The following is a 288,358-nucleotide window of genomic DNA, read 5'->3' on the forward strand; positions in this document are numbered from 1 at the left end:
CTGCCTTAGAGCAGAACTCCCACACGTTTTGGTTTATTACCAGAGCTCATATTTTATAGGCAATTCCTAATCTTAATGTTATTTTGTTACTCAGACAAATTTATCTAAATCTAAATTTTTTGCAAATACAGACTGTGCTGTCTGAGGATGAAGGCATCTGGGACTAGCTGAATAACACAACAGAAACAGCACGGTTTTTCTTTGCTTAGAAGTTTTAAGCCAGAAAATTCCTCAGCCTGCTTGAAAACTCAGAGACAGAAGTGAGCAAAACTGGATTTACAACCTCACCTCAACAGTCCCAATGCTTACGATAGAAAGTGCTGTAAATTATGAAAAAGAATAAAAAAAGAGACGACTCCTCATCTTTCTTTCTGACTGTCACATTTTATTCCTGCAGAGAAAACCTGCCAATTCTTTGTGATTTCAATATTTCTGAAAATGATTGTATCAACAGTATGCACCTTTATCCTACACGTTCAGCTTCTAAAATGTGACATGAGAGCATATGACTTAATTCTACCTTTGGCACGAGTGTTGGCTTCTGATCGTTTTTTCAGTTCACCTCCACTGATGATCCTTCCAAATGAGTGTCAGAGCTCTTTCTCCACCAGTAATGCATAATTTAAATGTGTCATTCTTTTGTCCCTTAAAAAAGAATAAAAAATCCCATTCTAAATTGATTCACAAGGATGGAGCAAAAGGGGTTTTAAGAACAGATTTGAGTTGTTAGCATGCACTGTAAAACTATCAACAGCTGCCTTGGGGTCTAACAGGAATGCTGAAAACTATGTCAAAGCTTATACAAATATTTAAGTGGAAGGCTTTCCAATACAAATCTCAATAAAATGAAATCAAATGTGATGCAGAAAAAGAGAAGTAGATGACTGTTTCACATCTTCTTTCTATTTGTCTTTTTGTAAAATGTTCTCCAATGGATGCACAGACCTGTTTATGGCAAACTGAAGCAGAGCAACATTAGGCTTAATGCTTTCAAAGTGCCTTGCATGACGTTCTACCAAGCCTTTGGGACCTATGGATCATTAGGTAGGAGCAATTGAACTAGATTCCTAAATATTCCCCCATGTTACCCACAGTTACATCTATCAGTTCCCCACACACCCCACTACAACATAATTGGCCCTGCAGTATCCCATTGCATGTCACGATTCAGTAGGGTGGAGAAGAGAGCGATTGGTAGGACAGCTCAGGGCATCAGGCACTTGCACTGCAGTGAGCATTGCAAAGCACCCCGCTTCCTATCCTAAGCCTGAAGTTCACCTCACCAAGGTAAACCTGAAGTTAATGGGCTTGCAACTGCATGGCTGAGAGCTGGATATAATGCTCGGTCTGTAATTTAGAGGGGATCACCCTGGCACCTTGCTATTTTCCACATTTGAGGTTGCTCTAAAGTGTGTTCTGAATCTTTAATGTACATCGCTGATTTATGGAAAAGGTACCGTCATTAAGGTAATTTTCTCCAGACAGTTCTGTTCACCTGAAAGTTTTCATAACCATAGAAAGAATAGAAAGGAGAGGAAAAGGAAAAGGGTGGAGTTTCCAGAAAAATGGGGACTTAACTTTACCCATCTCCTAATTGTGGTATTGAACTAAACTGTCAGCTTTTTCTTTTAGTCTTGTTCACTGAGGTTACCAAACAGTGGTAGGTAGCAGTTGTGGAGAGACTTTTATGTAGAAGATATGTAATGTCTTATAAAAATGCTAAAAATTTCTAAGACATATTTGTGTATGAACTGCTAAAAAGTGCCTATGGGATTATCAACACAAAGAAAATAACAGTGCTTTGGGCTTTCAAACGTTCTGAGAACTACTGGTTAGTTTATATGAAAGTAAGTGTCCTCTTAATTTGCTTTCAGCTTCAGCTTTTGGTTTTCCATTCTTAAGTCTCTGTGCATTATCTGTGCTTTGACATTTTCTCTCTCACTTTCCCTGATGGGAATGTTGATGTGTAACGAGAGATTCTTTCTCATTTTCAAACTTTGGATTAACCAAATAAGAAAGGTACACAATGAAAAAGCTGTGAGAGGAGAAATATGTGCATCTGGTGATGCATGAGTCTTCCCACTGAAAACTCTTTTATAGACATGAGGCCAGAATAAAAATAACATGTAATAGAGAGTCTTGACTTTTAATGGAAGGAGAGGAGGAAGACCATATGAGTATTCTGCACTTCTAGGGCTTAGGTTGGTGTGTGATAATTTAGTAATGCTCAATTTAACCAATTTTATTTGATCTAAAGTAGAGAGAGTGCTCTCCCTCCTCCTTTCAAGCTCCACTTGTTGCTGGTGCATCTGCTTTGCTGGTGTGATTGGAGATGCGTCTTAGTCATACAATCCAGTCCCAAGTAGTTGCCATCCATGAAAGCAGTCAGGAAGGGCAGCTTCTTTCTCATGTGGACTCAACCATTTTGTATGGATTCAAGTAATTTGTAAACCCTAAAAAAGGAGCTCTTACAATGAAACATGGGCTGAAACGATGAGGATTAAGCTCTGAATTCTGTTACGTTCTTCCTTTTTGTGAGCAGGAAACTTTTCAAATGTGTGATGCTATGGGATTCAAACTCTGTAGCCACAAGAAAGTGTATGATGTCATTGTCCTTGGGGTTCATCAGGAACACAAGTAAGCCAGCAATAAGACACATACATGAAGTGTCTATGGAAATGCAGCTGGTATTTGTGTGCCCTGCAGAACTTAAGGTCAGACCTTAAAGCAGAATTTAATAAAGCCATCTTTGCTCAGCCCAGTTTCTCCTCCTTCAGAAAGCCACCTGAGCTTATTTTAATGCTTGATATGTTTTTCAGTTCAGGTGTTTTTGCTCATGTCTTCTTCCTTCACTCATATTGATGAAAATTTGGTAAGAAACCAAGGTAAGTTCAAGAAAAGAGAGTGTCTATTGCTCTCAGTGCTGGAGAACCATGGCTTCTTCAGAACTGCTAGCAACACTGGCCCCAGAAGCCAGAGAAAGGGCAATAATTTTAGAATTTCTAAGCACCTCTGGCAATCCTTGGCAGTCAGCATTGCTCTCTGTCAACTAAGGATAGAAAATAGGTGGCAGCTCTCAAGATGGTAACGGCCTGCAAATAAAGGACATAATATATCAAGTGCTACAAGCAAGCAGAGAAGAGCTTTTTAAAATTGCGGACGTAATCACTGTGAGTTCCAAATGAGAAAGAAAAGGGAACAAACTAACTGTACCAAAATTTCCCCAGTAATTCCAAACAATGCAATATTAAGTTTCAAGTGGAGTAACTCCAAAACCATTAAAAAAAAAAAAAAAAAAGTGAAAATTAAATCCTCAAAACACATTGTTATTCAGTGTTTAAACTGAGATCTACCTGGGAAAACTAATTTCATAGGTCCTAGAATTACAGATCTCAGCAATGGAAATGAGCTCAATGTCCCTGCGTTGCTCAGGCTCATGTGCTCTTGTACCTGTCTTAATGGTTAGTTTTGCCTTCTTTGAGCAAAATGAATTTCCACATTAAGTTCATTTCTGTGCACCTCTGAAACAAAACAATCCATATTTAGAGGCGTGTTGCAATGGCAGTAAGCAATAAAGAAATGGGTAGGTTTAATACAAAATGTCTCTGGAGTCTAGAATATTTAAGAAAAATGGCTACGTTAGGGACGTGAGGAAGGTGGTGCTTTTCTGTGCTCCACTGTTGTAATGGAAAGAACATTTTAAGGCAGAAAAGAGGAGCGAGGAATTTTAAAAAGGCACAGAGAGAAATAAAAAGCCAAGTAGTCATCAAGAAAATCTATAACTGAGCTGGCAAAGCGACATGCCAAGTTTCAGCTAAGGATTTTGAATTTCAGCTGACAGATTCATCTAATTTACTGCTTTGTTTTGGACATCAGGTTAAAACGCTTTAAAGAAAAGCTGGACCAATGCAGCTATGTCCTGAGCTTCCAAGCATGATGAGCTCAGCTTGGAGAAGGAACCGAGCACTTGACATTACTGTGCAAAACCTGGGCCCTTGGTTTTCCTTTTTTCTTATTATTTTTCTAAAAGGGTTATTAAATCACGTATGCTATCAAAAGGCAAGGATTTAAAAGCTTAAGATATGCTTTGGACAACAGTGAAATAAGGACTTGCAGCTAAGCTTGAAATTCAGACTGCTTACTCAGGTGGCAGTAAGTCCTGTCTTGGAATTTGGATTGCTCATGCTATAGGTGCACCCAACCCCAAAAGAACCTACCCACCACCTCCACCTCTGACTGCTGGAATGTTGAAGCCAATCTTTCTGCAGAGCTGAATGAGGGAAGGCTTTGTGAAAGTGAGTTTGCGACACAAGGTCAGATGCTAGCATCTGCTTAAAACTGACCTCCAAGTTAAAGACCCCATTACGTGATGAGCAGCAGTCATTATGAAAGTTCAGCTTGAACATTTAGCTCCTGATTGCCAGTATCAGTATCAGAGTTGTTTCCAGACCCCAAGAATAGGAGAAACACTTCACATATGGACAACAATTTCCTGCTCTGCTCTGCAGTAAATTGTGTGGCATGTCTCAAGTGAAAATTAATATCCCGGGTTGCTACCTGCTCATTCTCTTGCAGTAGTCAATGTTTTCAGCTTCAAATGTCATGCTGGCACTATCGTGAGCTGCAGAACTATGCAGCTCCCAGTGACCACTGCAGTTGGTCCAACTTCAGGAGCAGACTGCACAGACGAGTATAAATGGTCATCTATTCACATCTCCATGAACGCATTTTCTTGGTTTTATTAAATGACAAAAGCAAAACCAACTGAAATGTTTTGGGATCCTCTGGCATGACTGACGTGCTCAACCCCAAGAACGTTAAGTAACGACCCAGCAAGTGATGCTGCAGCTGACGGCTCAGATGAGCTGGCAGAACAGCCTCAGGTCTGTATGCTGTGTTGCCCAGCCACAATTGTTAGATCGTTCTAATTCCCAACATAGTCCAGAAAATCTGCTCTATCTTTCACCTTCCCAACATAAATACAAGTCATGAATGTGTTGGCTGGATTCAGCTTGTGTATCTTTGCTTTCTGCACATTCTTTCTGCTTTGAGATGGAGAAGTGCAGTCCTCTTATGCACAGAACAGGCCTGGTCCTGGCAGCAGATAATAAATATTAACCACACCTGTAGATGAAAAGTGCTGTGTGAAAATGGCTGTTACTGTCTCTTCAGCACACTGCTTCAAATGAAATTTGGAAGGACATACAGGCACTTCTGCTCTTCTCTTTTCTCAGTATTTTAACCTTCCACAAAGTCAGCCTAAATGTGTAAGCTATAATGGTGTTTTCTTAGAGGGTGGCCATGTGACTACTGAGAATAGACCAAGGCCACTAATCTTGATCTTAACTAGGCATAAGGTAAGCAGCTCTTCCTTGTTTCCTACTTGGAAGTCTTCAGCCAACAAAGGTTCTGGTTTCTCAGCTGAATGAGCATATTTTTGTAACCCACCTGAAAATGCAATCTATATAAATGAAACCTGCAATGTGCTATGAGTGCTTCAGTTCTCATCAGCATCACCTGATCTGCAAGAAATCATGTCTTTACAGTTCATGCCTATAGGTATGTGTCTGCTACATGCTCTCCTGCAAACTTAGCTTGTGGTCTGTCTCAGAATTTTAATGAACGTTATGGTGAGGTAAGGGCTAAGGATCTGCAAATGTGATGGTTTAATCAACTTCAGAACCACATGCCCATATATATGTATATATATTCCTACAGTTTCAAGGTAATTCTTACACAGTCGGATGATTCATTTTGTTTCTTGGTCTGATGCATAATTTTAGCAGTGTTACTTATTAAGGAAAAAAAAAAAGAGAGAAGGTTAAGCTTTAGATAGAAGCCATACGCAGTTTTGAGGCACTCACCGATGTCAGAGGAAGCAATGTCAAAAGAGACAGGGAAGCGAAAATCATTTTTGGATTCCGAGGTTGTGGCAGTGTTTTTTAACTATTTACGTTGTGCAAGGTCTCAGAAGCAGCAGCATTCTTCTTGCACATTCTTTTTAAAAGCAAACATGAAAACCCAACAGTCAAGTTGCTTACAGTTTCTCAGTTAGGCTTGGGTGAAAATTTTCCATCGCATTCAGATGACTTTGCCGCTGTTACTGCTGCCACCTTGGCACTGTGTGGTCTTGTTCCACAGACACCTGGAAGCAAAGATCATAGAATGGAATCATAGAATCACAGAATGGCCTGGATTGAAAAGGACAACAATGATCGAGTTTCAAACCCTCTGCTATGTGCAGGATCACCAACCACCAGACCAGGCTGCCCAGAGCCACAGCCAGCCTGGCCTTGAAAAAGATCAGAGTGTGCTGCTCTGACTTGAGGTGTGGGAAGATTTTAACTTTTTTCCAAAGGCTTAAGTCATTCTATCACTGGTCTAGTTTCCAAAGGGCTGCAAGGCTAGAAAATTGCACACAGAATGAAAAGACTTTGGGCATGATGATGAAAATACTCACAGACATCTGCGTTACACCACTGTGGGGTCAAGGTAACCCCATGAGAAGTCAGTGCTGCTGCAAAGTTAATTTTAATGGCATACAAATACAAGCTGTACAGTTAATTTTAATGGAATACAAATATAAAGAGAGTTTTTAATGTGTTAACAGCCACAGATCTAAAGTCGAGCATGTCATGATTTCCACACTTGACCTGATGTGTCACGGGCTCAAGGTTAAAGCTCCCTTCTGAGAGCTCTATTCCCATGACAGCGATGTCAACACGCACAAAAGCTCCCGCTGTCGTCTTCACAGCTTCAGCAGGTTCAGGTGTGACACCAGAGCTCTCAGGAGAGCTGGGATGGTGATTCCAGCAGTCCGTGGCAGTTTGGAGCTTGCTGGAAGTTGTTTCATTACTGTCACTCCTCATTAATCTGAGCCCTCCAAGGATCCCCCATCAACTCCTGCGCTACGGATATGAAAAGCTGCAGCCATATCCATTCTGGAGAATGTGGGCAGTGCAGTGTTTAGGCAGATTTAAGCAAATCACTGGTAATAAATCCTCCAGTATTTCTTTTGTATACAATTTGGTGTCTCTGTTTCCCATTTTTAGTGATACATTCTCTTCTGATTTATGTCTCGTACAGAAACAAAGCCTCTTAAACATAGGAGGAAACCCAACATTTCGTAGCTGGTGCAGTTAAATTAAATACATTAAATATTGTTCTGCCCTTGGAAAAAAGAGATGAGTGATCTTTGTTGCCATTGCTTATAGATAGCAGCAGAAAAGCAGCCTGCTGTTCAGAAATTGAGCAGCTGTCCTTCAAAAACTTGATCCATTTAAGTGATTGTTAAGTTGGGTGTCCTCAGACTGAGGTAACATTTAAAGCACCTACAATATTCTGAACAGACACTCTCCTGATGACTTGGGGATGCTGGAGTGCTCTGGGTCTTGCAAAGATGAAAGCCTTTAATGATAGACTCATGCCACGTTGCCAGATTCCTGCCTGGTAGATAATTCAATTCTCAACTCAGTGCTGTTTAAGATGCTTGATATTGTATTGTATCTACTGAAGGATGTGCTCTGTGGAAGTGCGTACAGATTCCAAAACTAAAGGAAAGCAAAGATTCCAAGGGCTTAAAGATGAGAGCCCCTCAGATTTAGGATGACAGCACTTTGTGGTGGACAATATCTTGCTTGCAGGATGGAGAATGCGTACTACTGACTTGGCAGGCACAAGAAATCTGACAATAGATGTTAACCACCTGGCCATACCATCGAAAGGATCTGTTTTAAGGCGTTGTGTAAATAAACTTTGATAGCTTGCATAATAGCATGCTCTTATCAGCTCTGAGGCTGCTGAGTTCAAACAGCAGGACCCTGGGATCAGCATCATGAGCCTTTCTTTGGACAGAAATTCTAATTCATCTGTGTTTTGATCTGACTGCTGCATTTTTTTGCCACCATGAGAAACTTCCATAGATTTGCTTTTTGTATTTTGTGTGTTTGTTTTGTATGACATAAGGTATAACTATACAGGCTTAGCTCAGGGCTTTTTACTCCTTTTTTCATACTGCAGAAAGTTTTCATTAAGAACACAGAAAATGCAATGCGTGCATTCAAATGTTGCACAAACAGCAAGGTAGGAAAAGCCTTTTATGACAGGGCTTTTTAAATGCAATCAAGTATCTGTCATCACACAGGCCTGCTTGTGACACTGTCAGTTCTCTTGCAGAAGAAGCACTTTGCAGTCAATGTTCCTGAACAAGTGCGAGTGTAGGATATTTTAAAAAGCCATAAAAGTATCTAAGAAACAAGTTACAATTTTCATCCTTTATTTCTATTGAAGCAGCACACGGCAGTCCCAAGTCTGGGCTGGAGCCTCACTGTGCTCAGCACACAAAAAGCTGTGTGCGTGCTGATGCAGCTGCGTGCTTATGAACAGTCCTTTACTGCAGTGAATGAGCTCTCTGCTGACAGCAGCAGTGCTCCTGGGCAATGAAGCACGCATGCAGACTTGGGAGTAGACCCTAAAAGGATCACAGTCTTCCAAAATAGGCATCCCAGTGTAGGTGCAGCCATAGTGACACGGGGAATGAGTTCAAATACAGCGTCTGCCTATGGTTGGGGACAGAGATGGGTGGCAGAGGATGGCAGAAAAGATTGCCAAAAACATACTAAGTCAGTACCAATGAGAAAGGTGCTTAGTTATGGTTTAGGGAATTAGGAAGCTGATAAGTAATCAGAGAGAAGCAAGCGCATCCAACTCCCTGTGCCAGAATGGACAAGCCCCACTTGTGCTCTGTTTTTTTATGGCAACTTTGGCTGTTCATCCTCACATTAGTGACTAAAATATTAGTTGCATTGAATGTAGAGTTTCTAAATCTTAAAAGATGCGTCCGTGTGGCCCTCTTGGGGCTGTAAAATAAAGAAACCAAAGTTAGAGAATTTTGGGGAAAAAATTCCTAAAGTAGTATCTTAAAAATTTTACTGAATTTGTGGTCTGAGATGCTTTATTTCCCAGTGCTCACATCATGTGGTAGGTGCTTTGCTTCAAGGTCATTTACAGATAAGAAACATATTTTTCCTTTCAATATTTTCCTCAGACACTGCATCATCTTAAAAGAAGAATTGCTGAGGAGAAGGTCTGAAAGAGTTAAAAGGCAGCTCTTGGTGGAAAGCTGAGCTCAGGACCCACGCGCGCCGGAACGAGGCTTTGTAAGTTGGTTTTAATAAAACATGAGAAAGCAAGGTTAGAACATCAGACAGGAATTCTTCAGGATTAAAGGTAAAAATAAACCAGGCCATGCTAGCAGACATGCAGGACTGCAGAAGCTCCCCCAATAAAAGGCTTGCTGCCTATCTGGGTACTTACATTGCACCTGGAGCCCTCCTGGGTTCCTCACTGACACTGAGCCACACGCAGCACCATCTCAGGGCAGTGCCTTCTTCCTTATGCAGTTGACTTGGAGATTTCTGTCCTGGCAGGCTGCTGGCGTGTTATACATATCTTACATTGCCTGGACTGTAGCCATGCAAGGCAGAACATGAATCATAGAAACATTAAGGTTGGAAAAGACAACCAAGAGCGCCAAGTCCAGCCCTAACCCACAACCACCATGCCCACTGACCCTGGTGCCATATCTGCACACTTCTAGAATTCCTCTGGGGACGGAGACTCCATCACCTCCCTGGGCAGCCTGTGCCACTGCATCACCAAGTAAGCAGAAGTGAGAAGTGTAGAGACAGCAGGCTATGCAGAAAACTTGTGACTGAGGAAATAAATCTCTCTAATCAAAATATCAAGTAAAATCCATGAAAATAATCATACTCTTCTATGCCAAACATACAAAAGTCAGCTGCTGAAAAAGAACAGTGATCAGGCCCTCAGATTTCCATTGTAAGGGTAACAACCTGTTCAGGAGACTTCTCTGCGGCTTGTTCAAAACCAAAGAGTAAACTTCTAGACAAACTAAGTATCACCAAGTATGTGACCTCCTACAGACAACCCAAACTCATCCTTGGCAGTCCAGTTCTTCCCGAGAAGCGAGAAAGATGGAAACACAGATGATGATTCCCACTTGTTAATTAACACTCAAATAAGAATGCTCATTATCATAAAGAAGCCAGGAAAGTATCCTTTCAGAGCACTGCACTAATTACACCTAAACTAGTCTGTAATTGTCAGCTCACAGCCTCAGCTCCAGTTTGGAGATGTCAGCTCTAACTTGTGTCGCACAACACAGTTTGTGGATGCACTTCTACGGTGGCATTCTTCTAATCCTAAGTAAGTAAGTACAGGGAGGCCCAAGAGGTATTTTGATTGCAATGGCTGGCCAGTACTTCTGTAGCAGCCATGTCTCAGACTGTGTTTACTACTGCATTCATCTGCCAGACCTCAACGTGCAGCTGCTGCTTGGTGTGACAAGGCTGCTCCTTGTTGAGAAGACTGCACTAAGATCTAGTGGACAGTGGTAAGAATTGAGCAGCTTTGCAATGGCCTACGATGGAAAGGGCCAGCCCATCACTCACACAGGTAGGATCAGTTGTATTTTGGTGAAAGACAGATATATCACAGTATCATATCAAACCCCATCTTCAACATCTTTTGCTTTTCATCTGTTCAATCAATCATCTCTCTAGCAAACAAACAAAAAGAGCTAATAAATATGTGAAGACTTGCATCTCTGGCCAATTTCAACATTTTTTCAGCATGTGATCAAACATCCATATAAAAAACTCGATAAAAATCTTTGGACCCTTTAGGGCTTGAACCTGGAGAGATGTCTAGTTTGGCTGAACTCCATATGCCCTTCCAGAATTCCTGTGCTAATGACTTAATCCCTCTGGTTCAGGAAAGTTTCTGAGTGTATTTGCTTACACATTTCTGAAGCTTCAGGAGGAAAAGCAGTGAGAGATTTGTACATAAACAAACAAGCAAGAACAAGTCTCTGGTATGATGGAAGAATAATTACAAATTTCGTAGAAGTCACTTATTATTCCGGTTTTTGAATCTATTTTTAGAGCTGTTTTTCTAAGACTAGACACTACTGGGGAAATAAACCTGTCATATCAGCTGTTAGTATCATTTATATTGCAGTAGCATCTAGGAGTCCTTCTCAGGAAAGAAATCCATTGCATTAGGAGCTACATACATAAACGCCTAGGAAGAATAAAGGGGAATTCCCATAGGAAACTGAAGGTTGGGAAGACGAGGACTGTTCAGCCAAGGGCACGATGAAGGAGCAGCTTCCAAAGTAGGCAGAGAGCCAGGATCAAGTGTTGAACAGATGCAAACAGAAACAAAGATGTTAGAAATAAAAGATAGGTTTATATGTTGAAAGTAACTAGTGGGTCAAGAAGCCTGAAGAGATCTGGCTAACAAAAGGTTATTAGAAACCTTGCTGAGAGCAATTTTGGTGGTCAGCATGGAGACAGCTAAATTAGTGGGAACGGAACACAGACTCGAAATAGAGGAAGTTGGAGCTCTTGTTAATGGAATATTTCACAAGCGCAAAAAGAAAATGGAAGGGGTGTGCAGGTTAGGAATATTCTTTCCAGTATGAGAGGAGCTAAATTACTTTTCTTTTTTTAGTGAAAAGAGCTACAAATGGATAGTCAATGGGCTGTGAGTTTTGGGAGAACTAATTAGAGCAGTGATGGTGGAGCGAAAAGGATCAAGATAGTCGTTAAAAAGAGATTCAGCAGAGATTAAAGAGGTGATTGAAGCAAAGCAGTGGCAAATGCATCTATTTGCTGCCTGGGATAGATGTATGGATGCTACTGCTCAGATTGAAGCAGGACAACCTCTGCATACAGAGCCACGTGAAACACTCGGCCTCATCAGCTGGACATCTGAAAGAAAGACACAGGCTGACAACAGATGTGAGTGGAGAGAAAGGTTTAGCCAAGAGGTGAGAGGCACTGGCGTGGTGCACATCCATGAGGACCTCGAGCACCTTCCTGTGTGCTGTGAGGCAACGGCAGCTGCAGTCCTCCTGCCCCTTACTGCTGGGTTACACCAGGGCTGCAGTGACCCTTCTCAGTGAAGGAGTGAATGTGCTCAGGAGCAACCACGGTGTGACGAATTATTGCTAAAGAGAATGACTGATTAATTCCTCCAGAGGATTCAGCCTTTACATTTTATATCTCTGAGTTAAACTTATTACTGAATCTGAACCTCATCCTACTCAGAGATTTCAGTAGGCTTTAATGCTGAGAGGTACTGCTACATAACCCTCGTGGATTTTCCTCACTAATTTCTTTGGCTAACAACAACAACGATGAAAGGATCACAGATATCATGGCTTAGGATAGTTCCCAAAGTGTATTGTTCTCCTGACAGGTCAGCATTGCCTCAGAATACCTTAGTTCCATTTTCTGAAAATTTCTGTAGCAAATTAGCACTACTGGACTGCTTTATTCCTAAGTATCCATTCCCTTCAGCGTTGTGTGAAGCTTCAACACTAAAAGGATCCTGATCTCTTTTCGCTTGTTGCTGTAAAATTATACTCCACACTTCTACATAGTAGGAGAAGTTGGAAAGCAATTACCGTCGCAGGTTCATCAGAGCTAGAATGCTTTCTGCAAACAAACAGGTGCCTGATGTCAGGTGCCTATAGTGAGACAGTCTTTCCTACTGCCAAGACCAAAGCTGTGATGTGCACAGTCCTAGCCATCAGAATATGAAAGGTATACGAGAGGAGGAGACGATGCACTGAGTGTCTGTGAAAACTAGCTATCCTTGTGGAAGGGTGTATGCTTACGTAAACCCAAACTAGGTCACAAAGTCGCTGAGATTCCATCCACTAACATTTCAGAATCTTTATTTTTAGAATCAACAAGTTCTTTGTGTCTTAGAACAAGGTTCTTATGCAACTCTATAAAAATAGCATTCATTCTACTTCATGTCTTCGCTTGGTAAAGCTATTTCTCCTGTATTTTATACGTGTAATTTAAGCCTACTATAAAGAGAATTGCTCTTCAGCAGCCTTAAGCAAATAAAAAATGTTAGCCTCCTGCTAAGCTTCATTTCCTAACTACGTCGTTGTGAGTCAGTCGGTGTTTCAGTTTACAGTTCCAAGAGGCAAGTTTTGTCACTCTTTGCTAGGGACCCCATCTCAGAGCATCCCAGCATATCCTCTGCACTTTCTGCACAGTCTGACGAGTTCCGCCACAGAGGCCTCCTTTGACTCAAGCCTATGACAACTTTACAGCACTTCCACTGCTAAACGAGCAGCAGAAATCCTAATTAAACTCTTCTCCTTCACTCAACTGCATAAAGGAGAGAAAAACGTACATGTTTCTCACCAGCCCCCGGCAAATTTCCCTTGGATTTAACTGCCATTCCGACACCGACGCTCCTACGCACTGTTTGGCACATTTGATTTCATTCTCTCCTTTGTGATTCCGTTGGCTCAATACGTTAAAGATGCTGAAAGACAGCTCCATCTCTCATTCTTAATGATCTCCGTACAACTTCAGTCAAGCCACCGGTGTGTCAGCATGTATGGAGAGAGAGGGGAAATGCTGAGCCTGTGATTGAGCCGCTGCTCACGCCTGCTGCTGACAGAGTGCTGACTGCTCCTTGCTTTGCTTAAGGCACCTCACACTGATGTGCTGTTGCCTCAGACCTTTGCTGGGGAAGCGATGTGCTTTCCCAAACCTGCTGTAGAAATAGGATGTTTCGACTGATGTACTGCCTTCTCGTTAGTATATAGAGATGATGTTAGAACATATCCAGTTCTCATTGACAAGAATTGCAGCTTTAGCATCAGAGATCAAAAATAACACTGCAGATCAACATTATGAACTTACAAGCAAAAATAAAGCACAGAGGTAATTTTGGCTATTTGGTTTTACTCGGTCTCTTCATTAATATCTGAACTACCACTCTTTACATTGCAGCTTTGTTCAGCTTTTGGAAAACATATGTATTATTTACAGCCTGCTGATAGGATCTCTGAGCACTGATAAGCCCACATACTCTGCTTAAGGCACTGCCTGAGAAAGGAACAATACAGAGATTTAACCAAGGGTTGCAAAGTTGTCGTGCTTTTCCAGAAAAGAAGGAAATAATACCTATTGCTGTAGCAGTACTTTAGAAAGCTACTTTCAGAGCTGAAGGCTGACATCTCCCACTCTGGTTTCACTTCTGTACGTAAAGAAGAAGGCAAGGAGAACAAACCAGCCTTAGAAAACCTCAGTAAAGTGAGGGTAGAATTTTGCTTCACACAGCAGAGTATAAAAATAGCCATCAGACACTGTTTTCAATTTCTGCTGGGACTGCGCACAAAATACCAGGCTGACAGGAAGAAAAGATAAAACTTGTATGAGACAGCGGGACCATGACTTTGAACACCCACAGGAAAGTGTACTGCAGATCGGAAGGACGGGGCAGGGAGAGGCCTTCCAAAGCCACCATCTACCTCCCCTCCGGATAGGGTCTTGCCAGCAGATTGCAGAATCCCTGCAACAGAAAGAAAATATCTTCATCCATGGAGAGTGGTGAGGTGCTGGAACAGCTGCCCAGAGAGGTTGTGGATGCCCCGTCCCTGGAAGTGTTCAAGGCCAGGTTGGATGGGGCCCTGGGCAGCCTGGTCCTGTATTAGATATGGAGGTTGGTGGCCCTGCATGCGGCAGCGGGGTTGGAGGTTGGCGATCTTTGAGATCCCTTCCAACCCAACCATTCTATGATTGCATCGTTCTGTGATTCTTAGAGCAGTCACTTTGAGACCACAGAAAGGAGTGGTGCCTTCCTTGGCTCTGGCGAAATGCACCCAGCTCAGTCACGGAGATGTCATTATACCTAATGGTGCCATCCATAGGTTTGTACGTACAGTAATACATTACGTATTAATGCTTTAAATATTTCAACTGGTAAGAGCAGTGATATTTATCAAGGAAAAAAAATCAACATAGCTGCCCTACTCTCATTAGCACTCACCTATAGTAAACAAACCAGATTTTTTGGCGTGCAATGCCTTCATGAGCAATTAATCATTGTACCAGTAAGATCACGAGGGGAAGCGTAAGTAACAGATTATATTTGTAGGTATGTTGGTAGTGCTCCTCACTTGAATGACTGCGCACCAAGCCTGTACAAGTACTCTGGCTCCATATGTTCTTAGTCAAAGCTGTAAAATTGTTATCTAAATGAAGTGGCTGTAACAAAACAATTCTAATTGGTAGAAGCTGCTGTTAAAGCCTGGCTCAGCCACAGTGAAACATTTTTACTATGGTAGTTATTGTCAATAGAACAAAACGTTCACCTCCCAACATGAACAACAAATGGGGGAGGGTGTGTTCTCTCATTCCTTACATTAAGGTCTGGGTGAAGTCAAACCAAGCATTTGCCTACAGAATCTTTCCAGGGGCCATGCAGTGTGGAGAACAGCTGTGTCTGCGGGCGCACACACAAACCATGCCACCATCTACACACACTAAGATGGCTAACAGGGCTCCAAAGCAGAATCTGCAGCAAGACCCGCTGCAGCAGCTAAGCTAACCTCTGGGATCTCTGCAGCAAACTGAGTGTGCAACAGTCTATGACTCATGCAGCACAACACGTCTCATCTGTCTTATGTGCAGAAATGGAATGAAACCACATCTCGTCTTCCAGGTTGCTGAATCAATCTGAAGCTGGAGAGTCTTTGCAACTCCATAGTTTTAGCCCAGGCCCACAAATGGCCAGCTGACACTTGTGGCTGCACTGCCCTGCAGGAAAGGGAGTGGGAAATGAATGGTGCTTGTTGGCTAACAGATTTTAACTCGGTTGTAATGCCTTATGGCACATACATTTCACTGCTTCCACATCTCTGTTGATGTAAAAACTGACAAACAAATCAGATCATGAAAGATAAAATTTTTAATGTTTATTTTTCAGTGAAAAATACTTTACAAAGAGAAAGAGGTTTCAAAGGAGAAAGAATACATTCTTCAGTAGCTGTTTATCTTCTAATTGAAATCTGAGGCTGGCATTTCCTCTATGGTGTATTTATTTGTTCTCCCAATATTACAGGACCTTTACCTTTTGCTTAAAAAGGATCATCATCCATGAATATTGTTAAGAACTCAATCAGGTAATGCTGTAATGTGAAGAATCTCCACAATCTACATAAGCTGTATATGAAGTGCCTTCAGATTTAATTCTTCCTATACTTTGCAGTAACAAATACAAAACATATCTTTTAAATGTCCGAACATTTGAAAGGCTTTGCAACACACACAATGCAAAAACAGAAGTTTAGTATCCCAAAGAGCAGACAAAAATACTCCCACATCCTCAAAGCAACACTGAAGTTCTCAAGGAAGATAATACAACCCCCATCTTTCCCCTAAAGAACACAGAGACATTTATTAAGGTGTTCAGTGCTCGACTGTGACTTTCTCTGCTACTGTTCTACCACTGGAATGTGAAGATACCCCAACATCAGAGTCTAAATGAAGTAATACGGTTTCACAGTGAGAGTACCTGACCCTTCATAGCTGCCTCTACACACAGACCTCTGCCATTTAACTTATCTTTGCTGACCTGTAATTTAACTGATCTTTGCTGTAAGGGGGTGGGAGAACAGCAAAAGACCAAAACCCTGCCCCTAAAATATCAAGAAATATCATCCTTGCCCACTTAAAGTTTTGCCCTCCATCCCACTTGCAATTTCTGCAAGATGTTTGAAATCACCCTGCCAAGTTTACTCCTATCTCTCATGTACACTTAAAAACAGTTTCAGAAGTACGTTCACAAGATTGAGGAAAAGACTTGAGAGTGAAGTACTTCATAAGAGTAGCATGAACAAAAAGCACCTTCACTGCAGCTCAATTCAAAGCGGAGGAAAACTAACCCTAACAGTTTCAGAATTGGCAGACTTCAAAAACAAACCAACAAAAAACAAAACCCAAACTCACAAATCGGGAAGGTCAAATAAATACCTTATTTCATTCAGTACTCCAGCATTTCTACGGAGACACACTTTCAAGCATTTTCATTCAAGGCACTGATTTTTTCCTTCAGTCGTCCTGATGCAATGAAAGCCCAGCATTTCTGTCACACTGGGCTGACCTACTGTCCCAGGAGATACTTGCTGCTATCCCTGGGGAGCCTGAATTTCACCCTGCTGCAGTTTTCCAACTACCTCATCATATATAGAAGAGAAAGATTTAAAAGCACTTATTCTCCTCTAAAAGTGAGACTGGATACATGTGAAGTTAAATACTCAAAATGTAAAAATATTCAGCAATTCTGTTACAGAATCACAGAATATCCCAAGTTGGAAGTGACCCCCTAGGATCATCCTGGCTCCATGCAGGACCACCCAAAATCCAAACTCAAGTCTGAGAGCACAGTCCAAACGCTCCTTGAGTTCTGGCAGCTCAGGGTTGTGCCCACTGCCCTGGGGAGTCCCTTCCAAGCCTGACCACCCTCTGCTGAAGAACCTTTTCCTAACAACCAACCTGACCCTCAGGACACATTCCTCGAATTGATGGTTTTAGAACATGGATTTCAGTTTCATCAAAAAGCTTAAAAAAGATTTTGTTCTTCAAAACTTAAAACTCAATTAGGAATACTTATATTCCATATTACTGTTTGACTATAGGTTGACCAACAGGTTGACCAGTGAGGCTGTGGATGCCGCCTCCCTGGAAGCACTCAAGGCCAGGCTGGATGGGGCAGTGAGCAGCCTGGTCTAGGGGGAGGGGTCCCTGCCTACAGCAGGGGAGTGGAGCTGCATGATCTTAAAGGTCCCTTCCAACCCAAACCATTCTGTGATTCTATGAGATGGGCTGAGTTTCTAAATATTTAGTCAAAAGGAGAAATACACACTGTGGAACATTGCTCTCCTGAGGCACGTTGAGTACATCGCACTGAGCAAAGGTAGATTATGAACACATTTCGACAAGCATCATTTCTTCAGCTCCAAATTGTCAATGTTTCAGATGAACGAGGCAAGACTTGAAAAATTCTTCAAGTTCTTTTGCTTCACCCTAAGTACTGCAGCTGGACAATACGTTCTCTGGTGTGCCTGAAAGCAATGGACCAACAAAGCAGTTCGCTGAACGAGCAGGGGAGGGGCAAGGGGTTGGGAAAGGGAATTATCTATCTTGGATCCCTCTATGGAAACAAAATACTGGCAGTGTTTCATTCTTGGGGAAACTACTGGAGGAAAAGACAGACACAAAAAACCATAATGAATACCTCCCATAATACTGTGACAAAAGAAAGTAAAATAAGCCAGAAACTCAAGTCATGCCTAGGTGTACCGAATACTCAGTAAGAATGAATCTTAATCCTTAAGAAGAGCAAATGATTTTATGCAACAACATCTGCAGCATATAGGAACAGCTGGTTCTGATGGATGGGAGTAGTCAAACTTTGTTATATGAGCAAAATGGAATGTAAAATATTAGAAATATAATTTCTAAATTCATGATACAATGCAAAGACAAATTTGGCAGCCCACTTAAAAAAAAAATAGGGCTCACTTTTGCAATGATTGTGTATATTACCACTGTGACACCTTCCCAGCTAGGGACACAGAACCTCATTAAATCTCTGATAAACGTTTTCCAATTTAAATCATCATTAATTCTGACTACTAGATTTCTGCTAACATAAATCAGTGATCTGAACAGATTCAGTAACTGATGCAGTAGATTTCAGTGCACCATCAAGAAGGGTGGGTGATAAGCTGCTACGCGTGGTACATTTTTCTCAGTCAGAACAATTGCAGCCTGGAAGACACATCATAAACACACACACGACCAGCTACAGCATCTCCCATGAATTATACAAAGAAGAAAACTTTGGACTTGCAACACACAATTTATAAACACCCTTCTGTGTAAGTGGAGCTGCAAGGAGGCACTGAGGTAAAGAGCAACAGTAATTCTCAGAAATTGTAGACCAAACGAATGCATATAAATCTCTGCTGTTTTCTGCTGAAGTGTAAGCCATTTAAAACTAGTTATATGATTAATTACTCTGCAAAGTCAAACATTTAAGCTTTCACGTATGTAGGAAACCTTGTTAGGATCGAAAATTCAAGACAATCTGAAACTGTGGCCAAGAGTACAACACTCTTTACTAAATTAATAGGCAATAATTGAAGGAGCAGAAAGGCATGCCCCTGTCACTTCATTCTGATCATCTCCCTCCTGGAAGCAAGAGATTAGGAACAAGTTATTTCTTGATGCTCTCACAAAACGTAGTTTTTCCATAGTTTGAATGACAAGATTTGTTCACTGGAATAAAACAAGTGGATTAAGAATACATAAACATGCACCTTTTCTCAGCTGAGCAGATCAGGCATTCACATGACACTGCAAACTACTCTCTGATGTATTACTCAGCTGGTCTGGATTTGCTTTGTATCACATTACCACAGCATTACATGAGCACAATGCCCTGCAAGTGGAAGACATGAGGGAGGCAAAATGTGAACTATGAAGAGGTGCACCAATAGAAAAACCCAAAAAGGCATAAGAGAATCTAATATAAAAAAGAATGAACATAAAATGCATGTCCATCAATGCCAGGCTTAGGCAGTCAGCATTCCTCCCCTTCTTTCAATGGAGGGGAACAAACTACAGAGAGATGTTACTGAATTCAAACAATGTGAAAAGCTACGAGAAGACATTACTCTCCTTCTTTGAAATGACATTCTCTTTCTCCTAGTGAAATTAAAAATGTAATTAAATTCAAACATCTCCTGGAACTTTTAACATATTCATCCACAAACAAAAGCTGTTCTAGGAAAGCAAACCCTAGAACTAAAAACTGCAAAAGCCTCAGAACTTGCTTCTATTGTAGAATGCAAGCATGACCAATATTCTTTAGAGATTTGCTACAGTAATTTACAAATTTATTAAGGTCTGATGCAAAACCTATTAAAGTCAGTGAGAAAACACAACGTGAAGAGGCTCTGAATTACATACTGTCACTTGAAGTTCAAAATCTGGGAGTGCTGAGCCATACCAAACTACTGGTAATTTACAGTTTTTACATCAGGAAATACTACAAGCTAAATTGCCATACAAAGAGATAGCAGCCATCTGATTTTTCAGTATTTAGAGACAGAAATCAAATATCCTATTTTTTAGAATAATATTTTAAGGATGCTTTCTGGTAACTGAACTGAAATTTCTGCTGCTTGTACAAGCTACTGTTTCCCTGTCTGGTAACATCCATAGCACTTGTTGCTTTAGTGTAACAGCACCCTGTATCCTGGAGAAAGCAATGGAAACAGCATCCCTTTTGCAGGATAAAAGTAAACAACATAAGCTCTTAAAAAGCGTGTTATGCTAATTATAGAGTGTTCAAATGTCTGTTCAGCTGATGCTGTGAGTGAAACATAAGTAGGGACTCGGTGAGTTTGTATGCTATTTCCTGGACAAACAAAACAGTGTCAGGCTTAATGCAATAGATGCCAGTCATAGTGAACACGCAGAGTGAGGAGGATCAGAACAACCCCAGTAACTTCATCAGGGAGAGCTGGAGCATGCTGATAATCAGCTGCTCCTAAGACAACAAAGGAGAATTATTATAGCAGTGTCCCTGTGTGATAGCCATGAAGGCATCAGGGTAAGAAGGTCTCCCTTTTATTCTGAAGGGGGCTAGGACTTACATGACACAGGTGGGGAAAGCGTTTTGTGACATCCACCTTTTCTTTAAATAACAAGATGTATTTTTGAGATGGTCTCACACACCTTCTGCCTCTTTTAGCACAGCCATTACACTGCAGTAACAGGGAATGTACTAACAATGGCAGGAATTTGGTATGTCCCCAGTTTGTGTTGGATACACTCCTTGTTTACATAGGATCCACTCAACTGCTGCAAGACATCGACTTAAAAGAGCAATAAAATAATCAATCACATATTCCTACTGTTTTCCTTGAAATACAATTACTTCAAATTGGGCTATGACTAAATATTTAAAGGTCCTTTGAACTCTGAGCCTGGATGTTAGCTGGATCCTATGCAACAGCTTTCCCAGTATCTACTACCACTCACTTCCATTAAGTTTACAGTGGTTCTGAATGTGCCCACTACGTACAGTAACTACAAGGGGAATCCCAAAAACAAAAAACATAAGACCCTTATGCACAACTTGATAGATACATGTTTGAATAGAAAACATATCTGCAATACTGTATTTCAACATTACACACTGAACCTAAATAGAGTTAAGAATACATGGCCTTTCCCTATAGTAATATTTTAATTAAAAAAAATGTGATTTAGATTGCATTTGTGCAGCTTTTTTTCCTGAGTTTGAGAATAGAAGGCAGAATTTTATGATCCTTTTCAACTGAAAGACATTCTTTTTCTCTGATTTCCAATTAAAATTATTTTATATTGGTCTATCTGCTGAGTTACATTCTCAAGGTAACTTTAAGAGTTTGATCTGTTATTCTGAACTTCTGAAACTAACACTTGGGCTTTTTTAGTAAGCAGCAGAAAAGCTGTGATGTCGCTGGAAGCTGAGCTAAGGTTTCCTGGTTACCATCCAAAGTTAGATAAACACCAAAAGAAATCTGAAGGGGTTGCAATAAAATGTAAGAAATGTTAAATGCACCAAGCAATTTCTTTAGCTTCATCTTTCCAAGGCATTTGCAACCTCTGAACAGCGTAGCAAAGCTCTATCCTTCTTCAGCATGGCATATGAGACTGTGAGGCTTACCCAAAGGGACTGAAAGACTGAATTATAGAAAACGTGGCTTTAAAAAAGCAAGCAAACAAAAGAAACACAAGAGAAGTAACAGTTCAGTCCTTGCCCTGCTGACAGGTGGTGAGATAATCACCATTTCTGCTACTACACAGAACTCAGAGAGGCTGGCACTTCAACAGAAGGAAAAAGCTTACCAACCCATATGGTCCCCCTGAACAAAAGTCCCTCGAGTTCATGACCAAGATGTCAGTCAGCTTTTAAGAAACATCAACAACAAATCACACTGGGGAATTACTGACAGGAGTCAGGAACCATGATGTCTGCTTTAGAAAATACCACATAAAAATTGTTCCACGACCACACTTCATTCTATGTGCAAAAATAACTACCTTCCAACTTACCAACAAATTCATCTCAGAACTGATCCTCATAATCAAAGCACTGACCCCAGCCCAGCTGCCACTTAGGCACTGTGGAAACCCTTCCAATTTGGGTCAGACACTCACACATCCTCCTGTATTCTTGGTACTCGCTATGGCAAATTGATCAAATTTTTTCTGCAGAACTTTTAAGCACCAAAGGCAGAGTTCTGGAGCACAGCTTCAAAGCATTTTGCTCGAAGATGAAATCACCAGCTCTCTAGCAAAATGTCAGAACCTCTAGACGTGGTATTATCACATGCATAGCTCTGATTCAGAGGCCACCGTAACAAATGAGTGTGTGGACAAACAGTGACTTCAAAAAACTCTGAACTGGGCTTCAAGAAGGAAGTATTACTCTAAGTATTTTAAGTTTGCAAGAAAGAAGTCTTCAGTCAATGTTTTACATTGAAATTTTAAAAGTGAGAAAGTGATTCACTTGCTTGAAATGGTTGACATTTAATTTTTGCAGTTTAGATAATCAAACGTTTTTTATCACTTACCATAAAATGTAAGTCAGTACATATTAGAAAGACTCCAGCATGGTTTTATGATTTTTTTTACAAATATACATATACATCAGAGAGGCACATTCTTTGTTAGAAATGAGTGTGATTTTTTTTTGGAGGAACTTAAACGCTTCCTGTCACAGGAATTTTTCCATGAAGCTGCGCTCTTCATATAAGGCAGTCAGACAGAGCTAAGAAAAACAATCAGCTTAAATAATACTAGAGCTACACTTAATTTAAGATCTATGTTCAAAACACACGTGCCATAGATGCTGTTCAGAAAAACAAGCAAGATGCTTCTTTTGCAGCCTTAAGAAAGAAACCTCGAGTTTTGACATTCTTTTACAATTTAAGGGCACAAAAGGAATCAGTAACTGTTAGTCTGAAGTAATCCAATGTCCAGCACAAAGAACTTCTTACAGTAACATCACAAAGCAGTCTTAACTCTTTCAAAAGGACCTGTTGCTCATTCCTTAGAACGGCACACATCCCATATATTCACAATTGGCAACAGAGTCTAGAGCATTACACCATCATTGCTGCTACTGTAATGAAAGGAAATGAGGTTCTGATCACGAATTTTCCCATTAAACTAAGAAACTCTACTTCATTTTACCAAGCACTAGTTAGTTATAAACGAATGTGTTAGTTCAACTTGAGTCACACCGCCTTGGTTTGTACTTCCTATCTGTAAAGGCTGATTGAATGAGATTCCTTTCATCATGCAGGCACTGCTACCTTTACTGCAATAGTAGAGGCACGCTTTGATAGCCAGCACAGCTTCGGCTGATAGACAGACTCTTGGTAGCTGAAAGGGAATGACAGTTTGACAGGAAACATCCTTAATGTCTCCAGACAGATACTGTCCTTGAAGCAGCCATGTATTATTACCTGCAAAAGAAGAACAACTTTTATCGTTAGGATATTTAACACCATATCTGAAAGCAATAGAGAACGCTAGTTTTACCTGCATGACAACATGGCCTTTCTTTACAATTTTTTAAGGATGGAAAGATCCAGAGCTTTGCTTCACAGCTATGGGAACTCTTCCTATTGTGGTACATGTACAGTACACCTTTGTTAAACACAGTGATCTGCAGTTTGTCCTATAGACTCTTCAGAGGATATTAAGATATACATTTTTTCTGAGATACATAAGCAAAACTCCTTAAATTAGTGGGCTGTTACACGATTTCATCAGAGGTCTAATTCTGCAGGTAAGATAACCACCATGAACGCACAGAACTGCAGGTACTTTATGACATTTCCACACAGAAACGCTGGCTTTACGAGCGGCATGCTGAAATTTACCAATGTTCAGGCAGTTACAACACGACTGGAGTTTCACATTGATTTAAATATTGAAAAGTGTGTGAACTACTCTACATCCAGCTCTACAATCAGCAGTCACTGCATTGTTCTCTGTGTTTCAGACTGCAGTGGGACGCATGAAGTGCTTCTGGCATTTTTCAGAGAACACATCAAAGCTGCTCTGGAAGTTACGAGCTTGCAATGACTTCTCATTGAGGTGAAGTCACTCAACTTCCTCCAGTTTCACAGATCCTCCATCACTAATCTGACGTAGATCCCCACCTCGACAATATCTAGAAGTGCTGCAGGCCGAAAGGTTTGCTGACTGTCCTGGAAATATTCTATTTGTTCTCGAAAGGCACAAACTGTGGTGAGAAATTACCTGAATTCATGAGGTATATCCACAGATTGTGGTTGCTGTACTGTATTTGTTGAATGCTTCTACAAACAATGAATTTAATTAAGCTATCACATGGACAGTCTGACACTTTGAAAGCTGGCCAAAAAACCATGAGTCACAAAATGAGATGTTTAGTTTCAGATCACTTTAATTGCATCTACAAGCTGTAATGACTATTAATATGTATTCATCATTGTAAAAGCCAACAAGGCACATAAATTCAGGCTGAGAACAGTTGCTAAAACTCAGCAGAATTTCAGAAAAAAATGACTTTTCAATACAGTCAAATGGGCAAAAACAACTGAAATACAAATGTTCTGTTCATTGCTTCTAAAATTTGACAAGGAAGCTAAAAAAAAAGTTATTCTAGGTCTTTTTGTTCTTTTAAACTGTTTAGCAAGGTTTGTTCTGCTGTATAATGCCTTAGTGGATATTTTAATAACTTACTCCAAGAGGTAACAGCTCTCTGTACATCACTGACTTCTAGAGTGTAAAAACAAATGCGTTCATATCACATCATCTGAGCACTAAATGTCATCCCTTCAACTCCAAGAACACCAGCTCATGGTGGCAGCCTTACTTAAGCACACAACACCTACTATAGATACTGCTTAGAAACACAGGTATTTCAGAGAGATGAATAAGTTAAACACATCAGACTTAAAGCAAATGAGCCGTATCTGAATAAGTCAAGAGCCAGGCAAAATGGTGTTAACATATAAAGAATGTGAAAAACCACAGGTGATTTTGTTTCATATGGTTGCCTTTCAAACGGTACTTGGTTCTAATGGTACTTCATGGAAGTTTTTACTTTGGAATGGTGCTTCCAAGGGCACTGGCAGATATTCCCTTCCGAGTGCAGCTGGAACACTGGAAAACATTGTCTCCAAGCACTCACTAATGGTCACCCTTTGCGAGAAGGTTTTTCAGATAACCTTACTATTTTTGTACCAAAGGGAATTTCAGGGAACACGCTCACACAGTCTAGTTACCAGTCACGACTATGGACAAAGCAGAGTCCAGAGTAAGGATGGTAATGATGGGTACAATTAAAATATGAACGTGTTCCATGTGCTCCTTTAAATATTTATTGAGAGAGATTAATTTAGACTCAGCACTCCCATTTCACAGTAACCAAGATGTGAAGTTACACTGCATCCAAAGTCACACAGAAAGAACCTCCAATAAACGTCAGTAATTTCTGCTTCCTTGACATACCAAAATTCATTTCTGATATAAGGTGTGCCTTGTTATAGAAATACTCAGGCACAAATAAACAACCAGGAATTACAACAAAGTCAGTTCAAAACGGTTAGGTGCAAATGTTCCTCCATTTCTGGAAGAGATGAAAGGAAAAAGTGAAATTTTATTCTGGAATATGTTTCAGCTTCTCAAGAAGCTGACAGGCAGTGAGGCTGAGATGAGCCATTCACAGAGAGAGTAAAGAGGGCAAGCATGTGAGAAGGAAAAATCTCAATTGTTCTGGGAACAGCACCTCTGCATGCCCTCACTGGCTGTTTGTTTCAAGGAAGTTTTACAAGAATTACCGCAGCGTGCGTTAACTCAAGCAAAAACCTTCTGGGCTTCTGCTGTACCAAGTGCTTTATTTTTTTTGCTTAGTTGGTTTTTGTTTAATTCTTCCCACTTCGATTTTCAAATGTAGCAACTCTAAATGGCATTTAGCACATCCCGATGTAAGTAATACAGCAGACTGGGAGGGACGTTTCGGCTCATCAGCCTGAGATCCCACGTATTATATACATGCACATAAAGACAATATCTACTTCTCTTATCTACTCCCATTCAACCAATAAAGCAACGTAAGCACTTTACCTTCTGCTGTGATAAACCAGGCATTAGGTGCTTCTTCGTTCAATTCTGAATCTGGAGGGAGAGTCAACTTCAATAGAAACTGAATGGTCTGACCGGGAGCTGCGCTCAGCGAAGGAAGCTGAATGTTTGGAGCAGATTTAGGCAGTTTTGGAAGGTTTGCAGTTTGGTCCTTTTGTGCAGCCGGATGATCTGTAACATCGCAGGTTTCTGGATTCAGGATAGGCAACTACCAGCAGAAATCAAAATATTAATTTTCCTTCGAATTGGTACAGCAAGTAGGCTTTCAGAACACAGCCTCACCTTCACAGCTGACACGGACTAGGAAAATTAACACATGACAATACAGCTACTGCACTCTGAGAGTCTGATAGATGCAATAATACTGCAGTGACAGGTGGAGAAAAGGAAGGGCAAAATGACTTCTTAAATTAGAAGGATGAAACTGATTGATCCCTAGAAAAATGTCTGCTATTAAAATCACAAAATCCGTACCTGTTTTACCATACCCACTATTTAATTGAAATGTTTAGCATTTGCCTTCCATTGTTATTTTAAATAAAATCTGGAGATACTTTCTGCTGATTGGGTGCTAACTGCATCCTTTGGTAATAAAATCCAAGAATCTAACTCTGCAGATTATACAGCAAAGTAAACAGCAATTTCCAAGAAGATGAACCTAGATGTTACATGGCATGAAAATTTAAACATACATTAAGATTGCATACTGTGAAGTGCAAGAAACTTACAAGAAAACAGCAGGACAACTACATCATATATTTATGAGAACATTAAAACATGGTGCCATTATAAGATGGACAGCAGTGCAAATCTGTTTTGCTTTCATGCTTACAAGCACACGAGCACTGCTGGATTTGAAAGTGGATTTCATTTGGCAACTTGAAAGCCCCAAAAAAGGAAGACATGAAATTCTGCACAGCATACACTAAAACTTCATGCTTGAAGTAAGTTTGGACGTTCAGCACCATAGCAGTAATATTAAGACATCACAGAATGCATTTTTGTCAAACTTGGAAGAATTTGGATCTACAGACTTGTAGTTTTGGAAGTACAGAAGAGTGACAACAATAATCTTGCTCTCCCCACAGCAGTTATGTTACAGAAATGTTTGTTGATTTTTCTCTCCAGATAGCTGCAGCAAGTTACTGTTTCTGTATTTTATTTTCTCAACACTGTGCAAATTTTGGGGTATATTTATATATCAGAAACACAGATGCAGAAGTAGAGACAACAGTGTTAACAAAGTAGGATCTGTTACAAACACTGTGGTAAGTAAGAAAAGTAAGCTATAAAGTAAGCTATAGCACAGTAAGCTACACAGAAATACACAAAGCACACAGGGTGAGATTTGCTCTGCTGTACAACAGTTTATGCAGTAGAAAATGTAGAATAGCTGAAATTTGGCAAAAATGCCACCTCAGATTGCCATCTTATCTTTGGGACAGACTATGTACTGCACCTCAAGTCAATGGTCTCCACAAACCACACCTTATGCCTTAATTAGAGGACCTGGTCATTGATTTTAATTCCACTCGTTATTAATGGAATTGCTGTTGCTTACAAAATTTTCATACTGAAAAACTGGGCTACACTATTTAATAGCTCGTATTTCAGCATTATTATTACTTAATAGAGGATAATCACTGTTTTCATGCAAAAGATGGCTTTCCAAGGACGAGGACTTTGAACAAAGATGCTAACAGGTGATGCTTGTTTGTCAGATCATCACAAAGCATTACGTGAATAAGTTACCAACAAGTTTATTAGCTAGACGTTTTTTATGCCATTTGCCAAAGCCTGGAATAGTAATTCACACCAAGAAACACCACTATCAGGCTGTTTAATAAATATTACTTGCCATGGACAGAATTTTTGTTTCCAAATCCAGCACTTTAATCTGGTGATTATTTGTGTCTGCAACATACATCAAACGGCCATTTTCTTCAACGCACAAACCTCCTGGTTCATTAAAAGTCGACTGTGTAAAGCTGGAGCCAACAACATTGCTTGCTTCTCCTGTGCCTGCCAGGGTAGCACAGTTCTTCATTTTGGGATCTACAACCTTAATCTAAGATTTAAAAAAAGATCAGGAAAAAAATTCCACTTTCTGAAAAAGAAACACGAGAATTCAGACGTTCTGCATTATATTATATCCCACATCTTCAGGAGACAGTGCTAAACTTGCTTCTCTTAGCTAACAAGCGTGTGTCCTAGAAGATAGGTCATCATACTTTACCAAAAGACATCTCCCTCCTTTCTTCCTGGACTTCATTCAGTTTTCTCCACTTAAGGCACCTATCCCTTTGGTATAAGCATACACTGAACAGCTTGTTTTTTTCTAGTATTTGTTGCCGTTGTGAAAACATTTGCAAAACAGTAAGACAACAAAACTAGGAGGCAGACTTTTAAATATGTTTTTCTAAAAATGGATGAGTTAGTTTTTTTTTTATTTCAAGTAATAGCAAAAAAGTTGATCATGTATAATGCTTTAAACAAAATCGCATCTGCACCTGAAATCTTAATGAGTGTCTACTGATACCTACCTTAGTCTTCAGGTAAAACAAATTACTTGCCTTTAATGCAATTAATCAACACACAGCTAGAAACTTTATGAAAACTTACAATGTCATGTGAAAGCAGTCATATAAAACAATGTCTCATCTCTGAATTCCAAGGGGTAATTCAAAACATGGGTGGCTTTTCTGAGGAAAGAGCCAGTCCTCTTGCTCTCCCAGTTTTATCAAACCTGCAGTATTCCTGAATAAACACTCCTAGCTGTTTTGCCATAGTTCACCATCTTTGGAAAGATATAAGGAATGAGTCTTTAGTTAGAACGGTAACTTGGCACAAAACTGACCTTCCTCAAGGCGCCACCATATCAACACAGCAGCGTATGGCAACAAAACAATGGGTAAAGAGGACTTATAAAGGAAGGAAGGAAGGGAAAAGAACCCACAAAAGAACTCTTATCGTTTGTTTCTTCAGCTCAACCAAGCACAATCTTCATACATTCTGAAAATAATCTCTTACAGTAGTAAAAATCGTGAAGAATTGTGAATTGTGTACCTGTCAAGCTACTACATGCTTACCTTATGATTATAGGAATCCGCCACATATAGCAGCTTTCTTTTCTTGTCCCATGTTATTCCTAGGGGATGCTGCAGCTTGGCATTTATGCCTGCTCCATCCACATCACCAAAGGCAAACAAATTCTGAAGATGTTATCAAATGAAATTATTTGATTATTCAATGCTGGTATTAATTTAAACTGTTGGAATTAAGTGGAAATTCACTGACAAAAAAAAATATCATGACAACTTCAAAAAAAGGATACTGAAAACGAGGAAGCAAGAATGCTAATGATGGAAATGGAAATTATCACATTTAAATTATCAGTATGAATCCAGCTGGCTTTAACGACCACGCAACGCAGTTTCTGTTCAACTATCTTACAAACAAGTCAAGTGATTTTGTATCTGAGGAGCAACAGTCTGCACTATAACCTGAGCACCACCACTGGCACACATTTGCATTCCAAGCAGTGAAGTTAAGAAACTGACGGCCACAGAAACTAATTTACCCTCTCACCCCAAAAGTGGTTCCTCCAGGTCAGGCTTGAGAAATATTAGTAGGGCAGTGTGGGGAAGTTTGAAGTGATTACCAATGGATCTCTCTCTCCTCCTACAAGGTGCTTCACAGCTCCATCTTTCAGAGAGATCATTCGCACAGTGCTGCTCTCACTATCTGCTACAAAAAGGCAGTTCCACGGCTCTTCGGAAGCCAGAGAGAGTCCAGAAGGCTGTGCAAAGCCGGCCTTATGAGGGTAGGCATTGTTTCTGTTCTCTTCATTTCCACTCCCAGCAAATCGAAGACAGACTCCTTTCTTTAAATCACTGAAGAAAAATAGCACTTATCTTCAGGAACAAGTCTGACATAGTTCAGACGTTATGCAGAAACACAAAATACAGGAAGAGCACTTGTAAGTTATAAAAACAGCTCCACTATGACGGCATAAGGAATTACTCAAAGGCTTTATGCTATCTTTTAATTCAACTTGGTTTATCACTCACCACTAGATAATTCAAATGGAACGAAAAGTAACATTACAATGTACAACTGTACCTTACTGTCATAGAGCTTTTTAGCACAGGTAGTGTATTTCATTTCCTCTAACAGATGTGGGTAAAAGCACACAGCCATTAAAGGACACAAGCCTTTTCACTTTGAACAGCAGTAGCAAGCTTTAAGCTAAGTTACAGGTTGAGCTAAATTACTTTAATTTAATCAATTTATCTGTCTCTTTGGGGTTTGAAGGCTAGTTATCCAGACAAACAGCAGTTTCACACGTCTCCTACTGCAACTGCTTACCTTCCCTTTGGAAGTTTTCCACCTTCCAACATCAGTGCCCATACCTGATGAATGCCTGCCATTGCTATCCATAAAACATCGTCCTCCTGGGTCCCTGAAACTTAAAAAAAAAAAAAGGATATATAAGAACAGATGAAAAAGAACCAAAAAACAAAAACCACCCTTTGTAAATGGATCATAAAACAAACAAGCCGACAAACCAATCCTGCCATCCCCACTGTTCCAGCTCACTGTTTGCCACAGGGAAAAACAAAAAACAAATAAACAAGCCACAGAGCAAGAGAGCAAGAGAATGTCTTTCATTTACCAAGAAATCTGTTCTTACATTCTCTTCCCAAGGATATAGAATTATGTTTTTAATATCTGTACCTGGTAAGGACAATACTTCAAATGGGATTTGCTCTTTGGAAGACTCTGCTATTGGGTCCATGTTTCACCTGTCATTTTGGGACTGCATGTTAACACATGTGTTTTTCCTGATCATGGATTTCAGGGTGGTGGTTTTTTTGTTTTGTTTTAAACTAAGCTAATGGCCAAATTAGACACAATCAAACGCTATTCATCACTGTTTACAAGCCTTGAGAGGAATAACAAGGAAAGCACCTTTCAGATCAAATGTTCATGTTAATTCCTGGTCATTTATCCTGAAAGTTCAGATATTCTCACTGTGTTACACTTAGCAGTCCCACTGAACCCAGTGAAGCACCAATGACAGTAAAGACAGGGTACACGATGTTTTTAACATAACACAAACTGACGCTGTCCAGTCTCCAAGTTGTTTTCCCTGTGCACACACACATTATTGCACATAAAAGATGCAGAGCTATGGAACAGTGATGTTCTGATCAAGCATATATCAAGCATCTAATTTTTTCCAACACTAATATTCACCAGTCCAAATCTATAAAATCAAACAAAGCTCTCCTAGATAATACATCACAAATAAAACAACAGAAATAGAAACAGAATATTCAAGTGCTCTCTAGCTCAAAATATATCACATTACGTAAGAAATAACATCAGGTTAAAAATTAAAATTAACTACTACCTTATCAACAGAAAAGCACTTCTAAAAGGCTCAAAGACAATTTTTAACACATATGAGCTTATAAAGCAACCTCCATCTTACAGCTATTCCTGCAAACAACCTCTTGGACCAGCCCAGGTTCCAAAACAAAGGCAATTATATGTGAAATGCTTGCCAACATCTTAGATCTGTGAAGTCAGTCCAAAGCAATCTTTTAAAACGAAATTGCCACGATTGCCCCAATTGATATTCTGCTGCTGTTCCTTCAATCCTAAATCTTTCTTTGCAATGCAGACTGCAAGCAGAAGAAAACAGCACCCCATCTTCAGCATCAATCTGCTCACTGTGAGCTCTCTTAGGATAGCATTGGTATGACTGCAATGCAGTTTTGGTTCAGCCTTTCCTATTGGATGAAGATACAAGTTTCCAAGACGGTGATCAAAGGAACTGTGCTGACCCTCTCCTGCACTTCCACATAGCTCCATGTTTTTTACTCAAAGCGAAGTTCCAAGAATAAAAGTCAGACTTCCAAAATACCTGAATGCTTTTCGATGAGACGGAATGTTTGCAAAATCAGTTGGAAATAAACATTTTGTCACTCATCAGAGACAAATGCTTTTTACCAAAGCACTGGCAATACAGTGCCCTGCCCCACACACCTAACAAAACTCCCCAAAACACAGAATCCCCTTTGGTTCCAGCATGTTTCTAAGAGATTGAATTGAGAAAATGACTTAGGAAACATTTTACTACTTCCTATAAAGTGCATGATCTACTTCCAGGATTTTGTGTCTACGCTGTACAGTTTGCACTTTTCAGGTGCTACAATTCTGAGGATCCCAGAGGGATGCTAAAATCACTGGTCAACTCCAGAAACAAGCTTTACATCTTGCTGTGCTGCACTTTGCATTCTGAGGGGTGTCGAGAACAGCTTTGTTCATTACTTCATATTCACTTCACCCAACAATTAAAGGAAGGAGGAAGACTAGAGCTGAGCATTTCAGAAAATTCCATTCTATAAAATCCAATTTCTGTAATTCCACCCACTGCTGCTCCCCTGTGACAGCTGTAAGGTTTAAACATAAAAAAAGTGCCTTACTCTAATTCTGCACATCAAAAGGCTCATCAAACATGAGACACAGGAAAAAAAGTATAAATATTAATTTCAAATTTTACAGAATATGCAAGATCAACAGAGATGGGATTCCTTCTTCATTTGGAGATCAAGAGAGGAAAAGTAAATAAGAACAACAAGAAGCAATCACTGTAACAAATATTTTCTTCTGGACAGTAGTTAAAACAAATGGAATGGATAAAGCACAGTGACAGCACAAACACACTGAGTTGTGGAAAATATGTCAGAGATTTAATAGAAAAAAAAATTACAGAAAACCAGAAAAGCAAAACCAATGCCAATGGCCACACAGAAAACATTTTTTTTTAAACAAGGTGGTCCTGACACTACAGAGTTTAATGTTATACGTTATGAAATGGAAGCAAACAACCAAAAAAACCTCAGACTCTTCTTTGAGGACTGAGCATTTTGGGGACACAGCACCACTGTCATCCTTGCACTGTTCCCACAAGAGGAGGGAACTGGGGAGAACTGCTTGCTGAAGTGATGATAATGCCAACATTGCCATAACTCCTTATCATCCTTGACTGGAAAGAATTTACTTTGAAAGAATTTATTATAAAACAACATAAAAGAACAAAGCAACTCTTTTACATTTATTCAATTAAGCACATTCCAAACTATCTCGAGCTGCTCTAAAAGTCCAGTGTAGTTTCTCCTTATTAGGGTATGTACTTTCTTATCTTTAGTGCTGCCTGTATCAAAGCAGAGTATGGCTTACTAAAGTGATATACTTACAGTATAAAGATTCACTCCTAATAAACTAGAGCTCTGAATGCATTTGTGTGATGTGGTATACGATATTTCAGTGCTTTTTAGTTCCTGAGTCTGCCTGTGCTACATATCTGTGTTTTAAGACCTCATAATCCTGTATGTACACACACTCAATTTTAAATAGTTTAGGAATACTGCTGACCTTTTAAAGACACCAATCTGAACACACCAAACGGACTATCTGTTGTAGCAGGCAACACCTACTTGAAGAGATTCCATTCCCAGGCCTGCCACACACTTCCAGTTGCCCCTGTGGGGACTTCTTGCTTCCTTTCAGTTTGGGAATTGAAAGTCTGGAAATCAAAGTCACATCTCACAGCTGGCACCACTGGTATTTTCTAAACAGATTGAAGTTTGAAAATATAATGTGCATCAACTAATGTTATCTTTTAAAAATGCAACAGTAACCAAGAAGATTGTTGGTGTGCTCACCTGGCGCAAAACCCCCGCAGGCAACAAGGGCTGATCAATGGCCCCCTCCTCTTACAGGCACACATGCTGCATTTGCATGCATATGGATATAAGCCTTGTCCTCATTGAAGCCAGTGGAAGTTTAGCACACTAAATCCCAATCTGACTAATACAATGGCTAGAGAATCACTGTTCTTTTTCCAGTGAGACAGAGACAGCAAGTCGCAGAAACAAATGCCTTAGCACTCTGAGTCTGGACACACACATCATCCCTTTTGGAGGAGGAAAAGTTTTCCTTTTTTCCATGCTTTTTTTCACATACTTCTGCATCACGCAAACAGCACGATCTTCCATGAAACAAAATGCATTTAGAATTTTCCTCCTCAGTAAACGACTCCTAACCTCTAATCAAGGGAAATCCACGCACATGAATAGCAAGTGGATGCTCAACTTTGAGAGATAAAAGAGAACTAAAAATAACAGCTATGATCTGACGGCATGTTTAACACCAACAAGCTAATTTAGCTTATCTACTGACGGATACAATACCATAACTACGAAAAAGCTAAGATTGGTTACATGTTTTATTCATTCTTGTCAGAGAACAACCACATACACTCAAGCTTAGGTCAGTACTGCACTCCCTCTCAATGAACTTCCCACATTGAAAAGTGCTTTCAGCATCAAAGCAGGCAAGCTCAGAAGCCACTCATCCTGACCTAACATGCTCATCAAAGCCTCTAAGATTTGTCAGGGATGTTTATTTTCAGCAGATCTTCATCTGGAACTTAACATCAGAATCAGTATCCAATGCCTGAAAGTGTTCAGGCATCTGACCAACAGTTCTAACATTTTTCTAATTCACAAATAAGATTTGCACACTGCGGAAGGAAGAAACCGTATAACCAACATTACAGCTACAAATATCATAATTTATAACCAACATTACAGGTACAAGTATAATAATATACAAATATACAGAGGGCACTGAAAAGTCATGGAACTGAAGATATTACTGAGCTGTCTGTTCAGATGGTATCTGCTAAACCAAATGTTTCTTTTGCTATTGAAAATCATCATTATCCATTTTGTCAAGATTTAGAAAAGTCTTAATAGAAAATAAGTCTGTCAAACTAAATTATATAGGATCACCGGTGGAAATCCAGTCACAATTCCCATGCAGATGTTATGTTCATCTCAAAGGCGTGTTATACTAATACCAGTATCTAATTTCTTGCCCTAAATCTACAGTGAAATGTAAAATACTATTAAAGTCTATTGGTGTTACTATTCAGCAATACCATGAACTCTTTAATCACTTAAGGACCATTCACAAAGAGATTTAGGATCTGGTTTGAGAAGACTGACAAAGCTGTCTCATGTCAGCAATGTTTCTAACGTGACTTTCTGTGCCGTTCATGACTAGAGGGGCAGCTGATGCCCAAAGCTGGCTATAGGTATCTCTGAGCTGGTACTTTGCACTGGAAACCTCTGAAGAGATGAGAAGGCCTTTTGTGTTTCAGCTAAGTCCTCACTGATACATCATGCAGTCATATCATATATGCAAGATACATTTAGAGCAATTCAAATTTGAGTCATCAAAAGAAATGATTCCTAATTAAAGCCTGATGATCTCATGAAGGAGCCCTTTAATTTCCATAGCCAAGGAAAATTCCTTCCACAAGTCAGTGGAGGCTAGAGCCTCGATGCCAGAATGAGACCAAACTAGAAGGGAAAAGAAAACTGACATGCAGAAAAGCATGCTTCCAAGACAGAGATAGTTCAGGCACACAATGTAATGTTAATTACTTATAGCTGAAGTGATTATTGCTTTTTTTGTTTGTAAAATTAGGGGAGAATTGCTAGGAATCATTCAGAAAAAAAAACCAGAGTATTTCCCTGGGAATACATTTATACTAAATAACTGTCTAGAGGAAACACCAGGAAAGAACTCTATATACTTTTGCCCTTTAAGGGCTTTAAAGATTGTATCAGTCTTACAAGGTATGGTACTTTCACTTAAATAATAGATATTATTTAAAATGTAAATACCACACTGACTTAAAAATTTCCAGTTAGTTTACTGAAAGCACAGCCAACACTGTGCTTGGGAGGATCTATAAATAGGATACAATCATGCAACTTAAGACTGGATTTTGGAATGTGAAACACACAGTTATGTCACCAAGCACAGGTCATTGTCCTTTACCTCCCAGCAAGAATGCAGCTATCAAGAACATTTCACACTCAGATCAACTGTGCATTTAAGCATCACTTGCTTTCAACACCCACTGAATAAAAATAGAAGAGGACAACAGAGAAAGCTAAAAAAGCACACAGTCATTTAATAAAGTATTTTTAAGCTGCTGGCCCTTCCCCTGTATTGTCTGCTTCCTGCATAATCTGAGTCGATTCAAATTCCAGAACCACTTTCAACAACAGAATTTAATCCATGGAGTTCATTCAAGACTTTCAAAAGGGGAGGGCAAAACTGAAGCTTACCCTCAATTAAAGATGGCAAGGAAGAATACTGTTTATCTGAATTCCAGCACAATGTTTGTCTTAACCCCCCTACCTTAGAAAGACATTTCTATCACCTTCCTATTAAGAGGTATTTCAGTCACTTAACCTCCTTGCCTCAAGTTTCAGCATCTGTATAAAACAGAAGCTTGTTATCTCATACAAGCACTGTCAGGATGGTTCAAAGTATAATAGTAGCATCTGCTCTGAAGATGAACTTATCTATGCCTTCATTAACTTTTCCTCTCAACATTTTTATCTTCAAAATATACAGAAAGCAAATTCTAATCACACAGAACTGTCTACCAGCAGGGATACATCTGGTTTTCATAAGGACGACATTACACCCTTTCAGGTCTTTGGTTTTGCTCATCTGATTAAATGAGAACTTTATCCTTATGAATACAGGTTTTCAAAAATGATCAGAAACCACAGAACTGAACTGCATATGGAATTAAGAAGTCTGACTCTTTAAGTATTCTCAGAAGCGAATTTACACAAAAAAATGTCATTCACTGAAACCGTTTCCTGTATCGCCACAACATATGTCAGCAACAGATTTGAGGACTTCAGTGGGCTTTGAATCAGGCTAAATGTCATCTGGGATCCATGAGACAACTGAAATGTTACAACTAAGCTTTGTATTTACTTCACACCTTTATGCCTACTGTCTCAAAGCGATAATGACTTTGAACACAGAGTTGGAGGATTAACTGAGGGCTTTTCTTAGTTCTGTGCACGGCACCTTTTATTTAGACCAGGATCTGAATTTAAGATCACAACAAACAATACATTAAAAACTTACGAAGCAAACAATGCAGTCTTTAAATTGATCAATACTTACTTTAAACTTTATGTAGGAGGATTAATCTTGGATGAGATCTGATTGATAGAGGCAAAAAATTAATCTCTCAAGACGTAACCTTTCCCTCTGACACTCTGAGAAAGGTCAGCAGAAGCTGTTTAATACCACTTTCATCTTTTCTTTTTTTAACTCCTCTCATGTTTTGATTAGCATGGCTCTGGGCCATCACTTGTTTAAAAGCTGTAATATCCATAAATCTACATTCTGAAAAAAAATGTTTCTTGTACAGTTTAAATTACATAGATCTATGGAAAACAGAGAGGCATGAATCTATTTCCCATATGCCATTCCAGTTCTGGCAAAAGTCAGAATTATAAATTATAAAATTTGGAATAATGAACCATAAGTATTTCATACACGCATAGACTCCCACAGCTTGCAGTTACATTACAGGAATGGGCACTACTCTCCAGATGCAAACAAAAGTCATTTGGGAAACTTTATTCATCCAAATGCATTAAGAGATACGGACAAAATAGTTTTGATAACTTGTAGACAGCACAGTGAGAGTCACCAACAGAAGTCTGGCTTTCTGCTCAGGGACAGTTCTCTATGTGGTAGAGGCTTCCAATAGAATTAGCTTCATATGGGTTTACCACATAACATATGCATTCTAATGGACCTTATGAGAATGTCCTACTAGGTTCCAGCGACTTACATTAAGACAAACCCTACCTAATGAGTTTTTTAGTGTTAACAAACCTAAGGAAAACAAAACAAAAGGAAAAAAAACTCACTACAGCTCATGACTGTATCCATGCCATAATGCATATGTGGTGCAAACTACAACACAGTCCTGGCTCCTTGCGCACAATCTGGTTGTTTTTGTGCTTCATCTTAAGACAGCACTACAGTGAGCATCACTCATTCACTTGTTCAAAACTCTGATTCTTCAAGTTTCCTTGAAAACGGTGACTTAATTCCAATTTTGGTCCCCTGAAAACATTCCAATTTCTATGGTGCTCCCAAAAATACTGCACACGCACCAAGAATAAGTAAGCACTTGTACCAACCACTCATCAGTGCTGTCTACATTTGATAGATTTCATTTTAGTCCAGTAAGCTAAGCCCCCTAGAAAGACCCCCTAAAATCTAAAACATAGAGACTGCTGCACAGAGTTCAACCCCAGCTACATGTTTTGAAGTTCTTTTAGCAAACCTAATGAAATGAACGTGACACCATGACATGAGGTATCAGAAACACCCTTCAAGAAAGCTGCATTGAAAAGACCAGCCTGAGGCTGCTGCTCTGACATGTAAGGCTGTTTTAGGAGACCTTCAGGAGCAGCAGGGGAAGGAACTGAGGCAACTATGTGCAGGACAGGCTCAGCCAAGGAATGCAGGAGGAAGCTGAAGTAGGTGAGCATGGCTGAAGTACTGCAGCCTGGGATGGTGAAAGGGAGTCTTCAGTTTTGTTTTACGCCATTTTCTGAGAGCTGTTATCATAAATGCCAACCACATACTCCAAGGAGAACAGAGAGCAAATCCTCCACACTGTAACACTGACTTAAAGAGGCTTCAGGAAGTGATCTAGTTCATTACCCTTCTTCAAGGAGATGCTATGTACCACCTCACATCTACAGCTCATGACCAACCATCAACCCATTTTCCAATACATCCAAAAAGACTCCGCAGTGTTGTTAGGTAGGAAGTTTTACCAACTTTACCAACCTTTCTATGCCAAATTTTGTCCTGCCCAGCGGAACATCTGGAAAACAAGATTGCTCTCACACTGTGGTCATCTGTAATTCAACTGTTCTCTTCATATGTACAATACGTGGCAGTATGTGGTACTGCCCCCTACTAAATATTAACAAAGCATTCCAAGCAGGTTTGCTGTATCAAAGTCATTTTCAAACTGTGCTTCCATCAATATACTGTCTGCCTTTTGTACTTTGATGACACTGGGCTATGGGACACATTGCTGTTAAAGCTACTCAGCATAACCTCATGTTTCCACAACTCCCTCTAGTTACAGTTTACTGAAGAGATTCACATAGATATTGCAATCATTTACATTTTCCCTACCTTGCCTTTCTCACACTAAACCATATCAAAACGCTTAAGAAATCCTAAAAGCAGCCCCCTCATTTTACCTATCTATCCTATTCTCTCAAAGAAGAGGAGATTAAATTGATTTAATCTCCTTTTAAATTCAAAGTTTTATAATATTTTTTAGAGATCTAAGCAGCCAACTGGTTGGTAGGATGTGACTGAATACGAAAAAATCCTACTCTGGTCTGAAAACAGTGCATTTAGAAAATCTGATTTTTATATAAACACTGATAAAAATTCAGCAATGTTAAACAGTGCAGATGACTAATTCTTTACAGGTGACTAATTCAGTGATTACTGTGTTCACGTTGATAACAATCATATCATTTAACATTTTACTTAACCATCAGAGCTCTCAAAAATAAAAGTATCAACAGATACTCAGCTACCGGTTGATGCAGGAAAAAAAGCACCATGAAAATGGCAAAGTATAATTAATGTATATTTTGAATAGTTCTGTTAAGAGGATTAAGTTTCTGATCCACTGGGGCAGTACTTTCTGAGTTGGAATTCTCCTCCATTAGTGATCTGTAAAATGGCTCTGCAACAACATCCCACGGCAACTGGGTTGCTGGTTCAGTGTGGTTCAATAAAATGAGAACTACAGCACTCAGACACAACAGTCTACTGGATCACAAGAGTGAAATCAGATTGGGAAAACATCATAAACAGCAATCCAAATCTGGTGAGATCCTCTTTCAGCTTTCCTTAAGTAAGACTCTGTAGGACTCTCAATCTGTAAGGGTCACTGACAGCATTAAACGTAACATTGATGCCTATGGCTTACTTTAGTAGTCAAGGCTGCTGGCAGTACACTGTATATAATAACAATGTATTTGTATCCTAAGACTACCATACAATCAGCATTCATGAACTAGCTACATGTTCTCTTAAACTAATTTTTTCTCCCTGATGCAAAGGGTTTTATGCCACAGACAATCATTTTTCTGTCATTAAGGAACTTGCATTTGCTAGCTCTAAATCATACTGAAATGGAAACGTAAGAAAAGAAGATACTAACTCCCAGTTAATAACATTTAAAATCATGGCAGTTATGTGATGTCAGGCTCAGGACTGTGTTAAGTTGATCAGGAAAGAAAACCACTTAAATCCTCAGGAGATGATTTTTTACATACTATCTTGTGAAGACTTCATTATGATCCCCTGAGGCTTGGAAGGTGTTTTCTGAGGTGTTCTTCTTCTATCTGTTTGAATCTACCATGATCTATTAGGCTAACAATTTCACGTCGTCTAAACAGGAATAAGCAGAAGTCATCAGATAAATTTATTTCCTAAACTCAAATATTTACAAATGGTGAGATGTCCATACAGCCAAGAAAAGGAACTTCAGACAATGTCTACTTCCTGTAAAATGCAGCTGCTTCTTCAGTCATCCTGGCAGAAAGCACTGGGCTAGCAAAGGCAATCACAATTTCCTTCTGTATTTGGACCAAGTAAATACATAACTTTCTACAGAGGAATTTTTCTTCAGGTTGGTTAACAGCTCACATTTTTTCAGGATTCACATCAGAAACACAGACTCAGCTAATAATAGTGGTACTTATACAGATGAAACCACCAGTTTTTAGACTCAATTGTAAAGTATGTCTTAATATTTCATGTTTTCGGTTATTACCAGAACAGCAAAACATTCAGCAAACACTCATGCATGTGAGATTTTGTTAAAAGCTCTACTGAAATTGCACCTGAATTTCCAAAGACCACATCCCACGGAGAGCTGATAGGCTGTTCTTCTCCTTTTGCTCCCCCTTCTTTATCAACACCTTGTATCCCAATGCCTGCTACAGTGGTCACAATCTCTAAATCCAGGTCAATCTGTAAGAAGCAAAATTATAAGCGTAGTTAATACAGAGGTAATACAGACAATCTGAGACAATCTATGTCATAAATGGTGTATCTTTGCAAGTAAAACTCAAATCCTAATAAATTTCAGGCATTTGCTTATGAAGGAAAATCATTAATTTTACCATAATGCTTTCTGCTGTTGGTAGGAGGGTAAGGCAGCAGGAAAAACAACTGAGTGCATTTCTCTTCCAGATGCACCAAAATTTAACACGGATTTGGTCAGCAATTTTAGAAGAAAGCATTAAAATTTTCTAGAGAAGTGTTTCAGATGGATGTGGTTACTTTAAACTTCTAAAGGAATATGCTATAAGAGCTCAGATACTGTAAATTATTTTTCATCATTACATAAAATAATATATACAAAGCAAATTATTTTTGCAGTTCATTTCATGCCTTAAAGCAAAAAATATTTTCTATTTCTGCAGCCCAAATCTACTTATCTTTTTTTTCCCCTATGTTTATATTCTAAGTGACTCCTGATATCTCTCTTTTAATAACAAGGTAACACAATATTGCTTCAGCAAACTTTTCATTATTCTAAGTTTGACCTCACTGGGCTTGAGATCCAATTCCAATTAAATATTAACAGCAATGTTTCTATGTGCTAAGAACTTGCACGTGTTAAACAGAAAAAAAACCCCACATGGATTAAAGCAGACTGTAGACCCAAACGTTTAGATATCCACCAATCCGTAAGAATACAATAACTTCTGATAAGAATCTGGAAGTGAAACAAAAACAACTTCTGCTTCCAGCACTAAGAATAGTTATTTCTTATAACAGGAAGGTAAGACTCACTAGAAGTAGTGCATAGCTTCATTTGCAAGGAAGTACAAAAGATAGATGCAGCCCTTTAAAAAACCACCATACAAAAGCATTTTTTAGGAAGCTGTTAGACCAAATTTCTTTCTCGATGTTGAGAGTATCTGCAGAATAAGTCACTTGATACACATTTTCAACTAAGTAGGGCAAGCCACAAGAGATTAAATTTTCTTATGGAAAAATTACCTTTCTAATTAGATGATTTTCTGTATCAGCTACGTAAATAACATTATTTTTTATAGCAACGCCTTGTGGTGAGTTGAAAGCTGCCTCTGAAAATCTTCCATCTTTTCTTCCACTATTTGGACCTATAAATGAACCAAAGCAAACTCAAGATTCATTTTAGAAAAAGAAACTCAAAAATAGCTGGTCTATTTAAACCTGTAAGATAATCACATATTCTAAAAGATGCTCCCATAGTGCCCTGCTGAGTTACATCACGTACATTCTGCGGAGCCTCATTTTAGTCACTGTGATGTGTAATTGCTGTAGCCCCACACTAAGTTTTGAACTCGTTCTCCATGAGTTCTCTGCATCTTTAAGATTATCTTTCACAGAAAAGTCTTAGGAGGGGTCTACGTTGCTCCAGTTCCATTTTGCTGAGAGGCAAGAGTAACTGCAGAAGACAGCAATCAGAAACTCTTTTTTAAAATGTATTCCTAATTACATCAGAGCAAGTCAGCAGCAAAGATTTTACATCCCAACCTCAATTCCATTTCAGTGGTTTCGATTTGACTGTAAATACAATGGGTTTGATTAGCAGCACTTTCTCATTACTAATAAAAACTTAGCAAAAAGATGACACGCAACAAATTACATGGGAGAACAGTGAGCATGATGGAGTGACAGCCTTCTGCATAGCACAGCGAAGAAACAGAGAGGAATGCGACCTTGATAAGCAGTATCAGTGTAAGCATGGTATTTCAGATGGAGTAACATTTAAAGTGCATCAGCACTGTGTGTCAGCAGAAGACATTTAAATTCATGAGTGCGTGCGCAACATGATTTATGATGCAAATACAATTTCAACCTCTGTGCATGCCCACATTTATTACTGGATTATCAACTCAATTACACTATTTTCTGCCCACAGAATCATTTAACTGAGTCACTAAAATACACAAACTTTTACAACTTACTGTCAGCATACAATTCAGACCTGAGCAGACATGAAATACTGAGGTACCAGTGTGTTGGGTTCCAGTCGTTCCTTTATGACTAGGACCAAAGGCACCAATTCAGAGATTAGGACACATCCCTCCAAGCTGCTCTTTACTGAACATCCCAGAACACTGATGAGTATTTTGTCAGCAGAGACTTCAGCTCACATACAAAACGGAAACCAAACTGTCTGATTCTTGTCATAATAAACCTTATTTGTGCTTCTTGTGGGAGAAGAGCGCTGAGACTGATGCTTTGAGCAAGGTTCACTTGGATAATGAGTCAGTGCACTGTCTGTGCCACTGGTATAGGGAGTTTGATGATCCTACTGAGAGGTGCTCTTCAGTCAAAAACAAACAAACAAAAAGCACCCCCGAAACACACACCACCACAATCCAAAGTTCTCTTTTTCCTCTTGGAAAGGGAAGCATTCATATCTTTTTTCCCTATCTTGCTGCTAGATGTGGATATACATCACTTAAATCTAAATGCATTTGAAGATCTTTCAGAAGAAAGAAAAACTGTACTTTTGTAATTCATACAGGCTGTCACTTAAAAATACAGAACTTAGTTAATGAAACAAGAAAAAAAAATAGAGGTAACTCAACCATTTGCATAAGAGCTTCTCATTGATAGTACTATGCTTTTTCCCTCCCATGTCCAGTAAAAGTGATTTTTGAGAAAGAACATTCTCCCAATGCTTCTGAATTACTAGCTCAAAGCAGCACCACAGAACACAGTCCCCCCTAAACGAAAAAGTCTGCAACAAAGTTTACAAAACCTTACCTCCAACAGTGTGTAGAATTTGCCCATTTTTCAGAGTGACCAAAATCCTGTGATGTCCAGTGTCTGCTATCACCAGCCTTTCTCCTGATTTATCTACTGTCACTTTGCCAGGAAACAGCAGGGGAGAGGGCGGGAGGGAGTCCTTGTATAGCTTTATTCCAATATTGTTATCTTTAATTTGTCCTCTCTCCTTGTAGAATTTCAGTGTTATTGAAGTAAATAAAAACAACTTCTCTTTGTGCCCTTCTCCAACAAGCGAAAACAGCATGTTTCCACGAGGCCCAAGAATGACCAGAGTTGGCCAGCAGGACACTTCTAGTTCATGCCACAGTGTTGCATCTGCATCGTTCACTACAGGGTGGACAATATTGTACCTCAAAACTGCACTCTTAATGCTATCCAGAACTTTTTCGTTTGGAAACTTCGCTGAATGAACGCCAATAATAACAAGACCATCTGAAAGGAAAAGTGAATTATTACATTTAGATATATTTGTATTTCAACGAAAAAAAGTAAAAATGAAGCAGTGCTCCAACGTAACTAAGTGCATTTCAGAATGAAGAGGGTTGAACAAGTAAAAAGCACAATATGTCATAAATAGCTCTTAACTTCTTAAACTCTGCAGAAAATGCTTTGAAAATAATCATGGGTAAACTGTAGCAGTTCAACTGATACAGTGTTTTCTCAAGTATTCACCACACCTCTTTGACTTCTGATTCCTTTACATAACTGTGGTGTTTACAGAAAATTAATACTTTTCTTCTGTAAACTAGGAATCATAAATATAGCATGGAACTTTAAAAAATAAAGGAATTTATTTTTTAAATAAGGCTCCTAAAATCAAAATTGTATCCTGTGTTTCACATAAAGCTGGCAGTGCCAGAAACCATGAAAAAAAGTGCCTATCACATACCAGGTCCCTACTCCTTGCTTTAAAAAAGAAATAAACAGTGGATTAAGTCAATTTAATCTTCAATTTTTACCCCTCTTACTGTTCATAACAAAAAAATCTATATTTGTTTAATAGAGATAATCAGTAGTATAGAGATACTGCACTTGAAATCCTAGCATGAAGGTTCTCTTCAATATTTTCATCACTGACATCGATGATGGGCTCAAGTGCACCTTCAGCAAGTTTGCTGATGATGCCAAGCTGAGCAGTGCAGTTGATACATTAGAAGGAAGTGATGCCATCCAGAGGGACCTCGACAAACTAATGAGGTTCAGCGTAGCAAAGTGCAAGGTTTTGCACTTGGGTCAGAGTAACCCCAGATAAGTATACAGACTGGGAAAAGTGCACCTTGAGTAGCCCTGTGGAAAAGGACCTGGGGGTCCTGGTGGATGAAAAACTGAACATGAGCCAGCAGTGTGCTCTTGCAGTTTGGAAGCAAACGTATCCTGGGCTCCATCAGAAGAGGGGTGGCCAGCAAGGACAGGGAGGTGATTGTTCCCTTCTACTCCACCCTTGCGAGGCCCCATCTGGAATACTGTGTTCAGATCTGGAGCCTCCAGTACAAGAAAGACAGGGAGCTGTTGGAGAGGGTCCAGAGGAGAGCCATGAAGATGATCAGGGGACTGGAGCACCTCCCCTAAGAAGACAGGCTCGTTCAGCCTGGAGAAAAGAAGGCTGCGGGGTGACCTCATTGCAGCCTTTCAGTACCTAAAGGGAGCCTATGAACCGGAGGGGAATCAACTCTTTGAAAGGATAGATAACTGCAGGACAAGGGGAAATGGTTTTAAGTTGAAGGAGGGAAGATTTAGGTTGGATGTTACGGAGAGCGGTGAGGTGCTGGAACAGCTGCCCAAGAGAGGCTGTGAATGCCCTGTCCCTGGAGGTGTTCAAGGCCAGGTTGGACCCGGGCAGCCTGGTCTAGCATTAGATTTGGAGGTTGCCCTGTCTGTGCCAGGGGTTTGGAACTTGATGATCCTTGGGTCCCTTCCAACCAGGGCCATTCTATGACTCTCTGATTCTATGAAGGTGCTGGATAAGCACAAAGTAATATAATTCAGCTTGTATATGTGGAATAGACAGCATCAGCCATAAATTGATCAAAAAGCACACAACTGAATTGCTTGTTTATTTTCTCACTTCAATGAAACTCAGTAGAAAATCTACAGTTCAGAACTCATCAGTTTTTCTCTGCATGGCAAAAAATAAATATACTTCCTCTCCACATAAGTAATTGCATCAGCAGTCCCAAATTTTACACCCCCCCACCTACTTAACAGAAAAAGAACGAAGAACCTTGCTTCAGTAAAGTCATTTTTCAGTACTTCCTAGGAGGAAAAATCCTCAAACAATCCAACAAACAACTCTGGATCCTTTTTCAGTGCTTTAAATAATGTTTTCTAGCATAATCTCTCGGAAATTAAATGAGCAACGTACATGACATCAACAACATATTTTGTTTCATTTTCTGCTTCAAGAATACTTAGCCATAAACGTCATGTTGTTACAGTCAAAGTAACTTGTCAAATCTGGGATGATTTGGGTTCTGGGTTATTTTTATTTTAAAATTCAGAGATGCAAGTAAAATAAATGATAGTATCTGAACCATGACATTTGATTAAATTTCAGAACATTCCATTTCTAGAATCTGCTGCTCACAGCCATCGTAAAAGAATGAGATACTGAAGATCTTTTGTTACTGAAGCCAGGAAGATAACAACAGTCACAACCATGCAGTTGTAGAAAACTGCAGTACAATAACTTTAAACTTTAATAACTTTAAACCCAAACTGCTGATCTAATTGAAATCTTTAGATGTTAACCCTATGTAGTGGAAATACTAAGTGATGGCTTGAACCAGTGATTGAGCACCTGGTAGGAAGGCAGAGCCAACCCAGGGGAGCTCAGGTGCACGCAATGCCCCTGAATGATTGGAAGGGGTGTAGCCAGGATCCACGGTGTCCTAGACCTCATTTAAAGGTTGGCCAGGGAAGCAATGTTATCTTGCTGCAGATTACTTTGCCCCTAAGGCTTTCTGAAGGTAAGCAGCTTCTTTCTTTTATTCCTGTGCCTACTGCTGTTCCGTTTGAGAGGATCCTGACTTGTTACAGCCTGGGATGTTGCTGCTCTGCTGTTACTACTGTACATACCACGTGTTGTACCCTACTATGCATTGAAAAATCACCTGTGTTTCTGGATGTTGCAAGCTTTTTATAATCACAGGTAACTGGAATTATTCTACTACTTTATCCAAGGAAAAAGTTATAATCTTTTATCTTATGTGTTAGGTTGAGTAGAGAGGCTAAATTAAATGGGGAAGGGGGAATATCCTTATGGTTGATACCCTTTTTGGTTAATTTTACTTAATTAAAAAATATTTTAACAGCAACAAATGCTTTCTCTTTTCCAGTCATATCAAAGCAAATATCTAGCATTTATAGATTCTTTCATTGCTTACATTCAAATATTTGTAGTGTTTCCTTCCTTTCCCCCAGCTACTGATATCTATAGTGAATTCCATATTTTTATCATCAATACAAGTAATGTCATAAAAGAGGAGAAGATGGGGAGACCCTGTGAGTGTCAGGGATGAAAAAGAAAAATTATCTAACCTAAACCCAGTTCTGTTGATGTTTAAACTTCAATATACAACTGTGCAGAGTCCTCAAGGGCTTAATGAGGTTCCTAAATTACATTTATCTTAAGTTCCATCTTGGACTAATGTGTGCTTCTTCAGATACTACAGTGAAAAATGGTGCGCTGTACTACTACAGGCAAAATAGGTTTGGTTGAACAGCTATTAAACTTATATAAGGAGGATATAATTTAGAGGTTAAAAGGATAAAAGCAGAGTGCAGTGCGAATTCCTAAGGAACTAAGTGCCTTTATTTGATGCTGACTTGAAAATGGTAAAGGTCACTAAACTGGGGAAGGCAAATCTCAAATGTTTTCTTAACAAATTTTCAGTGAGACTTCAGAGCATGATCTGTTCAGTGATTTGTAGTGGCAGATAATTAAAAGACTATTCTGCACTTATCTGAAAATAATCATTTGTTACAACAGAATGAAACTTTCATCAGTTCCCATAAATTTAATCTGAAAAAGATTGCGTGTTTGCAATCATGCTTCTGGCAGACTTATTACTCATTTTCTCACAGAGCTCTCCCACTGTATCTGCTGCTCTAAGTTCTGTCATCCTAATGACTTCTGATCAGACAGGCCATTGGATTCAAGCAAGTCAAATCACTCCCATTAAAGAATCAGTTCCACATCACAAGCACTGCTGAATTTAATTAATTTAGTCTAAATCTGCGAGTTATTCTTCTGAATGTTACAGTCCTTAACTTTGCTGGCACAAAGGAAGAATACTTTCTGTTACACAAACTTCTTTGAGTTAAGAAATTTTGGACTGCTTTCTTCCATGTATTTGCTATATTTTACTTTTTTTTTTTCCAAGAGGACTTCAAATCTTCAAGGCCTACAAGTTATCCACAATCCAGTTGGTTTGAATTCAGGATAGCAGCTGCTTCCTTTTAGGCTGCTCTTCCTTTTACCTACAAGCACACCTACAAATCTCCTCTTTCTGCATTTCTCAGTGGATACTCTTTTATTCAAATATACTTTTCACAAAGATGTCAAACCTTTTTCTCCTTATGCTCTTAAAGACCTCTACAAATCAACAGGTATTAAGCCATTACATTCCCCTAAAGCTTTGTAACATACTCCTATCTATGCCACAAACCAATGTTTTATTTCTAAACCTAACAATGTTTTCTTCCCAAAGAAAGCCTCCACAAATACCTGCTGTGGAATGTGTGTTTATCTTGCTCTATTCCACAATGCAGAAATCCAAATTCTACTTCAGGAAAGCATTCCTGACATAAAGAATTCTACCATACCTTGCTTCTAATGCCTGCATTACTGCTTGGTTTTGGTTGGTTGTTTGGGTGGGGTTTTCTGTGTTGTTTTTTCGAGGCTTTGAAGATTAAACCAATATAATAATGATTACTGAACGACTGTGTTACTGCAAATAATGCAGCAAAAATATTACAGTGTATAAAAGCCAGAGCATAAATAATCCCCTTCTACAAAAGGAGAATAAGCATCCTATTGTACATTATGGTTCCCTGACACCTGCTTCAGGAAAGAAACTTTCTGCAGCAATGCACACTGCATTGCTAGCACTTGATGAATGGTCTCTGAAAATGGAGGGCTGACAGCACTGTTATTGTTTTGGCAGTGCAACTCGTATTTAATTTTTATTTCAAGTAAATTATTTTGATGATTTTGTGTCAGAAATGTGAGAGGCTATTATTTCATGACTTAAGCAGTTGGTTTATTGAGCTCAGAGGAGGTTGTTGCGTTCAAAAAAAAAAAAAAAAAAAACCCCAACCAAAGAAACCAATTTAATCTTTGACTTGCTTTTTATTAGCTTACAAAGAAATTGAGACTTATTTTTCTATTTTGGCTTTTCTCCTCAGCTGTAAAACAGTATTAATAGGGAAGAACTACAACTAGAGGAGTAGCAACTCTTGTTTTCTAGAAGAAAACAAGGAAAGGTGAAGCTCTGCACAGGAGCTGCATAAAACAAGTTCAAGGATAGAGAATCAAGGAAACCAAAGAAATAGTATTGTTGCCAATCCATTAGGCATGGCATGTTGCAATGGGAGACAACTCGAATTCTAGTATCATAAAGTGATAAACTCTGAAGAGCAATTTGAACGTTTTCACTATAGTAAGATCAGTAGCAGTGCTTTATCCATCCATCAAAAATATCATTAAGGCTGGAAGGATAATAGACATTATAATACTCCCTCATGAAGCAAACTTCTGTGGAAACAGATGCTACACTGATACAGGAAAATGCACACCATTTAAAACGCTATTTGAAGGATTATAGCAGAGCATAACACTGGAGTTATGCCAAGCTATTTCTGAATATTAGAAAGTACTCCCTCTTATAGAAGTAATTTCTGGACTGCTGATAACATGAACTGGATATGCACTGGGGTTTAAAATAACTTTTTGAACGCCACTTGAAAAACAGAAATAGCTCCACTGAAGATAGCAACAAGAACAGATCAGATAAAGATGCTAGGTGACATTTAATCCTATGGAAAGCAGCCTTTACTTTGAGACAAATCTCAAATTCCAGACAATAGAACTGTGTGCATGTGTGCAAAGATACATTTAATGGCTTAGGATCATCCTGAAACTTCCAGATTCTTGTTTAGATGTCTTATGTGATGACTGCATTAGTGAAGTTTCTATATCCTTCCAGCAAGGCAGGGTTTAAACCATGTGGACAAAAATCAGAACATGAAAAGTTATGCACAAAAAGATGCTGCTGCAAATTATATCAACATTAAGGTTTGTTCTCAGTTATGCAGAAATATGGAGAAACACTCCTTTAGCTATTCTAACACCAGATTAAAGATCCAAATGCGCTGTGAAATAATCTGTGAGAGTAAAATATTTGTTTTTCCCTCTGAATAACACTGTCTGCTGGATCAGGACTCTTCTGCTAAATGTCAATGAAATGTGTGTGTAAATGCTGTAGGGTTTTGTAATTATGAGGTAAGAGATGGGGAAACCAACCCAAATGAAAGTGAATCTGTCCCCCAGATCATGAAGGGACAACAGACTTCCATTAGCTAAAGAAGGCAGCAGATTAAAATAGAATGAAACTCTGGCATCAGGATGAATGCTAAAAAAGTTCTTATCTTAGTAGTTCTAAAGTATTTTTGGTATGCCCATCATCCTTTCTACTTCAGTCTTATTCTTCCAGCCTTTACTTTTCTCAAGTGTCTCAAGCTGGCCTTTCCTCTCACCTTTTGCTGACTGGTAACTTTTATCTCCTATACACTTGCTGTCATTTCTTTCTACTTATTCTTTTTACTTCCATCCCAAGCATCTTTTTCCAAACTGCAGTTCCTGTATATCTCAAATCTAAAAAGCATTTGTTACCTATCAGCAAAGTACTTTGTACAAGGTTGTTAAAATAACTTTTTGTTCCCAACAGATTTAACAGCTTAGTTTATTTTTTAAATCAGGGATGGCTGCTGTATTTATATATATATATTTTATAATATATTTTAAATATATTAAAATATATTTTAAAATGTGTGTTGTTTAAGGATGTTATCAATTCAATGACAAATTCCATCTTCTGAAGCAGACCTTCTTTCCCAGCATGCCTGACATCCAGAACAATCCCTTCCTAACTTCTTCATTGCTTTCCACTAAAAACTGCCTCCTTCACAAAAAAAAACAGCTATGAAGATGTTATTTTAATGAAGCTCCTCATAGCTAAAATATTACACCAGTTCTCAAACTTCTCCAAAGCAAACAGTCAAATTTTTCTAAGCAGGTAAATTATTCTATGTCAATCTTTTGTAAAACACTACTTAAACCTACAATATATGTGAACTAACTTAATGAACTTCTAATTTCAATGATGCTGCCATCTGTTTTTCTAACAAAAACAGGAAGCACAAAAATAAATACTGACAGAATAACAATCAGATCAGGAATGTTACTGTAGAATCAAAAATGTAAACCTTAAAGTAATGTTTACTGTGTCAGTCCTTACAATATTTTACTGAATGAAAGTAACGCTGTTCATCTAATTAGTTAGTCTGCTAAAACACACAAGTTAATTTAGTTGCTGATATGTTTGTGTGTAAGAACACCTCTTCTCTCTGACAAGTCATCAGAATGACAAGAGACTAAATCTTAAATAGTAATTACCCTTAATTTTCATTTGGTCAGAGAGAGATGGGCTTTATTTCAGATGTGAACTTTAAATCTTTAAGAGCTTAATCCCCTCTCTCAGGGTAGATGGCTACTAACTGAAAATAAGATGATGAGGGGGAGAAAAGAAAACCTAAACCAAGTTTTTTTTATTTCCACTTGGAAAGGGAAAAAAAAAAATAAACTAAACCATGTCCTGCTCAGAGTTGATTTGTAAGGCACGTGTGCATACAGCAACTTTGTGCCTGTAACTTACATCCATGCGTTTTGCCAACAGTCCTATGAGGATATCAGATTCAGGCTTTAGACACACATTGTGTCTTTTGTGCCCATACAGTTAAAGAAACCCCATATTTAACCCCACCTAAAAATGTGATGAGAGCACAGCCAGTAACCTTTGTCAGGATACTTAAAAGATTAGGAGACATTTTTAGGCATCCCTGAAATGCTGCCAGCTGTTTAGTAACTGAAGTGACTCAGCTACTCCACCTGCAACACTGCCAGGAAATTCTATTCTGTGCAAGCCAAAGCTCTTTTACCTTTATCAGAGTACTGGTGCTCTAATTCATGGAGATCAGGCAGCAGGTGCAAGCAATTGATGCAGCAGTAAGTGAAGAAATCCAACACCACAACTTTTCCACGAAGGTCTTTGTGAAGAGAAATGGGACCTTCAGTGTTTAACCACTGTAGATCTGCACAGAGAACAGAGATAGCCACTTAGAGGAAGGGCAGGGAAAGGAAGACACTTGTACCTAACTGGTATGCTAACACAACATTTCTAGGGCATTTCACTTAAGGCAAGCAACCCCATCTCTTTCTACCAAGTAGAAAAGCAAAACAGCAGTCTTATGTTTATCAAACTCACCCTCATATTACACAAATATTCAAAATTACTAAATGAATTTTAATGTAACATTGAAAGTACAACTTATATAGTTAAAAGGTACCTTTTAATTGCCAGAAGATGCAAGCTGAAGAACAATTTCCATATATTTTAAAAGAACCTGTATTACTCAACACCTAACAACATCATAGGTGTTAATAACGACTTTAAAAACTCATAAATGCAAATGGAATAGAACTCAAACTCTTCATTTTACAACATTTTTGTAAATGACATTTTCAGAGATAACTTCAATATTTTTCCCTTTTTAGTTTTGGCCTTCATTTTAAACAACCTAAAATGATAGACATGAAATATTACTTCCCAGGTGACAGAACTATAACTCTTTCAGATGGAGGTGGAAGTATACTTGGACACTCATTACTTGATTTGAAACATGAAGGCAATGCTTTCTCACTGGTGACTGATATTACTCTGATCCTGGCATTGAGATCTGAATGTCCTAGATAACCGTTTGCCACTCAACAGTTTTGGGGGGAAAAAAAGGGGAAAAAACAGATGTGATACATTGTGAAGTCAAACAACTCTTAAAGGACTATTTTTTGGAGTGCAGAAATGTACTCAGAATAATCTGAACCTTCACCCCATCAGTTTCAGCAAGCTCAGTGCTCCAGAAGTTATTGCTACCTGAGTCAGCATATTTGTTTTCTGCTTTGCTATGAGGAAGTTTGGCCTCCCTCTATACACAAAGTACATATTGATGTATATTCATATATACAACATGAATGTATGCACATTCAGACTTGGAGACAATTAATTTCAGTTCATGTATTTCTGCAATACAAGAGTGAAGCTTTACATTTTGCTTCTTGAAAGAAGACCAGATTGCTTTAATGGCATCGCTCCACTTTTCACTAGAATTAAAATATCTTCCTTTAAAGCACACTGGAATTAAAAAGAGTTGGCTACTTATTTGATCTCATCTCCAGAAAAGAACAGAAGCTTTGACAAAATACAGAAAGCAAAACAATGGTAATGACAGTGAAGATTCAATTCAGGAGGCCAAATCCAAACACTGAAAGCATTCACAATGGTTAGAAGTCAGAATTCACTCCTATGTTATAATGTTAATCCTGTATTTTATCTGTTTGGGTCTCTGTCTTGCAATCCCTCATTTCTCACAGCCCCAGCAAGCATCTCTGAGCCACAAGCACCCACAAGAGCAAGAACTGCAGGATGAATGCTTTGCACAAAAGTTACAGGAATATGGGAAGTGGAAAAAGGAGCACCACTGAACCAGGACGGCATCTCCAGCACGAAACACTTTATCAGGAACATGAAAATCAGCAAGCATAAATTGATCATGGGGTGAGAGAGCTTAGAAAGGCCTGAAGTGGAAGGGCAAGAGCTGCAGCAAAACCAAAGGAACCAGAAGAAAGCTTCCTGCAAAAAACGAAAGCGCCTATTTGGAAAAAAAACAAAAACAAAAACAAAAAAAACCCACAAAGCATAGGAAGCTTAAGAACGAGGCTTTAAAGAAGGGGTTTTTACAAGGGGTAGCAAGAGGCACACTCGTAAAGAGGTTCTTTTCTCCTTCGCTCCCGTGCCTTCACGAGCCCGCTGCCCAGCCTTTTCCTACACCAGCCGACGGGGCGGTGGTTCCGCGGCGCAGCCGGGCCCCTCCACCCACCTCCGCCGAGCTCGGGCACTGTCAGGTCCCGCTCTCGGCTGTCCATCTTCTTCAGGTACTGGTAGACCAGGTTCTCCTTCTCCTGAGCGGTGTCGGCGTCGAGCAGCGCGTACTCCAGCTGCGTCTGTGCGGGCAGGAGCCCCGCCAGGCCCTCCGCCGCCATGGCGCCTCCAGGCCGAGCCCGCCGCTGTTTACTGGCCTGCCGCTTCGCCGCCGCACATTCGGCCTGGGATAGAAGAGCTATAATCAAACCAAAGCAAAACAAGCAATGAAAACGCTAAACGCAAACACACAGAGATTCGTCTTTCCTAAAGGGAGGAGCTTTTAAGTTCATTTCTCATTTTTAACCCTGCTTTTGCAATTCGCAGAAGCACATTCGTGAGGGAAACTGTGCGCTAAACCCCGAGCGGTGATTCCTATCCAGCAGATTCAGCACCACCGCCTTATTTTTTTTTCCCCGCTTATTACGCTTTTTTTTTTTTTTAATTATTCTTAAGCGTAAAATACGTCACAACTGGGATGTATCGGAACCAAAGATTGAGGTTTTGTTGTGTTTTGTTTTGTTTTTTAAATTTTCGGAGCGGAAGGAGATGTAATGACAGAGGAGGTGACGAAACTGCGGACGCCGACGGGGCTGTGAGGGCCGGCCGGCGGCGCGCGCTTGAAGCGAGGCGGCTGCTCGGCGGCTGCTCGGCGGCGGGAGCGGAGCGCTGGGCTCACCTCGATCTTCGCTGTGTGGCGGCTCGTGGCAGCGATCTCGGAGCTGAAGTCACTTTTTCTTTTAAATCCTTCTCGGGGGCGGTCAGGGGTGCGGGGAGAGCAGCACCGCAGGCCGGGCTGGGTGTCGGAGGGGAGGGCTGAAGGAAATGGCTCTGTCAGCCATTCCTTCTGTACCTGACAGATTCTGCTCTTGTTTAACAACTGTTGCAGATACTCAAAGAGACGCTTGTTAAATTATTTTCAGGATCGGATCCACCATGCTCCTGTCCCATCAGGGGCTGCCGTTTGGTTTGGGGCACAGTGATGCTTTTGTAGAATGGGGCTCAGTTGCTTTTCTTCCATCTCACGTTCACTGCTGGAAGACAAAACTTATCAATGGTAGGAAAGTTAGATTTGTGAACTGCTGCTTAAGTGCAAGGACAATATTTTGTATGTTGCCATGTCTGAAGATGCTTTATTGGAAGAGGACATTTGGGAATACAAATCAATTAGGAAGCGAAAGCCACAGAGTAACTCAAACAGTACCTCTGTGTCCATGCAGACAGTAACCAAAGGCAAATGCAGGCTGAAAAGAAAGGGAAATGGAAACAAAAAGAAATCTGTGGATAAAAGTAGTACTCCTCAGAAAAGCGGGCAGAGGTTGAGGCCGAGCGAGGACCTGGATCCGTCTAAAGATGACAACAGTGTGCACACTCAGGAAAGCCTGAGCAGCCTGACAGAACAGGGCTCACCAAGCACAAGGCTGGTTTGTGATGGATATTGCCCAAGCTGTCAGATGCCCTTCTCCTTGCTGCTGGTGCAGACACCTCGCTGGCATGTTGCTGAATGTTTGGATACTCCAGGATCTGTTGAAAAAGGTAGGAATAGGGTAAGAAAGAAGTCTTCAGCAAAATATGTTAAACAGATAACTGCTGTAAGCTCTGGTTTTCATATGTAGTTAAAATGTTCTCGTATCGAATTTTCAGTTCTTTGTGAAGAACATGGAAATCTGATATGAAAATCTCAAAAAATGTGGAGCATTAACAAAGATTCATGATTGTTTAACAAGTTCCACTTCCATTGTATTAAGGAAGAAATCGAGGGTACATATTTACCATTGTAAAATAATGGGAAATATCCTTCATTTAAGGATTTGCAGCTTTTGATTCAGAATTTCTTCATATCTGTTTTACTTTTGTTGAAGTTTCTTCTTCAGAACAATTAAAATTGAGCCTTTAATCCTGTTTTTGATGGTGGTATTACCTTAAGGCAGATGTTCTACACTTCATTTCCATCTCTTCTTCCTATAATTAATGGGGAAAAAAGTCCTAATTGATTTGCATCCGTCAAAATTCTCAAAAGTTAGGTTAGCAAACTGTCAACAAAAAGTGTTCAGGGAACAGCGACAGATCTTTTGTTGGCATCTGAACCCTGAGTCCTTTTTACAGTACTTACATAAGCAGATACCTGACTAGTTTTTAAAATGTCACCAAACAGACAATTTTAAATGGAATTTCAAGTAGATTCAGAACCTAGGTTTGGTTTGTTTTGAAACACGTTGTAGCCTTTTAAGGCACTTTTGATCTGAGCCTTGCTTGTACATGAGACAATTCTAAACTAGAAACCACGCAGCACATTAGTAAGTACGGTGCTGAAACAGGGTAACATATTCATCTTGCTAGAAAGGTGAACTAATGCAGGCTCAGAGCTGTGCTAATATCAGGGTGGAAAACCTAAAACCTTTCATTTTGCACCAGCTTGGGCCAGGAGATGTGGCTGCCTGACCATTACTTTGTACCTGTGCCTTCTGTCCTCCAATAACTACATTTATAAGAAAAGCTTTAAAATTGTATGCCATATGAGATTTTTATTTGATGTAATAATTATGCAAACTACATTTACAAAGATATTAATGTTACTTTTTGGTTGAACTGCTTTTCCATAGAGTGTCCTGATGGTTTACTGTGCACATCTACCATTCCATCCCACTACAAGCGCTATAGCCATTTTCTACTTGCAGCAAGCAGAGCAGGAGAATATCTTGTGAACTCTACAGCAAACACTTTGGAGAGGAAGATGACATGTTCTACTGCTGCAAAGTCCAGCTGTTTTCCAAGTCATGTAGAAGTCTCACAGACTGAGAAAACATCTAAGAACTTAAAAAATGTCCCAGATAATGAGTGTACATCAAAGATACAGGATTCGGCACAAAGGAAATCTCTAAATATAACCAGTGAAAGCACTTCCTCTTTTGCAGATGTTCAAAAGCCTCAACAAGTATTTCAGCCCACACAAACCACAGATAACAGCTGTAAGTTTGAATTTTATGACTTTACACCTTCACAAGAAAGTGTTCCAGGAGAAGACCTTTGTAGTCAAAAAGATACGAGTCAGCCAAGCCTACTACAGTCAAAAGCTGATTTCAGTGACTGGGAAATTTCATATTCTCCACTGAGTACTTGTGAGGAAAGTGAGGGTGAAGTCGAGGAAGAGACAGAAGTAAAAACATCACAGAATAAACTACTCAAAGTCCAGAATCTTGAAGGTGATGAATCTGATGCTGAAGTTCTTAAATTTGAAAAGCAACACTGTGAGGAAATAAATACATTGAGCTGTTTGTATCATAGTGGAAAAAGCGCTTCTCAGAGTTATGTAGACAGCAAATGCTGTAATTCACCATGTGTAGATAATCAACAAGTGATGCTATCAGCAGAATCCTCTTTTCCTCTTAATTGCAATGAGGAGTTTCAACAGCCAGGATTGATTTCCCCTGCAGTTAACACAGGTAATAAAGAGTCACAAGACCAGGGTGCTTGTGCTTTGGATTCTGGGTATTCAGGTCTTATTCATACACAACCAGAGCTACTTACAGAAGGTGCTGGATCTCCTTTGTCTCAAAAAAATAAGGTTTTGAGAGGCCCAAGTGTTGTTTTAACTAATACGGATAAAATGACTGCTGATGCCATTGAAAAAGGAGCTTGCCAAGAGAGTTTGCAGCCAGCGGTGAAGAAAGAAGAAAACCTCGATTCAACTGGTGTGTGCTTTCCCAGCCCCATCTCTAAAACGGTCTCATCTTGTTCCTTAGCAAGTATGAAGGCCAAATCCAGTCCTGCCAAAGGACTCAAACAAATGGACATTGGTGTTTTCTTTGGGTTAAAACCTAAAGTAAAAGAGGAAAGCAAAGGAGAGGCGTGTTTGAGTGAGGGAAAGCAGATACTCAGTTCAGTTGCTCCCAGTGGAAAGAAGCCCAGACAGCAAAAAAGAAAAGCTGAAGGATCTGTGGAGGATCTAGAAGCAGTTAAAGAAAGTTCAAATAAGGATGGAGGCTTTGCAGATGTAACTTCTGGTGGTCAAAGGAAGTGGAGAAAAAGATTTAGAGAATCATCTACTCCAGATGAAGGAGCAAGGAAAAAAAAGTGTCCTTTCTACAAGAAAATACCAGGTGAGAGATAAGTACTGCTTTGTGTAGTGGTTAACTAATTTGGGCTTGTGTACTGCATTTTTTCCTCTAACTTTAGGCTTTGTTATTCTTCACTCCCCATATTAATTTAAACTGTAATCTTTAATGGCTTCTTCCATCAGAGTCAATAAAAACATGTCTGGGTGCAGATCTTCAGAAGAATCTGACCATGGGACAACAGCCCACAGAGGCCTTCTCAATAAAGCACAGTGAAATGTTTGCCTCAGGAAAACAGTTGCTAGGAAGACTTCTGCTTATTTTTGACAGAATAAGAAACACGAGCTGATTTACTTTCTACAGTGTTTCTGAATATCTCCTTTGTTAATGTTCACTTTTAATTCCTCTATTTAATCTTTTACATTGTATCTTTTGCCCCTGAAAATAGGTTGGTCAATTACACTTATTTTATGCTAATTTTAAAAAAAAAAGAAAAATAATTTTGCATATGAAGTTCTCAAATGCTACAACTTTATAAGCAGAGATGTGAAAGTGAAGCAGAAGAATGTAGCTCAGGACACAGGAATTTCTCAGTCTTCTCAAGCAGTCATGCTAAATATGGGATGACACACCGGCAACTTTAAAAGCTTCATGATTCTGTTTACCACCAAAGGGTTTAATTATACATAAATATTTGAGGAAGCCAAATAGAAATACTTTGGTGACTATGAGAGCCAGACTGCTTCTTGAAGGTTGACCTATAAGTCTTCATGAGATTACACCACTATCATGGGTTCCATGAACTGAGAGCGTTTCCCATATATAATAAATTTGACTAGTAGAGTTCTGTGCCTGCAACAGAAATTCAAAGTTGTTTTGCTATAATCCGTAGTGTTTTTTGTTTTAATTACTTTACCTGAAGCGTGTTTTCTGTGCTGATAATGCTATGTGTGGATCCTCACTTGAGGAGTTTCTGTTTTATTTTGCTTTTTATTGGCAGACAACTGTTTGTTTTCTTTTAATGGAGTTACAAATTCTAGCTATTTCTAGCTATAGCAGAGCTATTTGTAGTTCTTCTGGAAGAGCTCAACAACATACAATGAAAAATATTTGATTGTCCCCAAACGAATTGGATCATGGGTGGTTTTCCAAAAGTATGACCCAATGTAAAAGGACCACTTGTCATTTTGTCTGCATTAAAACATTACATGTGCAGGGAGGAGGGCTGGCTTCCGTGCTGCTGTCTTTATGCAATAGCTCTGTACAAACAGCGCCTCACCAAACACGTGGAACAGCAAATCATTCACTTTTTATCTCAGCAGACATACCTGAGGATCCCAGATCGCTCACTCAGTAACAGTACAGTAGCATGCTTTGTGGAGAACGTTAAACAGACTAATTGAGGTTTTTGCAGGTTGATCACCAAATCAATTGTTAAGCTGTTGTTATCTGTTTTATTTTGTGCTAAGATTTTAAACACGAACTTTGAGAAATGCCAGTTAAATACAGAGTTGCTCAACCAGCTGCCATCTGTGTAGGATGGCAGCTGAGCGACCAATAGGTGGGAGACCTGTGAATGGATCTGCGTGTGGACGCATTGCTGAAACTCTGTTTTAATGTGAAAAAACCTTTTTATTATTATTTTTGTGTGTGTGACTGTTGACTCATTTGCAAACTGAGTCCATCATTAAGTGGTCCCTGACACTTTGTATGGTGGAACTGTATTCCATTTTTAATTTGGAAGAAAGAAATAAAAAAAAAATAAGAGTCTATGAGAAATCTCATTAGAAACTTGTTCTGGGCTATCTGTGATTACTGACTGGTTTGTCTTGCCTTTTTGCTTTAGGAACTGGCTTTACAGTTGATGCTTTCCAGTATGGAGAAATAGAAGGCTGCACAGCCTATTTCCTCACTCATTTTCACTCTGATCATTATTGTGGGTTGACAAAAAACTTTGTATTTCCACTGTACTGTAATAAGGTAAGGTTTTTCAAGGTAACTAGATATTATCAAATTCATATATCAAGTCCATACACAACTATAATCATGATGAAAATTAATACAGGACCAGAGATTCCATTACTGAGGCAATTCAGAACAGTGGATAATATGTATAGGGGAATCTGGGAAGAAATCTTATCTTAGTTTGTCTGTTAAAGAAGATTAATGAAACTTACTTGTTTTGTTACCAGGAATTAATTTAGGTTTAAGTGGATTTCTACAGATCATATAGCTCAATTTTCTGCTCAGTACAGGGCTAACTTCAAAGTTAGATCAGATCATTCAGAGCCTTTGCCTGCTCAAATTTTGACAATAGAAGAGGACAGGTTCTGCTGTGTCTCCATGCAACTTGTTGCAGTGCTTAAACCACTCTGGTTTCTTTCAATTGAAATGTCACATTTTACAACTCATTACTGCAGCTTCTTTTTTTCTTTGTATGTGTCATGAAGAATAATATGGGCTCCATTGTCTCCATTGACCTCATCAAGGGAGGGAAGTTTGAAATTAAGTTCCCTGTAAGCACCCTTTTCTCGAGGTTAAGTAAATGCAGTTGTTTTAGCCTGGTCCTGCATGTCCTGTGCTTCAGGTCTCCGAGTGGCCAAGACTGCCACTGGCTGTGTTATGTCCAACCAGGTCTTCTCTACTCTTAGCATGGTAGGGCACCTTCCCTAATAAACCCATCCAGAGTCTGCATCAAAAATTTCTCTATGAGGCTCTCTGGAAGTCCCCTGAAATGGATGCCTCCCATGTTGTCCTTCCAGCAGCTGCTGAGTTGACTACAGTACCCTACAATGAGACTCAGGGCCAGTGACCTGGAAACTTCTATAGTTATTTAAGCAAGCACTGACAACTTCTCTTCCTGATAGACAGTGACAAATACTCATCGTGTTGCTTCTTGTTGGTCTCTTCACGTTCTCACAGTTTCTCTCTAAGCCAGACAATTTGGCTTTGAGAGCCTTTGTTTCTAAGAAAAAATAAAGTCTTCTAAAAGATTTTGTTCATTTTCTTGTTACAGATAACTGGCAATCTGGTGAAGAGCAAACTTCGAGTCAAAGAGCAGTACATCAATGTGCTGCCAATGGACACAGAATGTATGGTGAATGGGATCAAAGTGTTGTTGCTGGATGCCAATCAGTACGTATCATTGCATTTGTTATGCAGTGTTTGTTTGTTTAGAATATTAAAGATAATTGGCTGAACAGACCCAGTGTTTTCATAATTTTTGGGTTTCCACAGATCTGAAAAAAGAAGGGAAGAAATTCTTCAGTACCCTGACTTGACTTGTTAACATAGATTTTCATTTCATTGGTGACTTCGGAGTGCAGAAGCCTAAGCTTATTGCTTATGTTAGCTTTTGGAATAGGGGAGCTATTTTTTAAAATGGATCTTAGGCTTTTTTGGTGATGTCACCTTAGTTTTATTTTGTTTGCTTGTAGTGAGCACTTCAGTGTTATCCACACATATCTCCTTAGTGTTTACACTTGAGAGTTTGGATGGTTTTCTAGGGTCTGGGTACTTCAGTTTTTTGTGCCTGGTTGGAAACATCCTAGAACTGATGATCAGATCTGTTAGGTTTTTGTAGCTACAACTCAAAATAGTGAAATCTTCAGCTGAAGAAAAACATGGTACTTTGGTTCCTGAGAGAGATGAAACACAACTGCTCAGAAACAAAACAAAAACCCACAAACATCACAACAGGTAACTTGTAGTGCATTCAGTGGTAAAAGGGTGAGATTCTTACCCAGTGTGATGCACTGCCAGTGTGTGGTTATGCTGGATTTTAGGTTCAGTAGCTCCTGACTTCCAGCCCCGTGCTCTTGCTGTTCTGTCTCTTGGTACCTTATTTGGCTATGTGCTTGAAGAAAAGTCCTTTCCCTAAAGTATATATTGAAATGCAGCACTGTCACAGCTGGTTTGAATGTTACTTATCTTAGGATTTGTTTATAGTTAGAGAGATAAGATTCCATGAAGTCCTTTGAGAACCCTTTCTAGGAATGAAGGAAGCCTTGTTATGTAATTTGGACACTTCTCATTTTTCCTGTTTGCTTCCCTGCACCCCTGTTTCAGTTTGAAAGGCAGATAAACCTTAAGTACAAAGTTTAACTTGTTGGAGAGTTTACCAGTTTTCTCATTTTAGCTCTGATTCAACCACTTTTATCCTTTTCTGAAGTTTCATTTACCCTTTCCATATGACTCATGTCCAAAATAGTCTCACTCTGATTTTCCTGTCTGAGCGCTTGCCCTTCAGACAGCTTTGGTGAGGAGCTGCAGAAGGTGCAGTGGATTCATTGTGGCCAAGGATTGTACTTACAAGCAGTGAATTTTGCAGTGAATTCTGCATGCTGGATGATATTTAAAACCTGCAAATAGAGTTTAAAAGCAAATGCTCCATTAAGTCCAGGACCTGCAATAATGCAGTGCTCCTCAGAGATGAGAATGCTGCTTCTTTCATAGTTCTTTCATGCTGTTTCCTTGTGAACTCCAAGTTTAATAGAACCTCAGAGATTGCAACTGAGGCAGCATCTTTGTTGTACCCGATGAAAAAAGAGCAACCAAAAAGGAAGTTAATGCTAGATTACTGTTGATGTGTTTCTTCTTCTCTCCTTCTCAGCTGAGAATTCACGTCTGTCTTCTCTATAGCCTTAAGGATAGCTTTAAAATTCCTTTATAAGCTAGGAATTGCTAGCTACATTAGGCAGCCCAGTAGGTGTGATTTACAGTGCTGTTGTGCACTTTCTTGCTACTGGAGGGCAGCGTATTACTTGTCTCAAAGCACCACATCTCTGTAGATTATTTACATGTGGGTGTTTTTTCTATTTTCTTTCCAGTTGTCCAGGTGCAGCAATGATCCTTTTTTACCTGCCTGGTGGAGCTGCTATTCTGCACACAGGAGACTTCAGGGCAGATCCTTCTATGGAACGTTACCCTGCTTTGCTTGGTCAAAAAATCCACACCCTTTACCTTGATACCACGTAAGTTGAGTTCACTTTTTTTTTCAGTATGACCTATAGTTGCAGTTTTGTATTACTTTGTGAACCAACTGCATGTAAGTATAAATAACCTTACTGTTTTAATACTCATTAGTTCTGTTTAGTGTTATGTAAAAGCCAAAGTTCCTAAACGTCTGTCCTGTTCATCTGCTGTGCTGTTAATGGGAGAGAAGAAAAGTGGATACTGGAAAAGATGCATTCATTGAAATGGCTTAATTATTTGTAAGTGATATGAAGTTCTTGGGGTTAAAATTTGTGCAGTGAGTTGTTCAGCTTTAAAACTAGAGTCTTCTGGTTGTTTCTATGAGTGTTCAGCTCTGTTACGAAAAAGCAGGGGGAGGAAATTGAAAGATTGAAGGAATGCCAAATGGATAAGTCACATTTCCAGGTTTTCATTAGACCTTTCTGTGACTTGTGCATGTAAGTGTTTTTCTGTGATGACTAATGTCCAGCTGCAGTTCTTTATTTCTGTTCCATATGTTTCTGTGAATGAATAATGCTTTATGTTATGGTTTTGTGTGCATGATAAAAAATAGACATCAGGATGTAATTAGAATATGCTACAAATGTCTAGCTTGAAAGTGCACTTGGTATTTATAGAGGAAAAACTACAGAATAGAGAGGCAACTGAACTGACATAGGGAGAAGGCATGCATAGGGTGAGTTTTATTCAGTTTTATCTTGGCACCTCATGGTTTCTGATAAAGGGATCTCAAACTGAAATTATATTTTAGGATAGCATCTTTTTCATTTCTTATTGCATATATGCAGTTTGGAGGTCCTTAGTAAACTCAGATGTCTTCCATCTGATCTGTCTTGTTTCCATGCCCCAGGTACTGTAGTCCTGAATATACCTTTCCTTCTCAACAAGAGGTTGTCCAGTTTGCTGTCAATACAGCCTTTGAGATGGTGACTTTAAACCCCCGCACTCTAGTTGTCTGTGGCACCTATTCCATTGGAAAAGAAAAAGTTTTTTTAGGTAAGTTAAACAAAACAAAACACACACACACACACACCTCCCTCCCAAGTATGCAGAAGGAATACTTGGATACTAAATGAATGAACCTGTTTAATTGATTGTGGTGACAAATGTGCCACTGATCATTTTAAAACGTAAATGATGTATTTTTGCTTTAGTAATCTCACTTTACCAGCGTAGCAGAGGGATGTAATTATTCTTCAACTTCTATTTTGCTAACAGTTTTTCCTTCAAGCTTCCTATAATGTAGTTTCCTAAATACACATATTTATCAGTTTTAAAGAAATCAATTTTTACACAGCATTCCCCAAACCAAAGCACAACTTATCTATCCTAATGAAAATCTTGTATGCTATGCTTCACTCAGGTACAGCATTAGAAATCAAAGTGATTGCTTTAGAGTATGCTCCAGAGCAGGCAGCTCTGCCCTGCTGGTGCTCCTTGTGCTTTTAGGTATATTTGAAGTCATCAGTACAAATATATTTGAAGTCATCAGTACAAAACATTTTCACCAACGTTTAGTTGCTCTAGCTTGTTTTCTTTGTATGTCCCAAAACCCTGCATGTTTCCAGCTTATTTCAAGTGATTACCAGTAAGATTTTACCAAAGAAATAAGACTTTGGACTTGTCACTGTGCTTCTCTTCTCCTTTTCTTTCTAGTTGTGATTTCCAGTGTAATTCTGACTAAAACACTGGATCTGGAGTAGTTGCTTTTTGGTGTGGGTTGTTGTTTTTTTTTTTTTGTTTGTTTGTTTTTTCAACAGCTACCACAGGTTTCTCTTCTGAAACAGTTTCACATTCTAAAATTATCTTGTTGAATATAGGTATTTTTTTCCCAATAGTAAACTTGACCCAGGGTAATAGTTAGGAATGGCTCCCAGGAAGCAACAAAATAACTCCTATTTATTTGATTTGTTTGTGTTTGGTTTTATTCGTTTCTCTCAATCAATCCTTAAGCAATTGCTGAAGTTCTGGGTTCCAAGGCAAGCATGTCCCGTGACAAATATAAAACACTGCAGTGTTTGGAGTCAGCAGCTGTTAATTCCCTCATCAGTACGAACTGGAATGGTACTTTGCTTCACATTCTCCCCATGATGCAAATTAATTTTAAGGTAAGTTCTAGAAGGATACTCTGCTTAACCTCTGGCTAATCTTGACTGTTGGCTCTTCCCGTCAGTGTTTGGTGCTTATTACCCTCTTGTCAGATCATATTTAGTTAGTGAAGTTTTGACATACAGCATTATATTGAAAATGAAATGCAATTAAACATTAATAATGTCTCCAAACATGATACACAGAAGGTGTAATTTCACTTTAGTACGGTGCTTGTGCAGGATAAGCTGAGATTTGTTCCAGAACTTGCTCTGTGCTGGCTTTTTGAAGTGGATTTCTGTAATGACTGCAGGGTCTACCTTATTAGCAATTAATGTTTTGACACTGAGTTCCTGCTTTCAGCCTGTCTTTTACTTTATGTGATGTAGGAGAAGAGTAGAAGGATTTTCTGCATGCAGCTCTGCATGAAGATGAGCTTCAGCCCATGAACATTGCTAAATTCCAGTTTGGTATTTGACATAAAAGGGGATACGGTTCTCTTCTGTTCCTCTCAGTTCAATTTCCAAGGATTTGTAATCATATTTTTACCTGCAAAAACATTATTTCTCCTGCTGAAGAACAAGGATATGGATATTTGAGGATATGGATCATTTAAAACTCAGTGAAAATTTCTGCATAAACAAATACAGCAAATGAATTGAAAGATGCTTTTTGCATGCACATGCTTTAGTTTTTCCACGTGATCATTATTTGTATTTTTTTTAGCCAAAGCAAATAAACCAGTTTGTGTTTAAGGCGTTTCACAGCAGATGAATATAAAAGCACATTCAGTTGAGATTTGAGCCAGTAGACTTTCGATGTTGAGACTTCCGTGGGAATTTCTTAGCTAAGAAAGGTGACTCATTTCTGAGGTAAAGAGCGTTTTAAAATGGTCCACAAAATACAGAAAGGCAAAGCAGCAGGCTCTACTTTAAAGGCAGTCTGGAAAAAAAGAGAAGAATGGAGCTCACTTAGTACTGAGAAATGCGGATTAAGTCTTTTCCAACCTTGGTGATTCTATGAGTCTATTATTCTTACTGTGCCACTTCTCTACTTAACAACTTACAGTGTCTGACAGGTTAAGTTAGCAATTGGTGTTTGGTCACAGCCTCTCAATCTCCATCTCCCCTCCCTCACACCCTCCTTCTGGCCACAAGCAGACACCAAAATGTCAGTGGTGCTTTAAGCTAACCAGATGATTTTGCACTCAAACAGGCTTTTGCCTTTTTTTTTTTTATCACCACTCAGCTGCAAGAGTGCTGACCTCCAGCCCAGAGAAGGAAACAATTGTTTGGGAGCAAGATTAAAAAAAAAACAAAGTGATGATGCCTTATGTGTTCTGATTTGTAATGCATAGCTATTAATATGTGCTTATTTAGATGAAACAGTGAAGATCTTAACGTGCGAGGTGCTTTGCAAATGTAAATATTCATCATTACTGATTTGAAGGCAGGTGGTATTTAAAAGAAAAAGCTCTTATGAAAGCATGAGAACAAAATTTAATTTGATGTCTCTATCTTGAAATCTCCAGTCTTTCAACTAATGAGCAATTTAAAGGCATTCAGCGTAAGTCCTATTTTTTTTAATAGGGGTTGCAAGATCATCTGAATAAGTTTTCTGAGAATTTTGATCAAGTTCTGGCTTTCAAACCTACTGGGTGGACCTACTCTGATTCATGCCTTTCTGTGATGGATATCAAACCGCAGACAAGAGGAAAGATCACCATTTATGGTATAAGTGTGATAAAGATTCATTGCATTTAGTTGTGTGAACGGTCTCTTTATTTTTTTTTCTGGGAACTCCTGCTGTTTATTGTTACCAGTGCTTTCTGGTTTCTGGCTGAGAAACTGAACAGATGGATCTCTCCAGGAGAAAGTAGTTGAGAACATGAGAACACTGTAAATGAAGACTTCTTTTCATACTACTTGCTCCTGTACTCTTCTTGCATATAAAGATTGTCATGTGATATACTGGCCTTGTTAAGGTTGGAGAAGAGAAGGTTCTGGGGAGACCTCATTGTGGCCTTCTAATATTTGAAGGGAGCATATAAACAGGAGAGGGAATGACTGTTTACAGGGGTGGATAGTGATAGGACAAGGGGGAATGGTTTTAAGCTGAGACAGGGGAGATTTACATTAGATATTAAGAGGAAGGTTTTCACTCAGAGGTGGTGATGCAATGGAACAGGTTGCCCAAGGAGGTTGTGGATGCCCCATCCCTGGAGGCATTCAAGGCCAGGCTGGATGTGGCTCTGGGCAGCCTGGTCTGCTGGTTGGTGACCCTGCACGTAGCAGGGGGTTGAAACCAGATGATCATTGTGGTCCTTTTCAACCCAGGCCATTCTATGATTCTATGATATTTGCAGTAACTCCAGGGATGAATTCTTGGCCCACTGATGCTGGTGGCAGTGCAGTTTTTTGCCGAGGTTTTATTCCATCCTCACTCTTGTGCTGCAGAGAGAAGACTGTGGGTCTTCCTCTCCCTGTCAGTTCTTATCAATACATTAAATTGAATCTTTTAAAGTTTTAACATTAATTTAATCAAATGTTAGACTGTTCAGTTTGCACTGACAATTGATTTGGTAACAATGCAAAATAACTTTCCAGAAATAAAATCTGGATGTTTGTTTTCATTTAGCTGTAAACTTTAGATCTTTAGTTTGAATTAAAAAAATAATAATTATTATTTCTGAGCTGGAATTCTTACAAAGATATTTTGGCAAGAAGTTAGATAGAGTAACAGATCTCTCTGATTTGTTTCATTTCAGGGATTCCTTACAGTGAACACAGCAGCTACCTGGAAATGAAACGTTTTGTTCAGTGGTTGAAGCCACAGAAAATTGTCCCCACTGTAAACGTTGGTGACTGGAGAGCCAGAAGCTTGATGGAAAAGCATTTTAGAGACTGGATGATTGAGGGCAGTGGACATAAGTAAGGAAAAATGTGTATTTCAAAGAAGAGAAGCTGAATGGGAAATTCGGAGTTCCTGTGAAATTGTGACTCTTTTGTACATGGAACTCTTTGGGAAGGATACCACTGCCATTCTCCAGAGAAAAATGGACTGGTGGGAGGGTACCTTGTTTTCTGATTTACCTACTAATATATTTCCCTATCACTTGTTTGCAAATGCCTATTTCAGTTTATTCTTATCTTATTCTTTTTATCCTGTTCTTAATTTTCTTCAGATCATGGAGATGCCCAGACGTACAGTGCTGGGGGAGAAGCCACCTCCAGGTTAATCTTCTTGGAAAACATGTTATTGTAATAAATGAAACAGCATTATGCTCATGCAATGTGCTACCAGCTCAGGCTTCAGAGGAGCTCATTTTTTCATAAGCTGGAATTTAGTGTTAATTAAAACTTTTTCCAAAGTTTACTCTATGTGAGAGTATTGGTATAGCCTCTGCAGTATACATGCTTGCAAGAATGAATTTTATAGAAGACAATTATATTATGGTCAAGATTTTTTAAAAATAAAGAACATACATGAAGCATGTGAGTTTTTTCTAAAATGTAAGTGCATTTATTTCAGTATGATAATTGCTCATTCCTATTGGGAAACCTCTCTATACTTCCAGTGAACGTTCCATGTATTTTGCTTTTGTGAGGTTAGGTCTGTGCCCTTGTAGTGCAAATTCTCAACACAGAGCCAAAGAACACAAGTGGTGCTTCTCCATGTGGTGCAACGCATTTGTGTTGGCAGGGTTGTTTGCACAGCTTTGTCCCTTGAATTCTGGAAAAAAGTAAAAGTAAGTCAGCAACACCAAGGTAAGTTTCACTTTGTGTTTTCTCCCTCGGTGCTGTTTCTTTATCTGCTTGGTGTTTATGGTACTCAAGTATGTGGTTGCACACAGGCACGTTGGTGTCATTTTAAGTGTTTTAATAGAAATCATTCCAAAGTGTGTGATCATGCACAAAAAGCCATCCTACAACTCCTTAGTATAGCTAATCTGAAATCTTCAGTGCCTTTTTTGTCAGAAAAACATTTATTTAACGGTCACTGTTAGTATAAAAACTTGCCATGATTCACAGTTGTTTCAGTACGCTCACTGAAATATGACATCGTTAAATGGTTCTGTTTAACCTAGGCAATTAAAAGTATCTGAAGTTTTTATTTTACATCATATATTATGCTAGCTCTCCTTATCACAAGAACCGTTCACTGCCCTGGATTTGCCATACCCATTCCTGGGATTCCACTCCTTGTTGGTGTAGGTGTGTTAAAAATTATCTGTTGAAGTGCTTGCTTTTCCTGAGCCTGAATTACTGCCTTGTACAAGTTAGGGCAGATCTGGGGATTCTGTTTGGCAGGCACGTGCTTCTAACAGTTGAATTGTTATGGAATTATTCATGATTTTCAGCTCTCGTGTCTTTTTCCTACCTAATTTTGCACAAAGTATGAGGGGCATGCTGATGTTAAAACTGTAGTCATGTCTCTGACGTCCTCTTGCTTTTATAGCTGCAGTTTCAAGAATGAATATCCCTGCAGAGAATGAGTAAGTGTGTGGGTTGTGAACATGCTGACATTTTTATGGGCTTGCAATGCAATTAGTTAGCCTTTATGCAGATTCCAACAGAACCTAAGTAAAGTGGCTTTCACTGCAGCTGCTAGGTGTGAGGCAGCTGTTCCCCCCATGGGGCTCTACTTTCTGGTCGCAGTTTCTATGCTACCACCCAGAGCAAAGGTTGGGTTTTGTTTACTTTCAAAAGCAAACTTCAATTTCTGCATCTAACCACAAAAATGATGTGTATTGGAAGATGCTGGCATCGGCATCGCTGGGCTGATACAGTTAATGTCCTGACTTGGAACAGATGCCCATAGACTCACAGAGCAAAAGCAGAAGAAGAATGGCATTTGTACTGAATTCCTTTTTTGTCTGTGTGTGCTGGGGTCTGGTTTCAGTTGCCTGCTTTGCTGTAGCTATTCATGTGTCAGCCTCCTGCGTGTTCTTATCCCCTTTCTCAATTGTATTTGCACCTCTACCTACCTTCACCTATTTTTGTCAGGGTAGATTTGTCTTCCATCTTCTTATTAGGAGTTGTCCATGCTATCGTATATTTAGCCTCCTTCATATGGAATGAAAAAAGATCAGAATCTCAACTTGGAAGAAAGGTTTTGGTTGTTTGGGTTTGTTGTTGGCTTTTTTTTTTTTTTTTTTTTTTTTTTTTGTTCTTCTCTGTATTGTAAAGGAAGAAGGTTAATAATGGGATTAGATTTCTTAGATTGCCACAAGGGGCACATAAGCAGATGTGGAAAACCATTTAATTAAGTATTTTGTGGAAAGATTTATAGCAGGATATTTTCTCTTTCCTTTCTGAGATTGTTCCTTAGGGAAGGCTCTCTGATCACAGCTGGTTAAGTCCTCTGAGGGGCACTGATACAATAAATCTCATTTCAGAGTTGGTGTAATTAATTAGGACTTAAGAAGTGACTCTGCTTTTCCTAATAGCAGAGTGAATATTTTCAGTCTATTAGCAGCATTGGAATTGTAAATGCATGAGGAAAAAAAACCCTTTCCTTTGGTTAAAATTGTTGGCTCCAACTGAAGATGCTGTTGTTTAAAGTCAGTCAATGAGGATTTTTGGTCTGTGTTTTGTTACAGTCAGACTGCACCTGGGTGCCCTGTGTGGTGGATGGGGGAACCAGGCTCTGTCTTCACCACTGCATCCAATGAGTGGCACATATCAATGTAAATTACAGATTTCACTAAAGCAGGATGGGTTTGTGAGCACTTCCAGTTTGTCTGTTTCTGACAGACTTGGGGCAGAAAGCAAAGCAAAAAGGGCAGCAGAAACACGTGACAATCAGTGCCCAGAACGGTTTTCAAACCAACCACTCTAAAGAGTCGCTTTGTATTTCCCATCCGCGCTCTGATTACGTATCTCCCCAATAGCAGATAAATGAGCTAAAAGCAGCGCTGTTTGATCAGGGCAGCGGGAGGGGAGAGGGAAGGGAAGGAAAGCAACTTGCTGAATGTGCTGAGTCAGGTAGCGAGGTTCAGACCGGTTGTGATAAATGAAAACAGCCACAGCAAGCCTGTCCTTTCTCTCACGCAGAGCCCTTAGGTGCTGTTAGGGTGAAACTGCTCTGTGGAGCTGCTGGAAGCCTGGAGGACCACGTGCTGAGCCCTAGCAGGCAGAGCCCTGCATCTTCCACACGTCTCTTGTTCCCGCTTGTTCATCTGAACCTTCACCCGCTGTCGTGTGGTGGCACCTCATTATCGAATCTCCAACAAATACTTTGGCAGGGAAGAGGCTTTTCCACTCGCTCACATTTACATGTGCTGTGCTATCTCAGAGCAGATAGTGTCTTGTTTGTGCCAGTTCCCAGCGAGTGCTCGCATAAGGATTTTTAAAACAGTTTAAGTTTTCTTAATTGCTGTTTGAAAGTAACTTTACTCACCTTTCCTTCTGTGTGCTGCATTGATCGTCATGGATTGAAGAGGAAAATGCACTGTCTTAGGGGAAAAAAAGACACAAGTATTGCATGTGAGGAAAAGGTGATATGAGGACACAAGTGTAAACAAAGGTGACGATGGGGCTGAGTTTGGCGGGAAGAGCTGGTGATGAGCTCCTGCTCCCCCCTCCTGCGAGACCATTGCTTTCCCTCATAGTTTTCCTGCAACTCCTTCATGATCCCTCCTGGGACAGGCAATTCCTCCCAGCAGGGAGAGCACCAGCAGGGCTGATCCTCAGGGCATCCCACAGCATGGCTGGGGCTGATGTCTTGGGGGTGGAAACAAGGCCTTGGGCTGTGGGGAGGTGAACTGAGGGCTATTGCTGCTTCTGGGGCTGCACAGACATCTCCAGGAGTGTGTCAGGGTTTCTGGGTTTCTGCCTTGTGACAGTAAGTGCAGGAACCTGCTGTGAGCTGCCATGCTATGGAGGAACTGATGCTGCAGGGCCTTGGCAGCACCTGTGAGAGCCCGTGGCCTTACGCACCAGATGCTCTCTCCATTTTAATCTCTTGAGGAGTACTGGTGTCAACTGGAGATGCTCAGTGGCTGAGGAGAGAGTCCAGAAAAAGCAGCCGAAGGGCTTTGGGTGCATCTGCAGTAAATAAATAGTGGTGGGGCTTGCCAAAGTGGATGAATATTTGAGAGAGTTGCACACTGCACCAGCCAATGAAATGTGATGCTGAATCAGTTAGGGAAATTTCAGGGATTTCATAGCAACGGAACTGAATGATGAATGTCTTCTCAGTGGAAGCTGACAGATGTTACAGCTCTTGTTTCCTGCTTTTGTTCTTTCTAGTTTGCTCCCAGAATGTTTATTCTAACAAGCAGCCTGATGCCCGCTGGGGACAGAAGGCACTGCTGTCTGCTCAGATTTGGCTGCAGCCCAGGCTGTTTTAGGAAGGACCATCAGGAGAAGGCTCACAAGAGCCAGCCAGGCAGGATGGCCATTCACTGAGACGAAGGCTCAAGTCATGCCCCCAGGTATCCCTCAATGTGTTATTTCCTTTACTCTTCTTAGAGGTTACAATACATTGCCACAGGCCTGGGACCAAGCGGTTCCATGCCAGGAGAAGACCGAAGACCACAACCAAGCAGAGGTGCAGAAGCATACCATGAGAAGACACTGATTGCTAGCCATGGGTACAAGCAAAGATGCACTGAGGTGGCCCAAGGCTGGCTGAGGTCTACACCCTGCAGGGGGGCTGGGCTGGGCAGGAACAGCCCTATGCACACTGGAGCTGTGTAAGTAGCACTAAAGAGTTTGTAGAAGCACTAAACAGCTTGTTGCTCAGTAGCCCCTGGACAAGGTAGTTGCTTACTGGCTCTGTTCTGCAGGGGTACGTTGTGTTCCATAATCTTCCTGTCTTGCTGCAATGCCAAAATCTTGCACTCCCTGTAGCCTCTTGCTCTTCTGATCAGCAGGACAAGTACAAATGGATGGAAGTGCTCTGGGTGCCAGGAGCATGGAGCTGTTGAATTTAGCAATGTTTCATCATGCTACCAGAGAGACTGGATGCAGTTTTACTCTGAGTTATTCCAGTACTTTAGCTGGGCTTGAAGAATGGATACTGCCATCTGAAGCTTGGGAATCACTGTGAGCTGATTATTTTCAAATCACCAAATACAGCAGATGTATTTACAGCAGAGAATTCCACTTTTACCGTCTTTGATTCTATTTTTTCCTACCATCTTGCTGTTTATAGCAACTCTTCATGAGTCTTCACAACCTTTCTCTATCTGTGCTTTCTCCCCATCTACCCTTCCTTTGCTGGGGATTTCTCAGAAATGTTACTCTACCAGCATTCACCTTTGTTCCTAGAAAAAGGAGCACAAGAACATTTGCTTGGAAGCAAGCTGACATCTGTGAAGAATGACACTGGCTTTGGATATGGAATAAAAGCGAAAAGAGGCAAATCAGAGGGCAGGAGGAAGTTCAAGGGCATTTAGCAGGTAAATGGGGTTATTTTGGCAAAATGTGTCCTGGTGTGGAATGTGCCACTGATCAGCTGAGGCTTCTAAGGAGAAATAACTTGAAAATAGGAGATCCTCTTTGGTGAAAAAGTTGTACCACCTTTATGGCTGCTGCTGGTGATATTGGAACAGTGCTTGGAACGACGTAAATCTGCGGAGCACAGGCATGCTGGGGTGGGTGCATCACAGTGCTGCATGGATTTGGGAACTTGGAGAGCCCAGAAATCCTGGGCAAGTGTACAAGATCCTTGCAGTTTGCCAGACCAATGTTTCCAGGTTGAAACAGGCATGTCTGAGAAATGCAAATGTGTGAGGGGCTTTTTCAAATGGGTTTGTTTCAAGGCATGCTTCTCATAACCTAGCACACAAGGCCTATGTTCTAAATCTTCCAAGCTTTATTTTTTTTCCTTTCTCAATTTTCTTCAGGGATTACAAGAGATGGAGACTGAGATTGACTTGTTTTTCTCTTCTGGAGCAAGTCTTTGGGGGGGATTTTGCTTTTCAGAGGAACTTCTGCTATGTGGAGAAAGGTTGGTTTTTTTTTTTGTTTTTTTTTTTTTTTTTTAAGTAGGAAGAGGCAGCAGCATCCTTTGTGCTCACATGGATGCTTTGGATTTTCAGGTAGATTTGGTTAGCTGGAGCACAGACAGAGACAGATATTCTCAACCCCATTTTGTCTGGAAATGAATCAAACCAAGGAGAGCCTGGGGAACCCTGCAGATATAAACATATGCATCAGTGCAGAGCTTTGCTTTGATGGAAGAGATGCTGAGCTCTTTGGGGAAGAAAACCCTGTTCTGGGAACCTGTGGCTTTGAAGCAATGTTTACAATACAGTAACAGACATGACATTTTAAACCATGAGGTTAACACCACTGCTAGCCGTGTCTTAGTACTCCTGCTTGTATCTGAACTTCTTTATTCTCTCTTGCCAGATTAGAAGGGAAACCAGCTTTCAGGCATAGACTTGAACTTGGACAGCCCAGGATGAAAAACACAACATGACCAGGCTCTTGCCACCGTAAATGCAGTCCTGCTGTACAACAGTGGCTTTGTGCCTGAAGAAGAGCTGATCCTGCTGTCATTTCAGAGTGGGAAGGGTGAGACACTGTCAAGAAAACTTCTGCTGAGCATCCTCACTGCTGTCAGACAGAGATACAATTTCTCTTTAGGTGCTTTTGCTGAGTGAAAGATTCACATCAACATTGGCTGCCCTCTCATTTTCTTTTAATGATGCAATAAATTAGAAAATGATAAGGCACCAAGGGGAACATTTGAAATTCCAGTGGCATTTCTAGGAATGGCCTGAAATGCTCCAAGTTTCTTGCAGCCTGCTGGCCAGCTTGCAGGAGGGAAGGGGTTGCCTGTGGAAAGGAGTGTACTGGGGAGGGGTGACTCCCTGCAGAATGGACTCATTCTGCTGCTGTTCTTGTGCTGTCTGATCAGTATATCAGGCCCCATCCCTGGTTCTCAGTCATGTTGCTTTCCAGAGGAAATGCTGGGGCTGTGTGGTTTGTGGTGTCTTGTGTCTTGTCTTATATAATAGGCTTTTTAAATTAAAAAAAAAACAAAAACAAAAAAAAAAAAACTTAATCACATCAGTTTTGAGACTTCTCTTCCTGTTAATTTCTCTCCAAGACTCGCTTTTCTCCTGGACGGTTGCCACTTTTCTACTGGAGAAGGTACTAGAGATGCAGAAAGAGCATGATTCATATTTGGGAATTCAGGAGGAAATTAGCGGCCAGTGAGTGCAGCATGGGAACGTGCCATGAACTAACAGTCAGGGAAAGAGCCTAAATACACAGGAATAAAATACAGCTGGTGAGGGGCATGTTAATCACTAAACATAGATCATGGAGCCTGTGATGTAGGCTGTTGGTTTTTGTCTCTTACACGCTTAATTTGAAGGCACAAAGCAATTCAAACTTGCATGCATTGCAGCTCTTCTTCCATGCCTGTAACTTTTTGTTGCCAGTGGTACAAGATGTCTTCAGGATTTGCAGCCTTCTGGCTGTGCTTTACAAAGATGTGCTAGTCTGTATGTTTACTGAATTTCAGCTCATGACCGTTTAATCATCTGTGCCAGGAACCCTCCACAGGCCAGAAGCTGAGGCCATTTTTAACAGCACAGATCACACTGCAGCAAGAAGTCATGGCAATACCTGCTTCTTTAGGTGTCTGCTAACACAGCACCTATAATATGCTATAGGTGATTGAAAAGGTTAGCAGTTCCACATCAGCTGGCATGGACTTAAAGACAGTCTGTTCAGGTCTGCTGGAATTAAACATGAGTGCTGGGTGATGCTGTGCATGTAGGTGTTCCTCTTTGCCATTGCTTCTAGAGCAATGAATTTGCTCATTTGGAGAAGGGTAAATGAGCAGAATTTGCTCATTTGGAGAAGGGTAAAATTTTCAGACTGTGGAAAAATGTTACAGAAGGTTGTTCTTGTTTTTGAAGGGTAATTTGTTTGTTTGCTTGTTTTGTTTTTAACATGACTTGTTTGGTGACCTATCTAGAAGTTACTGGAAAATTATAGATTGTCTTTGGTGGATGAGGAGGGACCGTATTGGGAAAAGTGAGGTAGTTAGGGAATGCAGTATGTGTTGTAAAGTGGTGACGTGTTTATTAATTACACATGCACAGACAGCTTCAGACATCCTAGCAGAATTTACTGTACGGATCTAACTTTCATATCATATGTCTAGCAAGTGTTGTGAATCAGACATTGTGTAAACACTCATCATTTGCATTTAGTGTTGTGCAAATTGACATAATTGATGATCATCGCTTGATGATCATCAATTGATAATCAATTGATGTAACACTTCAGTAACTGCTTATAGAAGTACAGAAATAACTCTCAGGTTTTCTGAAACCCTTTTGTGTTTGATATCTCTACTGATAGCCCATTCTTGTTGAAAAGTAACGTTCTCCCATGGCTGAGAGGTGCTGTGTGTGTCATCCAAAGTCTGCTTCAGCAGCAATGTTACATGCAAGTTCCAGGGTGGTGGCTCCTTTCTTCTCACCACCGTATATGGTTTGGAGCTCCTCTTTGTTTATCTCTTCTTAGACATGATTCCCACAGAGTTTCAGGAAGTTGCTTTAAGGCTGTCTCACCTCTTTGTTCGCTCCTGACTGGAAAAGGAAGTATTTGTTTTGCTGATCAGTGTCATGTGAATGTTTTTGGGAAATGTTTAAAAAAAAAAAAAAAAGTTGAAAGAAAATGCGTGGTAGAAAATAAAGCATTCCCCTTTCCCATTGAAAAGAGCAAGAAAAATCCTAATCACACAGAGATACAAGTCTTGGAAGAAGACAGGAGGGCTTCAAGTTTTCTATTGTTCAGAAGAGTTTCTGCAAACCTCTGGCAGGGAAGGTTAAGTAAGAGTCATCAGTGGATACTTGTGACCTCTATGAGCTGTGATTTCAGGATTCTGGCCTAGAGGCACGGGGTTATGGAGCTGGAAGCAGCCCTTTGTGGTAATGCCCTGGCCACCCCACCCTGCAGGGACTCCTTAGGGCAGAAGAGGAGTTGTTAGGCCCAGGAAAACAGCCTGGAGCAAAGGAATCAATGTAGCAACTTTGGAGCAGGGCTCCTAAGGAATTATTTTTCTTCCATTCTCAGTCTGGGTTATTCCAGATTTCCTTCTGTCTTTATGCAGAATTCAGCACAATTATGCCTTTGAACAAAACTGAAACAAATAGTAAAACATGATCCTTTCCCAACATAAGGAATCGACATATCACACTTATCCCAGAAGCAGAGATGGGCTGTGGAAACACTCTGTGAAAATTAATATTTTGAATAGGAACAGAGTCTGAATTGCTTATACAAATATTTTTGTTTCTTTCGAGTTACTGATGCTGTTTTCATCTCAAGCTAAATATATTTTTATAAAGTTTTTTTTTTTTTTTTTTTAAATGAAACTTCAGACTGGATTTTAATGCCAGTATAGAAATCACCTTTGTCAAATTTGCTGCTGGAGTTAAGTGGAGTTAAGTGGCAGCAACTCTGATTTTAGTAAGTTTCTTGATTTGGACTAACTTAGCTGGAAGCCAGACAAATGTCTTTATTCTGCCAAATTCACCTTGAGGAAAGCTTACACCAGTATGTCAGTAACAGCAAAACTAGGCCTGCTAAACCCAATTGCTATGTTGGTTTATCTGGCAAAACAGAATGATCTGTACTCAAAAATGGTTATGTGGTTCGTAGCCATGTGTATCAACTGTATATATTTATGTATGTAAATACACACATACACGTATATATGCCAATGTGCACATATCCATATAGAATATACTCTGTTTCTCTATGCATTTTTGTGGTTTTAAGGTGAGGGATATAACACCAGAGGAGCTCCCCTGAATCACTACACAGCTCTCCACCAGCCTTCCAAGACCACAATTCTCAGTTTGTCTTTGCTTTTCTGAAGCTGAGAGTAAGGTGTTCCAAACTCACTTTGTTCCCACACTCCTAGCTGATTCAAGAGATAGAGGTAAGTCAATATAATGCTGTAGAGGCAAGCAGAAACATGAAACTGTACTTCCTACTGCATTACAAGGAATATAGATTTCAAAGGTTATATAAATGACTTATCTTCAGCCTTGCTCGTGTAACAGAAATAGATACATAGGAAAAACACAACCATTCGTTCCACCAAAACAAGCTACTAAGACATAAAATGAAATCTTTTCTGTCTATCATACAGAGCATCTCTGTATGCTACATTTTCCATTCTTCTTCCTGATCCTTTCCCTTGAACTTTGGCACTTACTTCATCATTGATGTCTTTTTTCAGGAACATGAACAGCCTTTAGCATGGAAGGTATCCGAATGTGGAATCCTACATACAGTAAGTTTCACCTTAAAAAGAAAAGGTAGGAGATGCTGCTTTATAGATTGTTACTAATGATAAATATTTGTGCTGCCATCTGACTTGTGTTGTAACTAAGCAAAAAATATTCTGGTTAGAGAGATTAATAGTTTTTTTCTTGTTGAAACTGGCTTACTTTTCTTTAGGTGGCAACAACATCTGTAGACCTCACGTTTCTCAGCAAAACTAAATATGAAGATACTCCTGTATGGTTCAAAGAGCTTCAGTATTGAAATACTGAAAATCTGAAATCTCAGAGAAACACAGATATCTACATGTAACAGATTACTGCAGTGTTAAGGTATCACTTAGAAATCTTACAAACAACAACAAAAAAAAGTGGTTAAGCACCAGACAGTGAGTTTGTATAGTCCTTGATAAGAAACTGGAGGTGGGAATCTAGGTCATTCGTTTGCCAAAGTTTTCAATTCACAAGCCTTAGCCAAAAAATACCAGGTAACTTTAATTAAAATTTTGGGTTATGCAGACTCTTTCACATCAAGACCTCAAACACAGTGATGCAGATCTTGTCATTCCCCAGGTAGCACAGGACTAAGAAGTGCTACAGTCAAAACAGGATGAACTGGTTTGAATAAAGCCATTTGAGAGGCAAGAAGCATCTTGTTTTCTCATTTGGTGCAATTCATTTAACTGTCACTTTGAAGTTAGCCAAGTGTACCTCCTTTTGTGTGGACCTGCTGATGAACAAGGAAGCCTCCTCCATGTTCTGTGGGTGCAGACCATTCACAGCCACTATGCAGTCTCCATGGTTAAATAAGCATCCCAGTCGGCAAGGACCAGTCCACTGTGAGACACTAACATATATGGAGGACAGACAACAAATGAGTCATAAGGGATTTATAATTACCAGTTACTGTTAACAGAAAACAGGGTTGCATTTATGGCTCTGCCCTCTGGAAATGACACATGGCTGCATGACTTTACATCTTCTTGGTCTTGGTAGCGAGACCGATGCTAGCAGCATCATCAGAGAGCTGGGGATTCCAGCCTGAAAATGGGGCTAGACTTGGTGCAGGTCTGTGTATGTGCTGCACACTTGGCCAAAAAAAATTTTCCAAGGCATTTCTAGAGACTGAAATTAAAACTTGCTGTTATGTTTTATTTATGGTACAATTGCAAGGATCAGAGATCTGTTGCTCTCCTGACTGGACCTTTATGCTGCAAAACTGTGCATATGGATGTGTATGCTTCTACCCCTACACTGTCACTCATTCACACTTGGCAGTCACCATTGCACAAGATGAAGGACTTACCATATTTGTCCTGCTGCTTCAGTAAGTTTTAGGTAACTGTTAATATCTGCCAGGGGGACCAAAATATCCAATTCTTGCAGTTGTGTCTTATCTGTAACTTGACTGTGAGAGAAAACATTTGAGATCAGGTACCCTTTTACCACCTTTAAGTGGAACCCAAAGACTTCTTAGTCTTCTTCTGTCTTCTTAGCAAGAAGAAAAGGGGAAGTCACTTACCTGAGCAGTATAGACAACTGAACCACTGAAAGTGGTGATGAGTTTTGCCTTCTTTTGAGGAAAGACTGTTGTGTGGTGCTCTGTGGGAGATTTACATCTGTGTCTGCCTCCAAGCTGCTTGGACTTGCACTGTTTTCCAGGCTTCTGGGAGGAGAATGGAGCCTGTCATGTCTACATGTTAGCCTACTGAAAAAGGAATGGTGATAAAAAAAATATGAACTGGTTTAGCCATTCCAGACACTCCTGCCGGATCAAATAGCTGTCAGTGAAGAAAAGAATAACAAGTTCTTGTAGAATATCCAGTGGGCAAAATTATGGCTAGATAAAATAAACTGTCCTTCTAAAAATGGGCCGTAAATCCTAAAATAAACCTTTTCAGTATTTAAAGACTATTTATATAGCCCCAAAACATTCCAGCTAACAACATACTTTTAGAAAGAAATGAGCACAGATTGTTGCCCTTGGCTTTACCACCTTTTGTGGGGATGTAACGCTGTCCTCTGAGGGATAAAATGACTCAGATAGGCTTGAATACTTGGGTTATTTGATAAGGCTTGTAATGCCTGTAGTCACCTCTCTTATTCACCTTGAATAAGGTATGGGTTAGTAGCATATTGAGTCCAATGTCATAGACTTGTGATCTTTGTATAGTGAACTACTCCAAAAAGACTCTTAAAAACGCAGGTGAACAAATTTATTGTAATAATAATCTGTCTTCTGGGCCTGCATTTCTGACTGCCTCCCACTGTGTGAAATAACACCTGGCTGTCTGTAGGTGGTAGGACATAGCCAGCAGCTATGGACGAGCCTTTTGGCTCACCACTGTCATGCAGTTATGATGTAGGCACTTCTTTTTATAGCATGCTGTATCATACTGGTTGTAAAGTTTCCTGGTGACACCACAACAGCAATGTTCAGGTCTTTGTTTCTGACATACCAACTACTACACCCTCAAAGTACACAGCATCAGACCTATACTTTAGGGAAATGGTAGGAAGGAGTTGAGAGGTGACCTCCTAGGGCTAACATTGCATCTTACTGGAAAAACTAGGAGCTAATGCCACAAGTCTTAGGCCTGCCTTTTTTAACTAGCTAATACAGTTTTCTTTGCAGGGAGCCTATCTGAATTGTTGCTGGGACTTGGCTGAGGTATCTAGGCGCCGTGGTGTGCTGTTATGTCCTTAAGGCCTAGATTAAGTATCAGTCAACAGAACTTGCTGTGCCTCTTGTCAGAGCCTGTCTAAATGCATGAGTTGAAATGTGAGCTTAAATTTCACTGTGATGAGTTTGAACTTCACTCTGGTATTTCCACAAGCCTTGAACTTTCTGGACCAAGACTGAAGGAAAAACTCATTCAAACAAGATGCAGCCTTTAGGTACTGTGCTATAAATACTATGAACAACAGCTCTAGCTATGCCACTTGTAACATGCAAAGCTTTAATGGAGATGTTCAATGAAGGGTCTAAACACTTGATTTTCCAAAAGAATGGTCAGGCACTGGAATAGGCTGCTTGGGGAGGTGGTGGAGTCACCATCCCTGGAGGTGTCCAGGAAAGGTTATAGGTATTGTACTGAGGGACGTGGTTTAGTAGGGAAATATTGGTGGTAGAAGGACAGTTGGACTTGATGATCTTGGAGGTCTTTACAACTTTGGTGATTGTATGATTCTGTTTTTGTGTTACTTACAGTGACTCCATTGACTCGTAAGCATTCTCCTTCTCTGGCTGCCTTTGACACGGCTTCTCTTGTACAGGGATATCAGGCTCAGCTGTAGGGTCGATCTCCAATATTTCACTATTGCACTGTTAGAAACACATAACAATGTTAAGAAATAAATATTTTTGCTCTGTCTACAGAAAAAAAGAATCTCAATTACCTTGTTTCGTTCAGTGTTTGTGCTGTTTAAGACCATTAGTTAGTACAGCTTGGTTTACCTCAAGTAATTCACTTCCCAGAAACTGCAAGCTAGAAATGTGGTTGAAACTTAGAAATTCATCCTGTCTGGTATAATAGATACTATCTTTTAAGTTGGAACATAACCAGCTATATTTTCATATATGACCACTTAAAGTTTGGTAATATTAATTCAGGAAAGTCTTTCAATAAGATTATATATGTATAATTTATTTCATTTAAAGCACTTAGATCATATGATAAAATTAAGTTGTTCATGCCCTTCAGTTATCTGTACAGGCTTTGGAGAGAGGCAGTGACATCTGCAGAAGCCTGCCTGGCCTAACGAGCTTCTCATGACCACTGACTGCATGGGAAACCGTGAGAAATGAACCTCCCAAATTCAGTGCCAGTATTTATTTAAGATTACCAGTATGATTCTTCCCGCTCCCTTCTTTCACACTGAAATGCACACATCAAAATGTTTCCTGGCATTTAAAAATTACTGCTTGGCTTTATGCCACTCACTGATGCTACTGATTTGAAGTAACACTGAAGATGATGTGCAGTTAGTGCAGTTTTCATTGTTGGTAAAACGAATGTTGATGCAATTGACAAAAGTCATTTACAGTGGTCAGTTTGAGGAATTTCAACAAAATCAGCAGTATGTTTTGTGAAAATGCCACTTTTTAGCAGAAAGACCCTTTGGATTCAGCATTTTTCTTGTACACATTGAAGCTTTATTACCTGTTGCTTTATCTACGTACTTCTGTGGCAAGGTATGAGTTGGTTCCTCATACCATTTCCTCTTTGGGTCTTTATGTGTGTTTGTCTCCTTGGAGTTGTTAACAAAACAGGACTCACAACTAATAAACTACCTTTGCTAAAAGACTGCTGGGAGTTTGGTAATAAGGTTCTTCTTCCTTTTCGAGATCTTCGTTTGAATCTGATGACAGATTTTCCTCAGTCTTTCCCAGAGTTTTATCCTGTGAAATAAATGTTTTTATTTGAACAGGTTCACTTATATGGATTGTTTAACATGGATTTTGCCATTTCCTAGTGAATGTCCACAGGAAACACATGCACAAATTGGCACTAGTGTCAGTATTTCTCCTGGATGGATTTGTGGTAACTAGGCAATTGCAATTGACTTCATGTTCAAAACTGTTATTTTGTTTAAAAATCAAGTAGGCTGAATACTGTATGTATGATTCTGCATGCTTTCATGTGCTTGTGGGCAAAACTCTTATTTGTCTTAAAGTTTTTACACTAGGAAAAAAATCTATGGGAAATCTGGAAGAGGATTGGGAGATATTTGTCACTTTGAGGCAGTTTTTAAATATTATCAAGTAAAGAATGCATTTGGGACTTCACTTGACTAATGAAAAGTTTATTAACTCTCATTTCTAGAGTTTTCTTATTCTTTCTCATAGTCCAGGGGCTGAAGATCTGATACTGAATCTTTTGTGTCCTGAACGATGTTTGTTAATACCTGAATTATTAAGTCTGCGGCTATTTGGTGAGTCAAGGAGAAATGAATCTTTCCACAAACCTTTCTAAATACAAATTACTCATTTTTATGTTTCCTTGTAATGAAGAGTATAGTACTTAGTATTTTGCTGCCTCCCAATGCAATTCTCCATGCCATGTTTGTGATACAACCATTTTTCATCTTTCTACTTACATCCTTGGTTTCCATGGTAATCATTTTAATAATTGCTAAATATGCCAAGCATATACTACTGTTTTCAAGGTAAAGTAAATTCACAGAATCACAGAATTGTAGGGGTTGGAAGGTACCTCCAGAGATCATCAAGTCCAACCCCCTGCCAAAGCAGGTTCCCTACAGCAGGTCGCACAGGTAGGCATCCAGGCAGGTCTTGAACATCTCCAGAGAAGGAGACTCCACCACCTCCCTGGGCAGCCTGTTCCAGTGCTCCGTCACCTCACTGTAAAGAAGTTCTTGTGCACGTTTGTGCAGAACTTCCTATGCTGCAGTTTCCGGCCGTTTCCCCTTGTCCTGTCTCCACTCACCACTGAAAACAGTCTGGCCTCGCCATTCTGCCCCCCACACCTTAGATACTTACAGACCTGGATCAGGTCCCCTCTCAGCCTTCTTTTCTCAAGGCTGAACAGACCCAGATCACTCAGCCTTTCCTCATAGGAGAGATGCTCCAGGCCCTTCACCATCTTTGTGGCCCTGCGCTGGACTCTTTCCAAGAGATCCCTGTCTTTTTTGTACTGGGGAGGATCACCTCCTTCGACCTGCTGGCCACGCTCTTTTTAATGCACCCCAGAATGCCATTGGCCTTTTTGGCCAATTAAACTAATTACTCTCTTAGATGTAAAGAGAAGAAACTGACATTGAATAGAATTAAAGATGATGAATGTATTTTTGTTCTTTGTTGGTGTAAATGACATAAAAAGCAGCCCACGCTGCAGCAGTCAGAACAAACCAACGAATGGTCCTTCAAGAAGTGCATAACCAAACTCCTTTGGGAATGAAGACTAGTTCTTCTGTGGTCATGATCTAAAGTCATGAACAAGTTTCCTAGTCATGCTTTGGGGGCTTTGAGTCAATCAAACACGTTAATGCTTGGGGAAAAGGGGAAGGAGGAGGTGACATTAAGACTTGAGATCCTCCAACTTCTATGAAATCTCAGAGTAGACAGCACTCATCAGCTTCCCAAAGTGAGCTTTTGATTGCTGACAGTGGCCACTTTTGGCAAATGCGTGTACTGTCTCTCCAAATCATCATCACAGACTACGAGAGCAGTGGAAAAGGTTAAATAGCAGCATCACTGCATTTTCCTAAAGAAATTTGATGACATCTGTGTTCCTCTGAATGTTTTACAACCAGAGAAGTTTAGCTAACTTCAATCTGAAATTATTCTCAACTGTACAGCTAAATGAGTTCAGTAAGTCTGTGTTGAACCACAGTGTGTACTGGCATTAGAGAGAAAGTGGGCTATGAGGGAAATTGGCTGCAGCAAAAAATGTGAATGATACCTGGAAATCATCTGGGTAATTGCTAGTTTTGGGCTCCTTGGGGAAAAGGCTAAAAGTTACACGCTGCCCTGAATTTCTCTTTCAAAAAATCATGTTCATCATGTGTTGGTGCCAGGCTCTTGACCAGTTTGTCTGAGGACCTGTCATACAGTGTGATGCAAATTAGGATTCCTTATTTTGATGCATTTTGGATATTAAAGGATGATATTGGATATTTTGGATATTTGGATATGTGCAAATAGCTAGAACTCAGTTGCTGAGTCAGATGTAGTTTGGTAGCTCAAAAACATGGGTTGAAAAGGAACCAGGTTCTCAAAGCATTCCCGAGTAGCTGGGTCCCTGCCTGTGTGACCAAACTTAGCTGACGTGGAGAAGCCTGTTTGCATGAACAATGGCTTCTGACCAGTTTTCAAGATCAGGGCCTGGGTGACAGAACTGCCAATAAAAAGCAACACTAATCATACACTAGAAATGAAGAGTCATACTTCCAACAGGAAGTAAATACAAAGGCTTAATCTGGAAGTCAGCTGTCTGGACATCACTGAGCAGAGAACAGATCCGGAGATGTTAGCGGATGTTAAACTTATGAGTCAAGTGTAATATTTTTATCAAATGCAGAAACATTTTTGCTCCTTGTTAGCTGTATGGCAAGGTTATTTACTATGACACATGCTGAAATAATAAAAGCTTCCTGATACTCCCTCTGCTTCAGGCTAAAGAGAACAAGAAAATCCAAATTCCTTATCTTTGAATGCTCCCTGTCAGCCTGTCCTGCTCTGGCCAGCTACATACAATAGTGCTCTCAGAGTCACTGTGAGTATAAAGGATTAATGAATAAGACAGAAATGACACGTATAGGAAAGAAGCAGAAAGAGAGCCTTGGTGTGCATCCAAGAGCAGTGGTAGCTCAAGTCAAACTAAGGGCTAACACAATTCATTTCAGAGCTCAGACTCAAAGCTGAGTGATTGCACTTTCACAAATTACAGTGCCTCAGCTGAACTATTATAACAACTCTTGGCATTGCAATGTAATTTCAGCTATTTTCACTTCAGTCCACTGAATCAAAGTGTATTATATCATACTTGCTGCCAGCCTGTACAAATAAATGGTGATTGCAGCATGTGATTCGCTGTCCTGTTAGCTGTGAGAGCAGAATAGATTCTTTCCCTGTACCTCAGCTCCTCCAGATCATAGTCCAATGCATGAACTGCCAATAAAGATAGATTTATATTCAACTGCCTAACTGCAAACTGGTGTGCTTGTGCTGTCAGTTCTGTCAGCTGCTGTAAAGGCAGTAACCCAGGGTAGAGGGTGGCTGACAAGTATCTGAAACTGCTGCAGATCTTTTTGTTCAGGGAACAGAGGTCAGAATGCTTTGTTAATAATCCATGGTAGCACTCATCATTCTATCTTTTTAAATAATTCCTGTCAGATATGGAAGCTAAATTACTGGAAGCCATATTTATAATGATACAATGTCAGCTTTAAGGTGTACGTCAGTCTGATTTTGTTTTGTAGCTCGATTACTCTGATTCAACTGCTGCTTGCAGAGGCTGCAGAAGGAAGCCCAGAAGAGTGTGGCACAGCTGCGAAATATGACAGCAGGGACAAATCCTCAAGCACTGCGGCTTCAGAGTAGTCTTTTATCAACCTCAGGAGAGCTGCCTCAAGGTGAAATCTCTGCTTGGAAACTCTGAGGAACTGCCCCCAAGAAAAGGTAAATAAAGGGTATTTAAAGTACGTTCTCAGAAGGTTATTTTCAGTGCTAAATGAGGCAACTGGCTAGCTACGTTTAAGAAGTCCGTATAATAAAAAGCAGGTCAGTGTGCTGGGAAATAGGTGAATAATCTATGGCTATAGATAGTCAGGTGACATGAGAGCCAGTAGTCATTTCTCCAGGCTAAGCAAGTCAAGAGCAGCTTTATTTGTTGTGCTCACCAGTCTTGGTAGAACTCCTTGTGGCGAGTTGCTCTGAGCCTGATGAGGGCCAGGATCTGAATTTGGCCTGTTCTTATCTTCTGAGGCACCATCATCCTGTATAGAGAAAAAAAAAAAGTTGACTCCTAAAGATACACTGGAGATGCTTCACATGCATTCAGCTTCCTCCATCAAGGCTATTTGAGCACGACTTTGTGAGTACAGAAACCAACACCTCTTTGGCAGCTATTCATTCTGCCACCAAAGGACTAAGACTTTCTATTTAAATACTGAGAGGGAATATCTGAAAGGCACAGACAGCAAGAAGTGTGGGCTGCAATGGGCAGCAGTGGGTTGAACTTCCCCACTAGAGTTTAGAGCTCAGAGAAACAAAGAACAGCACAAGCACAGAGCAGCAAGGGTGTGGCTAGCAGCTCCTGACCCTTCTTTATCTGTCTTTACTTACAGACAGACTTATAAACCAACATGCCAGTACTGTTTGGCATGTTACACATTTGTGGGGGCTCTCTGATGATGTTAACATCCTGTTCCTGCTTGGGAACCCCAGTACAGAGCAATGCAGACCACGTGGGCACTCACTGCATGAGCTCTGAAGAACTTTTGATCAAAACTACCAACTATATACATCAAATTTCACAGCCATCCCTCGCAGCAAACTCATTTTTAGAGATGGGTAATCCATTTACCTTCAGGTAGCTTTGCCTTCTCGGGGAACCGGTCATATCTATAGAATTCGAGAACAGTGGCATAGAGAAGGACCGGCTTTTGACTTCTGAATTTGCAAGATCTTGGTTCTAGAGAAATGATAACAGCAAGGTTAGACAGACACCTGAAGGGCTGCAGCTTGAGCTGGCAGGGTCTCCAGCTGTTTCGCAGCACTGACAGACTAGATGTGTATCACTTTGTAAAACAGCATGTAAATAGATCCAAAAAGCACACAGTAAGAATTACACACACATTTTCATCCTGACACATCAAAGGTACAATTCATTGTAGCACAGTGTCAATCACTTCCTAATTTCCATGTGTCTTAGTCTTCAAAGAGATGCTTTTGGTGTAAGAACAATCCCCATGCAAACAGACTATGCAATGCCTGCTTAATGTGTAAGCCTGGAGTACAGGATTTATATGGAAAAATAATTTCTGATTAACCAAGGCAAGAGACAGGTGACAAGGCCAAAGCAAAAATTCCTTGCTTTTGCATGGCTTTCTAACAAGATTACAAAATCAGTAGGATTTGGTCAAAAAAAAAAAGATTCTTTCCTTCTAAAATCAAGTATAGTAACATGTCACCTGAGGGCAGCATCCACCTTTTTTGGCCTCCCTGATGGAAGATATGGCTGTGACCCAATCCTCTATTTCCAGCCTGTGGGTTAGAACAATAGAAGTTAACACCTATTCCTAGGTAAAACACAGGGAAAACCCATTTGCTCACCTACTTCCTCTCATGAGCCTAAAATAACACCTCTAGAAACCAACAGGGAAAATCTGCACCATCCCTTCAGGGGATGGATGAAAAAACCTTGCCTCAGAGATGTGTAGACCCAGCCCAGGTATGGCAAGGCTTTGTAGGGGAGGTGCAATAATGCTTTCTGCTTCATTCTCTATGCATAGTGCTGCTCTGCTGACTCTTGAAAATAGGGCTCGGGAATGCAAGCAGGGTGAGAAACTCTTGAAAGTATGTGTTCTGTTCAGTGCTTCAAGTGGGTTTCATTGGATTAATTCTACATCACTTCCTATAGAGCCTGGCTGTGAGAGCAGTGCCCTGGGCAAAGGCGTGGAGTGGAACGCTCAAGTGGCACACAGGTATGTGTTTTGCTTCTGTGCTTATCAGCAATTCACACATCAGGTGCTCTTCTGCCCTAGGGCAGAAAAACCCCACTATGCCTGTAGCTGGGAAAGCAAAAAGTGGGAAGCTGCAGTGGAGAAGCACTGTGCCAAATGTCCTGCCTCACTGAGCCGACCACCTAGGCTGTAGCAATTACTGCCCTGCTGCAGGCTGGACTGCAGTGAGCAGAGCAGCTTGTAGGTATGCCCCCAGCTACTCCTTTTGAGATCAGCCTTCTCCCAGCTGGTTCAGCTGTCTGCAACTGCAGGAAATTAACCCAGGCATGGGAAAAATGCAATAGAAGAGAGCAACTTTCCTTCGGATCATTCATCTGAGCCACTTTGGCCTGGGTTGCTCAAGAGGTGGGAGCTGCTGGCCAGAGCTGCAAAGTAGTGGGATCATGCCTTAGGGCAGCAGCTTAGAGTTACATTAGTTTATCTGCAATATCATACTGCATTCACACCTCTCTCAGCCTACCTACCTGCTTTTCCCAATGAGGTAGTAACATCTGTTTTCAGTAGTGATGGATATCACCTCTTCTGGAAAGCATCTGAACATCTTCCTCACCATCACCATTGTTTCAGAATTACTTATGCCTATTTCTACACTTATGATCCTGTTAAGACAACCACATGAAACATTATTCAATTATACAGCATGTAAACATACTATTCTTTGCAGGGTGAGAGGTACCCTGCCATCTGTAAGGTGATTAAGTGTGTGTGTCTGCACAGTTACAACTGGCGTAGTCCATCCTTATTTTTGTGTAAGCGTGCAAAGCATTATCTTCACAGAAAATATCATCTGCTGTAGGAATACAGCCTTTGGGATCATGGAACCAACCTGTCTGCTTTGTAGGTGCGTCACCACAATTGCTCAAATGAATGTATAAAATTTCATCAAAATATTTAGGATTTTAACTCTGTAAATCATACACTGTAAGTTGTACTTTAGGCCTACAAGATCCCAAAGGACTCTTTCATTGTCTTCAGTAGGATTTGGTCAAGACCCTCAATCAGGAACAAGTGCCTGTACAATTAGTCGTCATTTAAGATGGGTAATAGAATATTTAAATTAAAAAATGATATATTTCAGTTACATACTGATCAACAGCTATGGAGCCTTTCATGGACATTCCTTTTAGGTACTTCAGGATGTAATCGCCCTTGTTGGATTTGGACAGGATGAAAAAGCGCCTTTTCCATGAATTCTGCCAAAGAGGAAGTCAATTGTCTCTTGTTAAAACCTAGGATAGCAGAAGTATCTGACGTTTGGTGGGAGATTGCTGGAATATGACTGATCTGTGTTCATGTACCTTGGAGTTGATAAGATGATGCGGTGGTGACTTGATGAAGAAACCATGCTTGAAAACTCCACCTTCAGGGCAAAATGGGTTTTGAGCTTCTACTAATCAAAGAGAAATGAATGGCACCATTACTCTATGTGTTGCCGATTAATCTCCTAAAAGACGCTCCTTGAAATGAAAATTGTTGCTAAGCACTTGGTTTCTGAGCTTAAATGACCACAAAGCACATTCAATTAGAGAAGAGAAACACAAATCAAAGCAATAAAATACAGAACCAGGCCCTGGTTCCTTGATGTCATTGTTAATGCTGACAACTGGCCAAAGCTGTCAGCAAATGATAGAGGTAATGTACTGTGTTGAGAGAGGTGGCTCAGAAGATATCATGAAGCTCTGTCTTATTTAAAGTTCTTATTTAACTTCTGGGGTCTGGTCTTACTTAGCTTCCTCATTAGTGAACTGAAAGGCAGTAAATGGCACCCTAATGAAATCTGTAGATGGCATTCAATACGGACAGGCAAACACCTCAAATGATAGATGATCTTACACTGCAGATCACGATGCAGCAACTGGGAGAAGTCTTACAGGGTAAATATAAGCTAAAAGCTTAGGGTTAAAAATACGTGAATATATTTGTTCGCAACCCTACATACAATCAGGTTTTCTCACCACTGGTGGATTTCTGATCAACAGCTCAGTTTACTTTCACCCGGTGAAAGGAGTACCAATCTCATTCCATTTTTTAAGCCATAAGCCCAATAGGAGATGTTAATGCTTTTAAAGAATCCAATGACTGAAGAAAGGACAGTCAACCTCCAACAGTCTAGTGCAAGTTCTGGGAAAGACTGTAATACATCAACATCCAACTCTGTGGAGAGAAACACTTGGTTCTGAGATCCCATTTACTACTGACTTCAGGGGAGGTAAGAATTCATTGTCAGTGTCATAGAGTTACTGACACATCTTCCAGTTCCCAGTCAATTTTTAAGGATTTTGATGTTTTTAGAAATGTCAGTCCAATCTGTTTCAGGTACAAGAAAGATTCCGTTGTAACAGAAAAGGCTGCATTTAGGACAGATTCTTTAAGAGAGGGAGCGGAGGAGTAGAATTACACAATACACTGTTTTCACTATTTAAAACAAAATACTTGGCAGCTGGAGGCAAGAGAGAATAGTATCAAATATGGAAAAGAATGTTTTGCAACCTGATTCAATCTTACCGCTAACAAATCTCAGTAAATGAAATTTTGTACCTTCAGAGTTTTTTGCAGTTCTTGAAGCCATCCTGATTAGTTTTTTACTGAGACAGGGAAGTAAAAACCTTCAAGCTAATTGCTTTCACTCTTTCTTGCTGAGCAACATTTCACTGTGCGCATGGTTGCCTGAGAAAATAACAAATATCTCAGAAATGTTTGTTTTCATAGTGATGGTTAAACTATAGGAAATTAAACAGAAAAATTCCCTAAGAAACTACAGATACAACTATAGTTGTTACTCACTTAAATATATTACTATCGATAATAAAATCATATAAGATTATATGTTCTATGCTATAGTGTTGTATTTTATTCTTAAATCATAAATATAAAACGATGCACTACAGAATTGATTAACTTACATGACTCAGAGGGATGATTTGCTCAGGATGTGAAGAGACCTGCCAACAGAACTGCATTTTGCCCCTTTCATTGCAGTAGCCTCCCCAGCTGTACCCTAGGAACATTGCATCGCACCTGTTTCTGATACTGCCTTGGCAGCAAGATAAGCTCTGTGTGCCCTGAAAGTGCAAGAACACAGCGGTGTGCATCTTTCAGAAGGTAAAAAGTGGCTTTAGTTACTTTGACATGATTCAGACTGTGGGCTTTCAGGCAATACCCTGCTGTAAAAGGGAACAACCGTTGCTGTAGAACTCTGTGGAGCATTTCTGCTTACGCTGTTTTTAGGGAAACTAGTACAGTTTTGCTTCTTTTGGAGAGCTCTTTGTACAACTCTTCGGTTGGTTGTACAACAGCTGAGACAGACTGTTACAAAATTTAATGCCTAGGTTTTTCATCTATTGCTTACAAAAGCAAACAAAAAAAAAAGATAAAAATTATTTCCAAAACTGAAAAAAGCTGCACAAAAAGTCAGATGTTTAATGTCAGTAATAGAGGGACACATCTGGGGTTGCAGTGAAAGCCACAGTAATATTCCTGCCAGTGTGACTGACAAAGTCAGACTGCAAGTGATACACCTCTCAAAGCAGCCTTGTAACAGGATAAATGTCTCATCTAGGTCTCAGTAAAAGTCAACGTTTCCAGGTGGAAAGATGAGATTACAGCAAGCTTTTATCACTGCTGCCTCACTGCATTTTGGAAAAGAAGTTGTGTTTAATCATTTTTTCACTCCAATGGAAGCAACTTATTAAGCACATTATGTTTAATTCAGAACAAACAGTGCCAATTCTGTGATTATACCCCATCAGATTTTTGTATACCTGACATTCAGAGATTTGGTGATTTCAACCTTTTGGAAAAGCAACAAGGTACTTCAGTCAGAATGCAAATGAATGCTGCAAACGAGTAAGAAGTGCCCTATTATAAATCTTCAAAAATATAATGCCAAGATAAGGAAAACAAAGTGTGTTCATACTTACAGGTGAATGTCCTTCTAGCGTAGAAGGTCTTAGAGAAATGCACCATCAAACATTTCCAGATTTCCTGTATTGTTTTCTGCAGCAAAAGACGAAGTGTCCTCCCTGAACTGACTGCTGACTTATAGCTGGTGTATGAACACAAACACCCTGAAATATGACCCACAAGGAAATTCCAGTTTCTGCCTGGAGAAGCAAATTAAAGACTGTTCCAAAAGGGGAAACCCAGATTAATATTCACTTACAAACAATTAAAAAAATACCTGTTTGTGGCAGCCATGAATGTCTCCCAGGAGGAAAAAAGCCTGGAGGAGGTACCTTTTATTTTTTTAAACTGGTTTCTAAATAGCCCCTTTCTTTTCCCTGGAGCTGTGCCTGGGAGATTGTACTCACTCGTGACTGGGAGAGAAAGTAACATTAAGAACCATAAAAAGATCATGCAGTGCCATAAACTGTTACCAAGCTTAGATTACTAAATAAAAAAAAAAAACATGAAGTGGAATGGGCTTTCTTACCCTACCTACGTCCTAACTGTACTTTTATTGCAGGGTCAATGTCTGTCCTGGTTATGGGTGACTTTCTGCATTCTCTCCAGAGACATCCAGCATATCATTAATGATAATGATTTTCAGCTGTTCAGCTATTCCTGCTAATATCAGAAATGCTTTTAGACGAAAAAGATTTTTAAGTTTGAGTGGGAAATAAACTAAAATGGCATTGCTCAAGTCACAGGGTCAGGCTTCCTTACTGGGAACGTATTCCTGCAGGCTAAATAATATTAATGCTTCTTGGACATGATCTAAAGTAATGCTCCATCTAGCAGAGACATGGGCCCCTGCATGGGCCCTATGTTTTTCTCTCAAAGTTACCTTTCCAAGTTGCTTTCCTCTCTGGCAGCATCTTCATGTATTTTATGCCTGATCTTTGTATACTTCATATACTGGACAAGCCTGGAGGTTGCTTAAGATTCTGCCTTTATTTTTTCCCTTCTTTGTAAATCAGCATATAGAATTGCTGTGCTCCTTTGTTCTATCATATTATTATTACACTATGTTATCATGTTTTTTTTCCAGGAAACCTTTGGTCTACCAGGAAAGATCTCTGAAAACCTGATAATACTTATTTGCTTGAAGCATTGGAGAGCTTCAGATAACATTAGTGTTTTGCCTTTCTTCCTAGAGAGACAGCTACTGCTTCACCTGGTAGTTGGAAATTCCCAAGTTGTCTGCATTTACTGTCCATAAGAGTAAATGTACAACAAGATCTGTAGAGACCCACTCTGTCCATCCTTTTTTTAAGACATCACGTCAAGTGGGGCAAGAAGCTTTTCCTACTGCTAGAGTAAACTAACCAATGCTAATTGCTTCTATTCCTTGTCACCACTCACCGGGAACCTCACCAGCCACAAGCTGAATCAGGGACTGTAGGTGAGGCAGCTATGGAGTGGTGAGATGCACACAAACCCTGGCAACAGGACAGAGGTATTTAATGATCCACCTTAATTGCAAGCAATTTTGAATAGCACTGATGGCCTTTTGCTTCACTTGACAGAAGTTGGTAAAGTCCACATTTTTGCAGTGCTTCTGAGCAAAGATAGATTGGCAGTAGTTTGTTAAATAATTAAAGATTGTTCTCAAACAACCTTTATGAATAAACTGCACAAGAAGTCTGCTCCTTAACTGTTATGCTGTTACATTTCTTGGCATTATTTCATAAACCTCAAGTGCTCTGTTTCAGAACCCCTACTTGCTCCCTTATTGTTCCCAAGGCTTTGTGGCTTCAGAACCACAACGTCCCTCAATGAAAGGGTGGTTTTGGTGTCAGGGTATCTTTGTTAACAGAACCAGCTTAGTAAAAATCTACCTGCGAAGTGCAATGAAGTGTAAGAGCTGTGTAAAAGTGTGAGAGTAGAGAAAATGTTGAATTGATACATTTCTCATGGTAAAACATTTCTGGCATTTCTCCAGTGCTAGAAAACAGTTTAAGATAGAGCTGTTTGCAGGAACTAATAAGAACATTTTCATATGAACCACTAGAGCACCGTACAGTGTAATGTATACAAACACTTTATGCACTGGGCAAGATTAAGGGCTGGCAAATCAGGAGATTTCCATTAAAATCTTTTCAATAATTCTGGTTTACTCTATGAAAGGATCCAGCCTACTTTTAACCCAAACAATCAAATGCCAGCTAATACTTCCAAACTACTTTCCAGCTGACACAGGAAACCTCATCTTGATAAAGATGCAGAAGACCAACATTCAAGACTGATAAAAATTGTGGGACTTATTTTGGTTGGTTTTCACTTCACCAGATCAAATGACCACCAGGCAGACGTTCATAGGAAATTAAAAAAACAGGTCTTTATTGATATTATGCTCAAGACTTTCACAAAACAATAATTTATTTAATTCAAACAATTGTAAATTTGACTTATGAAAAAGATATGCCTCGCTATGCTACATTTCCTGTAAGAAAATATACTCAATAAAGAGGTAACTCGGCATGCACCTGTTTTCTTAGATTTAAAAAAAGTAAGAGTCCATAACTAGGAAAAGGGTGAATAACCTATCATTTATCAGTCTAATCAAACCATTAAAATTACTTTTTTGAGCTATCATATTTAAAAAGAATATAAAAATTAGAAATATAAGCATCATTGACATAACTCCAAAGTACAAAATCAAGACAATATATTAACTAAAAAGGCACTTCTGGTTTCTGATTCAAGTATTTCTGGTCTTGGTGAAATTCCTCACAGATAGAAGTTAAATCTAAACGTGCGTTTCTTACTGAAATACATAATTCTGTTGTTTCAACATTAAATTTTAATGTTTTATAACAAAGTCTAGACATCAACTTTTTCTGGGTTCAAAACTTATGAATCAACATGCAGGTGTTCTTATTTCTGCAAGCAGAGAAACTGCACGACTACTGTGTCAGGCTGTTCTCTCAGTTAATTGTCATCTGCAAAAATCTTCACAATGGTATTTTATTAAGATATTATCTAATTAGTTTGCCTACTTTTAGAAAAACCAAAATGAAAATCTTTCTATTTGATACATTTCCATACCATTCAGCTGAATTATCTGCAAATAAAATTAACCTTATGCTAGAATGATAACTAAATTGACATCCATATTAAGCACAGTGCATCCATTACTCTTCTTTAAGAGTGTTCTAAAATGGAAATAAATTTATTAGACTAAGAAGCACCCTCCTGAATAGCTACAAAGTCAGTTTCACCTCTGGACATATTTATTATATGATGGTCTTTGGAAATTTCCAAGGAAGTTACAATTCCATGAGATTGCAGTGAAAGAAAAGATGGAGCTTCATTTATATGTTTTTTTACAGATTTTACAATCTGTTTTTTGGAGTAAACCTTTATGGGTCAGGTAACTGACTCTCAGACAGCTACACTAAGAGAAACCAAAACTATTTGTAATAGAATCATGGAGTCTACGATTCTCATACAAATCAGAAATTAGCTACAGGATTGATTCACAGCATGTAGGTGGTCTTTAAAATATTGCCTATTGTCCATTTGTCATGTACCCCAGCTTATACAATATGTAAATCTAGAGTCATTACAGTTCTGTTATTAAAAATTGTGTTACTGCAATTTATAATCAAATCTTCACCCCCAAATTTATCCCGATCTCACATTACTGGCTGTATTAAATATGCTTTCAGAAGTAAAGTTCCTTAGTAAGCATAGAGACTACACAAGGAATCTGCTTCTTCTCACTGAAGCGTGGATCATCAGACTGTGATTCAAAATTCGTGGCAACCACATAGTTGACCCGTGTGAGGATCTGCATGATCTCAAGTTGCTTTCCATGTTCATTTAGCACAGAGCACAGAGACTGCACAAACCAAGAGCCTCTTCCAGGATTCCTCCAAGAATAATAACCTTACAGAAAAGAGATAAAAGAGCGTGCTTTTTTCCCTCTTCCTTCTTAAGACTTTGTGCTGAAGAGTGGAACATCAGAGAGAAATGTACCAGTTTGTGTGAAAGATTCTGGATAAGCAGCAACTGCACACAAAAACTTCAATCGTTATTACTCCTGTCACAAACCTTGTTTCACAGACAAGGAAAATAATGTGTATTACCTCTCCAACCTTCAGCATATTAAGGTACAATTCTCTATGTTTTCATAAAGCATATTTTTGCAAAGGTTCATGCTATAGCCCATCCTCTTCTTGCATGTAAACTCAACATAGTTACTAAACTAGCCTATCTAAGGTTGGTATTGCCTTCCTCTGCCATCTGTAATGCCTGTGCTTTGTCACCTGCCAGATTTGGGCTTCCTCCTGTTTCAGCTCATTGCAAAAGTAGTAAATGGAACACACTGGCCAAACCAAACACCATGTCTTAGCATCTTGTCCATCGCTACCTATGCTGTGATGCATAAGGGCAGAGAAAAAGCCAGTTCTGTAAAAATAACACGTTTTATTGGAGTAACTATTATAGATAAAAAATGTTGATTGGCAACTGAAGATAGGATAAATTTTTAGGCTTCTTGCCTCTAAAACTCCCTCCCCACCCCTCTCCCTTTTTTTCTTTTTTTCTCTTTTTTTTTTACCTGGCACAGTGGAATATGCAAACAGAAAATCTGCTTCTACTGGGATTTTGTATCTAGGATTGGCATCTGTTTCCAGAGTGTCATTTGCAGGTCCAGAGTCAGTTTGTATACCTTCATCAAACTCAGAGCCTCGGCATGCCTGAAACACCAGTGAAGATGAAGAGAACTTGACCAGTAAGGAGAAATGAGGTATTTTATAATATATTTTTTTAAAAAACATTTTTAAATGAATGTAGTTTTTGGCAGTACTTTGTATGTATAAGAGGCAAGAAAGTAGAAAACAAGGCTACTCAGGGAGACTGAAGAATTTAGCAGAATGCAGTAATTTGGAGATGCAGCCTTTATCCAAACATACTTGGACAGAATTATTTCTATTGATAATCACATACTGTTCTCAGCACTGTCTGCACAAGATGGAGGTTATCTCTATGGTCTGAAGTTCATGTATTGCCCAGCACAAATGGAATCCATGTGCAAAAAAGTGGATGAGGAATATTTCGATATGTTCTTTACATCTAAGAATCCTGCATGTAAATCACTTTTTCAAAGCAAACAAGATAAAAGTCACCTGTATTTAACTTCTCTCCACACTGTTTTTTTCCTCAAGACCTCTACCAAATTCAGCAAGATAACTTTCAGAGCATTTCACGACAAAACAAATGACATAATAGGTTTTCCCCACTGCAGCAGGATATAATATTTACCTGAATGAAAAACAATTTGGGTTTGCCTATCAGGCTTTTACATTTGTCTCCTCTGAAGAGTGCAGTCAGGTGTTTGATAGCCATGGGTCCATCAGTGCCATAAATGAGACCTTCTTCCCCATGGCTTAGAAGGATACAGGCAAAACAAGCAGCATCACTGTGATTCTCTTCAGCAGCTACAAATCAAATACTTGTTAGCCAAAAGGAGGCAACGTTTTAAATGACAAATTATATTTATCAAACACATCTTTCTGAGACTAAATGAAGAGTGGGCCTCTACTGGAAGTCATAAAAAGGAGAAGGTAAAGATAACACAGCCCAATTTTTAAGACTGTGATGAATAACTTGAATAAATGAACATAGAGTTCAGCCCACTTGATTCAACAGGCTGAACTCTTAACTATATGGAATTATTTTAGTAGATTTGTCAACTACTATGACAACAAAACTATGCATTTCTGAATTTACACTGGAGGAGGAGGAGCTGGAGAATTAAGGCTAATCTGTTCAGAAATCAAATCTTTCTGTAGAGAAAATTCCACTTCGTGGGGCCTAAGCACTCTGCTCTAATCTGACCTGCTCTGTGCAGAGCATTACTTAGGTGACCTCCAGAGGTCCCTTACACAATAAATTACTCTATAATTCTAAATTTTTACCTTGTTTCAGTAGTGTTTTCATATCCTCACAGCTTCGGTCATTGTATGTGTGAACATCAAAACCTAAGCTTCTGAAACTCTTAGAGAGATCTCCAGCATCTTTGTCAGTGCCATTGCGTGTACCCATTCCTACCAGAAAAGAAATAGTACAGTTGATTGCACATTACACAATTTAAAATAATTTGTATGTCCAAAAGCAACTTTATGTTCTTAATTTATAAACAATGTCATGATGACATGAATTTAAAACAATCCTCTAACAACATCCTTGGCATTCAGAACAAACTATGAGTCTTGTTTCAATGCAAAATAATGCAAGGTCCAATGTGAACATGTATTTTATGCTGAAAAATGCTGGTTTATCTCCAGCATCTTGAAACATGGGACCTCTGTGGAGAATTCTATCTCCTTTTGGTTATGCAGAGTAACATATGCACAAAGCTCTTCAAAAGTTAAAAAAGATTCCCCATGATACCCCCTAAAGGAAACTGACGTAAATTCTTTGGAATAAGCACTTCATTTAATTTGTTTGCCTAACTTGTAGAGAAAAAAAAAGCCTACAAAGTTGGCTATTTCACAAATATCTGTTTCAAAACTGCACGCAATCTGGAAAGTGCAGCTGACACCAGACTGTGAACAGAGCACAGGTATGGCTATTAGCTTTTGTAGTGCAGCTATAGCTATTAGGAGCAGCTCAGAGACAGAGAAGTGATGACATGGGCCGCAGATACCAAAGTTCAGGTTTTAACAGTACAGCCTTAAATTCTAGGACAGAAGTTTAGTTGGAAGTTGGCAGAACAAGCTGACGTGCTTTTTGAACCACCTACTGCAAAGGAGCCACAAAGAACTACTCTAATGTAAGTTTTAAAGAACAGGAACAAATAGTATGAACAGCTACTTAAAGTGAATATGGTCATTAAAATTCCATGCCCTAAAAATAAAGGTTTACTGATTAATGAAAATATGAAAATTCTAAAACCTGTAATAAGTGTCATCGAATCACAGAATCAAAAATGGCTTAGGTTGGAAAGGAGCTCTGAAGGTCATGTGGTTCGCCCTCCCTTCTCAAGCAGGACAAAGAATGTTACCTGTTTTGTCTTCAAAATTTTTGTTGTTTATAATTACACATTTGCCAACTTTCTTGTAGTTCATATTATACTGGAATGTGGGTGTAACAATTCGGTACTGGTTACTGAGAGAGGGCTTTGGCTGTTCTTCTTCTCCATTCTTCTTTTTCCTGTGTGAATCAAATGAAAAAACTGTTAATGACCAGTCACAAGCAAGGTGCTTATTTATCTTAAGCCATGCCACTGGGGCAGCACTACCTGATGTTTTTATTTCTCTTATGTTTCTCTTCCTTCATATTTCACACAGAGATGTAGAGATAATAACTCATTGCTTGAGTCTCATGATTTCCATTCAGTATTTGGATACAGATGATGGTAAAATCACCCCTGAGTGAATTGCAGACATGCAGATCTTGACCAAATACCAGGCTGGCAGCAGTCTTTTGCAAACTACAGTTCTGGATGTAAGAACTATTTTAATTTTACTATAAGTGATTCATGTAAACCCAGACAGATCTTCCTTAATAACTATTCCAAGGATGATGAGAAGACATATGATTTATCCTGTAAACATTCTCCACTAAAATAACTGTACACTGATCTTTCTGATATACGACAGAGTCTTAGACTGAATTAGAAAAAGATGCTGAGAGACAGCATGGACTCTACCCACCAATTTATTCTAAATTAAATATTATAGAATGAATCCATGACAACCTGCACGCACACCTGAAATACAAGCACGAGGAACTCAGTAATGCTTGCTTTTTGAGGTGGACCTTTTTGTCCAGCCAAGTGACTTCTGATGTTGATGTGATCTCCACAAGCAGAACTGAAGCCAAGGAAAGCCTTCAAAGGCTCCGATGAAACATGAGAAATATAAGCAAGCTTTGGAGCAGGCCTGCTTAGAGACAATACTTGGGAAAGGGCAGAAGAAAGTATCAGCATCTTGCTTCCAGTAGTACTTATTGCTTCAGTCTGAGCGGAAAACAAACCTATTTTTTCAGCACAACCAACTGTACTGTACCATTTCTTTTAAACAAAATTAGATTTGTCCCATAATGTCAATTAAGTACTTTCAGTATTCTCACTTTGACATATTTCCAGAAAATTACCCAAGCTATTTGCTTCACTAATAGTCTTGAGAGATGAGATTGCTGTGGATTGATTAAATGTTTAGGAAATGTACTTTCTTATCTTCCTCATTTAACAATTGTTGTCTCTAGCAATTGTTGGAGTCTCCAAGTGTCCTATTTTTTATTACTTAAGGGCAAGACTAACTGGAAACCATAATAAAGCATCTCCAGATGATTCATTATGTTCAAATGCCATGGCAATTCAATTTTAAAACAGTTTCTTCTTATCTTTGAGTGTCCTCATGCTCTGTTATAAGTGACCACATTAAATAGTTGCATCTTGCAGGCTTTCTCTACACTTTTTTTACCCATCATCTGACTGTCATCTCCTCTCTTAGAATTATTTTAGAAACTGTGAAACAAGATTTTGAATTGTACCTACTTGAGGATTGTCTTTGATACTCTTAAAGTACAGGGTTTTATTCTGTCAAACCCAAATATTGGTATTCTCCCTGCATACTGCTTCTTGAGGGCTCTGAGAGCAATAATTAAATATGCTTAGCCTCAAGAAAAGATTTTAACCATTTTAAAGAATTATCCACAGCTGCATGATGCTAATGTTACATTTGGGTTTCAAAGAGATCATGGATTCTTATTTTAGCCTAAAATTCCCCTTAGTCCAACATCACAAGACAACTCTTTGGAAAAAAGAAAAGAGAAAAAGAACATTCAAAACAAGAAGTAAGCACTCAGGCCAATGAAGAGACTAATTTCCTCAGCCCATGCCCTGTTCAAGTTTATACAAATTTATCCAGCTTCACTGACTTCCTGAATATGCTGTACGACTAGCAGTGGCTGTTACATATACTAAGATATTTTCAGGGGTATTCTACACAAATTTCTGTTGATGTTCAATCCATACAGTTTTGAACACTTGGAATAGATCTACCTATGTGGTGCAATATCATATTTACACTGTCCACTCCAGAATGCTAGAAACAATCTAATTTGAGACAAGAAGTCATGCGGTCACATTACCCAACAAAGAACTGCTCTGAAAATAGCAGCTGGGGTTAAGTGGCACAGTAAAGCAGCCACACAACTTCTCTGAAACCACTTAACTTCCGAGTTCAATAGTTTGCACTCATTCATGCAGAAATTCTCAGGACTTTAAGAGATATAGCTACTGCTGGTATTCCCAAAAGCATGCCAGAAGCTCTATGCTGTTCAACATCAAAGGTCACAGACAAGCCTTGCCAGTGTAACAATCCGCATGAATCCATCGTTTAATTTCCCCATTCCTTCACAAAGGATACTATGCTTTTGTTCTAATGATTGCTTCCGAGCTTAACAGGATAATCAGATCATAAGCAACCACAGCGTATCTTGTGGGGTTACGCCTGTCGTTCCTTTACTGGCAGACAACAAAATAGTTCCAGAAATCTTTTGGTATCTGTCCAAATTGAATGAATAAGAAAGCAAAGGTTGTGCTGTACACTTATCCCACACTGCAATCCAAGGAGAATTCTTTTTTTTTTTGGTTTTTTTTTTTTTTTTTGATTCTGTTTGCTACGCCAAAATAGGGCAATTTGGGAATTGCCTGAGTGGCTTAAGCTGATTGTTTAAGGTTCCACTCTTCAGTTTAAACAAGTTAAATCATACCTTGTAATAATGACTAATAATGTTATAAATATGTACTAATCAGTCCTAAAGGGAAATTCCTTGTCAGTGACAGGCTGTCTTAAGACTGAAAGCATAAAGCTTTCTAGACAAATTTTGATTTTCTACGCTTTGAACTGGACACATTAACATAAATGTTTACCACTGTTGTTCTCTAAGCTTTCTAATCACAGTATTTTCTGAGAGCATTTCCACGGGTTAATTATGTGCTTTTATAAACTGTTGTCAACTATCTGCTCTTAGTTTTATTTCTTTCTGCTTCTCTGATATCCAACGTCTTTAATTTCCCTCTTTCTGGATTCAAACTTGCCCAGACTAAACAGAAACTTGAATTTTACAACTGTTTCCTCTGCTTTTAGTTTTTAACTACAGCCGTGCCTCAATTCCTCACTCCACTACTCTGATCTTTTCCCTCAGACAGAAACATTCTTCTATCACTGCTCTCACATATTTCACGTTCTCTTCTTTCAGCTGAGAGTTCAGAAAAATCAAAAGTCCACTCTGGCATCCTCAAGTAACTTGCACATTTTCCTAGTTATTCTTACAGTGTTTCTAAATCTAGGGCTTAGGCCTGACAGCGGCATGCCTAGGAATGTGACTTCATCAAGTCCACACTCAGCATCAACCCTGGGAAAAACATCATTATCAACTTCTCACATTTCAAATACAAAACGAAAGTTTCCCATAGCATTTATCATTGTGTTACTGAACTTTTAAATAGCAAAGGCCAAATTTCTCATCATTATGACCGACGAAAATCCTGTCAGTGTTAATGGAGAAACCTTCATTTGCGCCCGTAGGAACTCAGATCTTGACTGCCTAAAGAAATGACAGTTATCACACCAAACTTTTTTTCTGTTATGCTTTGGTAAATTATGATTTCCATATGTAAAGGTATCAGAATTTAAGGATAAAAGCACCCCTGTTAACTATACGTAAAGATTATTTTCAAGAAAATGAAATCTTTACAGTTCTGTTGAAAACAGTGTCTCTGAGCAGACCCAATTTCCTCTCCTTTGGCTTCCCTTCTTCTAGCATCACTCTGCACTGTCTTTGCTACCATGGGGAATTATGACATAGCATCCTTTAACAGGAGAGCTTCCAGTCTCTCGTCATGTCTTCTAATTAACTTCAAGCAAAGCACAATATTTCTGTGGAGGTCTTCTGCTTCCATTCCATTCCATAATTAATGCCAACCATGAAGTCCGTCTTTGTGCAAGGTTTAAAAGCCAGTAAACATAAAACATTTTTTAAAATGCCTGTCTTCTGTAATATATGGACTCCCCTTGGAACAGTAGCAGCATGACTCAGGTAAAAGTCTCAAGAGAGAGGAGTGGATTGAAGGAAGACATGAAAAAAAGGCAATATCTAGGGTAGAAACTATTACACCAATCCATTTTCTGAACCTGAAAATTAAAAGTAATTTAAAAAGAGACTGATAGAAACTGACAGACAACTGTTTTTTTTCCTGAAAATGTGAGTGTCTCTGCCCTAAAAGCAAGCAATTCAGTGACACCTAGAAACACCCAGGGCAGAAACAAGGCTCTTCAGAAAAGAACAGTCACTTAAATAGGCAAACAGACAGAGGATTAGAAGGATAAAACAAATTTCAAGATAATCACTTCCTTCTCATAGGATAGGAGGAGGTTCCTGTTTGTTTTCCCTGTAGTTCCTTTACATTCTCCATTAGTATGATGGGTAGTTGTATATTGCTTTTTAATACCTTGTTAACAGGTTTCTATCAAAAGAAAATTTGTCTTATAAAACATGCTGTCTTTTACAGAACGCATTGTCTCAGGATTGCTTCTGAAATCCCCAGACCTTTTGGCATTGGAGAAGAGCTTGATTCTTGTTATTATAGGGTAGTCAGCCTTTGAGTCCAGGCAAGAAGATTATGGCAGTGGCAGACTGATGAAGTCCACAGTACCGATCTTCTCAGGTAACCCATCAAATACCTACAGAACTTTCATGCACTGTATGTTGTGGGACAGAAGATATCATAAAACTTCAGTGCTCTTTATTCTACTGCTAACCACTTAGATGCCCCCTCATCATTTTTACCTTCTGAGGAAGTTACCAAGAAACAGAATGCATGAATTAGACAAATCAAAGTTCTGCATTTAATTCTTTTGTTTTTACTCTAGTCTCAATAATCAGTGGTCTACTCATGTCTGTTGCTTTCTGATGAATGTACGTGGGTTTGCCTTGCTCCTATACAACCTTCTCTCTAAGCTGTCAGCTTTAACACTTCTGTGCAGCTTTAATACTTTCATCCAGTCTAATTTCACCATACTTAGTACACCTCTAATTACTGTACACACTCCCCTCTTTGAATTTATTTTTCTCTTGAAATCTATTGGTAATAACAAGCACAAGACACTTGTTAAACCTGACCAGAGCTTTTTAGATCTTAAGTTCTTCAAGGCAGACTCTTTGTTCTTTGTCAGATTTGTTTAGGTAAAATGTCAAGTAGATTTAGAGCTGCATGCAAATAATAGATTATCCTGTTGACTTTTCCCATTGTTATTGCATCAAGTTGGCAGAACTGCAACATTTCTGGACAAGATGATTGTGTCTCCATTTGAAGCATCTCTTATAAAATGATCATTCTTTTACTGTTAATAACCAAAAAGCATAAATTATATGGGACAAAGACTAAGCATTAGCCATAAATGCTAGTCCAAGTACTAAAACTGTATTTATTGTACTGTGCCTGATTATGTGATTCCGGCTCATATGCTAACAATGCTACACGCTGGAATGCAAAGTGAAATCCACTTTAAATACTAATAGGAGCCACAGCTGGTGACATTGGCTTTTGACAGATCTCCACTCTGTTTCCAATCTGCCTGCCACACACTGTAGGCTCTCAGACTTTTTCTCCTGAGTACTACAGTAGCATATGTGATTTCCATCTATTTTTCAGATACATAGCACCTAAAAAGTAGAAGTTCACCTAAAAGCATCTGAATGATATCCATCAGTTCACCTATATTTTTTACTATAGCAAGGAGACTACACAAAATGAATGAAAACCTGCCTAACAATTTCAAAAACAATAGCAAATCTAAACAACACAATACAGAAAAGTAACTTTTAAACACAGAAAAAAGTCCTAGGCTCCTAGTGCCTCTCATAGCCTTGTAGCCTTAAAGAAATTTTAAATTATGGTGAAACTGATCAAATAGATAGTACTGGAGTCTAACGCTCATATTCATCAATGATACATGGAGTCTGATCGGTGCTTTCTTCTTCATATACACTCTGCCAAAGTTCCTAAGCCAGAACAGTCATTTTTAGGAAGTGGTAAAATGACAGGAAATGGCCCAGCATGCTTACGCAAACTGAAAGCAATAGGACTAGTCAGACAGTAAAAGAAAGCCTGCTCGTAACCCTTCTCAAGATCAGAGCCATACTAAATATTTAGCTTCCATCTTTATTTGAAGCTGGTAATTAGTTCATGACTTCTTGAGGATGTCTTTTCAGTAAGACTGCCAGCTGACTGAACAAAGATCATTTAAAATCACTGGAGAAAAAGATTTTTTTTTGAATGAATCTGATATGAGGAATTAACAGAGAAAGTATCTCTTGTTTCTTACCAAAAAAACGTGCCCCACATCCTCCTTCTAACTATAAATACGCAATCAAGATTGTTGTAGCAATATTTCTTTCCTTGAAAGAAACGAGTTAAGTCAACAATGGAATTATTTGCTTGGACTTACGGAGATACTAATAGGGCTGGGAACAAACCAAGCTTTCATTGACATGTTTGCCCATGGTGAGTCTGGGTTCATACCTTCAGTCATATCAAAAGTCTTACTTTGGTTCCTACTACAAAATACGTAGCAGTGCTGTTACAGATTTTGCAAAAAGTCCACAAAATGTTTCCATTTTTTAAATCGAACCCCTGGCATTTTCTAAGTTTCTTGTAGCATGTTACATCACTTCCAACAGCAGAACAGGAGCCATAAGCAACATTTATTAAGATGTATAGCGACAGGACAAGGGGAAATGGTTTTAAACTGGTAGAGGGTAGGTTTAGAGTAGATACTGGGCAGAGATTCTTTCCTGTGAGGATGGTGAGACACTGGAACAGGCTGCCCAGGGAAGTTGTGAATGCCCATTCCCTGGAAGCATTGAAGGCCAGGCTGGATGGGTCTGTGAGCAACCTGGTCTAGTGGGAGGTGTCTCTGCCTACAGCAGGGGGGGTTGGAAATTCGTGATCTTAAAGCTCCCTTCCAACCCAAACCATTCCACAATTCTGTGATTCCATATTTAGCAGCCAAATATTTGCACGGTCTTGCAAATTTACCTGGAGTAGGTGAAGCAGTGTACTGGCATGTCCCTGGTGGAAAACAGTGCTCGGAACAAATGCATTCCTACTGTGCACGATGGAGGTATACAGAGGATTTCAGTCCAGAAGCAAATACTGATCATTAGCTTGAATAATTACATGTAGGCATTAACAGTTTCACATCAACTGCAAAATACACATGATTGCAGTTCATAGAGTATGGCAGTCCTCAAAGTACAGCCCCAAAGTCTCCCAGGACCTTAACAGTGAATCTAACATGGCTTATGTGGTTGCAATTACTCCCCTGAAATACAGGAAAGACTGTGTTCCACATCCCGTAAACCGCAATCTAAAGTCTATTCGCTTCATCCACAGCAGGGCCTCACCTACCACAAAGCTCCACAAGGGCAACAGTTGCAGAGGCGAGCAAAATCAACGTGTGACCAGCGTGCTCACTGCTGTAGCTGACTCACCTGTGTGCGAGCACGCTTCTCGTTTGATCACTTGCAAAACAAACCAGAAAATCTCATTCAGAAGTTTCTACAAACCTGCAGCTTCTGGTTAATCTGCAGAACATCTCTTAGATTTAAAACTCTTTTTTCAAAGATCTTATGTGCCTAAATAAAATGTTGCAACGTTGCAGTGTTTCAAACGCTGGCCTCACTTTGAGGGATCTGCTGAACTGATTTTACTCACTGTAAATGTTCACTCTGTTGGATGTACTTATGAATTCTTTGCTTACAGACAGTGCCTCCCAGCTCCTACTGTTATATTCCATATATTTTACCTTTGTTCCAAGGAAATTACCTTTCAACTTTAGAAAAATGAAGTAAAATACATTTTAAATCTCTCAGATATTTTTCAAAACCGGAACTAACCTAGTAGCTTTTTGGTGCCATTTTAGTTTCAGGTTCTTCTCCAATTAAGAGAAGGGGAAATCTTTCTAGGAACTTGGAAAACAGAGAAACCCAGTTCAGAACATCTAGAAACTAAATGTGAAGAAAAGGAGTTGAGCTGTTTGAAAGAAGAAGCTTCAGGCTAGAACTTGTGGCATGCTTTGTATACTACAGGTATTCTTGGATTTCTAAAATGTATCTAAACTTATCATAGAGTCATAGAATCAACTAGGTTGGAAAAGTCCTTCAAGGTCATCAAGGCCAACCATCAATCTGACCTACTGAGTCCCAGAAGTAAATCATGTCCCATAGTGCCAAATATCCCACCATCCTTCTAATTCTGTGACTGATGGCCTTAACATAACGAAATCAAAATCAGAGCTGCAATTTTATTCCTTACATATACATGAACAAGATGGAGCACGCTGGTGCTAAGCCAGTTCCACTTCATGAAAATGTTTCAGCACAGTTTATTATGTCTAATACTGCCCACATTTCTCAACAGTTGAAAAAAGAAGGAAAAAAAGAATGAGGTACTGTCATCCTTATCTTTGGGCACCAAAAACTGTGTGGATGATTGACAGCCTGCATGACAATTCTGTGGTGTGACATATGCAGTTGACCAAAACTGAGTAAATTCCAGATTCTTAATGATCAATTTGTAATTCAGCTTCCTGATTAATTTCCTGCATGGTATGGAGGAATAATATTCAAATACCATTCAAAAGGTAGAATTTTTCCAAAAACAATGTTGCTTGCTGAAAGGCTTTCTGCTCATCTCTGGAAAACCTGAGCACATACACCTTCCAAAGGTGTTCTGGAAACTGAAATGTTGCATGATCATATCCTAAATAATGTACACAGGCAACTCACAAGTATGCAGTAAAAGAAAAATAAAAAGCCTCTTTTATCTGTCATAGGTACTATGAACAATTAGCAGGTATATATATTTCTACACAGGCTGCTTGGAAGATGACTCAAAACAAAGCAAAACCCCCGAATAACATATCTAGGAGAACATTCTATCTAGGATTACCAATTGCAAAATGCCAGAAGAATTATAATTCACAACTAAACTCCCTTAGGGTGCTCATTCACGAGGTTCCCAAACAGGTGGCAGGGAAGGAAGGAGGTAAATAACTTTCCACAGTACCTTGGCTCATCATCAAATGGCACTCCACACTGCATCTGACTTCAACTTGTGCTCAAGAGCAAGTCTAATCCCCTTGGTAATGCTAGGAGCCCACCATGCTCGGGGCTAGATTGGAGCATGAAACAGGATGCCCTGTGCTCAGGCCCAAAGATCTGCATGTGTCAGCAGTGGGTCACACTGGACTTTTCTATGGGGCTATTCAAACCCTCACAGCTATCGTCCTGCAAACAGAGGTCATGCAGGCCTGATCCACCTCTGCTGACAAGTGGAAAACACACTCTGATCCTGTCACTGTTCCTAGATAAGAGTAGGAAAATAGAGCAGATCTTGAGATGGAGGTGACACAGCAAGCTTTACTTTTTAATACAACTCCACACCTTCTTGCAGAACCGGAACCAACCATCAGTACAATATTTGCACAATGAATGCTTCTAAGAAAATGATGAACATCAACATAGATAGTTTACAAGACCTCTTTTGTATTCTAATTCACAGAACTATTTCCTACATACTTACTCTTATGCAGTTCTAGATTATTCAAAAATACAGCTTAATTTATTGTGGTTCCTTTAAAAGGTTAAATATTAAAACGTATTATAGCTTTCCTCCACATTTTGAGTGCTGACAGCATAGAGTTCATTGCAATGAAGGAAAAAATTACTGCAATAAAAAGGAATTAGGCTACTTGATCACTGCTGCGATTGCTCCAGATACAGTTCAGGAACAATCCAGTGTTTGCTGTGCTTCACCTGAGGAAGTCTGCAAAGAGACTGGAAGTGAACACTAACTGAATTAGTTACTTCTTGTACTTTAGGTGCTATTTCAAGATATTGGGCATTTCCTACATGGTACATTCAGTAAGCGTCCAAGGGAAAGTACAAGCACTGTGCAGCATTATAACTGTTTGCTATGCCTGTGCAGCATTGTAACTGTTTGTATGCCTGTGGTGTTCGGTAGAAATTGAGAGCTAGATCTAACAAAAATGATCATAACAAAACTGAAAATGAGCCTCCAGCTCAAGAATGAGTAACGAAAAGGAACACCTCTGTTGTATCACGTCTGTTAAAAGCTCTTTCACTGTATGTGTAGGAATTAACATTAGCAGACAAGAGTTCCTAGAACCCATTACTTCTGAAACTATATGTTCATCACTTTGGAGGACATATGTTGGTATTTAGCTTGGGAAAAGCAGAACCCCAAACAAATTAAAATGAAATTGCACTGAACTTCAGAGTGAGGATAGTAAAAGGAAAGATCATCACTCACTTATAGGATTAAAAAATGCCTTCAGTGATTTGCTTAGAGATAGAAAGGAAACCTGTGGCTGAAGCAGGAGCTCAGTTTGGTTTCAGCTCAGAGCGTAAATTCGGATGATTGTTCGGCTGTTACTCAGTAAGTAACTTACTTGTAGTACACAATGTAAGGATAAAAGAGATAAGCAGTATTTGTTTTTGAAAGGTTTCTAATATTCTGTGGCTGGAAAACCTATAACAGAACTGTATTTTAGAATTTAAAAGTGTAAAAAGTTATGTTGAAAAGAGGAAATATCACCCAAAGCATCATCTGAATGTGAACATATTAATTTCAAGGCAGGAACAGCTGGTGTAGAAGCAAATACAGTTACTTCTTAAACATATGATGTTAGCAGTAATTTTTCTAAGCAGTTCATTCAAGTCTACTGTTTCCGAAAGGCCCAAAAATATAAAATGGACAACTCTGGAAAAGATACACAGCTTTGAGATGGAAAAAATATAAACTATGTGAAACTGTTCTTTGTCAAGTACTAACTGCAAAACTTCCTATGAACTAAATATAAAGAAACTGTTGATAATCAAAACTGGGTACAAAACACCTCCTGAAAAAAATGGAAGAATAACAAAACAACAAGACTGAAACAAAGACAATTTTCCACTCCTTTGGAGCTCCATAGCTGAGGTTCAGCTGAAGTTGAATCTCAAAAATGAGTATTTATTCTTTGAAGGACAAGATTATTTATGTTGAGAAATGTGACTGTACTGAGATAGAGCTCATGAAGTTAAAACAGTTTAAGTAACACTGCGCTTCCTTATTTTTGTGTCCTGTAGCCTAAATTAACACCATACGAATGAAAAACAAACAAGACAACATTCCTATGTATCTTTTGAATCTAAATACTAGTTGTACGGTAACTGTTGAGTCAGGGCTTGAACCACTGATTGATCACCTGTGGAAAGGACAGAGTCAGCCCTGGGAGCACAGGTGAAGGCAATTCAGCTGCATGACCAGAGGGGTGAAGCCTGGCTGCACTTCTCTTCGACCTCATTTAAGGGCTGACTGCTGCTAGGATGGGATCTCTGGTTGGAGAACCTTCTCTTGTAGAGTTTTTTTCTGTAAGCCTGGATCTTCAGAGATGGGTGAGCGCTTCTTTTCCTTTGTAATGCCTTTCCGTTGCACTACTGCCTTTGCTGTTACACCTCCTGTATCACCATTCCACTGTGTTGCTCTTTCTGATTGTTACATGGGTTTACAAACTTTGGCTGTTTTATTGGTAGGCATCATAACTCTTGAACTGTTGCAGTAAGATATGCACTGATGTTTATAGAAAGCTTCCAAATTAATTAGAATGTTGTCCCAAACTTTATGGTGGCCTGATTTAGTAGAAATAAATAACTTCTACTGTTTTAAACAGCTGGAGGACTCTTAGTGAGCACACAAGGGTGTACCCCACCAGACTCATGGAGCTCTTGTTACAATACATTTCACCTTTTTTACTCTAAAGATACTACTGAATCACACAGCTTCAGTGGTAAATAGGCATTTGTAATTCTTAAATATATATTTAAACAATATCTTCCCTTTCCAAATAAGGGAAATTTTGACTGTACATCAGACAGCGGGGCTGCAGTGAATAAAAGTAACCAAAGGACAAAGGGTTCTACAAAATTAACGCGTATAAAACTGGTATCTGTACATTACTAACAACTACCTTCTTCTGCATTATACTTCTTCACTGAAGTTCACAGTCCTGATTATTGAACATGTGAGTGCTGGTCTACCAAACCTTGGGAATTTTTAGATGCAGCTTTAAACAAACAAATGACAAAACACATTAGGAGTAGGAGAAATTCTAGCTCTAGTTAACAATGGGACCTGAATTCTATTCCATGCTAAATTATGCTACCTGGATGCTCAAATAGGTTTGGCTGCTATGTTTCCTCAATCCTCCTAACAGAGTTCTCTAGCTGAAGATTCCAAGTAAAGAAACTAAATAATCTTTTGGAGAAACGAGGTTATTTCTAAGGTCTCGAAGATGGTGATGTGAGCACACACAGCACAGAAAAGTTTATATGGGAAAAGTTCTGTTTGCTTTTAATTATCATTAAAAATGTGTCTCAATTCCCAACTCAATATTTGCTATCATGTCTTTTAAAATCTTGTTTTGCTCAAGGTTGCCGTAGTGCATCTTGCTGTGTCTGCCTTCTGAAACGTAGTCTTTTTGGTCAACTGCGGGTCTCATAAAGTTCGTCTTCTGCAAATTTTGTAGTAAACAAAAGTAAAGCCTTTCTGCCATCTAGTGGCTACAAATACCAACAACCGCCTAACGATCCCAAACACTTTTCTGCCGTTATTGAAGTTGTAGCACTCTTTCCAAGAAAAGGAAATGCACAGAAGAGAATTCCCCCAAACTGTGGTGCACACAGAAGAGTCTGCCCTGTCTGTGGCTTGCTCTGAGCTCTGCTTCCTGCTTGGTGAGCCACAGTCATGGTCTTATTAGAGAAATTTGAAGATTCTCACCTATCTCTGTTTACTGCGATGGCTATCTACGTTTCTGTCCAGAGACAGGTATCTGTGAAGGTACTGGAAGTAGTTGCTCTGTCTGCGTAGCTCTGATTTTAGTTTCTTGCTGTTCTGTTTTCTTTCTCATTACAATTCACATGCTTGTTTAACAGTAGAAAATACTTGTTTTCTCATTGAGCTTATTTTTTTTTAAGCTTATATTTAAATACATTTTGATTTTTTTTTTTATATATAAGTGAAACTGTATGCTGACTTCCATAGAATCATAAAATGGCCTGGGTTGAAAAGGACCAGAATGATCATCTGGTTTCAACCCCCCTGCTATGTGCAGGGTGTCCAACCACCAAAACAGGCTGCCCAGAGCCACTCTCCATGAAAGTACTGCACCGGTGGTAGAAACTGGATCAGCAAAACAAAAAAAAAGTGTAGTCAATCTAAAGCTTTCTAGACACTTTTTTTTTAATTAAACGAATATTAAGTTTACATTGCCAAAAAGGAGCCTTGGCCATCAAATCACAGCTGGTCAGGATCCAATTAAAAGCAAACTGAGCCCAGTATCTGTTATTGACCAGTAATGAGTTTTAAGAGAACAAACTAAAGAAATTTGGTCCAGAATATATTCTTGCAGAAATCTGATTTAGGGGCATCTCATATCAAAGATTTTAACATTAATATTTCCACACATGCATACGCTGCTATTTCAGATGAGTTCAGAAGAATCTAGATGAGTATCTTGTGGCTTAAATTTTATGACTCTGCTCTGTACCATGGAAAAAATATATCTTAGTGATTGTTTTAATCTTACTCTATAAACTTCATTGGATGTCTCTTATTTTTTTGTGAGGCCAATGAGCAATCAATCATTCTCTATTCACTTTCTCCTTTGTGACTGCTGCTCTTTTTGGTCATTAAACCATCTTCCTTTATCCTCTCACATTCCTTTTCTGTGTTCCTGCAGGCCAGAGAGTATCTATAAGACAATGACCTTATCAGAGCACTTGGATTTTTAAGACCCTCTCTGTAGAACAACTCATTCCTCTTCAGGCCAACATCGCTTTTGCCAAGCAGCACTGATAGATAATTCCAGACTCAATTTTTTACTACAAAATCTATACTGAATCATCTCAGACTTCTCATATTTTTTCTTCAGCATTTATTTTATCTGAGTTCCTTTCTACTTCTAGCAAAAGATGTTTCAAATTTGTATCTTCAAGGATTTCCCAAAAGATGAATGTCTCAAGCTGATGAATAGCCAAATTACTTGGAAAATTTCTTATGAAAAAGAAAAGTGATAGAAGTGCTGATTCTTGCTTTTCCTTTGGGAATGATTAACTTTGAGTTGCATAATTGAGTAACAATATTAGCATATCGCTTCTTCTAAAGAAGATGTCATACTTTAAAACACGCATTTTAGAAATTTTAAAAGAAAACTTGGGAAAATACTTGAAGTTTTAGGAACAAACATTAAATTGTCTATTTGGTATAATGTGCATTTGTGGAAATTAATGTGTATACATCTTAAAATGCATTTGAGAAATGAGAAAATGAGAGAAAACTTCAGTGATTTGCTTAACAGCACATCAAAAGTCATCTAAGAAGAAAGCAACTTCACTTCTCTCGCATCTCTCTCAGATTTGTTACACCCATCATGTTCATATAATGTGCTACAAAAATAAAATGACATTCCTTACGTACTTTGAATTATATTGTTCACTTGAATGTGGATATGTCCAAGAACAATAAAAAAAATTAAGCCTCTGTAAATACAAGTATTTGTAATAAATACAATATGTTTACCACATTAATTAGTATTTCCTGATATTCAACAGCATTTGTTAATTTTGCACATTGGTTTTTTTTTTTTTTTTTTTTTTTAGCTTTTGCATTTTTGGTTACATTTATGTGCTCCTTGTCTGTAAAACAGTAGATAATTCTTGCTGCCTGTACATTTAATGAAAGTAAAATTATGCTTCGGTGAGTCTACTGGGCTAAAATGAAAGGCTTTTAATTTATTCTGTAATAGGTTACATCTCTAGACTCAGTGAGGCTTCTTTGTGCTACAGTCTAGATGGCACATCCAGGCTTTAAACTAACTTAAATAGTCAGCAGGGGGTTCCAATGATGTAGGAGATTAGCAGAGCTGAATGCAGCAAAATAGATTATTAATGGCATATTTAATTCCCAGCTCCACAAAAGGGCAGTGTTTAAGATGAGGGGCTACATCTGATGCGAAATGAACTTAGTGGTCTCTCGACTACCAAGTAAGCTGATGGGAGATATTACAGGTCTCTGTAAATCAGAGCAGTGTGAAGGCTGTTCAGCAGTAGGGTACAGATTAAATATGTCAGACTTTACACAGCATAGGCTGCCTAGCAGACACTCTTTGGCACTTGGGCATGGCAAACTGAACACTGCAATCCCATTAGAAAGGCAGTATCATAGCTGGCAAAAAGAAAAATGGAAATGAAAGTAGTAACTTACTTGGCAAAAAGTGAGAGTCTGCTACTTCTGTCTGGTTTTGCATCGACTATATCATCTTGGTCTCCATTACTTTTCTCTTCAGAGGAACGGCCTGCATGCTGATCTCCTGACATCTACAAGTAAAAGTACAAGAATGTAAGCATCTCTCAGTGAGCACTGTTATTTCAGTACTTCCTAACCAAAACCACTAACTGGACGCGTAGGAGACTGCCAGTTTGTTATGCTATGTGGTCCTTCACCAACTAAGCGCACCTATAGATTGCTGGTGATGCAGTACATGCCTGGCCATCGCCTGTGCATGTACATGCCTGTGGTGAATGCCTAAAAGTCTCTTGTCTAACACCGCTCTGAACACGGCACATAAGAACAGAAGTGAAAATCATTTTATGATTTAAGATCTTACAATTAGCTGCTGGAAAATTTTTCGTGATCTGGAAAGAAGCGTGTTGGGAAGAAAGCTGATACGTGCAAATAGGCTTGAAAGAAACTCTACCATCTTCCAAGGATGGAATCTCAATTTTTAACTTCTGTTTTGTCTGTATCAACAGCGTACAGGCCTTAGGAAAGAACGGAAAGCGTGCAGGCCACAGGCAGCAGGAGAAGCTGCCCCAGCGGAGCGGTCCCACCCATGCAGGTGGAGGAAATCGGCGCCGCCGACTGCAAACGACGCTCCGTGCCCTTCGCGAGGAAACGGCTGTGCAGCCACACGAATGGCCGGAGCGCTTCCAGCGCCCTGAGGTGCGAGGCGGGAGGGAGAGGGGCGGAGGGGAGGGGTGCGAAGCCCGAGGGACCCGAGGGGCAGGGAACCGGCAGCGGGGCTTGCCTTAGCGCTGAGCTCCGGGCAGGCGGAAGCGAAAGGAAAAGCGAAAGCAGAGGTGGGGCCTGCGGGCACGGCGCGGGGCGGGGTCTGTCCCGGCCTCCCGGGGCTGTGAGTGCGGCTGGGCTCCTCCGGCTCCGCTCCCCGTGGAGGAGCTCAGTCCCCCCTCAGCTTCGTCCCAGCGAAGAGAAAATTGCTGCTTTTTAACAGCGGCGCTCCTTCACACCCCCTCGAAAGAGGAGCCTGAAGTTTCATGGTGACGAGAGATTGTCTAGATCTAAGGAAATTTTTTTTCCTTATATAAACTTCATTGGCATTTCCTGGTCTTTCCAATTATTCACTGTGTTGCATCTCTGCTAATTACGATACCCCACTGTGGAGCCGTTGCATCGGACCCAGCAGTTCAGTGCACGGGCTGGAGATTGGCACAGTCTTGCTAATTACTCCTGGATGCGGGCTCCGATCCTGCAAAATCATACACCTACCCAGCAGCGTGCGGTGTTTAACATTCACTACCTGAAGAGATTCACATCAAAGCGACGTTTTTTCAGTGTAACTGCCTCATAATTGGCACAAAACACAGGCTTTGTAACAAACAGCCTTTTGCTTCTCGACAGGTCACTGCTTCGATGTGAGCGAGCAGCGTCTGAGCTGCGCGTGGCTCTCACCAAGTGTCTGTGCTGCTGCCGGGCTGAGCTCCACTCTGTGGGATTATGCCTGTAGCTCCTGGTTGGAGATAGAGCCAAAGCTTGCTGCTGAAAATTAAGCTCTAACAGAGACCCATGGCTCCTCTCATGCCGTCTGTTAGCTGCTTCTTTTCAAGAAGCCAGCGCCATTTCCAAATCTGTAATAGATCTTTAAGGACAACAGAGGAACAGAGGAACTGGGATCTTCAAGTAAGTGTGTGGAGAGGTGAGATGGGAGAGAATTGTAGAATTGTAGAATGGCTTAGGTCTGATGGGACCTTAAAGAACACTGAGTTTTCCAAACCCCCTGCCATGGGCAGGTTTACCACCTGCCTGACAAGCTGCCCAAGGCTCCAACCAACCTGACCCTGACTCCTCTAGGGTTGGGGAATGCACAGTTTCTCTGGGCAGCCTGTGTCAGTGCCTTACCATCACCACCTTCTGAGTAATTTTCTGCCTAACATCTAACCTAATTTTCCCATTTTTTAGTTTAAAGCCTTCCCCCCCTGTCCTATCTCTTCCAGACCATGTAAAAATTTGGTTCCACTCCTGCTTATATGTTCTCTTCAAGTACTGGTCTCCCATGAGCCTTCTAAACAAGCCCAACTCCACTTTTCTTCCTAAGAGTGATGCTCCAGCCCTTTGATCAGGACCGTGGCATAATCAGCAATGACTGGGACTGGCTCCTGAACATCCAAATACCCTTTCCTGATGATGTGTGTGTATTACCTTGGAAATCCATATATGGTATGCCATCTGTGGTTTCCTATATCTCAATGAAAATGTTTATATATTGTCATCTGGTCCTCATGGCCAAATTGGCCTATCTAAAAACATCTCCATTCTGCAAGTCATTGTAATGCTATTGAAAAAACCATATTGTGTTTCACAGAATTGTTTGAGTTTGCAAGAGCCTTTGAAGGTCATCTGGTCCAACTTCCCTTCAGTGAACAGGGACATCTACAGCTCTATCAGCTTGATTCCTCAGTGTGCTGGAAAACTGTTCTTAACTACATGGTAATTTAATATTTCAGTGGAAAATAAGGTGCTAGATATTTCAGAAAATCTAGCTGGTTTTCAGTGATGAGTAAGGGAGAAATTAGAAAATATATAAGTAAAAGGAAATATCTTGCTTCAGGGCACAGAATGATTGCTACCTCAAGAAGGGTCAGGAAGGAAATATTTTTTCATGTGTACTATTGCATAGCTGGCCATATGCATTACTGGGCAGAAGGAAGAGGCAGCAATGTGATGCATCAGCATTCCTCCTCTTATCCCTGGAGACTCACTCTACTCTCTAAAAACATTAATAAGGAAGCCTTTGGCTGGATATTTGCATTGTAGAAAAGGAATGTTTAACCACCGTGTAAGCAGCTGCAGGATGACAATGCAGCATGCCTTTGGGAAATTGAAAGGTAGATGGCAGGTACAAACTAGAAGGCTTGAGGCAACAAAATAGTACCTGTCTGGAATAATAACTGTGCTACGTTCTGCACGACATCTGTGAAAACAAGGATGGGGCTTTGCTGTGACTTGAGAGGCAGAGGCGAGGATATTTCTAGGTGGAAGAACTTGAGTGACTCTCAGGATGTTCCCTCCTAACTTACAGCTGTTACGTTTTTATGTATATTAAATGGGAATATTTGGACCATGTGGACGTTGTCTGCATGGGCTGTGCTGTGCATGCCTTGCACAGTTTTCTTCAAACTTTTAATTTAAGTTGAGCTACATCCTCTACATTTCTTTCTCCGCTCTGCCTTTTTGTCCTTTCGATTCTTTTTTTTCCCCATTTCTCTCCATTCCTGCTCTCACTTTCTCTTGCTCTTTGGCAACATTTGCAAAATCTTCCCGCTATTCAGTTTTCCAGACACTGGCAACAAAAGGAAAATGTAAGCAGAATTTGAGAAATGTGAACAGTTGTTTGCTGGTTTCCGAAACAAAATGCAAAAGCCTACTGTACATATTTGGAAAGTAGTCCCATAGCTGTTTTTCTTCATGTCTTGATAAATATTTTCCAACTTCTGGTTTTTTTTGGAAGCAGTGTTTGCTACTATGCTGAATGTGGTTAACACGAATAAAATGCTGTGAGCCCAGGTTATCTAATTAGCTATGTGGTTAGAGAAGATTATGATGAATTTGGGCTCGTGTCTGAATTTCTACAGGCAGCTTTTAACAGTGGATAGTACCCCCAGTTTGTGTGGTGGAACTGCACCTTTTTCTAATTTCTATTTTTGCAAAAGAGGGAAGATGTGGTTGCCAGGATTTATAGAGCCCGGCTTCCTGCTATTCATGCGGCTGGAAGGGCACAGCTGCTATTCAGGAGTGACAGAGAAGGCGGCCCTGACTTGAATGTCTGTTAAGAGGTTATTTTGTGTGCTTTTAGATTCAGATTCTCGATGCAGGCACGCTGTATAGTTTTCTATGCAGTTAATTCGATGAATAAAAGGTGCTTGGAGAGGTAACAATGTTTCTTCCTACTAATTTGCACTTTCAAGGTACTGTCTCCTTGTACTTTGTGTGTAACTGAGGTACTTTTAAACCACATTGATTAAGGTTCTACTGTTAAGTAAAGCCTTTTAAGATTTTCATTGATATCAAAAAGCCTTTATGGGGCCCTACTAAGGGAGGAAAAAAGCCACAATGAGCTTTTAACTGAAGAAAAAATGTCTTGCTAAGATTTGTCAAGATAACAAACTTGCACTGGTTTTGTGATTTAATTCCTTGCATGATCAAAATGGAACATTTACTTTGTAATGACACTGTACAATACTTGTTTTTTTGATAAATTCTCTTTTCTGATAGCAACTCTAGTTTCAACCCAGAATGGTGAAGCACAGACCATACAACAGGATGGTTTTGAGATGCTCAGGAATGGGAAAGTCTTCAATAGATTCCAGCAGAACTGGGACGGTATGGATGTGAGGGAAAATAGTGTGCTTGGAACGGGCATTGCTGGGAATGATGTTGCTGCACAGGATGTTACCCTACTTCTCTTTTAGGATATGCTCTCCGAGAAGGAGAACTTGAAAACATTGGCTGACTTTCAGACAAGTTGGTAATCTGTGTTCTGGTGAAAAGAAACAAGCATGCTCTGTCTCTGCTGACATGAAGTAAGTTCTATTTGTGAAAACTAGCTATGAGAAGCCTCTTGGCTTGGAAGGAACATGTGGTGCACAGAGCATCCTGGAGTCCCGTCCAGATCCTCGGTGTTAAATCGGCTCCTGGTTGAAGTCTTTCTGGTTTGGGGATGGGCTGTTTTCAGCACCTCTCTGTGCTCATTTCAGGAATGTGCTGAAAGAGAAGGGGGATATACGTCTTTGTTCCTTGTGTGGGATCAAAACAAGGGTTACCTAGAAAATAAATGATAAATTTGCTCCTGGAGTAGATAGACACAAAGAGGCAGCAGCTGGTAGCGTGCCCAGTGCTAAATAAAGAAGAGACAGCCTAGCCACTATGACCCTAATAGCTGTCATCTATATAAACATGATGGCAGTTTGAAAAAGCGTGAAAAGGTGTGTGAAAAAGGAAACTGGAAGACCACCACATTATTTAGGTTCACAGGTGTGAGCATTATAAATGTTACGGTGATATAACATAGTCAACATAAAATTGCTCCCAGTTCCCTAAGGAATACCATGAAGAAACACAGCAGTAATTGTAGCACGAGTTTTGTTCTGTAACCATATATTTTTAAAAGAAAATGGAAGTATGTGTATGTTCATATTAATCACCTCTTTTGAACAGCCTTAAGTGTTTGCAGGACTTTGTGCCATACCTATTGCTCATCAGATTAGTGTCTATTTTCAGTGTGCCAGTTGTTGACTGCACCTTGTGCCAGTACATTGTCAGCATTCAGGCATAGGTTAAGCAGAACAGTGTATCCCCATCTCTTGCATAGGAGGCTCTCTAAGCATACCCAGTGGAGGTGTTATGATCAACTGAGACAGAAAGCTCAAATCCTGACCATTTGTAGCTGACAAAATTTAGTAACTTTTTTTTTTTTTTGTTCAGAGTAGACTTGACAACCATAATAATTTGGTTGAATCCTAATATCAAACATAATGACTCTTAAATAGTGTCGTCAGCAATTTTTTTACTCAGGTCTGTGCCAACCTGCCCTTTGTGGACACTTTTAAGTATCTGCCTTGTTCATTCCATAAGTAAATTGTTCCTTTCTGATGTTTTTTTCCATGGGGGATAGATGTTTGGGTTTGCACCCAGCACATTTAGAGCTCTTTGAGATAAGAGGCCCATGTTGCTGTGCATCCTATATCTGGAATGATGGTTGACAAGACAGTGGTGGAGAACAAATGTACCTCTTCCAGATGTAATGAAGGGCTGGGATGCTCCAAACCCATCTCTGGCCTGCTTCTTTGGTGGTACCTCCTAATATAATGCTCCAGAGCAGCCCTACATAAAGTCATTTGCTGTGCATCAGGGTGAGCGGTGACTGATGAATTGCTGCTGTGTAGGCTTTTATCTTCCCCCTGGGCTTATGACAACAGGCTTTAGAACAAAACTGAAATACGAAATGATCAGACTCTAACGTTCACATGGACATGATTCGATTCCATGAGTTCATTCTTCTATTTAGAGAAAGATATTGCTACCCTCCCTTACGCACTGACACAGTTGCCAAAATAACTGCTCTTACTAACTGGCAGCTTTAAAAGCCAGCCTGCAGCTGACTTTGAAACAGAAGGTCAGGAAACGGAGCAACAGACTTCAATTCAGAGCTTTAATGGGAGCCATTGACCACGGCAAAAGGCCCTGACTGGAGCGTCTGGAGCGTGCTTTGCGCAGGCCAAAAAGTCACTTTCATACTCTTTGAACCTTTTGTATAAACCTATATATTTTTCACTCTGTGGATTTCAAGATGAATGTGCAGCCCTGTGCTAGATGTGGCTATGGGGTTTACCCTGCTGAGAAGATTAACTGTATAGATCAGGTCAGTTCTTTTTCTTTATTATTTTGGACTATAATAAATGTATAGATTGGAGCTTTTAACACAGCGCAGATCTCTTGGTTCCAGAAGTTCTTAACTCATAACTGGGATCAGATCTGAAATGAGTTAATAATAAGTTAAATAATAAGTTAAATAAAAATAAGTTAATAATGCATTTGAAGAGGAGTTTTTCAGGTTCATGAAATAGGTGGAATGGGTCAATACTGCAATACGAATCTCAATGGAATAATAATGAAACACAAATAATGTCTGTTTGGTTTCTCTTTTGTGGTATTTCCAGACGTGGCATAAAGCCTGTTTTCACTGTGAGGTGTGCAAGATGATGTTAACAGTAAACAACTTTGTTAGCCATGAGAAAAAGCCTTACTGTCAAGTGTAAGTTTGTTTCCTTTGGTTTTTATTTTATTTTATTTTTAAATATTGTGAAGTAATCCTAATGAAACAGATCTCCATTTAGACTCAGTCTGTTCCTATGCAATGCGTAATAATGTATTATTAGAGCCTGAGTGCTTATCTTTGCATTTAAGTGGCTCAACAATGGTGGGAAACTCTTGTTAAAGATAAAGCTTCCTCATTTGCCCAGCACGTTAAAAGATGCCAAATTTGGCTTCATTTCAGTATTTCAGGAAGGAAATGAACCCAACCATAAAATCCTGTGCTTTCCAAATCAGTGGTTAAGAGTTAACAGGTTGAGTTAATCATCAGGAAAATGTATAAAATGCAGATTTTGGAGTTGGTTTGTTCTCGGAAGTTTTTATTTTATAATGATCAGTTCCTGTCAAATTTGTCAGCAGAAAAAGGAGAGATGACAGTTGTTTTTTATTCTATTATTCTCTTTTGTTATTAGAAACACAGCATTGATATGATGATCATTAAAATTAATTTTGCTCTAGGCACCTACTCCATACAATAATAACTTGAACGTAATCTGAGATCTATGTTTGAGTGGGGGAAAAGTTGTGTACAGGGGGGGTGGAGGCTGATACTGTTTTCAAGTGCTCAAAGAGAACCTTTCTTGTGGGCTGTCTGGTACATTCCTCAAATCCTTTTATGCTTCCTTTCTTAGGCACAACCCAAAAAACAATACCTTCACAAGCATATTTGAGACGCCAATAAATTTGAATGCCAAAAAGCTATCGGAAGTGGTAAGTGAGGTAAGGAGTTTGATGGCCAAATGTGTTTGGCTCTGATTAAAATTTTGGTATCACGTTTAGGTCTTGTTATAAAAATATAAGTATGTATTCTGTATTTAGCCTTCTGTGCTCTTTAAGAGCAGTAAACGCTTCAGCCCAGGTTTGAATATAATTTTAAAAACTGTTTCATTCATAAGAAACGATACTTTCAAAAGGAAAAATGGATGGCAGATTCTTATACACCGTGTCTGGCAATCCATATGGAAGCGTTGTTTGCATAAGCTGCAGGAGATACTGCCCAGAGTATGCAAACTTAGTAACTAAGCTGGGGTTTACACAGCTGTCTGAAACAAGAATGACCTACTTGTTTTATGATCTCATCTGAAACTGATACCGAGTGCCATGAAACAAACAAACACATCTATCTCAGTCAGAGCTAGGCAAAAGTTCTCATAAATACTTTGTCCAATATTTCTGGAAAATCTGAGCTGGTATTTCATTTTTGTGAGGCAGCACAAAGCGTGGGGAGCTTTGCATGCTTTGCTGGAAATGTTTTGCTAGAATGTTTTGGATGGAGCAGCTTTCTGCACCTGACTAAGTGCAGCTATTGCAGAAGGCTGCTGTGCACCTCTGAACCTCTAGAGGTGCTCCGAGTCTTTTTTCTTGCCGAAAGCCACTGCTGTGCCTTGCATTGTTTTCCTCCAGGTGTATTTGTTTCAAACTTACATGCCTACCAACTTTTATAAAAACAAGAAACATTGAACCACCCCGTAATCGTTTGCAACCTCAGTTCTATGCCATATCTCTTTCAGTACACTAAAATAGCACTACTGATTGCAAAGCCATATTTAGTAAAAAAAAAACAACAAATGTGTTTAAATGTGATTAGACATTAATAAAAGAAGTAAGTTTTGTTACTTACAGTGCACTACATTATTCTGTTTTTCTGTGTTAGCCATAAAAAGTGGAAGCACATTTAGTGACTTTTATGAGATGCTGTATCTTTATCATTCGTGTGTATTATTATCGTGCATCAAGTTTGGCATCATCAGAGGCAGTCACTTTTTCAACAGTGACTGTCACACTTTAAGCCATGTGTGACAGATCTGGTGAGGAATGAGCTTGGGATTACTGTAGGTTCTATTTCTGGTTTTAGGCATGATATGACACAGATACTTCCAGTGCATATGAATATATACACCAGACAAATTATAGCTCAAAGATCATTCCCCCCCCCACCCCTCCCACCTCCCTGCCTTTATTTTTTTTAACACCTCAAGCACCTTCTGTCCTTTTCAATCACATAATGAGGTTCTGCTCCAGAGAGAAAATTGCTCAGGGTAGTAAAGAAGCTGATTCTGCAGTACTTACTTAAAGGGAGCACTTCTGTAGAAATTTTGCTTGTAGGAACACCATTTCATTGGTAAATGTATAAAGTGGTATTAAGTTGCTTCAATTCCTACTGCATTTTTTTCTTATTTTTAAACTTAACCAGAAAAAATATTTCTTCATTTATATCATACTCTTTTCGTGTAAGTGAGTATAGAGATAAAAATTCAGCAGCTTCTCTCTACACAGAAGTTCTGTGTTGCAGACAAATCATTAATCTCTGTGTGCCTCTTGTACTTAATTTATAAATTGAAAACTGTGCATGTTGAGTATCTCTTCTCTGTCAGGGCAACAAGGCTTGTGAAGGGCTTGGAGAATATGCCCTATGAGGAGGGACTGAAGGAACAGGGGCTGTTCAGTCTGGGGAAAAGGAGGCTGAGGAGAGACCTTATTGCTCTCTTCCAGTACCTGAAAGGTGCTTACAGCAAGAGCGGGGTTGGTCTCTTCTCAGTGGTGACAAGTGACAGGATGAGGGGAAATGGCCTTAAGTTGCGCCAGGGAAATTTAGGTTGGATATCAGGAAAGAAAGAGGAAAACAGTGGCCCAGGACTTACTATAGTATTCCCTTGCATTTACACTGTCAGTGTATTGCTCAGCAGGAAGTAGTTATTTCATCTAATACTGCATTGGTATGTTCTGCTTAAAAGTTCTTTTAGTCCTTGTAGATTTTTTCCCCAAAAAGTGTTATCCGAAGACCAAATTATTCTTTTAGAGCTTCACATCAAATTTCAAGTCTAATACACCATTCCTTTACAGATGTGCAGCTTCACAATAGAACTAGTATTAGGTAGAATCTTATTGTGTGGGTTGCAACACAAGCTTTGACCTTAAAACTAAAGCCAATTTTGTTGTGTGAACAGCACTGTTTTTGTTGCTTTGATTTGCATTACTCTTTGGTTGCTGCAGTTCCTGCAGGTTCCATACCACTGTGGACTAAGACTGCGCTGACCTTGTTTGTCTCTGTTCTCCTGGGAGTGCTGTACCAACATGCTACTAATTCCAAGTTAATTTTTTTGTAGGTAAAATATCGAGAAGAGAGTGAGCAATTCAAATCTGCCTTTCAGTGGGATGGGAGGTCCAGAGACATTGAAGCTGCTTATAAAGCCCAACATCTGGCCAGCCAGGTAAGAGATTACCCTCAAGTCTCCAAGCCTTAAGCTCACAGGATAACAAAGTTTTCCCTTGGCAGGTTTATTCACTATGCTAAAAAAGCGAAATGCTTCTTATTTGGCTGAACTGTTTATGGCTAAGTAGCTTGACTGTAGCTTAGGGTGCAAGAACCAAAAGGTGGGAGAGGATGAGCATACCTACCTAATAATTAGGCTGCTGCTTGTACTGACGTACCAACATGCTTCTTTGCAACTGACACTGAAGCTTCACAGCAAGTGATCTGGTTCCCAGGGGAGTTGTTTGGGTATCAATCCAGGATCTTATGTCCTGACATCTTAGTGTCTGGCATTTTGAAGATATGTGGAGGCCTTGTGCTATATGTCATTGGAGGGTAAATTTTGCTTCCACAGCATTGTGTGTTTCTTCCTTTTAGACCATCTGCTCACTTTTTAAAACAAGGATGCAGCTCAGTAGTTATTTAATTTTTGTTTTGTAGAATGCTTACTATGCTGCCTATCAGGGGGGAACATCATGGTACTCAGGAAACATGCCAGATCCTCAGATGGTCAGGATAACTCAGGCACAGAAGACTCTGAATGATGTAAGTGCACTGACATATGAAATAACTCAGTTTCATGGCTGAAAAGTGCATCAAACTCAAACCTTCAGTGAGATGCTACCAAAAGAAATACTGACATATCTACTGCTGCATCAGGGGAGGTTTGGATTGGATATTAGGAAAACATTCTTTACCAGAAGAGTGGTTGAGCACTGAAATAGACACCCCAGGGCAATGGTCATGGCCCCAACTTGCCAGAGATCAAGAAGTGTTTGGTCAGCACTCTAAGACACAGGGTGTGAATTATGGGTTGCTCTGTGTGGAGCCAGGACTTGGAATGGTGATTCTTGTACAAGAAGAAGAATTTTCTAATTCAAGTTATTTTACTTCCATCATTAACAGTATTTAGCCATGTGAGTAATTAGTCACACAACAATGTTATTGCCTATCCTGAAAACCACACGTTTCTATGTTTATGTAACAGAGATGCACTTCAGCTATTATCAAAGATACCTGACCTGACCTTGATTATATCTTTATCTTAGTACTCTTTTCCTCTCTAAAGCAGAACTTATGATGGAAAGCATGTGTTATTTTTCACGGAGTAGAACTTCCTTCGACTGTCTTTCCTTTATAGGGGAAAATCTAAAGTATGACTGTCTCTGCCCTTACAATGGGTTAGAGCCCTAAATAACACAGAAAACTAACCATGGATTATAGATACAAAGGTGGAATGTTGGTTGGTTGGAGTTTGTTTTTTTTTGTCTTTTGTTTATTTGTTTGATTTTGGAAGTAGGACATATTTCTACCTAACAAACTTATATGGTATAAGCTACAGACCTTCAGGAAGGGGAAGTTAAAAAGGTAATAGTATTAAACTACAGTATGATCCTTTAGAATAACAAAACCCAAATGTTAATTTTGCAGCTCCAGTATACAGAAGAATATGAGCTGCGTCAAGGCAAAGGCAGCTTTCCTGCTATGATCACTCCAGGCTATCAGGTGGCTAAGAGAGCTACTCAACTAAGCAGTAATGTAAGTGTTAGCTTTTTAAATCATGTATTAGACTTCCTGAAGGTGGAGAATCCTGGGTTTTGGCCATTCTTTTTAGACAGTGTACTCTATGATGAACACAGTTCTACAAATAACGTGTTGCGAGAAACATGATTAACAAATTTCTTTGGGAAAAATAATCATATAAGATAAATGACAATGCAGACACTTCCTGGAAGATAAAACAACTTTTTCTGTAATGTATTACAACCTGAATGAAATCATGAGCACTCAAAAACTTTTACTTCAATGCTTTTATTTTCATTTGGTGGCTTTAGTAATTTTTTTTTTCTCATCTTCTGATCTTTTCCACTCTCTTTATTATATGAAATTAAATATTGTTAATATTAAACTTAATTCATTTACAAGATAAATTAGATCATATATACACACAGAATTGCCTTTTCATAAAAATAACAATTCAACTGAAAGTGATCAAATAAAAATAAATCCTGAACAAATGGTTTTAAGGTATTACATTTTTTTCTATGCTGCCTGTATTGTTACCACAGTATGACCTTAATAATGTCTGTTAATGTCTGTTCTTGTAATAATTTAATCAAATGTGCGGCTCACATAAATTTAGTACCATTTAAAACTTTGATTACCTGGGGCCAGTTCTGTCTCCTTCCAGCATTCACTTCAAGGAAATGGAGATTTCAGCATGCCTAAAATTCAACTCTGCAGTGGGGAATCTCTTTACAATTGCTGCTTTCTTCCTACTGATAATTTCTGAGAGAATAAATATATTTGCTACTTCTTGCTTGTAGTATGTATTTTATGTATGTATCTTTCCCCCAGGTGGAATATAGGCGGGGACATGAAGAGAGAGTTTCAAAGTTCACCTCTGTTGTAGACACTCCAGATATACTTCATGCAAAGGCTGGAGGGCAGCTTGCAAGTAATGTAAGTGGAAAAAAATATAGGTTGATTCACTTTTGACTCTGAAAGTGACTCTTAAGATATTTATAAATCACTTGCAAAATGAACATAAAATAAAAACTTAATACAAGACAGTTTGGCAGTTGACAGCCATTGAATACTGGACTTTGTAACTTTAAGACCTGATTATGTGTGTAACCAAAATACATTTCTCTGATCAGTCCTGTTTGTTTTGTTTGTTTATTGCTGTTGTTTGTTCTGTGTTTGTTCTATTTTGTTTGTTTGCTTTTACAGCTGAAATACACTGAAGACTTTGAAGAACAGAGAGGGAAAGGCAGCTTTCCTGCTATGATCACTCCAGCTTATCAAATTGCTAAGAGAGCAAATGAATTAGCCAGTGATGTAAGTGTCCAAAGCAGTCTCTTTTTTGAAAGAAAATTCACTAACAAAATTGTTTTCTTTTTAAGGTATAAGGTTGAATTTTATGCACAAAGGGAAAATCTTTTTATTTGTGAATAAACACTGTGGATATCTGTTCTCCCCTTTACCCAGCCTCCTGTTGCATGGTAGGTAGAAGGAAGACAATAAAGAATCAGCTGAAGGTCTTTGATTTCATTCCACCCAACCACATATCAATTAGAAGGGCTGAAGAGCAGTTCTAACTTACACAGTAGCTGCAATACTCCTTGGTGGCTTTACATCAGGGGAGGGCTGTGTTGGCAGGGTTCTGCTTTGCCATGACTTACCATGCTCCCAGTGAGTCCTTGCAGCTCCGTATCTCTTGTGCACCATTTCAGAATGAGATTTACATGAGGCAAAGAAACAAGCTTCTTGAACACCAATTTTATATATTTATATACACACAGACACACATGTATATGCATACGTTTGATATAAACAATTGCTTTCTATTCTACTAATTTTACTTTTTATCTTTTGTATGTGTGTGTTTGTTAAACTCCTTGATGTACTGATCTTCATTGGCTTCCTTTTCCATTCCAAACAGAGCAAAACATCCCTGTAATCCTTAAAAAGCATTGTAAAAGGATATCAGTATTGCTTCAGAATGCACAATCAATTGTGTTTTGTCATTGGAGAGTGAAAGTAAAGCTCTATTTGTTGGATAAGATAATATATTGTGCTAACTCAGTGGAAGTGAATTTAAAACATTATTAAGAGTCCTCAAGGAGAATCAGAAGAGATCTGTAGTTCTGAAGGCAAAAGCAACTTACTCTAAAACATTTAAATGCCTTTGTTTGCCTTTGATCTGTGAAAGACCCTTTGTAAGCAAAGAGAAATGCTGATTAAAGGGCAGCATCAGGTTAAAGGCATTATTTTTACTTCAGCAGTAGTGCAGATCTTGGTCCAAATTTGAAGGTTGATTGCCTGGAATTCCCTTGATCATTGGGAGATAGATCATTCAGAAACATTCCACTTTATTAATGGCATGCAGGTGACAATGTTGCAAATTAAGTAGGAAGAAGTGCTCTGTGATAACCATGAATTTGCATTACAATTAGTTATGGGTTTTTTTTTTTTTACCTTGAACATCAGGGATTAGCCTCTGAGAAGCAGGAGGTATTGAATACATTGAGCTCCTGGTATGGGAAAAAATGGCAAGTCCAACATTTATTGTGTATGTTATTAAGTACACCACTATTGTTGCTATATCTTTAAGTGGCATACCTGACTTCTGAAGATTGGTGACAACAGGAATTATCAACATGTGTGTGCCATTGTTTGTTTTTTATTATACAATATCCGTGGACTGGGTTAAACTCATCCAGATGATTGTTTTCCTTTTATTTATTTATTTTTGTTTAAATCCTTTTAGGTAAAGTATCATCAAACGTATGAAAAAGAAATCAAGGGAAAAGCCAGCCATACAGCTGAAACAGATGTTACTTTTACAAGAGAAAATGTGGATCAATATGGTCAGGTATGCAGCATCTGGGAGATCGCTGTCATTGCAGATCCTCATAGGATCATTTGGGTTATGGGAGGATAAGTCCTACTGTGACAAATCTTATCTGTGTACATGAATGCACTGGACATTTCTGTTACAGCATATTTATGTATCACTCAAATGTGGTCATATGTGGAAAGTTTTCGTTCTGTTGAAAGTAAAAATGTAAATTCAGCTGGGAGAAAATGTGGAAGGGTCATGAAATGATAGAAAGCTAGTTAAAGTAGTAAAGGATATTTCTCCTGCTGTTATTTTAAGAAATCTTAGAAGCTTTGCAGCTCTGAATGTGTGCAAGTTTTCTTAGTTGTTGGCTCTTCTACAAAATTGATATTGTAAGACTCACAGGTTGTAGTTCTATGTACGTGGAACCAAATAGGCTTTAGTTCTGTTTTAGTCGTCTTCTTAGTTTCATTTCTTTTTAATTGTAACACAATTATTTTTGTGGTCTGCCAAATAGCATCTGAAGTTCTTTTCTAATTAAGGTATGCCTCTTCCATGGAAACAGCAGAATTAAATAGAACTAAATACAACTAAATGGAATTTGAAAGGAACTGAATGATGTTTCTGTATAAAAGAAATTATATGGTTAGTTTAGTTTCTCTTCCTAACTCCTTATCAGACCTATATTCTTTGGAAGGAATAGGAAGTACGTTGTTCTAAGACACTTGGGAATTTTACATTTGTTCACTGCTTCTGTCCAACTTTACATCTTTGTGATGTGTGAAAAGCATTCCATCCTTCAATAATACGCATTTAGAAGGGAGTCTTCAATTAGTTTCTATCTTTAGAGTTCATACAAGTTTTAGTAAGAATAAACAAATAAAATGAGTTTGAAAAAGTGCTAATTGCATCTTCTAGGATTGGAATGCTTCTATCATTTGAATTAATTTAAGTCTTTTTTTCTTTGAAAGTATCTTTGAAACTTCAGTCACAGACTTCAAATTTAATTTGAGTTCTAATCTTAATAGGCTGGATTCTAATATTTTTATTCAAATAAAAGTGAGCCACTGAATAGATTTCTCTGAATTAAGTATGACTTAACATGGGTAAAGGTATCAGAGTTTTAACAGTCAAGATCATGAGGCTACATTATACATATTACACGTGTGCAGATATGTGTGTACATATCATACATCAGGCAATTTAAAGAATTTACTGCATGCTGTTTTATTAATTTTTGAAAAACTAGTTAAAAGTTAAAATTAATTATTTGAAACTTTAAAATGATGCTTTGGAATATGAATGATATTAAAAATAACATAAAACATATTTGAGGAACTTGCGAAAAAGAGAAAATGACAATTTAGTCTGAAGAATTCAGGCTCACAAATGTTATTTTAAAAGACTAACTCAGCTGATGAGTCAGCAGTATAGATATATTTTACTTTCTGTGCCTGTTTGTAGAATAATTTGGATGCAGTATCTGTATTGTTCACAGACTTACAATATGACCAATCATATCCTGTGATATTGATGTTGCACAGAATTGCCACAGTTCATTGTTTTGCATCGAGAAGTCACCAGAGAGATCCCCCAAATATTTTTAATTTCTATCTATGCTACATTCTCCATGATACTGCTGACATGGCACGGATTTATTTGTTTATTTATTTATTTATTTTTGGCTTACATTGGCTCTTTGCCACAAAGAAAAATAAAATATAACAGAGAAGACACACGGCATTATACCTTACTTGTGTATATGCTTATCACATTCTCCCCAGATCTGGAAAGCCTTTGAGGTTGTCATTATGTAATATCATGCTAAGAAAGTTCCAGTATTTTGCTATTAAGTCATCAAAAGGCTTTTCAAATGGTAATATTTACTTATAGTTTCAATAGGATAACCCAGAACCTTTTTCTTCTTCTTTTTTTTTTTTTAATCCAGCAAATTGAATTTTGTGTTTGTTCCCAAAATAGTTTAGCACTGTAATATCTAGGTATTTCTGTTTCTAGAGAAGTATTATGTTTTGGTTAGTTGTGATGTGAGGAATGGCTATAGTGAGGGCAAGAGATTTCTATCAGGCTCCCACACTAAACTTGGAAAGTTTAAGATCTCCTGGCTGCTCAAACCATTAAATATTTTTCAGGCTTTTTTTTTCAGGCAAGTGTATATTAACAAAGACACAATAGGAAACATTACATCTCTAAGTTTTAGGGTGAAATTAAAACGATGTATGTTGTTATACACTTGAATGCTATGTTGGCCACAGCTAATTGTTAACTAAATTCCTCTTGCTGGCACAGTTAATTTGGTGGGTGATTTCATTCTTGAAGTTGATAATCTTACTTTCTCTTTTGTTAAAAAAGTAATAATGACAAAGTAATGAACTTTACTGCTAGCAAGGATTACGGGGTTTTGTGAAATCATTCGTGACACCACCATACATATATGTGGTGAATAAAGACTGATTTTTTCCTCAGGATTACATGAATGAGTATGAAGAACGCAGAGGGAAAGGAAGCTTTCCAGCTATGATCACCCCAGCTTATCAAAATGCCAAGAAGGCAAATGAATTGGCAAGTGATGTAAGTATGAAACCCAGATCAATACCATTCATGAACAATTAAAAACACCAGTTTGTTAGAGCTGTGCTCTAGAAGGAAAATGCTAAAATTACACCTGAGAAGTAAACAAGGATGACATTTCACTGTGTTGCTGGGAACTGGATAGCTCAAGGGATTAATAGTATCTATTAATAAAAGGGGATGCAGCTCCAGCTTGTGTGAGGGAGGAGGTGGAAGCAGCGACTAATGGGGATCCCTACTGTTAGGCTAACCCTCCTGGCAAATCTGCACCTGTATTATTAATGAAACCTTCAACTGTCTTAATCATCCTTTGGACTACTGTGGTATATTCCCAGTAGTGAATAAATGGAGGATGAATGAGCTGAACTGGTTTGATATTTTGATGTAGCATGCCTCCAGCGTAAAGCCAGTCATATGAAGTGTGACATTGTCACCACATAAGGCTTAGCTTATTTCTAAGCTATTGATTTTTAGTTTTGGGCGATAAGCTGAAGAATTGGCAAAAAAAAGATGGTGAAGTGTGATTCCTGCATGCAGCCCACTGATTAAAGAGCTTCAGTCCTGCTTGAGGAGACTGTTTCTAGCAGTGACAAAAATGAGGTCGCTACCCTGTGGCTGCTGTGAAGGCTTCCTGTGAGTGACAGACTCTGTTTGTGAGGACACCTGCCCCCCTCTGAGACTATCTGACCTGATGGGCTCAGTCTGTCTGTTGAGAAGTTAACAGGTGCTTGAGCCTTTCGGCTTGTACTAGCCTGGACCAGACACTAGCAATAAACAAGAGTGGAAGAATTGGTGACATTCAGTTACTTGAGCTTATAGATAGAGACCATATTAAAAACCTGAGACCTTCCATGACCAAATCCCATATGACAAACTGAAATATTTCATGTTTAAACAGGGGACCATTGACCACTCCAGCTAAAGATGGCAGTTCCATATTTTTTTCAAACTGAGTGTGGTCAGCAGTTTCCTTATTAATGCTGATGATCTTGAAGGTCTTCTAATTTATGTGATTCTATGAGTTTAATATCTGCAGTGAAGGGATGATTTATAACAGTACCCAGCTGGAGTACTTACAATGCAACTTTAATGTCTCTGAAGCCTGTGAAATGGTGAGCAGGCTCGGAAAATAAAAAGAAATAATACCTTTACATTGAGCACATTTCAAGTAATTTGTTATTTTGTACATTATGAATCTGCATCTCCTTGTGTGCAAGAAACACTGGAATATATTCACAGAATTACAGAACTGTGGGAGTTGGAAGGGACCTCCAGAGATCATCAAGTCCAACACCCCTGTCAAAGCAGGCTCAAGACAGTTCCAAACAGGGTTTTGCTGGGCAAAGTCTGGTAAAGGCCAACACAAATATTATCTCTCGTTACTCATCCTAGCTCAACTTAAGTCCTCATCCAGATGCCTCAATTAAAATCAGAAATACCTTATCTAATTGTTGACTTGGTAGAGCAATGTAATTGTTTTAAAAACTTTAAAAGTGGCAAAAAGATAAGGCTTTTTCATAATGCTGGTTTCTACAAAAGGAAAAAAAAATCATAGAAAGCTTGATAACTATCTGTATGCAATTCTCAGAGCAGAGTTCTAAAATTAAAGTACTGACAATTAACTTCACTAATAGAACAGCACACAAGCTCCAAGCAGTTTCTTGTCATGAGTCTGTTAGTTATCTGTTTCAGCTATAAACAACAACCAGTACTGTTCAATCTATGTAAAGAAATAGGTTAAAAACTGCTGTCTATTGCAGTGGCTTTGCAGGAATTGTTTTGGCTGTGATTTTATGCCTGGTTTATTTCAGAAAACAAGAACTTGCAATGTTTCAACTTTCTAAATTCTATTTTCTTATGAAAGCAAGAATGGGAAAAGCCATATTGCAACTTTTATAACCAGTCCAAAAAACAGCATTGAAAAGGTAGGCATCTGTTTTATAATTTTTCTTACTTTTCAGATAAAATACAAGAAAGATCTTTCCAAGATGAAAGGTGCAGCTCACTTTCACTCTCTAACAGCTGAAGACAACCTGGTCCTTAAACAAGCCCAAAGTGCTAACAAGCTTGTTAGTGAGGTAAGTGATCTGAAAAATGGTGTAATAGCAGCCCACACAAACTTCTGCATCTGATGAATAAGGACTACAGATTTTAAAATCTTTTGTTTTTCTTGTTCCTTGTGTAGCAGAAATTCTTTGTGTAGCACAGCAGCTGGAAAGGAAGGTGCAAGAACAGATCTTTACTGTTATCTGGCCCTTCCAAAGATATGCATGGAAACATGGAATGTTATACCAGGAGAGTGCTTCTAATTCTGGTTACATGGAGAATAGAAATCTAAGAAAACTCTGTACTGTGCTCTTAATGTGCTCTGAGGTTACAAGCATAAATGGTTGTGGATTATTTGGGAGTATATATTACAGTGTTTCAAAGAATGTTCTGGTTATAAGTGAGAAATAACACCAGCAGAATCAAAAACGTGTGCTATATTGTCAGCGCAGGTTTCTGTTTTCTTACGTGATGTAAAAGACTGACTTGCTCGTAATGCATTCTTCTGCTTAGCCAAGGGAGATTGCTCGGGAATCCTCAGTAGATTATGAATTGTTAATTTATTTATATTGTCATACGAGCTATAAAGCTATTAATAAGTGTGAGTTCCTACAGGTTTCCCATGGCACTTTAAAAACTTATGCTCTTGAGGTGTCAAAGAATAAAACCTTCAATAATGAACAACCCCTGGAAGTAGGACTGGAAGGGGCCTCCCGGGCCAATGATTTCTAGCTTCTGCTGTTTTTGCATAGCACTGTATAATCCTCTCTCTTCTAATTTCCAGCCTGTATTTATTCCTGTCCGTTTTATTACTAGTGTGTTTTGTGCCAACATTGCCCTTTGGTTTATGAAGTTCTTTTCCCTCCATGATTATCTTTCTGAGATGCTTGCACACATGTCATTTTCTCTCAGCCTTTGTTTTCCCTGACTAAGAAAGCAAAATTCTTCTTCTCTCATGGTCTTTCACTGCAGCTGTTACAGGCTGAGTGCGTATGCCTTGAACAGGAATGACTGTCAGAATGCATGAGTTCCTGATGAGATCTTGCTGGATCCTGGTACATAGCATGCACACTACCCAGTGCCTGCCTAAAAAAGCTCTTTTTGTTCCTGCTCTGGACTTACCTTCTTTATGGCTGAATTATTTCAGCATCTTGCCATCCTTGTCTGATCAGCCTACATATGAACTGTTTTTTTTCTCAGCCCTTCCAGGCAATGAATCCTTAAAGCTCAGGTTTTTGTGGCTAGTCTCTATGTATATTAACCTCACGTTGCTGAATTTAGTCCCAGTCCCTCTGAATATCCCTGCTTCAAAGCAAAAGAACTTAATGAAAATATTAAACCAATTACTCTGAAAAAGTAAGCTAGTAAACCTTTTCCTGTTCAATCCTGAGGTCTGTGTGGATTAAATTGGTAACAATTTTTCTTTTGTCTATAAAATGAGAAGTGAAGATAAGAAATTCATCCTTATAGTAATTTCCACAATACGTTTTCTGGTAAGAGAAATGTATCAGAATGTTTGAACAGTAGTCCTGGCTAATCATCAGTGTGCAGAGGAACTCGATAGAGCAATTTAACATTTTACCATAACTTTTTTCCTTCTGTATTCTTGTCACCAAGGTGGAATATAAGAAGGATCTTGGGAACAACAGAGGGTACAGCATTAACTACTGCGATACTCCTCAATTCAAGAATGCGAGCAAGATCTCAAAATACACCAGTGATGTAAGTGTTCAGTGCCTTGCGTGGTTTGTTGAAAGCTTACTCTGGTAGCAGATGATGGTAGGGTAGATCATTTATCTTGTTATTTTTCCCTGGTTGGTGAGACCACTGGGTGTGCATTGGGCTTGGTGAAAGCTGCAGCAAAACAATCTGCTTTTGGTAGATGATTCATTTGTACAAATATTGTAGAAATAATGCTTATTTGCATTATTTATTTTAGTATTTACTTCTGATGGAATAACTTACAGCAGTAGAATGTGGAGGTACTTTCTGAATGTGGTATCCAGGTGTTCTGAAGAATGTACAAAGGACATCTTTTACCTTAGGAAATTCACTGAGTATTCTAGGCTTTGTTTTTAGAAGTGCTGTGGTTGTTTTGTGAGCTTGTGAGCAGCATTGACATACCATAGCTGTAGCAATTTTTTTCACTGCTGTAACCCATGGAAACACATGGAAAAAACTAAACAAGTTTTATGAAGGTTTTGTTTGTTTGTTTGTTTTTAAATACAGATTAAGTACAAAGAAACATACCAGAACCAAATGAAAGGTCATTACATGGGCATTGGTATGGACAAGCGAATGTTACATGCCATGAAAGTGGGCAGCTTGGCAAGCAATGTAAGTCTTTTTAAATCACACTTCTGTAGTCATGGCTTTCCTTTTTTTATTTTTCCAGAATTAAGCTGATGGTAGAACATAGGTTATATTGTAGTAAAGATTTGAAGGATAGATATATTGAGAAGAGAAGAAATTCTGGAAACCCTTTTGTACTGCACTGTGTGGGAGAGACTGAAATAAGCAAATTCAGTGATCTGGCAACATACTGAGCTCCTTCAGTTTTCTTTGACATCAGTAGGATGCTGAAGGCTGCTTGCTTCCCTCCTCCAGGGTCAGACCTTTGGTGAAAAAAAACCAGCCTTTAATAAAGATTTCTGGATTCCAATTTAATTTACTGGGTTAGTCAAAAAGCTATTTCGTTACATACCATTCCTTCAAGTACATTATTTACAAATCTGTAAGAAGCTTGAGAACTAAGCAGAAAGATAAAAGAGATGTGTCATAGGTGGAAGTTAAGTTAATGCTCCCACTGTTGGCATTGGATTAATTGAGGAGCTGAAAAAGAATCAATTAGTGGCTAAACTATGCAAATAATTTCATTTTCTTTGTCACTCACGACATTGAAATTACTTTGTTTCCTGCATTTAATATTAATATTATTGTTTCTCCTTTCCTCTTGACTGATAATTATTCAAACAAATGACAGCCTAAAAAAAAGAATGATTTTTTTTTTGTTGTTCTCTCTTTGTTTCAGATAGCCTATAAATCTGATTACAAACATGATGGTGTTGACTACAATTACCCAGCTACTCTCACTCCTTCATACCAGACAACAAGGAAGTTGGTCCCTTTGAAAGATGTAAATAATTTTATGGCTTTTTTACATGGCTTGCATGGCTCATCATCTCTCTGTAGGAGAGAGAGTGACAGATTGTGTATGTCAAATGATGATTTAATCGTGGAAGAAGACAGCCAGTGATTAAAAAAAAAAGAAAAGGTTAAAGCAAAAATGCAAGGGCTGAGAGGAATAGTGGTGCCATTTCCTGTCATTCGCTTCAGTTGAACACAGTGGGAAAAAATTAGTGCTGCCCCACACTTACGTTCTTCCTAGAGTCATAGAACAGCTTGAGTTGGAAGGGACCTTAAAGATCTGCTTCTAACTCCCCTGCTGTGGGCATGGTGGCCACCCTCTAGATCAGGGCTTAGGACTCTGTCCAACCTGGCCTTGAACGCTCCCAGGGATGGGGCATCCACAGCTTCTCTGGACAACCTGGGGTATTTTTGAGGAATTATTTGATAAGCTTCAATTATAAGATGAGTTGTTGCCTCTTGGGCAACAATTTTAGTTTTTTCTTTGAAAAGACTTTAAAAAGATTTGATTTCTTGTTGTGTGAGAGCTGTATCCTCAAAGACTTCAAAGTAAACATAATAGCTATCAATAAGCAGATAAATCCTGGGACTATTGTAAAGTACTAGGTGATGATTGTGAGTAGTACAACAGGCTCTGTGGCCAACTGATTTTTGGGTTCCAAAAGCAGCTTCTGACTGAATTGTACAAGAGCAGGAAGTGCTGAAATGTTTAGAGCAGGTAGAACTAATTTCTGTAAGTTCAGGTTTGATGGACAGTCACCTTTCTCCTTAAAAAATCATAAGCAGGGGTATACATTTTCAGTAAAAAAGAAATGATCTCTTTCTGTGGAAGTAAAATTCTTCTTGTCTCCAAGGGAAGCAAATCAAATGTTTGATTTTGTTGTACTTTGATCAATTTTGAAGTTCTTTCCTAAATGTTATGGTTGTGTCAGAAAGAAGGAAGTTTATATAAGGATACATGAAATAGAAAGGAATCATAGTCCATTTAACTGGAAATGAGTGTTCTATGAAACTAGGTTTATGTGATTTGCAATGTTTGCAAAGTTGCAATTAGTGAATATTGACCTTGGCCAACAGTGAATGATAATTGTGTTCTGCAGTGTAAAACCTTTGGCAACAACAGGTTTAAAAGAAAGCTTCTCTGTGATTTGTAATCTTGTGTAACTTTGGGTTTAAATATGTTTGTTTGTTTGTTTTAATAGCTTAGCACTGCTGTCATCATGTTAATTTTGTGGACTTCAGTACTATGATTGTTAGTAATTTTTTGTTTTGTTTTGTAAATATATGGTTTTCTTCTCTCATCCTTCACTCAAAATTCTTACTACATAGGGAACTTACTACATAGGGAACTTACTGAGTTTTGATCTAATAATTAAAGATAATGCATGAGAGTTCATTTGCTCTGTACAGCATTACATTGGACAGACCTATTAATAAAAAGGAACATTATAACTGTCTTTTAAGATAATCTGATCTGAGTGATGGTAAGAAATAAGTTTAATATTAATGCTTTAGAGGACTAATTGTGTTTATGAATTTGTTGTTTTGAGGGAAAGGGATTATAAATGACTGCAGATCTCATCCAAGAGATCCTGGTATTTTTCTCCATCTCAGCTTATTATCATCTAAGTTATGATTTTGCTGGGAAAATAGCTAACATAACTTTGTCTACTCAAGCGCTCATTTTCTAGTCTGAACATTACCTCCCTTACTAAATATTCTCTTTTCTATTTCTTTAATTTTAAATTAGGTAAACTACAGGCAAAGCATAGACAAGATGAAGTATAGCTCTGTTGCCAGCACTCCACAAATTGCTCAAGCTAAAATAAATGCTCAGCAGCTCAGTGATGTAAGTTCTGTCAACAATGGCCATCTTTGTTTATGAATTATCTCATAATTTTATTTCATAGCATTTGAAGCACTTAAATGTTTTTATTGTGGGTGGGTATTTGGCAGATTTACCACCAAAAGAATACAAGTTGAATGAAACTACTTACAGAAACGTAGCAGTCATAGCAGTCAGTAGATACAATATTTTCTTCCATTTTTAACAGTTTTATTAGTGCACTTCGTTAGGAATTTATTTTCCGTATATTTATTAATGCATGATTTGTAAAAAAAATCAGGTATTTTTACTTACAGATAATCAGTAGTTACTCTATTTATGGAATAGTTATTCCAATTCCTAGTACCTACGAAAAAGTTATGATTGCTGTAACATCTATGATATTCTTATAGCAAATGTAACATATGACACCAGGAGGCTGAAATTCGGCAGTAGTCAATCAATGCCATCGGCCTATTCCTTAATTAATAAAAAATAACTGAGTTTGATTTTGATGTTTTTCAATCTATGGCAGTTGAACTATCGAGCCCAGTATGAGAAGACAAAAACAAATTACACTCTGCCTCGGGACATACCTCAGTTGGTCAAGGCCAAAGCCAATGCAGAATTATATAGTGAGGTAAGTCAAGTTACATGGAAATATTTGTACTCAGAATGCCATCAGAAGAGAGTAAAGATGGTGGTACCGTTTCTGGAAACACATGTTTATAAGCAGTCTTCAATAAACAGCATGAGAACTAGAAACAAGAAGAGATAGGGATACCATTGCAAGTATGGTGATGCTGCCAGACTTTTTTTTTTTCCCCCAATATCTTTTCAAATGCCTTGAATTTGTTTAATAAGTCTATGTTCACTTCACAAATTAGCTACTTCTGTGCTGGTGTTTGTATGAAGAATCAACATTTATGCAGTTCTAATAATTGAAAGGCCACTTAAGTCTATGCAATGAGTCACAGTGAATTTGTTGAACTTGAGTCAAACCTACTGTTGCTGCCATTCATCATTCTTCACAGTATGTAGTGACTTTCTTAGAGACTTGTGTGTTTAAAATCAAGCACTTACAGGAAAGCCTTAGTTTAAGGAGTTAAAGAATTACCAGGCCTCAGACCACATGAGTGCCAACTTTTGAAAGATCTCAAACTAAGGATGGCCTCTAGCAGCTCACTTAAAGACCTGCGGCTACAGTTAGGCGGCGAACATTGCTAGATCTAGGTTGGGAGGTATGATGGGGAAAGAAAAATCCTGAAACGTGCAGTGTGATGTCTGATTCTAAACACTTCCTCCCTAGAGATCAGCTCCTATTAATCCACAGTATTTGCATATTAAAAAAAAAAAAAAACCACAGATGCTTTTGGAAACATTTCCCTCCTCCATGAGACTTTAAAACCTAGAGCTATTGGAGCATCTTTGGGAATTTAAGGTGACTTTAAACTCCAAGCATAAAACTATTGACTCAATCCTAGCCAATTAATTAACTCAAATTATAATGAACTGTGAATTAAGCGGGTTCTAATTTGTGGGCAGAGAAGATTTATAGTTCTGTTTTGCTCTTAGTCACTCTCATGTTCAGTTAAGACACTGTGTTGTATACTGACATGTTTCTGTCTCTCCTTTCTCAGGTTAAGTACAAAGAAGGCTGGGAGAAGAGCAAGGGCCAGGGATTTGAAATGAAGCTCGATTCTCTGCCTTTACTTGCTGCCAAAGCTTCAAGGGATCTTGCAAGTGATGTGGGTTACATTTAATTACCTAGGAATTATTCTTTACATAAGTTGCTGTAGGACAGGGAAATAAAACTAAGCTCTCTTCATCTGGGTTTTTAAGACCTGAATTTTACTGTCATACGTTCATCTTTCTCAAAGGCAGATGAACAGCTGGAAACTTCCTTAGACTGTTCTGTGAAATTTCACTCTCTGGAAATTATTTTCTTTTAAATATGAATGTACGGAAGGAAGCAAAGTTTGCAAAAGGACAGTGGGCTCAATCCTTCTATAGTAAAAATTAGTGTTTTGAATCGTTCATATTTTCAAAAATGCTGTTATCATCCACTGCATATTTCTTTAGTCTGCTTCTTTAACATTTAAAAAAAAAATCAAAATCAAAACTAGCTGTTTTTAAATGACTTCTCCCACAGTTCTTCACCTGTAGAAAGGAAAAGGAAGAAATTTTGCCTGCAGCTAAAAAGTGCTCAGTACTGAAGATGATTCAAAAATCTATTGAGAAAAGAAGAGTTTTATGCTCATTCAGCAGTCTTCCCACCTCATTAAGAAAATCAAGTCTTGCTTGGTTTTTCCATGATTGATTTCTTATCTGATTCTTAAACCAAAACGTAATTTAGCTATTCAGAAGACAAAGTCTGTAAGAAAATGCATCTCAGAGGAATGAGCTTTGAAGAATGAGGTTAAACGTAATATGGATAAGACTTGTCCTTCACATTTGGGAATTTCTGAGAACGTGTGGGAATTGGAATAAGCCTTTCTGAATTTTGACCACCCAAATAGTCAGTGAAAAACACATTGCTTATCTCTGATGCAAATCAAAGATGTGCTTTAACTTAAACTATTTTATTTTATTTTTTACAGATTAAGTATAAAGAAGAGTATGAGAAAACAAAAGGAAAGGCAACTGAAACAAAAGATTCAAGACTTTTGCACTCTCTGCAGGTGGCCAAGATGAGTAGTGAGGTAAATTATTTATTTCTCTTGCTCAGAAGATGTTATCCATAATTATGAGTCTTTCAGCAGTGGTATGTGACTTGTTTCTTGCCTCAGACTGTAATATACGAAGATTACACAGTACATTTGTTCTTGTAGGTGATTTTGGGTTGGTGTCCTATTAAAACCTCAACACTTCAACAGAGAACTTTTGTGCAGATAGAAGTATATTGTAAACTAAGATATACTATAATAATCTGCAATATTAATTCTGCTGTGTTATGGATCTCACATGGGACTTGGTTCATATTAGAACCTATCTTACCCCATCTTCATAAGGAAACAAACAAAACTAGACATTTAAGATAGGTTTGGATTTGCAGTGCAGTGGTACAAACAAGTTATTTTTGTTCCTACTTTTTCTAGATTGCCTACAAAAAAGATTTTGAAGAGAGTAAGACCCATTTCCATCTGCCTATGGATATGGTAAACCTGAGGCATGCTAAGAAGGCCCAAGCACTTGCTAGTGACCTGGATTATAGAAAGAGACTCCATGAATACACAGTGGTTCCAGAAGATATGAAGACAAAATGGGCCAAGAAGGCCTATGGGCTCCAGAGTGATGTAAGATGGTATAAGCTCAGCTTAATTATTGATGCAGTATGGATGCATATAAACATCTTCAGAATTTGATGCTACTTTTTATTTCACGTGGACGCAATCTGAGTTACAGTAGGACTTCTTAAATGGCTTTGACATGTCTTTGAAACTGGCAGGTGTGCTCATGTTCACACCCAAACATTGTACTTCTGCCCCTCATATCTGTAACTGTTATTTTTCTTCAATAGCTTCAGTACAGGGCAGACCTGATGTGGATGAAAGGAGTTGGATGTATTACAGAAGGAAGTCTTAATATACAGCAAGCCAAAAAGGCAGGAGATTTGGTCAGTGAGGTAAGCAAAGTGCTCAGCTTTCTGTCTGTTGCTTATTCGAAGGCTTATACACGCTTATTATGCTATATCATGCGGAATGAGGTGAGGAATTCCTATACTGAAAGATGACACTTTAGATATTCTACAGTGTAGGTGATCCTGGATTCAACATTAAAAATGTTTTCTGATGATACAATTACTGATTTCCCTCAAGACTGTGAGCAAAAGGCCCTGTAATTGTACTTTCATCTCTACATAATGGGTAAATGAATTAAAAGAGCAACACGGAAAGGAATCAGAATTTCCTATGGAATCTCCTGCATGTAGTGTGTAGACTTTTTAAGGAATAATGCTGAAAAATTAGATACTTGACAGTCATGCTTGGCAATTTCAACAGTGCTACATTTCATTCCTTTCCCTCGGTTAATTCATACACTGCTGTTACCCTTACGGAAGTACATTTCTGCAGCTTCTTAGCTGTGGTTAAGTTGTTTCACTAGTGCTTGGAAAACTAGAGGATAGAAAGGTGAATAAATTAAGGGAAGTTTCACAAGAAGGATAAAAACCCTCTTAGTTCTGGAGGAAGGACCAGAAGCCAGTAAGTTACTGGAATTATACTCTGATACTTTGAGTCTCTGACAGCCTCTCACTGCTACTGCAAGGGGAAAAAAAAGTACATCTTAGAAGCAAAAAGAGAGCAGCAACTCTCAGATCCAGTGTCTTGGTAGAGACAGACTTACATCTGCTACTGTGATGTGCTGTATTAGTAATCACTTCCACAATTACTTAATCCACAGTGGTCTACCTTTTCTTTTCAGGGCTATGTCAGGCCAAGAGATGTCTGACAGTCACACTGGTTATACTGGTGGATATTATTTTAGAGATCTCTATTGCCCTATGGTGACTGGCATTTTGTCTTTGCAAAATGTCACTATGTTGTGCTCCATGATATGTAATAAAACATGCTGGTTTTAATCTGCCTCCCTCCCTTCCAGGTTCCTAAAACAAAGCGATGAGCACCTCTTTGAAGTGCTGCATGCTTTTTTAACTTCTGTTTTGTGTTTCTCTAGAAGAGTCACAGCATAAACTGATCTGTTCATCCATCAGTTCAAACAGAATGATTTCTCTCCTGAAATGCCATACCATGAAAAAATGCATTTAAAGCTCTCCTAGGTGGAATGCCCCACCTTATTGTGGAACTATTAGAATAAGAATTTGACTAAAGTATGCAAGAAGTGTTTGCCTGTCATTCTGTTGCCTTGAAATGGTGTTCTGAATTTCCTCTTACTGTCTCAGATAGAGGTGCTTAGCTTGCTCTGAAGTGAGCAATGTATATGAGGCTTGGGCAGAGACATAGATACAAAACAGACCTCATCCAAAGGCTGCTGATGTCAGTGGAAGTTTTCCAATCACTTTAGTGTGTTCCAGATGTAAAGTAAAACAAGATGGAATAGAAGTAGTGCAAGTCTTATTTATCAAACTAGAAATACTATTCGGTATGAAAATTTGTTCTTGTGAATAGATTTTAAGTACTCTATCAGTCATGTGCTTGTGGGAAGGTAAATATTGCAGCAGCTTTTTTATAACTTGCTTTAATTTGATCCAGAAAAAGTACCGACAGAAGGCTGATGCTCTGAAATTCACCAGCGTGGCTGACAGTTCTCACATCAAACATGCCAAGAAAAGCCAGGAATTGCAAAGTGATGTGAGTCCTTCTCTTTACAAATGCTTTTCTCTTAATAGTAATTCCTGAAATATATGTATACTGAGGGTCGAGGGGAGGCAGAACACATCATTGTGAAACTTTGCAATATATGAAAGTTTAAGTTCTTGAGGTTTATTTCTAAGGGTTTTTGTTTGTAGATTTCATGAGTTCTCCCACTGAATTCTCTAAACTAGAACAACAACAAATCAATGGGAATGGAGATATGCAAGCCAGGCTTCCCACAGATGGTGTCAATAGCCAGAGAAAGAAAGGGAAATCCTCTTTCAGAAAGCCTCTGCAACAACCTTGTGGGTGATGCAAGTGAGATTCAAGGATGACTGAAAAGCTTTCATAAGAGGTTGTCTAAATTTTCCTGGGACATTAATGTAGTCTGCACAAAAATGGGTTATCTGTGAGAAAGTAAAGGGAAGCAAGCAGGGGGAAACAGTATTCTAGTATTCGCTCTGAGTTTTGAAACTTTGGAGTTTCAAAGCAAAGCAAATGTAAGCACAGGGACTAAGATACGCTCGCCCCAGGTTCTGTATTTCTCTCCAGTGATGGCCCTGTCAGGCTGTGTAATACTATATTAGTGTCTGCATTCAGTGCCACATTCTTTAGCTGTTGCTGCTAAGGGATTTTTTGTAAAAGAATTAAGTGAATACATTTTTCCAAACTGGATACTTTCAGGATGCTCTCTATCCTTCCCTGGGCCCTCGTGACCCTGGCAGATGGTATTTCAGAACTCCTGGCAGCACTTGGCTGAATGCAACTCACTTTTATAATTCCAGAAGGAAGGGAACCTGTTGTTAAAAATCACTGACCAAATGATTTTGTAATAGAAGTAACCTGTTAACCTTTTTTTTTTTTTTTTTTTTTTTCTTATAATATGCCATGCCTTGAACTGAAGATGCTGTCAGCACCTCAAATTGCTACGTGAATGAAGCATTATTGCTTTATGATTGTCATGGCTTTTTTTTTGTTTGTCTTCTTCAGGCAACTACCTTGTTTCCTTTTTTTTTTTATTATTTTTATTCCTTGTATCAGTGAAAAACAGGCACTTATTTGGATGACTGTTATGTGTCTCAGAGATAACACTAGTATGAATAGGATGAGAATGTTGGTCTCCTGATTCCCATTACTTATCTTCCATTTACTCTATAATGCTACCTTCTTGTATGAGTGTTGAAGATGGAATAGTAATGCTGGATTTAGTGCTCTATAGTAGGGAAAATATACATTTTTTCACTGTGAGATTTAAGAAATTTAGCACTTCATGAAATGGGCCATCTTTTCATAGCTTTTCAGTAGCTCTCCCAACTGCTTCACAGGGTTCTGAAACAGGGCAGCAAATTTCTCGGTTGGAGTTGCCCTGAGATGTAAAATGGAAATGTTTGCTGCTTGGATCGTAGAAGGTCCTTGATATTTTCATTTAAAGTTGGAATGGTAGTCCTTGCTGGAATATTGTGTCTGCAACTGTATCTTGGTCACATGTTTTCTCTACAGATGGAATTCCTTAGTGTTCTTCATTTCATCCCTGAAATTCACTATTTTTATTAAGCTGCTGTTGTTTATTAAGCTACTCCTAAATAATAGCTGCCATTTAGTACTGGAGAAAATATATCCTTGCAGATGTTTAATTCAGATTATGAATTATCATCAGATTTATGATCAGCTAAATAACTAACTTTTGGAGAGAGAACTGAAGTATCCTGATATGCTTGCTATTTCTCCACTTCCTTGAAGGAGTAATTTCTTTGTCTTGGCTCTGTCAGCTTTTAAGTTGAGACTTGGGGGAAAAAAAAGTCATGATGCTAAAGACTAACTCACCAAATAAACAGAATGAAACAAATCCTTGAATATTTAGGATGTTTTGACTATTGTTTCTTCAAAAATAAGCATGGACTACGGTTTGTTGACCACACTTTGCTTTCTGGGACAGGTTGCCTACAGGTCAGGAAAAGAGCAGTTTCTTCATCAGTACACCATCACCAAAGATGACCCTGTCTTCTTATTGGCCAAAGCAAATGCTGCCAATATCAGTGAGGTACTGTGTGAGACCGTGGACTGGATTCTCTAAGCCCTGTGAATAGCTGCAGTTGAAATGTTGGTTCTGTGGGTGGAAGTCAGACTCCTTCTATGGGAAGGTCCAACTGTTTTAAATATGAAAACTTTATGGTCAATTTGTTTTCAATTAAATACTTATCACATCCACTGCTCTGAAGACTTGTCACTTTTAGAGTTTGAAGCTGTGTATCCTCCATGTGCTTACCTTCAGTCAGATGAAGGCATACTGAAAGTTTCACTGGAGCCAGTAGGAAAGTGGGGTTACAGTATGCACAGCGTGTAAGGGAAGATAGCAAGTGATGAGAGTAAGATCTGATTCTTAAATGTATGGTCATGAGTGTATGGTGGTTTGATATTACTTCAGAGATTTCACTGTGACTAGAAAACAAATAGAATATATTGGCAGTAGTAAGGACGCTGTGTTATTTTCATCTCTTTAGAAACTGTACAGAAGTAGCTGGGAGAAGCAGAAGGAAAAAGGATTTGTTCTTCATCTGGATGCTTTGTCATTCTTGACAGCTAAGGCAAAGAGGGATCTGGCAAGTGATGTGAGTATGGACTTCCTCAAAGTTCTTTAGTATTAAGACAGCTGACAGTCCAGGTTGCTATCAGAGTTCTGAGGATGTGTCACATCTCTTTCTGTGCCCTGAGCCACACTCACTTGATTCACACTAAGGAGCAATGGAGGAGTTCTCTGGTTGACTGTTGCTGTGTAATTATTCAGAAGGTTTGCTCTGAGCAATTCAGAGTTATTTCCCACATGCTGACTATCTTTTCTTATTCTTATTTTGACAAAAGGTTGAATTTTAGTACTTGAAGTGGAATTCTCCTATGAAACAAAGTGACAGTACGTTTCTACCTGACCAGAAAATGTCTGAAAGAACCTTCTGACCTCAGTGCTGAATGAATGCTCATTTTCCTTAGGATAACCAACAGTAAAAGATTTCTTAGAGATTTTTGAGAATGAATAATTAATGAGAAAGCTTTTATTCTTGGTAGACATTTGCTAATTTCTAAGGCATTCCAGTTCTTTCTTGCAAATGGACTTAGGTCCTTGCATTGAGGATCCAGTGTGTCACAATGCTGATAGAGCATTGCATTACTACAAGTAGAGCTGTCAGTTTGGTAACTTAGATGATTTGAATCATGGTCTATGTTTTTCTTCACAGATTAAATATAAGGAAGGTTATGAGAAGATGAAGGGTAAGCTGATTGGAGTAAAAGCTGTAGAGGAAGATTCAAAGATGGCTCATTCCCTTCAAATGTCAAAACTGCAGAGTGATCTGGAGTACAAGAAGGCATTTGAGGACACAAAGAATCAGTTCCAGGTCTCCCTGGATATGGCTAACCTTGTCCATGCCAAAAAGGCTCAGAATTTGGCTTCAGATAAAGGATACAGGACAGCCCTCCATCATTACACTGTTTTGCCTACTGACAGGAAAGTGGCATGGGCCAAGTGGGCGTATGGATTGCAGAGTGACGTAAGTGCAGAGCTTACTGTGTTTCAGTGCCTTTATTCAACTCCTTCAGATGCTTAGTGCTGAATTTCTTTATGTGTTGATGCTTTCTGATGCCGTGATGCACACTTAATTTTTCAAAACTTAAATAGTCAATACAAAGGCAATAATTATTAACCACCTATTTAACCACCTTGTGATTCACTTAAGATATACATCAATTAATATGTTTTACCTAATGCACAGGGAGGTTAAATAGCATAAGTAAAATGGTGATAAGATTCCATATGGAGACCATGTACTCACCTGAAGTGAGACAGGTCAGTTTTACCCTACTGATGATGTGTTGTTGTGCTAGTAATCCTACAGTGTCATGCACTGTCTGACACTGTATGTGGTCACTACGTGGCAATCTGCCATTCTGAGGTCTTAAGTTAGAACTTTTAAAAGAAACTAAGATAGATATGTTTTCAGATTTTGTTAAGGTGCTGGTGCTGAAATGCTTCCAGGTTCTTTGAGAAAACTGCCTCTGGAGCTTGTATAAGCTTTTGCAATTTAGTAGGCTGTTGGTAGGAAGCATTTTGTGAGGGACTACATCTGTACACTTGCTCCTTAATGTCACACGGAGGAAGAAAAGAAGGCAACACAATGCTTTCCCTCCAGTATAGAAAAATAGTGGTTTGAAAATGTTAATTGTCAATTCATATCGTTGCAAATCATTTGTAACCTTCTAAACAGCACACACCAGATGCTACACACAGCGGAATTGAAGTTTTTTGCTAAGTTAGAGCAAAGAGTACAAATAACAGTAAGGTATAGACTGCTTTTACTATTTGCCTTGCAAAACATATGCACTAGTGTTAGAGTCTTAGTACTGCTATCTCATTCTGTAATTTATTTTGCTTTCCTTGCAACTGTGCAATAGTGAAAAGAACACAAGCAGAAACTAATTTGACTTGGCTGTAGTTCCTGAGATGGCTGAATATTTAAATGGCATTTTAAGTGTATGAACACCAACAATAGGATGATTTTTTTTTTTCTTTGTCAGAACCGATATAGAGCAGATTTGAACTGGATGAAAGGAACTGGATGGATAGCCACTGGGTCATTAAATGTGGAGCAGGCTAAGAAGGCAGGAGAACTCATTAGTGAGGTGAGATTTCATGACAGCATGCAACAGAATTTGCTGCATAATGTCTGCAAAATGTCTGTATAAAATTAAAATAATTTCCACTCAAAGGGAAAAGAAAAAGGCATATCACATGAAAGCCCTCAAAACCAGGGATAGAACTGGTAATTAGAGGGAAACCAGATACCAAACACACACCAGTAGGAGTCCATATAGCCTTTGCAAAAACAAAGTAGGTGACAAATGATATTATGAATAATAATGGCAATCAAACAGTGCTCAATTGCTACCCACTAGCCTACCTTTTTAATGAAGCAAAACAGGAGAGATAATGAAAAGATGTAGTCATTGGACTGAGAACCTTCTTTTGTAACAGATACATGTTCCTCCTTGCTCCTTTTTGAGATATATTCACGTTAGCTATTGAAATTCATATAGATATCTTTGTATGTAGCTGTATATATATTTCTGAGTAGTTTTCATCCTTATTTCTTGCTATAACCAATGCCACTTACAGGTAAGGCAAGCTCCAGAATCCTTTGTGCCAGTCCCAAGAGGCCTTCAAAGGAAGTAGTGGTGGAAATGATTCAAAGGCTCATAGCATTCTGTTTCTGTTATTTCAGAAGGAGTCCTATTGGCCAAACCTGCTGTAGTAGTACACTGAGTTTTGTGATGTTATTAGACGACCACTGATGATACAAGAATCATCTGTCCATTCATTCAGTGAGAATAACAAAGCCACTGGTCTCAGAACCATATGGTTGTTCTTCACATCTGCCTGATTGCTACCATTATTTTTCTTTTCCTTTATAACCATCTGCATTGAAGATGGATGTTTATTTTAGATACAATAAATTATATCCTCAGCTAGCATGAAGTGAGATAGCTTCATAAAAGCTAGTGTCAGCTGGGACAGTAACTGTGAATCTGTATAAAGCATGCCATTTTGATGCATAGTAGTGACAAATTTGCCACGCAGAAATTTGACCTAGGTAGGTTGTTCATGTCATCTCAAAGTTTCACTCACAAAATGTTGACTTTTGTATACAGCCCATGAATTACTTGTTTTACTGCTAAAAAGCAATTGCTTTTTGAATTTTATGTAGGGATGTTCTCATCAACTAATGTTCGTTTTTACAACTGAACAAGACAAAGAGTAACCCACTTCTTTCCTCAGTTAAAATCAATGAGATTGCTTGTTTTTAAGGGATTTCTATCTGAAATCAAAATATTGCTTGATACGCTTAAAAGATTTAATATGTTTTACATTGTCATTTTAAGTCCTCAAAGATTCAGTGTATTGTCTCAGAGTAACTTCTGGGGATTGTGTTAAATTAAAGGAGGATGACATGGCTTTAGCCTTGGAAACTGTTCACATCTGTGTACAAGAGTCATGAACATACTTATTGACTTGGGAGTTCATCACAGATGTCAGGATACTTAGTACATGCTATTCGGAGAAGTGATAAGTGTAATGATGTGTATAGGACCACTCGTGCAGGAAGGGAAGATTTTACTGACTGGACCATATGGAAGAAGTGTTTTCTCAGAAAACAGCTTTCATTTTAATTATGTATATATAACAAGATGTCTCAGAGGCTTTTATGGGTCCTTTCAAACACGCAAAATTAGTATCATGTACCACAACAATTAGGCACGGTGTTAATGGCTGCACAGATTTGCTACAGGTAAGCAAGGAAAAACCTAGCCCTTGAAGCAGTAGTTTAGCCATTGCCATTATTAAAGCATCACAATCATATACCATTTCTTGCTTAAAGGAACTCTAAATAAAAAATACAAGTCATACTGCATTTGAAGCTACCTGAAAAAGATTTTCAAATCCTGAGTCCTGGAGTATTTAAGTAGACATATCTGATTTTGAAATGTTTTCTTTATATTTGGGGAGAAATACTTTAATATTAATCGGCAAAAGGTTATTGTTAAATTGAAACAAATATTAATCTGAAAGTACCTAGGACATGAAGATGAGGAAAGAGGAATAATAATTATGTTCACAAATTCACTCTAATCTCCAGCAACCTATGATTTTTCTCTTTCAAATAGCATGAAAGAGCAGCACAAAATTCACAGCTTTGATCTTTTTCTGCTCAACAGAAGAAGTACCGTCAGCATCCATATGCTTTGAAGTTTACCAGTATTAAAGACACTCCTGAGATGATCCAGGCTAGAATTAGTTATAACCAGGCTGTGGATGTAAGTTATAATGTATATACATTATGATTATAAGAGTGGTATCCTCTTTGAACGCCCCGATTGAAGCACTGGCTTTCTCTCTCTTTCTTTCTCTGAGATAATCCTTGGGAACCATAAAACTTCCGTGTTCTGGTGTTGTGCATCTCACAAAAAACATGTTTCTAACTTGAAATGGGAAGTCATACAAATCCCACTAAAGTGAATGCAAATTTCGTGTAAAAAAGACATTCAGAGAGTTTTTTTTCTTTTTCTCAGAAGTAAAATTTAGGAGTAAGGCCGACCTTTGACCTTTAGAGAGTGCTGACCTTTTGAGATTCCTTGAGAAAGAACCTATTTGGGGTTCCTCTTACTTTTCAGACAATTCTTTCAAACTTCAATTTCTGCATATTCTTTGGAAACAAAATGTGAGACAGCGTGACAAGGAAGAAAAAATAAATTGTTTCAAGCTGTCAACCTGCTGAGAGAGAAATTCAGGAGGGGAAATGTTAAAGGAAAGAATGGAGGCTGTTTGGTGTTTAAACATGTTTATTTTTAATAGTAGAGCGATTTAAAACTATTGTAGACTTAACTGGGATAATGCTGAAGTGCATAATAAGCAAAAGTCACTCAAAAAAGACAAGTTTCAAACATGAGAGGATGTTTCATTGTGAAAATAGATATTTTTAAAGTGAAGAAGAAGATGAAAGACTTTGTGTAAAACACATGCTATTGTAATGCTTATAGTGTCTGTGCCTTTGGTTTAATTAATAAGATCCAAAAGACTTACGTCTCAGGCAGGATAAATATAAGTCATTTTGTTCCACTGAGCCACCATCAAAATCAGTCTGCTGTTCTACTTCTTCACACATGGAGTTCTCATTAATTTTCCTCTTGGGGAGCTGCATTACAAGTGGGTGTACTTGCTAAAGAAAGTGATACCAGGGTGAAACACACAGGTTCATTCTTACCTCGACGGTGGGTGGTCAAGATACAGGTTGTATCTAAGGCCAGAAGGAGAGGTGGCTATATGTGGTAGTCTGAGAACTACAGTGTCAATGTAAGAAGAAACTAATAAAGGAAAGAAAAGTAATTTGAAAGAGGTGAACTCTGGATAGCCATTGTAGGTGAAGTTCCAGTTAACCCCATGGAACATCTCTTATCTGTCTGTAGACGTCTTAAAGTCACCTAGTCCTGAGTCAACCCTATAATCTTCCTCCAAAGATTGATCGTAGTCCATGCAGATGGGATCAGTTGCCTCTGAGTTTCTTTTATTTCTTTCTATTAACTATAGAGCACCCCTTGCAGTTAGCTCTGGAAATAAAATTGGAGTAATTGCACTGATAATTATCAGTGTATTCATCTGCTAAATATGAATGAATTTGGAAAGATGTGTGATCTCTGTGATATTTCAGAAATGCTGGTGGGCCACTTATGGCTGCATATCCTTAATAAACACTGTTTATTCTCCCTCCCCTTATTCATGTATGCTGGAAGTCTTATCAAATTAATATCCAGAGCTTTGAATTGTCGTATCGATTTATATGCTCATAACTTCAAGGAGTTCCTCTCTAGCATACACTAGCTAATAAATGCATGAAACACCTTAAGTTCTTTTTGACTCATATAGTTGCCTGTATTTAATGCTGCTATCACTTTCTTGTAGTCTTTGCTTTCTATAAATCTATTCATGTACTTTATTTTGGACAAAATTATTTGGTGAACATATACTGAATACTTGCTACTAAAACTCATTTCTGTTTGCAGAGGTTGTACAAGGAGCATGGAGAAAGTGTAAAGCATCAGTATACGCTAACAACAGATCTTCCTGAAATCCTTCGGGCTAAATTAAACACCAAGAATATCAGTGAGGTATAAATCTGTCCTTTAAAATATTAAAGAAAAATGAAAAATTCACAGTGCTTTGCCATTTGTCTTATACAGGCAAACTTTTTTTTTCTTACTTTCCCTTGTGTATGATTACTCTATGGTCTAAGTGTCTCCAAAGTAAAATGAGAAATGAAACTTCTTGCCAAACTTCTCGTAAGTTAGAAAGATCGAGATCAACCAACTACAGTTTTATGATGACCATTTGCAATCTAATTATTCCTGTTGCATCTTGATCGTTTCATTTACTGTAGCCTTCTGTGTTAGAATAGAATGAAAATGTTCTGGTAGCATCGCTAGGGTAACAATAATGCTGCAATATTAGTCCATCTGTATTTCTTTCCTCTTCTCTATTTGCTAGATATGCTACAAGGAGTCCTGGCAAAAGATGAAAGATGGTGGATATCAGCTGAGACTCGATGCCATTCCCTTCCGGGCAGCTAAGGCTTCGGGTGAAATCATAAGCGATGTAGGTGAACTACATGTGGGAGACGTTCAGCTTCCTTCTTGTTAGTTATTGTAGTTTTGGAGGTGCAGACACAATTAATTGTTATTGGTAACTACCAAAGGAAGGCTTGCTAAAGCAAAGCCAATCAGACTAGCTGATGGAGGGACTGGGCAATCTTAGGGATTGTTCAGGAGATGTAGGCCACCACAACTACGTATAACCAGAATTTACTATTCGTAGCTCTCCTTCTGCAATATGTAAATCTTTTTATTGGATTTGTAACAGTTCTTCATTTTTAGTTCTTCATTCTTAATTTCTCTTCAGTCCTGTTCATATTTATTTTCTTGTTTCTGTCTCAGCACAAGTATAAGGAAGCATTTGAGAAAATGAAAGGGCAGATGATTGGTTCCTATGGCCTGGATGGTGATATTCGTATTGCTCATTCAGTCCATGCGTCATCCCTACAGAGCGATGTAAGTATGAAAAGGAAGATGTGGAAGTTTTGGAATTGATTCCTAATGGTGCATGGGTTCTTGTGGAAAGTATAATGAGCTGTGAACTAGCTTCTTGTCATGCTATTTCATTTCAGTGAGTTCTGTGCTTGTACTAAGATTCTTTCTTGTGTGATGGTGTTCTTAGACTGATAAAGGTAAAACAAGTGTCTAAAGAATCGAGTCATCTGTCAGATGACTTTAAGTCAGTTTGATCAGTAGATCTGGATTTTCCTTATCTGGATGAACTACCTGAGCATCTCAATTTTGCATATTCCGATTAGGAAATTTCACGTGAAAAAAATTATCTGAAGATTTCTATTAAATCCTCTTCCTGAGACAGCAAGTGAAAAGAAGGGGAAAATCCCAACAACCCTAAAAATAATATTTAATACTGAGATGAAGCTGGGCGCTGAATAGTAGGCACCAACAAATATTTTGAGTGGGGGTTTGTAGCATTTCAAATACATGGCTGTGTTTTATTCCCAAGCAGTAGCTTCAATTTCTTGTTGTGCTTTCTAGAGATACAGAAAATAAACAGTTCTGTCATCAGTTTGGTGATTTTATAGATTCAATGTATTTCACAGTAACAAAAATGAAAATTCTTTATAATATCTCAACTTAGTTAAATATAATGTAGATGGCTACTATTTTGAAGAAGAATAAGCTGCCACATACTCTAAATACAAATATTGAGCATACACAGTATAGTTAAATTCAGGAATGCACTTCTAAAAATTTATGCTGGATATGGATAATGTCCCTTCTGATCAAGATGTGAATTCTGATTACTATGCTGCAATTAGATGTGTGATATGATGATATAACATTGCATTGCTGTGCTGTAATTCTATGTGTGATCTGTTTTTTATTTGATAGGTGAAATATAAGCAAGGTTTTGAGGATGCAAAGACTCACTTCCATCTGCCACTCGATATGATAAACTTGGTGCATGCCAGGAAAGCCCAGTCTTTGGTCAGTGAACAAGAATACAGACAGCTGCTACACCAGTACACTTCTTTGACTGATGATCTGAGATTGCAGTGTGCCAAGAATGCATATAAACTACAGAGTGAGGTAATTGCAAAATATCCCAGTAATATTTCCCAGTTGAGTGTGATTGAAAATAATTCAGTTCCAAATTGTGGCAGCTGATGGTATGTATTTGAGTGGGGGCTGGTAGATAAACAATAGCTGTTCCCACTTGATTGCAACCAGGATGAGTTGCTTATCTGTTGGAGCAGTTGTGCAATGTCTGTGATTGCACCATACTGAGAGATAAAGTAAAGCAGTCTTTGATGACTGGGCAAGGAGTGCTTGCAAGTGAGTGTGACTGCACTGTTGATAAAATATTCTTTTTAAGGTCTTGATTACCATGAAAACTATTTAGCAACTATTTGAGTTGATTTGTGTCTGGGTAAGAGTAATTTGTACCTCCAGAAGGAAAATGCCTATTGTTAAAGATCGGACTTGAAAAAGACCTGCAAATAAAAACTATGTAGATGTAATTAATATAAGATACGAATGAAATTTATTTATCTGGAGGATATAAGGTTACACATGGATGTTTGGAGTCCACTCAGTGTTCATGGGATTTAGTACACTTCAGAACCCGTGTAGGTCTGCCAGTGCAGTATGCACATAAACAAAAGAATGTAGGGCAGAGCCTTAACAGTACCTATCACAGACAAATTTTAGTGGATTTATTTGAATAAATGTATTGTGTATTTTTGGATGAACAAATATAGGGCATTTCAAACACAAACTTGTAATTACTTCTGCTTGGTTTTCCTTAGAATTTATATCGGTCTGACATGAACTTTATGAGAGGAGTTGGATGTATTACTCCAGGGGCCCTAGAGATTGAAGGAAAGAAGAAAGCCTCTGAACTCATCAGTGAGGTAACAAAAGAGGTTTTTGATTTATCCACAGCATACAAGAGTTTGCCAGATGTCTTTCCATTAAACTGGGCTGGCAAAGTGGCACACAGGATAGAGCTAGTCTCCCTCCCCTTGTGTTTGATCAGTCAGTTCATGTCCTCACTGCAGATGGGTGAGCCTGAACGAGTTCCAGGATTTGCAGAGTTTGCCGTTTTCACAAATCTTTTCTCCTGACCCAGTAGGTTATTTTATGTGATTTTCATTTAGATTAAAAATGGGATTTTCAACTAAAAATAAGGCCATGACTCTTTCTATTAAGTACCTTGTGCTATTTCTCCAAAATTAGACTGCAGTGCCCAACAGTCTGTTTTTCACTTGCTGCCTTCTTGTATCATTTTTTTTTAACTGCCTCTTTACCTGATTTTTTTTTTCTCCTCTGTCATGTTATCTTCTTATAGTCTCTGATAGCTTCCAATCACTGATCTATTACCCATATTCCAACTGATGTGAAAATACGAAGAAAAATATTTGCTCTTTGTAGGATGCTCTTCGTAATTGTTTTAGTGAATGGATACCTCCTTGCAGTGATGTTGTGGTTACTTTGTTCACAATTCTGACATATGGGTTAGGTGAAATCTCATCTTTACCACAAAAAAATTCAGTGACTTGTGCAGCACCTTTTCTCTGGACTGGATTGCCTCAGTATAATTCCTCTAGCCAGTGTTAATGGCACCAAGGTGTGAAATAATCTCATGGCTGCATTCAGCATGATAGTTTTTTGCTTGTTTTATTTTACATCTTATTCCTTCCTTACTTTTCTTTTCCCCTATGAGTCTAAAATCCATCAAATTCAGATTTGCAAATGGTAAATTAATGTGAAGGTTACAAGTTATATATCCTTTGCAAAGTAAAGTAGAGCTTTAAGCAGAAGGGCACCAGTACTGGAAAATGTCCCATATTTGACAAGGCAATTTAGTTATTCTGTTCATCTTTTTTTGTGCATGAACTCAGAGTAAATATCGTCAGCAGCCACATTCCTTCAAGTACACATCGGTGACAGACTCTCCTGGCCTCCTTCATGCAAAATTCAGCAATATGATTGCTAATGAGGTAGGCTCTCTTAACGTGAATCAGAAAATATGCTTTTCAAAATGCAGTGAGCAAGGGATGGAGGGAGAAAGAGAATTTTCTTCCAAAAGCAAAACGCGTCAAGAAGAAAGCAAGCATCACTGAATTCTGCTTATGCCTAGTTAGATCATGTTTCATTATTTCCAGAAAAATATTTAATATCATTTTTCAATTCAATCTCTTTAAAAATAAAAAACAAAACTGCTTGAATAGTGTCCGTATGATAAGATCCTCTTATCAAGTGTTTTTACGTGAAACAAAACGTCAAAAGATCTGATGCTGTTCTTGTGGGAGCTCATTTGCACAGTATGGGCTACTTTTGAGGCCTCCAGAATAATATCTTCTCTAATTTTGAAAAAACAGGAAAAAACCCACAGATAAGTTATCAGAATTGTCTGTCATAACATGAAGAAAAGTTCTAAGCTAGAAAAGATGACCAGAAATGCCAGCCCACTTAAATAACATACGTTCAAGGTATAATTAATGGTTTTAGGTACCCTTTAGCCCTGCTGGAAATGTAAATGTAAAGCTACCAACACAGTGGGTTGGCATCCTGGTATATGTATGAAAATTATTCTAAACTTGTCCTGGATTTACTTTCCAGAAAAAACAAAAAACATTAAATAGCATTGTTATATTCTTAGTTGTTTGGGGTTTTTTTGTGCTGGCTGATTATAGTTGCCATAATCATAAACAACTTAAGCACTGCTGTTGCATTACTGAGATATTAAGGACAATTAATCGCAACTGTCTTTTTTGGTCTCTTTTCTAGCGCCTTTATAAAGCAGCAGGAGAGGACATTCAGCATCACTATACACCAACACTGGGTCTGCCTGAGTTCACACAAGCAAGAATAAATGCAGCCAATCTCAGCGATGTAAATTTTTGTATTTCTTATACTTATTTGAGTTGGAGGATAAATTGTGCAGTGGCACGGAAGGAGGATAAGTAAAGGACTTCTTAGATCTGTTCTATTTATGCTTTCCCTGATTTGATTATAATGACATTTATTTCCCTTAGCATACATGTAGTTGTAAATTAAATCTACATGAAATATAGGACTTGCTTAGCCTGAGATAGTAGGATTTCCTCAAGATAATTTAAAAAAAAAATCCTTTGATTATGAGGAATGAGTAACTCAGAATAACAAATGAAAGAGGGTTCCTTTGTTTATTCCTTTGTGCATGTAAAAGCGAAAGAGCAATCTACATGTGCCTCTCCTACTTTAGGTGAAATACAGGGAATCTTGGCATAATCTACGTGCTCAAGGCTACAAGCTGACAATGGAAGCACTCCCCTTCCAGACTGCAAGGGCCTCCAGAGAAATTGCCAGTGATGTGAGTTGAATGATTCAACCTTCCATCTTGCCTAATTCCTGTTAACTTCATGTAAAACAATGTCTAAAGCAGATTTTACTGAATTAAAGCAACTCCATAACCATGTGAGACAAGTGTGAGACAGAATATATTACTTATGAATGAGATTCTTTGTGTGAATTAAAAAAAAAAAAAGTAAGAATCCTTGCTAATCGAGAGCCAAGCTCAGTTAAACATCTTCCACTGGGAAATAGCTGGTGAATTAAAGTATTTGCAGAAAGATAAATCAGAGAGATTCTGTTCCTCTCCAGGCTTTTAGCTTCTCATATTATAAAGCGCCCACTAATTCTGTCCACCCTGCTTTGAACTGACTTTTGGAAGAAGTGCTCAGGACTCCTGAATTGAGATGAATTCAGAAAAGCATTTTTTGAATCTCCGAAAATCAGGAGATGTCTGTCTGCTTAGGAAGTGAAAATCAGTGAATGCTCCTGTGCATATGTGTCCCCTTAATTTCCGAAAGAGAAGAAACAAATCTTCTTATCCCTAAAAACACACTTTCAGTTGGTTGCTGCTGGCAAAACTTGGACATGGTGGTACCCATTTCTCAGAAAGCCTAAGTTCATCTCTTCCTCACAAGAAATGTAAGAAGAAAAAAAATCTAAAAACTAACTTTGAAAATTCCTTCTTTTGTGTAGTATTTAGCTGCATATTTTATCTCTAACATGATAAAATATGAATCTGTTTCATGTGCATTTGTTTTATGAAGCAAACATATCTAGCTGTAATTTATAATGTATACTTAACTACATTTTGCAGAGTGCTTTTGGTTACAGCTTCAGATCTGCTCTAAAGGGTACAAGTCCGTAATAGAATTACATCCACTTACAACAGATCTGAATTTGGCCCTTCATCTTCGAAGCACTTTGTAAACATTAGCTACAGTAATTTAATCCCCGCAACTCTCCTGTGTGGTAGATAAGTGTTATTATCCCATTTCAACTACATTATGAACTCTTCAGGGCCCAGGCCTTCTCTTTAAAGTTCCAAGCACCCTGTTGATGCTGTATAAATAATCATTATCATCATCATCACTATTTCACAGAGAGGATAAATGCAAGATCATAGGGAGAGTTATAGTTCCAGCTAAGATGAGAACAAGGGGTTGCTGGTGCTTATTCTTCTGTTCAGACCACCATCTTAGGCTTTTCAACATAGTTATTGATCTGGGAAGACTGAATTTACTCTTTAAAATAGCTGGGTGGCATTTGCAAATCTGAAGGCTACAGAGTGCATGATGTTTCACCATAGGGATATTTTTTCTTTCTTTTGTTTATTCCTCTTACATTCTCATTCCTAATTATGGGATTATAACCGAGAGTTAATAAAAGTGCATCATCTGAGGTTTAAATATTATCAGTGCTTTGAAGGTATTCAGAGCATGTATTGAATTGTGCTTAACTTACATATTGTAACTACTGTGGTATTTAAACTCAAAAGCAATGAGAGATTCTGGGAAATACTTAGCACTGCAGCCTCTGGCTGTTTTTGCAGTCAGCATAGATGTTTCAGTGACTTATCCTAAGCTACTTAGCTACAGCAGTCAGTGTAAGCATGGCACTTTTTCACTTTTACCCTTTTTTTTTTTTTTTATTTTTAGTACCAATATAAACACAATTTTGTGATGGAGAGAGGAAAGCACATTGGGGCCCGAAGTGTTCTGGATGATACCAGGTTGCTGCATTGCTTGCGTGCTGCCAAATTACAGAGTGAACAGGAGTATAAGAAGGGATCCCAAGGAGTGTGGTCTCAGTACTGTCTGCCCATGGACATGGTGAATCTTGTCCATGCAAGGAAAGCCCAGGCCTTAGCAAGTGACCAAGATTATAGAAAGAGACTCCATGAATTTACAGCACTCCCAGAAGACTTGAAGATGAAATGGGCCAAAAGAGCCCACATGCTGCAGAGTGAGGTAAACTTTCCTGATGTAAACAGAAAATTGAATTTAGCATTGATAGAGCTTTAAAGGAATGGCACAAATTGCTAACATTGGGCAGTGTTTTTAGAAACAGTATTTGCAAACTTACAATGGCTAGCATCAAGATATCTGATTAACTCTATGCCTATAGAATATACATGAATCAGAAGTTCCTATGTTATGAACATGACAGACAATCAGTGTGGTCCATGTCACTTATCCTGGAGCACAGGGATATAAAAGAAAAAGTAAAAGTAATAATCAATACTCTCTCAGCATCTTGGATCACAGGCAGACAGTGGTTTGACAGCCACTGTTCTACACATAGAATTATTTGTGCAGAAGGTTAAATGCTCAGAGATTTTCTTGAGTAATAGATAGAAAGTCATTTTGCAAGCAGAACTAGTAATATCAAACAACCCAGACACGTTCATAGAAATTGCTCATGCAAGTCTAAGTCCAGGCAAACTTTGACAGACGTAATGAAATCTCAGGATGGGCAAAATCCAGACTCACTTTGCCATAGTATGTGTACCTTTGTTCAGGGACAAGCTATTGGCCATAAACGCTTTCAGATAGATGTAGATATTTAGTGCAAATATAAAGCTGCGTGGGTGCAGATATTTTATCTGTTCAGGGTTCTTAGACCCTAAACAGCATGTACTTCAGAGCTTCCCTAACAAGTGAGAAGACAAGAGATGAATAAGGACATCAAGACTTGTCTCTTTGCTTATGGACACCAAAGGGAAATGATTAAGGTGTTATTGTCTCATCCCCTCGCTGCCTAGAAAGAGTAATGTAGAGCACCTGTTTGAGCTACATGGTTGCTATTCCTTTTGCTTATAGGAGAGGTAAGAATTGTTGGGACTGGGACTACTTTCCTGGCTTTTACTTCTTATAGGGTCTGTCTCATTTTACTGGATAAGACAGTAGAGGAAGCCTTTAATGTGAATAAAGAAAGAGTCTTAAGTCTCCTCTTAGAAATGGGGTTAATGAGGAAGCCTGCACCAGATAAAATAATTAGTATTCCTGACTTGAACTCACCTCAGAAAATTATTTCAAAAGGGTTTCTTTTACGCCCAGTACAAACAGGTTATTACTGACTGCTTTGAGTCATACTAATTCACTTGTGGGGCCTTCTCTTGTAACTTGCATATGATACATTATTTAATTCCTAGTGGAATGAACAAATGCAAACAGTTTGGCTTTACGATCTGATATGTGCATGGCAAATGAAAAACCTCAAAATGTTAATATGAATCAGAGAGTCTTTTTAAAATACCTTAATAGCTGTGGATGCAAAACTGATAGCTAACGATTTTCATTTTCAACAGCATCGCTATAAATCAGACCTGAACTTCATGAAAGGAGTTGGCTGGATGGCTCTGAGATCTCCGCAGATAGAAAGCGTAAAGAAGGCTGGCGAGCTCATCAGTGAGGTAACTGATAAATCTTTCATGGGTTAGCACGTCTGTAGGAATTGTTTACCATCAAGGCTCCTCGTTACATGACACTTACGAATGTAGCTTATCATTTCCTTTTGATGTGGGAGCCTGTTTATACAAGGTATAAGTTACCAAGAAGCAGTACAGGAGATGCAAGTCCACTGTGTGACACCTGCTGAATATTTTCCATTCCAAATGAATCACAAGAGTATAAACAAAACACGTAGCAATAAATAAATGCAGTAAATTCTATTATGAAATTCTAAGCAGGTCCTTATGGAAGTGATATAGAAAGATACAGCATTGACAGTCACAATGAGGGTGCATTAGTCTGCTTGGTATTAGTCTGCTTGGTATCATGTATTAATGGAAGAAAATGATAAGCTGCCAAAAATGTAGTGTTCATAAATTATAATGTGAATTTTCAGTGCAAAGTCCTTACATTAAAAAAAAAAAAAAAAAAAGGATGGTTATTCAGAATTACAGCAATGAGACAGTGAAATCCTTGTTCAATAGCTGAAAGAGCAAATAAGACTGAAGCAAAACAGTATGTTTTTATTACTGTGGCTTCAGGAAGGTGATTTTGGTGATTTACTCCAATTATAGCACACCTGGAATCACAATATCATCTAACAGAAGCATCTTCTGTGTGTGTATTTGTTTGTTGTTTTGGCTCCTCCAGACCAAGTACCGTCAGAAGCCAGGAAGTTTGAAGTTCACCGCTGTGGTTGACTCTCCAGATTTGATTCATGCTAAAAATAGCTACCTGCAGTGCAACGACGTAGGTTTCGTATGACTATAAATGATCTTAACTTTTGCTGTGCTAAAGGCAGTAAAGAATTGACCTCACTTCCAGAATCAATTGCATTCAATGTCTTTTGACTCCTCAGAGGCTGTACAAGGCTGGAGACTCTGAAGCCAGGCACAGGTATACCCTGCCTCCTGATCATCCAGATTTTATCCGAGCTCGCCAGAATGCACTTCATATCAGTGATGTAAGTAAGATTTTACTTCGAGGACTTGAGTTCGTAACAGTCATTAAAGAAAACAAATTTGCTTGGAAATGAAAAGCTTTCATGAAGGTGTAGAAGTCAGGTTCTTTGAACCTGACATGAACTGAAAAAGGCAGAGCTTGTGGACTGCCAGTGTGCTGCTTGGCCTGAGAGGGAGGGATCAGGAAAAATTGTTTATTTTTCTTTTAAAAATTAGTTCTGCTTCCTAGGATAATAAGCTATTATTAAACATTTCAGTCCTAAATTTTAGGTATAATTTCTTATAAATATAAATCTTTTTTCTTACATTTGATGAGGCAGAGAGAGAATCCCTCTCTTTCCTTAACTGTATGATCTATCTTCATGAAGTTGCAATGCTGCATTGAACTGATCCCTTAGGCACAGTCCTTACTGAGAGTGCAAATGAATCAGTGAGTGGAATTGGTTTAAAGAGATTTTGTTTCCACTTTACTTCATACAGTGGCACACAGTCTATTGCTAATAGTTATGATCAAATTCGTCATCTTTAGCTGCAGGGTCAGAGTGATCTTAGTTTGAAAAAAGTTTTTAGTTTCTCATTTGTTGGTAGGTCTTCCATATGTACAAGAAAGAAATAGGATTTAAGTTCTTTGATGTGACAGATGAAAAAAAATAACGTGGCAAAGGGGTGATTGTACACAAACAAAAGATCAGCCCTAAACCTATTAACAAAACATCTCTTAATGTTTGCACTGGTTCTATCCAGGCTACTGGTTCTGGCAGGACTTCTAGCATCTTAATTTACTTTCAAATCAAGCATCAGCTGGCACTAAATCCGTCCGTGAAACATGAGAATATTTTTTGAAATATGAAATAGATATCGTGCTGTTTTCCTCATATAATTTCAAACCTTCAAAAGGATGGATCAAAGTCTTCCCGAAAACCAATCAATAAAATCAGAAAGGGACAGCCAAAAGTATCTGCTAAGGTGCAACAGCTGGGTAGTAGGACTGCAAGCTGTGGTAAGAATGCTACTAAAGAAAGAAGAGCCAAATCTAGAGAAATTTCTCTTCAAGATGTAAATGTATTTCACACCCACAAAGTCACATTAAATATGTTAGAACTGGTTGTTATTTTAGATGAATTAATGAAGCCACATGTGGCTATGAAATAGAGACAGGAATCATTAGAAAAGCTTGAACTAACTAGTATTGAAATTATGATGCCATGAAACCCAAGACACTGCAAGTGGATGCATCAAAAGAGAGAATAAGAGTAATATCAATGCAATATTGATGTGACTGATGCATCACAGTTTCTAATATAAATTAAACCCAATCAGAAACAACCACATTCATGTACAAAAGGAAACCCTAGTGGCATTTTTCAGATGAGACATTTTATCGTTATGGGAAATAGAAAACAAGTTGAAGGGCTGTAGAACTGGATCAAAACCTTGGAGATGGTACTGATGACTCTTGAAACAAACAAGCCCAGTAGGATAAAACATTTATTATTACAGTCATGGGACTACACTTAAGAAACTGCAAGGGGGAAATGACTGTTTTGTTCTTTTCTTTTCAACACAGAAAGCGTATAAAACATCTTGGGAACAGACAAGAGCATCTGGCTATGATTTTAGGATTGACGCCATTCCATTCCAGACAGCAAAGGCTTCAAGAGAGATTGCTAGTGATGTAAGAATTGCTCTTCTTCAAACACTTCCCAATCTTATTCCCATGCCACCCCCACTTTGCAAAAATGGGTGAATAAGACAAAAGGAAACTTTTTGTGTGTGTGCGTGTGTGTGAAAATTGGTAATCGGTGAAGCAAATGCCATTTAAATACGAAGATTTCCAACTATAGGCTCTCATTAATAATGTCCAATACCAAGCTGCTCTGTTTCATTTTTTGTACTGTAGTTACATAAACTAGGTGCCAGGCTATGAATAGTCAGGTGTGAGCTAGAATAAAGTGGGTCACCTTTGAACACAGAAGACCTCAGTCAGCAGGAAAGCTGAATATGGAAGAGCTGCATGCTTGAGATGTTTACTTAGTACAGAATAAGACTTCTGGTTACTTTTGAGAGGGGATTACTTTGGGCCCCATTTGTTCCAGTCCCTTAAAAATTAACATCAAGGTCATTCTCCTGTCGTGTCATATTAGATTAGGAGATGTATTTTGATATCAAACAAACCTGTGGTCTCTGTGCAACACAAAAAACGTTACTAAAAGCTAGGGGAGGATGTGTTGTTTCATAATGGAATTTGAAGGTAATCTGAATGTGAAAATTATTCTTTTCTCTGCATCCTCCTCAGTACAAATACAGAGAAGCCTTCCTGCGAGACAGAGGCCACATGATTGGATTCTTCAATGCAAATGGTGATGCCCACATTGGACATGTCCTCAGAGTGGGAAAACTCCAGAGTGACAACCTGTACAGAAGTGGATATGCCCAAAACAGAGCATGTTTTCAGAGTCACCTTAACCAGCCAGGCTTCCTCCACGCTAAGAGAAGCCAGCAGCTTGCCAGCAATGTTAACTACAAGCAGCCCTTGCACCAATACACTTGTGATCCTGAGCAGCTAAATGTGAAACACGCAAAGCAGGCCTACAAGCTGCAGAGTGATGTAAGTACAACTGAGAGGCACTCTCCTTCCCAGTGCTAAGAGCTATCTGGGTGGCAGTGTTATCACAGACCTAATTTATCAACAAAATCATTCTTAAAACAACTAAAGACTGTTTGAAAAAAAAAAAAAAAAAAACCCACAAAACAATTTGTTCACTATTAACCCTGTTCCTCTTTGTATACTTTCTCTCTTTCTTGAAAACACAGAGCATGTGGTTAATAGTAATACATACTATTGTATGTTTCATTCTCTTAGGTAAAATACAAGTCTGACTTGAACTGGCTGAGAGGCATTGGCTGGACTCCCCCAGGTTCTTATAAAGTGGAAAGGGCACGAAGAGCTGCTGAGCTGGCGTACCTTCGGGAAATGGGGCTGCAGGCTGCTTCTGCTCAGTACGGACCTGAAGCTGTAAGTAACCATTCTTCTCAAATAGCTACAGTTGTGCTCTCGAAAAGGCAGCTAGGCACACAGCCTGTTTAACGCTCCCTGGAGATTACAGTTCTCCCCCTTACTTTAAACAGAATACATGTGATTCCCTCCCCAAGCTTTGTGGCTTTTTGTAGGCTTCAATTTGAAGGAACCTCACAAGGGAATTCCAATCTGTCATAGCTGAGGAATTCCTGTAGGGACTAAAAGTGCCACAGGATAGGATTTTCTTAAACTACAGAGTGTGTTTCCCTTGACTTTGGATATTGTCAGATCTCTAAGTGGTCTACCCACAGAGAGCAAAAGTGCAGGTGGAAGGGACTCCTGGCACAACTCTCTTTTCTTTTCCTAATTTCAGCAAGACACACTTTGTTACCCTGTACTCTCCCCTGACAGCTGTATTGACAGTCTTACTGTAGACTCTTGACACCATAACATGTACTATGGTCTCCTCCACTCATCTCCAAACACAAGAAATTACAAGCTATTTTTTTCCAGGTTTTCCTTGTCCTTTACCTCCACAAGGTGGCTTCAATTCTGCTATGTCCCTGTGTAAGAGAGCAAAAGTCCATACAGGGATCTTGTAATGTAGCCCCTATAGTTAAGGAATGTTAAATTACAGTATAAGAGCTATGTGTGCTTTTAAACAAATCAAGTATTAAGTGTTAAAAGTCAAACAATAAGCCCCTGTAAGAGAAACAGGACAAATCCATGATTTACATTCCCATCTCTAAAGCTACTGAGGAAATAAAGTTTAACTATGGACGAGCAATGCAGTCTGCAGTATATTCTTAAGTCTTACATGCGGTGATGATCTGATGGTACCAGAGAAATCCACAGCTGTGCAATACATCTGCAACTCAGGTGTTTGCTAATGCGTTCATTATTTAATGCTCAAATTAGAAATTAGGCACTGAGCACATCCTGACCTTGGATATTTGACACGAATGGGTCAGCTATCCACATTTTTCCATGGTAGAGATTGTCTCAGTACAGAGCAGTAATTCAGACTTTGTCCAGTTGTTTCCAGTCGAGGTAACTTTTAATTAGTAAATATATTTATAGAATAAGATCTTAGCTTTCTGCTTTCAGCTATCTTCATGATGTAGTTGTGTTTGATCTTACAGGACCAAGTGGGGCCGGAAGGATCTCAGCAGGTCACAGTTAATCCTGATGCTTCGGAAATTCTGCAAGTCAAGAGAAGGAAAATGCATCTGTACAAGTAGTGAACAGGAACATGACAAAACACAAATAGATTTTCATCTCATCCTACAAAGCCTAAAGCTTTTCCATTTTTCTGGAAAGCACAATAGATGACATCTAAGAATTTTTTGTTTTAAAAAACAAACCAGACATTGCAACTAATAATTGATGTTTCTAACTTGTGTGGATATTTTGTGATTTATCACTATATGCATTACAGAGGTTGATATTTATTTAAAGCTGTAAATGAAATTAATACTAGATGACTGGCAGGCTCAGCTTTGTACTACAGATGAATGAACCTGATAGTAGAATATAAAATCATTTGTATTGAATAAATTTGATGAATCTGGTTCCATACTTCTACTCTTTAGAGATTTATATGTTCCGTGGCACCACTGTGTATGTTTATGTATCATTGGCACCGCTGATTTAAGAGAATACAAAAACAAGATTTGGGTGGCTTAACAGATGAAGAAGACAACAGCCAGTGGACACAAAGTTACTGACTAACCAAAGACACGTCTGTTGGTGGACAACAGAACAGAATTTATTCTTGATTAACAGGACATATTCACATCCCATTCAGGTTGGGTTTTTTGTTCGTTTGTTTTCTTTTCTCAAATTTCCAAAAGAAAAACAAAAACAATCAAAATTAGCTCCTTAGAAACTACTACTAACAGCTTATTGACAGATTAGGAAGCTTCTTAGAGAAGTTTATAAAGCCTGGTATTCAGATGAAGGAGGTATTATTTTAAATAATTGACTCTGCTGGCAAACATGTCTACTGTTTGTATTCTGATTTAATGTCAATCCCTTGTTCTCCAGTTTTCTATATAGAGTTACAGAATCATTGGGCAGAAAAATATATAATTCTACTTGCAAAACTTGTTAACAACAAAAATTAGCCAATAGATTTAGATTTAAAAAAAAAAAAAAAAAAGAATTTAATACCCTCTACATATGAATTGCAGTTAAGCACATATATGTCATGGTAGTGCTGGAGAATAATATATAATCCTCCTCTCATCAGAAGTAAATAAGATATTTCTACTAGTGATTTACTTTATTTTTTACTTTTCAACCTGGAACTCATCACTGATGGAATTTAGGGTCACTTGCCCTACAGAAGGGCTTTTAAAAATAATTTTCCTGCCTGATCTTCCCTCCTCACATGATTCTACTGGCTCCAGTCTTCCAAACACAGGCAAATTATTAATTTTAAGTATGTGAAAAAATGTCATTGGCTTTCGGAGCACAAACCAATGGCTTTGAGGTGGATAAAAATTGGTATTGCTTTAGTTTCCAAGCTGTTTTGCCTACAAAAGGAGGGTTTATTTCAAAGCCCCCAAGCAGAAAAATTGTCACTGAGCTTCTAGAAAACACTGAAAGGTTATTTTTAAGATAGTGATCCAGAACACCCAGCTAGGACCATGAGAAGCCTTCAATAACAATTTTGGCTAAAGGAGAGTTTTGTGTACGGTTAAGAACAAATAAATATCTCAAACTTACCCTTCACCAAATGAAAGCTGTCAGCTACTGATCCGATGACTCAGTTTGAATTTTGTGTTTAATCCAACGAAGAAATGATGTCACCTGGGTATAAACTCCTGGCTTGTTTTTTAAACCACACTGATCACCCCAGCTCACAATGCCATATACATAATAGAAACCATTTTCTACGCAAGTTAGAGGACCTCCAGAGTCTCCCTGATGAGAAAAAACACAAGATTAGTTTAAAATAAGAAGTAAATCATTCACCAATGTAAGATTTGCCTTCTCTTATCAAAAGACTTAGAGGCAGGAGTGGTGTTTGTTGTTTTTTTTCTTTTCTCCTAGCAGGTGTACCAAAAGGTTCTGACCAATTCCCAAGCCAGCTTGCAGTACTGGAACCAGGTCAAACAATACTAGACTTCTTTAGACATAAGTTTCTGTTTAAGGCTGCAAAATGTATCTGAAAAAGTCAAATGAAATTTCCCAGGCATGGAAGTACCAGGTGTTCAGAGCCTGAGCTAAGAAAGATAAAAATGTGATCCTCAGCATAAAAGAAAACACCTGACCTTCCTCACACTGGTCCCCTCAAATAATGACAATTATCACTCCAAGTTGGCTGATCTCATTTTCAGTTTTATTGGTGATTTCTAGTCTAAGTAAGTATGCTTGCAGTTTTCACCACAGGAAGCACTGTTCAAACTCCTCACCAGGCTTACATGAACCAGCTTCACATTTTCACTAGCTACAAGGAAATATCAGTCCTGCCTTCTCTAGTAAGGATAAGCTCTGGTAGCAAAAATCAGATTAGAATTGTTTCTCATAATAGAGGCTGTAATAGAAGTGAGAGGAAAAAGGCAAGTTTTCAAAGTTACTATGACAATCTGCCTCAGAAGCCACCTTTCCCAGGCTATTCTTGAGCTCCCAAAGATCTGCCTGTAGCTGACAGTGATGACATTAGCTCCAGGGATATACATCTCAAACTGTATGGAGGGAAGACAGTGGCTGTTGAAATAATACACTGATGGAAGAAACGGACACACATGCAGTCCTCTGCCAGAGCTTTTGCTCTCCACAGCCTATTTACACAAAAAATTAGTGTTCAAATATGGAAAAAGCAACAGACCTGACAAGAATCAGTTCTACCTCTCCGAAGATTTCCTGCACAAAACATGCTTTCATCCAGCCTCTGATCATAAGCTCTGGGTGCATTGCATTGCTTCTGCGAAATCAGCTTGACACTGGCATCTAACAGCTTAGGGGAACTGTCATCTGCAAGGCAGTACACCGAAAAAATTAAGTCACCTCCCTCACATTCCTGTTACATGTCTTTTTTCAAAACACAAATTTGCTCGCCTCATGGATGGAAGGGGCAAAGAGCAGGAAGGGGCTCATTGTGTAGCCTGGAAAGAAAAGAAGTATCTGTCTGCATTAAGTCTGAGCCTGAAAGCTTCATGAAGGACACTGAGCTCTTGCCTGAACAGAACCAAAGTCACACACATCAAGAATCTGGCTCAGATCAGCTCTGCACGTAGCAATGATATCCTGCTTTTCAAAGGTGCTGGCCGTCTGCAGCTCCCACTACTAAGTACAGGAGTACTTAGAGCTGCTCAGCACTTCTCAGGCTGGTGCCATTAGATGTTTTAATACGTGGGCTAATGAAACAGATGAAAACTGAAAATCATGCAATATTTAAAGGCAACGATTAATTACAGTGAATCTAAAGACATAACTTGACATCTAAAGGCGATAGCCAGAGTATCAAAGCACTACCATCTGTAGATAACTAAAGATGGTTTATAAGTTTGGTTCTGCTTGAGTTTCAGGAAATTTTCCATTTCTGCAGTGATTTCCTGAAATGCTAATAATAGCTTTGAGCAAAGAAGGAGCCATCTAGTTTGAACATTTACAGGGTACTTGATATTCTTTGCAGGAAAAAAAAAATAATACAAAAATTCTCTGTATCCTTTTTAAGATACTTTTTATTTGGAACTTTTAAAAAATGTCTATTAAATTCTGTTCGTGCTTTCTGATCAAATATACCTGCTTGTCTCTTGTGGACTTCAATGAGACTTACATCAGAAGGAAGAATTTGGCCCTACGTACTGTATCAGGCTGTATCAGTCACAAAGCACTAGGACACCTACTGCAGCCTCAGTGACACATTTTCCTTCTGCTGCTTTACAGCAACACATCAATCAGGACATGAGAAAATGCATTTTTCAGAAAATTGCCATTATCTTTTCTAAAGCATAGTAATTTCTCCCCTCAGGATTTACTGTGGGCAAGAAAGGTTTCGGACAGAGCTAGTTGAACTTGAAAAGCTTTGGATTTTTTATTATTTTTTCAGTGCATCTGAAGATCCAGATGCTGCTTCTGAAAAACTTCATCTGACCCAATGGGCTGAAAAAGCACGCAGAAACGCCAGTCTGCCTTGGTCCTTTCTTGGAACATAAGAGCACTATAGCTTCTCTCTTGATACATCTTGCTTCAATGGCTGGCTCCAGATGAAACCATGACATTGTGTATCAGATGACAAGCAACAACAACAAAAATACATGTTGGGGATTTTTTCAGAACTCTGACAAGTTCTGTGTGTCTAGCAGTTGGAGGTTTCTGCCAATGAATCATTCCCAAAGGAGGGTTTGCTGTCCTTAATTTTTAACTCTGGGCCTTGGTTTCACTCTGTGCTTAGCCCTGCATTTGTGTCTAGCAATTGCCACTAAAAGCACCAACTCACACTGCCATCAAGCTACCAGCCAAACTACAGCAAGCCTTGAGAGCTCACATACCTGTCTCTGTCTTGCCCCATCCTGAAATGAAGCAATCAGTCCCAACAGGAAATTCAAAATCTGGCAGACAAGCTGTTTTCACATACTTTGTTTCGTTGGCACATTGACCACCAGTCGGCTTCAACTTAAGTAACGCTGGAGACAAGAAAAAACACCACAAAAAATATTTAAAACTGCTTTTAATCCCTACCATCACTGTCAGTCCGTACCACAACTCTGTGCAAGGCTCCAAGCAACTGGCATACAGCTTGCACTACATGCTGAACCTGTCCCTTTACTTTTTTACTCCCCCCACACAATTTTTCTCTGCCCATCATGATTTGCCTTCCTTCTATGATTCACAGGGGTGTAAGCCAGAATGTGGCTTACTTATTTCCAGTTCACATTCTCAGAGGGATATTTTATACTGACCTCAGTTCCAGCGAGGTGCTTTCAGACAACTCATTAAATAAGAAGACTTTACCAATATCATTGTATGGGACATCATCCTCCATTCTGTATCTGTGATGCATGATGACCTTCTCCACATCAAATATTTGCTCTTGATCTTCTTTCTTATCAAGGTTTTGCTTTCCCAGGGCCACTTGGAGATTTTCTGCTTGGCATCTGCAAAGAGTCAAGTAAACTACATTATCCATTGTGGTAGTGCAGAACAGATGTTGTGCAACAGTGGTGAAAACCTGCAGCTTAACTATCTGGAAGCCAAGATACTGTTTCCTGATGTAAGGCACAATGGAAAGATTTCCAAAGTTAGTAGTAAGAGAGCTTAGAAGAGAAAGCTGCAGTGCTGGACAGTCCATGCACTCTTAAATAGTTGCAATCATGAAATAAAACATTATTAATGCTGCATGAACATTTTTGTTGCTGCTTTTTTTTTTTTTTTAACCTAGTTTTTTAACATTTAATTTTTTTAATTTATTTTGAGGGAGAACAGCAGCGTGCAAATAGTCTATTATTGCAGCTGTGATGATGAGTGAATCATAGAATGACCAAGTTTGGAAAAGACTTCCAAGATCATCTAGTGCAACAGCCCACCCACCATCAATATTTCTCCACTAAACTATGTTTTAGATCATTTTAGCTGACTGGGATGTAAGTTTAATTTGTAATTCCAACAAGCACCATTTTTTAAAATGTATGTGCATATTTTCACATATGTTTTCTTTTCGATACCCAGAAACAATTTGGAATGTGAATCAGTTCAATTTCAAGTTGTCTTTAATGGCCACTTTGTTTTTCATATGTTTATCTGCCCCAGGCAAAGGACATGCACATACTCAACACAGTGTGCAGCAGTAAGAACCCAGCATGATTTAATTAGCACTCCACCACAGATGTGTGTTACTTTTCTAGAAGAAGACTTTCTCTGCAGAGATACCATCCAGGGGTGCTTGCCAGCTGTAGTTTTAGTTCCACCATAGATTCTCTTGAGTCCCCTTTGACTTTCTGGTTGCCCACAGGTTTTGAACATTTCATTTTCTTGCTCTTGGATCTCCTTATCTGTGTTGGAAGAAACAGCAACGTGCACTGCAGAAATAATATCAGACAGGAGTTAAGTAACAGGCAGTGACCTGCTCATCAGGACCACCTATGCATGGACAACCAGCTCTCTCCTAAAGCATTACTCTACCTGTTTCAGAGCACAGTGAAACATCACAGAAGTCCCATTTCACTTTGCCATTTTTTCTGATGAAGCACCAGGGCTTTTGATCATCATCAGGATTTCTGAAAGGAATGGTTGAGAACATCAGCCAAAGTGCAGAAATCTCCTTGAAGCTGCACAAGGAAGCCAAGAATGCTAATGAGAGCACACTTGTGCTTCTACAGGACAGCCAAGCTGCAAGAGATGCTCTTCATAAGATTTGATAAAGACAATTCCTAAAATAATGGAGTTGTATCTGCTGCCATTTTACTGTCCCCAAACTATTTCACCCTAAGAAAAACAAAAGAAATTATGCCCATTTCTGGAATCTTCACTTCAGTAACAATGCCATTTTAATATCATGATTTTAGCAAATTCATGGGAGCAATTTGTATTCAAAAGATCTATGTGACACAACTGGCTCTCTTAAAAATGTTACCTGCAGAAGTTATGTTCCCCAATGCCAAAAAGCTCAGCATCCTTCATAAATGCATTAGTAGGGAAGTCTAAGAGCAAATGGGAATTCCAGTGCAGGCAAGTCCTGCCATTCTCTGCTTGATTCACTCTTCCTCTGTAATAAAAGGAGTCCTCTTCATAACAATCATCCGGTCCTGTAAAACCATGTTGATATGAAAGAGCCTTCTCTGTCATTCCTTGCCTAAAGTGGTTCTTTTTCCCTCTCTTCCTTCCCTAACATTAATTTCACAAAGGATCAGAAGGACTAACAGGGTTACATGAAGATCGTTCTTATCCTGGATAGGCCAGAAACGAGTTATGTCCCAACATCACTGCAGCATAAGTTCCACTGACTTCAAGTGCCCAAAAGCCTCTTTACTGGGTAAGACGTAGCAGCTAAGACATTTCTCAATGACAAAGCAGAATCTCTCCTCTGGGGACCTACGCAAGAAACGGTACTGGAGGGATGAGGCAGAGCTGGGTACAGAGCTACTGTCACGATAGGGCAAGGGGTGTGCCAAAAGTATGGTTGCAGGGTTATAATCCTAAACTGTATGGAGAATGGTGCAAAGGTCACCTGCAACATAGAGCAATCAGTGTTATGTTACAAACGTCGTCAAGCTGACTGTGAGGTGAGGGTGAGCTGTGGAGGTTCAACCCCTAGCCTCTCCCCTGGAGCCACGACACTTACCAATCTCACAGAACCTCCCTCGGTAAGGTTCAGGGCACTTGCAGGTGAATTTTGTTCTCATTCTGTGCCGTATACAGATTCCTCCATTTTTGCATGGGTTTGGCCTGCATTGTGAAGAAGCTGTCAAGGTGAAAATGAGAGAACAGCGCTGTAACTCCACTGGACACACTATAGCCTCATTCACATCCCCACTGAAAATCAGGGAAAGCCCTCACTTAGCCTTGTAAGAACTTCAAAATTCCTGCCAGCACGGGGTTCATTAGTGATCCACCCATCACACAGAGCACGGATCACCCAGCATCATCCCTGCAGATGGGACCTGCAGCCAACACAGGCTCAGGACCACAGCAGCCCACAATGTGGGATCTGTGCCTGCTGAGCTGCACTCACCTTGCTGGCAGTATGGTAACTTGTAGGGATGGCTACAGCTGCACTGATAGTAAGGTTTGGTTAATGTAACAAGGCAGTCTCCTCCAACACAGCTGTTGTCCACACAGGTGTCCTCCACTGCAGGTAAACAAAAAAAAAAACAACTTCATCCACACGCAGGAGTGCTGTACCCTCACAGGCTGATTCTCCTGCCTCAGAGAATGATAGAAAATCCCGAGTTGGAAGAAACCAAGGATTGAGTCCACCCAAAAAATCACATCGTATGTCTGAGAGTGTTGTCCAAATAAATGCTTCTTGAACTCCTGCAGCTAGGTGCCATGCCCGCTGCCCGGGCAGCCTGTTCCTTGCTCATTACCCTCTGGTGCAGAGCCTTTACTTACTCTGCACCTACCCCTCCCCAGACACAGCTCCATGCCATTCTCTCAGGCCCTGTCACTGTCACCAGAGAGCAGAGCTCCACACTGCTGATCCACCCCCCTTGAAGAGCAGTGGGCCACCATGAGGACTCCCCTCAGCCTCCTCTGCTGTGGGCTGAGCAAACCTCACACACCTTGTCCCATAGATTCTTCACCATCCTTGCAGCCCTCCTTTGGAGGCTGCCATGGGGTGGCAGAAGACAGAAGTGTGCTTTCTGCACACCTGAAGTGCACAATGCTGATGCTGCTTTAGACAGACTCCAGCCTGGATCTATTGACACGGCTGAAGAGGGTTGCTAAATCTCTCCCTCCAGGGAAGAGTGGGTTTATAAAACCCTGTACTTGCTTGAGTTGCCTCAGCTGTGAGAACAAGAATATCAGTCAGCAAAGAAGTGATTACCTTTCTCACAGGTATCCCCAGTGTAGGGCCTGGAGCAGAGGCAGGTGAAATTGCTTCCTCTCATCTCACATCGACCGTTGTTCTTGCAGGGGTTGGGGGAGCACAGATCTTCTAGGGTAGGGACAGAGGGCTTTTAGTTTTGCTTTCAGCTTCTCACCAGCATTTTTTCTTGTGTGTGCTTTTTGTGTGACAGGTGCCACCATAGGGCTGTGCAGAAGGTTGGGCAAGCGTCCACCGTAACACATGCTTGTGCTGATGGCTGGCCCAGCAGTGGCACGAGCTGCTATGGATTGCTGTGGAACTTCCTGTACACTGTAAGGCTTAGAGCCCAGGAATTCCCATCTCCCTTTACAAGCCTGTGATGGAGCACATGTGACATCGTACTAGAAGCAGATCCATTAAGAACCAGAGCTTGCCCTGGGCACGTGCCTCTGTGCCATTGGTGTGAAGTTGCCTAGACATGGTATTGCCCTGGTTGCAACCTAGCACTAAAACTCCCTTGGAAAAGCCATCCAGAGGAGAAGGTTATTGCTGTCCCACCTCTCCCCTTGTGATCCCACAGCAGCCCAGGGCATGCTTTCCTGCTCTCCTAAAGTTCAGTAAACTAGAAAAAGGAAAAAAAAAAAGAAAAAAAGAAAAAGGGAAACCTGCTCTACATTTGGTTCCCAGCACAAATACAGAACGCACATCCCATGAAAATAGCAATTACGTCTTACAGTGTCTATAGACAAATAAGCCTGTGTTTTTTTGTAGTAGCAATCAGAAATGTTCTGCATGATCAGAATCCATCCTGTGAAACCTAGAGATAAAACACAGGCTCCTTACAAGAGAAACACAAAAGAGAACACAGCAAACAACCCTCCCCACTCATCCCTTTGAAGCAGGCGTTCTGCAGGCAGGCTGGCAGCCGAGCCCTGCCACGCACTGCATACTGGGGCTGGGATTTCACCCCTTCCTCACCCCCTGCCCACCCCCAGGAGCACCTTGCTGGATTCTTCTGTGGTGAGGGGATAGGCCTATCCAGTCGGGTTCCCCCAAGAGCCAATTCACTTCAGAGGGTTCCTCCTCCACCTGCGTGTATTCATCATAGTACTCGTAATACTCATCGGCCTCATCTGTAGGGAAAGGAAATGCAGAAGGGTTATAATTGCTACAAAGCCACCTTTGTGCATGACTGTCCCCAGCTGGGGGCATCTACTGAGGTGCTGGGAGGGGACATGGCTGTTCTTTGTTCAGTTGGTGGTAATGCCCTTGCAGACATGGACGAGCCCAATTTGCTGAGAGGGAATGGTCTCAAGTTGCACCAGGGAGATTCAGGCTGAAAAACATCTCTGAAAGAATGGTGAGACACTGACACAGGCTGCTCAAAGAGATGGCAAAGTCACCATCGTTTTTGAGAAACATAGAGATGTGGTACTTAGGGACATGGTTTTGTGAACAATATTGATGGTAGGTGGACAGCTGGATGTGAAGATCTTAGGTGTCCTTTCCAATCTTAACGATTTCATGATTCTAAGTGTCCTGGGAAGAGGCAACTGTACAAGAAGAGGCCTCCTTTGTCTTGCTCAGAGCCTCTTTGAGGGAGCAACATCCCCACTGTGCTGGGGGACGTGCCACAAAGCACATGCTTGCTTGATGGAGAGCCTGGAGCTCCACCAGTCCATGTTTGGGGCGGCTGATTTGCATGGGCACACTGCTACCCATGGAAGCCCCGCTGACATGTCAAAGACAAGCTATGATAATGAGCACAGCTAAACAGTGTGCAGAGATTTTAAAAAGCTCTCCCCTAGGGCCGGACCGATGGCCCCATGGATAAAGCTCAGCCTTGAACTGATTATCGACTACATTATCTTAGTTTTCTCTCCTCATTCATTCCCTCGCAGCCTTTATCTTTATTCTTTCTTTGCTTCTGAAAAAAAAAAAATAAAAAAATTCCACTTTTGTACAATGGGTGTTTTATATTTCATATTAAAATAGAATCATCTTTTTTTTCTTCTTTTTTTCCCCCCTTCCTACATGCCAACTCTCGTTTCTCACAAAAAAAAAAAAAAAAAAAAGAAAAGTTTCACCTCATTTATTGCTATGTCAAGTCAAGACTCCTTTTACTCAGCTCATTATTTCCACAGGAGCCGAGTCTCGACAGTGTGCAAGTGTTGCAGAAGTGTGCGCTGTGCTGAGGAACAGAAGGATCTCGTTGGAAGATAAGGACATTGTCTACCGTGAACAAAATTAAATTTAATGCGATGTAGTTAAGAAAGGAAAACAAAAAGGTTTTGCCTGAAATGCAACCTGCAAGCTCACTTCGTCTGAGGGGAGATTCTGCAGGCGGACTCGAGTTTGAGGGAATATTGTGGAGGAGCCTGGTTTTGTTTCCCCTGTTTATTTTCAGAATCTTAGCAGGAAACGTCAGCTTTTGTTCCACAGGTGCTTTAAGGAGCTATTCGGAGAGACAGGGTAGCCTTTTTTCCATCTTTCTTCTCTAAAAGACATAGCTGGTAAAAGTTGTGAAGGATGAGCGGAGGAGCTGGGGCTGCTGAGAGCACCCAGCAGACATGCCCAGCATGCGGTACAGGAGCGCAAGGGCTTTGCTGAATTGACAGAGGAAAAACAACTGCTCCAAACAAGCATAGACAGCAAAGCCATTGCAGAAACATCTACAACTGTAAGGACAGTGCTCAGAAATGACGATACCGTCGCTTCGTTTTGCTGTGTTGGTGCCATCACTTAGCAATGAATCAATCATTTATTAAGCACCATAAGAATAAAGAACAGACTCCCCTGACTTGGGTACATCAAACAAAGATGTCTTCCTGTTTATCACTGCTATATCACTAAATAACTATTTGGCTTCCACATCTCTTACTTAAGAAGTGTTCCCATTCCTTTTTTTTTTTTTTTTTTTTTTTTTTTTTTTAATTATTCATAACAAGCCATGGATTTAGTAAAGCAAAAGCAACATTTTTTTTTAATCTGAGTACATAATTAACACACCAAATCTGATACACTGGTTGATTTAAACACATTACTAAATCAGAGTGCTCATTCTCTGTAAGTGCTGGAAAACCTTGACATGCTTTAAAAAGCAGTGATCTGACATTTGTCACCAAAATGTGACTATTACACGAAATTAAATTAGACATCCTGCATGCAAATTTTCAAAGAATAACTTTCTTCTGTGTAGTACAAAAAAAAAAAAAAAATCCCCCCATAATTGATAGGCAAGAGATTGACTTTTAAAGCTTCAAATCAGCTTTGAGGTCTGGGTGATCTTTTAAACTGCTCAAGCTTTCATCTGCACTTTTTCACATTGCCAAGAGCTGTCAATCACGTAATGGATTTCTGATCAATATCCTCTTGTTCGTTAGCTTACACAGATTGTCTCTTATAGGGAGAACAGATATCTCAATGCTGGCAGTCACACTGTTTTCAAAACCTTGCCTGGATCAAGTCATGACTAATGTTCCAAGTGGGAAAGTGATGCATTAGGTTGCCATCGAGTGACCCGAATGGAAAGGTAACTTTGGTGGACTGCAGTTATCGAGATGAGTGATGTGCAAATTTAAAGCTTATTGCCAACACTGAGGGCACCCGGCATTTATTCAAGCTCTCTGAACCTCTGGGGACGAACTGAAATCTGGCCTAATTTAAGCAGGATGAGTTTTCCTGCCACCTCTCTAAATACTTTCTGTCTGAGGGTCTGTGAATAATACAAAGTTATTTTTATGAAGCTGAAATTGCAATGGTACTTCAAATACCAGTAGGTCTCCCACTTGCTTCTACATAGACCTCTTGGTATTTCCTCCCTTCCACAAAAGCTTTGGCTGCGAGCATTTATGACTTCAGAAAGAAATTGCAAAAGGAATAAGAACAGCGAACAGCCAAACCCTCACTCCTTTCAAACAGCTTTGGGGCTGTTTCACTACAGTAAAATAGCCCATTTTTAGTTGCAGCTGAGGATGTGGAAACTAAATACTGATCTGGAACATTCTATAAGGAGAGCAGAATTAATCTGGGGAAAGAACCAGAGCTGTATGGATACAGGGCCACAAGACTCACAGGCTGGACCAAAATGACAACAAAATGACATAGTTGCCTTTTGCACCAATGTGAGAAGCAGGAAGGCCTGGGAGTGCAGACCATGCCACCTGTCCAAAGCACAATAACTTCCTATTTGATCTCAGCTGTTGCCTTAAGTGCTACAAAGCTGCGCATGAAGTTAAAACTCAACACTAACCATCAGCCATGGAGCTCGATGGACCAGGCTCCCAACATCTCAGGCTTATATGCAGAATTTAATGGAAGAAATCAAAGCTACTTACCATTGAGCAGGTTGGTCAGGGAGGACCAGGAAGGCTGCACAGGATAAAGAAGGGCAGAGTCAGTTTCTGGAAAAAAATCCAAGCTGGGTCTTGGCTTACAGCACAACCTGTAGTTAGGTGACTTCACTCCAGTGCTGGACATCCAGATAAATCCATTGCCCACACCAGAGATGCCCAAGCAGTACTTTTAAGAGTCCTTTCAGATTTATGTGGCTTTTCTGATAAAACCATATTGCTCCCAACAACCCACAGGGGAACTTCAGATTCTCTGAGCATCCAGCCAAAGTTGCAGTCTGCTTGTAAAACACTGATCCTAAGTAAGTTAATTACTTCTTTGCTTATTAAGTGATGGCATTTATCTACCAGCAATGCAGCCAGCTACCAGGGCACATCCTTCCCACGAGGAAATATCATACGTTCGCCCTCTGACATGGGGCTCCAGCCTTTCCTTTTTGGCTTCTGATTAAGGTCAAATGACAAAAGGGAATAGGAGGAGGAGGAAAACAGCATTTCAGCCTTTGAGGAGCAAGTGAAGCAGAAAGAAAACGTACCAAAACCACATCAAGATTCATTTCCCCACACAGAGGTGTCAGCAGGCATCCCATTTTGCTGTAAATCCCAGCTGAAGACAGGACTACCCAGCTGCAGTGAGGGCACCTGTGCTAGCAGTGGACATATAAGAAATTACATGGAGCTGCTATGCCAACATTCTTAGCTAAAACCTGGCTGCAACTGGGAGCAAATGAATAAGCAGCAGTGAATAAGAACCTTGCCACGTTACTCAGAACAACTCACACCTGCTGCTACCCCCAGCACATACACCTGAGGTTGCCTGAGGCCTGCTCACGACCCCCTGGAGGCAGGGAGTGGGGTTTTTCTGCTTGGCTTCTATGCTTTATGGTGCAACCTCTGTATACCTGCACCTTGTTTCCCTCCTCAGCTTTCCATACTTCTCCTTTGTGTCATTTGCTGAGTGGGTCTGCGGGCAGAATCTTTTGACTTCAAGGAGACTGCTAAAACTCCCCTGCACTCAGGGCAGCCATTTACTCTGCCTGGAAGGGCTAAGTGCCAGCATGGGCTATATGAGATATGCATGCATTGTTGCTCAGATGTAAAGAAGAGAAGGAATGGAGCCTAAGCACATTATTATTCCAATTATTACTACTATTTTCCTCAAACCTGTCCCCCTCCTAACCTTCTCCCATGGACAGAGCTGCTTACAAGACAGCAAGATGACCTGACTTCCCTCTTGCAATAACCTGCTGCCCTGGAAAATATACAGGTTTCCATCAGCATCCATTACTCCTTTGTACTTCAGGGTGGCTAAGCCCTAGATTTGCATTCTTAGTTTTGGATTAAGGCCACTACGTGCTGACACAGCACAAATGTTCCTTCGAACAAATGGTCCCAGGAGATCAACCCAACCTTTATCACAGCTTCACTGTGCTGTTTCTCTTTCCCCCTCCCATATGTAATTCAGAATTGTAGGGGATAAAATCCCAGGTAGATCTGGTCTCCTAACAAGGAGACTTAACTCCTCCCTTGAGGGGTATCCACCAGATCACACTGCTACAGACAACCTCCACCTCTGCTAGCTGACACAAAGCCAAATTTCATCTTTTGGTCCCATACATGAATCTTTTTATGAATCTTTTTATGAATCTTTTTTGGTTGAGGCCAGCAAAAAGCCCCTCTCTTTCCCTCCTGCAGGCATGAACTTGCCCTTTCCTATGTGCCATGCAGGGGGCTGCAGGGCATGGGATGGGCAATAGGGCAGGTGAGATGGAGGATGTGGGATGGGGAATGTGGGAGGTGGGATGCAGTATGAGGGAGATGGAATGGAGGACATGGGATGGGGTATGCAGAATGAGGGGGGTGGAATATAGCATGCAAATGGTGCAACAGGGGATATGGGATGTGGGATGTGAGAAGTGGTTTGCAGGAGGGGATGCAGGTGGGGGTGTAGGAAAGGGGCTACAGGCGGAGAACGGAGAATGGAGGCCTGGTGGGGGAGCACAGCAGCGTAGCAAGGCCCCTCGCCGCCGTGCCGTATTGCTCATGGCCAGCAGAGGAGGATCTTGTCCTTCCAACGAGGTGCGATACTGCGCCCAGCCGGGAGCAAGACGCGAACAAAAGGAGGAGAAGCGGTGGGGGGAGAGGGGGGGGGGAGAGAGAAGGGGGGAGAAGAAACGAGGCTGTGGGGCTTGTTTCACCAAACAGCCTCCTCTCTGCAGCCTGGCACCGATACTTTGTGCGTTTTCTCAAGAGGGAATAAAATCGCCGGATCCTGCTGGCAGCGTGTCCACAGAGATGGGGGAATGAAGCTGGAAGAATTCGCAGAGAGCAGTTTTAAATTTTATGACTTTAGGCTCTTAAAAAAGAAACCCTGCAAAAAAGAAAAACGCAGGAGAGGCATTTTACTTGGGTTCATAATTTGGAGTCGATTACATTTATAGGGTGCCTAAAAAAAAGGGTGGGCTAATGGCTGAAATTCAAAATAACCTGATTTCATCTGACCTTTGTTGTTGTCATCATCATAGGGATTAACACTTCACTGAAGCTTCATTTCTCCAAAGAACCATTGAAACTTTGCTAATTAGGCTTTGTACAAAGGTTAAACGCCACAGAGATACGATGCTCTCCATTTTTCATTTCAGCTCCTTAAGAAAGGCTAATAAAATAAAATAGATTTCAAACAGAAGTGCTAGAACCGGGAGCATTCTTACATCTCAGGACAGAATCCTACAGCTCTTAGACAAAAATGTCCAGTTACTCTCTGGCAGTTCTTTCAGAATAAGGGAAGAAGATTTGACCCCAAATTCAAGGGAAGTTATTTACAGCTGCCAAGGGCATTTTGCAGTTGAATTGTTGCTTGTGTCTTGCTACCCCTTATTACAAACAAGATGAATAATTACAATACAAAAGCTAGTGGAGGAACAGGCAGCACAAAGGCTACAAGGCAGGGTTAGGCTGTGAATTTACATATGTGCAAACCAGAAGTAATTCCATAGAAAACAGTGTCTATTATTTGAGCTGGTGAGCCAAAGGGATGAAAACTGCCCCTCCACATATATGTAATTCCCAATAAAGCCCTACAGGAGTTCAGATATTCAGCTGCATCTTGTATGAGTTGCTTGCTTAATTGCACTAAATCAAGGCATTTCTCCTGCAACTCACTGCAAAGTGGCCTCCATGGCAGCAAACCAAGTGTCTGCCCTTTCCTCTGCACAATCTCAGCCTTGCAGCCGGGGAGGTGGTGGCACAGGGCTGTGCTGGAGAGCGAGGAAGGCTATTTGATCAGCTTCCACCCACAGCTGACATCCGGCACGGAGGAGCCACGAGGGCAGGCACAACTACTGCTTTTCCTCGGGAACCCCTTGATCCTGCTGACAGCTCTCAGTGGGAACCTTTGTCTGGGCTCCTCGCCAAAGGAGGAGGGAATTGATGGTTCTGATGCTCTTACAATCGGCCAGATTTTTGCCTGCAACCATCTTGGATAGTGACAGTCTTTGAACTTCAAGGCAAAATGGCTTTTCCAGCAATGACATTACATTACTCAGCCAAGGCGATGGCTGTGGTATAATGAAAGCAGGGCATGTTATCATCTGGAGCACACATGCAATGCACGTTGTATTTTTAGCCTGGGAAACCATTCCCTTAAAGGATTCCACCAAAACCCCCAAGTTCTTCACCTCTCTGCTAGCAAGCCATCTCCTGCCTGTGTGCTGAACTGCAATGTTTGCCCCAGAGTATACAGCACGTTCCTTATTAACTGGTGGCAGGACTTCCAGAGAAGTTTACATACAACATCTTTCTTTTATTTACCTGGTGAGGAATTGGCACATGCTAGCCAGGGAGGTGATGGCATCACCATCCCTTGAGGCATTTAGGAAATGGGAAAATGTATCACTCAGGGACACGGTTAATGCATGGTGGGGATGAGTTGATGGATGCACCAGATGGTCTTAGTAGTCTTTTCCAGCCTTAATGGTTCAGTGATTTTACTGGTTATTCAGTTGCAGACCCTTCCTATGGTCACATATGATCCAAAATGCACGAGGACCCAAAAGAAGCACAGCACAGCTCTCACAGGTGCTGCAGCTTGCTTCCCTGCACAGGCATGACCTGCTCCTGCCTTCCAAGAGATCAAAGTTTCCAAGTTAATCTTTACTCTGTGGGAGATGGTCTGCTAGCAGCTGGCTGTTTCTAAAGCTGCTCTCACTGGTGGGTGAGGTATGTGTGTTCCCCGGTGGAAAACAGGACCAGCCTGCAATGCCAGAGTGAAGGAAAGGCATGAAACCCATTCCAAGGAGGTTATGCAAACCCACCCTGTCACACTGAATGCTTTGGCAACCGGTGCTGGGCTCATAGGTTATGCTGCTCGACTTAAAGCTTATGCAAAGTCATTAAGTCCCTTTAGTTACAAGGGATATCAACCTGCATGCTGCAGGGCATAAGCTGATTGCCTTGGGGGGCCAAAGAGACTCGTGTCCCTCTCGGAGTGCAATTAGCTGGAGGCACTCCTGGGGCTTCCTCGCTTTCCTGCTGCATCAGGCAAAGTGATGCAGTGCTGCAGGGGGGCATTGTGCCTCATGGGGTGCAAAGGGTGAGGGGTTTGACAGCCCTTGCTTTGCTCTGCAGTTGTGCAGCAGAACTGAGAGTCCTGGGAGAATGGTTGTGTAGAGAAGAAATGGGAGTTTATGACAGGAGTGGATCCACAAGTGGGCAGAAAAACTAACATAAGAAGGTGTCAGAGAGACACTTTGGGCCTTTTCAGCCTAAAGTATGGTTTTCCAAACACTCCAGGCACGGAAAGACCTGTGCTTCTGGTAACAGCTTCACACGGGCTGTGGGCCAGCTAGGAAACAGGGATCAATGGGAAGTTTTCATGGAATCACAGAACCACAGAATCATATAATCATAGAATGTCTTAGGTTGGAACGGACCTTAAAGATCATCCAGTTCCAGCCCACTGCTGAGGGCAGGACTGACAGGTTTTCCTTGCAATTGTTTGATCTTCATGCAATGCTTTGTTCTTTTCCATTCCAATACTAAATGCACTTGACTACTGGACTGGACATGGGTGGGAACTTTAAAACCCTCTTCATCACCCTCTCCATCAGACATCAATTTTTTGAAGATCCAAAATTTTGAGTGAAGAACCACAGCTGCTGCTCCGACTCCTGCACTTCTCTCTCTGCTGCCTGTTGCACTGAGTCTGGAGGGAACACTGATAGGAGGGAAAAGCCTGATCTGAACATCTGTTGATTTATAAACGTCTAGAGCTTCATTATCTGGAAGCTCAGCACATGAGCAGCTCCTGCCCTGGAATGTGTGGGCTCCAGCTCAGTCTCATCTTTTTGCCAATTTCTTTAGACATGGCATTTAAGTGTATCATTCAAATCCACGTGTATTTCAGAAAAGATTCAGTGCAAGCTTGAGTAAGGCAGGATGCTCAGTTGAGTGGCTCTGTCTGAGCGTTGGTAATAACCTGCTTCAGCAGAGCTCACTGAAATTCTTTCTGGCAAAAAGGGAGGAATACTTGAAAACACTGCACTTCATACCAGGAATATTTCTACTGCAGCATCTTATTGAGAAGTAATGTATTGATTTCTTTAAAAAGTCCTTGTCCATACAGAGCCAATGTGTGGATCCATGAGGATCTATTGCAATTAAAAGCAAAACAAACAAACAAAAAAACACTCAAAATTGAAAACTGGGAAGACCAGTTACATCCAAAGGCAGTATTTTGTACAGTTGCACACATATGTTAAAACAGGAGCAAATTTTGCTCTCACTTGCGTCCATGATGCATTTTCATGCCATGTATAGAAATATTTTGGATTTGTGCAGGTGAAATCAGTTTTTCCTCAGGGTATGAAAGAACAGACAGAAGTTGTTACTTTATACTCTTCCAAACCCTCTGGATCCATAAAAGTCCCTGATCTTTTCTGTCCTATTTTGACTGACTCAGTATGCGCTAATGTCTAAATCTGTGTTTGACTTCTGCTGTATAACATCAATAGCATTTGTAATGTTACTTACACAAACTCCTAAAACTAGACTTGAATAAAAGCAAGAAGGATGAAAACAGGAATTTGGCTGTGTATGGGAGGGGAATCCACAGTTACATCAGTGTGCAAAGTCTGTTCTTTTTTTGCTTGAGCAATTTCAGCGTAACTTCATTACAAAACAAATCATTAAGGGGAAAAAGTGCACTCGTAACATTTGCCATGCAATGGTCACGTCACAGCAACTCATTGCCCTCTGTTGTTTTTTTTTCTGGGATTCACACCAAGTGCTAAGCCAGAAAACCTTGTTATATTAATTATGAAAAACAATGTTTTATTAAAAACTAGCCTGCTGAATATTCTGTCGTGCTGCGATTCAGTGACAGCAGAATTGCTTTTGTGTGTTAGCAGTGTTAATCAATTTTCGGGGCTGGGGAGACATGCACTGCATTTTCCTCAGCGCAGTGTAGAACAAAGTCAGACAAGGATTGTCAGAGCAAGTGAACCAACCTAATGCTCAGAACCAGCTAGGAAAATATGCACCAGACTTCATATTGTCTAAGACTGCAACTACACCTGCCTCAATGAGTGCAGACTATCACTGCTTGCAAACCCACCCAGCTCTTCAAAAAGATCCACCATAAAGCTCCTCACTATACAAGTTTCCCAAAGGAATCTATTTAAACATGCAAACACTGAACGTCTGGAAATCAATTTCAGCAAATATGAAATCATCACACACAGGAATTGGCATTAAGAAAGCAGGGATTTGAAGGAACCGTCTTTCAAAAGAAAATTCACTTGATAGCCATTCTTGGAGAGACCAAAGTTCAGCCCAGTGCCATTCCTGTACCACCCCAGGGATGAGGTAGGCAGGAGATACCATTACCCACTCTTCACCCTTTCCAGCTGCCCAGGGAGGGCTCAGCAAGTGACAGGGCTGGCATCCAGCAAGAAAAGAAATACTGAAACATACTCACAGACACATATGTGTTCCCTAGGAAAAGGATCAGTGGGAGAACCTGAAGGGACAAAGCACCGTTAACTATCCTCATGCTGCTCTATTTGAGCTGAAATTTGCTTTGTCTTGTTGTCTACATTTTTTCAGATAAGGCACAATTATTTGAGGGTGAGCTAACTCAGTGCAAATAACTGACTTCAAATATTGTTTAATGTTCAACAGATTGTCCTGATTCAACAAGTGCATCCTGCACAGAAAACCACCTCATTGGCTGCTGGTAAATATTCCAAACAAGTAACAAAGCTGGAAATAGTATAAACTAATGACAAAACTAACTGTTTTTCTTGTGTTAGATTTTTTTCCCTGTTATTCTCATTCAAAGCAGGCATGTCCCATCCCTAGAGGCATTCAAGGCCAGGCTGAAGGTGGCTTTGGGCAGCCTTGTCTGGTGGTTGGTGACCCTGCACATAGCAGGGAGGTTGAAACTAGATGGTCATTGTGGTCATTCTCAACCCAGGCCAATCTGTGATTCTGTATCAGATTTTTCTCCCATCCACTTGAACAAGCAGTGAATCTCATTATAAAATATAAAATTTTTAGAAACATGAGAGTGTGTTTTTTTATTATTTTCTGGTTTCAAACACCAAGACTCATGTTCTCAAGCATTTTTCCATGGATATGAGAACTCAGAATCTGTTTCCTAATAAAACCTGAAATTCTTGAGTAATCCCCAGTCTCTATGTGAATACTGAAGCATTTACAACAATAGTGGCAGCTGAGGGAAACAGCACAGGAACACAACCCTCTATGACAGAAATGTCAACAAAATCATACTGATCAGACCTTGTTTGTAATACATGTTGTGAGAACATGTGAAAAACACACTTTTTCTCCCAAATATTTTGGAGCCCAGGAATGAAGGACAAGGATAATAGAGGATAGATATATCCTCTATATATCCTCTAATAGAAGGATAATAAAAATATAGAAGTCCTTGGTAATATTTCTTCTCTATGTTTATAAAGCTGAGAACATTTTACATCACCAGGAGGAAAAGAACATTTCTGTTGAGAAGACTTGAATAGTCTACAATAAATTGTACACTCATTTTGGAGCATCATAAAGTAGTTTTCATACATAAAAAAATAAATAGTGTGACACTTGTGCCTCACATATATACTTTAAGCGAGTGCCTACAAGCAAAACACATTTGAGATTTAATATGTTGGTGGCCACACATGCAGGTTTAAGATATACCAGGTCCTCTAACTAGTTGGAAAGACAGCAAGATGAAAGGAGTTAGATAATGCACAACTTTATGTAACGTGTCCTTGAGTAAGCTGATTTGCACTGAATTTTAATGGAGCCCTGATTCATCAAATCTCAAACAGAATTAAGGTATGGACTGGATCCTAATAACATCGTGCTTTATACCCATGAAAGATAAATTAAAGGATGCAAAACTGCTATTGACAAACATTGATTATATGTACTTTGATGGACTTTGAAGTTGTGCCAGATGCGTCTTGTCAGCCTCCAAAGTTTTCTTTTAAATCTCATTGCATAAGGCTTTTACTTTTTAATTATTTTTTTCCCTCAGCCTCTTTGATCAAGAAAAAATGTAGATCATATTTGCGTGATGCTATTTCCTATGCATTTTATTTAGATATGCCCTTGTGCACAGCTCATGATATGTTAAAAAAACGTTACATGGCACCTAGTAATCTTAACTTGTTATCCTGGGTGCTGTTTAATACTTTATTGACCTTCTCATATTTTGATTCTTAAAAGGTGTTAGCCCACGTATTCCATCTTGCTTTCCTTGTCCACGAGGACACAGCCAACTCTTTCAAGGCATGGAAGCTGCACAAAGCATGCTGCTGTGCATAGTAAAAGGCTTCAAAAGCAATGAAGGGCTTGGGTCCAGCTGCTCTTTTTTTTGGAGTGGAACTTTCCCTACCTCTCCAAGCTCATCTTATTGATGCTGTCTTGCTCATCAGATACAAAAAGCTTTTTCGTGACAGTTTAGGTGGATTACACAAAATATGGATAAAAATGTAAAGAGGAACTAATCAGTCCTTTAAAATTGAGAGTGAATAGATGAAAACAACTGTTAAATGTGATGGAAAGAAATGTTGCTGTATTGGAGAGTTTCAGCAGAATCATATTGCCTTGAACAGATCCTTTACTCTCAGCATTCCTTTTGCTTCCTACTTGAAGCATGTGGGTGGTAACATCTCTTTCACTATGTGTTGCCTATTTAGACAACAAATTCTTTTGGCTCATTTTTTTTCCCTACATTAATGAGCAGCTCCAGGCACAAGAGGTGCCTTTTTTTTTTTGGCTGTGCTGTCTAGTATAAAAGTAGGAAAAGAGCAACCTAAAGGACTATACTGTCAGTGATTTATTTGGAATTATTATCGAGTGTAGTACATGACAGTGGTTGGATAACTGTTGCCAGAATAAACAGCAGAAACATAGAATCTTAGAATCCTAGAATGGCTTGGGTTGGAAGGGACCTTAAAGCCCATCCAATTCCAAGCCCTGCCATGGGTTGGGTGACCCCCACCAGATCAGGGCCCAGGGCCCCATTCAAGTGGGCCTTGAGCACCTCCAGGGATGGGGCATCCACACTCTCTGGTCAGGACTGTCCTCTGAGTAAAGAATTTCTTCCTAACATCTAACCTAAATTTCTCCTCTTTTAGTTTAAAGCCATTCCCCCTTGTCCTGTAACTATTTGATTTCCTTCCTTCCTATTTATTAGATGTTCAGGGATGTGAGAGGCATGGGAATCCTGACTGCATTACTTTGTTCATTTCTATTTTCCTACTAAAATAAGAATTTCCATTAAGAAAACATTTCCCCTGGACATTTTTCTTCCACCATGCACAGTCCTCAATCTCTGATCATGGAAAGCATTTCAAACCCTTCCTCGATGATGCTTTTCATCCACCACCATCAAGCAGAAGAGCACGAATGAACAACATGCTGTCGTAAATTCCCAAGGTAAAGGAAAAACAACAATATCTAATTGTCAACATTAATAAAAACAGTGATTATTAGAAATAGTTGCCTGCATCAGGCACCAGCACAGTGCCTACAAGAGCATAACGTGGTCTCTAGGAGGGCCAGGAAATCTTTCTTCAGACCCAGCATCAGTGCTGTGGAATACACAAAATTCAATGCTCTGACTTTGGCCTTTCCCACTGCTACCATTCTGTGGCTTTCTTTAATTAAACTAATAACTTGAAATCCTTATACATGTTTGTGCTTCTTTTTTAATGCTCCCTCCACTTCCATTAAACACAGGCCTTTTCCAAACTGCAAATAAAAGTAGGAAAGCAGAAGCCCTATTATTCCTCTCTATACAGAAGGACCAGAGTTGAGTGAGAGTAGTGGGAATTGACTTTTAATATCAACTCTGGGAGGAGGAGGAGGGGCATTCTCTTTGTGAAATTCAGCTTGGTGCAGAAAGTCAGCATGAGGTCTAGACACCACTTAAATCAACATTTAAAGTGTTGCGGTTGCATTTTGTTTCATAATTCTCTCTAGCAGCAAAATCCCAGTGATGGTTTCAATTCTTGGGCTCAGATCAAAAGCATTGTTAAAATTTAAAGACAAGCAAACAAACAAAAACCAGAATAAATGCAGGCGGCAGAAAGTTCTGTTGGACGTGCAAGAACTCTTCCCTTGTCCCCGCTGCTATAACCCAGAAGTAATTCTTCAAAGGCTTTATGCAAATAGATAGAGCAAGGCAGAACTTGGCTAATTAGGAAGGGAAGCAATTCAGCTCCAGTGGCACACACTGTGCCCAGCAACCTCTCTGATACTGATTTGGTGCCAGGCTTTTCAAGTGAAGGCACATAAGCACCAACGAGACCTCGAAGAGCAACCTGCCACTGAGGAGCTTTACTCCTGTCCCCAGCCCAAGGTGTGTGGTTGCCCCAGCCATGATTTCTGTCCCTTTCTGCCTTTTGAGTGTTCTTTTAAATCTTCCCTATCAGAGCTCTGGATATTGTTAGCTGCACTGCCTTATGAGCCCATTTTTGTGTCTTGAAGCTGCCTGCTAAAAGCATTAAAACTGCAAAGCAGTGGATAAAAGTAGTTTTGCTTTCAAGCTGAAAAACATGCATCAAAGCTCCTGCAGTAAATATATAGAGTATTAAAAACAAACAAAATGTGACTGCAGGGTAACATCATTTTAGGAAAGTTGCGATGGCCTACCTCAAAGTCTCAATTTAATGTGCACAGCTCTCACTTTAACCTGTGTAGGCTATGAATCCCAAGGGCCGAATTCTGTTCAGCCATCCTAAAGCAGATATTTTTACTTTGAAAAGGTAGAACTAATATAATTTCTTTGCAGTGCCTTCACAGGCTCCGCTGACATACAGTGCCAAGCCTGTAGTGCTCAAACCTCCAGGTATTCACCAGCTCCTGTTTGAGCTCTGAGAAAGGCACTGTTTCTCCCAGGTGCCAAGCCATCCAGCCATGCTGTGCTGCAAGACTTGGCATGGGGGTCTTGGTGTCCCTTCAGCCAGTATGCATGCTTTTTCTCCTCTTGCTGTGGTGCTGATGACACAAGCTGCACTACTAATTAATTTATTTTTGCAATCCCCAAGCAGGCCAAATATAATGAACAGGATGGCAACCGCTTTTTATTGAGGCAGCAAATCCATAATGAAGGTTGAACTCCATGCTATGTTACATGTATTTAGAGGCAACCATAAACAAAACAACATTTGAATTAAAAAAAAAAAAAAAAAAAAAAAAAAAAGTGCCTCCAAAACAGATGTTAAAAGAATTTTCTGGAAATTTTGACTCTTTTTTTATCTTCCTTATTCAGTGCAGTGCTGCTACTTGAATGGGAGTCAGGTATTGTTCAGTGTGACAGTGGGATATCATGTTTCCAGATGGGTTTTCAGGGGTATCTAATAGGATATCATGGAATAATACATATCCTAAATATCTGGGAAATCTTTGGCGGAATATATAGTATGTGATGTAATTAATTGATGAATAAAATAACAGAGATAAATCATTCCAGGTGCAACTGTGCACAGCTGCTATGAATACTGCCATGCAGTTCTGATGGAGCCAACAAATCTTACTTGAGCAAGAATCATGTACCTACACTACTGTTCTGAGGTGTGCAGAGTTCTAAATAAGAATATATTTTTTTGTAAAAAAAAAAACAAAAAACAAAACGAAAAAAACCCCTACAACTATTTGATACTACATATGGCAAAGAGTTGGCAGTGACCTGAAGGATGCATTGCTGAAGCATCACAGTTGCAGCCCATGTCCTACCTCCTTGGTCCTCACACCTCATGGAGGTGATGAAATATCTAGCAGTCCTGGTACTAATTTTGTTTATCTTGGCTTTGTGTTTAATTTGGCCGGTCGAGAATGATGAGCAGGGCCAGTTTGGTTGCAGATTGAGTTTTTTTCAATCCCAGCTTCCCCAGACAGCAGTTTCTCTTTCTGACTCATCATCCTAGATCTGTATTTTATCCCTGGATTTTCTTTATGAGAAGCAATTTTTCTGTGGACACTGATATACAATTCAAGAGCATTTTTTACACAGCTGAAGTCAAGCAAGCATTTTTTTTCATTAAAAAAAAAAAAAATACAGTCTCTCACTGAAGCAACGCAGCCCTCTGTGCTTTTCTCCATGTAATAATGGCAACCACGAATAAAATTGATTATGGTTTTTATAAAACTATCTCTTGAGTAGCAATGCTAAATGTGAGGTCTGGGTCAATAACTGTGGGACTAATAGATTGTAAATTAGTCACTGGATCTGTGCATAGGTCCCTAAGGAATTCCCTGTCCCACACTCCCTGAATTCTACCATTTTCTTCCTTTGAAAGTCCCATCTCCAGTTCCTGCATTCAGCACTATTTATCTGCTTCTCTCAGGTCCTCTTTAACCAATACTTGTTTGGCTTAGCTGCTTCCAAACCTGTGTGTTCCATTTTTCATTCTGCACTGTCATCAAACCAGCCATCTCTTAGGCTCTTATGTCCTAGCTGTGGTGGATGCTCAAAGCCAGGTCAGGGAAAGCAATGGGAGTGAGATGCTCAAGCCACTGGAGTGTGGCTTTCCTTCTTCAGGGTCCTAAATAAAAGTAAGCATTTTTAAGGTTGGAAAGCTTTGGTATGAACCAACCATCACAGTGGTTCATGGCAGCAGCAGTTACGTTCCTCCTCTCCTGAGCTGATAGTGGTGGTAACAGGAACCTCCTGATGCACTGTAGTGTCCTGCAGAGCAGAGCTAAAAGTCACCACTCCTTGTTTTCACAAACAAGGTACTAGTGAATGTTTTCTATTGTCGTTAAAAAGAACTTTCCAGGAAGAAGTTGATATTTTGTGCAGCACTTTACAAACAGTATTTTTAGACAAGCCCCTAACATTTCACTGCAAATTCTGAGTGTTGAGGCTCTGGTAGAGGTGGCAGCATTCATCAGTATTTACATTGAAGGTAGTACCAGTGATGCTATAGCCATCTCTAAGCCAGGCATTGCATAACAGGACACTTTACCATGAAAGTTTATTAAAATGTGCTCCAGAGGGGAACTGATTCTTGTGCAGTCTGGGCTCAGTTCTGTACGATCCTAAAGTAAGCACAGGAACACAGTCCCACTGTTTTAGAGTCTATGGTCTGTGCTTACAGCATGCCAGTTTTTGAAGGTGCATTTATTCCCTCTTCTGTTCTTTATCCCATCCCATGGTGCTTCCCTCCCTTAAGCACAAAGGATCCTCCACACTGACACCCAACCCCAGGCACACTCCTGGCCTAATCCTCCTACTTATAACCTTCTCATATCCCACTTAGCTCTCCATGACTCTATGATCATCCTTCAACCTGCCTCACCTTCTCAGTGCTAATATCGCAGAATCAGTAAGGTCAGAAAGACCACTGAAATCATCCAGTCCAACCATCAACCCATCCATACCACTAAACCATGTCACTCAGTGACATATCCCACAGGGCACATCCATTTTGGTAGGGGGAAAAAGCACTTCCCTTTCCCTGCCCTTGTCTCTCCGAGCAGATGCACACCCCGGAGCCCACACTTCCAAACTTTCTGCTTCTTTGAGTGATTTCCATACTAGGAAACGGCGTCATTGAATTTTGCTTAGTTAAGGGAAGACAGCTCATGTCAGAAGATGTTTGCTAGATTGAGTCTCATTTTGTAACATTTCCCCTCAAAGGATCATTCAATGATGCATCTTAGAATCAGATTCCAGAGAGGGAACTAAAAGAAACATCAATAAAAAGAGAAACTGTGAGGAAACTAAATATAGAAAGGCCAATATGAATTAAACAACATACTAGAAATCTTCACACAATAATTGATTTGCTCATTTGTACTTCTTTCTATTCTTTAATCTTTCAGCAGGGCTTCAATCCTCCCCCCACTGCTTTTTTAATATTCTCTGTTCATCTGTTGTCTACAATATTGTTTCTGATCTCTCTCATCCCATCAATCATCTATAAAAAGAGACTAGTCCACACGCTCTGGTCTCCAATCCTAATGACTGTAAAGAACTAATCACCTAAACTGAGTGATGTTCATTGTTGTAAGTGTCGCTTTGATTTATTAAACATCTCTGTATAAATTCCTGCATGTTCTGCAAGTTGTTTCCCAGAACCTGTATGAAGGCACTTTGAAATCCTAAAACTGTCTGCTTATGGGGTTTTTGGTTCACCTAATAAATGGATTCCTGTCATGAAAAATGAGCTTTTACTTAGCTGGGAGGACCACTTAATTCCAAATTCAGGTCAGATCCTTGTTTGAGCTTTCCTGAACACACAGCAAACTTACAAAGGCCACTCATATACATTTTGTATTAATCTGAAAATACTGCATGCATTGTTTCAGCATGCCTGCCTGTTAACAAAGAGCCATAGACATGATGGAAATACTCCTAATGATGGCATTTTACCTGGCTGTCACTTTCACATGCTGTTGCAGGCTGCCTGGTTGAGCAAGGAGGTTTCCAATCTGTTTAAAGTTTAAAACCTGAACATGTTCACACATAGTTGTAGTCCAAACTATGCATTCAGCACCATGCCATCTGTGTGCAACCATTTCTTGTGATGAGGTTTGATGTCATTTCTGAAGTCAGCCTTTTGGACCTCATATCCACAGTGAGACTTCAAGGGGCCACCAAATCCTCCTCACAGGATCTAAGTGTCACCAGACTCAGGCTCCCACCTCTCCTGCTCCCACCCAAACAAAAACAAACATTTAGGACAGAGTATTCAACATGGACAAGGTGTGTTGAATATGACTCTTCCAAAGGGTCCCAATGTGAAGGTCTCACGAATGAACTATGGAAATGGGAACTAGGCAAAATCCTGCTCATCCCTGGGTCTGCCTTAGAGTTGGCACTACTCCTGGTCTTTATCAGCACCTTGGGGTGCAGGACTAGACAGAAAAGGTGTAAAGTACCTAAATGACACAATTCTAGGAAGGACTGATTGTTTGTGAGATGTTTATAAGTTCAATTCCCTTGTCTCATACTGTATTTGCAGAGAATATTGACTGCCTACTAAAAATAGATGCATACTCCACAATGTTCACTGCACTCTTTACAGGAGCCCCTGCTATTGAATCTGTAGCTTTTACAGGTGGGGGAGTATTATGCATTAATTGCTTTAGTGCTCCATACTAAGTAAAAGAGACAATAATTTTTTATTACAGAAACATCATGGAAACTCATAAATATAGATATTTATATTTATATTTATAAATATAGATTCAACAAAACTGTGAAAAGTCTTTTTTCAGCTCAGTACGGGCATAGTGGTGCTGGCAGGCAAAAGAAGTAGGGGAAAATAACTTCAATCTATTCTATAGATTTACCCACTTTTTCTGTTTACAAAATGTGCATCAATACGTTAAGCTTTTGTGTTCTGCAACTTACATGAGACCAGTCTTACACAATCCTCAAGTAGGGGTAATTTAAGCTGGGATGGTAACTCTTGGTTTGGGGTGTAAATACATGGCTTTCCTTTCCACCACTTGATTAGCAGATGGTCACAGGTTACTTTTGAATTTGTTTCCAGACATTGACTTCAGCACTGAAAATTTTCTTTCTGAAAAAAGCTCGTGCAAGCATCAGTGTTTTTATGACTGCAGTTTTCAGCTGGAGAAGACATGGACAGTGATTAGGTCCTTCACAACTGTGTACACGTGGGAAGAGCTGCAACATAACAGTGCAGCAGGATCTCAGTGCTTGAAAAAACAAACCATAATACTTTAAAACTGATTTGTGAAGTTTAAAATGTCCCCATCCCCTGTACTCATGTATATAATTTTGCTGTAAAAAGATTTTTCTATTAATATCAGATGAGAGAACTCCATTATCCAGTAGGGAGCACATAAATAAATAATAACCACCTGCAATACTGGTGTTAGCAACATCAGCATAGGTGCTGATGTGGGCCAGGTGATATCCAAATTCTCAGGAAGGGGAGGCTCATTCCCATTGTGAGGAGCCCCTGCTCAAAGGGCCATCTCACAAATAGGCAAGATAGAAACCTCCGACAATTTCTACATAGGTGAACTCTGCACTGCAGAAAGGACTGCACAGAGAAGTGTTCTTAAAGAGCTTAAGAAGTGCAGGCAGGATACAGGCTTTACACTGCGAGAAAAAAGGCATGAATGTGACAGTTGAACAAAGAATTTAACCCCCAAACAAGTCCAATTGAAACATTTCCTTAGAGTAGTGTCAGCCTATTCTGTGGGTAGATCACCCATATTAACACTACATACTTAAAATACCTGCTGGTGACAGAGTCCATCTGTTCATTTGGTTTGGTTTCACTGCAAAATGAGCTGTGATTTTTCTGTGTGTAACACATACATAAAATCTGTTATCTTGTAGTCTATGTTGGACTTAAAATTGACTGTTTACTCTCTTCTCAGATAAATAATTCCCAAATATCTGTGGGATAAGTGTGGTGGTGGTTTAACCTGTTTTATAACAGATTGAACCTTAAACGTGTTAGCTTATCTAAGAAAGGTTATTATGAATTTTACAGCTCTGGTTTGGGAGAAAATTGTGCAGCTTAAAGGAGTGGAACAAAGACTTTCTTTATCTGATTGGTGTGGTTTTTGTTGTTTTCTTTTGTTTTGTTTTATCTTGCTTTCCCAGAAGGAAGGTTGCTGATGGAGAAGCACTGAGAAGCAAAGAAGGCTGGAAGTAGTTAGTTTGGTGGAGGTGAACTGCGCGGTTAGAGGGCAGAAAAAGAGGTCAGAGGTATAGATGATCAATACAGTATTGCACAGGAATTGCCACAGTGAACACCTCATGCCTACTTTGTGTGTGCACTTATAATACCTGTCCGTTATGCCAATCCCTGGCTCAGCTGAAAAAGGTTCTGTATCTTTGACGCGAGGCAAGATCTCCATCCCCGCAGTTCTACTGAGATTACTCAGCTGTGAACAGATAACTCAATACAAAGACAAGGAAGAAAAAGCAAGGAAAAAAGTAGAAGCAGACAATTTCATAGAGCCCAAACCAGACAAGACTCTCTCTGATGACCAAGGGAAAAGCTTTGATAAACGGTAGGGCAGCTCCTCAAATCCAGGTCTCTGAAAGTGGGGGTGGAACACTGCAGGAAATAATGTGAGAGTCCCTGCTGTGGGAGTCAAGGGAGACAGGGAAAATAGTTCAGGTAATAAAAAAAAATGTTAATATTACAAGAGTGGAATGCATCTGAGTATAATTCCAGACTTTTAAGTTCAGTTTTCAAATCTTGGAGAAAGAAAGAGACAGCCTGCTGCCATCTCACTAGTTTGTCACATTGGGTTTAAGGTGTGGAATAAATCAAAACTTTTTTTTTGGAACGTGGTACAAAGAAATGCATTAATAATACATGAAAAATGTTCATCACATTGGTGCTCACTATTTGAAAGAAGCTATGAGCATCACATGAAAAGGCTTGACCTGGGTTTCACTTCTGATGTGCCGGGGTGGGGGCAAGGCAAGCGTTTCTCTTACCTGCTGATCTGCTCTATCTGTGACTTCCTGCTTGGGAACAGAAGTTGGGTTCCCAAAGCAGGGATGATTGCTGTTGTGTTTTTTTTCCCCACAAGCAAGCAAGGAAGTTTGAACCCTCTGAGTCATCTCCTCCAAGTGCATACAAGAGGAGCAGAGAGAGAAATAAAACAAAACCTCCCAGCTAACTCGTAGCTACCATCCCTTTTCTTCCCCTGCATGCTGAATGCTTAAATGTCTAAAACCTCTGATGTTTGCCCAAACAGCAGTCATTTTTGTGCTCAGCTCTGCACAGTATACTACAGAGGACTGGGACATATGCACGTGTCCACTTCCTATGCCTTTCTAAATGATCTTCCTTTTCTTCCTTTAGCTTCCAGATTTACGCTTTAAGAAAATAAATAAATAAAGTTGATCTGATTACAAGTATACCATTACTATTTATGGAAAAGGGTAACTGCAATAAATATTTGTTTCTAAGCTAGCTGACTCTATCAGCAACCAGAGCATGGAAAACATCAAAGGAAAAAGGAGACAACCGCAAAAATGATATTTGTGATTCAGATTTTGGTAGCACCCCAATGCTCCACACAAAAAATGAGGCCTCTTACGGTGGAGTGGAGCCACTGTGGGATTTTCTCTTCTTCTGGAGTGCCAACAGTCTCAATAGGTGAGTCAGACCCTTAGGGGGTGAAAACAGGGGTTTCCATTGGTCACCAGAATGAAGAAACATCAGTTTTGCCAGGGCATCTGCTCCTGAGACTAATTCTGCTCAGATGAGCTGTGGGCATCCTATGTGGGCCTGGAAAAAACAGGCGTTTGGGTCCCACTGCCCCTGTGGGGCTGTGCATCCAAGGAGGAACTCTACAAAGCCCTTGAGCTTGAGGAATTCAAAAGCTTGAATTCCACCAGTTCTTCCTGTGCCTCTCATCATAATGCAACTGGGGAATTTCCTTCACTTGACTATTGGAGAGAGGAGGAAATGGGCCATCGTGGCTATGTAAATCTGCATTGCTGCATGTCACATCTACCTACCTCCTCTTGGTGCTGAGGAAGCATCAGGTGAAGGCAGCAGAGCTGGAGTCAGAGAACACACGCTGGGATGTGGCCATGGGACCACCCTGCAGAGACTTGCTGGTGGCCATCACCTCTCTATAGAGCCAACAGAGCAATCCTCAGTGAATCCTGAGAAATGACCTCATCTTTCCCTGCCAGTCCCTGATTTTCAGATGGAGATTTGGTGAAGAGGGAATCGGCCATCCCAGAAGACAGTCATTGAGTTCTTTATAAATGCCATAAGCCTGTTATTACCTTCCTCATTTGTAGTTTCATGAACTACTTTTACCTTATTTAACACACGCTCACAATGGGAAAAAAAGACCCTAAGGAAAAAGAAGAAAAATTCTTACTTTGCTAAGACCTTGCCTGGCAAGTTTTAGCTCAGAAACCCCAGAGAATGCAGAAGAGATTAATGAAAATGCTGAGAATCACCATAATAATTCTAACGACCCGCACCAGTGTCAGCAGGCTCAGCAGGGCCTGTCATTAGAAAGGCCCCTTTTAAAACGGGTGTCCCTCCTATTAGTTAAATTATCTAGACTGTGGTGAAGAATATTCCAAGGTGACAGAAATCGGAACAGTACAGACTTGCTAAAAATGAAAATCAGATAATTGCTCATAAATTACTTCTGGGGTCTTTCAAGATCTTTCAGTCTTGCTGACTGAAAGGCAAGTCATTTGGAATTGCAATAATTAAAATAAAAGCTGCAACATACAGGAAATGTAGTTGGAAGGAAGATATTAAGAGATATATTGTACCTGCATAAATTACCATCTGGTTTTCAACAGCCTCGTGATTTTGCTCTTACTCTCCTTAAAAAGCTTGCAGAGAAGAATCTCAGCATGGAAACCAACCCTGCTGTGATCCATACAGTGACCTGTCCTGGGAAAGAGTGCGCTGAAGGGACAGAAGTTCTGAAGGGCCAGAGCAATGGGAGGGATGAGGAAGGTGCTGTGTTTGGCACATGCACATGGCATGAGGGCTCAACACATCTCCAAGAGTGGTACAGCCCCCAGGTCTCCTTGTGGCCTCAGCTTCTCATGTGGGATAAACTGAAATTTTGTCCCCTGGGATGGGAATCCGGGGCTTCATTGGGAAGATTTTAACAAGGCTTTTTTGCCTAATTTGCCACATCTATGTGCAAAATTCATATTACTTGGTGTTCAACTACCTTTGTAGTTTTTCTTGTAGTTTTAGATGAAAGCTGCTTAGAGACGTAAACGGTGATCTGATGAGCTGAAGGTCGAGACACAGTCATCTCTTCAATGATATTCTCTCCTATTTCTGATCATCCCACACAACAACTGTTTGGAGGAGGACTGCAATGTAACTCCAGAAAACATCTATTAAAAATCCCTTTGACGCTTTTTCACTGCTGACCACGGTTGGTCTAAAAACATTATGCAATTATTTCACCCCTCTTGGCATTTACTGGACGACATGGAGATGTTTCTTCAGACTTTTTTTTCAAGTCCGACTATATTATGTTAGTTGCCCAGAGGATTTCATGCATGGGCTACTCTATAAATAAGACTTATTATTCCCCATTGACAACTGTGGTTTCTTTCTGAGAAGTTGCATAATAGCTCAAGTGGGATAAATAAGAATTTTCTGATGGTGTTAAGTTTCACAGTTAAACAAGAGACATCCTGCTATTAGCAGGATGGCTAACTGCTTTTAAACAACCTTTCCATTTGGCACTGAAGCCAACATGTCTTCTGCCCAAGAACTGCAGCTGGGTAGAGGAAGGGAGGTGACATAAGCCACTCATGTGCCATTCCCTGCAGTACCCAAGAGATGTACTTGGTTCTGCCAGCCAAATTTAGAGCCAGGCAGAGGTTAGATTTAGGACTGGAATTCTCTGGAGATGTTCAAGACCTGCCTGGATGCCTATCTGTGCAACCTGGTGTAGGGAACCTGCTTTGGCAGGGGGGTTGGATTCGATGATCTCTGGAGGTCCCTTCCAACCCCTACAATTCTGTGATTCTGTGATTCTGTGATTCTGTGACTGCTTCTAGGAAGGAAAATGGATGGCGTCTGTCTTTGGGGCTGCTTCTCTGACATGTTTTGTCAAAACTAAATTCAACAATGAACACGGAACAAATGTATACATATTATGAGGTTTCTTCCACAAATAAAAAGATGCCAGGTCACATAACCTTCATCCAAATGAGCAGCACAGGAAGGGAGAGAGGAGAAGTCATTTAAAATTGTCTCAAGTAGCACAAAGAAGTTCAACACCCTGTGTTCTCTTGCAACTGAATCACCCAAAAACCCAAATTGCCCCAAATCAGCAAAGAACCATACAGCCTCACACAGCCTTCAACAATGCACACTAAGCAGTTAGCTTCTACTCATGAAGGGCAAATGTTTTATCATGGAAATCACCAACCTCAAGGACAAACTAAATTTAAGTGACCAAACCTGACAACTTTCTTCTGGCAGGAGCAGAGACATCCTCAGATGAGACGGATAACATAATGACACTGAATCTCAGCTCAAAGCTGAGTGCCTGAACACCTGTTATGCCCAGATCTAAGTATTTTTTGAGGTAGACCTTCACATTCATCTCTCCATGCAGAAATATCCTCATTTTTGTCCACCAGTGGCAGAATCCTTCCCTTTCAGATAAGCATCCAGACAGCTAAATCTCTGCATCTAAAGAAGAGACACAGCAATACTGGGACTGTTTGGGCTGTCCTCCATGAGACAGACCCGTGCTTCTATCTGACCGAATGAGACACATTGCTGCCTGAATCGAACAGAAACAGGGCCATATTTTTGGTGAAGAAATGGTGAAGGATGGCTGCCTTGCTGTGCTGCCTGAAGGAGAAGGGATGAAAGGAGGAGAGAGGAAGCTGCTTCACACAGCGGCAGTGTCTGACCAGGAGAGATGCAGAGAGAGGACAAGTATTTGTGAGATAGAGCAAATTATGCAGTTTGTGTACTCTACAGTGAAGAAGCAGAAAGGTTAGTCTCTATACAAGGCTGGATACATGATTCATATATACGTATTTTAAGCCTTCTATATCTCCCCAGCTCAGGCTGCCATCTATTTCTAGTCTTCTAACAAGCAGGCTTTTGAACAGCATTCACGCTCACTTTTTAAGTTTTGAAAGAAGTGTCTCTTACTGTAGAGGCTGCTGCTAATGAGAGATGAGCCCAGGCAAGGAGACAGTGCTGCTCCAGGCGGGCTGTGTGCCATGCATCCCACGCAGGTGATAGCAGTGCCACATGGGTCAGAGTCTATGTTAGAACACGAGTAACCATTAACCTAGCCTTTGCCGCTGGCTTCCAAAAACATTTCTGAGCATTCACCTCTGGTTTTGTAAATAACAGCTGCACTCAAGGAGAGGCCAGTTAGCAGCAAGGCAAGGCTCGCTAGAATAGGAGCCATAGAAAAGCAAGGTCATGGTAACAGCCTTCTCTGCAATCTCAACTCATAAAGAATCTGTCTCTCCTGCTCTATCTGTGCACAGTGAGCTGTGCTGGGAGTGGCAGAGCAACGGTGCTTCTGCACTCCATGTCCAACTGCAGCAATGGGTTGCAGCAGGATGTGCCCCCACCACTTTCACCATGGGGCACTCGTGTGAAATCTGAGCAGCACCATCTACAGTTCACCTGGTAAGGACTATTGAAACAGATGTTAGGCATCTCTTGGTACTTGATTCACTGGGATTTTAGGCAGGGGGCACAGGAGCGACTTCTCTCTCCAGCCACACTGACTTCTGAACCATCTCCTCTTTCCAAAAACACTTTTGGAAGAAATCTAGAATCATAGGATCATGGGATATCCCAAGGATCCATATCCATTGAAAGGGATCCACAGCTAGTCCAATTCCTGACTGCACACAGAACCACCCAAAAATCATACCCTATGTTTGAAAGCATTGTACAAACACTCCTTGAGCTCTGTCAGCGTGGGGCCATGCTCACAGCCCTGGGCAGCCTGTTCCATGTCCACCACCCTTGAGTAAAGGACCTTTTGCTACCTACAACAGGGAAATCACTTCAGCATCAGCAGAAGATAAAACCAGTTGTCTCTCATTGTCATCTCACCAGTGTAATTCTCCCACCTGTGAAGGACAGCAGCAGTGGGTGCCTAAGCTTGGCCTGGCTTTGATTTTGCTGTGTCTTTCAAAAGGAAGATCAAAGTCTGTATAGTCTCAATGAGACTGGAAAGGCAGAGGAAGGAAAGACCATTCCTGCTCAGTAACACATTTCTAAAAACCAAGTGTTCTCCACCTGCTGTCTGCCTCGGCACAAGGCAAAGTGGTTATGCTAATCACTGAACACGTCTCACTGTGTACAGCTCTCCTACCTTCTGCAGAGCTACAGCAGGGACCATTCTCCTCCGCAGTACACAGCTCTGCAGTTTTCATTCTCCCATCAGTCTTTAAATCCTAATCTGCACCATACAAGCTAGAAGCTGTAAAAGACACTTTGCACAGACAAGACTTGCAGCTTGTGCTCATTGCTGACATTGTAAAAGACGCCTAGCTCTGAAACAAAGATCTGAGTTCCACATGATGCATTTAACTTTCAAACACCATCTCCTAGGTTTTACAGTGATGGGCACTACAGACAACATGATGAGAAATATATGGATAATTATTGCGGTGGGCTTGACTTTTACCATCATCTAAAAGTGTAGTCTAGTTAGAAGACATGGATTTATGCTTCCTGAGATCTGTGTTTAAATCCAGCTTGTGTCATGAGTGATCTGAATGCCATGGTCACAGCGTGACTCCTCACCGTGGTTAGGTAAGGAACTGGCTTAAAATATGGGGGGTTTTGGAATCAGAGCATGTGCATCCACACCTGACTAAGCAGTGTGAGTGCCAGTGGACAGTAGGGTGAGGAGGGAGCAAGCGAACCCAACATCCAAAAAAGAAAGTTGTATGCAGTGCTGGCTGTTCCCTCAGCAGCTGCCCAAATTGTGATACGCTGGTTTGGTACTGATGTGGCTGGTATACAGACCACAAACCCTAGCTGTTACAGCAGAGGGTTCCTTCCGCTACAGCACCCTTGGGTGCTCAAGGACAGTACAGTACTGTGAGCCTCCCTGTGCACACTGGCCACGTGCAGAGCAGAAATGAGATCAACCACAACCATACCCTACAGACCAGTGACACTGTGCTTTCTCCCAGGCAGACAAGGCGACCACCCTCCCACAGCATAGGGACCCATGGTGACGCCCCAGGTTGGCAGCACCAAAACGGGGCTGTTGTAAGGCTCTGGTGGCCCAGATGGGTACCCACTGGGATCATCTCAGCCACCTCACACAGGGCTGTCCCCTGTGTCCCCGTGTCGTGTGAGCCACGAGAGGGCACTGAAACCTCAGTGAACGCCGAGATGCTCAGCCGCCTGCAGAAAGCAGGCTCTGGCTGATGCCACCGCTTTCCCCTAATTATATCTTTAGATAAAATTCCAGAACAAAGAACGGATACAAGGAGAGAGTCACGGCTATGTGTTTCAACTGTCCGTTATGAGGTCTGGAACAAAACCAGGGTTCATAAACACCACACAATGCAAGGCTTCATGTGTCGGGAGCACGCGATGAAATATGACTTTCTGTTGTAGTCGGTTGTCAGGCTAAAACAATAATTGTATTGAAATTCATTTTTAATTAAACCATTTGCTGTGCTCTGGGAATCTGCACTGGCATTATACAGCGTCCATCATTGCTGTATCTGTGTGTTTTATCTGCACCATCAGTTAAGCTCAGTATATTTTAATTGAAATTCTTTCTGTCTTTCAGCTGTTACTTCCCCCTTCAGATTATCATTCACATTACAGCGGCATTTTATGCTTATCCGACACTGAGTAGTTACAAGAATAATTCTGCCATTATTTTTAATTCTTCCGTTCTTCCCCCTCACTTCCACAAACCCTTTTTACAACAAACTTGCGTTGTTACGAGGGAATTTGGTGCAAATCAGTTCACACTCTTTTTTCTTTTCTTAAAGCTATAAAACAGATGTAAGAAACCTCAACATTAAAACATTTGGCACTGAAAGACCTTGGTTATTCTGAGCTGAAAAACACCACTTCGACACAATGCATTTTCAAATGCAACTGGAATACGTGAAATGGTTTTAATAAAAGATATCTTTAAAATTTCCTGGAGAAAACCTCATCACAGAGCAGAAATGAGAAGTGTCCCCATTACTGCCTTTCACAAAACAACTCATATCTCTTACTTTATATAAATGAAGTTTCTTTTCTTTATTTTTTTATTTTTTGCATAATATTCTTAGCCCGTCGTATTATTAAAAAAGAAGGGGAAAAAAAAAATCAAGATTCATAGATTTCTTGCATAAAGGAAAAAGCTTAAATCAAATTTGTATGAAGAGAGGTTTTGTTTCACATTTATCCAATAACGCCAACATATTATTTCATACTATTTGGAAAAAAAAATAAGTTCTGTAGATAGTTTTACCAATTAGCCCTCTCCTAGAAGTGCTTTTTTTTTTCTCTGAAATTCATGAAATTCATCATCTCATCTCACTGCTGTGGCACTATTACAGTTTGTTGGGTATAACAGCCTTTGTGCTGCAACCCCCCACCCCCAAACAGCCCTGATTTCTTACCCGCAGTGCTGAGGAGGAACAGAACAGGGCGCAGAGGGCAGCAATGGCTGGGGACCACATACGAGTTCATTCTTACTTCTTTGAGAAGCACCACAGAAGTGAGAACAATTTGTATTAACAAGGTATTGCAGGACCACTGTCCCTATCTGGCGCTACATAGGAAAGGCTTTAACCTAATAAATTATTTCCATGCCTGAACATCTTGAGCTGAAGTCACAACTACCACCCTCAGCCTGAATGAGGCATTGACTGAACGATGAAGAGCTGAGTTCTTCCCAGTTACAAAAGCATCACTCTGCCACCCAATGTCGACCCACAGCATCCAGGGCTCTGGGAGCAAAGCCCCAAGGGATAACCCACAGACATGCACTTAGGGGAATCACAGGGTTTTGCCATAATTTCTCAAATGACTCAATCTCAGGATTTTGCATACACCTCAGCCCAGAACTCTGATGTCTGTGTGTGTGAGCTGACATGGCGTGGAAATGGGAAACCTTCCGTAAGAATCCACCTTGCCCTATAAAATAACTCTTGCTTTGCTCCATGCTCTGTTCCAGAGGGCTTATACCAAGGGAAAGATGCAGCAGGGACACCTCTCTGTGGGTTCAGCTTGAGCTGCGGACAATTATTGCTTGTGCTTCCAGCCAGCTGCTTTGCATCCACAGCACATCTCAAAATGTATAAGAAATACACGAACTACCAGGAGGTTCTGTGTGGGGAGCAGCACCCTGCCCTCCAACAGCCACACCAGCACTGCCCTTCCCCTTTAGGGGAGGGATGGGGACATTTAAAATGCTCTGGAAAGATTTGACTTCCCCTCATCACCCTTATTCTAAATGTCAGGCTCCCATGCTGTTTCTTTGAGAGTTGGAGCAGTTAGATCAGCACGAAGGAAGAACCAACAGCAGCATTTCCACCTTGAGCAGAACTTTGGAGGAGGCAGCATGCACTGCAGAGCAGTAAGGGCCCCGCGCTCAGCTCTCTGGGGTTGGGGTGTAGCCCTACAACTCTAAACATTTTTTGTCCATCTGCCTTGAATCAGGGCTTGCTTCTGATTAAGGTGGCTGAATTTTTATTATAAAATTCCTTTCAAAATTGATGGCTGTTTTATTGAGGAACATCACAGATGGGAACGGGGAGCTCCACTGTGTAGTATCTCACTCTGCCCAGGATCCAAGTTAGCTGGGTTGGAGGGGTTCTGCTTTTTCCTTCTCCTTCTTTCCAAGACTGCTGAGCCTGACTCTGACCGACTCACAGCATTTTCTTGCACTGTGCACACATAGGGAGAGGCTCAGGCTGCAGTGGTTTCTCCTGTTCCGATGCTCTGTAGCAGGTCCTCCTCCACCTGCTCTCACTCAGAAAGGAGCTGGAGCTTGCCAGGCCTATAATGTGTGGGGCAATGAGGTTGGGCAACAAAGCACTATGAGAGATGCTGCTCTGGATTTGAATGTTGAGTTTTGGTGGGGAGTTCTGCCCCCAGCATGAGTCGAGCAAATGAAGGATTACATTTATTCACTTTTTAAGGAATGCGTGATGAGCCTCCAAAATGCATAAAATACTGTGATTTATCTATCTGCAGTCACCAGATTTGCTCACTCCACGTCAAACTTTGCCTTTCCTTGTCATCATCCATCACACCAGAGGAATGGCCAAGGACACCTTCTTCGCCTCTGAGCCTCATGCTGTGACAGACTGACACTGCGCCTTAACTCTTGGCTCTCCAGACAGAATCCCCCTCTGCTCTGAATTAAAGAGGTGATGACAGAAGCACTAAAAAGAAAGGCACTTCCATAACAACTGTGTTTTCAGAATAAGTGGTCTCTTCTCAGTATTGGCAACACAGAAACGCTCTTGCTACCAAGCTCAACCCTACATACAGTCTGTGTATAACCTTTTAAGCAGCTTCTGCTGTAAAACACAAGTCTGTGTTTGCTGTAACAGAAGCGTTTCATTCCTTACAGCAGAATAAAAGAGTTCACTGAAAGAGAAAGGGCATTGCGAGTCCCTGCTTTGTGCTCTGAATTCTTTTCCAGCATTTTCCTTTTAATACATCGCAAAAGGGGGGAAGAGGGGAAAAAAAAAAAAAAAAGAAGAAAAAAAAACCATTAAAGAAGTGGTTTAGAGTGTTTTCCCAAGAAATATCACACACTGAATTGAAACACCTTATCTACAAGGAGGTCCTGGTGGCAAGCGCAGAAGCAACACGGGAAAAAAATCAATACAGCCTGCAGAGATTAAAAACGCACTGGAAAAACATAAGAAAAATGCAACAATTAATGCCAGTTGTACATATAATATGTGAAAACAAAGCAGAGAGGCATTAGTGTCTACACACAGATCTATTGGATAGGTAATGCTTTTATCTCAACTTGAAAATGGAAGATTTATTAGACTGCTTCCCATCAGGAGGCATCATACCAAGAACAGAGTAAAGCTCTAACTAGCTAAAAGCCTCTTTCCCCCACACCTTCCATCCCAATCATTACGCATACAAGTAAAATACAAATGGTACAACATCAGGCTGAAGTGGTATCAGACAGAGGCTCACATTTACCACTTTGATGAGCCCATACGCTTCCCTCTCTCCAGTAGACATGAGCTGGCCAACAAAAAGGCCCTGGGGTAGGTGGGAAGATCTGGTCTGCGATTCAAGAAGCCCCTCTGCAAATTTACAGCTAGAAATCATCTTAAATGCCACATTTGCATTATGCTGTAACATCTGTTTTTACACACCTGACTTAAAAAGTCTTGCGCAGTTTTTATCTGTGGAAGTTTTCATAGTGAAGTAAAGATGTTCATGCACAAAAATTAAATCAATATTTAAGGTGCAGCTCCTTCAAGCAGCTTTGCATCCATGCATTAAGTAGACCAAATTTTTCCAACTGACATTGGTGTAAAGCTTAGGAAAAGGCATTGTATCTAATAGTTCTTTCTTATTCTGCTACCTAAAGTTAAAGCGTATTATGAAGCCTAAGCAGCATATTTGCATCCTCAGCTCTGTCAATGAGGAAAATCCAAAGGAATGTTCCCCTTTCTTAAAGAATTGGGATCACCAACCACCTACATTGCTTCAGTGAGCAAGACTCACAGCAGGGCTAGATAGGGCTAAGCATCATCTGACTTGGCAATATTGTAAGAACAACACTTAAACTTCTTTCTGCTACCATCCCATTGGAATAAATCACTATTAGCACCTTTTCTTTTAAACCCCAGAACCATGACTCACAGCTTACTCATCCTTTTGCTAACACTGGTGAGAAGAGGTAGGTACAGGGGCACGCATATTCCTGCTGCTCACATGCTTGGTGCTGCTCCAGGACAGTAAAACAGCTAAGCTGCCCAAATCACCTGAGCCCCTCGTGGGCAGGGACTTTAAAGAATGAGAGAACATAAAACATCCAGGGCTGTAAGAAACACATGCAAACAATTGATGTCCAAACACATCCACCGCACTCAGAGTAGCACAGCCTTCAGCAACATAGCAGCATCTTCCATGGAAGTATCTACAAGGCAGACAGATATGAAAAATACACACAGAGCTTAGGTTATACACCACTGTGAAGGCAGTAATTTCATGGAGTTAACTGTGTTTTGCATGGATTTCAGGAACAGCTCCTGGAGCTCAGCTTGTATTTTGTCCTTGCTTTTTGTGGCAGGGGCACCTCGCACTTTGGCCAGGCTCCCATCTTCGCATCATATAAATCCAAATGGATAAAGAACATACTTGGGCACTGGTGTTCCCACTGCAGGCTGCTCGCCAGCATGGATAAACAAAAGTACTTTTCATTTATTAGTTACTAGATTTCATTCAAACTCCCAGAGCGCTGATTCTTTAACTCTGGACCACATCCCGTGCTTCTTCTGGAGCCAGCTGTAAGATTCTCCTGACCACGTTGAGATCAGATTTGTCTGAAACACATTTTAAAGGCTCGGCTCTGCAGTTCTCACATGGGAAGGTGCAAAGTGACTTCAACAGGTAATTCCTGAGGATGACTTCACACAAGCCAAATTTGCAAGATTTTAATGAGCCTTCAATAAGACCTCCAGATTTTTTTTTTTCTTTTTTTCTTCCCCCCTCTAACACTGTCCACTGTCAGCGATGAGTAATAAGCATTCAGAACAACCCATGAGGCAAGAAGTCATAGCTGGGCCTACTTTAATACTCATAACCTGCAGAAAATCTATTAAGACTCCATAGTGAGCCAAGGCTGGGGCCAGCATGCTGAGTGCAGGCAGAACTGGCTCTTAAAGTGCATGTGAACCTATTAGTGCTAAGGTTCAACTTTGTCTTGTCAGATGTCTTTGAGCGTTTACTAAATCCAGATGTCTTGAGGAAATAAATGAGATTAGAAAGAATCATTCTCACACTTTCCAAAGCCCTCTACAAAGTACTGAGTTGCTACAGATAATGCATGCAAGTGCAGGTAACAGAGCAGCCATTGCAAATGGGCTGAAGTCTGCATTAACTCATCCTTAGAAAAGCTTCAAAGACTTCAACACTGCACTCCCTTAAAGAGGAATATAATATTCCATCTTCTCATTTTTTGAGAAATGCTACCTAATATCTAGTTTCCACCAGCACAGTGCCTAGGAAATATTTTTTGCTCCAAGAGCATGGTACGGCTTTCCATGGTAGCATTTCCCAAAGTGGGAAGGAAGGAGGATCCTGACCTCCTGGGGGTTCACAGGAAGCACAGGTTCAATAGGTGGGGAGGTATGGCAAGTAGAAGTACTTGAGCTTAGAGAATCACCACTCACTCTGTCCGCATGCTGAGCTGGACAAGTAGAGTAAATTCCCCTCAGACCTCCTTTCCTAACTCTTCTCTCTTCATTTTAATCTGTTGGAACATTTCTCTGTTGTAATAACAAAAAAAAAAAAAAAAAAAAAAACAAACCAAAAAAAACCACATCAGGTGGAGAGCTTCATTAAGAGGAGAGGAGAGAAATGTGCTCAGGGTACGGGGTTGTGACTCGGGGAAACCCAGAGCACTGCCACCAGGGATGCGGACAGGTCTCCTGCTCACTCCCCATTTCAGTTCACTGCATGCGAGCCACAGATTACAGAATTCTTTTCTTCCAGCCATTTGTCTGGAAAGATTTGGGGTTACTGCACATCCAGCAAGAGGTGGCCCAGGCCTCAGCAGAGATGCTGGTACTTTGCCATTGTACAAACAATAGCACCTCTGAGGAGCAAGCCTTTGCTTTGTATATTTACTTCATTTCTTGTTTAAGCTTTGTTAGGGAAGCAAGGCACTTAGGCTGGTTACTAAAATAAAGGAGTGCTATAAAAAGAGAGATCAGCTCTTGCAAGGAAATCCAAGCTGCAGAAACATGAACAAAGATTCATTGAAAGGCAGGGTTAAATAAATACAAATTAATTTTGTCTAGTTCCAAAGTCCTTTGGTCAATACATGCCTGTTCTCATTATTATTCAATAACATTTAGCTAATTTATTTGGATTTGCAAGCTCAACATTTTCAAACATTTTTTCTAAATTAGCACAAATCTTCTGCTTCGTCTTTTCTTCGTCTACTGTCAGCAGAGCAAATAATCAGAGAACAAATAGATACGTACTCTGCTTATAAATTCTTCTTGCCAAAGATTCGACCTCTGGAGACTTGACTTCACATTTGCTTTCCCATAGAATTTAACAAAATTAGTCAAGTGCAATTTGTTTCGTATTTGTTTCTTTTCAAATGATGGCAAAGCTCAGAAACATCTAACTCTGATGATTAAAGAAAAAAGGGAGATTTTATTAATAATGCTTAAGTGGCAGGATATTAGAATGTCAGAAATACTTATTAACACTCTCCACCTGTAGATAAAGGCTTATAAAATCTCATCTCCTGTGCAAGACAGGGGTCGCATCTCACTTAACTGTGACAAAGACAAAAAACACGAGGGACAAATCCTCTGATACCACTGCACCTTCCTGACTGCACTAAGGGTAGGATAAGCCCAATATTAAATTTAATAACAGAATCATGTGCAAGATGCACAGAGCACCTGCACAATGTGGCCCCACCCTGAGGCATAGGCAGCCCAAGATGATTACACATCAAAAGCATGTCCTTTCCCCTCTTCCTCATTTGAGCCAGAGGAAGGGACTCTACCTGAACTATTTGGTGCAAGAATGAGGCAGCTGCATTTCAGAAGGATGCTTGTCAAGGTTGACAGCGACTGGAGAGCTACTTGTTGTAAAGCTGTGTACTGCAATTGATAGAGCCCTACGGTATGTCTCTGGTTACCACGAGCACGCTCACTTGTCACTTGGAGGCCTTTAAAGCTGGTGGCAACAAGAGGCTGAAACACCACAGAAAGGGATGTGGCCAGCTTCGTTTCAACATGCTTGTGCCTACATTTTCATGAATCAGTCTTTCTGGTCTTGAATTATAATAAATGGAGGATTTGGAGATCAAAGGTAATTTGATTTCTAAAAGAAAGCTGTGATAGACAAGCTACCTGGGTGCTTTTCAAGTCAGCAACATCAGGGAAATTACTCGTTACCACACTGATGCTTCTACTGTAAAAACTGTCAGAAACTGGCAGTCCTGCTCTGTTCTCTCAGGAGGGTCTCTCCAAGTCATCCCACACCAACCAAAGCCAGCAAAGCAGAGAGAACTTTTGGGATGAGTCCCAGCTGTCAGCATTTGGCAACAAACAGAATGGACACACCCGAGTGACAAAAAAATTATTTGTTTTAATGGAATAGAAATGCTGTACAGAAAACTCTTTTCTGTTACAAATCTGGCCTTCTGTTCTCTGTGTTCATGGTCTTACGTGAGTACTAAATATAATAAATAAATATTACTCTCCACTTCAACCCATCAAACGAGTTGATATTTACAAAGATGCCAGACCTAGCTTGCCAAAAATCAAGCAGGCTCCAGTCAGTATTTGGATACTTCCAAGAAGGGGATATCCAGGAAGTGGAGTTCCATACAGAATCATAGAATTGTAGAATCACAGAATTGTAGGGGTTGGAAGGGACCTCCAGAGATCATCGAGTCCAACCCCCAAGTTCAAGGCTCTTTTTTTTTTTTTGCCAGCCTCTGTCTTGGTACTAAAGGGAATATCAGCAATGACACGATGGCACCCAGAGGAGTCAGTCCTTTGAATTTGCCTTCAGCCTGAGCCACTGACTATGATGGAAAACACCAGAGTTTGCTGTCAGATTAGAGCTCACTGAAAACACATATCATTTTTGCTCAATGAAACTGGAAAGAAGTCCTTTGTTGCCACCAAACCAGCACTAACACTTGCATTGGGTGAAATTAATCTCCAAAACCAACATCCAAACCAGTAGCTACAATCTGCACATCTGGAGTAGAAGAGCTGAAATGAAGGCGTCATCCCTGAAATCACTTCCTAATACCAGTGTCTTTGCACTTTGTGCCAACTGCCTGGCTATCCAACTTTCTACACTTATCTCTATTTCTTCCATCTCTCCACTTACTCACCTCTTTCTATTATGTTCTCTTTTTACTCCTCTTTCTGCCCCCTCATTGGTACCTTTTAACATCTAGCTTACTCTCTTCCAGTTCAACTGAAGGAAAAATAAAACTTTGTGTACAACAACTATAGGCTGCTTCAAGTATTGCTGATCTCAAGTGGTCCACTCACCCCCAAGACATAAGTAATAAACACAGCAAGCTCATGCTCTGAAAGACATCTGAGAATGGAATACAAATGCTCCCCACTTACTGCATATTGCTGAGCAAGAAACTCAACCAGGAAGGGTTCTCTGTGGTTACAACTCATTGAGGCAGGAGGAACACAGCAATGTTATTTTTGCCTGTTTTTTTTTTTTTTTTTTCCTTTCTATTTCTTATTGAAGTAAATTCCTTGGATTGCATGGCTTTACAACACAGTCTCTACAGGAGAGTGATGCTCTGATTGTTATCACCTCTCCTTTCTTCTAGATCAGATCATAATTGCCCAAAATTTTAGAAAAAATCTCTTTATCTTCTCAAAACAAAAGGCAAAAAGAGATTTCTTGTTTTCTTTGCTGGCCAAACAGCACTGAGCTCTGGAAGGAGCAGATAATTGGGGTCAGCATTAGTCAGGTTGCAACAAGGAAGCTGGCAATAAAACATCTTTTTACACTCTACCAAGTCAAGCACCTAGTTTCAATGGAAATGTACATTCCAGAGCTGCACTATTGGAGCACTCGCACTTGAGCTATTTGGAGAAGCACAGACATATGTAATCACGTATTGTAACTGGTTCACTACGGCAGTCAATAAATTGAAGACTTTTTGTAAAGCGGAACAAAAGACTCACTGGTGCAGGGAAATGACTTCCTGAGAGTAATAATCCAGGATGGCTACAGAGATCTTCCACGCTGGGAAAACAACTAAAACCAACAAGGAAGCAATAGGAACCTTCCCCCTTCACTCAGAGCAGATAGATGGTACAAACACGTCTGGGCATCACCAGGACACCGTTTTCTGTGCCTGTCTTAGGTGATCTTGAATAGAGGGCCTGGGATTCAGCAGCTGGCGTTGCTGGAAGGAAGTCACAGGTTATCCTAAATGGCCTCTTCTCAATTTGTGCTTTAAGTAACAAAAGTTCCTAATTGGAAGTCATCAACAGCTCTGGGCAGAAGAGGAACATAGCATGGATAAAATATTACAAAACTTCTCAGTGAAGTCTTGCAGATGAAAGCCTAATTCATGAGTAGTTTCAAGGATTTCAATCAGAGTTTCAGATAAACTCAGAAGATACCAAAACTAGCTGTAACCAAAACCAACCTTTCAACCTGTAGCTATTTCCACTGATCCAAGAACTGGTTGAAATAACGTTTTTAAGACAGAGTTGCATTAAGTAAGTCTGTTTGAAATATTAGCCCAATTGCATATTTATACCAAATTATTGGACTCTTGTTACTTAGATGCAAATCCATTTATTATCAAAATATTTTTTGCATTCAGGCTGACTTCTCATGGTAAATAAAGATGCAACAGCTGCAGACTGCTCAGAAAAAATAGAACTATTTCAATTTATTTTATTTTATTTTATTTTTTTTGCCTTTAAGGATGAAAAAAAATCACTCATCATAAGGCTTTGATTCTTTTACTTTTTTTTTTTTCCCCCTATATGCATGATTTGGCTTCTTTATTCTTATGGCCAAAAAAAGAAAAAAAAATTTGTAGAAACAAAAGCCAGTAGGTTGCTGTAAGCTTTGGCAGCAGGTATGAGAACACCAGAGGCTCAGTCTGCTGCTCACAAGGAGTTAAGCCTGCCAGGGAAAATCTGCTAAACACCTTCCAAATTAAATAAATAATAATAAAAATAAACAAATAAAGTCTGTCTGTCGTAATCTCGTGTTATCGCTGTGTTTTGCCCAGGAAGCTTCTGTAATTTTAATAACGTGAAAAATAATTTCTTTGTCCTTCTGGACAAAAAGCCTTTTTCAGCTCATTGTACAGTGAAAAAATTTCAACTATAAGGTGCTTTGTAATTTAGTTCTGATATACACCTTGGCTCACAGGTGTAATTAAAAACCCATTATAATCATCCAACAAGCAAATCAGAGCAGTCCCAAGAGGAGATGAGCTGTGAGAGCCTGTATTTATAAAATTATATTCAACGTAGTCTTATCTCTACCCTGAAAAAAACATCTGTTTAACATACTGTAAACAAAAATATTAAGGTTCCCTGGCCTTTCTGTCAGAGTCACTTATGGCATGATCTGCAACATTTGCAATTAAGGTGTAGCAGAAAAACTGCCCAATTTCTATGGAAACCACTAAAAAAACATTGTACATTTGCTCCGGGTCGATACTTTCAGCTTAGGAATGAGAAAACAAGGGCTGTATGTGAGGGGATCTGAAGGGGTTTGGTCAACAATTTGCAGCCTCTTATTTTTGTGCATCTCTACTCAGTCAAAATAGAGGTGGAAGCACCTTTTATTTCCCTATGATTTTGTCTTGAGGCCTCAGGGAGAAAGCATGTTGTCTCAAGTGTTAATGAGCTCAAATTAAAACAAACCAACAACTAGCAGCACCACTGCAGAGTAATAAGCAAATCTGCATAATCCACTGTCTCCCATGCGTTTATAGATAACCATGTCCTAAATCCAGAAGATGAGATGTGGTTTGTGCTACCATGTGGATAAAAGGGAATTAGAAACACTTCACAATTTAAGAAGTCAGATTAAAGTAAGACCAATGGAAATTGGCCATCAGTTGGTGCCAGAGTGTCATTCGAGGAAAGTCAAGCATGAAGCTGAAATCTTTTCCATTGCTCCAGTGAGATCATGGCCCTCACCAAGACAGCAGATTTGATACTGATGTAGAGACATCGAACCGAATGCTTGGATCAGGAAGGACTTCAGTGAGCAGAGGTGGGTTCAAACACTGCTCTCCCTGGGAGGAAGACAGATCTGAACAATAATATTGCATAGCTAAATCCAAAGTCTTCTACTTGACATTCTTCTTGCTTTTTTGTCCATTCAGAAGTTCGGAGTGTCCTACTGAATGTTTAACCCCCAAACATATTTCTCTTTAAGGGCAAAGCTCTCTCCTCTAGTTTACTGAGAACAAGCTTTTCGAGGGCGAATATTAAAAGTAGCAATAATTGTGTTTCTGAATAAACAGATAGTGGTACACGATTGCATGCTGATAAAGTGCAAAATACAGATAAGCACACTCCATAAAATGTGAAGAAATTAGGTTTAATCTCCATCAAGGATATTGCTAAAAGGATAACAAACTGAGACATCCTATGTGCCTAGTTTCTTTACACCCATTTCCAACCTGGAGACCACATCAGGTAGTTCGTAGGATTTCTGCTTGCTGGAGAAGCTCTTTTTTGCTACGTTAAAATGCCAGCCTGCCACTGGGAAGGCTCTGGCACCAAATCCAGAAGCTGTCAGAAGTGCCTGAATGTGACAAGTGTGCAAGGCAGACAATTGCCTATGCAAGAGGGTGCCCTCAAACCCCAGCTCTCAAAATTATGAAATTGTGTAATAAATGAGAAGAACAGGAAGTCAAAATCAACGCAGGATAAGGCAGCAGCAGCATATTACCACTCCTAACTGTCTCTTGCTGCATAACTGAGCCACTTCCCTGCTCTTCTCAATAGCACAGTTGAGTGAAAAGGATTTCCTCTGATGTTCACTTGAGCCAAAGAAACAAAACAAGCTAAAAGCTGAATTTACCACCTTTTTGCAACCACCAAGTATCAGAAGGGACCTTCTGAGATCACAACCAACACACAAAGAAATTAATTTGGTGTTGACACTTTGCGGTGCTTTGAGATTGTAAATCAGAGGCTGCTTGGCAGGTAACAAACACCACCTCCCTTAAACACAGGAACACAGCAGCTGAGGAGACCTTTCTGAGTCATCAAGCACAATCCCCCACTATCATGGATTGCAGCATCTAATATCCCTGCTTCCTTAATAGCCCTCATTATCACAGCACTAAGCATCTGGCAAAGGACACAACACTGCGCTGCCCTCCCACGATGATCTGCGTGCTAAGAGGAGAGATGGATATTTGCTTGTACGTTTTGACATACCTGTGAACTTCTGAAAACAGACAATAGTCACTCATAGACCAATGGAAACCTGGCAGGAAAGATCTTTGAAATATTTCTCAGCCGGTTGAGAAAGGCAGAAATGAAGCGAATTATTTTTATCCCTCTCTTATACCTGGAAGGATTAGAGTGTATTTATGCAACACATTCCTGCCATGCAAAAATCTAGTTCCAGACATTAAAAAGAACAAATAAATCTTTTTAGTCTTAAAAAGTCTGTGTACTCAGCTCAGACAGACACATGGCAGTGTCAGGCAGAATGTGTATTCCCTCTGATAATAAATCTCGTAACAACACTCAAAGGCAAGTTGAACTGCACATTAGACAGTAAACGTCCCAAACTGCTCATCTCACTAAACCTTCATAATAAAATAATATTACAGTCTATAATGACATGGTATAATGATGCCACGGGAGTAATAGTCAGGCAAGGCTTCATTTTCCAGGCTTTGCAACAAGTGTGAATCAGTCCAAGGCTTAAAAAGCCATCCACAGCCTGAATCCAAAGCTAGGTGCAAACAGGACTGTCGTATGCGACATAATGCAAACAAACCACAAAAGTGCACGCTCAGAGTTGCAACGCAAGCCCCAGCAAGCTCCCAGAAGCCAGCCACATCTATAACCCACTTCATCTGCAGTGTTTTTTTTCTGACAAAGGTGAATGGAGTGACCTGGAAAGGCTGGGAGAATGCACTGATGCTTCTGAAATTATGAAACAAAAACAGCTAAAGCAAGAAGATGCAAGGGAACTGAAGCAATTTCAAAAGTACAAATTTTAAAGAGTTTTTTTTCTTACAAGTTCCTAATGTGACTACTTGTCACATTGTGACCACTTGAAAAAAAAAAAAATATAGGTCCCTCTTCCAGTTTAAAAGAGCTTGAAGGCATGCTTGGCCAACACTGATTTGGTACTCAGGCATAAGAATGCACTGGGTTACCCATGGTGGCAGTGGTGTTGCCTCTCAACACAGTCACTGCAAATGTCATCTCCAGTCCCACAAAGACAGATGCCCATGCTCCATGCCATCAGTAGAGGGAGGACTACCTGAGAGTACCTCTTTCTCAGAGCCTGCACAGAGATCCTAGGGTGCTGGGTGAAATGTCCAACTTTTAGATGACTAGTAGTTGGTTAAATCAGTAATTTTTGCTCAACTTCTCTTTCCCCTCCCCTTGGAGCTTCTAACACATGATATATGCCACTGTTGAAATCAATGTCACGTGTTGAAATATCATCAGGTAGCTCATGGAACAAATTGTTTGGGAACAAAAGCAGTCAGAATTAGTAAGTGGTTTAATTTCAATGCAACTAAAACAAAGTTTTCTGGGGAGTCTGGCAACATTTACTTTTTTCTTCTGGCACTGGCCCAAAATGTTTCATTTTGGATCAAGACGTGCCAAAAAAACCCACAAAATAAATCAGTCTTCTAATAATCTGAAATAAAGAGTCTTATTTAGATTTTCCAGATAGAAGAACAGAATATCCAGATGGAAAGTAAATATTTTCTAACCATTTTAATTTTGTAGTAGCATCACTTTCTCATAAGAAGTACCCTCATGATTCCACACCAGGCCCTGTAGTTGTGATGCCAATTTTTCAGACGCTTCTGATCCACAGATATAACAAAAGTAAAAATCCTCTGAATTTAACCCTGAAGACCCCACTAGAACTGAAGACCCTGCAAGTATTTGCCGTAGTCCACCTTAACCCCAGAAGTTTGGCTGTTGCTGTTTTTGTTCTGTTTTTAAACCAGACTTATTAAAAAAAAAAAAAAAAAAATCACATTACAAATACAGAGTCCATTATACAGAGCTAAAACATACTAAGAACAAGTTTAAATAGCAAGTCCTTCCCAATCAGGAATGAAGGAATTATACGCTAAACAGGACTCATTTGCCATGTGGGTGCTGCATATTTTATACCATTTTTCTGGTGGAGTTTTCTACTTCAGGAGTAGAAGCAGAATAAGCAGCAGATCCAAAAGATGGCTGAGATCCATGCTGCAGCTCAGAAAGGATGATCTGATGGAAAGACATTGCAGCCAAGAGCAGAACAGCAGACCTAAAGGCAGTGGGTGTGAACTCGTGCAGTAGGGTTGGAGGGGCCTGCCTTTCCCTGCAGCCAAAGGGAGCTATTGCTAATCTGCATCCCCAGTCTATTGAAGAGTCATACCAGCAGCAAGGAGCGAGTTTTCTAAACGTTGAGGCAATCTGCAAGGCAAAAATTGATAATTTCTCTTTCAGAAATAAATCAACTGCAGTTTCATTAATTGTTCATAGAGGACCCAGTGAAAGCTGTATCTTGTAAATACTGACAGAGCTGCATTATAAAGCATCATCGTAAGGCTCAAGGCTTTACATGCTAATCACTCAAATGCTCAATTCCTTACTTATGATTCATTTTTGGATGCAGACAAGGAGTGTGCAAATATCTATTATGTGCAAATAGAGATGTGGGTGTGTTTAGGAGTCATTAGATTCACCGTGTCTCAGTTGCACTGCACAAGTTGCTATTTTTCTGTATCTTGCACTAAGGCACAAGCTGGTGGATCTCTTGCCAGACTGGGGTCATAGCACTCACCTTAGTTCCTTGCTCTGCCCAGTAATGACTAAAGGCGCAGACAGACAAAAATCCTGACCTTAAAAATGTCCGTCATAAAAAACATCAATTGACTACAAAAGGGACAGAATTTCACCTCTTTCTTTCCTGCGGTGCTCAGGTGTTGCTGCAAACTCTCAGCCATATCCAGGGACTGAGGTATCTTGAGCACTTGTATTTTATTTACAGATGTGTAAGACCCATGGGGGTCACAGAACTAGCAATAGGGGAGTGAAGAGGTCATGGCTCTCCAAGAAAAACTCAATCCACTACCAGACACATGGCGATAGGTCAATTGTGGGGTCCCCGCAGCCACATGGGAGATGTATTTACACATCTGCACAGCTTCCTCACACACTCCGGCTGCGTTGGAACAACTATGTATTACAACACCCTTCTAAGTGCTTTTGTCTAAAACTATGGCCACGTGAAGTAAGCCTCCCTACAGATTTCTGACATGCTCTTCTCTTACCCACTCTTTGACAAATGCTAGTGAAAACAGACTCTTGAGGCGTGGGGTTAATTGTTCTCTCTTTTCTGTTTAAATAAGCATTTTGCCGACTGAGAGTTGCTATTTCCAGAAATATATAAATCAATTAGAAGTTCCATATCCCCACCTCATGGATAATTTCAGAACCCAAATCATCTGTACTGCAGCAATTAAAACAAAGGACGCTTGTTTGGGTGCATTGTTTTCAATCTAGAAAGCCCTGTCTGCCTTCAGCTGTCTTTACCAACTAGGAATTCAAGAAGAAAGAAGCTATTAAAGTTTCCTCTACCCAGTTTAAATGTAGCACAACACACATTCCCAGCCAACTTTTCAGACTAAACATCTTAGTAAATTCTTCCTGACAATAGTTAGTGACAAGCATGTCAGAAACAACAAACTCAGTCACATATAAGGCTTATCAATAATTTAGTCTTTTCCCCCCACGAGAGACTGTGTGTTTTGCAATAATGAAATATATGATTTTAAAAATAAATAATAGGCTGTTGTCAGGCCGATTGTAGCTAGAAGTTATGAATTTGATTGATTGATTGAACATTTGACTTCATTCTCTCTAGCAAGATCAAAGTGAAACTCTTCCATTTGCCCAAGGCCACTTGCAATTTATTTAGAGATTGTGTTCATATCCCAGCAGGTAGCAATATTGGACTGAGGTACACAGAAAATCAGCTCTTTGAGGTTTTTCTGAGTCCAAGGGATGCAACAAATGAGATTTTTTTACTTCATTAAATCATTAACCACTTAATCACTAAAAACCACAGCATTATATTTTCCTTTAGCTAAGGCTAACAAGGAAGCCGTCATGGTGCTGAAAACTTCTGCTTTAACACTGATGCCTTTGTCAAACATGACAAGTCCGTATTTTTTATTTATATGGCCATTTGCCCCCTCCCCCTTTTTTTGGTTTAATTAGCATGGAAGAAGGCAGTGACACCCAAAAGCGACAGGCGTATGAATCGCAATGAGAAATTCTTCTAAGAGCAACACGGAGAAGAGACATACATGTGCATGAAAGCACACCAAAGATGTTTGTATAGCAAATATTGCAAATACCCGTGTGTAAAAACCCCCAAACAAATCAGCACAGCCTAATGCAAAACCTTCAGTCACCATGAGACAGAGCCGTATCAGCTGCTTCCTTCCCCCGCTCCAAATAGCATTCACGTGCCAACTACAGACATTTGCAAGGCTTCCTCAGCAAATAAAATAATTCTTGAGCTGTCCCGTACTTGTCCTATACAAGATTTGGAGATTAGCAGCATTAAAAGAAACAAAACCCAACCCCATAGCAGAGGGGTCAGCACAGGCGGCCGAGCAGCAGCTTGTTGGCAGCGATGCACACGCATGCAAATCAGCAGCGGCTGCACGTGGGACTCAGCAGGGGCTGCCAGCAACAAAGAACCAGCAGCCCCAGAAAGCCTGTTAGGCACAAAGATAAGAACGAGCGAGCAGGGAAGGAGGACTTCTAGCCAAGCTACCCCACCTCAGGACAAGGCAGTGGGTTGGTGGAACATGAACGATCCCACAGCAGGTCCAGCCTTGTCCTGTATCTCTTCCAATAGCAGCCCATTAGCCAAAGGAAGGAGCATCACAGTCAGCAAGTCTCTATGACAGTCCTGACCATGGCTTTATCCCTCACTACAAGTTCCGTAGACAAAGTAAACGTTTCAGAAACCCTTAATTATCTTTCTTTGTAACATATGTCTCTGAGATGATGTGATATTAATGGATGATGGAAGAGACGGCTTTCTGCAAAGCATTGCCAATGGCTATGACCTCAACTCCCAATCTCCAGAGTCTTGTTACTCCTGATATACTCTGCAGTAACATATCTAAACATGCTCCAGTCACCCAACCTACAGCAAATGCTCCCAAGCAACTGGCTATGATGGGAATGATAACACAGGTGGGCAGTATAAAAGATTTCTGTGCCACGCTCCTGCATAGATGCAGGACAGGAAATGCCTTAAGAAGCAAGATATTCTATGGTGACAGACCTCTAGATATTTTCCCTCTGAGTAAAGATTGCTGGCTATGGCCCTAGAAAAACTGTGATATTTTTAATCACTAACATTTCATTCTTTTAAAAAAAGGGAGTTTGTTCCTTACACAGTCTGTCAGTGCCATGACAGACTACAGGTTGGCCCCTCAGCTTGTCTTCCACTTTGCTCTCCTCCACAGTTCCTGTTACTAGCTTCTCCTCAAACTGATAAAAACCACAACCCTTCCATCTGATGCACAAAAATCCAAGCTATTCCAATTATGTCTGCGGCTCCAGTTTCAGCCTTTCCCACTGAAATACACGGGTACACAGGTTGACAGTTACTTTGCTGCCTTTTGAGAAGCTTCTGTAGGAAAATGGGTGCACAAATATTCACTCTCCCTCGGCATAGTGGCGAGTGCCTAGATTTCAGCATGAACTTTGGGAGCTTCTTTGCCCTATAAAGAGTCTATTTCCCAGTTTTAATAAACCTCAGAGAACAATCTGTTAGAAAAAGAATCTGAAAGTATCACGGGCAGTTACCATTGGGACAGGAAGGATACAAATGGAGGAACTAGTATTCCTCTGATATTTGTATTAGTCCCACTACTGCTGCCTCAGCAAATGCCATGACATTTGAAGGCATGTAGATTGTTGCTTGCCAGTGCATAACTGCCACACTAATAGACAGAAGCCAAGTGTCTGAACTATCAGATCCAGCAAGCAGAAAGTACCCAACAACTGGAGAAGAAACAGGTTGTCATGGATACTTCTCCATACTTGTATCCATACTTGTCATGGATACTTCTCTGAAAGTCCTTTCCAGCTCTCACTCTCAAAAATCTAGAAGATTTTGATCTTCTTTTCCAAGACTTCAATATTTTGATGGGACAACCTACTGCCCAGTCCAAGACCACAGTAATAGCTGCTGGATGTTCATGTGTCAGGATTGCTCTGTCAGATTGCTAACAGAAGCAGAAACATGGAATTAATGAGTCAAGCATTTATTTGTTTAAGAAATGCTCTACTTGTAAAAGTCATTTCACAGTGAGAGCTAGAAATACAACCATGCAGTCCCAGTCCTCCCCTTCCCATTTCTCCCAATCAATAGGGAGAACAAAGCTACCCCAGCTGTAAAAAGAAAAACAATTAGACCAGGCAACACAGTACAAATGGACTGCTCCATATGAGAAAAGGAAAAAGGGAAAGCTTAACAAAGGGTCAGTAGTTTCAATCTTAAAATAGCTTTCATTTAGTATAGTGCTGAAAAGAATAAACAGTGAATATTTTCTCAAAAAGCAAACATTAATAAAGTTCCTTATAACAGTTCAGGATCATAAGGGGCCAAAGGTCCTGCTAAGTAACTCTTTAAGACAGCTATATAAGATGCATATCAAAGAATGCACACACTCTACACAAAATGCAGCTCTTTACAGTGATCACCAGTCACTAGAGGGCATTTATGTCCATGAAGCTGTCAGACTCAATTTTCCCACTGAAGGTATGATTAGTTAATGAGGCTTGACAGTTCCTAGAGATCTACAAAGCTGAACATAATCATGTAGAAGCAAATGTGTAAGCACAATTAGCAGAGTTCCTCTTAGACTTTTCCTCTGAAATGTTGGCTGAGTTACAAGAACTACCTGGCTAGTTGTCTTGGTGGTGCAGCCTGAAGGCAAGAAAAACCAAAAACCTTCAGGATTCCACGGCATAATTAGGAAAAATATTTAACTCCCCTAGAATGAATGGACTGGGAGCAGAGATTCAATTTGCCTAGAAAAATGACCCGAAGGGGCACCCAGTCCTGCTTCAAAAAACCTAATGTGAGTATTGAGAACACTCTTCTGCACTGCAACAAGTATGAAGTGGTTGGACAGAGCACCTCACCAGCTAGGAAGGTCACGAGGAACTTACATGAGTGTTCTATGGCTTGATGACTTAGATAAAAATGCTTCTTGTAAGAATAATTAACAATATACTGGAGGGCAAAGCAGCAGGTGAAAGGATAAGAGCAGCTCAATGACCGACCTCGAACAATTTGTGGCAGGCACAACAGAAGAATGCCAAAGTTTAAAAAGCTGCATTTCCACTCCATCTGATTTATCAAAAATGTTATTCTTCAAATGTCAATGCTTGGGTGATTAAGTGAAGAAAAGGAATCAGACTAGACTACAGACACTCTCTGGTACATGAAGAAACTCGGTATGTTTAGAATAATTGATAGAGAGCTAGATAATAATATTGTTTGCCATCAGAAAAGCTCTCTCAACACTGTCTTCCCACTATTAAAATAAACCACGGTCTGGTTCTAAGCTTTTTGCTGATTTCAGTGACAGATTACATAAAGGAGCAGATAATAGGTGTTACATACAGGTTCATATTCTGCACCAACACAGATGGTGATATGAGTATTGTAAGTCTAAGTAACAGAACTACAGAGATTAATTCAGAAAGAGCCTTTCAGTAGTAAGCTGAGCACATCCAGCCTTTGAAAGAAGAAAAGTCTTAACTTAGCCTCATAGAAAGTGGTGGAGTGACTGAGCAGGCTTTTATGAAAGATTTCAGCACTTTTGCCATTCACACTGGAAATACAATTGCTTACGTTAACAAAAACATTAAACAAAATGTCCTGAATACACTAACAGTCTTGAACTGATGTTTTAGATTAGCTCGTTTTTCACAGGCTTGCTCATCCATTATTTGTTCAAATGTGAATAAGTATTCTGAGTAGGAAGAAAAAAATCAACCACTGGATCACGGAGCAAATCTGTGCAAAAATCCTGTGGCCTTCAGCCACCTCTTACTTAATGAAGAACGTAACTGCATATTGCTAATAACAAAGAATTAGTGTCACTTTTGTCCTGCCGGTCTAGGAACACAAGCAATAGAGTGTCTGTCAGAAAGGAAGTTACCTTACATTAAGCCAAACGGCTTTGCCTCTCCTTACAGGTCTTACACACTATGGCAGTGACAGCTACAGCACAGAAGGTTTCATCCCTTGAAAGGGCAGCTACCAAACATAGGATAGACTGAACAGCAACATCTGCACTCTAGCTGGTTTACTAAAAACTGTAGCTCTTGCCACAGATTGTGCGTCATGAACAACACCATCTTCCCCCAGATGGGTTGTTTTGTCCCCTTTTATTCCAGCTTCTGCACAGGTACGCCATGGCCAACGCAAAGGAAGGAAAGTCTGAAGTTTTGGATTCCCTCCCTGGCTCTGAAGGCATCTATAAATGTGAAACATCCAGTCTAGAGACGAGAAGGTTTTACAGCCATCCAAGATCAGCTGCAATAACACAAAGACTTTTCAGCATTCAGTATTCAAGAAAGTACACGCAAGTGTAAACCATAGCTAAAAACCAAGAGGATGCAACTTCAATCCAGTAGAAAAGAATAATTATATAGACTTAATCCCTGACAGAAGTTCTTGGGTAAAAAGATAATCTGAAGTTTTGTAAAGGAGGAAATAAAGAAAGAAAAGTCACCCTGCACATCACTGAGGTGGAAGAAAGTCCTGGTTATCTGCATTGGCAGGGAAACGGCAATTAATGGAAATCACTCACATTCTCTGCCTACTGCCAGCAACAGTTGACAAGCTAAAATTGGCATATAGTGATATGCCAAAAAATGCTGCATGCATTGGCAGCTCCTCCTTATCCTCCTGGTATCCCCAGCAGCTGAATTTTTTAGAGATCTTGGATTTCTCTGCCAGTCTCCTGCTGTTGCTTTGGTACTACAACGTGGTGGGCTCCTAGCATAGGTTCCCAGGCATTTAAAAAATGAATAAATAGCATCAGTTGTAGCTGTACTGGGAGTGCAAGTTCAGAGCAGCTATTCATGTTTATCCCATGGCAACAGCTGGTCTTGTTGAAGCAGTCATCTTAAGAGTAGAAAGGCAACTTGGAGCTCACTCCACCACTGAATCTTACAGCTGCAACTTCTACATGATTAGCCATCTAATGAGGGCAGTAGCTCTGAGTTAAGCCTATAGGGAACACTATCCATGTGAAAGCATGAGCCACAACATTCAGGACTGTGATCATAGGCAGTGGGAAGCTAAGGAAAGGAGTGGGAGCCCTGCGTAAAGCTGATAAGGTGCAATGAGCATTTTGGAAGAGTACTTCACCTTGCATGACTACTTAAACAGGAGCTTCCTGTCAGGCTTGTCTACCTTCCATCTGCACACACAGCATCTTCCATAGCTCTCACTCTACTTGTCTCTGTCAGTGTGCTTCCCTTGTTGCAGCTGCTTGAGTCTCCTCTTCCAAAGAGGATTTGCTGATATGTAGTACAGAACTTCATTAATTGGCTCAAATAATCAGAGCCACAAATACAGCTGACTCAAAGGAAGCTGTGTTTGTGTAACAGAGCCAAAATTGCCCCTTAACAGCCATAAAAGGCCCTGGAACCCTTAGATAAAAGGTTCTGTAGAAGTTGACAGAGTGATAATTAAAGCTGACTGCTCTGATTTCAGCCAAAGACATCCTGACCTCAACATTCAGAGAAGTAAAAGCTTGCAGTCAGAGCAGACCAAGATAGGTGCCTGAGCCAACCGTGCAGCTACAGCAATGTCTGACAGCAACAGAACACATGGTGGAACCCAGAAGTTTCTCCCTTCCCAACACTGCACAGCACAAGCCGTGTGGGGCTGGGAAAGCAGCCACCATGTGCATGCTGAAGACATGGGAGGTCAGCAACAAATCACTGGGTAGGATACGCTGCCAGTCCTCCCCTTTGGCTTTGTTTTCCAGAGCATGCAGAAAAGAAATCGGTGAACCTACAAATGTGCTGATGTGACCTCTCCCATTGTTTCTCTGGGCTCAGACACTAGCGCTGCTACGAAGCAGCTCCATGCTGGCATGGCACTGTCGTCTTGACATGCAAATGAGCAAACACCAATGGAATATCTTTCAGTGCTTATTAATGCCTGATTTTTATTTTTTCTTTTTTGTATGCTGTATTTACTTTTTGATGCTTTCATAGTCTCCCAGAATAACTTAGATGTATTCCTGCTACATTTTTTTTCCCCATCTGACTTGCAGCCTTAGTGTTTGTTTGTTTATATATACATATCTAGATGTGTGTAAACTTAGCTTACATTAGGAACAGGAATATTTTAAGCAATTCAATCACCAGAAAAAAGTCATATGATGATTCTTTGAAATTCCTTAGTGTAAAACAACTGCAGCTGCCCCTGTCTTGCTATAAAACAGCCAGAAAATCTGAGACCTAACAGCCAGCAATGAGTATGCAGCTCCCATGAAGTGAGAGCCAGCGTGCCATTCAGCAGGAAAAAAATACATCACTTCCCTCTGCTTTTGTCTCATTTGGAATGAGACGAAAAGAACTCAAGGAAAATCTCAGATGAAACTTATGCTGCAAAAACTGTTCTAGAAATACACTATTATTATTATATTATGCTTAGTTTTTGTCTGGCTTTAGCTCCCTAGAGTCTAAAACAACCCCCCAGCCCTTCCAGCAGGCTTCTGAAAGAGAAACACTGAAACCTTCAGCTTATAATGAAGAGCAGGGTTTTACCCGATCCTCCTAACGTTGAAATCTTGATTCTGTCTGATGAGACACTGTGGTTCAGGGAGCAGCTTACCTTGGAGATGCACAGTGGACATCCCACATTAGCATCTCTTGTGTACTGGCTATTGGACAATCAGAAACACATTCATCTAGCATGGTTGAGCTGAGCATTCTCCTTTTTGCCTACACATCAGCTGATACTGGAATCACTGGAACACAATATAAATGCTCTTCTACTGAAGAGCTCCCTCACTTTCAAGCACCACAAACATGCAATTAAGATGCAGCGAATGCTGTGAGGTGCTGTCTTGAAGAAGAGACATTTCTACCCTCCCCGATGCTTGCTGAGCTCCATTTCTGCTTTATCCCATCTATTCCCATCAAAAAGGCAACTTTTTATGCATTTGTTTTGATTATCAGAAGTGAAAGCTAGTGGGCATTGCAATGAGCTCTCAGCCAGGTTTTTCACATGATTACTTTGTGCAGAGCTAAGAAAAGCATTTTTAGAATTCGGCAAGCAAAAGGATCTCATGACTAAGACATTTATTTTAAGGCTTCTCTGTGTTTGTTATTTATTTTTTTTTAATGCAATTAGCAATAGATATTAAAGCACTCAGAATAGCTGAAATCCTATCACTGCCTAATAACACCATTTGTTTTAACATCCTTGGATATATATAGGATCTTGAGGTTCATATCCAGGGAAAGTTTATTTAGTTTAAACCACAAATGTGGTCCAGTGTTCCATACAGTCCTAACTTTGTTTAGGGAAAGAAAAAAAAGGAGACAAAGTGTTTTCACCTTCCAGCATCTTCAATAAAGCCATGGTTTATTGCTAATACCTGACTCAGTGAGCGTCTCCAGGCCCAACTGCCATCGATTATGGTTTTCAAGAAATTGCAGCCCGTGGTGCCTCCCAAGGATGAGAGCAGACCAAAGCAAGGTGAGTGAGGTAAGGAGGAATGGGACGTTTCAGCTCAGAGAATGCTCTACTGGCTACACCTTGGCCTCAAAGAACATAAACAGAACAGTGCCCTCAGCAATGAAAAAGTTAGCAAACAAAATACTGCCTGACTTTTTGCAACAGTGACTGATAAATATCAGAACGGCTCTAGATTTCTTTCAATGTTAGAACTGAATTTGGATCTGAAAACAAAGGATAAATGTGCTTCTTCTGACATTTAATGCTGTCTGATGACATACTATTTCATTGCTTTTTCTTTATGATGTAATTTTTGTAAGTGATACCAGTTGTCATTAAACGTCATAAAAGTCAGACTTGCCTCAAGTCATCAATATTTACTGCTCTCCTACAGCAGAGCCTGTTTTGAGTTTGGTGCGCATGGCTTTAATTGTTTAATGGAAGAGAGAGTTAAACTCAGCCTTCTCTAGTATAAAATATCGGTCTGAGATGGACCTGTTGACATGATGCAATTGAGATATTCCATCAGCTGGTGCAGTAAATGCTCTTTAAGAATAAACTTTTTAAAAAAAAAAAAAAAAAAAAAGAGGGGGGGAAGAGGTAGGAATTAGGCTGGATGAGGGGATTAGTAACAGGATGCCAAGCCTTTTGCCTTTGGGCCACTCATTCAAATTCTCCCTAAGTCAGAAGCACCCATGGCTGCAGGGTCACTCGGCCCTAGGGTCAGACCAGCAGATGTCCCCATCACCAAGCATGGCATTGATTCACACCACAGGTAGTAAGTGAGGCCTGTAGAACCAGAGGGAGACGACCTGCCCTGAAGGGGTGAGTGCCGAAATCTGAGACCAGCTTGAGCAACTGCCATGCACATGGTGGTTTTTGCATCTCAAATCTTCTATCCGATGGAGCCATAGGGAAACAAGTCAAAAAAAAACCAAACAAAAAAAAAAACAGAAAACAAAAAACAACAACAACAAAAAAAACAAAAGCAAAAAGAAAAACCTTCACTCTTTTTTGCTATTACTTGTTCTTCCATGGTTATCCATATCTACCACAGAAAATCATGGCCTATCCACCAGAGGCACTGACTGGGCAAGACAAGGGACCAGTTACTGATTGTAGGGATACTGCATCCCATATGGACCACCAGCCTTACACAGACCTGTTCTTTCCATCTATTGTCTCCTTTCAGTCAGTTTTTCAATCTTGGTGGCACCTCTCCATTTGTTGAGGTTTCACTGCATGGCTGTTTCAAGGCTGACTGGAAGAAATATTTGGGCTCTGTACAGTCACTGAAACATACACAGGAAGCCTCTTTGAAACGGATGGGGACTGGAGCAGCACAGGTTTGACAGGGCGAGGAAAGTAACAGAGAGCAAACATGGCATTTTTGGAAAGAGCTCTCTGAGCTCTTGAGTCTCTGGAGAGGCGCGTATAGCTCACTGAAACAGCTGAAAAGCAGTAATAAAATTCACCTGCCCTGTCGGGAGAGCACTGTTCACAAACCCCTGCTAATTGCCCAGACAGAAGCACAGATGTGCACAGGCAGAAGCGCTTCTGCTCACTTGCCACATTCACTTGGGCAGGGTGGATTTATTTTATTTATTTACTCATTGCCCACACAGCTGGCAGAGGGAGCCGGTAGCGGCTTCAGATCTCATTTGTCTTTGTGAATATTTTATGCTGCCACCCAGGATACCAGCACTGGTTCACCAAACCACAGCGAAGCACAGGTGCTGCACTTTTCAGATATGCCTCGGATTGCATATCCTGAAATCTGCTAAAAATAAATAAATAACATTGAAATTCCAAGATGTTGCTTGCAGTTTTAGTCAGCTCTCTGGGTCTCCTCATACACGGCATGAAGCAGACTGGATTTTGCTCACAGGCTTGAAACATAGGGAAGTTTGGTCAGGATCTATTAAAACCTGCTTTTAATCACATGCTCTGCTTTCTTTGGCAGCACTCTGAGGCTGCATTTTTTTATTTTGCATATATCCACCATGGGCCCTCTATGCAAATTCATTCATGAGATCTCATATGGAAGCTGAGCACAGCTCCTCCAAGTGTGACTCAGTTAGGAGCAAGGTTTCAATAACCAGCCCCCTCTGCACCTTCCAAAGTGAGACACGTCTCCATCTGGCTCCCACCTCCTGTGCACTGAGTTGTTTCAGATGAAACTGAGATGCTGTCTCCACTGCCTTGTAGACTGACAAAGCATTTTCCTGTCTGCAGCCAGAAATTTCAAATACTTGCACCTTGTTCATGAAATAGATGCACTTATAACATAGCTTGATGTGCTAGATTTGATGTGCTTCACCAGCTGGTCACAATAAGACCAAGACATATCATTTAGGCAGTTGTAGGATATGATCCTCCTCATCACCTCTCTTTCCCCTTTAACTGGAGACAGCCCTGCATATTTGCACAGGAACCAGCCTGACAAATATAGGAACAAATGCTTTCTTCTGCTATTTTAGTAAAACACCCAACAGTTGATTGTACATAGCAGTTTGGAGGGACTAACTTCAGTAAAAGCAAAAGTGCTATCCCAAGATCAACACCTTAATACACAGCCTAGCATGATACCAGCAAGGACACACCACCATATCCCAACCCCACGCACCACTAGGCCTAAACTTCTTACCCTGAGGAGCTGAGTATCCTAAAGGCTGATTCCAACAGATCAGCTACCTGTCAGGCTCTCTACATGCCTTTGCTGGAGCTGTGCCTTGCCCCAGATGAGCAGCACCTGTTTGAGGGTACAACCCAACCAAGAGCTCATCTTCCATCCCCACTCCAGCAGATACAGCCTGGGTACACCTGCTGCTGTTTGAAGGGATCTTGTAGTTCTAACCTCCTGTAGTGAGGACAGATTGTGCTTCTAACATTTCAGATCTTCATATTTTAACAGAAATAAAAGAGTGAGTAAAGAATATGCCCTTTGCTAGATCATCTGATCCAGAAGATAGTGTAATGATATGATTTTTTTTTTTTCTAATACTAGAAAACTTAAATGGAGTTCCCAAGAGCAATCTCAATTGTTCCCAATTATTTTGAATTTTGGTTAATTTTTGTTTCAGTTTCCTATTGCATTGCCACAGAAAAACTCTATTAGCCTAGAAGGAGGAAAGAAAGCTTTCTGGTGTGTAGAATTTTCCAGTTTTAGAACTAAAACTTGCCTAAGTTGTTTGTCTGCATATCTCTCACCTTGGAGAATGCATTTTACATGTTGCTCAAAGACATTTCCTGTGAAGGAGAAACGTAATATTTAATTTGAAAGGCACCATGTGAGTAATGTGGGATGGCTTTAAGTGTAAATGTGAATAAGAACAGGAATTAGAGGTGAACTAAAAACTGGGTTCTCTTTGATATTGGTGTGTCCTATTGCCATTGGTCAGTCAGATTCCAGTCTGGTATTTCTAATGATGGAAGGTCATCAGACAGATTTCTGGTAGCTACAGAAACATCATACAAGTAGAGGTGAAACAAGTTGAAGTGATAACTGGTCATCCAGCATCCAAATGTTTCTGAAAATCTGGGAGGACTAACTATATGCAGAGAATAGCATGATGATTTTTGGGTGAGCACTGTATGAAGGAAGGGCTCCTTGATTTGGTCTATGAATATTAATGATGTAGGAAAATGCAGAGCACAGAGAGGAGCAAACTGCATTGACTGCTTTTATTTGTCAATAGAAATCAATGTTTTCCTTTGCATTAAGAAATTGCCTCAGTGGAGAAGAGATCAGAATGTGGCAGTGCGAGGAATTGTTATATGTGTACCCTGCAGCCCTGTAGGTGTGCTCAGTCATTTGGAGAGAGAGTGCATGGCAAAAATTTTCTTCACAGAAAGAGAAGAAAAACTTACATCCACACAAACCTATTTAGATGCAAAGAACCTTGTTTACAAATAGGACTTCTTCTTTTTAGGTAACGTTAACTACCACCTTCGTACGAGGAAAGCTATAGCATCCATGGGGAGCTGATGCTACATTTTAGAATGCTAACTGACCTTAAAAAAAAAAAAAAAAAATATATATATATATATATATCAAATGACAGTTCAAGCCTTGTTTAACAGAGTCTGCATATGACCAAAGACAGTGGTATTTAATCAGGTTAAATGCTTCTGAAGCATTCTTGTGATTAGAGCCCAGTACAATGTGGCCAGCCAGCATGGAGCAGGCAGGGTTGTGCAGTAGGTCAGGTGGGATGAGGAGCAAGCAGCCTCTTCTCCTGCTCTGTGCTTGCAATCTGGGGCTCAGCTGGTGCTCACTTAGTTCCCCATCTAGAAGTGCATTTGAAACTGGGTCCTATGGGCTAATTCCCAGCTGAGCACTGGAAAGATTAGTTTGTACTGACATGCTTGCTCCAAAAGGTAAACAGTGTGTGCACTGCTTTAGTAAAACAGACCTGCCCGTGTTCATGTAGCCCTCCCAGCTTCTTCAGATCATTTCCTTGGATGAGACTGGCTGAGTGCCAGACCTCTCCTGCCCATTAAGCCTGAGGCTAAACCACAGGAGGAGCACCTTGTATCTATGATAGAGCCAGTTCTGCTGAAACACCCCTAGTCTGGACTTCATCCAGAGCATCACCGAGTTGGGCCAAAAATACCATTAGGCTGCTTCCTTCCACATCCCTCATACGCACACAATGAAACAGAGTGAAATGCTGTGTTAAGAAATGATTTTTAAGAGGAATTTTACTCAGAGCAGGGCTTGTCAGTTTGAGACATCCATTTCCTGTTTTGAGAATTTGGTCCTGCAGAGCTCCTTGCTCATGCTCATCACCATGTTTGGCAGTCACATTTGAATTATCTGATGAAGTAGCCACACTTGGTCCCTCTGATTTGGGCTCTGCTAGGGAAAGGAAGAACATGGAAAGCATTCCCCATGCAGCCACATGTACAAGTTACAGCTGTCCAAAGGAGTGAGAGTGGAAAACTATCCAGATTGATCTTGGACACACCTTTAGAAAGTTCAGTTTGAGTAAAACTGTTGTTTTAACAAATATATTTAAAAAGATATTATCATGGATTTCTGATCATATGTCTTCCTATTCTTCCCTCAAGGTCTTGTGCCTGGGTTGTGGCAATCCCCACTATGTGGGAGGCACTGGAACAGGTTGCCCAGAAAAGTAGTGGATGCCTTGTTCATGGAGATAGTCAAGGTCAGGCTGGACCCTTGTCCAGCTCCTGATGGAGCTGTAGGTTCCCTGATCAGTGAAGGGGAATCGGACCACATGGTCTTTAAGAGTTCCTTCCAACTAGAGCGATTCTATGACTCTAAGTACTTAAATCCTGCTGTTCCAACAGCAAATACATTTATATAATTTTTTTAGCCTGGTATCAGTGACTGCCATCATAACCCAAAGCAGCTGCACCTTCAGCAATGTAACCACACATTCATCTGTATTTATAGGTGCTTGCTTTGACTGAACAAGCAGCAAAGAGTCCATATGTGCTCGTCAATACTGAGCACAAGCACTGTTCCAACTGAAATGAAAATGAGAAGAAAAAAGAAGACAAGCAAGGACAGTGTCTCAGCAGGCTGAGGATGGGGAGGTCAAACCAAGAAAAGTCACATAATTAATGCTGTGCTGTTTCTGGACATTTAAAGCCAGCCAGTGTGTGTGGAAGTCAGTGGTGTGTCCTGTCAGAAGAGATGCAGGACAGAGTTTACAGTGTGAATCCCAGGAGCGCACAGCTTACCATTAATCATCATTAATCTCCTCTGTTCCTTCAGACGAAATGTGGGGCACTCTGACTAAAAACACTCTGTGGCAGTATCCACCTAGGATCAACAATAAGCCATGTAGAGCAGAGTTCCTGTAAACTCCTTGGCCAAATGATTACTGAGGTTTCCTGCCTGTAGTCCAAAGAGGGGCAAAAGGGATTGTCCATGAAGAGAAACACTGACCTTCATGCAGATGCTACATTCTTCTGCTTTCTGTTTCAGAAAGCTGGCTAAGAGGCTGTTTGGGAATGGAAGTGCTGGGTTTTGTTGTTTGTGATTTTTTTTTTTTAGGAAACATCTATGTAATTTCACAATTAGCCTACAGCAAAAATTAGCCCTTCGTGTAGACTTATACAAAAACTGGGCTATTTTTGCAGGGACTGTAGTAAACATTTCTAAAACAGACATAGCCTGAGGTGAAGCTGTTCTTGTGTCTTTGTGTTTAGAAAGCAAGGGATAGAAAATTATGAAATGAATGATTCCTGAGTGGTTTAAAAACTGTAAATTCCTGTTTAAAAAAACTCTCTGATCATATGGGCATATGGTGCATCCCACTATATCATGTTTCTACCTAGCAAAATAAAATGCAATTTAACTGGCAGACATTTTCAAATCCACTGTAATATATCTTATAGGGAGTGAGTCAGAGCCCTTATTCTTGGGAACTGTCTTCACTCACCAGAGAAGTCCACTCTTTCACCTTTTAGCAGCTTTAAACTGGGGGGGAAATAAAAAAATTCTATTGGATAAGTTTTTATCTTTGTTAAGTTGACACATTCTCTTCACCCATTCAAGAAATATCGTCCTCTCTTATCACCCTCTCACGGTCTTCAAGTACCTACATGGGAAAGAGATTTCTGATGGAAGAGAGGTCTTTAATCTAGCAGAAAAAGGCATAATGAGATCCAATGATTGAAAGCTGAAGTTAGACAAATTCAAACTATCTTATCTAGGAACTTGGTAGATTCCCCATCACTTTTGAAGTCTTTAAGAAGATATCCAGTCTTGATGTAAAAGATATGCTCTAGATCAAACAGAAGTTATGGGTTTGATGCGAAAATTATTGGGTGAGGTTCTGCAGTCTGTGTTATGCAGGAGGTCAGGCAAGGGAATCATAATAGTCCCTTCTGGCTTTAAAATCTGTGAAGCCCAAACACGACTTCAATGAGGAAAAAGCAAGCCACCCTCACGACCTCTTCTGCCCACAGAACTTTAATTTTGGAAACAGAGGCTGGTTAAAGCAGTTCATCAGCCTTACCTGGACTCTGCATTGCACAGTACTTGTAACACCTCGGGTTCTTTCAAAGAAAGGAATTTGAAAACAGTCTAGTTTCTTTATAATAAAGGTAGTTGGAAAATGCTGACCGGCTTCTCAACCAGCATGCCGCTATTTCTTTACAGTGCACAACAATTTTATTTTTTCATTTGAAAGTTTCACAGCATGTCTTTCCTTTTTTTTCTTCCCCCCCACCCCCCCAATAGTTTTCTGCACCTATTTATTTGATGTTTGTTGTAATATTTTCTTGCAAATGAAGAATCTGGGGCACTTGAAAGGAACAGACTCTGATTTATTTAGCAACATTTGTGTAGATGCTAAGTGCAGAATAATTAATGTCCTGTAATCATATTCTTTCTACAGCTTTTCTACCATGTAAATAAGTTAGGAAAAAACTTTCAATCTGAGTGCTGACAATACCAGCTTTCCTTGCTTTGTACTGAGTCTTTAATTGGCCATTTCTGGGAGTCATAAGAATACACAAAAATTTTGATATTTCTTTTGTTAAAAAACGATTGCTCACAATAGTTACCAATAAAATTCTATAAACATAATACTTCTCCCCAGACTTAAGTGAATAGCTCAGTAAATGAACACTTCCACTTGTTTTTTCATCAGATTGTATTAAAGCAGGTTCTCTGCTCAGCCTGGTGAGCATACCTGGCTGGCCATTTCACTGCCAAAGGGTGAAAGCAAGACAGCCTGGCTTTGCCTCTGGATGGAAGAGGAGCATTCACATTGCTACAGCTAAGTAAGTCGTTAAGAAATCTGCCCCTCATCTTCTCTCTGGCTGGGTGAGATCTGCCATCACTCATGTACATCTTGTGGAGGCAAGAGTTCCAGAATTTTCAGAGGGATTTTACTGTCTTAATCCTCAAACTTTAATACTTTCATGTGAAGAGGAACAGTAAACATGAGCAGCAAGGTGGGCAGAGGCTCAGGGCTTAAATATGCTTAAGCATCCACACAGCCTGCTCACACTGGCAGCAGCAGTGTCTGCACACTGGTTGTGGTGCAGAAGGTGTGTGAAAAATGGCAATAACAGCTGAATGCCTCTTTAAAATCTCCAGTCTTTAAAGAGGCATGGAAACCTTGCAGGCTCTCCAGCTCTTTTCTGTTGTCATCTCACTCCAAACTGTCACAAGATGTCAGTGTTTTCAGATATAGCTGAGCAAACAGCCTCTTTGTGCTGTATGGCTGACTTTCAATGGCCTAAAATTCATCCATAAAATTGAGCCATAAGGTTCACAGCAGAGTGGCAATACTGAAAAGATATTCTGGGCATAGATACCACAACTGAGCTGCAGTCTCCTGCAGCAGGACCAAGGCACAGCTGCTGTTTGTTTCCCTTTGACCTGGAGTAGTTCTATGGCCACCAGCACTCGAGCTGGTGTGGCTGATGCTTATTTGGAATGTGGTATCCCAAGGAAGTCCTCAGAGCATAATGTAGCAGGGCAAAACAAGAGAAGAGGATGTGGCAAAGAAGCACTAAACTTCTCTTTTCCATGCATGTCTTGAAATGTGCTACAGGATTGTCCTTTTGGCAGGACCACTGAGACTCTGAGATGAGCCACATTCCTGTCACAGCCCCCATGCTGGCACTGAGACTGCTCTAGGACCCAACTTGCTCCTATCAGGCACAATGCAATAAGCAGAAACAGGACACAAGTAGGAATAGAGGTGGCAAGTAATGGGAAAAGCCATTTCTTAAATTTAAGAAGGAACATACCTCTACAAAGTTGTCTCTACCATCTATATGAAACAAATACATGGGTTATGAAGTCAATATAGTCCTCTACTTTGGAAGCTTTCACAGAATCACAGAATCACAGAATCACCTGGGTTGGAAGGGACCTCAAGGATCATGTAGTTCCAACCCCCCTGCCTAGCAGGGCCACCAAACATACACATTCAGTTCAGGTTGCCCAGGACCCCGTCCAACCTGGCCTTGAACACGTCCAAGGACGGGGCATCCACAACCTCCCTGGGCAGCCCGTAAGCTGCTTTGAATTGCCCTTTAATGGAGTTACTTATTGCCATTAACAAAACAACAAGAATAGGATCCTACTAGCTACAGAAAGACTCTACAGGTTTTTCCCTCTCTTCCCACAGTGCCTTCCTGCCAGTGATAAGTGACCACTCGTGGTGCCGTATAAGAAAGTTTCCCCATGTTTTTTACAGCAGGTTTGTCCTATTCGATGCATAAAGTGTTTGTGGATTGCACCTGGGAAGGAAAATTAGCATAATTTCTGAGGGAGATGCATTAGTGGTCCCATCACAGAGTACTCCTACAGAAAACAAACAGGAATGTTTGTAACCCAAATAAACCCATCTGAATGGAGGCTTTCATATTCATTCCGTGCTATTTATTTCAGAGTGATGCTTTAAGTTGTAGGTGTGAGAGGACAGCTGATCTGTGCTGTAATTGCTGCCACCAGGCTGTCCTGCTGCCTCACCAGCATTGCCACCCCGAGCTTTGGGTTTGATTTCCCTTGAGAAGGAAGCTTATGTCCCCATTCCCCATCCACCTGTATTGCCTCAATACAGCATTGTATGTTTCCTTCTCTTCCCTCCCCCTGCCTCTCTCCCCCCCAGGTCTGCTCTCATTGAGTGGCACAGGAGAAAAAAAGAAGCCCACCTCCTACTAAGAGGACTAAGACCTGGGGAGCCAGTGTAGAGGAGAGGCCGTTGCCTCTAAAGTTCAGAAATAAAAATGACTCGTTCTTTTGAGCTGGCTGTTCCCTGATGTGACACTGTGATCAGTATCAAATGCTTGGTGGCAAGGATTTTTGTCAAGCTTTCCCATCTAAAATAGATTTAACCTACCAGTTGCTCTTTGTGGGTTTAACAATGTGTGTGACAATAAAGGGCTGCTGCCGCTGCATTGTTAATACATGAATAGTCCCAGCTCTCTGTATTTACTATTGTGCACTGCTGATTTCCAGGAAGGAGTGTTTGGCTCTGACGATGGATGCAGGTCCTGTTTTGCTGCAGCAGCTGAATCAGCCCCTTGGTGATTAGTGGATACACAGCTGAGATTTAATTGAAATTAAGGCAAGCACCTGACTTCATTTGAGCTGCTGACCACGCTTTCCCTTCTGTCTGGGGATAGTACCTGGGCTTTGCACTTTGACATTAGATATGAGAAGTTCGCTCTGTGGGCAGAAAACTCGCCAAATGCCCAAATCAAGGAAGAAATCCACTTGCTGATAGCTTTTCTGTGCTTACTATTGACTGTGGTTAGCCAACAGAGCTATGGGCCAGAAGAGCAGGCAACCAATCATAGAATCATTAAAGCTAGAAAAGACTCCTAAGATCATCTAGTCTAACCCCAAGCCATCCTCACCATGCCCACTAACTATGTCCCTCAGTGCCAAATCTTCACCTAACACCTTCCTAACACCTCCAGGGATGGTAACTCCCCTCATCTCCCTGGACAGCCTGTACCAATACATCGCCACTCTTTCTGAGAAGAATTTTTTCCTAATATCCAACCTTAACCTCCCCTGGAGGGGTGCTCTGGCATGCTGGAAAAGCATGATTTGGTGGGTCTGGATGAGAGCATAGCTCTTGAGCAGCCACCTGCTGAGTACAGCCTTTAGGGCTCCACGTGGTGTGGCCAGCCCCACCAAACATACCCTCAGCAGCAAGTCTCTGTGATCCATGGGAACCCATCTTGGCTCTGCCAGGATGGCTAAAGCCCCCGGGGGACTCGGGTGACCTGAAGCCAGCTGACCAGGTGGGAAATGGAATGCTCTCAGGTGATGAAAAAAGAGAAAAAGCCCAAAGTGTCAAATGCCCCTCCATCCTGGAAGACTTCTCAGCCAGCATTTTTCTTGGTTTCCTTTCTGTTACAATCAGCCACTTATTATTAAATCAGAGCTGCTGGGGAAATGGAGTTAAATTAAGGGAGATCAGAGGCAGGAACGGAAGCAACGTCTATATAAATATCTGCCTATATTATATAGAGTACTGTAGTTAATCAATTCTGAGAACAAAGAGCTTGGCTTGAACTACGAAGCAGCCCTAGCCAAGTGAAGGAGCCCTGCTGCGGTAAGCAAGCAAACAGTGCTATCGACAAGGAAAATGTTTCTAAAGGCTTCTCCCACTGAAGGAGTTGAAAACGAGGGTTTTCAGCCCCTGGGGCAAGCATCGTCCCCTGGCTCTTTGGGCTCCTGCTTTTCTGAAGCTTAGCAAGCGTGGGAGCCAGATGAGGGGACAGCAGCTTCTCTTAACCGAGGCAAAAAACTTATTGATTATACGCTCAATGAAAGGTCAAAACTCCCTTTGAGGGTCACCACAGTTGCAGCAGAGCCTCAGCCCCTCTCTCTGTCTGCAGAGTGTTTCGTGCCAGTCTCTCCAGGTGGACACCTGGGGTAAAAGTAAGCTGCAAATGAGCTAATCATCATTAATGTGTCGGTAGAACCTGCCAGCCTGACATCCCTCCTAATGGCTGACAAATGTCAGGGTGACTTGTATGCTTTTTTTGTTAATTGAATTGGTTAATTAGGTCCCAGAGGCCTGGCTGCTAATTATTAGCTGCAGTGGAATACGAGCTTCTTTTTTTTTAAAAGAAAAAAAACCAAAAAACTAAAAACACAACAAAAAAATAAAATAAATGAAAAAATCCCATAAAAAACCAATGCAAGGAAGTTAAAACAAAAGAGAGAGATGGGGAGGGGGGAAGCATCCCCCACTCACAAACACGCACAAAACCTCCTTTGTGTTCTTTACCGTCTGCACAGTTACCTTCGCTTAATTTCTGACCTGCCACATGCTACTTCCTTCTTGATGTGTTTTTAAAAGGAGGGTTAGAGAAATTCCAAATCTGCCTTTTTTGACGGGAGCATCTGCTCAGTCAGAAACACAGTCATTAATTTTCTGCCAATTAGCAAAAAAAAAAAAAAAAAAAAAGAGAGAGAAAGAGAGTGAGGGAAAAAAGAAGAGGGAAAAAACCCCTCCAGATTTGCATCTTAATTTGTTACTTTGTAAAGATGTTGTTTTTTTTTAAAAGTTAAATACTCCCTCCGGTTTGCCAGTCATAGAAAGTGAAGAGATGATAGCAACTTCCCACCAAGAAAAGGCAATTAATCATTATATTTTGCACTTCTATAGCAGCTTTCATCCCCTGATCTCAAAGCGCTTTGTGAAATTAATGTATTAAGTCTCCTGCCAAGCCCCAGCGAGGGTGGCAGTGTACCAGCAAACTCCTTGGGGCTAAGGTGGTCTTAATCTGCCTCTGCTGCAATGTGCCAAGGACACTAATAAACTTTATAACAAATAATTACCAGCCTACCTGTTTGGGGAGGGGTACGCCGAGGCACAGAGAGTGCTTAGGGGCTTCCTGCAGCAGCACAAAGCAGGAGCTGCAGGGAACATCTTAAACTACCTCCCTCTGCTCTCAGCCTTCCCTCTCCTTCTTTAATAGCAGCCTCAACCGGCAGCTGCGGGCAGGGAGATCTCTGGCATTAAATGTATTAAAGCTGGAGTTGTCAGGAACCACCTTTAGCACTCTTCTGAATGCTCCACAAGCTGTAAGAAACATATCCACTCTGTCCTGGAACAGAACAATCTCAGGAATTCAAATGTTTCCTTCTATATAAAAGTTTAAAAACGCCTCATCACTAGTAACACCTTTTCCAATAGGCACAATGCTTAGCATGGTGACTTCTCCACCCCTTGCTCCCTTCCTAGAAGAAAACCTATTTTCCTTCAAAAATGATAACTGTTCCTTCTGAATGAATTGGGTTTTGGGAATTCACTTTCTAAAAAACAAAAAACAAATGCAGATGCTTCTCTCCAGAACGTATTGGTGCATTTTTAAAAGCAACATGCCATTCACTTCCCAAGAAAAGGGGAAAAAAACTCCGCTGTCCTCAAATGGTCATCACTACCTACAGCAGCCACTTCCCTAGCCATTACAGCATTGTGAGGCTTCACCTCTTGCCTGTTTCCTCATATACTGTGGACTGATGGGAATATTTCTTTCCTTCACATCACAGAGGAATCGTATTGACCCAGAATCTGGAAACCCAGCTGGTTGATCCTCAGTGTTATTTCTGCTGTGGACTTGTTGCATTACCATGGGCAAACCTCCCAGCACGAGTCACCGTGCCTCAGTTTCCCCTTCCCCCTTAGCTGGGGATTGCTCCCATCCCAAGGATGCACAATTCCTGCCTGCTGCCTACTACCCAGTAGGACCCCCCTCTGTTCACCCCGCAGCCCAGGGCTGTCAGGAGGGGCGATGCATGGGTGCTGGCAGTGGACTTGCAGCCCTCAAGTGAAGATGAAACGCTGCGATTATCCTGCCTGCTTCCCCGCCCCCTTCCTGTCGGATGGCAAAGTTGCCTTACGAGTTAAAATAAATTGCCTCCGCTCCCCACTGAAAGCATTTTGACTTTGTCTTGAATCGCGTATTCCAGTAGTCATTATACTTCAGCTGCCTCTTCTTCTTCTTCTTAGCATATGACATATATAGCAGTTCAAAAGTTGCAGCGAGCTGCTGCCAGGTCACATTCAAAGGGAAGTATCTGGGAAGCTGGCAGCTAAAAGTATCTGATAAGTTGGCACTGTTACTGCGCAGCAGGGGATGGGGGGAGGTGTGGGGGGAGGGAGGGGGAGCCCGGCACGGGGAGCAGGGAAGGGGAGAGATTCAAAGGGCTTTTGTTTCTGGATCAGATTCTTCCAGACTCTGAAACTTTTGCGGAGATGTATGTGCCAGGGATTTTTCCCTCTCTCTCTTCCTTCTCTCCATAGCTTAACGTGTTAATACAACCTAATAAAAGGCCTATATATTTGCTTTCAAGCAGACTCTGAAAGGCACACAAGATGTCACCATTAAAAATGACACTTTGCAGGCTGGGATCTGTGGCCAAGAAAATAGAGTAGAAGTGATACGCTGCCATTCAGGCAGTGTTACAATGGCCACAGTGTGCCAAAAGTTGTGAGAGAACAGAGTAGTACCCCCATACAAGTGTGTGTTGCTTCGAAGCCTGAGTGGAGCTTGTTTTTCCAAAGCCTGACGTTGTTCTGGTGTTCCCATGATGTCCCCATGAGTTCCCTTTCCCCATGTCCTACTTCTCCTCTCTGTGAGTCATTTGGAAAGAGTCAAAATTAAACCACCAGGAAATCATCTCTGAAGCCAAGGAACAAAACATCTTGCTGGGGGAGCATTCAATCCGAGGGCCCATGGGACCCCAGCGTGAACACTGCAGTTGTTGTCCCAGAAGGCTCGTTCCTGGCTACATAGCCGACAGTGAATATCAGAAGAAAGGGATTAAGAAATGTCAGCAATTGCTGCAAATGGCCAAAAATATCAAGCCAAGGCACAAAGGTAAATGGAGGATTGGAGCCCTCACACGCTGCATGGAAATGATCTACTCTGCACCTCTGAAATTAAGGAACCGAGTTAGTGTCATGCCGTGCATCAATCTGACAATCCACCCCTGAGTAGTCACTGTCATTATACCATGGGTCACATGTGTTACAACTCTATTAACGTGTATGAAGCTACTCCCAGTCTAACACTGATCTAAGAAAATCAGGCTTAATTAGATTTTCCTTGTAATTAAATGCAATTTATTCTTATGCTTTGTGTTATGCTTCTGGCTTGCCCATACTATTGTCTGCTGATTATTAAAAATATACTGGCAGAAGGTGTAAAAACTGTGTAAGAGCTGTATTTATAGCAAACACTCAACTCCCTATGATTGTACCATCCCTAGGATAGCAAGGGCTTGGTACCTGAAAACAGGTTATGGTGGGAGTATCCCACAAACACAAAGTAGGCAGAGGCAATCCAGATCTAATTTACCTTTCCTTTAATAGAGACTACATCTAGAGCAGTGTGGGAAGCGTCTGTCTGCCTCTGGAGGATCAGGACCCTGTGTTATCCATACCTGAGCAATCCAGGTGGAAATCCCCCATTACCCCTGCACAACCATACCAACAGCTGCACAAGGACCAGCAGAAATGCAGGTCCAAGGAGAGATAAGGCTGTAGGAGTGGGCCCACACAGTCCTTCCTTGCTGGTCTGCATGCACCTATCTGCTCTCCAGTAAATGCCAAACCTCTGTTCTTCACGCCTTGTTTTTAAGGAAGTGTTTTTCAAATGGTTCTCACACGTACTGCTCTTCTTTTATACTAAAGCCAATAGAACAAGTGAAAAATAATCCAGTGCCTTCAGTAATTTCAATTTAAATCAGTGGTAGACTAGGTGCAGAGAAAAAGTTGTTATATCATAAAATATTTTAGTGGAGGGTGACGCCCACTGCAGGTGAGTTGGTTCAAAGCAGATTGTGGGGATGGTTTTTCCCTCCACAATGCATATTCCTGAATAACGTGATTCTACTCATTAGTGCTCCATCCAAATGGCTGCAACAAAGCGAGGGTGGGAGCGGATAGTAAATCCTTCATATATGAGTACGATGAGGAATTTAGGCAGCTCCCTCCCACTGCCACTAAAAAAAGTTTTAATCTTGGCTTCTCCATGAATATCAACTGGCTGCATATTGACATGCCACCTGCTGGGGCCGCTTCAGCTATTGATAACCAATGCCATCACGTCTAAAGTTCAAAAACTGGCAGGGGGCTTTCATGTTTGTAAACAGTATTGATCTGCATATATAAGCTTGCCATTAGACTGCTGGATTAAACAAGGATGAAGACAGAACATTTGCGAGATTAAATCCGGAAACAGTTAATTAAAAGCTGAGCTATAAACCCAGGCTGTAAACAGCAGCCAATTAATTCGAGCGTCTGTAGATCTATGAGCATCCCTCCCCATTCTCCCGGCCATGTCCCATGCTGTGTGTCCAGCCCTCTGCCTCTCCACCTGCCACCTGGAGAAGTCCATGATTTACCTGTTCTAGGGGCAGGCGCTGCACTTTCCAGAGAAGAGCAACCCATTTCATGAGATAGAAATGTATTTTGTGCACGTTTTCATTTTTGAAACAACAACAAAATATTATGACCCAAAAGAACAACCAGAAAGGTTTGGAGATTTTCAGTATTTTGCACCTCTGCCCTCTTTGCATACCCTTCTTCCCTTCTGTTTTTCTAATGGCAAAATGAGAAAGAATAAAGAAAGAAAAAACAAAAGCTACTAAAGGGAATAAAGAAAAGTTTTCTTAGCTAACTAAAATCAAGCAATCAAATTCATTGAATAAATGCAAAAGTTATTTTAAATTTTTCTGTGAAAAGATTCCTATATTTTCTAACCAGCTCTATTAACTACTTGTACTAAATCCGTGCCTTTTGAAATTACAGTTAAATTGGACACATTCTGGATGATTTAATGGTTATTTTATACCACACATGGAGAATATGTAGGCCCTAGAAGTCAGTGCAATGCCATTGGATCTGTAACTGTGGGATTTATATGGCCTGCATTGTGTTACTCTTTCCATGTTCAAGAAGGCTCTGCAACCCCCTACCCAACTCCATTTGTGGGAAGCTGAGGCACCAAAATGTTATGGAAAAGCAGGAAACAAACCCAAGCCTCTTGAAACCTTACCCAGCACTTGAAACTTTGCCCAGCACCATAACTACTGAACTATTGCTGGTCAGGGATTTCTTTGTAAGCAGTGCTAGCTTTCAACAGATCTGCACTACCCCAGGGGCACTCTGCTTGGCTTTTTTTGGTCCTATTTCTCCCTCCAGAGTCTTGTGATGATCTTTTTCAGGGGAACCGGATCCTGTATCTGTAGATGGATGGGCTTCGCAGTCTCATGGATATATCTTTACAATACAAGGCTGTTCTCCTAGGAGTGGTCCAAGTGGATTGTAACTGACAACAGTGGCTGACAGAACACCTTGACTACCCTGAAGATGGCTTTATGATAGTGACAAAGCCAAAGCTCCAGACCTGCCAAGGCTCCAGGAATGTGGTATGCTTTGTTAGGTAAAATACCAGGACTGGAATCTGTGGCTTAGGTTCTCCATTTAGTTTTAAAGCTTAATCATAAGTAAAAACAAGCTGTTCCCTTCGGGTATTTCATTTACATCGATTTCTCTCTCTCATGGGAAGAATGCAAGAATAAATATCCAATAAACAACACTGGAAATTTAATGCTTGCCAGTCACTCTTCTGCAATAGCGTTGTGAAAGTACTAAGAAAAATGTTTTGCATGCTGGTGCTTTCTAAGGATAATGCTTGCCTATCGCATAAGCAAATAGCATGCAAAAGGAAGACTGCACAGGGGATGGATGAAAGTCTTTTGTTTGAAGCTTAGCACCAGGAATTTGCATTACCTCATCAGTAGTTTCAAACTGGTGAAGAGCAAGGGTCACTCAAGGAGGTTGATGCTTATAATAAATTTATGAATTTCCCTGCTTAACCCCTGTTATTGCCCTACCTGCAGAAATCACCTCACTTTAACACGTTTGTGCCACCAAGCTCTCCTCAGGCTTGCTGAGATGATATGAACCCAAACCAAACCTCCTCAAAACACATTTTGAAAGGTTTTGAAGTTGTTAGCTTCAATAGCCCAGTTTGTAGTCCAGTGCCAACCTGCTTTATTGGTATGGCTGAAGGTCCGTGAGCTGAGGCAGGAACGAGAGAAATGACACTACACACAAACACACAGAAATAAATATATAGAGAGAGAGAGCGATTGAAGCTGAAAACACCTTCAACATTTGGAACATGAATTTTGCTACCAGAGAATGCACTATTCTAATCTCTAAGCTAAGGGGGAAAAAACCAGTAATATATATGTACATAATTTTTTAACATTTTAGGATTTTTTTTCCTTCCCTATTATTATGGAAATGCCTGGAGATCTTCATAAATTCTTCCCCACAGTGGCAGGAGGGGGCTCACTGCAGCAAACAATGCACTTGTTCTGTTTGAAAAACACTGCTGGAGGCTGGAGGTGCAGTCACCAGCTCTCCTTCCTTCTGCGAGTCCCCCAGGGGTGACCCTAGGCCACGTGGGGTGTGAGTTATTTAACGAAAAGAAACACAGCCACTGGGATATTAACTTCTCCTACGTGTTGACAAAACCTTTCCAAATTGCTATTGTCAGCAGCAACCAGCTCCTCCTGTCTGGCTCTGCCCAAGGCCTTCGGCTGGAGGGAGATGAGGTCAGGGCTGTGCCTGAGACCTAATACACCTGAGCTCATCGCTGGCTTTGCTTTGGGCACCCCTGGCTCGGGAAGCACTTGGGAAATGCAAGTGTCATGCTGAATCACGAGGCCTTCCTGTTTTCAAACAGCCTCTGAAAGCACCAGTGACGAGGCCTGGCATTGCTTTGGACTGCCAGAAGTGCTGCGCATTCACATGAAGAAGGATTCTCCTTTCTTCAACACCTCCCCACTTCAGTTACATTTGATGACCACTTACAATTCAGGATCATGAATAACAGTGGATAGCCTTTGGAGAGCCTTTAACTTGGCCACTCTCCAAGGTTTTATTACTACATACTACCTCATTATGTTATTACTGGTATATAATGATATTATTTTTGCACTGTACTCATCCTTTGTCATGAACCAGGACCTTGCAGCATTAGATACTATACAACCTCACAGGATGATGAAAGGCAGCACTCACCCCCCAGAGCTCAGAGCATAAATATAGTATAGCATTACAGCGTGGCATCTTCCTTCATTTATAACCCTTTTTTTGTTTTCCCGATTTCAGATTGTAAATTCAGGTGCAAGGACTGTTTTTTTTTCCTTAAGAGCTCCAGTGCCACTGGTGATGACCATGGATGATAATGGTGACCAGCTTTATCACTCTGCTCCCTGCAGTGCCTCGAATGGCAGCCTCATTTGGCACAACACAGCAGGACCTCTGAAATCAGTAGATGACCTGCTGGATCCAGAGAGATACAGCAGGGTCAGGGACAGCATAAGATGATTCAGAGAAATTTTAGACGCCTGGTGTTGGGGATGGAAGGAGCTCTGGAGTTAACAGAGAGTTACCTGCTGCTCCTGAAGTCTGGAAGTAAATGAATTCCTCTCCAGCTGGAGAATCTTACCAATGGCCTTCAGTCCAAAGAACAAGATATGTTTAAATTACAACAGTGTATGTGTCACAGTATGTAAGAACCTGTTTGAATCATATGGAAATAACTACTCTTGGAACACCCAGGTCTCCTGACATCACTTCTTTCAGAAATGTATCCAATTACTTCCACAGGGAGACAAAAAACAGGGTGGGAAAAAAGAAAAAAAAAAAAAAATTAAAAAAAAAAAAAGGAAAAGAAAAGCTCCATCAATGGAAAGTCAGAAAATTCTGCAGGTGGAGACTTTTTTTTTTTCTTTTTGAGAATTGTTTCAATTCTTCAGTGTAGAGGAAGGAAGGATGACCTGGTGGATAAAAGTAGAGGTGTTGTTGACAGTTCAGAGAGTTGGCCCGTGATCTAGCCCTGGTACAGACATCCTGTGCAACCCTAAGCAAGTCATCACCTCTCAGTGCCCTTCCTCCTCCTCTCTAAAAACGAGGGTAAAACCATGTTTACTTGCCCTTTCTGGGAAGGACACACAGTTCAGGAGTTCCATCTCCCAGAGTCTGAAAGGGTTTGGAAGAGAGTGATTGAAAATAGTGCTGAGATGCAAACTGCCAACTGCAAATGGCAGAGCTGCTTTCTGCCCCTCTGGGGGAGCACAGCTCCTTCTGCCAGCCCAGCACCCCAAGGGTCAGCCTGCACTGGGCGGGCTTGCAAGCAGAGGCACTGCAATAGCCTTGACTTTGACGGCTGTGTTCAGCAAGGTAAAAGATGGACAAAGACAAAACATGTACAGCTAAAACTATACACTCGAGCAGCATCAGGGCAGAAAACTTTCTGAACAAGACAGGATTCTGTGTACCTCTCCACAAAATAAATACTACCACATGTGCCTTAAAAAGCTCCTATTATTTACAGAGTGCTGACATGAAACCCCCTGAAAGAGTTAGTATTTTGTTAGGTAAACGTTTTCCCTCTGAGCATTTTCCTCCTCTCTCTCTCCCCTTCCCCCACCCAATAACTTACAGATGTTAGAACAATAAATTGAATGAATAGTTTCCCACACTGGAATGCCTGCATGCCAAAGAATGCAGAAATGATTTCTGGCCAGTTTCTGACACTGATCTACAACTACACTGCACATATTCTGTTGCTCTTGTATCAAGTCTTGAGCTGCTCCCTGCCAAGAATTAAGTGCTTGTTCCATAAACCTGGTGTAGATTATCACTTAGCTGTATAGATGTATCTAATAGAATTAAATAGTTTGGCTCCTGACCAGTAACAGATGTGCTACATATAATGCAATAATAATGAGACTGAAAGCACCATGTTATGCCAAGGGAACATTGTGAGATAGCTCACATTTCTTCTGTTGCCCAGTCAAAGCTCTGTGAAAAGTAATTTGAAAGTCCCATGTTTATACGAACAAAACAAGCTTTGGCTTTCCTCCTTTTTCATTTTAATCTCACAATGGGTTTGTTATCCAGTCCATGCACAAAAGCAAGCATGGGGTCAGCTTTCGTTTCTATGGAGCAGTGGATTTGCTTTACCATAGTTTTGTTTTTCACTAAAGCTCTCCTGTAACTTAAGCAGTCATAATGAAGTAATGCTGAACCAAGTCATAACTATCTGCCTGGGACATCTGAGTCCATGTAACTTGACCCACTGAGGACAGAACGGGTTGGGTAAGGTAGGAAGAAGAGTCCAGTGGTACACATAAGCTGATCTTCTGCTTCCTAAAATAAGACCTAAGAAATAGATAAGTCGGGACACAGTCCTATATACTTCTATGAGGCATTCACATCCTCCTGATTCCTGTCACACTGGAGGTTCTCAGTCCTGCAGCAGGGAGGTTCCTTGTACCAGCTGCAGGGATGGGAGGTGTGACCTCTGAGATCAGGAACCCAGCCGAGCCCAGCAGCTGGAAGCAAGAAGCTGGAGCTCGGCTGTTTTCACACCTCCTCTGCCTCCCTTCAAGTTGTGGTGGTGGCTCAAAGATGGGATGTGACCTGCCCACCAGCAGAACTGAACCCATGTTATCCACCAGGACTTTGATCAGCACCACAGTGACTTGGCAAGGGGCTGGGGGAAAAGACCATACTGCCTATATCAGGACAGCTCGCAAATGTAGGATATCTTGGAAAGTGGAGGAAGGGGCCCAAAACAATCTATTACTGGATGCTTGTAACCTGGCTCTGTTGTTTCTGCTCTCCAACTGTGGGCACAGTTAATGAGAAAGTTGTGAAGGGAAGAAAATTCCCTAAGTACTTGACTGTCTCAGCCCTTCTTGACCTGTGTCGGTCTGGGTACAGACAGAGTACAGCACAGAGACTGCACTGCACGGGCAGTCCAGGTTACAGATGAATATCAGGGCTCCAAGATGTTATTGTTAGATCTATCAGCTGTCTTTGATGCCCTGAGGTATTGTTGAGCTGCTTTTGATCCTCGGCAAGAATAGATGGGACTGTGCTCTGCTTGCTTTTCCCTTAGCTTTCAGAGAGATCTCAGAAGGCAATTTTGGATAACTGCCCTAATTTATTGACCTTCGGGGAATGCTGCCTGATGTTTCATCGGTGATGTACACAAAATCAGCAGGGCTGATTAATGAATTGATACTTTTTTGCAATTCTCTTGGAGAGATGGAGCTGTAATAAGAATTGGACAAGAATCTGAATTTATTCTGTGCCTATCCGTACAAATTTGACGTTAAAAGGCCAGGCTGTTGTAGAGATATTAAGACAAAACCAATCCCTCAAACTGTAATGGTGAGACCACACAGGAGTGTGTTAATAGGACTGATGCCTGTAACAGAGAGGAGTTAGGGCTCTTGGGAGAACAAGTTGAGTTGGTGCTCACTGATTGCTAGAGCCTGGACTCAACACCCAGAGATGATCCACCCAGTTGGACAGGTACAGCTTCTCTCTGCTTAGCCTTTTCAAAGGGAAATACTCTGGATGTCAGAAAGACTAATGTGACCATTCTTTTAAGAAATAGTTATGGAAAATTCATTCAAAATTGGATTCCGAGAACTATGATTGATAGAAACGCAGGAGCTGGACCCGTGTGACCCCGCTGTATGCTTGATTAAAGTGAAGCTGCTCTGCTTGAATTTTTAGGATCGTGTGGCTGTAAAGCATTGTACAGACCAAAAACTCATCTGCTGTAAGAGGTTTTGGATCAAGCAATACACTCAAACTACGCGTATGGACAATTCTGAGGCACAGAAGTGGCAGCAGCAGCTAAATTACTCACCCAACTCTATTAAAGGGAAAAAATGAAAAATAGCCATCTGGGAAGCAAGGAAAAGCTCAAGACAATTATCCTCCTTACTATACATCATCCTTGCAGTAATACTCAGGGAGGATGCGACAATTGATTAAAACTAATTGGAGGTTAAATTAAATGATAATTAGCATTAATCAATAGCAATGTTGGCATGCCAGCGCATCTCTCCTTTAGGCAATTCACCTCCAATCCTCAACACACCAATAAGGATGGTGATCTGTGAGCCCAGCATGTGCTCCTCCATCAGTAAAGAAGCAAGTCCCAGCAGCACTGACCTGGAGGGTTGGAGGAAAGAGAGCATTTCAATGAAAGACTGACTTGCCATCATGAGAAATGGTTGCTACACTACTCCCGCAGCTAATTGCAGCCAACATCAAAGACTAGGGTGCCCTCAAATGATGGAGGCTGGTAACGACAACTCAATGCCCGCCTGCTTTCAAACAGCACATCACAGAGAGCCTTGCCTTAGCATATTATTCTGCTTTTGTTAAGAACACTCGTTTCTCTTCCTCTCTTTTTTTTTTTTTTTTTTTTTTTTTTTTTTTTCGGTGGTGGTATATTGTAGTGTGACCAGTGTAGGAGGAATAGCCATGATTGAACAGTCCTTGCTAAGGCAGTATTGCCTCTTTGCAAAGGGCTGGGGAAGAACAGTTTGATGCATAGCTGCCACATGGAGGCGCACAAGTTTGTCACCTTTCTGCTCAGCTTTTAACATTGACTCCTAATTTGTGGCTGCCTTTCAGGGCAAAGTGTCACTCTGTCATTCATAGAGTACCCCAGTGCTGTTGGAGAAAATAAAACACAGGCATTTATGAGTGCTTGAATGGAGCATGTGGGCACGTACATGTAAGGCCCTGTGGACAGTCACCACCCCTCCAACATTGAGCTGCCAACTCACAGTAGAGAATGCCAGTCTGAGGCAGGAGGACTAAGGACCAGCCACATGTGCTTATTCAACTTCCACCTGCCTCATAATTAAGAGCTGCCAGTTCCCACTGCAGCATTGGAAATGATTTCATCTCAAGAAGCTCAGAGCAAGGATTTGTCTTTACCAACGTGTACATTTGCATACCAAACTTGATAGTTCCTGGGAGACGTGTGGCTTCTCATGCTTCCCCAGGTAACTCCAGTCAGAGCCTGGAAGCACGATGTTGTGCCGACCAGGCACTCAACCAAAAAAGGAAAAGGAAAGTGTTGTAAAGCTGCTTGTGCCTCAGGCTGAGCCTTAGGATGAACACAGAGAAAGAAAGCCCTACCAGTTCCTCCTCATTTTTGCAATCAACCCTGCTGGGCACAGGTCTGGATAGCAACAATGTGCAAAGCCACTGGTGAGGGACTCCACTATCGGTACCTTTATTCTTTGCCAATTAGTAATGAGCAAGATGCCCTGCTATTAAATGTGGCTCATTCCTACAGTTAAACTTCTAGCCCTTATCTGTCAACTATCCACACTCCTCATGGACCATCATAGAATCATAGGATGATTTGGGTTGGAAGGGACCTTTCAGATCATCTAGTTCCAACCCCCCTCTATAGGAAGGGACACCTCTCTCCAAACTAGGTTGCTCATATGATCCTATCTTCAGCTGGTCACCTGAAAGCAATGGAAACAAAACAGTGCCATGGCTCTGGCGGCCATCTCTAGCATGCTAGAGTGGGAATGAGAGACTGACCCCCTTTAAGAACGGATATGCTATACCATCAGAACTTCTCCAGTATCCTTAAAACACCATTTTGCCTAGATGGATTTGCCCGTGCAACGGTTCTGATTTTACTGCTTCAGCGGACATTAATGTCAGCACATTTATAGCTGCCCTCTCCTTGTGCATTTTTCATCCTGTCCCAAAACAAAGGCTGGCAGCTGTTGTTCCCTGGTGGAAACCAGGTGCTGCAATACATCTCTAGCCACTGTGGTAAACCCTTAGCAAGTTCTAAATATCTAAATATGGGAGAAACCCATTCTGATCTAAAAATCAGAAGAGATGTTTAAGAACAGTGCAATGTTTGAGCTGGTAAGCAATCTGAGGAGCAGGACTTCTTAGCTCTGGATATGTCCCCTGTTGCACACGAGTGCCTGCCTCTGAGCTGCTCAGAGCAAACACAGCAACTACAAGTGTCTCTGAAACCAATTCTGGTAGACAGCTATCATGCCTTTGTTACTCCATCAGCATGAAAAGGAAGGGGCCTGTGTAAGCAACCGGACATTTAGATTGCACTGAAGATAATGAGGAAAGAGGACAAAGAGAAATATATAAGCAGCCCAGAGGAAAACATGGCTTTCATTGCACTGACCACACACATTAAGTATCTTTGATCAGAGGAAAAGCAGGTGGTAAAAGACAGCATAGAAAAAGCTTGGTCATGCTACCATGTCCCTTTCTGGATCAATATATTCTTGTGAAGATGTAATCTTCCTGCTGTAATGCTGACAGGTTAATGATAGCATGGGTTATCTGCTATCTAAAAGACTACATCAGTACCTCAGTTAGATTTACCCTGGATAGAATAAACTACTCATGCACGTGTCTCTGTAACTGACTGTCACAGCCCTTCACTGATGACTTTTCCTCGTTTCCTGCTTTTTATTTTTTGGACCTCTGTGCCTTAAGCCCATGCCTCTTCCTGACAGCATGGAGCTGGGGCTTGAGGGCTGGGCTTCTGGCCAGGGAGCCACTTCACTTTATGTTTTATTTTTAAGGTTAAGATTCAAGTGTGTGCATGTGCATTTTACTGGGCTTGGATTTCAAGTGCAGCCCAAACCTTTACAAAAAGAAAGACCAGGCTACGTGCTATTGCAGCGTAACAGGTTGGAGGAGGGATGGGACATGGCTGGGCAGCATTCCTGGGGCCTTGCCTTGGCTTTGGCTCAAATGTTGTAAAGTAGATTTCCGCAGTATGTTCATTAGGGTCTGCAAGGCCCTAATAGTTGGGCCAGGTCTTGGGGGACATTGACTCTTGCCCTGCTTCTGTCCTTGATCTCCTAGATAACCAGGAAGAGAAAGGCAGAAATTGCAAAGTTTGAAAAAGGGAATTTCCATCTGCTGGTAGCCCTGGCCCTTCCTGTCAGCTGCCAGAGAAATGACACTGCAGACTTCCAAGCCAGCCCATTTCTCCCATTTGCCAAATGGAGACAAAGGCACCGCAGAGCGTAGTGGCTAGGATCTCCACACTCTTTGCTCACAAAGGCGCAGAGTTGGGATGGGCAGGGCACAAATATCTGCTTCTCCTGCCTATTGGAAAGCTCTCGCACTGCTGCCTGGATATATTAATAGCTTAACATGTAACTGTGTTAGAGGAGAGAGAAAACAAATCACATGTGACCAAGCTCTCTCACAGAAGCAGCTTTGATGTCCATCTGGTCAGGCCTGCCTGCTCTTCAGCTCAGCTATCCCCCACCTGCACTGCACCCCACCCCACCCCACCCCACCCCATCAATAAACTGTTTGTTTAGCCTTGCACAGATTATTCATTTCTTGGCACGCAGCTCTCAGCTCCAAAGAATTAACATTTGGATTGTATTTGCTGGTGAGCAAAGTGCCAGGGATACAGCTGGGATTCGTTGCACAAACTATTTTGATGGGGGAAATCAATGACAAACTGAGGAGGATCAAACAGCGAAGCCCTTTTGCAATTGTTGTTTGAAAACATCATGTTGGTGATATATTGAGTTGCTACAGGGAGGCGGGTGGCAAATATGGAGGGGTAGCCTTCGCCAGATCCTCTTGCTGACTCCCACACGCCACAGCCTGACCCTGTCCCACTCCTAGGACAGATTAGTCACAGGATATTTCATTTTAAACCCAAGCTCATGTTTTTCCTACAGAAGAGGAGGACTCTGTCAATGTTTATTGCTATTTTTGCTGGAATTTCTTTTTGGTCAGAGAGGGATTTGAAAACTAAATACGTTTCCTGTTGGAGGCTGAGGGCTGTGAGCTGCAAGGAAAAGCATAGCCTTTGGCTTGGTTCAGCAGTAAATAATCACTTGTGTTCCAAAAAGTCATTCGCATTGGCAAGGGCTCCCAGCACCTGCAGATAGAAGCGCCCGGGGCAAGTCCAAGCACTTCATTTAGACTGTCCCTTATTACAATCAATCAGACCCCATTCCTCTTAGCCACAGGAAATTCTAGGCTTAACCCACATGCGTTTTAAAATTAAAAAGGTGGAAAGACATGTAGTTAAAGACACAGAGAGATGGGAATGGAGAAAGTTTTCATGTTTGTACCAGAATCTTTTTTAACAAACTGCTATGAGAAAATTTAAACACATGAGACCTTCAACATATCACTATTTCGCTGCTTGGGAAGGTCTCATAGATTACATCTAACCCCACTCTACTTGTGTGCGTTTTGTGCTGCCTGTAGCAGCACACAGAGAAAGTAGTATATTTTTGTGTTCCTATATACATTTTCTCTCTGGGTTAACCAGTTTGGCAAACTCTCTAAGCAAGAGGGGTGTCAGAGCCTGACAGGCAGCATGCTTATCTGGCCAACCAGCTAATGTGGCAGAAGTAGTAAAAAAATATATGATATAGATCTCTATGTCCCAGAACTACAGCAGTAAGCTGAATAACTGCTCTTCAGTGAACCTTGGATCAGGACCTCATAGCAGATCTGGGAGATGTGTGAATCTGGATTAGTGCACAAGGTGGTTGGGAGTCACATCTTGTTATGCTCAATATATGCTCCTGCTTCCTCACATCCAAAAGGAGTTCAGTCTCACGCAGTGTGCTTCCTAGTCCAGGTGTCACAAACCACCAAAGTGCTGCCAGCCATCACTTTGACTTCTGCTGTAGCACCATGTAACTGCAAAGCCTTTAATGGAAGAAACTTGAGGTAACAAGGAGAAGGGCTCACACAGAAAAGCATGAGGTCTTCATTTCTACCCATCTTAACTCTCTTTTTACGTTCTTAAGTTCAGAGCTACAGAATAAAACTGCGGTGTGGGCTGCTCCCTGTCCTGCATTGAGCCTGACTGGCCTGAGAGCCCTTGGCCCCTGTCAGGGACACCTGGAGCATCCCAGTGCTATTTTTACCAGCACTAGGAACACCGAGTTCAGACTTGCATATCACGAGGCAAAGCAAGGCTGGTGGTGCCTCTAGGAGGGTGACTCAAAGCAGCTACCTCAGACCATGGTGTCCCTGAATACCAAAATAACCGTGGATGTGGAAATGTCTGTGGCTGAAGCAGAGAGGCACGATTCACCAAGATCACAGTGTCAAGTTGCTTTGCCGTGCAAAGACAGTTTACAGTACAATAAAACAGCATCTGCTCCTCCCCCCGCTGGAGATAGCAAAGGTCTTTAGCCCTAGGACTCCAGACTCAATCTGCTGCTGGATTTGGTTCTAATGCAGACCTGTCACTGTAAGCATTCCGTTATGTGTGCTCTGCATCACAGCAAAAGTTCACTCCAGCAGGCCATTGCCATCGGCAATTAGGCTGGAGGAAAGCTCAGCCTCCATCTGAAATGCAATGAAAACGCTGTGAAGACAGCGCCGGATCCCACACGAGCAATCTCCACAGGTTCTTCTTCAACCAAAGGCGGGTAAGTGGAGGCTGCCACCACCCCTGCTGCTTGCTGGCTGTTGGGGCACCATCCATCAAAGTAACACCTGAGGAACAGCCCTGTGTCAGCACCAGCTGCCAGGCCAAGGGAAGCTAGCGTGTGCTGCTCAACAATACAAAGGGCTTCTTTCCTCCTCCTCCACTAAATAAACTGTTAAAGACCGTGACCCCTGGAAAACATAACAAGAACTGAGGAATTTACAGTTGCATGTTACAGGTCAAGGCACTGAGCATTTCACAACCTCAAGTTCCAGCCAAAAGCTCCTCTGTCTGCTCTGTGCACATGCAGCTCCCATCCTCACACATAAATGCACACACTGGATGCACATGGTAAAAATGCTCAGCGGAGGCCCAGCTTTCGTTTTCTGACCTCCTTGCCACAGCAAGCAGTGAAGGTATAAGCAGCAGGGCAGTTTCTTCACAGAGACTTGGAAAATATTCTGTGGGCATTTGCAACATGCCTGTCCAATAGTGCACTGCATCCATGTGGGGCTTATATTGAGGATGATGTTAAGATTTGGTTTATAACAGATGAGAAAGTGGATGTTGCAACTTCATTCAAGAAGGGAAGAAGTAGTTCTTGATGGTAGATCTGGGCTGTGGGACAAAAGGAGAGCCTGGTACAATTGAAGCAGAAATGGCTGGTGGGTGCTTGGAAGCTTCCTCCTCTTTTCCCATTTAAGCTTCACTGCAGAGCAGAGCTGGCTTGGGCTCTCTAGGCAACCTCCCCTGAATGGGGTGCTGGGAGACCCAAGTTGTGGGTGCAGCAGCCCCAGGCTGGCACCTGGAACATTACCGGAGTCAAGGTTCAGACCGGAGCTTGACTTACATTAGCAAACCTTAAAAAAAAGGTTAGAACTGAACAATTAGTCTGAGCAAGCTAGCAGCTTTTTGCTTGTTTGGACATGACTATTTCATTTAAAAATCTAACGAGCATTTAGGAGAAAGGATTTCTGTGCTAAGGAATGACCACCATTGGCAAACAATGCTAAGATTCCTCTCAAATGACCTGGAAAGATGATATATTCTCAACTTGTTAGAAAAAAAAAAAAAAAAAAAGGAAAATCTTTAACCTCTCTATTAAAAAACATTTGTGTTTACATACACATACATACCTTAAGTCCTACTCAGTGATACTACAGAGTTCAAAATAGTGCTGCCATATGATTTTGTCAAAACACTGCAACAGTCTCTCAGTGGCATTAAATATTTAGCATGGTTACATTTGGATTTCAGATTGAAAATTGGATCTCAGCTTAGGCAAGTGATGGCCTGCCCTTCCACATATACTCTTGGTAGAAAGTGTTTGTATACAGACACATATTTGTAGTTGTAGCCATATACAAAGGATTAGAGAGGTCTGATGTATAGACATGAGGATGCACAAGCCTGGATCAGCAGATTCCTAACATCAAATTATCTAAGGACTACTAACTTCCTTTGCTCAGGCCTATAGCAACTGCAAAAAGAATGCAGTCTGGTAGCAAGAGCCTATGTTTTCATCGTTCTGACATCTCCAGCATCTCCATCCAATAATTTCCAGTAATAAAAAGTCTAGCTCCAGACAAATAAAAGGCCATCTCTGTCATAAAGCAAAGAGGAAGCAGGGCCTGTTCTCACCGTACAGACTTAACTGGAACATTCACCAAAGTCCTCCAGAGGAAATATATTGGCAACACCTCCAGGGCAGAAAATAGCTCCACTCTGTACCTGCTTCCCTCCTTCCCCTGCAGGCACTTCCACACACACACACAGCTGGAAAGACAGGGGCAAATTTAAAGAAAACTGACACCTCTTGCAAATTAGAGGAAGCAAACTCTTTTTTGGAACCCTGCAGTGTGACCCCCTAATGTGGCATATGTTCCACAGATATCATGTGAGTTATCCATTCAAACAATAATAAGTGTGAAAGGGGTTTGGGTGATCACGTGAAACTGAGGGACTTTCCCATTTCAAGTAGAAAACTTAGGGCAACAAGAGAGGAAAGGAGCAAGGTAAACTACCTGTGGCTGGTTTTATCTGGACACCTCTGTTCCAGCATCAGTCTGCGCTCTTTTACCTCCAGCAAGGGAGAAGAGCCATTTGTACACAGTATATGTGCTGCAGATACACTGATGCTAGCACCCAGATGGGTTCTCAGCATGGACTGGTGAGCAGCTGCTGAGCAGCAAGCACTCCCCTTCCTTCAGTGGGTCCATGAGGCCTGACTCACAGAGTCTGGGTCTTTGCAGGAGGCTGTGGGACGGCTGCATGTGTGGCTGCCAGCCAGGATACTGCCGGGTGCCGTGCCCATCATGGCTTGCACACATCATTTACAATAGGAAGAGAAGCACACAGATGCTGAACCTCTTTAGGAACCTTCACGTTTCAGGATCCTGAAAGTGAAATGAATGAGTGTCTATCAGCTGTAAAATCCCCAGGGCAAATCTGGCACTACATTCCAGCCTCCCTCCTTGGTTATTTGTTTCAGGCCACCTCCTGATCAAGTTTTCCTCTAACTATGCCTTCTCCTTGCCCCAAACTTTTGAGTATACAAGATTGAATCCCAAACCCGACACAACAAGGAAGACCAAAAGCAGCCACCTGAATGGCAAGAGGCATCAAGCTTGATTTTCAGCTAAAAGGAAGGGGGAGTATTTAGTGCTCCCATTCATATCCAAATCCTTCCTCTATTTCTCTGTCTTTATAAACCACTGCTGCGTTGGGAAGATGCTAAAAGAAGAGTATCAATTGTCTTTCAGTGTGCAAGGTCCTATTCAGAAAAGGCATCCTGGTCTGCCAGGGCCCCTGTGCTTTTTCAAGTGCTGCTGGTTAAAGCAGAGTGCAGACTCCTTCCATGAATGCTCTTTATCTGGTGAGATGGAGCTCAATAGAGCCAAGGGAGGGGAAAGCTGCTGTTTAAGTTTCATGATTTTTTTTTTTCTTTCTGCAAAAGGATAGCTTAACAAAAAAAACCTAAAAATCCAAAAAGCTGAGGGTATGCTATAATATACTGCTCTGAAGCTTTGTGGATGTCGTTGTCTTCCAAATCATCTCGGACTGAAGTGGAAGTGCTTCTACAAACCTTCAAAGAGTTTTGGTGGAATGGGATTTTCTTTTCACCTTGATATAAAAGAATGAACTGATCTCTTTTCTGTAAATGATCTAAGCAGCATCTTTTTCTTCAGTTAGACAAGCAGTTCAGTTTGCTATAGTTTACTTTCTTTTTCTTCCTTTTTTGGGGGGCAGGGAACAAGGTGGTGGTGGTGAAGAAAATCTGAGGGGGAATTTTTCTTTCTTGCAGCATAAAGTGCTATTCCTAAACCCTTGGTCTGCCACTGATAATTCCGCAGTAATAAATACTACAGGTTTTTAGTGCTATGATTGCAGGTGCTCATGGAAGTTCAGGAGATTTAGTTAATCTGTGCTAAACAGACTACCAGTGCAGTTTGAAAATTAATTAATTCCCATCTGGCTCCATGTAGGACCACACCAACTCATCAAACCACAAACCACTGAATTCCACCAAAGAGCATTGAAACCCACCACAGGTTGAGCCTGTCCTGTGCTGAAGGCTCTGCTCCTGTCACAAGGACTGGAGATCCATGTCCATATTACCCCCCCTCACAGATGTGCATAGAGCTGCACCTTGGCCATCTACACCATGTGGAGGTTTGAATCCTGAGCTGCTGATCCATCTTTTAACATCTTTCTTGCCACTTTTGTAGATGCTATTTGTTGGCAGTTGTTATTGACCAGGCAGGCAAGATGTGGTGTGGGGTTCCAGGGTGGAGAGAAAAGGGAAGCTCTGAGGAATTCTCTTCTTTGGTTAAGGGTACACAGAGGCCAACATGAGTCTTTCTCTGGATTTCAGGGAGCTTTGGATCAGACCCAAGGTACATCATTATCCCATGACAGAATAAAGAGACATACTCATTTTCATGAGCGCAAACTATTCTTTCTGTCCAGTGAAAGGCTGAGATCTGAACACAGCTGCTATTTTGCTCTATGCAGTGAATCACTTCTGATTCTGAAGTACTGAAACAGTGACACACATTCCCCCGCCCAGTATGGGGACCTTTCTCTGTTATTGTACCATGAGAATAATACAGTAATTCATGCAATCTTTATCTTTTTTAAAAAATTTGTTATTGCTTGGACTGCTTTTGCTTCAGGCTGAAAAAGCAGGCAAATGGGGCAGATAGGATTGCTGACATTAACATCAAGTATGAAATTTTTTGGGAATCTCTATCTTCTGAGTCTCCAAAAAGGACAGAGTATTCAAACATCTCTTCTTCAGCCAGTAAGCAAGAAAGGCTGGAATGGCTTTATATCAACTAACAAGAAAACATGAAGAAAAAAATATCCATCTTCCATTAAATTGTGGAAGGTTTTCCTCTCCAGAGGAGCTGGATGTCTTGCTGCAGATCACGCTGTGCAAAAGAGTGTGCATACCTGCACTCTGGCACATGCTGGCATTTTGAGAGCCTCTGCCTGGTAACTCTTAATATCACACTGCAAGAATGAAGGTGGGCAATTGTAAAGCATTAAGGAGAGAGAACCAGGAGTGGTCAGAAGTGCAGGGATCCAAAATACGTAGAGACAGAAAAAAAATGAGGCTCATTCAGTCTAGAGAAAAGGAGACATAAGGAGACGGCAGTAAAATAAGGCTAAGGGAATCTTTGGAGTTTGGTCCAATCCATTTGTCTTCCTTGAGACCACCTCTGCAGTATCTGAATCACTCCTAATAGCTATTTCTTTTGCCTGTTCATAAAGATCTGTCAGTGTGCACAGTCTACATGCTCCCAAAGCAACCTATCTTACCTGCTTCATGAGTCCCACTACTAAAATATTTTCTTATCAGCTTATTCTGAATCATCCTTGATTCATTTTAAGGCCTCTCCTCAGCCTCAGTCAAATCCTAACTAAAATCATATCTTTGTTGCTGTTCACCACTCCTGTGTTAAAGGAACTATGTCAAGAAAAATCTTGTCTTACCAAGGCATGCTGTTGATACCTTTCCTTTCCCTAGTGCTTCCAAACAATTAGATTTCCCAATATTTCCTGGAGATAGAGCATATAACTCCCATGATCCTCTATTTTCTCCTCTCCTATATGAAGAAAGGTACCACACTCACTCTTTTCCAGTTTTCTGATATCTTGCCTACCTTCTCAAAGATAACTGCAGGTATCTAAGATCATTTCAGTCCACTATCAAAATATCTTAGGATGAAGTTCATCAGGTTGAGCCAATTATAAAACATAAAGCTTATCTAATTTTCTAACTGCTTATTCCCTTATTTTATGCTGAACTCCTATCCTTTTTCAATTCAACTTCCAACCGTTAGCCTCCTGCTCTCAACTGATCTTTTAAATGAACACTGATACAAAAAAAATAAAAAATGAAAAAGCTTTAAACACTTCACCCCCTTGGTATCATCTGGTGCAACCTTACATTAATCAGAAGATGAAAAGAGAATTCGTAGAACAATTTCTTGGTGCTCACTTTTCGTATATGCAAAAGATGTGCAAAGAGAAAAGGAACATGCTATTCCTCACTGCCACTATGGGCAGAACAAGAAATAATGAGCTTCAAGAGAAGGTTAGACATCAGAAGTATTTCAGCTATTTTAGCAGAGAACAGAAATGCATTATCCTGAAAGTCTGTAAAATATTATGATTGGCAGCCTTTAAGCACAGGTTGCACAGCTAATTTTCAGTTTTCTCCAGTCTGTGAACTAGCATTGCTCCTAGCAAGGCTCCATATATACCTGGTTTAGCCTAGTGCTAGTGGGACTACTGTAGTTTAGATTTACCCTCCAAACTTGCTTCTCAGAGTCACCAAAGTCTGTTGGTTGGAAATCCCTGGATTAGAGAAACATTTGTGAGAAACTGGGTCACAGGGTTATATCTGACTGATTTGCTATAATTCTGTCATTCCCAGATTCCCAGACACTGGAGCTGGGGCCTCTAAATTTGTAATAACTCAGAAGTGAAACAAACCTGCCCCATTATAGTTTTATCGGTTCCTTTTACTGAACAGTAGCTCTGAAATGTCAGTGTTTTAAATAAACGTCATATTTTTTGTCTCCCTTGTAGACTAATTAATTAGTGGCTATTCATGTCTAGTCTATTACATCTACCTGATAGTTCTTGCAGGTCATGCAATGATGCTGTAGCATCAGAGAGAGATCTCCTGAATTGTTTCTCATCCTCCAGTCTCTTAATCATTCTCCTTTCCATAAATCTCATCATTCTGTGATAAGAGAGAACTGATGGTTGGATAATTTGCATATGCAAATCTGAACTAAACAGAAAATCTCATGGCTGTGGCACAGAGGGTTCTATGTTATAAATTGAAATGCTTTCCTCCCCAAGCTAAAATAAAAAGTGCCCTGGAGGGTGTATTTCTGAAGGGTTTGTGACTAACCTGATTAGTCACCCTAAATTGTGATAGATGGAAGGAAAAAGCAGTTGTCAAACAAGAAGGAAATTCCAATAGAAGACTAAATTTAAGGATGACAGTGAAGATAAATTCTTACAAGCCTTAGAAAAGATCAGCCTTTTGTCTAGCTCTCATAAGAACCACTGAGCACTCACTGCATAATGAGTTGTTGTTTGGATAACTGTGGAATGAGGAGATTGATTTTAAGACACACACACACAGAAAATAGCCACCTCATGCCCTGGCTGATCTCAGTTTCTTTCAAGCTATTAAAAATTGTAATGAACTTCATTTTAAGAACTCCCCTTCCTCACTGCTCTTGCAGGTGAGCTTGAGATTGGTGGGCCAGAGGAATGCACTGCATGGGAAAACAGCACTCATGGTTAGATAACTTCAGATTAAATCTTAAAAAGTAAGTACTGGGAAAACTCAAAGATACTGCTTAATTTTTTGTCACTAATAATTTCTGATCAATGAGATCAGAAGTACCGACTTCCCCATCTGTTCTAAATGAATTTTATTTTGAGCAATTTTTTATTTTTTTAAGTTTTTTTTTTTTTTTTTTTTTTGAGATTTGAAGATTTCAAACTGTAAAAACAAGTATAGCACCATGGTAAATAAATGATGTTGTTCTAGAGCCTAGAGTCTGTAGTTCTCAGCACCTGAACACCTCAGCACCTTCTGTTCCTACCGTAAAACTGCTACAAGATACTTAGCACACAAATTTTTGGGCACTCATGATATTGGGCAATATTCTTTAAGCATCTCTGTGGAGACAGGAGCATGCTACAAGCCAAAAAAAACTCATTTCTCTATCACCTGGCTAATGTAGTCTGAAGTAAGATACAGACAGACCAAATGTCTCAAGAAAAGCCAGGATTCAAGCAAAAATAAATAAATAAAAAAGCAGTTTTAAGAAATGCGTGTCCTCACCTACACTTTCCAATAATTTTATGATATTTTTGACTATTTGGTGGACAAAGCAGCAACTCTGAATGGTACTATCAAGCCAACCTGGCTCTTGGCTAGATGGAAAAAAATCACTCTGCTCCTGTTTCTGAACATGCATTTTTTTTTTTTAATAGCAAATTAAAACAGCATGAATTCCACTCCAACCATGATTTGGCAAGAGCAACCCAGAACAGCAGATTAAATCAGTATTTCCCAGACTTCCTGCTAGATGTATCCTTCTCTAATAAAAGCTTTTATATTTGTTTATTGCCTTAGCTCATTTCCACCAAGAAAATGTCTCTTTTGTCTAATCATAAATCTTCCAGGACTGCAGTGAGAGGATCCTATGTGTACATGGACTAGGCTATTGGAGAGATTTTTCTCACATTTAATGTGACAATTTTAAACACAAACTATAAAACAGGATCCACAGGATTTCCTCTTACACTCAAGGGCTGACAGTGATGTCTTTTCCAAAGCAGAATATCCACAAAAGCAAAAAATTTTAGCAAGAAGATCAGTGAAAGCCAGTTGTATCTTGGCCTACATGACAACTGCAGCACCAGATACTTTTATTTCCAGGATGGCCATTCCTGTATTGCAGATACTAACTGTGGCTCTCATTATTGGTCCTTTTTGTTATATTTAATCAGGATGCCAAGCAATGTTCCCAAGGATCTTGGCTTTGAAAGGTGGAAGGACTGAAAGATTCAAGGAACTTTTGAAATCCTAGTCCTCTAAATAGAAGAGTTTAGGGAATGAATGAATGAATGAATGAATAAATAAGAGAACATCTCTTGTGTTCCAGGAGAAAGCCTGAAAATTCCCGCTACCAGCATTATAAGTGGGCAAAGCTATGGGAATACTGAGCTTCCCTCTTTCTTTCACCCATATGCTGGTAAGAAAGGAGACTCTGGCTCAGGAGGTCAGTTGGTCTCAGCACCTTGAACTTTCTCATAGTGCTGAGGAGTAACTGCACAAGTTGAGCAAGTGGCTGAGTTGCAGAAAGCAGTTAAAAGGCTCTGTAGTGTTACAGGCACTGAGAAGGAGATAGATCAGTTGTTTAATAATTATATTCCAACAGCAGACAACAGAGGAGGAGGAATCCTGGTCCCTGGGGATGCACAGATGTAGGGCTCCACTTCAGACTCCACCCTCCAGCTTTGCTACCAAAAATTGATATGAAGCTCTTACAGACACCCATGAAGGTGTCATAAGAAGAAGGAGCCATATGAACAGCTTGCAGTGGATACTGTAAAATGAAACACTGTGTGTTTGTAGTAGGCAGCTCCCTGTTAAAATGCACCAAGGCTTTCCTTCGCCAGCCCAACAGGGAGTTTGGAAAGGTCTGCTGCCTCCTGGGAGCCAAGATATGGGACATTGCTGAAGGGGTGCTGCAGCTTGTCAAGAACACAGATCCACTATCACTCTTTCACGTGGGCACGAATGACACTGGAAGCTGGAGCATGGGAAGAGTCAAAGAATACTATGAAGCCTTGAAAGTGCAAATGAAGAACAGCGGAGCCCAAGTTTCCTCTGTCTGGCAAAAGATCAGGTAAGACAGAAGCCAAAATCACATGTATAATGCACAGCAACTCCTGGCTACATGGCTACTGCCATCATGAAGGTTTTGGTTTTTATGACAAATAGGACTTTCTATGGAGGGGGCTGGGATCCACCTGTCTAGAAGAAGCAGGGCACTCTTTGGCAGCAGGCTGTCCAACTGAGTGAATCAGGCTTTAAATGACCACTTTAGAAAATAACCAGGGTGTTGCCACACAAAACTAAATGGAAACTTCTGCTCATTGTGTAACAGAGAGAAGGAAATACATTCCCTACAAATAAAGGTCACAAATTCCTTATATGTAAACAAATGAGAAAGCACTTTCTACAGGACAATTCAGATGTTTCAGCTTGCTGTACTGAAATCCATACAGCTTTAAAAATCAGAGAATATCCTTATAAACTATGAAGCATCCTCCCCCCACAAGCGTAGAGTGTGTATATATATATATATATATATATATATATATATGTGTGTGTGTGTGTGTGTGTGTGTGTGTGTGCTCGTGTGTATATATATCAGGAACAAGGCAAAATGCCTTAATTCCTATGTGTTTGTTAGCCTTCTCCATTTGTGTATGGAGAGGGAGGGCTGCTGCATATGCTGACCAGAGGCTTCTCTGTGCCAGATCTGTAGCCACCAGGAAAACTACTTCCTGACAGTCGTGCACCTCCCCACTGAGTGTGCAGAGGTTTATGTCCTCAAACAGCACCATGTTACAACACTATGTCACACAAGCTAGTATTGCCTTTAGCGGTGCATGCATTAGAAATATGGTAGTTGATATGCTAAGTGATTTTTTTAATAGACCTTGTTAAACATGTTAGGCTCAGAGACCTCAAGCTATCTATCACTACAGCGAAATAAATTTTGTCTGCACACTTACCCTACAGAATTATTTTCTGTAATACCATGCCCTCTGGGAGGATGTTCTGACCATAGCCCTCTTGTAGATGAGGATGGGAACTCACAAACATCTCCTCTACTCCTAACTCCTGCCCCTATGGGAGAGGGACCTACAGGATGCAACGCACCAGCTTATTAGGGAATTTCTGAACTAATCCAAGGAAGGGTCCTGGGACGAGGACGAACAATTCAAAAAGAGTTAAAAACTTGTCAGAAATCTGGAGAAATTCAAAAGACTTGGAAAAATGCACTCTGTTTTCTTTTTTTTTTTTTTTTTGTGGGTAAATATAACCACCTCCTTCCCCACTCATGTCTTTATTTAAAGACTTTCAGAGTGTACAAACAACACATCATCACTCCTGAGGCTGAAGCACAACCCTATTTGGATCAGCACAGAACACACTGGCAAGGAGTTTGTTCTTCCAGTTTCCAAAGCTAACATTCTGTTTCTGGGAACATGGTGGGACTGGTGAATTGTGTCTACACTAGAATTTTACAGCTAAACTCAACATTAAATTCCCAAGTGTTGACAAGTTCTGAGTCAACAGAAAATCACTCATGAGGGGAAGAGATTGGCTAAGCAATTCTGGACACTTCTCTGCCTGTTGTGAGTGCATTGATTGTGTCTAGTCCACGAAGTTTGGATCTTTGGTTTTTCTAGCAATAAGCCAAGGAAAAAAGATATTTAAAAATGGAAGCAGGAATTGATTTTAAAACAAAGAAACCTATTGGATCCCAGTATACACTAATATAGGAAGTTGGGAGAAAGCATATACCTCTGGTCACTGGAAGTGAGGATGTGCCTTGAAACTAAATAATGAAATGAGACGAAAAAGCAAGTTTCCCCTGCTACTGCTGACACATAATTAATATAAAATAAGGAGGCTATTTGGTGTTTGTTCGAAGTGATCCATCCCCACCAACGCAATGAGAGCTAATGAACTAAATCTGAAAGCATCAGCATAAGATTTTGACAAATGTATTGTTTGCCTATTGAGAGGGTAGAAAATTATTATAAATGACAAACTGGGTTTGTTTTCAGGCATGGACACTCCAGGAGCAGCAGCATTATGGCCTCAGTTGGCTGTTCTCTGTGTAAATGATTTCACACTTCTGCTACTGAATCAATTGGGTGTTTCTCCATTTATGAATTGCTGAAATAAAATATCTCCTGCTCCACAGTCAAGCATGTTCTTGGCTCCCAGGGAGGAGGAAGGGTTTAAACATATCTGGGTTTTGTTTTTAAAAACGAAGCGTTGGTCCCAGTGTAGTGCTCACTTACTATTCAGAATTCAGAAAGAATAGCAAAAATCCTGAGCAAATTATTAATAAGCATGCTGGAAATAGAGTATTTTACCATAAAATTGGGGAAAAAGAAAGCTATATTTCACTTCTGATGTCTTTGTGTTCTGAGGAAAAAAGAAAAAAAATAATGAAATGATTGCTGAAATATCTCAGCTAAAGAAGTCCAGAAGCCAAAATAAGTTTAAGGTTCTGGTATAAGTCACCATTTTTACAATAGTCAAACGTAATTTAAATTCTAAAATCTCTTATTCCAGCATTTCTCTTAAAGAAGATAACAACCTAAATAGTCATCTCACAACCTAACTTTGCTGCTTGCTTCTCTGGTCTGCCAGTTCTCGGGCAGAGATCCTGTAACAGCTTAAATTCCCCAATGAGGTAGAAATTGCTATATAGAGAGAAAGAGCAAGAATGAGAAGAGTTTTGGCTGATTTGCTGCTCCCCATTGCTCTGTTCTTCACACATCTATGCCATTATAAACATAATGAATAATAAATCCAAGCTCATTTTTTAGGACTGCATCCACTGCAAGTGCAAATACACAAGGGCAAAGGATTTCTCCTCAGAAAGGCAGCAAGAGGGAGTTTTATGTAATTCTTATGAGACTTAATGAAATGCTGAAGATGAAACAATTCCTATTTTGCCTTCATGGAAGCAGGCTTAAGTGAAATGGTACCTTTCATTCCTCTTTACAGAAGGAGGTTCAGAGCACCAGCAGGTGGGCAGGTTTAAATCAGCAAAGTGCAAGCCTCATAAAAACTAGTGTGCAGGTTCAGTACAGAAGTCAGATTAAGTTTGGAAGCTCTTAAAAAGCTCCAAACTGCTTATCCTGAAGCTAGGAGGGGTCCCATCCCACAGGTTTGTCTAACCCACACACTCACAAGGTCTAGACTTCCCTTTAGGTACTCTCTTGGTTGTGTCAACCAGGCAAAGGTGATCTCCAGATCCAGCCCCACGTGTATCGTTGTAGGTGTCACTCAAGCTCCAAGGGAAAGCTGTTTGGACAGAGCAGCCCCTCTACCAAACACTTGACATATCCTCATCTCTGCTGAGGAACATTCAGAGGCGTCCATGGGATTACTTTTCAGCCAGATCCAGGCTGTGGAGTGGTACCTGGGCCATTTCCACCCCACCTGAAGATCTCAGAGAACTAAATATTTGGCTTGGTAAATCCAGAAGAGCATTTTGTGGAAAAGATGAATCAGGTTCACTCAAAGAGAGAGTAAAGCTGTGTGTGTGCATGTGTGCCAATGAGTGCAGTCCACAGCACCCAGCAGTAAAAACCCATGCAATTCTCACCCGGGACCATAAACAGCAGTCACTAAACCCACATTTTTCCTCTGCCCAAAAGTCCTCCTCCAGTAATTCAAGTTTAACTTTCAATTAACCAAATAACTAAAAATATACTTAAATATTACGATCAGTGAAGCAATGCAATTGCTTGTGTATCTTTCTAATGTATTATGTTCCTTCTTGGACTTCTCAGAATACCAGCTTCTGCCTTTATAATGCATGGTTTATTATCGTCCCTTGACTTATTAATTACTGCTACAAATTGAGGGCTGTTTCATTTTTTCCACCTCCTAAGGAAAACTATTTTTTTCCTTGAGTATGGAAAGCGGGACAGCTGTCCAAATCCCATTGAAGTCTACATGCCTAATTATCCTCAGATTCTTCTACAAAACCTACTGCTAATGTTTATAACCACCCCTGTAGTGGTACCCATCACTGTTCGTTATTCATGGTCTCAAAGCAGTCAGCTTAATAATGATATATCATTATTTTCCTTTTCATATGCAAAGCAACAGATCTGTGAAGACACTTAAGAAAAAGAGATCCACTTTCTCTCGGCCCAGTCCTGATTTCTGCCCAGTTCTTCTGCCCAAGCATTTTCTATCACTAACATCACTTTGGCTATCTGCTTAGTATGGAGGCTTGTCATTTGCAGGTACCCTTCACTGATTTTTTCAAAACTTTCATATCTATTTGTTCAGCATAAGGTCAAGTGAAACCAGGCAAGACTTTACAAGCAGGAAGGGGCTCTTGAGAGAAGAAATCAATGAGATACCAAAGCGGTTCAATGCTGGTTACTAACTGCTAGTGCACACCGATAAACATCACCCCAAATACCTTTCTAACTGATCGTACATTCTGCAAGCCATTGGACAGCACAAGAAAGATGCGGAGTTGTTGGAGTGGGTCCAGAGGAGGGCCATGAAGATGATCAGAGAACACCTCTCCTATGAAGATAGATTGAGGGGCCTGGAGAAGAAAAGTCTCAGGGGAGACCTGACAGGAACCTTCAAGCATCTAAAGGGAGCTTATAACTGAGAGACTGACTTTTTAACATGAGCAAATAGTTAAGATGACTAGGGAAAATCTTGTATTAGCTTTCCTGAACTGATGCACAGTAGCATCCAATACTGAGCCAAGAAACATCAACTTTCTTTAGCTTTAGATAATTCAAATGAAGCTACTAAGCAAAATAACCTCCTGAGAAGGTTTGTCAGAACTTTCGCGCAAGAAAGTTCAAGCCTGAAATCCACTGAGTTTGAAGCAAGCTTTTCTACTCCATGTAATAAATACGTTCTGGATACAATGGTGCAATCCAGAAGATCAAAAGGTGGAAACCTCTTGGCTTGACTCTCAGACAAACTCAGAGTTTGGCCTGCGGACTGTATCTTGACAAATATGTAACTAAGAAAAGACTTTTTTTCCTGCAAAATCCATACTGTTTCTTACTATCATCTAATATCTCAGGTTCTGACACAGACTCCATTTTCTTGGCCCCTCTTTTAAGCCACGCAAAACAAGCAACACAAATCTCACAATGGAATGAGAACATCTTTTCAGATCAGCGCTTCTGAACCCTCTTGAGAAATCCATAAATACCCTCCCTGGAATATTTAACAGATAACGCTTCCTCCTTCTGCCTGTGGCATTTTGAAAAATGGAGCCCGTGGAACGTGTCTGACACTGCACAGCACGCTCAGCTTCTCTGCAAACATTGTGGCCTCCTTGGGATGAACACGGCTCCCATTGTTAGCACTGACTTCTGAATACAGGAAGGCATGATGAAATTTCTATGGCTTGCACAGCAATAGCACACGATTTGGAAGGGAAATTCTTGAGGAAATTATATCTGATCAGCCATAAAGTCTTCCTGGAAATACATGCTGAATGCTGTGTGTGCATGTTATAGCTGGCATTGTTACCAACACCTATTGCTAAGCTTGCATGATACTCTCCCAAGCAAGACCTAGTTCAGATGCTTACAGCCTGTTTGATCAGATCATTTGATCGATCAGCTTGAACTGACCTTTCTCTTCCATGCAGAGTAGATGCCTTAGGAAGAATATATATTGGAAATCTCTGCCAAGACAGGTTTTTTTAGCAAGTTTACAGGAATTTTATTTTATTTTATTTTTTTTTTTTTGCCCCTGTTAAATCTTATGGGGATTTTATTGAAAAACTCTTTCCTACATCATTGCTTTGGTATTTGTAGGGATGGTTTCTGTTCTAGAGACATGCCACTTTCAGTATTATTTTTAACCCTCTCTTCCCTCTCCTCATTGCTGCAGAACATGCTCCACAGCGCCAACAGGGATGCTCCATCCGTACAACCACTCAATCACTCCCTGTTCCCAAACAGAAACGTGCAGGAGTGTAAGATGAACTCAGGAGAGTAGGGGCTAGCCTTTGTTTCACCTCCCATCCATTACTTCACTTCCCTCCTATCTCAAAACCATAACCTTTACCAGCAATGGAACAAATTGCATGAGAAAGTTGGGGGGATGGCAGGAACATCTGGGCCACATACTGTACATGCCACTGTAAGCTAACCTCTCACATGCTGTCAGATGCTGTGCAAAAGTATGTCAGGGCCACAGCTGTGCACAGAGCTTCATAAACACACATGGCTCCAGCACGCAGGAGTCACCTAAGGAGGGAAGAAAAGAGGATAGGAGAGAAAAATGCGAGACAGGAAGAAGGTGAGGCAAGACAATTTTGTGCTAAACGGATGATGCTCCACAGCCAGTTAGCGCAACAAGTTCCCCCTGCAAACTCTGAAGTGCAATGGCACTGGCCCTCATGAGACGTGTGGGTTAAACAGAGACAAAAGGGGCAAGATGCAGTGGGAAACGTGAAGGAGGGAAGGGAAGGTGCAAAGGGAATGAGACTCTCAGAGCACTGAGTTTTTGCAGGCTCTCTCCGACCCACATAATCAGCAGGGCTCAGGCTTGACAGCAGGGGATTTCAGCACTTATAGGGGGAGCTCAGCTGGGCGTCTCAAGGGAAAAAGGGCTGGGAAATACAGTTCTGTGGAAAAGGCAGAGAGAGTGAGAAAAAAGAGCTGTTAAGCAGTGAGGGAGACATCTGAAGCATAGCTGTTCATTTTGGTTACTCTCTGCTCTGCGCTGGAACGGAAATGAGTGTGCAAACGTATTTAGCAGCCTGATTCCCTCAAGAAGAGTCAGATGCTGCCCACAGGACAATGTCCCTGAGCTACTTTTCCTTTTTAACCTAGAGAGGTGAAAAACAGGGCACAACTCCTACCGAGTGATCCTAAAACAAGGCGCTCTTGAAGTGGTGGGACTCTGCAGTGTATTGCTGAGGTGAGATATCCTCCATCTTCCAGCCAACCATGGAACAGGATGATGTGTATTTCTACATCAGAGCTCCACAACCACAAGTAAACCATGTAAGTTTTGGCAGTTATACAACTGTTATTTAAAGACGGATTAGATTAATAGTGCAATCAACAAACAGCTCTGTGAACGATATGAAAAAAAAGGGCATGCCTGCAAAGAAGAGAAAACATTTGCAGAACCTCTGAAACTTGCTTTCCCACTGAAACCATGCTTGGATGGAGAAATTCCCAATTCTCTCAGCAGAAACAGCAAATGACAACAATCATCCTGCTCTGGTGCTGCCCAGTACTCTTTGTGTACTACCCAGTATCTTCTGTATTTTGATACATTCCTTTGCATAAAACAGTAGAGTTGAAGAATGGGGAAGGAAAGGAGATGGTGACTCAAATTTTTTTGTTTCTTTTTCCAACTATTGACTTCAAGCTTCAAAAAGGCTTAGGATTTTATGAAACCTCAAGTCTTTGAAAACTATGCATCATTTAGAACACATGAAGAGATATTTACCAGTTCTACTGCTCATTCAAAAAAGCCTTTAAAAATATATGCCTTCAAAAGAACGCATTCATATCTGCTATTGAGGATCCATTATAAGACTTTAACAAACAAGTTTCCCAGATACGGGATTTTTTCTCATATTTGTCTTTTGTATCAGTAGAATAGAACTCTGCACATACTTTAAATACAGCCTCTGCAACAGCATTATACAAAGAGAGAGCTAAAAGAATTTGCCACCTCCCCACACATGCACAATTAATTTCCTGCTTCTAAAGCAAATGAATGGTCTATTACTTGTCTTTTCTGCAGCTCAAATAACTCCACAACGCTCATTCAAACCGACTTTTCCTACCTAGTGCATTTCAAAGCAACAAAATGAAAGCGAGTAACAACCACAAACAGGCTGGAGGAGGATGACCACAAAGGTATTTGGAAGTAGTAGCAGAGATTCTAAATATTCAAAGTACTCTTTCCTATCCCGAGGTTTTCTGGTCTCACCTTACAAAGGCAGATTCCACCTGCTTGAAGCTCTGCAGGCCAGGCAAAGCTCATTGCTCAACAGCTGTGACCTAACCCAGGTGTGCTGGATAGCTTTTGAGGTCAGTCATTCACTGCTATTGTAAATGCGTTCTACTTGCTGGTAAGGACAGTCAGCTCTTGTGTCACAAGATGGGAAGAAAATCTATCTAACAAGAGTAACACATGTTTTTAGCTTTTGGAATCACTTCCTTTGCAAAAACAGTAGAGTGAAGGAACAGGAGGAGATAGCCCCAAGAAAGCTTTCAAATGATAGACCTTCTCTTTTGGTAGGGCTTTAAGATTTTATAGAATGTCAACTCGTATGGAATTGCTTAGGTTGGAAAAGACTTCTAAGATCAACTAGTCCTTCCATCAACTCATCACCGCCATGTCCACTAAACCATACCCCTTAAGTGCAATATCTACACAAATTCTTGACCACATCCTTGGGCAGCCTGTTCTGATCCCTCACCACTCTTTTAGAGAAGTTTTTTCTAAAATCCAAGCTGAACCTCCCTTGGTACAGCTTGAGGCTACTACTTCTTATGTCGTTACTGTTATTTGGGAGAGGAGGCAGTTGTAGAGAACATTAAGGTCTCCCCAGAGCCTCCTCTTCTTCAAACTAAACAATCCCAGCTTCTTCAGCCACATCCTTGTAAGCTCTAACATTGCACATCCAAAATGCACTTAAATATACTACATGCTGTTTAGAATTTAATGTTTTCTGTTTATGTTGTTTACACCGTTCCTTACAGATGCAACACAAACACATCAAGTATGGGTTCCACCATTCCCCACCAAGAGAGCCCAAACATTACTACCACAGCTGCAGCACACCTGCAGTACACACAGTCCCTTGGTGGAGATCAAGCTAGCACAGTCATACAGAAAACCTCCTCAGCTGAAGAACTACTTTATATTACAACAACAAAGGCAGCACCAAAATCACTCTACTTTGCATTAAGACCTCCAGAAGCATTTAAACCTCTACAAACCACACATGGTTAATACCTAAAAACAAACAACCAATCAAACAAAAAAAGCACAAATGAAATCAATGATCAGTCAGCATACACTTGTTTAGTTTTGATTCTTTCTTGGCTCCTCCTGCATAAACACCACACTCACCTCACTAAGAGCAGCTAGATCACAGTGCCCATTAGCATCACCTTTCTTTCCTCTACCAAATCCATTGTATTAAACAGGCAACATTTCCTACCTGGCATCCTGAGTGTAGAACTAGCGAGAGCAGCAGAACAGAGGCCAATCTCATGCTCAGAGTAGACACAGTGATGTGGGGTGGTAGCCAACTAAAGCTGCTAACAAGAAGCTCAATAATTATTTCCACCTGAGGTGGGAAATTATCTGAAGAAAGTAGGGGGTATAACAGCTGCTACTTCCCTTGGCTATATCCCACCTGGGAATGACAGTATCCATACAGGGAGTTGGTATGAGGCAGGCTGCATTATGCCTTATGTATTGCACAGCTTAATCCAGATTAAACACATTTTGTTTCATGCTACAATTAGTATTAATTCTCTTAGTGCTGATTCTAAAACCTCTCACCCCAAAACTGTATGATCTAGGGTGAGAGAGTTGGAACAACACACTCTTATTCTTACATACATGAACGTGCACACAAGGAATTAATTCATTAGTACTTAATCTGGAGCAATGCCATGGGCAGGCAACTCCCTTGCCTGGGAATGTGACAAATGTTAGGGGAGAAAGGAGGACTGTAAAAGGTCTTTAATTTCTTTTTCCCCTATTCCCTGTCTTCTACAGCAGCTCAGTGCAAGTAAATGGGAATGGAACAACAGCTGCTTTCTCCAGCACCCCATGCCCTGCAAAGAGACCGCGCTGCATTGCCTGGCAATGTGGGGATGGGGAGAAGGGCTAAGGTGGATGGGCTGCAGAAAAACACAGTTGCAGGTTGGAGGGCAGAGCTGGCCAGGGGCGTGCTCAGGGGCCGCATTCTGCTGCCAGAAGTGCAACCCAGAGGGCCCCAGCGTTGATTTTCAGGGTGGGTGCGCTGAGCTGCACGTTTCTTGAAATGGCCACCGAAGCCTGTGCCTGGCTAAGCAACGAGCCAGTTGTTACAGGGAGGGATTTTTCCAGCCTCTGAGACATGCTGTGTTCATCTGCTCCTGGATGCCGGTGCTTGGGAGGTTGTTTTTTTCCTTTCCTGCCATGGTTGCTTTGGAAGAGTCCCAGGAAGGCACTGCAGCGTTGGTGTGCACAGCCCTATCTCTGTTCCCAAGTGGAGGGGGCTTTGTGCCGAGCTACCTACCTCCCAGCAAGGGAAGCCTGCTGCACAATGGGAACCTAACAGTCTGCATCTGTTTTGTCTTAGTCTAAAGCATTCCTTTCTGGTGCTAACTGGGAACAATTTAGCTGGAATTTCCAATTGAAATGAGCTTTTTAACTTCTATATTGTCGATTTAAGTTGTTCTCAGGCAGGGGATCTGCCGTATATTTTACAAATAGGCCAAGCTAAATCTTGATGTTTTTACAAGGCTTTGCTTGGACCAAACCTATTTATTTTTCTAAACTACTTCTCTCACTCAAGCGCAGATTTTAATGCAGTCCTACATAGGGTACCTGGTAACAGCCTGTGCTGGAAGGATTATATCAGCATCTAAATGAAGACTACAAGAAAGAAAGGGACAGACTCTTTAGCAGGGTTTGTTATGACAGCACATCGGGACATGTTTCAAAATAAAAGAGGGGAAATTTAGATTAGATATTTAAAAAAAAAAAAAGGTTTTTTTACAGTAAGGGTAGCAATGCACTGGAACAGGATGCCCAGAGAGGTGATGAATGCCCTGTCCTTGGTGATATTCAACATCAGACTGGATGGGGCTCTGAGCAACCTAATCAAGCTGTCGGTGTCCATTCATTGCTGGGGAGTTGGACCACTTGGCCTTTAAACATTCCTTCCAACTCAAATGATTCTATGATTTGATTCTGTGAATTGGAATTTCGTTCAGCATAAAGGGGTTGAGGTGGTGGGCAAAGGAGCAGACCTGGAAGATCCTCCTTAGAAAGCTGCATCTGCAATTAAATACAACATAAGCAAATAATAGAACTTTTAAGGTCATTTCCGTAAGATGCTTCTAAAGTCCACAAAGGTGCCCATGTACCCACCATGATGGACAATGGGAGAAAACCCCTCAATGCTGACAATTTGTGCCTTTTTAGGAGAGGCACTCACACTTCTTAGAGCCTCTGTGCAGAATCAGGCCCTTACCAATGAAAGAACACTGGGCCTTGGAGCTGAATCGGGGCAGAATATGGGTTGAAATGGTGCCATTACGTTCAATAAACCTATTTAAAGTCAAACAGGCCTGTATGCCTCTGCAGATGGGGGCTGAGAAAACAGCTCAGCTTGTGTGTGATGGAAAGAGATGGACATCACAGGCTGTAAGTGATCTGTGATGCATCACTTTGGGTAAAAATGGGATATAGCAGACTTGTAGGAATAAATACGACAAAGGCTGGAGGCACATGGGGACAAGTAGCCTAGAAAAATGATACAAGGTTGGAAGAAATGATAAAAGCTCCTGCAAGGGAGAACAACAGAGGAGGGAGTGGACAGTGGAGGCTGTAGGAACAGACAGAGGAGAGGGAAGCCCCACTGAGGGATTCAAGAGGTCCTTGGTGGCTCCCTGTCCATGGGAACCTCATGATGCTGTGAGCAAACCTGTGTGTCTGCTGGGAGCCCAGTGTCCAGGCTGCTCCTCAAAGCCCAGTGTGAAACCCAGCAGGTCAGAAGACTTCCCACTCTGCAGTGCTCCTCTGCCACTTTCAACTTTCCAAATTTTCCTCTCTGCTTTAGGTAGGAGAATGTGCTGCTGCCTTGCCAAGGGAATGGCAACTGGTTGCAAGCAGGATTCGTACTTGAAAAGCAGAGGTTCCAAAGAGTCACCTCTCCTCCATGTCTCTCATCAAGACCACTTCTGCAGCAGTGCCAGCAAGTCCCAGGCCCCTGCCTAATTCATTGCCCACACGTGCTAAAAAAACCTCCCTATGCCAGAAAATTAAATAAGTCATAGGCATCAATCACTCTGTAACATGCACATTTTTATTCTCAAGCAGCTTCATTTGGAGTGTTTTAATATAGAACAGCCTGACTGAAACAATGCCTCCCAAATAGCTGTATGGGACTCTTTAGTCAATGGTACATACAGTAAATATTTATTATAACGTAACACAGGTTCTGTTTGTTTCTGTTTGTTTTTGCTTTTTATACTTTGCATTTGATGTGAGTGGGAGACACACCAAATATTGTAAATATTTATAAAGTATTCAGATTTGATATTATTTGCTCAGGTACAAATGGTTCCAGTTACTAGACTGTCACAAATGAGAAAACCACAAATACAGAGCAGCACTGAATGAAAACACAGTGGAAACATGACATAACCACATCTACGGACGGCAGTAAACATTCTTTACGAGAAGGAACTAAATAAAGGTGCAAATATCTTTTTAAGGAGCTGTTTTGGCAGGTATTTTAGATACATCAATTTGGAGACAGGATTTTTGTTCCCCACCTTCTGAAAGTCACAAAAATATCTCAAGTCTAAACTTACTTGCCATTAGCTGTTGGCTATTTTGTTTATAAAACAAACTTTGACACAGGGAGTGCAGATAGATGGATAAGATGAGGTGGGTTTCTTTTTTAAGATACCCAGTCTTGCTTTGCAAATCAAATATCCCTTTAGAGGTATTTATTCTGCCCTAAAAGAAGTGAATTTTGTTATTTGCTTAGGACAGACCAACAGGAGAAGCACGGTCTGGGGAAGCACTGTTAGACTCATATTGCAGTTTTTGGTAAAAGCGATTTAGGCCACCTGTGATGGCTGTATGTCTTAATCATTGCAGTGATGCCCTTCAGGCTGGGGTTGAGGCAGAGGATTTGGCACATAGCTCTCTGATTGCAAACACTGGGGCTGGGACCCGAAAAAGAAGTGCAGGAGAGGGACAGGGAAGGCCAGAAGGGACAGTCAGCAACGCTCCAAAGCAGCCAGCATCCAGCTGTGAACACGTATGTTTCTGCAGCTGCCTCACTAAGACACACTGGCACCACTGGCCTGATTGTACCAGTGGGAGAAATCAGTGCCCCTGGGGTTCAGCCCGGGCTGTCTCCACCAAAGCCCAGCAGCACCAGGGACAAGCTTTGCCCATCCATCTCATTTATCTGTGTCCACAGTTTTCATCATCCACAGCTCAGAGGGATTTTTCGGAGGCTGGTGGAAGGTTGACTTGAGTTATAACCCAGGGTCTGAGCTGCAGACAAAGTTTGGGTCTGTGTTTCATTCTGAGCTGCTTGCCCAATGCTAGCTTCCCTTTTAAACTCGCTACGATCAATATTTTTTCCTCACCGATCACACTTGATATATCACTTATTTCCATGGAATAACCCCTCTGGATAAAACATGATGAAGTAAATACTGGAGACACAGAGAACATCTGGAATATGTTTTTCTCTCCAGCTGATTCATCATTTCAAAGTGTACTTTAGGCTGAACTGGTAGCCCGAACAGGCCTAAGTTTTGATCATTTTTTCCTTCTTTTTTGTTATTATTCTTTTTTTTGTTTTGTTTGCTACTTTTGTTTAATAATCAAGCTCCTTTCCCCTCTCTGATCTTACAGCTTTCTGTAGCCATGGTAATGTATTATTAGCATAGCCTGTAGTTTGAGGTTGTTGGCATTTCTTTTTTTTTCAAATGTATCCTTTACACCATCCAAAAAAGAAGTTAACATCAGCATTAAAACCGCCAGTGAAGAGTCATTTAAATGCCACTTTTCAAGTAATCTACACCTTCAAAAAATCCTGACTGACAGACTGGTTTGCTTCCCCCCTTTCCAAACTATGGACTTGGTACTAAAAATAAAGTGAAATAACGCTCAGGTGCTAAACAGATTATGACTCACAGCTGGTGGCAAAGAAATTGCAACTGTATCCCAATTACACTAATTTAATTGGGTGTTAAAAAAATCCTGGGTTGCCAACAGTAGTAGCCAAAGCAAGGTTGTAGACATGTAACATGCAAAGGAGCCACCTCTCAGTTGTTGGGGTTATTTTTAAGGTTTTTCTGGTGCTGAGGGAAATGCCTCATGCCCAGGCATGAGCTCTTTCATGTGAAATTAATACTCAGAGTGATGTTTCTCTGAGCAGCAGAGAGATACCTTGTGTGGGAGTCCCAGCCCCACTGACATCTGCTACTGCTGGGCTATGTGCTGCAGGGACGGCTGGCTCACCCCATTGCCCCCCCCAGCATCCTTCCATTATGCTCTCCGTCCTACACATGTGGGATGCTGAAAACGAGCCCTGAGAAACACCACAAAAAGGGGGATGGAGAGAGGCAAACCACTGACGGCACACTCTGTGTGGGCATTGGACATCTGGGCTTCCTTTTCCCTGTCCAAACAGTGAGGTGACAGCCCAACCAAAGTGGGGGTGAGCATCCCCATCCCATCGTGCAGGGATCTGCAGGCAGAGATGGGCCAGAAGGGCTGAGGGCCTTTAAATCCTGATGCTAAGGCCTATGGAACATCACGTCAAAGCCTGGAGGCATGCTCCTGCTGGGTGGAAAAAAAGGGAATTCCTTCCTCCCTGGAATGCCCACCTGAGGCTTCTTCCTTCCCCTTTGGTAAAGATGAAAGAAATATCATCCACCTCCTGTGCAGAACTTCCCTTCCCTCGCTATCCCTCTTTACTCGCCCTTCTGAAAGCAGTCAGCTGAGGTGGGGGGCCAGCGAGCAAATGGTGAGGGGCACTCACCAGCTGCAGCCACAGCCGGTCTGTGACAGTTTCCACTGCACCAGATGTTTTTCCTTCAGTCTGGAGTTTGGATTTAGGAAAAGAGAACAACCCAATATTAGTTAATTCTTTTAGATTATAAGCAGCGCTGATCAAACTTCCTACGTTGCAATCTGAGGGGAATAAATAGCTCCAGGTCAAACGTTCTAAAAACCCCACAAGAATTACTTCAAGAAAAATAAAATTAACAACAGGATGCACCTAATGTAGAGGTTCTGCTAACGGATGTCTTATAAAGGGGCTGCCATACAGATGCTGAATTACAGAAATGATGGCAAGAGGAAACCTGTGGATCCCTTTCCCAGTCAGTCCCACATTGCGGGGCAGCTCAGGGTCTGCTGGTGGATGGGGTCTCCCACCCACGTCCCCAGGGAGACTTCTCAGAGAATCACAGAATTGTTTGAGTTGGAAGGGTGCCTTGAAGGTCACATAGTCCAACCACCCTGCCGTGAACAGGGACATCTACAGCTCGATCAGGGTGCTCAGAGCCCAGTCCAGCCTGACCCTAAACATCTCCAAGGATGAGGATCAAAGGCCCCACATTCCCTTCAAACCTTACTGCACATTTCCCCCCTACCAGTAACCACCAGACCTGGCTTTCACCCAGCAGCCGACCCCTGGTGAGGAGCAACGCTGCCTTCCCGATGAAACAACCCCGCAGCATCGCCTTCTCGACGCAATGATCCTCTCGGTGCGGAGCGGCGCGGAGCGGGCGGGCGGCGGCGCAGGTGTGCGCGGAGCGGCGCGGAGCGACGGAAGGTGGCAGTGCAGCACCAGGCAGCGGCAGCGCTGCGGAGAGCCCGGCGTCCGCCTGGATGAAGTGCCGCACTTCGAGTCTGCTTGCGGTTCCCGATGTCTGCGCTAACAAGTTTAACCGTAGGAAAATGCCTTTTTAATTATTATTAATTTTTTAAAATTAATAGATCAAGCTAAAATTAAGGGAAAAGGAGGCAAAACGTTTAAGAACACAGAAGCGGGAAATGCAAACAGAGCAGCGGTCTGCTTTATGCACGCTCGAAGCCTAAACAAACAAGACGTTTCAGCGGCACGAGCTGATAATGCACGAATTCCCGCGCATTGTCATCTTTGTTCGCCCGTCTCTGCGCTCCTGATGTTTTATGTGAACTATCCTAAATATCATTTTAAAAATAGGTATCAGAAATTTCCGTGGGCTGCTTTCACACTGCTGTATTCCTTCCGCGTTGGGCTGCATTTACAAAGCTCGCTCTCGTTATGTCCCCGCAAAGTACCACGTTGCAGCATCCTCACCTTTTCTTCCACAAATAAGGGACGGTGCACATTGAGAGCAATAAAGGAAAACAGTTCTGGCTCTGTTTGCTTCCTACTGTGAGCCAATTACACAGCGACCCACCAGAAAGAGAACAATTTATCATTAGTTTTGAACTTCCTAAATCCAAAATAGCTGTGGTGATAAATTAAAAAAAAGGCTTATTTCTCACCTGAAAAGAAAACCTGAGTTACACTTTGTATCCAGTTTACAGCATTCAATATTCATAACAGCTGTTAAAAAAAAAAAAAAAAAAAAGAGGGCACCAACTTCCTAAACTCAAAAAGTGTGTTTATACATAGTATAATCATCTTTCCACATTCTACATCATCTGATCTATGTGATACCACGAGGATAATAAATTCAGGGCCCGATCCCATCAGTCTTGCTGCAGAGAAACGCTGCTCAGCATGCTTTGTCCTGCCCAGGGGGCAGATTTTGGTCAGAGGACAGTTCTGTGCTCCCAGTGGGGACACGGGGGTGGCACTATCAGTGCCACACTGCTGGCACTCGGAGAGAAGAGAAGGGAGCAGACTGTCAGCTCCATTGCCTTAACGTTGAGCGTTCAGGGCTGAGTTCCTAAAAATGCACAGCGCAGCTTTGGATGGGGGTCCCCTCAGTGTTAGCACATGCAGAACGTGTAGAAATAAAAAGGGAAAGTTTTAGATTTGAGAGTAAATTATAATCTTACTTAAAAAAGCTTTGCAAGGAAGGGAACAAAAAAGAAAGAGGTCTTAAGTGTGGATGTTTCTCCAAAGCTTAACGTAAATCGCGTTTGCTGGAGGAATCGCACCCCTTGGCTGAAGATGCTGTTTGTTTTAGGCTTTTTCATACAGTTTCTTGGAAATATCGTGCAGCAGAAGGGAGGAGAAAGCATCAAGAAATATCACAAGTGTGCACGGGGTGGGGGGAGGGCAGCCTAACAATAACACAGATCCCACACTAAATGCATATTCTTCTATTTATGTATTTGATAATGAGACAGAAATGCCCTTGGCACTCTGTAAACAACAGCTCCGTAACCAGAAGGGAAGGGCAGAATAATGAACATCCACGTCTCAAATTATCAACTATTTCAAGCACTGTTAGCATGCCAGCCTTTCCGATTAAGGGGGATTTTCATTTTATTTTAAGCAAACGTTCACCATTCTCAGGTAACACCGCCTTACCTAATTGCTGTCTGTGCAGAAAGCGTGCTCCTAGGGAAGCTCCTCTCCTACCAAAGTTCCCTATAAGAGAAGCGATAGACTTAAGGACAAATGCACAAAAGAAAAAAAAAATTAGGTTTGTGTCAACCGAGCAAAATGCTTATGTGAGCATATTTTATAACACAGCTAAACTGAGAGGTTGTTTTCTGTAATGAGTTGGCAGTGCTACCCGGAGCCCAGTGCCTTTAGTTGGAAAGGGAGATAAGGGGAAGTTCACGTTCACAGGACACACAGGTTTTTACCTTGCTCTTAAAGATGCTTTTGTGCATTTTAGAATACCATCCCCTGATGATAACAAGTGTTCATGCATCATGCCCACAGTATCAGGCAGCAGAATTCTATCATATGGTATTAAAACTGAACGATATAATTACCACTTGGCAACTGGTATTTAAAGCTGAGCTATTCCCTCAGACACTGTTTAGGCTGCATTTAAAAGTGTGAATGAAAGCGATATTTTTGCTCTATGTTCATTACAAAATTCTGAAAGCAGAGTGTTTCTTTCTTTCAGTTTTTATTTTTTATTTTTAAACACAAAAGAAACCAAATTATTCCTAAGAAGAATGGCTTCACTCTGTCTCACAAAGCAAGCTTTCCTACAGCTGTGGGAGAAAATTTCTACAGTGAGACCGTAAGCGGATCTCTGCAGAAGGGGGACACCTTCATTCTGAAACAGAGTTGTGTCCTACGTTCTGATGGCTGGGAGCAGAGATGAAGCATGGATGGAGCAGTTCTGCCCTCACCCAATTCACTGCATTTCACAGTTTCTAAAATTAACACCAACAACTGTAACAAACAAACAAACAAACAACACTCCCTCCAATGACGCTGCGCATCCAGGCATCTGGTTTCCTTCAGTGTGGCTCATTACCAAAATTTACTGCAGCTTTTGCCCGGTTCTCCATTAATTAACCAAGCCACCATTATCTGCGAGTTCCAACCAATTTTTCCTGGATCACAGATATGTTGAATTGTATGTATTTATTTTTAGCAGGCCACCACATGCAAGGGGAGGGAGATAAGCAGAGTAGGGAATCTCTCCTTGTAGCTGCAGTCCTGTTCTGAAGCTCGGGCTGCAGAAAACAAAGGCATTTTATTCCCACGAACATAGCGCAGCCAAATCAGGGTTCAGAAGGGTATTTTCCTTCTAAATACCTGCATGAATCCTGAGCCTGATTTTCAACCAGATACATAGAAAAGTCTAGTCTCTTATTTTCTTGCTTAGCATTCCATTTAACTCATTGTTTTTGCTCTAATAGATTTCTCCATTGATTTCTAAGCAGCTTAATTTTGCTAGAATAAAACAGCACAAGTTCTTTATTGCAGGAAGGAAGAGAAGTTCCCCCTTTTCCTTGAGCCCCGCAGCACGGATGGCAGCACAGAGCCACGGGCAGCAGCATTCCCTGCAGTGGAACGCAGCGCTCCGGCCCCGCTGCACTGCGAGCACAGAGCTTTCATCCTGAGCACAGCTCCCCAAACCAAAACCACATTGCTCCTAATGCTCCTCTCGGATGGCAGTTTGGGACAGGCGAACGCTGCTGAAAACATCTCATTAAAGGGTTGGAGGGGAAACAATTTTTATAGGGGGTGAAGGAAAAAAAACAATAAAGGAATAAACATTCTTACAATTCTTCTAGATACTTGAGGACTGAGACACTTTTGTTTCGTTTCGTTAGCCCTTTCTCCAACATTCAGTGCTTTCCAGCCCGAGAAAATAATTTTCTTTCTATTTTATGTTTTTACTGCCTCGCCGTGCCTATAAATGTTGAGTTCCAAGGATTTCATAATAATAAAAATATCAGCCAGACACATCAGCACTGTGGAAGTTTTACAAAATTCTTCTCATAATGGATTAAAATCTTCTGATGCAGGCACAAAAACCCAGCAGTTTAAATTACATTCAGCAATATCACTTGCGTGCTAGCTCACCTAATGGGAACGACTTGGTGCATTGTGACAAAAAACATCTCGGCTCAAGAAACTTCCCCTGCTAACAGCAGCGAGAAATAACCCACGCGAGTAATTTATGTTACCACTGTCTCTTCTCCCTACTAATCATTAGCATGTGTATTCCAGGCTGGTGCGAAGTGCTGCTGTCTCCTAACATGCTGCGGAGCTATCAGCCTTTTCAGTGAGCGTGTGAATCATAATGCTGTGTTAGCATGGATGTATCTAATTGCACGAAGAGGGTATTTCCCAGCATTTGCTTAAACCTTCGGAAAACAGTCCCTCGCTTGTCGATTGTCTGTCAAGATCATAGTGGGGAACAAGCAGCAAGCAGGAGCACAAAAGAGAAATATCGCTGGGAAGGGATCTGGGGGCTGGTTCAATGGTACAACTTTAGGAAAAATGCTGACAATGTTTTCTTGTAGTTTAATTTCTTGTTCCCCGAAGCGTGCTGATCGCTGCTTTGCGGATCTGAGGCTCAGGGCCAGACAAGCCTTGGAGCTGCTGGTGGGAAGGAGGGATCCTCCTGTTTGTTGGCTCGGATTTGGCTAACTGGAGTTGACCGCCTCATTCAAGTTGCTGTCCATGGAAGAGTCAGTCCTCGTGAGGGAGGTGACACAAGCACACACAACTGCCCCTATGTGCTTAGCAGCATGAGGTTATGAAGTACCACCTGCTTTTCCTGGGGCAGAAGAGATGATTTTTTTGTGGCTGATCACCATTCTGTGCCCATATCACCCCTATGGCAGCCAACCATACAATGTCTCCAACTCAGCAATCCTCAAGGCACAGCCTGCACACTCACCCCCATTAGAATTCCACTGTCTCCAGTGTGGGGAAGGGAGGAAGGAGATCCCACAGCCACTCTCTTGCCTGTGCCAAGTCAGAAATGCTTTTCCCCTTTTCATTACATAGGTTTCTTAATAAAGACTGAAAGAATACAATGTTTCTTTTTTTCCTCCAGAAAATGAACCCCAGGGGCCCAATCAGTGCAATACATTAACCTTTCAACTGTCAGCCTCTCTCTCCTGAAATTAAGCAATACCAGCCTTTGGAACAGCTAAATTACCTTCATATTTTTAATTGTGTAATGGTGGTCCAACAGAAAAGGAGCAACTCAAGACTAGTAAATATTCAATGAAGAAATTTATTGTAGTTCTTATAAAGGGAATACCCACAGCTTTCTTCACATGGACTTGAATCAGGCAGAAACTAGAGCGATAGGCATAAAATGAAATAACGGATGCATTATTTCTAGTGGGATTTACATCACCATTTGGTCTAATTATTCCTGATATTTCACCCATCATATTAGAAGCTTCTTCAGGGAAGGAAATAACAGTTTGTCTCCTTGAGAACAAAGAACAAAGTGTCTCTTTGCTCTCAAGAAGCTCAGCTATCATTATGAAGAGAAAGAATCTGTCCATTATCAAGAAATCCCACTAGAAATCCTGAATATCTTACCAAATAATTCCTGAGCACACTAAAAATATCAGCAAATAAAAGAAGCGGAAACGACGGGACCTTGGAAAAGAAATAGAGATCACAGATGCTCTACAACCCACTTATTTTCCTGCCACAAAGCAATATTAATCCAAAAAACAAACTATGCCTGGCATGTGCAGTTAATCTAAGCAAGATAGCCACCTCTCCTTCCTACTCTTTTTTTCAGTGAAGCACACTCTCAGCCGTATCTGTGGCTCTGGATTAACTGGTGGGAATGCATTTACATACATTTGCACGGTGAGCAATTGGCCGTGAGTGATTATGCACGGTAGCCACTCGCAGGACATATGAACTCTTTCAGATTGGATTTCATGAGGACTGGATGTTAAGCCTTAGGAGGAATCTAATACAGATGCAGGACTTCACACAGCTTTTAAGAATAATATTTCTGAGGCCATATGCAAGAATTCTTTGTTCTGGGTCGAGTGTTCAATACCAAGGTATCTAGGAAGAGGTATTTTAAAGGAATGTACCGAGAGTTGGGGTTCAGGTGCACTATTTTGACAACTTCCATAACAGGGCCTTTCTATGTCAGCTTATGAACTGAGAATATCTCTGGGGAAAAGATCAAGTGTTTCCCAAGATCCTGCACCTCTACAGGTAATCATACTCCTGGAAGAAAAAACAACAAAAAAACCAGCCAGAGGCAGAGGACTCAACAATTCCAGTTTCGTGGAGAACAAGTTTTTCCTTCTAAATAAAGGAACCTATCCAAATATTTCCAAGGGCCTTTTCCACTCCCTAAACACAGACATATGCCATTCAGTCACTGCCAAAGAGAATATTGAACATATATGACCTTGTATGTAGTTACTGTTTAAATACTTACAGCTGTATTGCTTGTGAAAATTATCAGTCCTTCAATGCATAGTTCTTGGGTTTAGCTGCAGCATCATGAGTCATACCAGTACGTGGTGCTGAGCATCTGGGAATCTCTGCCAGTTCACTGGGGTAAGGATGCAACAGCAGATGCCTGGTACAGGGTTCTGCCCCTGCAAAGGGCTTCACAGCAACATGCTGCCACGTTGTGAAGAATTAAATACTCCTTAGATTATTCACACAGTTCCTATTGAACACAGTAAGAAGTCTGCTCTGATCTGGAGCTCGATTATGGACCTTTTGTGGTTATTGTGATCCTACAAAGCATCTGTAAAGGATCAAGTGTTTCAGGGAACTCACTACCCTCATCTTCTATTGGAAGAAATTGCAAGTGGGATGCGTGCCCTAAGATGTGATGTTAGTGAAAGCTGAGCAGAGTCCCAGATTGCAAAATCAGGCCAGAATGATGAAAACATTTGTATATGCGCTACTCTTTTATTTTCTTTGGCGTGCTCTAAATAACCTCTGACCTTTTCTTTCCCCATATAAAGCTGTTCTTTGTTTGAATGGAAACAGAATGCGAAAATGATGACAATGGGATTTTTGAAACAAACAATAGCAAAAACCAAAAGCAAATGAACTTTCACAGAAATTTAGTACCCTATCAAATCCTTGTATGTGGATGAAAAGATTAAGTTCCAGGATTATGAGAGGATTTTTATACAAAGAAAGGTGACGGACTGAGAAATGTTCCTGCACTTGTGTGGGGTGAAAAGGAGCTACAGCAATTTATGATGGCAACAGAGACACATGGATGCTCAGGCAGCAATGAAACACCTTGAGACTGAGCCACCTGGCAAGTGCCATCACCACCACCATGGAGCCATCATGAAACCTGCCGCTACTTGTTTTGCCATAAGGAAAATTGGATGTCAGAAATAGCTGTAAATCCCCATCACATTCACGTGCTTTCTGCAATTCCTTGTGTCATCTTTATTTTTTTCTGAATTAGGTTTTATCTCTCCTATTGTGGAAGATAAGCATCGTGGAGCTCCTTTCAATGGCTCAGTTTCCCCTGGATTTGAAGTGTCATCAGGATGAAAGCACTACAGAAACTCAAAGAAAGTGCATCAAGTTGGTTCAAGGCAAGATGCCACAGCATAAGATATTGGGATTGCCCAAACTGCCTTTTCTCACCCTACTTGCTTCTTTTGCAGGTTGGGACAGATGCACTGCCCTATCTCCCCCTGCAGCTTGTCTCCCCCACTGGGGGAAGATGAGTTTCCCCTCTAGAAGTCTTTATTCCCTGCTTCTGCTGGGTTTAGGGATGCCAGTGGCAAAGGGATGCAGGCCAGGGGAGCTGCAGCATGAAGACAACAAAGCAGCTTTCTGGGAGCACTCCAGAGCATCACCTGCCAAGCACACATCAAAGGAAGACAGAAACAGCATTCATTCCAACTCAATCAGAACAGATGGCTTAAGGAGGAGAAGTTACGTGCTCACAACTGGCTTGAGTTGCAGGACACTGTCCTGTTGGGAGCAAGAAGATGATGCATTTAAAGCACAGAAGAGCACCCTCTCCAGTGCTGGGCAGTATATATATACATATATTTTTAAACTAAGTGTATGTATAAGCCTTTACTTCTTCATTCCTCTTTTAGAAAGATTCCTTTTCCCCATGCAGTGTTGTTTTTTGTTGTTGTTATTTAA

The 288,358-nt window shown here is 40.5% G+C and overlaps 6 protein-coding genes and 3 long non-coding RNA genes across 28 annotated transcripts; 5 read left to right on the forward strand and 4 right to left on the reverse strand.

Moving 5' to 3' along the window:
- Positions 1–22,595: 22,595 nt before the first annotated feature.
- Positions 22,596–54,635, reverse strand: NHLRC2 (NHL repeat containing 2). The gene is made up of 11 exons (XM_052677662.1): positions 54,126–54,635; positions 52,131–52,283; positions 43,890–44,345; positions 42,129–42,250; positions 40,961–41,090; positions 30,468–30,567; positions 29,761–29,992; positions 29,189–29,311; positions 27,958–28,167; positions 26,082–26,307; positions 22,596–23,428 (listed from the first exon to the last, which is right to left on the reverse strand). Exons 1-11 carry the CDS (start codon positions 54,286–54,288, stop codon positions 23,160–23,162), a joined length of 2,184 nt encoding a protein of 727 aa, XP_052533622.1. The 5' UTR covers positions 54,289–54,635; the 3' UTR covers positions 22,596–23,159.
- A 276-nt stretch (positions 54,636–54,911) lies between these two features.
- DCLRE1A (DNA cross-link repair 1A) lies at positions 54,912–68,773 on the forward strand. The gene is made up of 9 exons (XM_052677661.1): positions 54,912–55,702; positions 56,770–58,266; positions 60,068–60,201; positions 61,238–61,356; positions 63,051–63,194; positions 64,046–64,191; positions 65,149–65,303; positions 66,873–67,014; positions 68,051–68,773. Exons 1-9 carry the CDS (start codon positions 55,285–55,287, stop codon positions 68,215–68,217), a joined length of 2,922 nt encoding a protein of 973 aa, XP_052533621.1. The 5' UTR covers positions 54,912–55,284; the 3' UTR covers positions 68,218–68,773.
- A 3,554-nt stretch (positions 68,774–72,327) lies between these two features.
- On the forward strand, positions 72,328–75,062 carry LOC128077977 (uncharacterized). The gene is made up of 3 exons (XR_008205248.1): positions 72,328–72,721; positions 74,138–74,241; positions 74,646–75,062. It is a non-coding gene; the product is annotated as an uncharacterized LOC128077977 (long non-coding RNA).
- A 1,248-nt stretch (positions 75,063–76,310) lies between these two features.
- PLEKHS1 (pleckstrin homology domain containing S1) lies at positions 76,311–93,027 on the reverse strand. Of its 8 annotated transcripts, none has more exons than XM_052677677.1 (17): positions 92,940–93,027; positions 92,680–92,755; positions 91,663–91,821; positions 91,298–91,426; positions 90,058–90,149; positions 89,846–89,952; positions 89,224–89,358; positions 88,208–88,280; positions 87,601–87,708; positions 86,915–87,010; positions 82,845–82,952; positions 81,760–81,875; positions 80,073–80,258; positions 79,857–79,958; positions 79,262–79,397; positions 78,484–78,572; positions 76,311–76,846 (listed from the first exon to the last, which is right to left on the reverse strand). In XM_052677677.1, exons 4-16 carry the CDS (start codon positions 91,326–91,328, stop codon positions 78,504–78,506), a joined length of 1,359 nt encoding a protein of 452 aa, XP_052533637.1. In that variant the 5' UTR covers positions 91,329–91,426; positions 91,663–91,821; positions 92,680–92,755; positions 92,940–93,027; the 3' UTR covers positions 76,311–76,846; positions 78,484–78,503. The 8 variants fall into 8 exon arrangements, with proteins under 8 accessions (XP_052533637.1, XP_052533636.1, XP_052533638.1 ...); XM_052677676.1 differs by having other exon boundaries at positions 92,680–92,826; positions 92,940–92,993; XM_052677678.1 differs by lacking the exon at positions 91,663–91,821.
- Positions 82,950–94,926, forward strand: LOC128077975 (uncharacterized). 3 transcript variants are annotated; one of them, XR_008205245.1, is made up of 7 exons: positions 82,950–83,485; positions 86,495–86,693; positions 88,657–88,720; positions 89,887–90,968; positions 91,739–91,861; positions 92,762–92,990; positions 93,225–94,926. It is a non-coding gene; the product is annotated as an uncharacterized LOC128077975 (long non-coding RNA). The 3 variants fall into 3 exon arrangements; XR_008205246.1 differs by having other exon boundaries at positions 93,750–94,926; XR_008205244.1 differs by lacking the exons at positions 89,887–90,968; positions 93,225–94,926 and having other exon boundaries at positions 92,762–92,861.
- An 87-nt stretch (positions 94,927–95,013) lies between these two features.
- CASP7 (caspase 7) lies at positions 95,014–226,801 on the reverse strand. Of its 3 annotated transcripts, none has more exons than XM_052677687.1 (7): positions 226,798–226,801; positions 115,050–115,162; positions 99,714–99,862; positions 98,626–98,754; positions 97,970–98,145; positions 97,266–97,404; positions 95,014–96,592 (listed from the first exon to the last, which is right to left on the reverse strand). In XM_052677687.1, exons 2-7 carry the CDS (start codon positions 115,160–115,162, stop codon positions 96,369–96,371), a joined length of 930 nt encoding a protein of 309 aa, XP_052533647.1. In that variant the 5' UTR covers positions 226,798–226,801; the 3' UTR covers positions 95,014–96,368. The 3 variants fall into 3 exon arrangements, with proteins under 3 accessions (XP_052533647.1, XP_052533646.1, XP_052533645.1); XM_052677686.1 differs by lacking the exon at positions 226,798–226,801 and adding an exon at positions 115,873–115,923; XM_052677685.1 differs by lacking the exon at positions 226,798–226,801 and adding an exon at positions 115,543–115,620.
- Positions 99,859–114,853, forward strand: LOC128077976 (uncharacterized). The gene is made up of 4 exons (XR_008205247.1): positions 99,859–100,156; positions 104,232–104,387; positions 107,118–111,184; positions 112,219–114,853. It is a non-coding gene; the product is annotated as an uncharacterized LOC128077976 (long non-coding RNA).
- On the forward strand, positions 121,226–167,466 carry NRAP (nebulin related anchoring protein). 3 transcript variants are annotated; one of them, XM_052677657.1, is made up of 42 exons: positions 121,226–121,500; positions 121,799–121,893; positions 122,585–122,672; positions 125,060–125,164; positions 125,647–125,751; positions 126,637–126,744; positions 127,564–127,668; positions 127,939–128,046; positions 129,479–129,583; positions 132,035–132,139; positions 134,101–134,217; positions 135,803–135,907; positions 136,415–136,522; positions 137,217–137,321; positions 139,083–139,181; positions 139,693–139,797; positions 140,798–140,905; positions 141,758–141,859; positions 142,256–142,453; positions 142,678–142,782; positions 144,368–144,466; positions 146,406–146,510; positions 146,971–147,078; positions 147,700–148,011; positions 149,036–149,140; positions 151,232–151,330; positions 153,074–153,178; positions 153,555–153,662; positions 154,001–154,114; positions 155,012–155,209; positions 155,929–156,033; positions 157,024–157,122; positions 157,913–158,017; positions 158,370–158,477; positions 160,114–160,425; positions 161,766–161,870; positions 162,559–162,657; positions 162,767–162,871; positions 164,437–164,544; positions 165,166–165,477; positions 165,733–165,885; positions 167,031–167,466. In XM_052677657.1, exons 1-42 carry the CDS (start codon positions 121,429–121,431, stop codon positions 167,127–167,129), a joined length of 5,211 nt encoding a protein of 1,736 aa, XP_052533617.1. In that variant the 5' UTR covers positions 121,226–121,428; the 3' UTR covers positions 167,130–167,466. The 3 variants fall into 3 exon arrangements, with proteins under 3 accessions (XP_052533617.1, XP_052533618.1, XP_052533620.1); XM_052677658.1 differs by having other exon boundaries at positions 122,585–122,663; XM_052677660.1 differs by lacking the exon at positions 151,232–151,330.
- On the reverse strand, positions 166,769–186,831 carry HABP2 (hyaluronan binding protein 2). Of its 7 annotated transcripts, none has more exons than XM_052677665.1 (14): positions 186,695–186,831; positions 179,704–179,737; positions 176,368–176,499; positions 175,385–175,492; positions 174,569–174,685; positions 174,179–174,298; positions 173,471–173,642; positions 173,020–173,114; positions 172,667–172,916; positions 171,853–171,995; positions 171,390–171,524; positions 169,724–169,869; positions 168,619–168,816; positions 166,769–167,090 (listed from the first exon to the last, which is right to left on the reverse strand). In XM_052677665.1, exons 1-13 carry the CDS (start codon positions 186,767–186,769, stop codon positions 168,643–168,645), a joined length of 1,701 nt encoding a protein of 566 aa, XP_052533625.1. In that variant the 5' UTR covers positions 186,770–186,831; the 3' UTR covers positions 166,769–167,090; positions 168,619–168,642. The 7 variants fall into 7 exon arrangements, with proteins under 7 accessions (XP_052533625.1, XP_052533623.1, XP_052533624.1 ...); XM_052677663.1 differs by having other exon boundaries at positions 175,385–175,495; XM_052677664.1 differs by having other exon boundaries at positions 166,769–167,117; positions 175,385–175,495.
- Positions 226,802–288,358: the final 61,557 nt, after the last annotated feature.

This window comes from Tympanuchus pallidicinctus, unplaced genomic scaffold (assembly GCF_026119805.1).
Source record: "Tympanuchus pallidicinctus isolate F22 unplaced genomic scaffold, pur_lepc_1.0 scaffold16, whole genome shotgun sequence".
Classification (NCBI taxonomy): Eukaryota; Metazoa; Chordata; class Aves; order Galliformes; family Phasianidae; genus Tympanuchus; species Tympanuchus pallidicinctus.

Coding starts and splice junctions, on each gene's coding strand:
- NHLRC2 (XM_052677662.1), bottom strand. CDS start 54,288: ATGGCGGCGGAGGGCCTGGCGGGGCTCCTGCCCGCACAGACGCAGCTG. Junction 41,091..42,128: donor AAAATCATCTAATTAGAAAG/GTAATTTTTCCA, acceptor TGCTTCTTACAG/ATTGACCTGGATTTAGAGAT. Junction 28,168..29,188: donor CGGATTCCTATAATCATAAG/GTAAGCATGTAG, acceptor TTTAAATCTTAG/ATTAAGGTTGTAGATCCCAA.
- HABP2 (XM_052677663.1), bottom strand. CDS start 186,769: ATGAGGATAGTTAACGGTGCTTTGTCCCTTCAGGTTCTCCCACTGATC. Junction 174,686..175,384: donor TGGGGATACCTGTGAGAAAG/GTAATCACTTCT, acceptor GTTTACCTGCAG/TGGAGGACACCTGTGTGGAC. Junction 174,299..174,568: donor GTTACCATACTGCCAGCAAG/GTGAGTGCAGCT, acceptor TCACCTTGACAG/CTTCTTCACAATGCAGGCCA.
- CASP7 (XM_052677685.1), bottom strand. Junction 99,863..115,049: donor AGACTCTCACTTTTTGCCAA/GTAAGTTACTAC, acceptor TGATTCACACAG/GAAAAAGAAGAATGGAGAAG. Junction 96,593..97,265: donor TGCATATTCCACTGTGCCAG/GTAAAAAAAAAA, acceptor CTTTTCTGTAAG/GTTATTATTCTTGGAGGAAT.
- PLEKHS1 (XM_052677678.1), bottom strand. CDS start 91,328: ATGGCTTCAAGAACTGCAAAAAACTCTGAAG. Junction 87,709..88,207: donor AAGGTGGATGCTGCCCTCAG/GTGACATGTTAC, acceptor TCATTTCTCTAG/AACCAAGATCTTGCAAATTC. Junction 87,011..87,600: donor GAAGGCAAAGCTACCTGAAG/GTAAATGGATTA, acceptor TTCTCTATACAG/GATGATGGTGCCTCAGAAGA.
- DCLRE1A (XM_052677661.1), top strand. CDS start 55,285: ATGTCTGAAGATGCTTTATTGGAAGAGGACATTTGGGAATACAAATCA. Junction 55,703..56,769: donor TCCAGGATCTGTTGAAAAAG/GTAGGAATAGGG, acceptor GCTTTTCCATAG/AGTGTCCTGATGGTTTACTG. Junction 64,192..65,148: donor AAAAGAAAAAGTTTTTTTAG/GTAAGTTAAACA, acceptor TCAATCCTTAAG/CAATTGCTGAAGTTCTGGGT.
- NRAP (XM_052677657.1), top strand. CDS start 121,429: ATGAATGTGCAGCCCTGTGCTAGATGTGGCTATGGGGTTTACCCTGCT. Junction 148,012..149,035: donor CGTATGGATTGCAGAGTGAC/GTAAGTGCAGAG, acceptor TTTCTTTGTCAG/AACCGATATAGAGCAGATTT. Junction 165,886..167,030: donor CTCAGTACGGACCTGAAGCT/GTAAGTAACCAT, acceptor TTGATCTTACAG/GACCAAGTGGGGCCGGAAGG.